Source organism: Pseudonaja textilis, chromosome 1, assembly GCF_049901715.1.
Source record: "Pseudonaja textilis isolate UNSWEBS1 chromosome 1, rPseTex1.2, whole genome shotgun sequence".
Classification (NCBI taxonomy): domain Eukaryota; kingdom Metazoa; phylum Chordata; class Lepidosauria; order Squamata; family Elapidae; genus Pseudonaja; species Pseudonaja textilis.
The window spans coordinates 101,407,453-101,622,302 of NC_141990.1; the positions used below are offsets into that span (position 1 = coordinate 101,407,453).

The 214,850-nt window shown below is 37.6% G+C and overlaps 2 protein-coding genes across 8 annotated transcripts; one reads left to right on the plus strand and one right to left on the minus strand.

Annotated features, from left to right (window-relative positions):
* Positions 1-305: 305 nt before the first annotated feature.
* On the minus strand, positions 306-112,537 carry CRYBG1 (crystallin beta-gamma domain containing 1). Of its 2 annotated transcripts, XM_026726663.2 has the most exons (23): positions 111,824-112,537; positions 76,975-77,113; positions 41,556-43,045; positions 30,574-32,005; positions 30,260-30,427; positions 28,600-28,647; positions 28,388-28,506; positions 25,382-25,544; positions 23,475-23,611; positions 21,753-21,879; positions 21,313-21,348; positions 20,052-20,209; positions 18,630-18,756; positions 16,896-17,041; positions 11,947-12,073; positions 11,799-11,828; positions 11,433-11,542; positions 10,584-10,713; positions 7,645-7,784; positions 6,945-7,068; positions 5,856-6,014; positions 4,501-4,663; positions 306-2,519 (listed from the first exon to the last, which is right to left on the minus strand). In XM_026726663.2, exons 1-23 carry the CDS (start codon positions 112,162-112,164, stop codon positions 2,431-2,433), a joined length of 5,703 nt encoding a protein of 1,900 aa, XP_026582448.2. In that variant the 5' UTR covers positions 112,165-112,537; the 3' UTR covers positions 306-2,430. The 2 variants fall into 2 exon arrangements, with proteins under 2 accessions (XP_026582448.2, XP_087769693.1); XM_087913567.1 differs by lacking the exons at positions 76,975-77,113; positions 111,824-112,537 and adding an exon at positions 44,585-44,842.
* A 33,130-nt stretch (positions 112,538-145,667) lies between these two features.
* On the plus strand, positions 145,668-181,586 carry ATG5 (autophagy related 5). Of its 6 annotated transcripts, none has more exons than XM_087913603.1 (8): positions 145,668-145,735; positions 148,437-148,598; positions 150,156-150,283; positions 156,999-157,077; positions 158,519-158,681; positions 161,665-161,759; positions 172,486-172,603; positions 179,817-181,586. In XM_087913603.1, exons 2-8 carry the CDS (start codon positions 148,491-148,493, stop codon positions 179,951-179,953), a joined length of 828 nt encoding a protein of 275 aa, XP_087769729.1. In that variant the 5' UTR covers positions 145,668-145,735; positions 148,437-148,490; the 3' UTR covers positions 179,954-181,586. The 6 variants fall into 6 exon arrangements, with proteins under 6 accessions (XP_087769729.1, XP_087769723.1, XP_087769721.1 ...); XM_087913597.1 differs by lacking the exon at positions 145,668-145,735 and adding an exon at positions 145,775-146,291; XM_087913595.1 differs by lacking the exon at positions 145,668-145,735 and adding an exon at positions 145,775-146,026.
* The last annotated feature ends 33,264 nt before the right edge of the window (positions 181,587-214,850 follow it).

Here is a 214,850-nt window from a genome sequence, read left to right on the forward strand (position 1 = left end):
ATTATGTACACATAAATAGGCAAATATGTTTGTTTTGGTTGGTGTACTCTACCCTATTGATCTAATCATTGAAGGGATTTCCATTCAGATAGTTTATTTGGGTGTAAATGCAAATCTCCGTGGTAATTAAAATATGCTCTTTGTTCATCTGAACCATGGATTCTCTTATTTCTAATCAATGTTGTGATTACCATGTATATCACCTTTAGAGCAAATGGCTGAAATTCTGCATAGCAGCAGCAATTGCTACATTGACATTTCCTGACCACTTTGTCAGAATTCTTATGTTTGTACAACAAAAGAGATTCCATCTGAGTAATATTTATTTGTAAAATACATATGTTTATACAAGGGTTTGGACACAAAGACATTTTCTGCAAATACCACACCCTAAAATATTTTCTTTATCAAGAATATAAACAGCAGTTTCAAAATGTCACCAGAAAAAAAATATAATAGCAGCTATATGATTGTTACAGTTATACAGCAGATTGGGGTCAAAGTAAACATTTTAACATTTGGATTATTATAATTTCCCAATAAACAATGGCAAATTAACACAATACTGGCTTCCAAACAAAACAGTGCAGCAGGGTTAAATCCTTTTAGGTTTTTATGACATTTGACTGAGCAGCCTAAGGGCATTGCTAGTTATGACTTCAGATCTGTGTTGGAAGCTAATTGAGCCCCTACTGATTTCTCAGTGTGCCATAGCAAGGCACTTCCCAATGCACCAGGCTGGTCTCTCTCCTGCTGCTTTGGCAGGTTTTTGTGTGGTATTATCCAGTGTGTGTGTAGGGAGGAGGGGAGTGGGGAAGGACGCTCAGCTTGCTGCATGAGCTTCAAGCAACATCTGGTGATGCTCCAAGATAGTTGCTAGCAATGTTGTTTTTCAATTGGTTTGTGTACATGGTAGCAGAAATAATAGTTACAGACCTGGGCAAAACAGTAATGGCTATTGATGCAAGAGTTATTTTATTTCTAAATTCTCTTGTAAAATGCAGCAGCTGGATTAGACATTCTGAAGAAAACATGGATTTATTAGCAGCATTTTCTATTCAGTAGTGTGTGATAGCTTTATCATTAGTGATGATAATATTACAAATATTTTTGTGGAATTTTTTTATCTGCCAAAATTTCCAACATTTTGAAATTCAGCTGTTACATATAAACCAATTTTTATCTTAAAAGTAGGGTTTGTTTTATTGTAGAAACAATTGTGTGCAGAAGTAAAGCCAGCTTTAACATCAACTGTTCTTCAAGAAACTACTTGATATTCTGATATTCAGGTTATATTTTTCTGAATTCAAACTTTTTTCATGTTAATGATCAGTACGGCACTAGATGAGTGTGAATGCAAATATGGGGGTGCAAAGCAGGAAAAACTACAGTGAATATTGAAATTGCCTGAATACAAAATCAGCAATAGAAAACTAACATGCAAATACACGTAGTGAGTTTTCATCAGAGGTTTAAAGCAAAGACATAGGGAAACATTTCTTAATGCAGTTCATTAAAAAGCAAGAACTGTTGTGCTATGAAAGTCACATAGCTTGTTACACAATTTAAAGTAACTCATTTTAGAACAGAAACAGTATACTTGCCATGTACAGAAACAAGTAAGTGCAAATTGTGTAAAATAAGGCAGCCACACAGATAATTGGCATTTTTTAACATGAAAAACTCAGCAACAAATGTTTGTTAAGCACTAAAGCATTCATCTATGACAATTTCATTTATTTTAAAATCATCTGAAATGATTTAAATTTTATATAAATATCTAATTTATTTTTTGATGACCTTGAACTAGTTAGTTTTCACTAAAAAATATTCCAGTGCAATAGTAAATTCAGTTTCAGCTCTTAAGCTTGGAGCACCAAAATATTAAAAGTTTACTTGTACTTTTAGAATTACACATTAAAATGTTAGTAGCCTTAGTGATATAAAATAGCTGCTTGTGATGCATGTTTGTAATAAATGGACAGAAAAGTCTAAGACTATTTCCTTTCAACCCAGAATATTTATACCATATACTCGTACACAATTTCATTTGTGGCAAAGGAAAGTGGGGCTGAGCTTGCTAAACCTGTCATCTTCCTTGTGTCCTACCCAAAGAGTTGGAAAAGAGAATCTGAAACAGGGAGTCCGTTCTAGGCATGTTATAGCTCCATATTTAGTGACTTCCTCACTTCTGGTTTCGTCTGACCCTCTGCAGAGCATGGAGGCAGTGGGCTTGAGCAAAAGAATGAAACAAGGCAGAGTTAACAAACATAATAGAAATTAGGTGACATGACATCCACTCTACTCTTGGATGCAGTGATAGAGTTAGCATATTACAATTTTTGCTTCTTCAAATGAACAAGCTGGCTGGAAAACCTCCACTTGTCTAATTCATTCCTCAAGTATTGGGGTTATATCTCAATCCGCCTTTTAAATAATCAGTGGCTCCCAGTACTGTGTTGGTATGTCTTCACTGGCTGTACTGAGAATTAGGTGGTTTTGATCATACTGTTTTCCCCCTAAAAAAAAAAAAAGAGTTTTAATTTAGTCAGATTATGATTTATTTTTGGATTGAACATTTCAGACACCTTAAAAACTTCCACTTCTATTTCTATTATTTTCTCCCTTTTTCTATTATGATAACTTTGCTTTAAAAGAAATATTTCAAAGACATACCCTTCATTGTATTTCATTCTTCTGATTCACTGCCATGTAAATGTTTTCTGCATTTGTCTTGTTTTGCAAAGGTATTTCAAAAACACATTACCCTGTGTAATTATATTATAACCCAACATATGATTTATATGTAGTCTTCGACTTATGACAATAGAACCCAAATTTTCCGAAATCTTGGCCAGATCCCCACTGTCTTCAGCTTCATCAAACTAACTTTATAACCTTTCTAGATTATACACCTCAAATCATGGTTGAACTGACACAAATATTTGCCAGTTTTAATTATCTATGATCTGAAAATGTTTTTCTTACAAATGCTTTCTGGTTAGGAGAATCAGTGAGTAAATTCTGTTGCATGCCAAGTGCATACTTTTGCATCCAAGAACAAGGGTAGGGCCTGTTTTTGTCTGCAACTGAAAATGTAGATATGTGCCATCTGGCTTATACTTGCAGGGACAGATGGTAAAAGCACCTTATGGTTGAAAATAAACCCATTCCTTACATAATAAACATAGAAGAAACATTGATGTATCTCATGGGGGAAGCATATAAAGAAAAATTCTTATCGATGCTATTTATTAAAAATCTGTATCTGTAATCTTATCTGTAAAAATTTAATTGGCAAGAAACCATTATGTATAAGTAGATAAAAGTATGAGGTATAAAATTAAGTGTCTTGGAATAGTTCCATTTATTAGTTTCCTGAAATACTAATGATATTTTTATTTATCTTATTTATATTTCATATTTCTAACCTGCCCATCTCCCTCAAAGCTTAAAGTACTGTTATGCAGATTATGAAACATAGCTAGTTCTTGCACTCCTATATGTAATCACCTGGGCCTAAAATCCATGAAAATGATGGATTTGTTCTGAATAGATACACCCAGGATCATGCTGTTATTGTTACCTCTTGTATCCTCCAGAGGGCACACTTACATTATGAGCTGCAAACTTGTACACTAAGAAACAAATTTATGTCCCGATTAAGGTGTGTCCTTTAAACTTTAAGGAGTCACTATATACCATGTTTTTTAGACTAATAACAAAAACAGCAATGTACAAAGCAGCTTTGATACAAATAACAAATCCTACATTTATTCCTGAAATGAGTGATTTTTCTACTTTCACATCTATTCCAATGTTTAGGTGAATTGGACTTGCTATAAGATAAACTTGTTCTTCTCTAGCAATAGGTATTGTTTCTGAAGAGTATTTTTTTTCCTGAGAGATCTCATGTAAATTATGATTACAGGATTATCACTTGATTCCTTATATTCATTTACTTGTAATACTATACAAAATGAACACATCATTAGTTTGCATTAGGTTGCCCTTTTAGAACCTGTTTCTTCACTACAATTTTAAAAGAAAAAGTATTGTGTACAATTAAGTCAAAAAGTCAACAAAAAGCAACAGTGCCCCTTATTTTAGAACATTTTCTTGGATTTCAAAAAACACTAATTAAACACTTCCCTTTAGTTAAGCACTGGGCATGTTTTTTCGTTTGAGGCCATTATAGTTTTATTTTTGCTTTTGTAACTGCTGATTTTTTAAAAACTACTCCAGTTTGTAGTTTAATATGAATTCATATATTCATATTCATACTAATTTATTCATAAATAATTCAAGGTGACTGAATTATTCTACTACTCTTCTGTTATTATTTTAACACCTGATAATAAATGGAGCTTTATCATGCTTGTTACATGAGGTAATGAAAAATATGAGGTAATGAAGAACTTATTTTTGCTATTTACCATCTGAAAATTAATTTTCATATTAATCAAATAAAGTTCATAACTTAGCACTAAAAATTCTTACCTTTAATATCTAATGCTAAATGTGGTTTCATTTTGCTGTAAATCTTGCCATCAGAATTAAAACTCCAGTTTTGCTTTTCATCATTTTGCTGAAGGGCGAGGCCCAGCTTTGTACCAGGAGTGATCAAATTTCCTACAATCGTCAAGCAGATGTCTTCTGCCCCCTATGCAAGGAAACAGCATCAGTTAGAGCCCAGTTCACACTATCACAGAAATAATTGGTCACATGCTTGGATAAAAAGCAGTTATATCTGAGGGGTCCTTGGTACTCTCCCAGCTTGGCTGTTTTCTTGCAGATGTTTCATTACCCAAACTAGGTAACAGCATCAGTGCTAGTCCTGACAGTCCTGACTAGCACTGATGATTTACCTAAGAGTTTGGGTAATGAAACATCTTCAAGAAAGCAACCAAGCTCAGGCAGCGCCAAGGACCCCTCATGTCAACCCTGAACTACAGATATTCTCTTTTATTAGCAGGTATTTCTATTTACTACTTGGAAATTTATTCATGCCAAAATGATTCTCAATATGGTGTTTAAAGATTTCAGCTTCATCATTACTTAAATATAGGATATCTTTCTAGATTGCTGCAAACTTTCAATATTTTAAAAACATAATATTCAGTTACTTGAAATTCAAGATATGGTATATCACATTTATAATTCTTTTAATATAAAGGATCTTCTCACCAATTCAAGCTGCTTAGCATCATTGAATTGCAAGTAAGCAATAGCCTTAACTTCTCTTTAAACATATGCTTTTGGAGCTACTATAATGAGGCCAACTCTATCGGGAAAAACCTGTTTTTTTCCTCTGCCTAGTGGCCTCCTCTTCTTTTAACAGGAGGTTCTATTGGTTGTGCTTTAACACTAAGAAAAGGCCTCTTCCCAAACCTGCCAAGAATAGGTTGCAAGAATTCCAGGAAGAATATGCTCAAATGTAGAGAAATCAAAGCCATGTGACAAATGTTGCCAACTATAGGAAAGGAAAATACTGAAAACCCTTTTATGTTGTGTTAGGTGGGGCATTAAAATTAACACCTTCACTTTTTTAGTCTGTTGTAAGCTACAGCTCCTCATCTTCCCATGTTCAAACATGCTCTTGAAAAGGAGGAACCCTTTCCGCTCAGGTTCACAGGGTAATAATATAGTTGAGAAATCTCTCCCTGTGGAAGGATGCTTTGGCAGGTGTTACCCAACGGTAAACAAGAGATCAATACATAGCTTGCCACTTGGCTATCTTCACTGGATTTGATGTTAATGAGTCTGTACGCTGTTAAACATGAAGACTGAAGAAGGCTACAAATCGGTTCCAAGATCAATTGGCCAGATTTAACATGTTTCATATAGAACCTTACCCTACACTTGATGAATCCATCTTGATAAACCCAGATCTGCTCTCCAGATTTATTGTCTTCCACAGCTTGTATCCTCAGAAGACTCAAGTCATCCATATTTCCATCAGCTGCCATGAATTTTCCGGTCTCTTTGTTTCGGAGTCTGAAGTACACTTGTCTCTGAAATGTAACTAGTTTTTTTTAACAATAATAAAACACCTTCAAGAATAAGCATTTCCCCCCTTTTCTTTTAAACTAATGTTAATATTATTAAAGGAAAATGTAACTAAAATATATGTACATGTTTGTAACTACATTTTGAATATTAATTTCACTGTACATTTTTATTTTATTTCATATTAGAAACAAAATGCAGATTAACATCATATATTTCTTAGACTTCACTGATAATATACACATTGAAAATATTATTTTTCCTATATGGAAATTGATGCCTAAATAACTTTTATGAAGAAGACTTTCAGTTAAGTATTTTGCATAAGAAAGTAAAATGAAATCTATTAAATAGTTTAGACATTTTAAGGAAATAATCATAGCTATTACATTTTTTGGAGCAAATACATATGAATTTTGTAAAAGAAAAGAAAACATGATATTATGTTTAAAATTTACTACCAAAACCGGAGAACTTAACTAAATCCTATTTTCTAAATTAAAAATAAAATCCACTGAGGACAAGAAATGTGTGATTTCAGCATTCAGTATCAATAATAAAAGATATTTCTAAAACCTCAAAATGAGAAGCAGAATAATATTCATTGAATGCAATACTGAATAGACTCACTAGTGATTTTGTTTAGTGTTTACATGTGAAGGGCAATATGCTTACTTTTTTATTCAGAGATGTAATTTTGAACAAAACTGGCTGGTAGAATGGAAAAATCACCATTTAAAAGTCCTAAAGACCATAGTTCTCATAATATTCATAGAAGATAAAAATCACATGATTTGTATCATGTGATTTAAATGGTACTCAGGTGAAATATTAAGGCAAAGAAACAATGCTGGAAGTTGAATGAAGACGATAGAATTATAAAAACTTCATAAAAAGCTTTCATATACCAAAATGGGCTATAATACCTCTCTTACCTGCAATAAAGGTCGTAGGGAACCAATTTTGTGATAGCCATGTGTCTCTTTCCACTTTGATATTTTTTTAGGTGTTAGTAAAATCTGGCGGCCTTTATAATTATGATGTTCATAAATAATCCATCTGGAAAAAATCTCTCATTATATCTGTAAAATAATGCTTTCACGAAAATATCCCTTTTTTAAAAAATCGTAACTTCGTAGTAGTGTTTGAATCTAAAGTCTGTTGACCTTTTTCTATTCTATCAATTGAAGGAGTTTTAATGGAAATGGTTCTACCTTAAGGCAGCAAGATGGAGATACTTCTTTAAAAAAAGCATTCAAATACACAGATAACTATGTTTAAGTTTTTTTTAAATGATATTAACTTGCATTGTAGAGAGTGGGACTTATCTATTTTTAACAAATCTGTGACAAAAATCTTATCAATTGTGTGAAATTAAGTATTATTTTTCTGGAATTATATTATATTAAAAACACCAACATAGTTTTTCTATTTTCTGTAATATAAACATCTAAGAAATTTTTTTTTTGATTTAGTTCCCTGGGTAAATCTGAAACCAGTAATTGGGCCTAGCTTGACCAAAAGACAGGTATATATTCTTTCATATAGATACTGGAATGATATATTAAAGGAAGCATTATAAATCCTATTTAAATTCTACAAATAATAAATGTTCAAGTTTAAACTATAACTTACATGCCACCATGGACTTCTACTGAAGCAATATGAGGATCGTAGCCAAGAAACTGGAGATTTACTATTTCTGTAATGAATTCAAATTTCTTTCCTTTGAAGTTTTCTTTTTCAAAAAGAGATATAACTGGCTCAGAAAGTTCCTGTGTTTTTTTAAAAAAGGAAGATCTTAAGTTATTGTTTTGCCAGCAGGGAATTAAAGTGCTAATATTCTAAACAGAAAAAATGAAATACATGAAACGCTGTGACTTTTTTTTCCAAACTGAAAAAAATATATTTTGAATAGAATAAATGCTTATATCTTTTAAAACTTCATTTACTGGGAAAGTTCAGTCCTCAGGAATAAGTTGACATCTTTAAAACTTTAAGTTCTCCTAAATAATATAAATATTTATCTTTTCAAATAATTCCATCATACAAAACTTCCCAGATGGCAAAGTCTAGAATAAAGGACTTTGCTCATTGAAAAGTTATTCCAGGTGTGGGAGGAAAACAAGGAGAAGAAGCAAGGTGATTACTTGCAACCACACCTTTCATTCTTGGCTGACATTTTCACGAGTCAGCAGTAGTTGGGTCTCCAGACTTCCCTTGCAAATTGTTGGTATCTGGAATTTTTATAGTTTTTTTTATTGCTAGTGCCACAATGTTAGAATTTCAAAAGACTTGTTTTCTCTGAGGAAGAATTACTAATAAAACCATACAATTTTCCAAATGAAGCCTTCGGTATTAGAATCTGTGTTCTCCAGATTTCTTGGACTTGGTGAGTCTTAATGAACTTTAGTGAATCACTGAAACTTCATTTGCAATGAGCTAATTTTATGCATTATATAACTGACTTTCTGCAGCCAGTATCTGCCGTCTTAAACCATGTAAAATAGACCTTTTTTTCCCCATTTTGTTAATTTACATCACTGTACAAAGTTTTATTTTAGTTTGTGTTTTAATAATCATGGATAAAAAGTGCAATACGTAGTCTTACTTTATCCACACATCCTTTTAATTCTATAATAAATACCGGATGCATTGTTGCGCAAAAAATCATTTTATATGCCTGAACAACTGTATTGAAATAGATAAAATCGTTTAGAAAAAAGAGCACCTTTCAGTACAAGTTCAACGCTAAAAGTAATCTTAGCTTTGGGGTAGAATTTGTTCTGTTCAAATGGGTACAACCTTTTTTCAAACTCAAAACAGACTTGTTTGGATATTCCAGGGACAAATTAATGCAGTCTTCAAGCAGGATTATCTACCCTTGTTGACTTAAGCTTTCATCTAAGAAAAACTGAAGGGTGTAAATATGTTGAAATTCCAGCCCAAGTTTATCATCGCTCTTAATACCCACATAATTATCTTTCTCTCCCAATTTTGTAAAATCTCTTTATTTTTCTTTTCCGGTATTATTCCAGCCAATTAGTAACTTACTGTAACCAAGAAAACATTATGGCATTATGGACTTCAACTTAGTGATGCCTTCTCATATTGTGCTACATAAATAAAGTAGTCAAGTATACTGCATCATGCAGGGGTATCTTTTGTTCTATTATCTCATACACATACACCCCAGGAAGGCATAGATGTATCTATAGATATATGATGCCTCTAGCTTGATCACACAAAGATGGACGTTTGGTTTCTATTTTTGTACTCAAAGAGGACTTAGCAGAAAAGAACCTTCTCCTCCTCTTCTCTACTGATCTCATTGCATACTTTCACTTGAAACTGTTTTGCTTTTAATTCAACTCGAGCACTATAAACTGACTTGATCTAGGATGAAAAATACAGGCAGTCCTCAGTTCATTTAGTGACCATTCAAAGTTACAACAGCACTGAAAAAAGTAACTTATGACCGTTTTTCACGCTTATGACCGTTGCCACATCCCTATGGTCATGTGATCAAAATTCAGGCGCTTGGTAACTGGTTCCTATTTATGACAGTTGCAATGTCCTGGGAGTCACCTTTCATGACCTTCTGACAAGCAAAGTCAATAGGGAAGCCAGATTCACTTAACAACCATGTAACTAACTTAACAATGCAATGATTCCCTTAACAACTGTGGCAAGAAAGTTCATAAAATGGGGTAAAACTCACTTAACAAATGTTTCACTTAGCAACATAAATTTTGGGTTGAATTGTGGTCATAACCCAAGGACTATCTGTACTTCAAGCTAGTGAGACCAGTGAGATATGTTTTTGTTTTACATTTTTACTTGTTTTTTTCACACTATTTACAAGCACGTCATCCTAAAAGATTCTGGGAGGCACATATTAACAAACAGATCAGGTTTTAGTAGCAAAGTCAATTCTGAAAAAGAAGACTGGGTTATCATAGAGTTAATTATTATTTTTGTTGACTAATGGAGTGATATAATAACAACTTTCTAAACAAATTAACAATCTGGAAATACTTAAAAAGTATCCAGAATCAAAGATGTTATTACTTAGGATTATAATTCATATGCTCTCCCTGCTATGCCTCATATAAATCATTTTTCAGGGCTCCAGCAGTTAGCCCCATTTAAATCATGAGTCTCGAGCCGAACTTCCAAAGCTTAAAGTAGATTTATTAGGAGTAAACATGCCAACACTGCCTGTGTGTAGCAGACTCTGAGACACATCATTCATTGTCACCCTTGACCCTGGTTTCCCCCACCCCCCTGGGTGTATCATAATTCATATTCTCCATTGAGACACATCTATAGCCAAGAGTCATCAATCATACTCTACAGTTAGAATTTTGCGTGGCAGAAACTTTGGTCACCTAGAAACTATCATTGAAAACATTAATGGAATGCAAGCTGCACACTGCTCCCCCCTCCCTTTCTGTTGGCAACTCTAAAAAGACCATAGAAATATTTTATGAGTTGACATCATTCATATATATATATTGAAGTCTCACCCTTTTCTAACCTACATGGTTATAAAACTCCTTTTCACAACTTACAATATTTACAACTTGTAAAGATTTCAAGCATGTTTGGGGTAGGCAACCCATTGCAGATAGATCAGGATAGGCTCCTTCTTCTAGCACATACTGATTCCCAGAGAAATTTTCTTCATCATATGCAATCCAACTACAAGAAGAAATAAAAAAAGAAGTAATAACATAAGACAGATTTTAAATAATCTCAAGATTAGACTGCTGGGCCAAATGCAGGAACTATTTGGTATTTCTATTCATTATTTCTGTGGTGAAAACAAGGGACAGAAACCAGATTTTTAAGAACAATAATAGGAAATGGTACAATTTAAAAAATCTGTCAACCATTTTCCTTTATGTACTTTATTGAAGGAGAATCCAGGCACACTTTCGAAAATGTAAGGAAAATAATTCAAACAGACAATTCGTCTTCAGAACGGGCAAATGCTTTGGATTTGAGGGGAAAAGATATAATCAGGGGCACCTTACAAGAGCTGTAGTCTTAGAATCTTAGAAAAGGAGATGGTTTAAGTGTTACTGACAAGTCATCTGACTCACATTTCTCCCTTCAAATGCAAGGCGTAAGGATTATTTATTTTTATGGAGAACAATGTTGATTAAAACACCCTTCAGTGTACTTTTGGACTCATTCCTCTGTCATTCATCTTAGGTTAAATTTAACTTATTAAAAACAAAAAATACAGGAAACCTAGTGTTGTGGTAGTTGCCCATAAACACCCAGTGACCATGCATCAGTATAAAAATATGTATCCATCCAGCCCAGTCTAAATGATCTCCCTTTGTGCCTCTTTCAATAATGTGCTTCCATAATAGCTTGTTGACTAGGACATATCAAAGTAACTTTTCACTTACCTGCCCGATAATACCTTTGAAGATTTAGCAGGAAATTCCACAATTTGAGAAATATCTTTCTCAAGTATTTGACTGCTGCCTTGGAACTCTGGTTCTGAAAATAACTGGACCTTTAAAGGTAACAGAGATCATGTAAATTAACGATACATCCAGACATAATCCGTCTTCTCTCTCTTGATACAAATGAGGCAGATTCAGATAGGTAGTCTTCTTTTTTGCTGTTCCTTGCTGGATTATGTTTATACTCCGCAAATTATTCTATCAGTAACTCTTCCCACACCCCAATTCTACACTTTTCTTAAGTCTCTATACATCTGACTTGGCTTACATTCGTATTGCCTATGAAAAATATTTGATTATTTTTACCTTAAATTTTCCCACATGATCATTGATATCCTAAAAAAAAAACCACAGAGAACAAAAAATAAGAAAATGACACCAGAAAAAAAAAATTTATGAGTAAAGAAAAATGTTTTAAAAACCTATGTTTTTTTTTTAAAAAAGAACTTCTTACCAAAAGTATGGGTTGAATTGAAGATATCTTATTATTCTTTGCTCCCCAAGCTTCATAGCTGGGATACATTCCTTTATCAAGAATATATTGTTCTCCTGTAAAGTCGGGGTTTTCATAAGCCACCCACCTGAAAAAAAATGTCAATTACATTTTACTGGGATTTTAGTGGAACTTTACATTTATACAGTATATATTAAAGACAGAAAAAGTCAATAAAAGAACAGCATGGCATAGTTGTATAGATAGTTTTTTTAGGGAACATGGTTTGCCTCTGTGTATATTTTTTTCAGTCCACTTACCAAATAACTCAAGATTATTATTATTATTATTTTAAAAGGACTCAATGCCTATTTCCATGCAGGATTTGTAAAAAACTGCTTTATTCAGATTCTGCCACTTTAGGAAACTTTTATACTTTTTCCTATTATTATGCAATTTGAAAACACAATCCCACTTCTTCTAGGAGTATTTACTATTGAACTCAATTCAGTTTCAGGACTGACATATTAATAATGAAGTTAAAGCTATTTTTCACTGAACACACGTGAAATTACATATAGGTTCCTTTAGTAAAGTTTTTGTAATCCTCCCAATTCTTCAAGTGTTACCTCAAAATATCATGAAATATTAGTAACGGTCATCTCTATTTTCAAAAATGTGAGCCCTGCTTGATTGAAAACTACAGACCAATCTCATTGTGTTATGTCACGTACAAAGTTATGGAATCAATTATTAATCAATGCATTACCTTCCACCAAACAACTTACTGTCCAATAAACAATTTGGTTTCAGAAAAAAATTGTCCTGCAATTTGCAACTTCTACACTGCAAAAACATATGGACCAGACTTCTTAACCAGGGTAAATCAATAGATATAATTTACATTGACTTCTGCAAAGCATTTGACTCAGTGGTACATGACAAACTACTATTAAAATTAATTTTTACAGCATTTCTGGATCCCTTCACAAGTGGATTACTGCCTTCCTGTCAAATAGGCAACAAATAGTAAAAATAGGAAACACCCTATCAAACCCTGCACCAGTCATCAGCGGCATCCCACAAGGGAGTGTTCTAGGACTCACACTCTTTATACTATGCATATATTAATGACCTTTGTGATCACCTTATTAGCAACTGCGTCCTCTTCGCTGATGATGTAAAACTATTCAACACCACCATCAATGCTACCGTCCTTCAAAACGACCTTGATTATATGTTTGAATGGTCTAACAGTTGGCAATTCCAAATCTCCACCAACAAATGCTCTGTCCTACACATTGGTAAAAAAAATCTATATACCAATTACAAGCTAGGCAGACATGACCTTGTTGATGACCCTCACTTTGTCCAGGATCTTGGAGTTCTGATATTGAATGATCTAAGCACCAAAGCTCACTGCAACAGTATTGCCAAAAAGGCTTTAAAAGTTGTAAATTTAATTTTATGAAGCTTCTCCTCTGGTAATACTGATTTGCAAACTAGGGCATTCAAAACCTTTCCTAGACTAATACTTGAATTCAGCTCTGCTGTCTGGAATCCGCATTGTATATCAGACATAAATACAATTGAGCGAGTCCAGAAGTATTTTACCAGAAGAGCACTAATTCCTCTGTTCGCAACAGAATACCCTACAGCACCAGACTTGAGATTCTAGGCTTAGATAACCTTGAATTACGCTATCTAAGATTAGACTTAAGCATAGTACATAAAATCACTTGTTACATCTTACCAGTTAATGAATATTTCAGCTTTAACAACAACACAAGAGCACAGAACAGATATAAACTAAATGTAAACCACTCCAAGCTTGATTGCAGGAGGTATGATTTCTGCAACAGAGTGATCAATGTCTGGAACGCACTACCTAATTCTGTTGTCACTTGCTCAAACCCCCACTACTTTACCCTCAAACTAACATCTATTGTCCTCACCCCATTCCTAAGAGGTAAGTAAAGGGCATGCTTAAGCACACAATCATGCCTACTGTACCTGTCCTATTGTCCCCAATTATTAGTTCCTATTTCTTGTATTTAAACTTATGTTTGTTCTTGTTTCTGTTATACTGTAAGCCCTTGACAAAATTAATTAATTAAATAAATAAATCATAAAAGTGACTGTTATGTGCTTTTGCCGCTTCTGTCTCTTATTTTTATGTTAATCCTTATGAATGTTGTTTAACTAGCTGGTAATTAGTTGGTTGATGTTTATTCAGATATACACCCAGACATGGCTGTAAATTGCTTGGTCAAAGTGATAAGGTATGAACAATATGTTAACCACTGTCCAACCAGCCGTGTTTGCACTTGAACCTGAACTCAAAGTTTTGAAAAAAGTTCAGGCATGGCTGATTGTCAAAGATATCAGGCATTTCATTCTGCAAACAACATGCTACTCCTACTGTATTAATGCATAATTGAAAACATGAATATGGTGTTATGCTGAGAAAATAATCTAAACAAGGAATAATGGTTTCTCCATTCTGCAGTTAGACTATCATGAAAATGTATTGCATGATTTGTGCCAACTAGAATTTTTCTCCCTGTTACTATTACATATTATTCCCTTAATTTGTGCTTTCTCAACAGGAACAAGTATAGTACTGTATCCTGCTTTTTGAACTGCTATTTAAGCAGAAAAAAAAACATTTTGAGTGTCCCTTAAACTATTTAAATAATAGATATGGTTTTAAATATGGTCCTCATAGAGGGATGAAAAGACACACTCAGGATCTCAGAGTGATTTGCAGAGAGAAAGTCAAATATCAGTAGCTGGCCAGACAGGGCATAGTTTGTTAAGTAAAATAATACTGTTTGTATGCTAATTTTAATTATGATCCACTTTAGTGCCTGATAAAATTCAAGTGAGTTTTTCTTTCTGTATTTAACTGTGTGACTTTAATAGTTTGCATATAGTTATGAGAAAGAAAATACAAAGAAGCTAGAACAGAATTTCCTTCAAGTTATACTTCATTGGTCCCTTCATTATGCTTTCAGGATCTGTTCATACCTAAAAGGACAGAGGCACTAAAATAACCTATTTGTTGTTTAAATTACAGTATTTTGACGGGATTTAAGCAGCCATTTTTTTAAAAAAAATATAGTCAGTTACTCAAAACGAGTTTGAAGTTTGAAGTCAGTAATAATTTGAACATCAACCTATGATCAAACTGGTATACAATATAAACCTTTAAAGGAAAAGTTGGGGAAACCCCAGAAAATTCCAAGTTGGGATATATTCCATAGGAACGCCCCAATAATAGATGACAGTGATGACTATAAGTTCCTCTCTTGCTTTGATTTCATTCATGGGAACTCAGAAAGACTAATCTGAGTAGGATTAGGATACTGTGTTAATCACCACTCTTGAATCAGGACAAGGACATTTGTTTATGTTGCCAAGCACTTCAACTTCAAAGTGCTTTGACATAGTTGCCAAACTATGACAAACGTATTCCTGCAGGGAATTAAATATTTATGTAAAGTGGCAGAACAGTGCAATACATCTTTTGTCTCTGAAAGGAAGAAAGCAATAAGGTTTGTAATCTATTACATATATATAATTGCAAAAATGTGCCTTATATGAGGAATATCAGAGCACTGAAAAGTTTTACTTAGGGCCAACATATTAATCAAACAGTCATTAAAAAAAAATCTCAGAACACTTAACTGATTTCAAATTGAATATGCGCCAACAATATGATCTGGCTGTAAAAATGGCAAACTAGTTTTAGTCTGCATTAGCAGTTGTATAATTTTCAAATTATGGGAACGGATAAATCCAGTCTATTCTTCATAGGTGAGAATTTGCCTCCATTTATGTGCTGAGTTCTGGGCACCACGTTTTAAGAAGGATTCAAAGTAATTAAATAAATTTAAAGAAGGGTAATGGAAATTATAATGGGACTAGAAACAAGTTCACTAAGGAGAGATTAAAAGTGCAGGGCATATTTAGCCTTGAGGAAAAATGCCTGAGAAGGAACTAAGTGTACTTCAAATAGTTGAAATAATGTTATATAGACTTATTTTCTCTTGCTCTAAAGTATAGGAATTCTGCTCCAGAACAAGGAATAATGGATGTAAGTTACAGGGAAACAGATTCTAACAGAATGTTAGAACAAAAAAAAGTTCCTAATTCAGGTAGTCCTCGACTTACAACACTTGTTTAATGACTGTTCGAAGTTACAATGGCACTGTAAAAACTGACTTATGACTGTTTTTCACAGTTACAATCTTTGCCGCATTACCATGATCATGTGATCAAAGCTCAGATGCTTGGCAACTTGTTCATACTTATGACTGTTGCGATATCCCGGGGTCATCTGATCACCTTTTCTGTCCTTTTACAAGCAAAGTCAATGGGGAAACCAGATTAATTTAACTACCAGATTACTAATTTATCAACTGGAGTAAATCACATAACAACTGTGGCAAGAAATGTTGCAAAATAGGGAAAAACTCACTTTAAAAATATCCTATTTAACAACTGAATTTGGGCTCAATTGTGGTTATAAGTTGAGGAACACCTCTACTAAGAACAATTCACCAGTGTCCAAACGACTGATGGACAGAGATATAGTGGACTTTCTGTCATTGGATTTATTCAAATGGAAGCTAGACAGCCATCTATTCTGAGAGGCTTTAATTTAGATTTCTTTACTGATCAGAGGGGTAGACTAAGTGGCCTTAATGCCCTCTTTCAATTCTGTGAGCCTATGTTTGTATGTAGTTTAATCTGTGATCATCTTCCTAATAACATTTAAAATTCACCCAAGAAACTGCACATTTTTTTTAAAAAAAACCTGTTTCATAAGGGAAGTCTTTTTTTCTTTTGCATTTTAATATGAAGAGTTTTTACCCAAACCATTAATGAATATAACATCTGATGTCCTTGTATTTATTCCCTATGCCAACATTTCCCATTAAATTTAAAGTGAACATCTTACTTACACTCCACTAATCACATTTACAGATTGTGTCCTTAATCCATAGCCGGTATCCTTCAAATTGGAAATAATACCTAATACATTTATACTGGAACCTTTACTGCCAAAGTCTTTTTCAGTGTACATTATCATGTGAGGGTGCATCAGATCCTGAAGAAAGAAAAATCAAAAGAAGATAAACAGAGAAATGAAGACAAAAATTAACCGTTTATCATATAGGAATATTTCTTGAGCACATTAATGATGTGGTAGGAATTGCAACAGAGACTGAAACAGCGTAAAAAGGAAACTAACAGTAAGAAACCAACATGAAGAAGAAAATTGGAGGATTAAAAGAAAGAATGAGTGAATTAGCACTCTAATGGAAACTGCTTTCACTTTTTACAGGTAATTAGGAATATCTGGTTTGAGGGTGTTTAGCTGATTAATTGTTCAACCAAAACAGATCCTCTAAACATCCTTCAGGTATCTCAGTGCCCTCTGGATACACTGGAACTTCAGTGCCCAAAACTAAAACCAAAGTTAGCAGGTCCAATAGCCAACATATCTGGAGAACAGCAGGTTGGAAAAAAGCGCTCTCAATTGTTAATGGCACATTTCTTCTGGAATCCATCTTGATGCTCCAAAGTCTGTGAAGACAAAGTTGCCTTGCAGTTGAAAGAATTGCAGTGAAAGAGCAACAAGAACCAACCTTATAAGAAAAACTAATTTCAATGACATGTGCAAATGCTGCCTTAGCACTTTCAGTGCTGCAGGTAATCTGGACGCTGACTAAAACACACACCCGAGCGCAGATAGTTTGCTACAGGCATTTCTCTCCTTAAGCCTTTTAATGCAGGAAGTGGTGTACTGGAAAACCCTCCCATTCTTTCCTGTACCAGCTGGTGACACTACATAATTTACACTGGGGTTGTTGTCTTGGCTCTCAACAATTTGCTGATGGATCCATTAATGGAAATAAATATAAAGAATGGGTAGAAAGCTCCACTCCTCTATTTAGTAAGAATGGAAAAAAAGCTTGTTTGATTCTAGTGGGCTCTGAATGGTTGTTCTTTCTACTTTCTCTTTACTTCAGATTAGCCTCAAGCTCTGTTTGTTTTTCACCTCTGCCATCTTAGCAATCCTGTTTCTCTGTTTCCAGAGAATACAGAAATCCTCCTTTCTTACTTCCATTTTGCTGTACAAGACAAATATATATTGGTTCTTTGCACATCTGTCTGTATAGCCTGGCATTTCATCAGAATCACGGACAGCCCAGATAAGCAATCAATGCAACAAATTCTGCAGATACCCAGAATAACACAGGGATGAGGCTCAGGTAGATATACAGTAAGTAGTACTTTGGACTACACTACACATCATGCCAGTAACCAAGACCTCTAGCAATGATGTGTGTGTGTGTGGGGGGCGGAGTTGGAATCTGCAACCCAGTGGAACAGGAAGAAAACAGGTAGGAAAGCATACAGCATTGCTTTTCAGGTTTATACTGTACTTCAGATTCAAATACACATTTTCATCCCCAACTAGATATACAGTTTCAGATGAATGAATCATTCACCTGGTTTATGATCCAGCAAATAACTCACTCTCTTACACACATACCTTTTTCCATCTTATCTTTACTGAACTGGGCATAAGGGCAATGTAAAAGAAAATAAGTAAAAAATTGTTCTGCAAACCATGAAAAGGATACATTGCATTTATTTAAGATGCCAAGATTATATATTCTTTAACTTACCCCTAGAACAGGCCGCAGTGATTGCAACTGTTCATCATAACCACCCCAGTCCGGCCATTTCTGGTATTCACCTTCTTCCAGTAAATACTGATGCCCTTCAAACCCTGGCTTCTCATAAGCAACCCAGCTACAAATAGTGAACAAAAATTGAAAACTCAAAAACAAGCATGACTGTTAAAATGTCATCTTAAAAAACCCAAAATGGAGCATAAAATAAACTAAACTAACATTTTAAATCAAAGGAGACACAGCATTTCAAGGCAATTTTTTAAACTCTGTTTAGATCACTATCTGTAACAAATTGTATTATACTATCCAATTTTTACTCAATTTTAGTTAAATTTTAAATCAGATTGGTCGGAAAAAATAATAGATTCATACAAAAAAAAATCAATCACTATGTTTTAATACTAGCATTGTCTACTATGGCATCTATATTTACTTAATAGTGATGATAATTCATTCATTTCATTTGAACATATTTTGAATACACCTAGTCCTGCACTATTTGCTATAATATTAACACAATTTTCAGAAAAATCTGCTCTCAAAGTTTGTACAATATTAATAAGCAAATAATGAAAACACAAATACGGTAGTTTTTTCCTATTATAAATGCTTCACTGAGTTGTTCAGGTCATTATTTTAACTTTTTTAGATGTTATGGTATCTCCTAATCTTCCAGTTTAATAACTAATACAGTACTATGTTATTGTTTCTACAAGAGTTATGAGTAAAATCACAGGAGCTTTAAAGTACTGTTTCCTTAATCTGTACTTTAGGATCAATTTCTAGTTCCAGAAAGGCATGACATGGTAAAGTTTCAACTTCCTAAACACTCCTGCATTTCAGGAATCTTAGAGGGTTTTAAAGATTTTCTAAATCTTTTCCAAATAAATACTTACGCCTGCAATGTGATACAATATTTTAATGCTGGCTCTCTGATTTATGGACTGGATCCAATCAGCTATATTATTTGTGATATAACCAGCATAAATCCCATTAAATCAGTGTACCTACTTAAACATTATTTAATCTGGATCCATGTCTCTCTGTGTGTATATCCACTGTTCCTGAATCAGCCTTTTTTTGGACTATTTACTGAAGCTGTAGATTCTAATTATATTCTTTCATAAACATACATGCTGTGAACATGGTCCATCTATCCTCTTCCTAAATCGTATATTTGTAAGATTTATATCCCTCCTTATAAAGCACTCATTCGTCCATTTTTTCTACCAACAATCTTATGGGATAGGTTAGGGACTACTTGGTCCATAATTATCAGCACATTTTTGCAACTGAAAGTTCTACTCCAACACTTAACCACTACACTACATTTACTCTCAATGCCAATTTCTCAGCCTCTACGTTCCAAGGGATGTAAAATGAGATGTTATCATTTTTTCCCCTTATACCTACATTCCTCCCTTCACTTTTATGGATCCTATTGATGTAAGCAGTTCATTTTCCAACTCTTCAGATTCTTCAGTTCTGTCTCCTTCCTTAGCAAGAGCTGTTAATTCTGAATCCAGTTCTATATGTTTTCCTTCAAAGAATGGCTTTTCATAAACAATTACCTTAAACAAAATAGTTTACAGTTAGAAATTTGCTTTTTATAAAAGTTCAAAATGCTTTCATATATATTTTGGCAGAATTCCTCTGAAACATCTTGTGAGCAGCAGCCAACATTATCATTTCAGATTCAGAACAGATAACAACAACAAAAAAGCATTATATAAGACATTATGTTTGTTCGTAACTAGTATAACATTTAAATCTGCAACACCTCCCTTATAGGCAGGGGTGGGATTCAGCTGGTTCGAGCGAACCAAATGTTAATTTTATATCTGGTTTGCCGAACTGGTAGTTGAACCAACCAGCTGGCACCATCCCCTGCCCCTCCCAGGAATCTCTACATGGCCTGTTTAGGATGCAGGTAAGTGCAGAGTCTGGTGTCATCCCAGAGGCCCGAGGGAAGCCTCTGGACTCTGGGGAAGGTGAAAAACGGCCCTCCCAGAAGTTCCAGTAGGCCATACCCATCATGGCTACGCACACCCAGCAAACAGTCAGAGAACCGGTTGTTGGGATTTTTGAATCCCACCCCTGGCCATAGCTCTTCTCTTCAGTCACCAAAAGCTAACTTGAATATATGATATACCAATAAAATCAGAGCCATCTGAAATCTGCTAAAGGAATACTTCCACCAGAGAAACAGATTTCTTTTTCTTTTACACCCAGCTTCAAATCTTTTCCAGAATATCAGGTGAACAAAGATGCTAACATTGTACCTATAAATTTGGAGGCACTTCTAAGGCAGTATTTCTCCATCTCAGCACCTTTCAGATATGTGGACTTAACTCCCAAAATTTCTCCTATGCAACCGTTCTGGATGGAGAATTCTGGAGAATTTGAGTCCATACATCTCAAAGTTGCTGATGTTGAGAAACAATGATCTAAGAGTATCTTAGAAACTATAATTTGTCAGGATATAAATAATGTAGATAATCAGCAGCATGAATGATTAGTATATGAATATAAACTCTTCTGGAAAAGGGATTATCACAACATAATTATAGTTTAAATATAATCAGCCACATTCAATAAACAAAACATTATATAACTATTTTATAACTATTTTACCTTTCAGCTTTTAGGATATTATATTATATAACTATTTTACCTTTCGGCTTTTAGGATATTCAACCTTGCGTCCACCCTACAAAAATTGATGGAAAAATGTTACTGGAATGTTACATAACTCAGATCGTTTTGAGTTAGCAGAACAATTCAATTACCACCCACATTTTCCAATATGTCAATAAAAAATCTATTCATAACAATGATCCAGTAATCAAACTTTAATTATACACATATAAATTTAACTACATTTAACAGTAAGACCTCAAATAAATGTTCAATAAAATGTCTGCGCTGCCACCTTCCAATAGAAAAATATTTCCCATCCAATTTATATTTTAACAAATTTAAAATTTCACAAATTATGTTTATTTTGAACTTGAAAAATAGGACAGATGAACGAATGAAGCTAAAATTATTCTTTTATTATTACTGTCTTTTATGTGTGCATGTGTATCTTATATCTTGTTTTACTTATCTCACCATTTTCAAGGGCTTCAAAGATCTAATATATGCCTCTTTTTTCTCCCAGCATGACAGATCAGGATATTCTCCTGGTTCCAACATTAAAGGGATTCCCTGGTAACCGGGTTCTTCATAAAGTAACCATCTAGAAATGAAAAACAGTATGGGGATTATAGGAAAATTCAAGTTCAAAAAAGCCCAGAGGATATATGATACTAAGAATGTCTCATCTGGCTATTGTCTAGATGGAAGATTGCATGGATAGAAAGAAGTTTACCCAGCACTGAAACAAAGACTGTTCATTAAAATGTTTATAACCCGCATATTATCCAGCAGATCTTATAATATTATATAATAATAAAATAAAATCGGATAAACTTCAATTTAAATCATACAATTTAAATACCTGGAGCATTTAAAGAATAAAAAGTAGAGTCAGCCTGGACACTGAGGCAGAAATGTAAGGAGGAAAGGCTAGGTTATTACTACTAAATGATTTTGTTATATGATTTTACAAAATTATTTAATAGTAAATGTTTCAGCCCAAATAAGTGATAGCATCTAGCCAAGTTTGTCTAATCTCAGTAAAACTGGTTAACACTTGGATGGGAGGTTACCAGGAAATCTAAAGACTATAGTCTAGACTGCAAAGTTTTAAAAAAATGTGAAAGAAAAACAACATATCACTTATGTGTTGTTGCTAAGAAAAGTACAGAAACTGTTCCTGTGGTCAAGCTCATGTTGAAGGATAGGTTATATTTGGTTATAGGATTTTAAAGTGTCAGATTGGTCTCAATGAATAGTAACAATGAAATGCATATAAATACTTTGCCAAGATTAATATGTAGCTTCATTCATATCCACACCCACCAGAAGCATTCCCAATATACCCAGTAATGCTATGATTCATATTCATAATGCAGTTTGGAAAATGATGAAACCTAAATTGGATTTTTTTATACTGCTATTCCCAGAAGCTGACACTAGAATTAGAATTAATTATTGTATAATTAGACATTATACATTTATCCTGTCTGAGAATTCAACAGCGAATAAACCTTTGAAAAATATTCTTGATAAAGGACTCCTTGCATAATGAAAATGTATACAACCTAAAATTCAGTACAATAAGAGAATCTCATTTCAGATTTTTAAATTCATGTTTTAATTTATTAAATTTATATTCTATCTTTCTTTCAATTTGGTGTAAGATCTGCTTTGTTTGTTACAGAAGTACAAGTTACTATTGTACTTCTAAATATTTCTAGTCTGCACACATTTCTCTATACAATTTTAATTTTCATGTCTATACCCATACCCTTTTTCTTGGAAAGTCAATGATTCTAAGCAAGTTGCACTTGATCACATGTATTCAGCAACCACACAGGATGCTAGAGCTATCTATCTAAGGCAATTCTTTATTCAGCGAAGTGCATACTTCCGCATAATTTTATAAACATTAATGCAAAATTATTCTTAGACATATAATTGCTACAACCAAGATTTCACTCTAGATGCGTTTATGCTCATAACAAGACCAAAGATATATTAAGTAACCACCAAAATGTTTATCAGATATTGTATCATAAAATAAACTACCTATATGTTATATTTTGTTTTGTTATCAATGAATCACTCCTGAAATAACTATCATTTCTTTTTAAAAAATGAGGTATAAAATATATAAAAGATTCAGGGTTATCCAATAACTACAGCTAATATACCTATTCATATACTTACATGCCCCAAAGCACTTGGATAGAACAAGTCTTCTGAGAAGAACCAAGTCGTGTTTCTTCAGTATCATCAAAATATGCATTTACCAAGCCTAATCCTTGTGGTTCTGTAAATAGGTCAATTCGGCAAATTCTATAATCCTGAAAATTTATAAAATTCAAATTAAGTAGGCATAGCTAAATTGCTCTTACTTCATCAGTTCTATTTTAGATAGAAAATATCATCTTAGATACAAAAATATCTAATAGCATCTAAAAACGTCATGCCCTGTTCACCTGACAGCTTGACTACTGCAATGTGTTTTATATAGGATTGCCCCTGAAGACCACCCAGGAGCTTCAGTTGATCCAGAATGCAGTGAGCAAAGAGTGATGAGCATGCCTCTGCATGCCCATGTGACACTTTGCTTTGTAAACTGCACTGGTTGCTTCCGGGTGCAATTCAAAATGCTGGTTACTACTTATAAAGCCCTAGGTCTGCTTATTTGGAGGACCACCTGTCTTCCTGGCCAGCTCAATCTGACAGTGTTAGTATGCTCTGGGTTCCATCAATTCAACAATCTATTGGTATCCCTGAAACAAGTCTTCTTTGTAACAGCACCTTTCCTCCGAAATGAAGTTCCTTCCAAGATATGAGTGGCTCCCACTCTATTTGTATTTTGTAGGGGCCTGAAAATGGCTTCCCTAAGTCTTTGGTGAGGATAATTACTGACCCTCTCTTTCTTTGGTCCCCCTCTAGGTTTGTTTTCTCCATCATTTTCTGTTCTTTTATATTGGTTTTCTGGTTCTGTGTTGTTCCTTTTTCAAAATAGGACAATTTGTAATCCACCCCAGAGTACAGATTCTTAATTATAAATAATATTCTTTCACTGAAAATATATGGAAATGAATCAAAATCAGAATCATATGCATTAAATCATGTGTGAATATCAATATATATGTACAACCATATATCCCCTACTAGATTGCAAGACAGTGTTATCCAATCCCATCAAACTGGCAAAGTGCATATTTCATAAATACTGATCTTACAATGATGATAAAGATATACAACTGCATTTCTCTGTATTTTAGGGTGTGTTTCACTAAATGCTGGTGGAGTTTCTCTTGCTATGCATATTGAAATCACTTCAAAATGTTTCAGAAAATTAACTTTTTCATAATAAGATTTTATTTGATAGGATATAGAATCTTCCATGTGAAAATTAAAAAGAATATAATTAGTCTACGCCATTTATCTACGCTGATATATGTAGACTATCCTATGTCTTTCCCATTTCCCTCTTAATTCCCTATATTTATTTAACCATAAAGACTAAAGAAGTGCAGTGGCCAACTGGTTAAGATGATGGACTTATCGACCTCAAGTTTGGCAGTTTGAGATCAAGCACTGCATGACGGAATAAGCTTATCTTGGCCCAGCAACTGCCAACATAGCAGTTTAAAAGCATGCTAATGCAAGTAGATAAATAGGTACCACTTTAGTGGGAAAGTAACAGTGTTCCTTATACTTTTGGTGTATAGTCATGCTGGCCGTATGACCATGGAATCTTCTTTGGACAAAACTGGTTGTGAATCTGCATTGCCCTCTAGAATTGGATATGACTGGTAGGGAAACCTTTATCTTTTTTAAAAAGCCTATTGTGATGCCATTTAAACTTTACAGCAGAGGCAGAGGAAGCATTTAGATATGGGTTAATGTGGTTATCTTTAAAATCCCATCACCCCAAACAGGGGCTGATTACATAGGTTCATCTCACTTATTTCTCTTGGTTCTAGCTGGAGAATATCACACTATTACATATGCACAAGATTCGTATATAATTTTGCATTACCAGAGTAAATCTGAGCATTGGGTAAAACTACAAATAAAATCAAATTGTGGTTGTTGTAATTTCACTCGTTACTTGCCTTTACTACATGCCTGATTGAACCAATCACAATAGGCTCGGGAGCTTTGCATGTATCTTCATTATCAAGTGCTTCTTCCCCCCAAAGATTTGAAAATTCCAATTCTCCTTCTTCCATCGGAATAGAAACTCCTTCAAAATCTGGTTTCTCATACAGAATCCAACTATAATACAAGAGGGAAAGTTAAACTATTGGCATGCTTAAAATACCTATCAGTTCCTATGGATTGCTGCTTTACAATTTTGTAAAAGGGAAGTTAATGTGATTTTTAAAATACTAGAGCAAAATTACTATAAAAAGTAACAAATACATGGTTAAAGATTGGTGTATATTTCTACTTAAATCGGTGGCTCATCCAACCATGAGCTAGCAAACCTGACTTATATACCGCTTCACAGTGCTTTACAGCCCAGTAAACTCTAAGTGGTTTACAGAATCAGCATATTCCCCCAACAATCTGGGTCCTCATTTTACCCACCTCGAAAGGATGAAAGGCTGAGTCAACCTTGAGCCGGTCATGATTGAACTCCTGTCTGAATTATCCTGCAATACTGCATTGTAACCATTCTAATCACTGCACCATCACAGGTCCAACTAATGAACTTAGGTCTAAGAAATTCCTTCATACATTCCTAATTCAATCCTAAACTGTGTGTGTCCATTATATAGTAGATATGAAAGGTACATGGTGGTGGTGGTGAGGCAGAAATTAAGGAAGCACTGTTGTTCTATCAATACACAAATAAAACCCAAATATCCTTTATGTATATTTCTGCTTCATTTTTAAAACCAACAAAAAATCACAGTAATTTTCTATATATTCTCTATATTATGAAACTCTTTCCCTCCACCCAATCCTTTCTCCACATACGTAGCTAATTTAAAAAAAACTAAGATTGTGGGTGTTTTTTCCCCAAATGGACACAGTACTATGCTTATATCTGCCAAGATGCTTGTGTTCCTGACAATGGATAGAACATGTCTCATCCACAAGTTTTCATCTTCAAGAGCAGCAGTAGTATTGAATTAATCTCTTTTATGTAGTTAAAATAATAATAAATGTACACAGAATGACTGGAACCATGCATATGCATGCCTGGTAAAATAATCAAGTATTGAAACAAACTGAAAGAAAATCCTCTCAAACAACCCTGACATGTAATGTAACAATCAACCCATATAAATTACCACAAAGCAGTTGAGTGAAAAGGCGACTAAAAGAAACATCCTACTTTCTTCAGCATACGAGTATTAACTTGCTTGACATAAGGCAACAATCATTAAGCGAGATCTTGCTAGCGCTTGAGGGAGAGTGATGCCATTTTCAAGAGATCAGAATGAAGATCAAGAAGATAGGCTGGGAAATAGAAAATAGATATCCAGAAGTAATTCCAAATAAGGGCAGAAATCAAAGCAACTCAAACATCAGGTGCCAGAAGTACAGAGCTTAAATTTTAATGCGAAATTTTTTTAAAAAGTGAAGAAAATAAGCCCCTCAAGCCACCTAGTTAGTTAGTAAATTAAAAACAGGCAAGCAAACAGGAAAGCAAGCTATAAAAAAGAATCGAATGAAAGGATGTCCTGTACTATAAATAGGCGAAAAGGAAACGTGACAGGGTAATACTGCATCTCATATACTAGATTTTATGTAAAGTCATCAGGTTTACTCGTAATTGCTAATTACTTTAGCAATTTAGCAGTAATTATGGACAGGAGTCCACTTGTGTAATTTGGAATTAGCATTGCAATCTTGTGATCTCATAATGTTGGAGCTCATTAGCAGCTCTTTTGCCATGGTGCCTTACCACCTTACTTATTATACTACACAAAGGGTACATTACAGTACAATGCCAGCATTTCCTTAATTCTCCCAATGATATCAGTTTCAGTTATCAATGTGCAGGAACTATGAACCAGACTAGCTCATTGGATATGATGTTACTAGAATCTGATACATTTATTGGTCTTTTATACTCCTTTTCTATGCAAAGCATAAATGAACACCTGCTCAACATACAGTGGAATTTACCAAACAAGATGTTTGAAAAGGAGATGTAGCATACTATCATGACAGAACAAAGGAAAAATACTAACAATTGTTCAAAATGATTAAAAACAATTAAATGCTCAGTTATAGGGTGCTATAGAAATTTTTTGAAATCTTCTACAAAGCCATACTTAATGTAAGAATTTCTATACTTTTCTTATGCATGCATCCTTTTATACTTTTCATCAGCGAGCATCTTTGGAAGATGACAGACTTTAGAAATTAATTTTAAAATGAAAATGAAAAAAAAACTTGAATATTTTAATTATATCACTTTAAATTAAAATCTAATTCTAGATACAAACATTATAGTAATATTTTCCTGCTTTAAACCAAGCTCTTTTGCTTTAGGTAAAAAAATCTTATTTCTGTGACATCCCTGAGGTACATTAGTTACGCTGTCTCTATCCTTGGCTTTACTAAGGCCTTGATAGTAACAGCAATTCTGCAATAGGAAACCGATCATTATTTGATAAATGCAATAAAACAAGCTCTCTCCAACTTCCAGTTAAGAGGTCCAGGAAAGATATTTAAGAAAGTTCAGCATTCAATAATATTTAAAGCTAGATTTCTGGTTATTTTTTCCAAGGCAGAAACTAGTACGCAATTTGATAGACTTAAGACAGTGTGCAGCTTTTAAAAAAGAAGTTTTTAAAAATTATAGGCAAAGCTTTTAAAACATCCCCCCCCCAAAAAAAGAAAACAAGAATATATAAGCAAAGTTAACAATAAAGGTTCTACAAACATTAGATTGTACATCTTATGACACTTTTAAACATGTTTAAAAACAGTTCAGAGAAAACATGTTTAGGCAAGCTCATCTAGAAAACAGGCATGAGGCCAACCTGAAAATTTGAAATAAAGAAATCCACTTTTACATAGAAAGGGGAACAAGCAGCAGGGTGGCAGGATACACAACTAAAGGAAAAATGTAAGAGAATGGAGACTTCTATTCTTACCATCCCCGGATGACTTTAACTAAAATCACAGGTGACAATTTCCAAGAGGTGCAATCCAACACATCATGAAAAACTTCAAAATTATTTTCGGAAGCATCTGATTTATTGCAAATCACGACCTGTATTTTTTTTTAAAAGAAATTCAGTCTCATTTAATCTAACGACAACATTACAATAAAACAACAAGCATTAACAAAGAAAAATTGTCTTACCTTTCCGGGTCTAGGATTAATTTTATTCTGGTATTTTCCTGAAAATGCCTATGGAAAGCAAAAGGGAATAAACGGTAAGAAGAAATCAAACATGAAATAGGTATGTTCTACTTTCACCACTGCCCTGACACTGAGCTCCAGCTTCATAGCACTGCACCAAATCCAAACTGCTTTTGCAGAAATGAGTATGGAGACATTCATGATATGGATATTTGTCTTTTCCTATGCTTTACTTTGGGAAGAAGTGAATGGGTATGTAACATATCTTCTCATGCAGTGCAAAGAAATATTTTCAACCTAATTATCCCTAATTTACATATTTGAATGTATAACTGTTCCTACATCAGGCAAGTTTCTCCTACAAAACATTGATCAAATGTAGATATGTATAGAGAACATCTTTTTAATTTACCCATAAAGGCCTATTTTTCTGCAAGTTTCCAAGAATGATCAGAGGGTTAAAAGAGGACTGCGCTTGAAGTATACATCTTTATTAGCTAAATAATTGCTATATCTCTTCTGTTATTCTGTGCAAGTAATTCTTTATATTAATGCAGTTCATCCCATTGACTGCACTGTGTAGAACAATTAGTACTGTGAAGATAGAATTGCAGCTTTGGAAGGAGCCATTTAGAACAATCCCCTGTGCAGTACAGGAATATGAATGAAAGCATGCCTGAAAAATGGCTATCAAATCTCTATTTGAACACGTTCAATGGTGAAGAACATACTCCAATTGACTCTAATTGACAATGACTCCAATTCACTTCAATCTTTTGTCAAAATTAAAACATTAAAAATAAAACAGAACAGAACACAACTCTCAGTTGAACTCTCCTTACGGTGATCTTTTCTAACATTCAGTCAGACTGGATCTTCTAATTTAAATCCATTATTCATGTTCTGCACTCTGAGGCAATAGAAAGTTGACCTCCTTCTGTTTCATAACCCTTCACATATATGAATAGTACTATCAAATAGTTCCTTTCTCCTGTCCACTAATTTTCTTGTCTCAAGGATACCCATTCCTTATTCTCAAAGTCTCTCCTCGTAGATCGCTATATTTTGAACCTATGTTTTCTCTATATCCTTGTTGCAATATAATGTCGCACCCAAAATAAAGTAGGACTATGTAACATTGCTTTCAGTATAAATAACTTCTAAATGTAGCTGAAAAATGCACTTTCTGTTTTTTTGCAATCAGATATTTCTCTTTATAATCAACTACTATTTTAAGAACTTTTCTGTGTGTCTGTCTAATCTATAAACAAATACTTGCACAAGAATAGTTAAAATTGTACCTATATAAGATTTTATTTTACTTTTATCAAGACCTTCCTCCCCAGAATAACAATCCTGTAGTAGATTGGGATATTTCATTGTGATATGCATAATCACAACATACTGCTAAACCAGATTTTTTTTTGGCACAAAGAAAATGGCAATGACATTTTTATGTGAGTGTTTAATGAAGGAAAAACCATTTTTTAATCCATCCAAATGGTCATTTTCAATATTCTTATAGCAAGTCACATTTGCTAATTTCAGTTCTGTTTTTAAAAGGACTGTACTTCACTGAAGTGAAAGAAGAAAAACACGAAGTCAAAAATTCACTATGCAGAGATTTTCAAAATTTCTAGATAGATTGCATTCAACCTACCTCAATAGCTAAGAATTCATTTGATTCACACTGACCAGGTTTCAACCAGTTTGAAAAACTGTTTTCAAGGCTTCCAAAGTTTGGCATTTGTAAAATTCTCTCTTTTTTTGCATCATCAGTTTGTAAATATTTATCCATATAGTTTGGTGCTTTGAAACCTGAAAGAGGCTAAACAGAAAATAAAACATGATTGGCTGCAGGTGAAATATATTTCAGGTAACATATATTTCAGATAACATTCAATAACATGACATATAAAATATATTTCAGATAAAATGTATTTCAGATAACATATACAGGTATAAAACAATTACCTCAGATTTCTGAGTTACATCAAATATTAGAGGATGAATTCCCGGAGAGGTGGCACTCTTCTGAGATGCAAAAGATGTCGTGATTGTGTTTACAGTGGTTACAGATGGTGTAAACATTTTTTCTTTACTTGTGGGAGCTAGCATACTGGAGAAGATGGAGCTGTTTTCAAGTCGAGACCTCTTGATATCACTATCTGTGCTGTCCTTGCTCTCTTTCCCACTCATTTCCTGCATGAGAGCCGAATCTACTCTACTGGATAACTTCAGGGACTGGAGAAGAAGACTATTTTCAGCAGAAGCCCGCTTAGGTCTAATCCTAGCATCGGTCTCTAAGCTTTGCAATTTTAACTGGACAGATGGAGTTAGATCTTGTGATCTGTCTCTCTTTATTCCCAATCCCATAGTAAATATATTAGGGTCAAATATTTTCTCTAAATTGTCCTCATGAATTGGAGGCATTGCAAAGTGAGGGGCAGGAGACTTCGGAAGCTTCTGCTTTTTCTTTTTCTGAGGTATACAAACAGAACTGTCTAGATTTTTAAGTGTTTCTGTAAACTTGGCCATATCTGAAGGAGAGTCACAAATGCCATCAGTGCTGCTGCCGCCTTCAGAAACATTACAACCATTGCTTTCAATTTCTTGCCCGCTGTTATTTTGTTCAAATTCTTGGTTGTCTTTCAAAACTGTATTAATCACCTTTTGATCTATATTTTCAAACTGAGAAATCTGATTTAATTCTGAATTTTGGAGTGTCGGATCAGGCTGCAGCAAAGATTTATCATTATTATTGGGAAAATTATGATCTGAGCTCAAGGAAAATGTCTCTTCGCTTTTAGGAGATAAGGATGCGGTGTTCATACTCCAATTACTTGTTTCTATTTCTTCATTCTGCTCTATAGAGGAAACATTATCTAGGTCTTTGTCCTTGACTAATATTGTATCAATTTTTGTAAAAGTGAAATCATTCACTTCATTACCATCTACTTTGTCATTCTCATTAACTTGAGATTTAACAACTTTTCCAAGTTCTTCACTTTTTCTAACATCCTCACATGTAATCTGTGCCTCAGTCTTTCCCTGTGCCTTAATGTTTGTGTCTGAAGAGATTTCTTTTACTTTTGTGCCATTTTGCAATAATTTCTGGCGATGGTTTCCTTTATTTGTTATTTTGTTAGTCTGTTCACTTTCAGTTTGCTGTCGTCCAAACTTCAACTTTGCTCTGCCAACAAATGTATTAGATACAGAGCCTCTTTTTGGAGCAGGAGCATCAGCAGATTGATGTTGATTATTTTGTTTGCTTTCAAACATGGATATTTTATTGGCAATGCTGACATTAATTTTAACTTTGTCTGTAGAATCTTGCTCATTTTCCATATTTTCCAGGGTTTTGGAAGCTTTAAGGTTTAACTCAACATTCTTTGGTTTAGCTGGCCTATAAAAATAAAGTAATAAAAAGTAATAAAAATACAAATATTTTAATAACATTTACTTGAAGAAAATTTTCTTTTCAATCTAATTTATGAAATATCTATGTCTATGTCTGTTTAGGAATTATTTCCAAATAAACACATAACAACTTGTACTACATATTGCACTGACATACTTTCTATTAATGATATAATTATAATCTTGTTTACTAAAAGCAGTCCTAAATAAGTCCCCTAAAAAGTACTTCCCACCGAGTTATTGAATTTAATATGTATAAAAATGTACAAAATGAGTCTAATAATTTAAAGGAATAGTAAAATGAAACTAATTGTGAGTGAGTCTGTGGGAAAAAAATTAAATATAGCATCAGAAAGAAACACAAGAAATATATTTTTAAGCCACATAAATTAGCAGAAGAACATTAGTTTCTTAGCAACTTATTCCTTTCCTTTTCATGTAAAGTTATATGCTTTAAGTCATATGATGCATAGGTTAAGTCATATGCATCAAAAATTACATTTACTATTGGAGGCTTTCACTATTTCTTTCTGTGAACTCATTAAGTCTATTTTCACTTGGAAAAGTTCTCTCTCTCTCTTTGGATTTTTAAAAAAATCAATTTCTATCTTATATTTCATTTCTTGATAATGCTCCTGACATGCATGTTTGTGTGCATGTATATATGTACGCACGTACACACACACACACACACACACACACACTATAAGAGAGGAGGATCAGTGTGAGATGTATTTGAAATCTACATGATTTTTTTGGAAAGCTACCACAAATTACACACACACACACACACACACACACACACTTGACATTTATTCAAAAATATCTTTCTAACTTTTATTTTGTTCTTTTACAAAGCTTTGCATTAACTTATTTCACTTTGTCCTTTAAATACTAAGGCTTGTTAATGAAGCAGAGAATTGAGGATTCAGGTGCTTTTGTATATTGCTATTGTTAAATTCTTGTATTGGGCACACTGAGTAGAAGAGATGAAAAGTTTCTAATCTAGATAGGCCTGAAGTAGATTAAATATATAAACTGAATCAAACCACTATGTTCATTTACTAATTCAGAACCAAAGATATTTTTTTTAAAGAAAGCTGAAAATGATCACTATTACTTTTTCTGGTACAGCATTTACAATCTTACAATGCCATTAATATTTTTTTCTTTTTTAAAAATAAAAATTATACCAATCTTTGTATTCTTTGCATAAAAATAAGGAAGCATAACCCTGTTCAAAAATTAATTTGTCAGCAGTTAAGTGGGAAATGCTTAAGTCTTTCATACTTGCAATTTTTATAAATTCCTAAAGGGAACACTTTGGTTTTAATGTTAATAAATTCAAAGAGTTAGAAGGGGATGCCAAATTTGAGGAATATTGTTTAAAGAAAATATAAAAGAACAGGATATCACTTGAAAGAAGTTGAAGCTAAATTTTTGTTCTATTCTAATGGAGCAAAGTGAAGGAAGCCAATTCTTGAACCATTTAAAGGCTCTCAGAATGCAATAGAACACAAAAGTGCTTACAGCAGTAATTCATATTCTTTGCTGGAAACTATAACAATGGATGTGTTAGAGCTGGAAAGCAATGCAAACTGATTGCAGATGATTGCTTACCTGATGATCATGAAAAATGATACTAATATCTTCCTGTTAAGCATATTTAGATAGAAGTGCATTCCATTGATTTCAACATAATTTATTTCAAAGAAGGGCTTGGATTTTTTCTACCCTAATAATACCCAGAAGTGCTGCCAGTTTTAGTCCTGAGAAAATATATTTGCAGTTCCAAGTGTTTTGTACACATTTAGTTCAATTTCAGTGAACTTAAATGTAAATGTAAATGGATTTAGATTTGTATTATGGCTATATAAAGCATTCAAAGGAAAACTTCACAACATGTGTCGGTGCAAATAAAACATCCCTCCTTATATTGATGAAGTAGTCACAGCTCTTGGAAAGCTTCCCATACTTTCTCCAAGGTATTTTTCAGGTTGCATGTATGTACATGCCATGACAATATTTCACCTGGAACTGCTGACTAAACAAGGCTGTTAGGCATGCAAACACCTGTGAAGATAACCTTGAAAAACTGTTAAGTTTGAAGGTGAGCCTTTCATAGGTCATGGCGACCACAAAGCTCTGAAAGGAGGTTTTCTTCGCACCAGCATGCTTTGTAAAATGTCTCTTTTAATACTTCGCCCCCAATTTAGGGTGCAATTTTGTAATTAAGTGCTAAAAAGTGTCAGTATGTTTAAAGAAGCTTATTTTATATATTTCTGAAATGTAATTATGGATAAAACTTTTGGATTAGCCACAAAATTTTAACATAATCAACTAACATACTGTAATTCGAACTAGGCAAAAGACCAGTTTTAAGCAAATTGGAATACCAACTATATCAATTTGAAATCAAGTAAAAGAAATCGAATTTAGCATGGGATTCAAGGTTACTATTTCTTTTCCAGACAAATATTTAGAAGAAATTCAATAACAGAAGGAAGAAAAACCCCAAGAGATGTACATTTTGCTGATTTCTTTCTATTGAATGAAAACCTGTTCCAGAAGACTGAGAAAGTATCTAGAATTGTATGTTAGCCACAGGACACCAGTAGTTATTAGTAGAAACAGCTCTTGCTTCTCCATTCTCTTATATTTTCTATGCCAAGAAACCAATTTGGATTGAAGTTTTAATATAATACTATTTTGCATATATTTATTAAGAATAGCTATATTTCTCTTTCTTTATATGCTTAATAAAACCAGAGATTAAAGATATTGTATGTCAATTTATGTAAAGTATTGCTGTAATTATCTTCCCAGGCTCAGAGAATATACAAAACCAAAATTAATGAAGCATATACATTGCAGGGTCAATTTATAATGCGATCATTATTTCTTTGTATCATGCAAATACAAATTTTAATTTCTATATAACATTATACTTATACTTTGTGAGCAAAGTTTATAGACAGGCCTCCCATAGATAATTAATTTATTAATTGTGATGATTGCACCTAATCTACTATTGCAGACCACCATATCAGCATAGATATCATATATAAGTTTTTTTTTAAAGAGCACCTATGCTTTCTCTCTTCCTCCTAAATAAAATTTAAACCATAATATATTCTACTTCTCAAAGTGTACGGATTCAAATTGAATATCAAGTTTAGTTAGCAAACTTAAGTGAATATTCAGATGCAAATTAAACCTGGGAGGTTAGATGGGTGCATTATTTACAAATCATACAACTGACCTGAAAAAATGTCATGGATTCTCTTATCCTATCTTGAAGAAATTTTATGTAAATTAATATGGTCATAAAAGCTATACTTTTAATACATTGTTCTGGGAAGCCACTTCAATTTTCATTTTTTGTTCTGCTTCAGAACATTTCATATTCATAAATTTCACTTAACATTTAGCTTTCAAGATTTAACTCCATGTGGAAGTTTCATTTGTAATTTATGAACTGAATAGTTAGACTCTATGCAGTGGCTTGGGCAACTGGTTCATATATATATTTTATTATGTGTAAAATCTGCATATGAACTTGTACCATTTGTGTATAAATTGGCACTAGAATCCTTCTTTAGATACAGAATCTTATCAAATCACTTGAAACAGAGGTAAGTCGTTCTTGAGCCTGAAAAGGGCGTTGGTACTTACCTGATACGCCCGTTCTCTGTGAGCTGTGAAGAGCATCCAGAAGTGGGAGGTGCTTCAGTCTCTTCTGGAAAGGCTGGGCTTAAAACTCCGGGATGCTCCTCCTCCTCCACGGGACACCTCCCCAGCATCCCCCAGTTTTGCGAAGACTGAGTGCCAAAGTCCGGGACTCATCACCTAATCTAGATCTCTGACTGGAACGGAACCCCACCAGACAGAAAGAAATGGGTGGGGCTGGATGCTCTTCACAGCTCACAGAGAACGGGTGTATCAGGTAAGTACCAACGCCCTTTCTCCCATGAGCTGTTCAGAGCATCCAGAAGTGGGACATACCAAAGCTTGGCCTGTCCTTAGGGAGGGACTCCGTCTGGATCGAAATCCACTCCTAAACTCTGTGGACCCTCTGCAGGACTCTTCTGCCAAATGAAGCGTCTGCTGAAGCATAGACATCAATTTTATAATTTCTGACAAAGGGAGATGGTGAAGCCCAAGTTGCAGCTCTGCAAATTTCGTCTATGGGAGCCCATGTGGCCCATGCTGCTGATGTTGCCGCACTCCTTGCTGAGTGGGCTGTAATGCCTTGAGGAACTGAGATGGACTGTCATTCGTAACTTTTAGCTATGGTGGCTCCCAACCATCTACCGATGGTTGTCAACGACACCTTTTGCCCTAAAGTGGATGGATTGAAGGATAGGAATAGAGCCTCAGATTTTCGAAATGCTGCCGTGCGGTCTAGATAGATGCTTAAGGCCCTTCGAACGTCAAGTCGATCCCATTGATGCTCCAGTCTATGAGATGGTTTCGGACAAAAATTTTGAAGGACCTACTCCTGTGCTCTGTGGAAGGCTGAATTTACTTTAGGAGTGAACGATGGATCCAATCGGAGAATCACTCTCTCCGCATGAAACACGCACATCCAGATAACATTGTAAGCGAATAGATTTGATCCTGAGTGAGGCAGCCAAAGCCGCGAGGACCTTGATAAAAGTCCTGGGGGCCGAAGCCAGACCAAATGGTAGGGCGATATATTCATAGTGCCAATCACAATAGCAAAATCTGAGATATTTGTAGTGAGCAGGTCTAATTGGTATATGTAGCTAGGCCTCTGTGAGATTTATAGGGGTCAGGACATCATTCTTTCTAATGCTGAGCAGAATGGACTGGAGAGTAGTCATCTTGAATTTTCGATAAACCAATGATCTGTTCAGACGTTTGAGGTCCAGAATTGCTCTCCAGCCCCCCGAACTCTTTGGTATCACAAACAATAGAGAATAACAGCCTTGACCCCGCTATTCAGATGCGACCTCTCTAATGGCCTGAATATGTAGAAGGTGATTGATAGCCTCCTGCATCAATGCCCTCTTAATGGGGTCCGTGGACCTAGGGGTCCTAATGAAAAAGTTCGGGGGGGGGGGGAGGATTGAAACTCTAGTGCCAAACCAAACCTAATAGTGTCCCTGACCCACACATCAGAGGTGCAGCTGTCCCATTGATCAGCAAACAATTTTAGCTGCCCTCCAATGGGAACTTGGAGCGATGAAAAAAATCAGCCTCCAGTGCCTCTGGGGTTTTGTCTGTTTTGGCCTCCCCACTGACCTCTATCGGAAGATTCAGACCTATCCTGTCTAAAACTGGGCCGGTAGCCAGATGTTCTCTGAGATCTGGGAACGTATGGGCCTTGATAGTAGGGCCGAGAGGAACCCCTTTGAAACGACTGGGGCGTTCTGTTTTCAGATCTCCGAAAAAGAGGGGGAAGCACTTTTTTCTTATGTCTATTCTCTATAAGGAGGGGCTCCAAGACACTGCCAAATAATTTATCCCCCAAAATTGGGGCTGATGCCAGCTTACATTTATGCTTGGTATCCACCTGCCAATGTCTGAGCCATAACAGTCTCCATGCTGATACGTGAGATGCTATGGCCCTAGACGAGAATTTGACTGCATTAAATGTGGCATCGGCAGAGAATTCTGCCGCTGCAATAATTTTAGCTATGTCTGGTGGGCTCTGACATTTGACGCTGGCAATATATCCCTCAAGTGGAAGAGCCATCGGAGGGAGGACTGTGTAAAAAAGGATGCAGCTCTAGCAGCCCTAATGGCCCAGGCGTCAGAAACGTGTGGCCTACAGAGTGCCAGCTCTGCTCTCTTTTCTTTCGGTCTCAGGGCTTCCTCGGCCTAATTGGGAAAGGTTGAAGAAGAGGCCAGTGCCACAATGGGCTCATCCACCTCTGGCGTTTTGAGAAAATTTGAAAACTCTGGTGCCAAATTATAATATCATTTATCATACCCTGTTGGGGCTAGGTATGATGCTGCTGATGCCCATTGATTTTGTACTAATTCAGCAAACATACTAGGGACAAGAATAGTTTCCACCTCATTAGCCAATTGTGAGAATATTAGATCCTCAGATTCGTCTAGAGACCCTGTTGACAATGGATGAGGGTTTGATGTGCCTAGTTTAGCGGTGTTCTTTGCCTTGAACAGTAAGGACTTAAAGAGGTGCGGGCGAAAAAGGCCAGAAAAAGTAGGTTGGTCCGGAATGAGGCCTTCGTCGTCCGACATTCCTCGTTCTAGTGGATCAGCCTCTGACAACCCCAAGTCCATCTGATGGATTGACCCCCCCTCCATGGGAACATCCTGATCCTCAAAGTCCACCTCCTCCCGAAGACCCTGGGCTGGTATGTTGGGAATATTGGGGAATATCTGAGATTGATGTTGTCCGATATGCTCAAAGGATCGAGCGGACAGGGATCCCGCATCCAAAGCGGCCGAGAAGTTCTGGTCCTGATGGATTGCTGAACTCCAGCCGCAATGCCCCTTTGAATTGCCATCTCTATCCATTGCCTCATTTCGATGGGGATAGTCTCAGGTAATCCCTCCTCTTGTCTTAGGCCGGCGGCCGTAGGGGTGAAGGTTGCCTCTGGGATTGGCCGGGCAGTGCTCATTGGAGATGTGCCTATGGGAGGTTGTCCAGAAACAGCCTGCCTGGGCTGGGTAGATAAGTCCAAGGGCCCCATCAATGGGTTTGGGTTCTGATCAGATTGTTGTGTCATAGCCACCTTGTCTGCCTCCCTGGCTCATTTCTGCAATTGCCTTTCCAAAGCTAGGTGCCATCTATGGGCATCCTTATGCACTGCCTTAGAGGCCTTTTTGGGGCCCACTGGCTTATCTCAGGACTTATTTGACTTGGAGCGGAAAGCGTTGTCACCTTCCATTGTGGATGACTGATTGTCTTGCCTCTGACTTTAATTTTAAATTTTCTTTTTTAAAAAAATTATGATTATTATTATTGTTGTTGTTAATATTTGTACTTTGGGGTGATGCCTTCCCCTGCAGTTGAAAGTAGAACGCTCCTCCAGGAGAGTAAGATTATATATATATCTATATATCTATATATGCATACCTATATACGTAGACATATGCTGTGTATATGTGTATATGGTAAACAGTATCTAAGGGTCCCCAACAAGGGAAACCCCCAAGTGTTCCAAGAGAGAAAAACTCTGGATCCCTGGTCCCCAACAAGGGAAACCAGCTATATAGGCTCTGAGGTGAATCCTTTCCTGTCAAAACCAAACGTCCCGCAATTTAAATGGCACTTGCAGTTTCAGTCCGAAGAAATGATCCAAAGGCAATTGCAAAGAAATGCCTGTTTAATGACTAGCCTGCTTTTCCAACATTCGCCAGACAAGGGAGAGCTAAACTCAGGGAGAACAAAGTGGAAAGGTACTCCATCAAGGGAAACCAGCGAGGAATGGTGCCTCTGATAATTAGGCGCGAAGTTGAGCCAGCCATTGAAAAGGGCGGGAAGCAGAATCACCGTTGCTAATGTCTGATCCATCTAATGAGCCACTGCTGCTGAGGCTCTAACTTGGGAGTTAAATGCTCCTGCCAGATGAAACGGCAAGGCGAAGTGAGCTGCGGCTGCAAGCGCTCCGCTACGATCGCAGAGAAAGCGATCGGAAAGTTAGATAATTGCCTGAGGCGGTAGCCTCAAGCTGCCTGCGGAGTGGCAGGCTCCGCTATTTACAAAGAAACTATTTTTTTTTAACTAATTGAGGTAACCTAATAGAGGGACAAGCCTGAAAAAGCCAAATTAAATGGTGAATAATTTTAAAAGCCGAAATAACCCAAGAGCAAACCTGAATCAGAAAACCGTTCCAGTCAGGGAGTGCACAACCTCTTACCACGAAGGCTGAGCTAAAACTGGGGGATGCTGAGGTTGTCCCGTGGAGGAGGAGGAGCATCCCAGAGTTTTAAGCCCAGCCTTTCCAGAAGAGACTGAAGCACCTCCTACTTCTGGATGCTCTGAACAGTTCATGGGAGAAAAGCACTAACTTGTAATGATGGCTTGGAAACCACACTCTGTATTCAAATTATAATATGCTTAATATAAATGGAAACAAGGTTATAACTGTCCAAAAGTAGCTTTTTGCCAACTATTTTAGAAAGTCTGCTATCTTTAATTAATGACAAGATCCAACTGATACCACTGTTCCCCAATATTATTGTTCTGGCTTTATAAAAAGAACTTCACTAGAGCTTGCAACTGAGACAGAAAGGATAACGGCAATGGGGAGAAAGGCAAAGGATGTAATTTGTCTTTTCAGTGGATGCAGGGGAGGGAAAATTTTAGAGAGGGAAACAGTCAGGGAAACATTTAAGAAGCATTAACTACTTCCAATCAGCTCCACTCTGTTCATGATTAACCTTTTTATTAAAAGAAACAAAATCGATTCCAGGAATAAATTTAAATGAATAATAATGGTTAAGACAACCATTCATTGCAAGAATAAATAAATTTCTCCTACTACCAAAAGAGTTTCTATAATATCCCAAAAGGAGTTTTTTTCAGGAGGCAACTGGACTTCCTTGTTTTTTCTTTTGAAGATGTTTCGCTTCTCATCCATGAAGCTTCTTCAGCTCTGACAGGATAGTGGGGAATGGAAGGGTGAAATGTCTTCAAAAGAAAAAAACCAGAAACTCTAGTTGCCTCCTGAAAAAAGCCATCTTTGGAACAACCATGACCTGGATGACTGAGAATCTCTACAGAATTTTCTATAATACTTTAGTATACAGGTAGTCCTCAACTTACAACCACAATTGAGCCCAAAGTTTCTGTTGCTAAGTGACACAGTTGTTGATTGAGTTTTGCCCCCATTTTATGACCTTTCTTGCCACAGTTAAGTGAATCCATGCAGTTGATAAATTAGTAACACAGACGTTAAGTGAATCTGTCCTCCCCATTGACTTTGCTTGTCAACAGGTTGCAAAGGGGTTAGGGTGATCACATGACCCCAGGACACTGCAATCATCATAAACATAAATCAGCTGCCAAGCACCTGAATTCTGATCACGTGAGCATGGGATGCTGCAATGATCATAAGTGTAAAAAACAGTCATAAGTCACTTTTTCAGGGCTGTTGTAACTTTAAACGGTCACCAAACCAATGGTTGTAAATACGAACTACCTGTATTTAGCAAAACATTCTTCTAGCTCCATGCCAGCTGAAATTCCTCCTAAGAAAGAAGTCCAAGAATAGAAAATGGAAAGCACTACTATGAATTGCATTTCATTAATGAAACAGTGAACAAATGAAAGTGAACAAAATGAAAATATTCTAATTGACATCAGCTATATACGTTCTAGAAAATATTTGTAATTATAGTGCCGGAGTTTCTTTCTGACAATTGAAGTATTTTATATTCACTTACATTTAAACAACTGGAGTCCATGCATAACAGATATTTAGCCATTAAAATCCAAGCTTGTTGAAAGCTACGTGACATGGATGGCATATAAATTTAATAAATAAATAACAAGTATTTCACTTCATCATATGTAAAACATTAAAAATACTTACAGACTAACTTTTGTTGTGACTGTTCTGGAAACGTCAAGGCATATATTTCTTGGCTTTGCTTCATCCAAATCAGAAGAAATTTGCTTTCCATTGCCTCCCACCTCATCATTTTTATGCTTGTCAGCCTGCAATACAGCCTTGCCATCAGAGCTTCTGACAGGGTGCAAATCCCGAGACTCTGTCCTCTCTTCAGAAGGCGACGAAGTGCTGCTATTGCTTACAATGCCTGCAGGGGAAACTACAGTGTTTTCATCAGAAGGCAATTCTTCTACTGAAGTACATTTGGATGTTAGATTACCATCCATTATGCCATCACTTTGTCTTTTGGTGGAAGCATTTTTTGCAGGACTTTTTATGCCTATGGGTGAAGGAGGACCTGCATCAGACTGGTTCTTTTTTAAGGGCTTCTTTTTATATGGGGATGAGGCTGGGCTCTGCTGCTTGCACTTCTCAAGCTCTGATTTAGTAAAAGCCTTATGATTACTTCCAGACCGTATGTCATTATTATTTGTAGGAGACATAATCTGTTGACAAGGCCTAACTCTTCTTTCAGAAGGGCTTACTTTTTCTGAAACCATATCAGAAGGAATACCATCAAAACCAGACTCCTCTTTCACAGTATTCTCACTTGCATTTCTGTCCCCATTTGGCACATCACTGGAGCTCTGAGATTTTCTCCTCTTTCCAGATTTCCTAATTGCAGGTTTTTTATCCATTATGTCTAGTTTGCTACAATCGTCGTCTAATGCAACAGCTACTGGTTTATTCAAATATTGTAGTTCAGTTCTACGAAGAAAAATATCCAGAGTCAATGTTCTAGAAAGTTGGGGATGCTCATGTTGCTCAGGCTCCACAAAAAACGGTTGATCTTTTGATTCTGCATATTCCGGTTGTGCAAATGTAAGAGGCTCCACTAGTTCCTTGTGGTTTAATATGATTTGTTCTAGATTTTCATCAGATAGAGCAGATAAACTTTTAAAGAAATCTGGAGTCGTGCTTGTATCAGTGACAACTTCGTTCTCTCCTTCCAGTGTTCCAAGTGTAAGATTGCTATCAAATAATGTATTTTTTATTGTTTCATTACTACTATGCAAATCAAGTGACCATTCACTGCCAGAAGAAACTCCTTTAGTGTCCCATTCTGAAACGATGTCATTATATAAAGGTGTCAGATCCTTATTGTAGAGATAATCTTCTGAATTGTCAATAGTACTCTGGGACTGAGACTGGTTCTGCTCGTAAATTGAATCAGTAAGAGATTCCTCACTCTTAGATAGGTCATTTAGGTCCTCTATTTCTATGGATGCCAATGGGGCTAAATTTTTATGAGGAGACTCAGGCCTTATATTTTTTATACTTGGCTTTAAAGATGTTTCTTGTGTATTCTTGGGATTTTTTCTCCTCCGTGTGGTAAAAAAATGTCCAAATTTTCCTAAAACTGCCTTCTTTTTAAATTCCTTTGAAGACTCTGAAGAAGAGTGGGCTTTAGACTAGAAAAAATGGGGAAAAAAAGGAAGTGAGGTTGTATAGTAATCAAAACTTGCTTATTAAACATTTATTTGTTCAAAATAATTAAGAAACTACTATATCTGAAATATCTGTTGAATGCTAGAACCTTATTTGAAAATGGTGCCTTAACATGTAAAATATTGTATTTTGTAAAATGTATTATGCGCATTAAGTGAAATCGTATTTGGCAATCAAAGCAGATGGCACACCTAGCCAACTTAAGTAGACCTTAAAATAGGCTTGGAATAGCTCTATACTTTACACCAAAAATTCCCAGGACTGAAAATTATAATGAGACGTCAGAAAATATCCCACAAGGTAGCAAGGATATTTTTGTACAGTTGATTAAAAAAACCACGTGGACATGTTCTTACAGTTTGCATAAGGTGACTTTGATTCAAAGCAAACTCTACTTTTTAACAATCCAGTTCTTGATATAAGATTAAATGCCACCCTCTCCTCAGTTTACAAACTTACTTCCAAATACGTTGCAGTAGCATTATAGTACTATAGTTTAAATTTCTTAAATAGGTCTCTAAAATGTTATGCTATTAATGACAAAAATATTTTTGAACTTTTTGAATTTTCAGCAAAACAAAGAGGAACAAATTTTCTCATGTTTGTATAGTTGTGACATTCTTAATAATCATGTTTAGTAATTGTTTGGGGTCATTTAGTGCATGTGGTAATTTTCAGGCCATCTTTTATTTTTAAGATGTATTTGCATTGCTCACTAAGCCACAAATTAACCACACATGCATTAGTTTGTGCTGTACAAACTAAACCCATGTAGTTAATGGCTTAACATGTACACAAATAAATTAGGCTAAAATTGGGCATAGATAATTATATCATCCAAATACAGCCAAACACAACAATAAAAACAAGAACCAGAACAAAATCTATTCCTTCTAAATCACCAAGATCTCTAATGTTGATTTGGTCCCCTTTGAATTTCTCCAATTCCCTTGCATATAGCCTGTAAAGATCTTACAGTCACAGCACAAGGTCTTAAATTGGACTGGGTGCCAACAACACCCTGATCCATAAACAAATCAAATTGGATCGAGATGGACAGCTATAAAAATCGAATGGATGGACGCACTTCGGCCCAGCAGTGTTTGTGAATCCAACTCTTGGGAATACACAATTCTGCCTTGATGGAAGCATTAAAATTCCCTGCAACAACAATATCAACAGCCAGCTCCACGGAAAGAGCCAGAACCCCTTTTTCAAAGCTTCTTCCACGTGCTTCCTAAAGACACAAGTGTCGCGGAGAAGATAACTCTCCCCAAGTTCAAGCCACAGCTAGCGGCGCCGAGACTGAGCCAAAGCGGTCATTCGATCCGCTGTCGCCTCTCCCCTCTCCTTCCAGCCCTGCGCATCTTTCGCGGTGGCCTCGCCTCCGAGGGAGAAACGGGTTGGGCAGGCGCGTCCCCCGACCAGCAGAAGCTCACGGACACCCCCCACAAGCCTTTCCTTATACTCGAGGAAGACCAAAGGGCAGATCGGTCTCTCACCTCCCGGGATCTCTCCGCAACTTCTCCCGCCCTGTCGGGATCGATTACTCACTAAGCAGCTCTTCTTCCAACAGTCCGAGTTCGGGTTCGATGGCCGCCTCCAAGCGACCTTTGGTCCGCAGGCAACTCCTGAGAAAAGAGCGCCAAGGCCGGCTCCCAGGAAGGCGCCAACTGCAGAGGAACCAGCCGCACCCGCCCGACAGAGCGAGGCCCGCCTTCGCCTGCGGTATCAGCAGCTGCTGCTGCTCTACCTGGCACAGGTGGGACGGATGGAGGGCGGGCCGAATTCTGGGAAGGGAAAAATGTGGTCCGCAGAAGCTGGCGGGAAAAGGTTATTCGGGAGCAGGCGCCTGAAGTGTCAAAGCAAGTGGGTGAGGAGGACGGTGAGGAGAAATTGGCTTCGGAGTCGAGCTATAAAACGCGGATTACGAAATGGATTATGGAGGACGATTTCTTTCCTCGAAACTCCAAAGTTTGCTTCGAATCTAGGTTTCGGAGCGGTCCCGCAAAGATTCGAAATATCGGCTAACTTCCGGGTTCACCCGACCTGCAGCATCTTTTTGAAAGTATTTCTTAAGAACGGACAAGTCACTACATTAAAAAAAAATCAGAAAAACATGACCCAGTGGGACAGTGAGTTTCTGCTTAATTTTGAGCGTTATCGGCAGAGCACCAAATTAAAATCTGCCATTTTATGTATTAATCACAGACTAAAGGATGAGGGCAGAGGTTTATCATTTAAAATTGAACCTCAATCTCATGATAAGTATTCTGCCTGGGTAATTTAAAATCAAAAATCAGTTAAAATAACATTCAGTTTTGTGGGAACCAGCCAATATTGCTTTAGTCAATAAATCACAAACCATGGCTTAGTGTAATGTGTGAACACAAATGTGCACACAAACATATAAATGTAGCAACAAAGCAAAGAGAACCAATTATTTTAAGGTTCCATGTAATCAGACAGAGCTTTCCAGAAGAAAAAAAGGAAGGATGCCAACAAGCATGACAAAACTCACAAAAGATGTTATTCTTAAAAATGCTTCCACAAGCCTGAGCAATCTGAAACACTGCTGGTACATTGCCTATTCTCATCTTTTCAGACAGAAAAACCGCCTTAAGCAAAACTGACACTTTGATGGTATGGTAAAAAGCCAAGATTCTTCTTGCTTTAAAAAAAATGGTTTAGGTTATGTAATCAACAACCACATCTGAAGTTAACATGGTTATAAAACAAGACATGGTATGAAACATATATTTCAAAATAAATGTGAATAGGGCATGCTCATTAGCTAATAGTGTTTAGGGAACTGTATTTGGTGAATAATGAATCTTTATTCCTGTTCATCTTTGTGCCATTGAAAACAATGATCTGGAAAAAAATTATACAGCCCATATTGATCCCTTCCACAAAAATCTGATATATTATAAATTGTAATTTGTAAACAAATTCAAATAACACAGCCACGTAGTTTTTTTGCCTAAGGAAAGATCCAATGCTTTTGCTTACTCATTTAAACTTTCCATACTACATTACTGCATGCAGTTTAGAGTATACAGGTGAAACTCAAAAAATTAGAATATTGTGCAAAAGTTCATTTATTTCAGTAATGCAACTTAAAAGGTAAAACTAATATATGAGATAGACTCATTACATGCAAAGCAAGATAGTGATTTGTCAAGCCGTGATTTGTCATAATTGAGATGATTATGGCTTACAGCTCATGAAAACCCCAAATCCACAATCTCAGAAAATTAGAATATTACATGCAATCAATAAAACAAGGATTGTACATAGAACAATATCCGACCTCTGAAAAATATAAGCATGCATATGTACTCAGTACTTAGTTTGGGCCCCTTTTGCAGCAATTACTGCCTCAATGCACGTGGCATGGAAGCTATCAACCTGTGGCACTGCTAAGATGTTATGGAAGACCAGGATGCTAAGTTGCATTACTGAAATAAATGAACTTTTGCAGGACATTTTAATTTTTTGAGTTTCATCTGTACTTTCTGAGAAGAGTCACTTAACAAGAAGTACACTATATACTGATTTGTCTAAATTTAAACATAAATTTAGACCTAAATTTAGATAACAAGAAACCAAACTTTCATTTTCTAAAAATACCTTCCTTTTTCCCCTTAGTTTCTAAATGCAAGTGCAATTCCTTAATAGATAGTGTTGTAGAGAAGATACAATATAGTATAATATATGTGCCAGACAGATTCCACCCCTGCTGGTTTGAAATGCGAAAAGGAACATCATATAGTAAAAATTTTTAGAGGCAGTATACCATCTGATTTGCTTTTCCAATATAATAATAGTTTTGCTGATTTAAATGGCTAATAGACAGTGGATATATTCAGGTAATCACACAGCAGGCTATGAAAATTAAGGTGTACTATATATAATGCTAACCACCCATTTTTCTTTTTAGCAACAAGCCACTGCATTAAAAAGATGGTAGGTGTAAAAAGGTGTTTCACAACCAGATGCTGAAGTTCCCCTTTCCTAATTTGCATCAAGCTTCAAAACAGCTCAGCCTAAATAGGGACCCCTAATTTTATTTGTCTTCTGTGTTTGGAAACAAGGTTTCAGTAATCTAACGCTTTTTATGTTATTAAACCCAAGTTCTGAAATATTTCCTAGTAAACATGTCTATGAATGTTAGCTTAGTCTAGCTTTAGGAATGTATTATTACTTATCTTTAACTTCAGATGTGTAAGAGCTGTAGAGCTGAGGGCATTAGTTTTTAAATCAAGCAAGAGAGTATAGTTAAAAAAAACACTGTCTCTTTCTTTAAGCCTGAGCAATATAAAGCTTCTTGCACTTTTCTCTGTATATTTTATTACTTCCACAAGATAATTAGATGCTCCCTTTGGTATATATGCATGTTTCTGATCAGGTGCACATGCAGTTTCTTATTCTAATTAATGAGCAGGCAACTTCATTTCTTCTCAGAAGATTAAGCACAACGCAGAAGAAATGAAGTTACAGTACTTTCTATACACATCTACATATTTTTCTTTATTACAAACTCTAATAAACTTAGAACAACTGGCTAAATTCTCCATTTTCTTTCAAGGCATTTGCATACAGAACTCAAGATTTGTCAGTCCTTTGAGTTACACCAATTTAAGTAACATTTTGCAGGAATTCCAGAAAAACTAGAATACTTTATCGTTGAAAGGCCAATGTCAACTCTAAAATCCTCTAACTATATAACTGATCTGCTGTACACATAAATTATTGGTTAGGTTTTTAGACAGTGTCATAAAATTCTCATAAAATGTATAGGAATCCTCATAACTTATTTGAATATAGTTTTTTTAAAAAATTGCCTTTGAGTCAGTCTTGACAACTGGCTGGACAAGTTCCTGAGTTTCCTTGGCGAGGTTTTTCAGACATGGTTTGCAATTGCCTGCTTCCTAGGACTGAGGATGAGTGATTGGCCCAAGGTCACTCAACTGGCTTTGTGCCTTAGGTGAGACTAGAATTCATATCTTCTAGTTTCTATGACGCCTTAACCACTACACCAAACTGGCTCCTTTAGTGAAATAATAAAGGTTTAAAATTCTTCAGTGAACATTCATTATTTTATTGTTATTATCCCTATATGTAATATGATAATTTACTTTATTACTTTAGTGAATAGCATCTGTACTCCAACACTCAGGTAAGAAAACACAGCGACATCAGTAATGCAGAAAAAGCAAGCAAAATGTTCTTTGTGAGATGGTAAATCCTGAAACTCATTTGCCAGGATATTCAGTGTTACACTGTATTAACAACGTAAAAATGTGAATACCCCTATGTAATAGTTCGAATCCAGTATTCACCAAAATTCTCCACTTATAATATACCTGATTTCACCAATGCATACCAGGTGCACACCAGTGTATCTGGAAAACTTATGATCTGCTCAGGTTTTGCTCTAACAACCTCATCACTGGCTCTAAGATTTCTGTGATTTTTTAAAAAATATGCCAGATCACGCTTGCACATTTCTCTTTATCCTCTGAGTCTGTCTGCCCAAATCGCTCGGTGAAACTATAATGAGGATCTACAACTTTCCTACCAAAGATTAGCTCAAAATGTGAAAAGTTTGGCTTTCCTCAAGTACTGTATGTTAGGTAAACAGAAATGATTGTAACTTTGCATCCTAGCTTTTGGGTTTTCTAACTGAGGTGAAAGAACAGTTAAGTCTTTATTTTGCTTTTTAAAGTTCCATTACTTCTTTTTCTTAAGCCATTAGTTTGTAGACAATATGCTGCGGTTTTTAATTGAATGATGCCACCACATTTTCACATACTGTACGTTGACCGGAAGTTATTTCAACAATCTGAAATAACTGCACATCAAAAATCAAGCTGTGCAAATGCTCCCCACCAGAACATACCCAGGTGCCAAAATTACTATTATGGCCATTACTAATTCAGAAGATTTTGATAGCAAGGAGAGCAGTCATGAACCTGGGACTGATCTGGTTGGTAATCATCTAGAGCAGTTGCTCCCACAGTCAGCTGATGAGAACCAAGAGCTGAAGTGCCTGCCCAGCCCTCAGGCACACCATACTCTGCAGCAAACAAAGCAAAGGTTCTCTGTGTTCAGTACTTGCCTAGGAAAGCCATTCCCAGCCCTGACTGGCCCCTGATGTACTTAAAGACTATTGTTACTCAACAAGACGTATTGGGAACAATTGCCCTCTCTGGACATTGCACCTGAAGTCTTCAAACTCTTGCTTTCCAATTGGTTGATCTGATTGGACAACCTACTTGCAATGCTTATAACTTTGGATCATGACTGAATAATGTTCCCCCTTGCTGCTTTGGGCTCTTGCTATGTGGAACTTGTTGCAGGCAAGCTCAGGCATAACTGAAATATGTGTGCTTTTGCATACAAGTTCTGCTGCCATTGTCTATACTTGCTTTAACCAGAAGTAAAGTCTGGTAAAGCAAGGTAGTTCCTGTGATTGGCCTGTATAGCTGCTTCCTCTGGATATCTAGTGAAATCTAGTGAAAAGCCAACTCTTTTCCTTTTATGCCAATCAGTGAATTTTGTGAACCAATTCCTTATATTCATTTTTTCAGCTATCTTGTGTTTTTTACTCACCAAATGGGTTAGGATTGGAATACGGTTATCTTGGTAAATGTAGGTACCCAATCCATAATCAAGGATTTGGAATCGATTTTACATCCATGGCATGTAAAAAATGTTGGACATGAGATTTTAGCAGGCAAAAGGGAGTTAAAAAAAAAGGAAAAAGATTTAAGTGAAGATACATCTTTATTACTTTTCTAGTTAACTTTGGGAAGATACCAATAATATTCCCCCTCTACTCTATAGATTCCATTGTTTTGAACAAGTTTTATTCAGTCTCCAATATTTCCTTTTTAAGGGAGGTGTTGAGGAGATGGTTATTGTATGCATCGGGAAGCCCTGGAGGAAGCAGATTACTTGAACCCTTTGTAGCAATGTTTCAGGCCAATGGAACTGAAAGCCAATGGCTATTATTGTGTATGGCCTCTGGTGGAATAGTGATAGTGCATCCATCATTGCTCTTCTTGACCTCTCAACCACTGATGATATCTTTCTAGAACAATTCAGGGGTTGGGAGTTGTCACAATTTTGTATCGGTGTTGGTTTCTTTCAAGGTAGAATTCCCAAGTAGGGTTGTTTGCTTGCAGACATGTCATTACCAGACTAGGTAACATATTCAGTACCAAGAGTTGTTTCAGTCAGAGTTGATAGGGATCCAACCCATACCCACTTTTCTACAGCCCCCTTGGTGCTCTCAACATTTCTATTTAATTTTAACACTGGGTGAAGTCATTCAATGGCATCATCAGTATACTGATGGTTCCCAATTGTGCATCTCTGGCCAATGTTGTTGTTGTGGACATTCTGTCCTGGTGGCTGTGGGGTTCTGCAATGGGAAGAACAGGCTTATTCCTTTGTTTTTCAAGTTGCAGTGGCTCCCAGTAAGGCTCTGATTGCAATTCAAAGTGTTGTTTGTCATCGTAAAGCCCTCTATGGCCTGAATCTGGGTTATTTAAGAGACTACTTTTCCCCAGTTCTCTCTACCTGCCTCATCAGGTCTGGCAGGAGGGGTATATTTCAGGCTCACTTACTAAAGCATGTCATTAAGTGGGACTCAGGAAGCCTGCCTTTTGTGTCACTGCACTTGCCCTCTTAGAACATCATTACACCCCAACAGGACTGGCCTCACTCCTGTTAGTTTTCAAAAGGTCTTAAAACTAGGGTGCTCTTTCAGGCATGGAGGTCAGCTGAGCCTGTCAGGTATTATTTATTATTGTTTGTTTATCTTTGTTTAACTTTATTTGCTTTTGTTAGGTTCATATCTTTACTTTTTGTTAAACTGATGTTTTTAGATGAGTTAAATCAGCTGACCATTAATGTGTCAACTGTGCTCAATCCCCCATGCCCCGCCATCAATAAAACAAATAAATAGGTTGACTAAGAACTAGTAACAGTTTATGGCTACTTTTCCTAACCATCTCACCCATATGACAAAACTGACAAAAAGCACTCATCCCTTAACTGACACCTAGTAATAAAAATGCCCAATCTAACTGGATCCTTTCAAAGCTCACATTTGGAACTACAGTACAATTTTCTATAAAGGAATTATTTTCCCAAATACTTGTCCCTAGTTTCATTCTTTTTCTCTCTATTTCTATTTCAACGTATTTGAGAGAGTTTTCAGTCTATAATTTCTTTTTTTGTTTGATGGGCACAAGATGGGAGCTCCCATACAATGAAGGGTACAAAACATTTTTTTGTAATATGCACCTCATATCATTTTAATTTCTCCACTCCTCTGACAATCTGGCCACCAGATATTTTAAAGTAACTGCAGCATCCTTTTTACAATAACTTTGTCAATTAGGTTCATCTTTATTAGGAATAATAAAGTATCCATATTACTGCAAACAAACTTTTACTAATTCTCTTAAGGGTTCCTTAATTTTTTCTTGAATGATGAGAAATCCACAATATCACTTTTTTTCAATGTAGGCGACACAATTTTTGTCATTTTCAATTTGTTTTCATAGGACTTACTCCACAATGTCCAGCCTTCTTTTCCACAAAAGGAAGAACTTCTACCAATTTTCTTCTTTACCTACTATTTTGCCTTTTCTTTTTTCGGGGTAGGATTACTTGAGAAGGGGAACGACAACATGTCTACGCAGCTGGTGCAAATTATATAATTGCCATTTCTGCTTTGATGAACATGTTATTTTTATATCAAGGTGAATCTTTATAGATGTCTGTGATCTAGACTAAATTCATTAGAGTTATCAATTTGTTGCCAGCTCAATTGTCTTGTTTCCTTCAGACAATGGAAATATTTATTAAGGACTTTTAATAAGGCAAGCAAGAGACACAGTTGGTCAGTACTTAGGAATTTGGGTTCTATTTTCCAGGAGATAACCAAAAGGATAGACAAAAGATTGCAGCGTGGGGGTTGGTGGGATTTGACAATGATTTGAGATCATGACCCACTACTTTATTATTTAAAACTGGAAGTCAAATGCCCATCAATCTTGATGATATTTTAAGGTAAACTTGGTGGTATGTATCTGCATGGATAATAAATCTGAGATGTTTCTGTGAAGGAGAACTGTAGAAACCATCAGCTACCTTCTCCCATTCAGAATCTGAGCACAGAACACTGTATCTGCTGCTTGATGCTAAGGAGCTGAGTTGTAGATGAAGCAAGAATTTCTGCCAATGGTAAAACAGCCCACCCGCATTTTTGAATTGCTTCAGGACTGCAAATGGAAATAGCACATTCTTGGCTGAACTAAACTAGCTTAGCTGCCAGATAGATAATGATGTAACAAGATTGTCCGTACATGACTCGGGACTAATACAAAGTATTTCTATGTACAACTATATGTATATGTATGTATGTATGTACGTGAAAATATATTGTACCCTGTGTACTTTTATTTCTTCTTTTACCTTTCTTATAACTTTGGGTATTCTTTGGCGGGGGTGGTATTTAATTAAAAATGGGAGACATTTATATGGAAATGTGTATATTAAAACATTGGCAATAAATATGGAAATGTATCAAATTTCTTTTAATCACTTCTTGGATTAAAACACATTTCAGCAAAGCAAAAAAATTGATACCGGTAACACCGAAATTAAATGGGAAACGCAATGGGTATCATACTTTTCTTCAAAAATCATTTTTGTAAATTTAAGGAAAATAGGAATACCAGATTTGTATTGCAAAAATCTAGACAACCACTGGTTAACAGCAAAAAATTATATTTTCCTTGCAACTAGTGATCATCTAGATTTGTGCAGTCCAGATCTAGTAGCTAAAATAAAATCTAGAGACATTCCCACATTCTTTTATTTTTGGGAGACTATTGACCAGTCAGATTTACTTGTTACAAAAAGCAAAAGAAAAGTGACACTTTATTTCTAAATCAAAAGTATTCTGGTATGCTCTATAGTTTGTTGCTCTCTGTAACAAAAGTTGCCTTATTTTCCTCAGAATAGTTTACTTCTAAGCAAGACTGTTAATATTATTAGTTTTCTTTATTCCACCTTTATTTATATAACTCAGGGCAGTGAATATACCTGTCTCCTATTTTCCTTACAACAAAGGTTTATTTGTTGTTAAGTGCAGTAAGGAAACAAAATGAAGGTTGTGTTCATGAAAAAGGCTAAAAGATGAAGAATATCAACCAAAAAGGTAAGGCATTTCTGTTCTAATTTTGCCATACCTAACAGCAAATACTTTGCAAACCATATTCTTCATCCAATCTGTCAGCTGCAATCTTTTTTCCCCCTTTAATTAAAGAAACACTACAGTCTTTATTCTGAAACATGCCTAGAAAGATTTAATTTAGACAATAAATCTCAGATTAGAATAAAAATGTTAAGAATACTGCCTTACCATTGTGATGTTAGAGCTCTTTTCCACTTTTTGGAAAACAGGCAAGGATATAAGAGGTGAAGTCATGTGTACACTAATGTAATACATCTACTACCTCTGTCCCTCCCACTCTTACGTTAACTTTTTGATTTTATGCTTAGGGCATCTCATAAAGTAAAGCATAATTCAAAACAGTATGTTTTCTTAGTAGTCAGGCAATGGCATCCACTTAAGTTGAAAAATAGGTTGGTTTTCTCTTAACTCCTGATGACTACAACTGTTTAGAAAGCTAACAGTTTTTGAAAAAGCAACAGAAACATGTTTTGAGGAATAAGAAAAAAAACATGTAAAAGATGCCAAGTAACTAATGATCAGTTACTGTTAGGATTCCAAATCTATAAACAAATATATGAATAATATAAATATGTGGGCAGCTTAATCATACTTTTTCAAAATTTACTAGTATATAAAAATTCATTTTCGTTTCTCCTAAACTATATTACTCAGAGGGGCATATAATATTTGAAAGATTACATTAAATGTTTAATACTATTATAATATTTAAATAAATTTAAATGAACTAAATAAATAATAAATGTTAATACTGAGTGCAGCAGATATCAGTGTCCCTGCATAATTTTATTCACGTTTCCATGAACATAATAGCTGCAAGTAAATATCCAAGTGCATAGGTTTGTCAACTTATGTCTGCTAGCTAGCATTATAAAAGGACATAAATCATAGTAATTCTATGTAGCATTTATGGAAGACCAAACAATCCTTTTTTCTGAAAATTTCAGTAAAGCCCTTTTTTTTTAAAAAAAAACAATTCATCAGAAAACTATTGGGAATGGACTCAGTGTTGCTATTGGTAATTATTGGTCTTGCATATCTGGTGTTGCAATTTTACATTATCTTCAATCTCTATAATTAAAAAGATCATGTTAATCTTCTCGAAATGAGATGAAGAAATATGGTGGTTTCATTATTGTTTTTGAAAAGTAACTCCATCTTACTAGAAATGAGAAAGCTTATGATGAAGCTACTTGATATGATCTTGTTATCTTCCATAATATCTAAAATAAAAATAATCTTCCAAATACCATGCAGTTTTGATGGCAGCAATAAGGATGTTTTTATCAACTATGTCAAGTCTACAGCCGTAGTTTAACTTGATAGCAATCTGCTGTCCGTGTGCTAATTAAGCGCAGATAGGTTGGGCCAGATAGTGCCATATGCTGAGACCATAATATCTACCAAACAAAGCACAGGAGTGACTGCAATGTTAAATCAGACTGATCAGACTGCATTCCATGACTATGATTTTTTATTTTATAGGTAAATAACCCTAACCCTAACAACCAAGAGACAATGATGTACAGCCAAAAATATAACTGTGCTTAGGAAAGACTATAAATAATAAATGTAATTAAATAAGTGACATATATAGAAATTAAAACACACCTATAAAGCATTAATATAGTACTAACTCAATCCTTTAATATATTGTTAAATTTAAACTACAAAGGCCATCTGTTGTTCCATGTTCTCACTGTTGATACAATATATCATTTCAGTACAATTATATTTATATGATATACAGATAGTCCTTGACTTACAACAGTTCATTTACTGACCGCTCAAAGTTACAACAGCACTGAAAAATGTGATTAATGGCCATTTTTCACAATCTTAGCTTTTTTCTAATAACAAACATTTGATTAATTAAGATCTTTACCTTTCTCTTTTTAAAATTATATTTGGAAATGTATTATGTTTGAATCAAGTTCTTTGTGCTGTCCAGCCAGTGTATGGGAATTGGATAGTTAATTAGCAATTGTGAGCTGTCCCCTTAAGGGAATGCATCATGGATAAATGTAGTTAACATATCCTGGGAAATGTAGTCCATGTCATGTGACATCTATAATCCTGATTGGTCACTAAATCGACCCTCGATAGGAGGAGGTTTCCTCACTCTTGGCTGAACTCACGGACTCGTGGTAACTGTTCTATTTCTACCGCTACGAGATGAGGGAAAAAGGATAGGAGATAACCATCTTTTTACTTACAAGACAGATATGCAAAGGATTGGTCATTAAAGAAGAACTTCGTCACAACTGTACAGAATACAGAACATTCTTAATTTTTAAATCCCCAATGTTTTTAGTATATATGTTTTTTTCAACAAGCAGTGCCTGATTTGTCTCCTTAAAGAAAAAAAATCTTGTTCCCTTGCTGCTATTAGAAAGAATGTATTTGTAAATGTATCACCAATATTGATAACAAACAAGGAACCATAGACTGTCGATAGTAGAATTGCTAGGGTTTTTTAAAAATCATTTTCTTTTTTTCTATTTCTTTTCTTGCTTCTGTGTGTTGTGTTTGTTTGATGTTTTGTTTTGTAATCAATAAAGTTTGTTTTTAAAAAAAAGAAAGAAAAAGTTTTATTTCTTGTTCTATGAAGAACTAAGAGGACTGTGTAAGAAATTTATATGGTTTACACTTTAAGGAGACAGGATAGAAAAAGCAAGGGAAAAGATTGGATACATGAAGGCTCAGCTGTTAGTGAATCCTCATTCTAAAATAGTCGTACATGCATTGTTTACATTAAGCTAAGTGTAATATGTTACAATTAATATGTATTAACTTCTTTGCTTTCGTGCATAAACACATTACACTACTGTTTCTGAAAGACTATCCCCTATTTATTTATTCTGGTTGGGAGAAGTTAGCTAATTGTTTTTTTCAGGAGTCAAAAAAAAGTATTTCTCCCATTTACAATGCAAATTATGCAGAACTCAGTTGAATTAAGGTGAATAATTAATTAAATTAAATATCTCTTGAAGACATATATTTTAGAAAGAGATTCTTCCTAAGGCCTATATTGTAATTTATTAGAAATTTACTCTTGCCAAGAATCACAGTGTCAGCCTTACCAGTTAATTGCCTCTTTCAGTGCAATCTTGACATTATCAGGACTGGATTTACAACATTCAGAACTTGGAACGCCACTGTAAAATATTGAATTTACAAGGATTTTCTGCTAAGAAAATGACTTCTCAGTCTTAATCTACAAATGCTGTATGTAAACTAATTTATGGAGATACTTTTCTGCCGTTTTTAAAGCACCACAGACACAGTGTAAGAAGAGAGGGAAAGGTTTTTGTAGATGACCTGGGCTCAGGAAGAAAGATTCAATATTCCTCCTTCAACCCTCAGTAGATATGAAATATTTAATCAAGATTGCCTCTATCCCAACCTCTACAACAACTTCAATTAAAAGAGAAATTGCATATTCTGTATTTTATGCATTTTGCAGTTTACACTGCATGTCAATTCTGAAAATCTCATCCAAGTTTAACTTTAGATTGTTATTACCTTATTCCCAAATAGATTTAAAACAGGAAATTCTCTGACAGGAAACTATAAACTAATTTAAATATCAGTACAAAAATTGGTTGCCATACTGTATGTAGTAAAGGAGTAGCTGGCATCTGAGGAATTTCAATATATAACTTGCTTGTTTTCAGATCTAATTAAAAGTCTAGTTTTATAATATATAATCATATTGCCAAACTATTAAAATATGCTGATTGTCAAGCCCGAAATTGACATAAGTGTAGCCATTTTAGTTTGTCTAAGTATATATTCTTTTTCTTACTTTCTCTGTGGCAGTCATGGGGGGAAGGGTTTCGGGCTTGCCTCACTCCTAAGGGGGTAGAAGTGGAGATAAAGAGCATTGTTTTGGCTAGGTGATTTTTCTTCTCGTGGGAAACAAGCTGTCCTTACTCGGGCCTCTGGAGGTGGAGATTTACCACATCAAGAAACGTTGAATTACTTCTATTGGAGAATGTGACTTTTGGGGGTTGTTTCTAACTTGTAATATTGTGGGGTAATTCCAGGTTGGATCAGATCCAGAATTACCACGGACTTTGCCAATTTGATGCTTTCCTAAATAAAAGAAATTGTCTTAGAAGAGGGACTTTGTGCTTTTCTTTTTAAATGGATTTCATCACTTGGAAACCTGACATTGATGCTTTAGCAGTTCTTCATGTTCGGCACTCCCCCGCCCCCCCCCCAAAAAAAAGAATTGTGGGCTTTCTCTTACTAGAATGAATGAATGGAGAGTTTCTTTAGTTCTTTATATAAAGGGTCTACTAAATCTACATATGCCAAATGGGGGAGAAGAATCCACCCATCCATTCATCATCCATTCATCTTTTCCAAGAAATTATTTTCCAGTCCTGGCAGAGACGGACCAACCGACCAATGGTGAATGATTCTGGGAGCTATTATGCCATAATATCTGGAATATCACATCCTCGCCCCTGAAATTTGACAGGGATTCAAATATTAATGCTCAATTTGGTAGGTATGTCTGTATGGATATACTTTCTATATATGTAAATAAATTTTACATCACATGCACTCCCTCAATCTCCAGTGAACTGCTTTTATATCTAATTATATAAATATTTATTTATACAAGTTTTTACTAAGATGAAATAGAATGAACACGTGAAACAATGTTTGTTGTCTGTTTTTATTATTATAAAGGAATTTAGAGATGACCCAGAGGAAAGTATGAAATAACCACTAAGGGGAGATTTGCAGAAAATATTACATAGTGCAGAGACTAAAATAAGAGTAAGAAAGAAATTCATTCTACTTTGATTTTGTTGACAGGCTTTCAACATTTTGATATTACAACAATAAAGTAGCATTCCTGGAATCCCTGCAGTGTTTGTTTTTGATCTAAACTACCTTGAAGAGCTGACAATTATTTCCCACTTTTCAACATAACATTTTAGAGTGTCACAGGTTATACCATTCAGTTATCAACAGTGATACAACATGAAAGAGAAATAGCAGCATGAAACAATGAATCTGACTAAGGCTTCACATGGCATTATTATAGTAACCATTCAAAATGAAGAAATTCCTGAGCATATTTTAAAGTACTGTAAAAACTTTGAGAGTGACTAACAATTACAAATTAGGCATTATGGAAGATTTTCTAAGAAGATATGCTAGATAAGTTGCAACAGTCAAGAAAGCTCCTTTGTTACCACCTATTAATCTCAAATGTGAAGATTATTCACTATTTTAGGTTAGCAACATTAACAAAAACCCTGAAGCCAGTGGTGGTATTCTACCGGTTCGGCGGAACCGGTAGTTCTGAGGATCATCTGTGAGCGAACTGGTTTGCTCCAATGATCAGCTGCTGGGCCCTCCCACCTGTACCGGCTCTATACTGACCTTTATTTCCAGCTTTTCAACCTCAGCTTTCAGCAAGGCATTCGACAAAGTAGACCCCAACCTACTTCTTGGTAAGCTAGAAAAATGTGGAATAGATAGCACAAACCATACTCAACAAGTAGTCCTTAATGCGTCTAAGTCTACATGGAGGGAAGTATGCAGTGGGGTGCCACAAGGTTCTGTCTTAGGCCCAGTACTCTTCAATATCTTCATTAACGACTTAGATGAGGGAATAGAAGGGGAACTTACCAAATTTGCAGATAATACTAAGCTGGCAGGAATAGCTAACATCCAAGAAGATAGGCTCAAGATCCAGATGAATCTTGACAGATTAGAACCCTGGGCCATATCTAACAAAATGAAATTCAATGTAGAGAAAAGTAAAGTCCTACACTTAGGCAAGAAAAACCAAACGTACACATATAGACTGAGTGAAACCAGGCTCAATAGCAGTAACTGTGAGAGGGATCTTGGAGTCTTAGTGGACAACCAGCTAAATATGAGCCAGCAGTGTGCAGCAGCAGCCAAAAAAGCTAATGCAATCCTAAATTGCATTAACAGAGGGATACAATTGAGATCAAGTGAGGTACTAATACTTCTCTATAAAGCCTTACTACGACCACACCTGGAGTACTGCAACCAGTTTCGGTCACCAGATTAAAAAATAGATGTTGAGATTCTAGAAAAAGTACAGAGAAGAACAACCAGGATGATTAGGGGACTGGAGACTAAAACTTTTGAAGAATGGTTACAGGAACTGGGCATGGCTAGTCTAGTGAAGAGAAGGACCAGGGGAGACATGATAGCAGTCTTCTAATATTTGAGGGGCTACCACAGAGAGGAAGGGGTCAATCTATTTTCTAAAGCACCTTAGGCCACACAGGAACAATGGATGGAAACTGAACAAGGACAGTGAGAACAATCAATCAATGGAAGAGCTTGCCCTCAGAAGTTGTGGGAGCATCATTACTTGAGACTTTCAAGAAGAGATTGGACTGCCATTTGTCAGAAATGGTGCAGGGTCTCCCGCTTGGGCGGGGGGTTGGACTAGATGACCTACAAGGTCTCTTCCAACTCTGATTATCTGTTATTTTATCAGCTGATTCGTGCAGGATAGCTGATTGCCCTGCATCAGCTGTTTTATACACAGGGCTTGCAGCAGAAGGTGAGTTGGAACCAGTAGGAAAACTTTTTGAAACCCACCACTGTCTGAAGCCAAATTAATGGAAAAATACAACAACAAAGAATTTAATAAGGTTTTAGGGACTAATATAATAACTAATATAATACAAACCCAAATTTTTTCCCCCCTTTCCCCAGCTGTTTCTGCTAGAAAGCATATTGGTAACAATGAAAATACAACTTTATTTTTTCATCTTATGTTCTTAATGTATGGGTTTGGACACATTCAGTTTTGCCTTTCAAACTGAGGACTTTTATTACAGAAAATTATTTCAATTGTTAATAAGTTTTGCATTTGTCTGGATTATTCAGCTTCATTATGGTATCCAATTTTAAATGTAAGTAAATTATTTTTAATTAGACTTAGATGGAATGCCTATGCATAGCAATAGATAGATAAAGATAGATGGATGGATTGATAGGCAGACAGACAAATATGGATGGATGGATGGACAGGCTCCTTTCCAGTTACCCATCCTACACAATTTGACGAGAGACATGTTATGTGTACCATCGGCCAAAGAGTGTCGGCTGGTGAGTCCTTGAGCAATCTTTTCTGCCATCTTCTGGAATACCACCCCTTCTGAGATTAGGCCGGCCCCTACTCTGCTGACCTTTCATTTATTTTAGGATTGTATGCATAGTTTACTTATTTTAAAATTGTGCACTCTTTTTTTCTAAGGGACATTTACAGTTTATTATTACTTGGAGCATTATTACTTTATAAATAAATATATAAAACTGAGAGGAAATGAAGCAATTCTTTGTTATTATTTGTTTGTAACATAAAATACAAAAAATATAAAAACAAATAGTAGGAAACATAGGAGGAGGGAAAAGGAAGAGTGCAGAAAAGAAGGGGAAAAGAAAGAAAAGGCATTGATTTCTGACTCCCTTTGGTGCAGTATAATAAGATAATAACGTCCAACCTTAACTTTTTACTTTTACATAGTAGTATGGACTAGCTATTTCTATATCAACAAATCTATCTAATTGGTAAAACCCAAAATCAAAGTTTCATTTTTTTTGCACCTCAAGTAGAAAGTCTAGAAGCAGTTTCCACGTAGAAACAAAAATACTTATGTTCCTTTCTTTTATCAAAGCAGTCGCTTTAGCCATCTCTGCTAACTCCGTTAACTTTTGCAGCCATTTTTCCATTCTCAGGATCAAAGTATCCTTCCATTTTTGTGTATTAAGTGATCTTACTGCCATCAACATATATAACATCAAAGTTCCAAAAAAAAAAAAAATCAAGTCTTTTTCCATTAAACCCAAAAGAAAAGTTTCTAGTTTTATCTTTTTATTTACTGCAGGTCAATCAGTCTGGCTTCATCATAATTTCTTTTGTGAAAAAAGCTTCCTGAGGGGACTCATAGAGGCATCGTCATAGAAAGCAAGTGAAGCACTTCTGAAGGACCCATTCTTGATGAGAAGCTTATTTAAGTCTAATTATCTTTGACTCATTTGTAAAACTTTTTAGAAAAAATTGTTTGTTATACGAATATAAACGACTGTAATGAATCAAACCTAGTAGAACTTGAGCCTTTGACCACATATTAGAACTTTGTCAGTCACCTATAAAATACAGATATTAAAACCAGTGTTCCAATTATTTATAATTATCTTTCTATAAATTTAAAAAAAAACAAATGTAGCTTTATTATAGCAACTCTCCTGTGAAATGAAGCAGATGTACAAATGTTTTCATTATGCCATTGGTATCTCATATTGGCCTGACTCCCCATACTCACAACTATAAGTTCTTGCTTGGATTTACTAATTCTCTAAAATTATATTATTTTATTGTTGTAATATAATCATGGTCTAGATATTGTAAATTGACGTCTTTAGATAAGAGTATTGTTTATCAGCTTATATGAATGTAAATAATGAATGCATGGCCTGCATTTGAAAATATTTGAAAATTCTTGTTGATGCACCTGCAGTTCTATTAAATGAAACAGGGCAACTTGATTATATTAACTGCTTTCCAGTTCATTTACATGTCTATATCAAAATAATGATTATACGTTCAAAGGAGGGACAGTTCAACAGATGTTGTTGATCTACATTTTTTAGCATTCCTCATTAGAGAGCTTGCTGGTTGAGAGTTGCATCAATATCTTGGAATTTAGCAATAGGTGGAGGATCACAGGTTCCTCAATCTTACTTTAAAATCTGGAATAATTTTGGATTTAGTCTTGATATAGGGCGTTGGTTCTTACCTGATACGCTCATTCTCTGTGAGCTGTGAAGAGCATCCAGAAGTGGGAGGTGCTTCAGTCTCTTCTGGAAAGGCTGGGCTTAAAACTCCGGGACGCTCCTCCTCCTCCATGGGACACCTCCCCAGCGTCCCCCAGTTTTTCAAAGACTGAGTGCCAAAGTTCGGAACTCATTACCTAATCTGGATCCCTGACTGGAATGGAACCCCCCAGACAGAAAGAAATGGGTGGGGCTGGATGCTCTTCACAGCTCACAGAGAACGGGCGTATCAGGTAAGTACCAACGCCCTTTCTCCCATGAGCTGTTCAGAGCATCCAGAAGTGGGACATACCAAAGCTTGGCCTGTCCTAAGGGAGGGACTCTGTCTGGATCGAAATCCACTCCTAAACTCTGTGGACCCTCTGCAGGACTCTTCTGCCAAATGAAGCGTCTGCTGAGGCATAGACATCAATTTTATAATTTCTGACAAAGGTTGATGGTGAAGCCCAAGTTGCCGCTCTGCAAATTTCATCTATGGAAGCCCTTGTGGCCCATGCTGCTGATGTTGCCGCACTCCTTGTTGAGTGGACTGCCCTTAGGAACTGAGATGGACTGGCATTTGTAGCTTTTAGCTATGGTGGCTCTCAACCATCTACCAATGGTCATCGACGACACCTTGTGTCCTAAAGTGGATGGATTGAAGGATAGGAATAGAGCCTCAGATGTTCAAAATGTCACCATGCAGTCTAGATAGATGCTTAAGGCCCTTCGAACGTCAAGTCGATGCCATTGATGCTCCAGTCTATGAGATTGTTTCAGACAAAAATTTGGAAGCACCAACTCCTGTGCTCTGTGGAAGGCTGAATTTACTTTAGGAGTGAACGATGGATCCAATCTGAGAACCACTCTGTCTGCACGAAACACGCACAGGTTCTTTCTCATTGACAATGCCGCCAGTTCGGAAATCCTCCTTGCTGACGTGATTGCAATCAAGAAAACCACCTTATATGTCAGGAATTTGAGACTAATGGTTCTTAAAGGCTCGAACGGGCCAATTGTAAGTGCGGTTAACACCTTGTTGAGGTCCCAGGTGGGATAGCGGTGAATTACAGGAGGTTGTAAGTTTGCAGCACCCTTAAGAAAGCTGCGGACATGTGGATGGTGCACTATGGGGTGAAGGTCACTCCAGGCTATCACCGAGGCTAAAGCTGCCACCTGTCTGAGTAAAGTATTTGGACATAGGCCCTCCTGTAAAAAGTCCAATAATTGTCCTATTGATGGGGCAGTTGGATCGATCTCAGACCCCCAGCACCAGCAACAGAAAGCTGACCACGTGGCCTCGTATATACGATTTGTTGAGGACTGTCTGATGCTTGAATGGTAGCAAAAGCATCCTCTGAAATTTGTTGGGCCCTTAAACAACTCTGCTCAACCTCCATACGGCTAGACTGAGCCATTGTGGGTCCGGGTGAAGTATCGGCCCTTGGGAGAGGGAAACCTTTGATGGTGGAATTTTCCAAGGTTGTTCTCTCGACAGGTCCATAAGTCTGTGAACCACGTTCGTCTGGGCCAGTAAGAGGCGACCAATATCAATTCCGCTCGTTCCTCCAATAACTTCTGGATAAACCTGGGTATTACTGGGAGTGGAGGAAACGCATATAGAAGTCCGGGAGGCCACTGACATCGCAGGGTGTTGATGGCCTCTGCCCCCTGAGTTGGATACCTTGAAATATACCGAGGCAATTGGGTGTTGAGAGGAGAAGCAAATAGATCGATCACCCATTGCCCAAACCTCCACACTGCTTCCTGGAAGACAGACGGGTGTAGGCGCCACTCTGCCTGATCTATCATGGCTCTGCTGAGCCAGTCTGCTTGTGTGTTCAAGGCCCCTATGTGTTTTGCCTTGAGCGAAAACAGATTGGCCTCGGCCCACTTGAACAACTTGGCCGTCTCCTGCATCAGAAGTTTGGAATGGGTACCCCCGTCTGTTTATGTGGGCCTTGGTTGTGATATTGTCTGTCAAGACCAGAATGTGGCGTGATTGGAAAAGGGGCAGAAAACTGCGTAAGGCCATGCTTTGTGATGCTTTGTGATTGTTCAGAAATAGTCCAAATTCCCTGCGCAGTGTGGGATTGGAAATGAGCTCCCCATCCTATCAGGCTGGCATCGGTTGTGATCATTACCCTGTGAGGTTCCTTGAAAGGACACCCCTTGTTTATCCTTTTTTCCGACAGAGCGATTGGAGAACATTGTGCGGTACCTTTATCCGGACGTGGGATCTTTTGGATCGCTGGAAAGGCAGCAGGAACCATTGTAGCTCTCTAGAATGGAATCAAGCCCAAGGTACAGTGGAAATACAAGAAATAAGTTTCCCTAACAGTTGAGACAGCACTGCCAGGGAAACCTGCTTTAAGGCTCTGATCTCTCTGCCCAAAGACTGGATACTGTTTAACCTGTCCTGAGAGAGAAAGACCTTGCCCTCCACGGTATCTATCACTGCGCCTAAGTGAACTAACCTAGTTGAGGGGGTCAAATGGCTTTTATCCCAATTTATGGAAAAGCCATGACCTTGAAGGGTCTCCAGAGTAATCTTGGTATCCAAATTTGCTTGGTGTCTGGAAGATGAATAAAATTAAAATATCATCCAGATAACATTGTAAACGAATAGATTTGATCCTGAGGGCGGCAGCCAAAGCTGCTAGGACCTTTGTAAAAGTCATAGGGGCCAAAGCCAGACCGAATGGTAGGGTGATATATTTGTAGTGCCGATCGCAATAGCAAAATCTAAGATATTTGTAGTGAGCAGGTCTAATTGGTATATGTATATAAGCCTCTGTGAGATCTATAGGGGTCAGGACATCGTTCTCTATGATGTTGAGCAGGATGGACTGGAGAGTAGTCATCTTGAATTTTCAATAAACCAATGATCTATTCAGATGTTTGAGGTCCAGAATTGCTCTCCAGCCCCCCGAACTCTTTGGTATCACAAACAATAGAGAGTAACAGCCTTGACCCTGCTGTTCAGATGGGACTTCTCTAACGGCCCGAATATATAGAAGGTGATTGATAGCCTCCTGCATCAACGCCCTCTTAATGGGGTCCGTGGACCTAGGGCTTCTAATGGAAAAGTTTGGGGGGGAGGATTGAAACTCTAGTGCCAAACCAAACCTAACAGTGTCCCTGACCCACGCATTAGAGGTGGAGCTGTCCCATTGATCAGCAAACAATTTTAGCCACCCTCCAATGGGAACTGCTGTCAAGGACTCACTTGGGGTGACAAAAAAATTGGACTCCGGTACCTCTGGGGTTTCTTCTGTTTTGACCTCCCCACTGACCTCTATGGGAAGATTCAGACCCATCCTGTCTAAAACTGGGCCGGTAGCCTGATGTTCTCTGAGATCTGGGAAGGTATGGGCCTTGATAGTAGGGCCGAAAGGAACCCCTTCAAAATGACTGGGGTGTTCTGTTTTCAGATCTCCGAAAAAGAGGGGGAAGCACTTTTTTCTTGTTTCTATTCTCTATAAGGAGGGGCTCTAAGACACTGCCAAATAATTTATTCCCCGATATTGGGGCTGATGTCAGCTTACATTTATGCTTGGTACCCGCCTGCCAATGTCTGAGCCATAACAGTCTCCGTGCTGATACGTGAGATGCTATGGCCCTAGACGAGAATTTGACTGTATTAAATGTGGCATCAGTGGAGAATTCTGCCGCTGCAATTATCTTAGCTCTGTCCTGGTGGGCTCTGACATTTGATGCCAGAAATGTATCCCTCAAGTGGAAGAGCCATCGTAGGGAGGACCGTGTAAAAAAGGATGCAGCTGTAGCTGCCCTAATGGCCCAGGCGTCAGAAACTTGCGGCCTACAGAGTGCCAACTCTGCTCTCTTTTCTTTCGGTCTCAGGGCTTCCTTGGCCTAATTGGGAAAGGTTGAAGAAGAGGCCAGTGCCACAATGGGCTCATCCACCTCCGGCGTTTTGAGAAAATTTGAAAACTCTGGTGACAAATTATAATATCGTTTATCGTACCCTTTGGGGCTGGGTATGATGCTGATGCCCATTGATTTTGTACTAATTCAGCAAACATACGAGGGACAGGAATAGTTTCCGCCTCATTAGCCAGTTGTGAGAATATTAGATCCTCAGATTCATCCTGAGACCCTGTTGACAATGGATGAGGGTTTGATGTGCCTAGTTTAGCGGTGTTCTTTGCCTTGAAAAGTAAAGATTTAAAGAGGTGCTTTTCCAACATCAGCCAGACAAGGGAGAACTAAACCCAGGGAGAACGAAGTAGGAAGGTACTGTCCTGGTCCCCCAAAAGGGAAACCAGCGGGGAATGGCGCCTGTGATATTTAGGCGCGAACTTGAGCCAGCCGTTGAAAAAGGCAGGAAGCCAGAATCTCCGCTGCTAATGCCTGATCAGTCTAACGAGCCGCTGCTGCTGATGCTCTAACTTGTGAGATAAATGCTCCTGTCAGACGAAACGGCAAGGTGAAGTGAGCCGCGGCTGCGAGCGCTCCACTACGATCGCAGAGAAGACGATCGGAAAGTTAGATCAGGTAATTGCCTGAGGCAGCTGCCTCAGGCTGCCTGCGAAGTGGCAGGCTCTGCTAGTTACAAAGAAACTGTTTTTAAACTGATCGAGGCAACCTAATAGAGGCACAAGCCTTGAAAACGCCAAATTAACTGGGGAAGATTTTTACAAGCCGAAATAACCCAAGAGCAAACCTGAATCAGAAAACCATTCGAGTCAGGGAGTGCACAACCTCTTACCATGAAGGCTGAGCTAAAACTGGGGGATGCTGGGGAGGTGTCCCATGGAGGAGGAGGAGCATCCTGGAGTTTTAAGCCCAGCCTTTCCAGAAGAGACTGAAGCACCTCCTACTTCTGGATGCTCTGAACAGCTCATGGGAGAATGACTTTTCCAGACTGAGTCAAGCTTTTGGAATTTCTTTAAAACCCTATTTTACGTGCCATTGCCAGTAAAGTTAGATAAAGAACCCCTATGGAAAGGGACGATTCAATTGTAGTTCTTTCTTTTTCTCAATTGTAGTTTACCTTCTTTCTAAGAAGGAAAATCACTAAAACACCATGCCCCCCACCCCAATTCTAAAGCATATAGCTGGTCAGAAAGATATCATGATCCCCATCAATTTATATCAGAGGTTATCACAAACTCATTCAATACTATTTTGATCCCAAGCACAGGTCTAAGATCCGACTAAGAGACCCTGAGGCTGTAACACCTCAGCATAACCATATTCTCAACAACTTTCTCAAAAATAGAGGTTGGAGACAGGACAGAAATTGTCCAATATGGACCATCTCTTAATGGCTTCTGTCATGCCCCAGTTGGAATCTGATTCTGAGAGAGGCGGAACAGCTGACAGGGAGTGGGAATGTGGCTCCGGTGCCTGTGGAGGAAACTGGGGAAGGGCACAGGCCAGCTGGGCATTCAGAGGAAGACCCAAGCCCACCCCATCTTCAACCTAGGGCACGCAGGGAAGAATGGATAAGGGAGCAACATGGTTTGCAGGGGAGGAGGGGACCCTGACCCCCTTCATGGGCTGCAGCTGGGAAGACTGTTTAAAAGGGCAAACTGTGCATGGCAAAGTTGCTGGAAGGAAAGCATGCATTATCTTTGTCAAGGCTTATCTGGGTTTTGGCGTCCTCCCAACTGTGGGTGCTGCATTATCTTTTGGAAGTCTGCAATTTATCATCCTGGCCTGTCGTGTTAATTACTTCAGCGTGGTTTGTGTTGGTTTTTTTATTTCTAATTATCTTTACTTTCAGTTCGGATTGCATTTCTTCCTTTTGTAGACTGTTTTTGGAAGAGTTTGATCTCCAGTCGAGGATAACTGGACATCGGGGGCCAAGTTGGAGGCATTAAAGGGAATTTATCTACTTTGGTGACTTTGTTATTTTTGTGCCCCACCCCGGGTCATCACAGCTTCTTCATAAGGGGCTAAACTATTGCGCCCTTAAGCATTGGCAGGACTGCCCCATCTCCAGGCTGATTTCACAACTGTGTGTCACTGCTCAGGAAATCTACCGAATTAGTTAATAACACAAGAAACTTCTGTACTTTCTCAAGACTAATGGGATCAAATTCCCAGGTAGCCAAGCAAGAACAGGTCTCAGTGAACTCCATGTACCTGCTTCATGATCAAACCCAAATTTTGAGTGAATTCAAATTATCTGATAGATGCCTAGGATATAATCCTCACAAGTGAATCTCTACTTTTGCCTTGTTGAGGAGGAACCAAGTTGCTCTAAACAAAGCAGTTTGGATGGCAGTCTATAGATGCAATAAGAGTGAAAATATGCTGAAGTTTTGTTGCCATAAAGTATGCCTTTAATGGTTTGGCTCGTGCTTAATTAGATTCAAGATCTTAGTTTCTTCTCCAGAACCACTCTAAGTGTCTCTTCTCCATTTATCTCCCTCACCTCTTTTGTAAAACAAGGAAAGCCCTGAGAGCAGAGAAAAACCACAAAAACATAATCCAAAACCTCCGCTGTCTTATCACTGGAGGCAGTAACTAAAGTTTTAGTTGCACAATGCACCAGGCCTTCAGGAACAACCTCAGTTGAATCTTGCAGATTGCTGGGGCTCACCATCAAACAGGAAAGGGTTCATCAAACAGTTTGCTTATATCTTTTTGAGAATTAGGAAATATTTTTCTTTTACTCTTTTTACTCTTTACTCATCTAAAAGTAATTACAAATATTGTTTTAAAAATGACATTCCTTAAGTTGAAAGAGACAATGCCTCCTTTAAGGACCTTTCCCTACCATGAAGTTAAAATGTGATCTAATATATGTGAGTTAGCAAAAACTATCAACGTGGAATTTATTGCCAGCAACTCCAAATCCTTGTCCTGTTTTTATTGCCTCTCTCCTGATTTGCTCCTGGATGGTGTCATTTGGATTATTCATATATAATGCAAATTTACCAGTTGAACACTTTTGCAGTCCTCCTTCAGCATATTACCAGATGGTGGGAAAGACATCTGCCAATCATGACATCGTAGCAGGAATGAGGTTGGTCTAATTGCATAGCATTCCATCCATCATCTCTAGGTTTCTTGTGCATTTGCTTCAGTGCCTCAACTTGTCACAATTCAAATTAAATAAAGCATGTTTATAAAATCATTGTTCGGATTCACAAATAGATTTGAATCACAAGCAGCACATTTATTTAAGATCTCAAACCTCTTTCATTTTCCTTATTTTGTGTGTGTGTGTGAGAGAGACAGAGAGGGAGGGAGAGGGGAAAGAGAGATTCCATCATTCACCTGTTATGCCATTCGTGCCTCATCTTACACCACTTGCTTGTATTGTTTAGACTAGTATTATTGTGCAATTCTTACAAACCATCACTTTCTACCATTCTATAAAATGGAGTGATGGAATGTAGGTTTGACTCAGAGATGGGGGATGCTAACAAAAGAAAATAGATTCCAAGACTCTTAGCAACTCCTGTTGTCAGCCCTACAAAACAAGACGAGAAACAAACACTACAAAGTATTATTTGTATTAAGATTGGCTATAATTACAGAATCTTACAGAATCTTACTGTGCTTCCTGTCTACCTGCTTTTATATATCATGTGAATTTGGGTGTGGCCTGCCTAATCTTGACTACTTTGAAAGGCTCGCAAGCGATGATATCCATTTGTGATATTGTGCTGTACAGGTAGTCCTCAACTTACAACAGTTCATTTGGTGACCATTCAAAGTTACAATGGCACTGAAAGCTGCCTTAAGAAAGTTCAAAACATTCTCAAAGATCCATCTCATCCTGGGAACCCTTTTTTTGAACTATTACCACCTGGCAGACGGTACAGGATAATAAAAACAAGGACAAATAGGCTGAAAAACAGCTTCTATCCCAGGGCAGTAGCTCTTTTGAATTCTGCTGTATAGTGCAGTGTTGGTGTGGTGTCGGGGGTTTCCAGTTCAATGTGTGAAGAGTGAAGGGTGTGTGTTTGTGTTTATTTTCATGGTCATGGTCATGATGTGCACTGAAGATGGTGCTTGATTTTGTTGTACGAGATGCAATGACAATAAAGTAAACTAAACTTTAAAAAGTGACTTATGACCTCTTTTCACAGCTACAACCTTGGCAGCATCCCCATGGTCACATGATCAAAATTCAGATGCTTGGCAATTGGTTCATACTTATGACCACTGCTGTGTTCCAGGGTTTTGCGACCTTCTAACAAACAAGCTCAATGGGGAAACCAGATTCGCTTAACAACTGGGTAACTAACTTATCAACTGCAGTGATTCACTGAACAACTGTAACAAGAAAGACTGTAAAATGGGGCAAAACTCACTTAACAAACATCTGACTTAACAATAGAAATGTTGGGCTCAATTGTTGTCGTAAGTTGAGGACTACCTGTATAGTAAGACATTGCCCTTATTGTAAGAAATAGTCAGCAGAGGTCCACTGCTTTGCAGATCTAAAGGAATCAGAGAGGAGGGAGCATCCACACATCAGCCTAAAATAATAAGACACACCCACTACGGTCACCTAACTTCATCTCTGCATAAGGTTTTTTTTGCATACTAGCAGATATTTTGCATACTAGCAGATATTATTGAATGCTGTTCTTAGAGGAAAAACTCTATTTAAACACCAATGCAAATAAAAATGACTTAAGCTTTTCTCACTGATAGGGTGGAGTTGAGATGAAGGCCATGACTCAAACATGCCCCAGGGAAAACAATATTGCAAGAGCCCGATGAGCTATAATTAGGGCATTGCCTAAAATGGTGGTAACTATTTGTATTAAAAGTGCTATTAAAATACATCTCAAATAGAACCATTTAATAAAATGGTGTTCTTGGTCACACAAAATAAGCACTGCAATACCAAATAATGTGATTTTAATGCAGGCTATCACATTAGTATGCAACATGATATGTAACAAACCAGTACCACACCTATAGTGCATCCTGTGGATAAATGAAACTCAGTAGAATGAAAAATCATGTTGAAAATAGTTTTACTTTCCTAAACTAGTATCTCATTAATAAGGAAAAACTTAAGTACAGAGGATCTTAAAGTATATTAAAGCTACTAACAAAATTGATTTCATCTCATAATGACACATGAGAAGACTAAATATGCTGTTTGCAACAAAATGAGAAACCCTACAAATTTTTGTATTAAAATAATGCTTACATGCATAGCTTGCTTAATGTTGTACCTTTACTTAAATATATAATTTAATAGATAATATGTTACTGAATGTATAATAATGTAATATAATTATCAATCAATAAATATAATATTTCAACCCACAAATCAAAGATAATGTATAATAATGTAATGTGTGGCATAACGTTTACATGTATAGTAAAACAGATAATATAACAATACTTTAGAAGAATTAATCATGTTATTAAAAGCTAAAAACTTGACTGCTAAATCATTCAGAATCATTTCTAGAGTCTTAACTGTCAGTCTACCTGAGTAATGCTTGAGTTTTAAGAGCATTATAAGAACTTTACATATCTCTCAGCACAAGAAGTAATCCTTTCTGGCAATCTTGGTTACCTTTGGAAAAGCAGTCTGCTACCCAACCAGCTTTTGCTCACCAATTGATAAGATGTGAATTCTAATTAATGCTCTATGTCCGTGATAGCAAACCTATGGCACATGTGCTGGAAGTGGCACATAGAGCAATTTCCACTGGCACGCAAGCCATAGCCCTGGAGCTGGTCCCACTGCACATGCACACATGCCACCTGCCTGCCAGCTGATCATCGGGTAGCTGTTGCGCATATGGGGGGGTCAGGTGTGGGAGACACACGTGCATGTGGAAGAACATGCAGGGCACACGGTGGTCACGCATGCATGCACAGAGATGTGCTGTGCACTCATGAGGGGTCATGCACGCATGCACAGGGGTGTGGGCTCCTCCACGTGCATTGCCTTATGGATGCTGGCACACACACTTTTGGCACACAAGGACGGAAAGGTTATCCATCACTGCTCTATGTCATCTCCAAATGTCGGAGTTCGGGAGTGCCCTTGCAGTCATGTGATCAAAATTCAGACGTTTGGCAACATGTTCGTAAAGGGGAGCTGAAAACCACCTAACTCCTCCATCCAGGTGATTTCCTTGCAAAACGTGGGGGTGATGGCCTCATGTGTCCAGCAGTTGATTTGTGAAGGGTTAGGGTGGGCATGCTTCAACAGCAGCAGGAGCAGCAAACCTGTGAAGATCAGCTGGAGAACAAATAATTTTTAGAGTGCAAGGTGTCAAGGGCAGCTGGGACTAGGTTGCAGTGGTTGAAGTTTTTCGGGGTGGCTATGGTATTGTACCACACAGTTTGGGCAGCTGGTGCTTCTCAGGTCACTGTACCTTTGCACCAGGCTGCTGGGGCATCCAGGGACATTTTGGCCTTGCACTGTGTTGCTGGAGTGGCTGGGGCTTTCCAGGCACTGTGGCTTTGTACTGTGCTGTTGGGATGGCTGAGGTTTCCAAGGGTGCCTGCAACTTTGCACTGCACTGAGGCTCAAGGGTGTCTTGCAGTCTCAGACCTGTGGTGCCCCAACAGGCCTCTGATCTTCAGTGTGACAAGCATCTCCAGAGCTACTCAGTTCTAATGCAACTTACTGCCCTGCAAGGCAGGGTGCAAGGCAACCAAAAGGGTAGAGATGGGGGAGTAGATGGGTGAGGGAGAATTTAAGATGGGGCACCTCACTAAGACTTGAGTCTCGAGGGACCAAGTCTGTAATTGGTCCTCAGCTAAAGTCTGATGGAATTTGGTTAACAACAGCAATGGGGATTGCTGTGATTACCGCTGTTGAGCGATATGATCATGTGACGTCACACTTTACAACTGCATTATTTAGAAATGGAAATTCTGGTCCCAATTGTGGTTGTTGATATAGGTATATCAACATTAAATACACTACCTTGAGCTTTACCTATTTTTATCTTACTGCAATGCACAAATGATCTCCACAGAATTTCTGGTCAATAGATACAAAGACCTGATGAAAATTCAGTATACATAAAAAGAAAGCTAGATATTGACCATAATAAAGTATAGCCAGAAGCACAGAGTGCCCAATAAAAGCACTGCCACAAATGACTTAAATTTTCTACTAAACCTGCCTTAGGCTGTTAAATTTAGAAAATTATAATTTATTATGTACTGCTTATATTTTAAAATTTTGTTTCGAGATTCTTAGAAATATACCATGATGAGTATTGGAACAGTATAGAAATTATGTTAATAACTAAATACATAAAATAAGTCCTGTGCTGTGCTCATCTTCTGCTAGATACAATATTTACCTAGCTTTGGATTGAAATATGAAAAGTACATTAGTCTGGCCACCTTGGGAAGTCACTCATCCAGCCAAAATCATAACATTGGGAGGAATCCTGGAACTTTTGGCATACCATAAGGAGATCATACAAAATACTGATGTCATAGGTAGGTTAAATAAACAAGAACAATGATAGGGCAAAATTAAAGGAAACTTACATTTGGAGGTAAACATTTATTACATCAAAAAGCAAGGATGTGACAACTGCCTATTTCATTGTATTATTTGGAAAACTGAAAGTAGTCTTGATCTGGTTTGCCAACAAAAGAAAACATAGTGCATCTGTTTGTTATGAACTACACAACGAGCTTTTTGGGGTATTTTGTGCAAGAAATGCTGAAAACAGAAATAAAAGTGACACAAAAACTATAGTTTTTAAGGAAAGAATGCAGTATATTACAATATGTAAATTAATTGTATAGAATTATCACCCTGGAATTTCAGGTTCTGATATTTAATTACACATCTAAAATAATGAAAAGATACGCACAACGTCTTGATCAACGTTTTACAACAAGTTCTTTAAACTTTCATTTTTTAAACTTTCAAACTTTCCTATTTCAGACTCATTATGCAAAACCAAACTCTCCTGAAATGGTTCTAATGCTGAGAAAGCTGGAAGGAAAGAGAAGAGAATGAACAGTAGCCTGGTGGGTGGACCCAGGTAAAGTGACAATGGGTACAATGTTAGAAGATCTGAAAGACCAGTTTACAAACAGTTCACTATGGAGAAAATCTATGTAAGTGGTTGTTAGGAATTGGAAACGAGTCAATGGCTCATAATCAATCAATCAAACTGATCATATAAACTGTGTTATAATAATAATCAAAAATTTACTTGCTGCATGAAAAAAGAATCAGAAAATATACTTGCTATCCAACCAAGTGTTCCGAAGAGAAAGTCCATCTTTAAAGTCTTTCCCAACTACCAAAATTCTCTGAAAAGCATTTACCTGTTTAGAAGTTCCACAGAACAAGCTTCATATTAAATGTCTCTTATTATCGCAAAGACATGGAGCCGTTTTCTATATTCCAGATCAACATAATGTACATATGCAAGACATGAACAAGGTAGGAGTCTTCAAACTATAAAAACAACTGCTTAAATGTTTATAATTCCCACTTCATGTTAGTTCTGAGCTGAAGACATGCATAATATAAAAATGCAGTTCACCAAGCCATACAGGTTTTTGTACTGTAAAGTGACAGATGATACATATATAGATGAGCTTCCAGTGAAAGAATCAACCTTTATCCTGCATGCTTCATTTTTTATTTATTATTTCTTTTATTTGTCAATCGCTTACAAGATAATAGGTATAAGAATACACATGAATATGAATACAGGAAATAGATACGAATAATTGGGGACAACAGGACAGGACGGTAGGCACAATTGTCCACTTATGCACACCCCTTACAGACCTCTTATGAATGGGGTGAGGTCAATAGTAGATAGTTTGAGGTTAAAGGAATGGGGGTTTGACGATGTAACAACAGAGTCAGGTAGTGCATTCCAGGCATTGACCACTCTGTTGCTGAAGACGTACTTTCTGTAATCAAGTTTGGAGAGGTTTATATTGAGTTTTCATCTGTTATGGGCTCTTGTATTGTTGCGATTGAAGCTGAAGTAGTCATTGACTTGTAGGACATTGTAGCAGATAATTTTGTGTACTACACTTAGGTCCAACCGTAGGCAGCTTAGTTCTAGGTCCACGATGGCGAATCTATGGCATGCATGCTGGAAGTGACATGCAGAGCTATTTCTGCCAGCACGCGAGCTGTTGCCTGGAACTGATCCACTGTGCATGCTCACTTGCCCCCCGCCAGCCAGCTGATTGTTGGGTATCTGCCGCACATGCTGGGGGAGATTCATGCACGGGAGGCATGCACACATGCACAGGGGACGGTGCACATGCGGGGGTCACACGACATGCATGGGGGGTGGGGAGGTCATGCACACATTCCATTATGGGTGCACTTTTGACACGTGACAATGAAAAGGTTAGCCATCACTGTTCTAGGTTGTCCAAGCCCAAAATTTCAAGCCTGGTGATATAGGGTATTCTGTTGCGAGCAAGGAGTGTAGTACTCTTCTTGTGAAGTACTTCTTGATTCGCTCAATTGTATTAATGTCCAATATCCAGACAGATGAGCTGTATTCGAGTATTGGTCTAGCAAAGGCTTTGTATGCCCTAATTATCAATTCAATATTACCAGAGAAGCTTCATAAGATTAGATTTACAACTCTTAATGCTTTTTGGGCAATGCTGTTACACTGAGCTCTGGCATGTAGATCATTTGATATGATTACTCCAAGGTCCTTGACAGAATGAGGGTCGTCGTTTGTTCTGCTGTCTCCTGTTTTCAAAAGTACTACACTTTGAAAAGCATTACAAATTAGTTTCTATGCAGTCTTCTTTTTGTTATGTTTATGGCTTAATTTTCCAGCAAAAAGCAAAGTAGTTGTTAGGAATGATAGTCACCTAACAGTTGGGTTGGAAATATATAAACCAGGATAGTCATTTAACACTGGATCTTTAAGAGAATACTGTAAGTGTGATTGACTGAGGTTCCTCCAACGGCCATAAGATGGACCCAGAAACCTGGTTTGTTCTCCTTGCATTTCCTGTTTTGCCATATTGCCTGATCATCATTCTACTTGGATTGCTGTGAGTTTTGCAACTGTTAGCAAACTCTGTTTACTGAGCTCTGTTTGTGATACTTGACTTCATTTTTGGATTATCCCTAGACTGATACTAACTGCTTTAACCATGTATGATTTGGACTGTTTGTTGGACTTTGTTTTCCCATTTACTGGAAGTAAAACCTACATTTTACTATTCAGTGTATCTGTATGCTGGTCAGGTTTATTCAACATCATTCTCACTAGGTTTCCCTGAGTGCACTCATTCTCCTAATGGAGAATACCTCAACAGTAGCCAGTTTTAAAACTTATCATAAATATATTTTAAGATAATTACACACTTATTTTCCATACTAGAAGAGAAATAATCAGTACTCTTTGTTCCTGCTTACTTCCTGACATATTTATATAAATAAGATGATATGAGTACAAAAACAATGTTTACAGTGGAGATGTAAGCCAACCCAATCAATTAATTTCATAGGACTGTATAAGAATAGACATTAGATGAATAATATACCAATTCCTCCATCTAAATCTATCACAATAATTCATTTGTGCGAAAAAATGGAAAAAACATTTTAAAATTTCCTTTCCTTCAATGTCCTATCAGTCAATGACTACTTCAGCTTCAACTGCAGCAATACAAAAACACACAACAGATGAAAAATTATGAATTTTTTGTACTTTATATTATGCAAATGACAAAAATAGATGGCTTCTTTTGTTTCTGTCAAAACAAGTTATTTCAGAATTTAGAATATATTCAGAGATTTTCTTTCTGTAATAAAATGTAGTACAAATACTTTTAATTGAATTTTACCTTTGTAAATGAGGCTGGCAATGTAGTCGAAGATATTGAATCCATTGAGATACCATAAGCAAACTGTGAATTTTCTGTTGGAACCAGAGGTTGCTGTTTTTCCTGAGCCACAAAGTGCATATCAGGCATGTCAAAATAGCTGAAAAACAGATTAAAAATTTGTTTTAAGAGAAGCTGGAGTATTACATTTATATTGAATTATATAAAAGTTTAAAGTTTTTTTGTTTAAAGTTTTTTGAAAACTCAAGCAAGAGCATGAAATGCCTTACCACAAAGCAGTTATTAGGCAGTTTATGATAATCAATTCTTTAGATTATGCAGATAATTCAATCCACCAAATTATAGTAATTTCCTCAGTTTGTTCTTCAGTGCTGTACACATCCTCTTTCTGTTTGCACAAAACAAGCCCTATCTAGATCCCATAATTTAAAGATGTTAGGCTGATTATGGGAAACACTAGCAGAACTTTCCCATGGCAACATTGGTCTAATGAAATTTCATTTGTAGGGAAGTCAGCCAGACCTACTGATATTTAGAAGGCTAGTTAAAACCAAAGCTGTCCCGTGCAGTTTATCCCTGCAAAGATAAAAGTGTTTGCAAAGTCGTGATTTTAGGTTAGATTGGGCACTCAAAAATATGGCAGAAAGTACAGGATAAAGCATGAAAAAAAGATAACGCCATATGGAAAAAAATAGTAAAACATAATGGCAATCCCCTTGCAAACTATGGAAGAAAACAACTTTGGTGTGCCATAAAGAGAGCAAGGATAGAGCTTGGCTTGAAGGGGGTATAAACTTACTGAAGATGATATAGAGAATGAAACAGCATATACTCAAAGTAAGCTCTATCAGATGCTTGCAACTGTTCCATAAAATTTATTTGTTCTCTTGGCATTAAAAGAGTCATGCTGTTTGGTTGGTTGCAAACTACTTTTCATCATGTTTCTCAGGAACAGCTGACATTAAAGCCCCAAGCTACTTTTTATTTGATCTGAGTTTTCCATCACAGCTTGAGGGCAGAGTTCACTATTCATTTTCCATCACTGTTCAGAGATTCCAATGAAACCCTAACCAATGATTTTCCCCAGGCTGCTCCTGAATCTGTCCAGATTTTCTTCTCTCAGTATTAAGAGTCTAAAATTTCCACATTATGTTACATTATTTTTAGAAGCTGCTAGTGCTTCAGCAGTCTAAGATATCTTTAGTGATTAGTCAGCTTATTTCTGAAGATCTTCCACTTTTGGTGAAACCGCTTTGGAATGTAGAAACCATGACACTGCCTCTTTCTATCCAGCTATTTTTCTGTTTTAAGGGATTATTTTGATTTCTATTGCTTTTGACATTGCATGCCATCTATGTATTTCTGGATTTGGGTGGCCCTCTAAAATAAATGCATACCTTACATACATATCAAACAAAAATGCAGACTAATTCTGTGGCTGAGCAGTTACATGCTTCTGAATTTCTTCTTACAGGAGTTAACTGAATTTTATATGACTGACTGCTGTAGTTCTGATTTTACTGTCTTTATGATAAAAGTTGCTTTTCTTTAATTGTTTTTAAATTAATGCAGCACTTCAAATTTTATTTTTTCATATTGCAAAACGCAAACCTGTAGTTACTTCTAACTCCAATCTTGTCAGATATTACATGCCCATGCCTGATCATTCCTGATATTTTCTTTTTCGTTTAAACTAATGGAATGTTACCAAAAAAATCTGTATGTCCATCAGCATGATTAGTGTCTGAATAGCACAACATCAGATTTGGTATGGGAGAAGAAGCCAGCAAAAGAAAGTTGGACTTTGTAAATCTGTGCTGTTTGGGCAAATGGAAATGGGGAAAAAATCCAGAAAATGTTCCCTCTTTTAGAATGGCAATTGGGCAGCAGTTAGAAATGCTGCTCACTAATCCAGAATTAATCCAAATCACTCTGATCATAAGAACCAAAGTGGGTTGAAAAGAATTCAAGAAGCTATACTCCGCATGTTTTACTACCATGTTAATTAATCAAATATTTATATTACTTTCAACTCAGCTTTGCAAAATATGGATTATTGACCGGAAGAAAGAAAATTTCAGATAAGAATATTTTGGCGGGAAATATCTGCAAAGTAGCAAAAAGTTATATGTGATATATCAAGGAGAAACCTTCTTTTCATCACAATTTGCTTTGGAAAAACTTTGCGGAGCAATCCTTAGGATGTAACAAGGAAGATTGAAATCTTTAAACATTTGGTAAAGTCTGCCATCTAGTGAATTGATTCTACTAAGCACTGAGTATTTAAGCCCTAGAATTTTTATAAAAAAATAGAAAAGGGTAAAGTAATGTTCATTATGTGGTACATAAAATTAGTTTTTGCTATAACAAAATAAGTTAAATAGAATATCTAATATTAAACCTGCATTGTAGCAATATAATACAATAATATGAAATGAAAATAAATTTTAATAAATGAATTAATATATATTTTATGGCATTTTTGAGGTTAGGTTTTGGTGGGTAATATTTTTCCTTGATAAAATTTTGTATTGGTCTATTAAAACATAATTGTGCTTCAAATATTTTTTAAAAATATATAAATAATAAATATACAAATAATAACCAGTAATGAAAGCCATGGGTCAATTAATCAGAATAACACTGTTGCAAATTTAGGACCAACAACAAACCACCATGCCAAAAATCATCAAAAAGATCCCAGGTATCTTAGCAGGGATTTCCTAGGCCATTAATGACATTGCCAAATTGCAGAAGTAGCTTCACCTGCTGGTCCCTTGACCCCAACCCTAGCTGCTGCAGTTTCTCCTCCCCTTCTATTTTCTTCTTCAGTTCTTTATTGATCTTACTTTCTGTTCCTCTAAACTCCTGCTCAGTTTCCTTGCTTATTAGACAGTGAGAACTTTCTAATTCTATTAATTTGGAGAAGAGTTTGTCTCTGACTGATGTTTGAGGCAGTCCCTACAGAGGAACTCTTATTCTTGGTTGCATTTACAACAAGATTTCTGCTTCTGGTGTTTAGCTATTCCTATTCAAGCTTCCTATACCATGTTTTTCCTTTCCTTCCTTAGTGTAGTGTCATCAAATCTACTAGATTGCACAACTTCCATAATTCCAAGTCAAGAGTTACAATAACAGGGTTACAAAAATCTAGACTGATTGACGTATACAATTTATACACTGCTTTAGTCCCAATGATCCTGGGCAGCTTACACCTAAAAACATTTTTAAAAAAGACAAAAGGTAAAAGAATAGAACAGAAATCATTATCTGAAAATAACCAAAGCCAACCCAAACTCAATCTTCACCATGATCCAAGGCCTGGGAAGTTAAGCAGATTTTTAGTAGCTTTCTGAAGTCAGTAGAATGGAAACCATCCAGATCTCTGGGAGATATACCAGATGCAAGAGGTGTGACAAATAAGCCTTATTACCTGGATCCCACTAAATGACATTGCTTGATTATTGGGATCTGAGGTGTACCCATTCTGCCTATCCTTGCTGAATGTATAGAAACTACAGAGGCCAAACACTATTCCAAATTTTTTTAGCCCTGTGCCACTATGGTTTGCACCAAGAAGTCAAAAAAAGCAGTGGACTTATGACCAATTGAGCCCATAATTTCTGTTGCTAAGTGAGACATCGGTTAAGTGAGTATAGCCCTGTTTTACGACTTTTCTTGCAACAGCTAAGTGAGTCACTGTGGTTGTTAAGCTAGCCACACAGTTGTTAAGTGAATCTGGCTTCCCCATCGACTTTGCTTGCCAGAAGGTCAAAAAAGATGATCACATGACCCAAAGACACTGCAACCATCATAAATATGAGTTAGTTGCCAAGCACCTGAATTTTGATCACATGACCATGGGAAAAGCTGCTGCAACGGTTATTAGTATGAAACACAGTCATAGGTCACTCTTTTTAGTGCTGCTGTAACTTTGAACGGATACTAAATGAACTGTTGTAAGTTGAGGACTACCTATAGTAACCAAGGTAGTCCTCATAGACAAAATGAGGCATGGGCATCATTGTCTGGGCCATTGCATTCTAGATGAGCAGTAGTCTCTGGATGGTTTTCATAGGCAGCCCCATGTCATGCACGTTGCAATAATCCATTTCTAAGGTGGTGTCTGAGCCAGGGACCTAATAATATTTGCAGTCACACAGTCATGTCAGGATTAAACCTGAGTCAAATGTTAAACAGAAGTGAGAGCACTGCAACGCCCAAAACATGACAGGATGTAGATTTGATCTTCCCCCTCTGTTAGCACTGATTGTAAGTAGATACAAAGAAAAGTAAAACCACAGAAGAATGCCCTCTACTCCCAAATCTTGCAGCCAGTCTAGAAGGATATTGTGATGAATAGAATCTAAATCCACTGATTTGGGAAGACAAATATGGTCAGAGTGCCTCAGCAACAAAAGCAACTAATGTTCTCTTCACACTGTGATTTGGCCTGAAATCTGTTTAAGTGACTCTAGATAATCTGTAGAATCCTCTGCATCTGAAATCTAATCATCACTTAAAGAGTGTCCTTGAAAAGATGGATTATTCTGAATCAATAGGTCCGGCTATGAACAAAGAACAAAGAATAACAGAGTTTGGAGCGACCTTGGAGGTCTTCTAGTAGTCCAATCCCCTTCACGAGCAGGACACTCTATACTATTTCAGACAAATGGCTGTCCAGTCTCTTTTTGAAAGCCTCCAGTGTTGGAGCACCCACAACTTCTGAAGTTCCATTGGTTGTTAGGAAATTTCTTCTTAGTTCTCAGTTGCTTCTTTCCTTGATTAGTTTCCATTCATTGCTTCTTGTCCTGCCTTCAGGTGCTTTGGTAAAAAAAGCCACAAACACACACATAGGGCTTCTTGAAGGAGCACACCACAATACAATAAAACAAACTTGTTATGAAAAAAAAAACAGATTTAAATCCCATCATTTGCCACATGGTGGCATTGCATGCCTTTATAAAACCAGGTTGTACATCTGCTGCATTAATCAGTTGTTTGCTATTGTCTTCCATTGTAGGGCTGTCACAATGTATTAAATATTACAATTCATTGGATTTTGGGGTGGGGATGGGGGGAGGAAAATTACACTTTCTCACCAGAAAATCCTCTGAGACTGTTGAATGCTGTGTGAAATAGTAATTTGAATGTATTGTCTGTCACGTTACATGTGATAGGTGACACAGCTTTCCAACTCCCAGACAATTTTAAGAATACTCTTGAATTTTTAAAGGTGCTTTCAGAAAAAAATATCTTCCTTGATTGTATCTTTTAAATGACATCTATTCTCCTGCTTGCTATCATGTGATGACATATGACTATAATACTGCCATGGGATTTTCACTAAAAGGTGTGTGCATTTTTGAAATTGTCTGGGCCAGGGAGGGGCTTTAATTGCACCTTTGTAGTTATGCATTCGATGAGTTCTTGATTTTGCTGACTGATTTATGTAAATGTTTTTTTTCTTTCCAAGATTACCCTCACAAATGTACCAACCTTGTAAAATAAGCTTTTTCACTTATTCAATCAATTAGCATTATTTACTGTCTCCCCAGAGTTAATGATTTTGTATTTACTTTCAAAATTAACGGTACTTTGCCAGATAGCTGTCAGTGTTGACACAATATACAGTAAAACCATTAAAAAAAGACTCCCGTATGTAAACAATGCCAGCATTCATGTAAAAAAGGAGATAAATATGGTGCCAAAAAAAGTAAGTGTGGGCAGATGCTGAGCAAGCTTCTTACACAAGCTGTTTAGAGGCTTACTGGGATTTTGATAAAACAGCCTGCTCTTCCAGAAAAGGTGCTTCCTGAACAATGGCTATCTGATAAGACAAATTATACTGTAAATGGTTTTCTAAGAGTCAAATGAATAGTCTGAAACTAAATAACTCATACTCAGCTATCCTAACCACAGTGAAAGCATGCTTTTGGCCTGAAATCAGCCTTGCTCAAAGGCAGCACTAAACTAGAAACAGAAACTCCAGGGACAGTATATCCTGGCATTAATGAATATTTCTGAAGCACAATTAGCCAAACAAGTTAAAAACAGCTTTAATAAATACTGTAAAATACATAGCATCATTTAACACCATACCCAATTTATACAAGTTAGACTGAAGAATTAAAGAGCACTTTAAAAGTCATTGTATTAATGATTTTGCTCAAAATCCGCTTATATTAAAACATGCACAAGCAGCATTTGTATATGTTTGCGCAGGTTGCACATTGAAATGAAAATAAATCACACTTTATTATACTGTTATCTTTTTACCCTGAAAACAAAATAACTCCTATGTTCACTGATATCAAGAAGATTATATATATCATAATCATGTAAATAAATTATTTTTATTTATTTATGCTGCTTGTGCAAATGAATGTTTGTGGCTCTGTTCAGAGATGTAATAACCTCTTTACTAATTTGGGAAAGGTATATGACTAAATAACAGAGTCCCAAAGGTGCTTTTTCAAAAGGCATAACATAAAACAATAAAATTAGATGACTGTAAGATGAAGAGTCTACCTCTTCCACATTGTCAGATCTGTACACTCTCCGCAAGTTGGCTGTTATTAAATGTACATATTTATCTCACATCCTCTCAGAAGGACAAGAAAGCTTTGATGTTGTATTGTCAATCTTAGTTTTATTAAAACTTTCCTACAACTTGTCTTCTGCCAAAAGCCTGTAAGGTTTCTGTAAACCACAAATTGTTCCTGTATATTTGCACTGCTCTGACTGATGAACAGCAGGGAGAAAGTATCTTTCTCCAGCAAACCTTTTCCCCATGAGCAAGATTCTGTTCTATGAGATTTACCAAGTTCCTTTTGTCTTTAATTACTTCCTATTCAATTCAGTCAATAAAACATCCTTTAACTATCCAATAATTATTTTCTATTCCTCTTGACTTCAGTGAAAATTATTGGTTCGCTTGTTTTTCTTTTCCTCAAGACTAATATAAATGAACATATAAATTTGTGTCATTATGTTGTGCATTGTTCCACTTGTTTCCAAGTGCCAAGGTAGTATGGAAATGAAGCACTACTTCATTACTTCATGCATTGCATTTGATGAGTATGTATGTATGTATGTATGTATGTATGTATGTATGTATGTATGTATTATTTATTCATTCTATTTGTATGGCCACCCATTTGACCAAGTGTTTCTGGACAGTGAATAGAATTTTTAAAAATAAAAATAATTATAAACATACAAAGATTAATACATATATATGAGCCTTGGTGGTGCAGTGGTTAGAATGCAGTACTGCAGGCTACTTCTGCTGCCTGCCGGTTGTCTGCCATTTGGCAGTTCAAATCCCACCAGGCTCAAGGTTGACTCAGCCTTCTATCCTTGCATGGTGGGTAAAATGAGGACCTAGATTGTTGGGGGCAATATGCTGACTCTGTAAACCACTTACAGAGGGCTGTAAAGCACTGTAATTCAGTATACAAGTGCTATCGTTATTGCTATAGCAGCCAAGAATAAATCACCCACCATTATTGCTAAATTAGGCAAGAAACAGGTCCTTGCACCCACTAAAAAAGATAAAGAAAAAACAGCCATTGGAAATAATTACCATAGCTGAATGCATTTTGTAAGGTAGGATTGCCCATTATAGTATTTTTCACAAGGATGAAAATTATGAATAATGTAACAATTGGAGAGAGGAAGGATGGCTCTATCTAGATCACGGGTCTCCAACCTTGGCAACTTTAAGACTTGTGGACTTTAACTCCCAGAATTCCTCAGCCAGCAGACGAGGCAACTTTGGCAACTTTAAGACTTGTGGGATTCTGGGAGCTGAAGTCCACAAGTCTTAAAGTTGCCAAGGTTGGAGCCCCCTGGTCTAGATCACCCAATGAAACTGATCGACGTGCACTGAGGGAATACAAAAATAATGCTTTTAAACTATAATTAAATATAAAATTTATAATCACAAGATAATGGCAATGATCATCATGGCATACAACAAAATAGCATAATACATGAGCATTAGATATTAAGAAAGGAATTGAACAAAGTCATGACAAGCTGTCACACATTGAGAAGCAAACACCTAAAAGGACTGCTGGCTTTGTATTTGGCATGTAGGTGCTTTTAGATGAATACTGACCACAGCAAACTGTATTCTTATGGATTTTGAAGTATTTAAAAAAGCAAGACTGATGAAGTTGCCATAAGTGCCGTCCCTACATGCATACCCACAAACTGTTCTAATGAAAACTGTATTTTATTATGACCAAATTTCTTCCTAATCCTGTAACCTCTCAGTTAACAAACCTCAGCTGAGCAAACTTCACATACAATAAACAGGTCTTTGTTCAGATTTCATCCCCATTTAATAATGTCCATTAAGATTGTGCTGCAAATGAGGCTATTTATATCAATTATCTAATCACATAAAAGAACATACCTTTCCTCTCCCCCTGCATAATTTTACAATGGGTTTACAATTTTTGAGGATATATGTTATTTATTAAATCAATGTATTTAGCTTCCCAATCCAATGTGCGAAAGAATAAAAAACAGATCTTGAAGGCCACAGGTGCAGTCATCCAATTCTTGGGGAGGATGCTATTTCAGAGAGCGGGCATAGTGAGCATGCCAACCCTATCAGATGTTTTCAGATTGTATTAGAAATAAAGATCATCACCTACTTATTCAACATTTGCCCTCCTGGCTAATTTAAATCACCAGAACAAAATATAACTAAAGAAGCTGGTTATTATTCTTGCAGGATATATTTTCAGGTGTCACTGAATCTACTGAAGATTAGATACTAAGGAGCATCTTTGCACAGATTATATGTACTACAGAAGCTGTATAGTTTCCGGAGTCATCCAGGTTTGACAACGATGTCATGCCTTTGCTACAATCCAGCTCAACGACTGCAATGTGCTAAGATGGTATCCCTGAAAAGTGTGTGGAAATGGCTTTGGATACACTTTATATCACAGCTATATTAAAATATAATAGATTGCTATTTTTTTTAACTTAAAGTGCTCATGTTGACTTTTAATATCATAAACTGCTGTAACGATTTGCAGGAGGGGCCCTTCTGAAGCTATGCCAGTGCCAGAGGCCCATCTTTCTGGCACAGACAACTTTTCTCAGTTTAAAAAAACTGTTCTTTCACTAGATTTTATTTGTGGGTATTAACCTGCATTTTTAATTTTCTATACAGATATTCTTCAACTTATGACCACATTGAACCCAAAATGTCTGTTACTAAAAGAAACATTAAGTGAATTTTGCCCCCATTTTATGACATCTTTTGCCACAATTAAGTGAATACTGCAATTGTTAATTTAGTAACTTGGTTGTTAAGTGAATCTGGCTTCCCAACTGACCTTGCTTGTCAGAAGGTCGCAAAAGATGATCACAAAACACTGGGACACTGCGACTGTCATAAATATGAGCCAGTTGCCAACCATCTGGATTTTGATCATATGTATGAGGATGCTGCAACAGTCGTAATGTGAAAAACAGTTATAAGTCACTTTTTTCAATGCTGTTGTAACAGTCACTAAATGAACTGTTGTAAATTGGGGACTACCTGTATTCGGCTTTTGCTTTTAAATTTTCTTGCCACCTTGAATGTTTGTCAGAGAAAAAGACTACTATTATTATGCCAGCTTTAAATACATACAAAGGTGCATATTTATAAAGGTGCTTCCTATTTCCCCTAAAACAACAAATTTCCTGGTTTCTAGGCCAGCACCATCATCAATACTGGCCCTTGTGAAAAAAGAAGAGTGCAGCTATTGAAGTCTGACTGACACACACACACACACACACACACACACACACACGTATGTGTATGTATGTATATATATATATGTATATGTGTATGTATGTATGTGTGTGTGTGTGTGTGTGTGTGCGTATGTGTATGTATGTATGTATGTGTGTATGTGTATGTGTATGTATGTATGTATGTATGTATGTATATGGTATTCAACTTTGTTCGGGTATTTTCCCACGTCATTCTAGTTGTGCTTTTAAAGTTGTAGCAACATTTCGGCAGAATCTCATCTGCCATCATCAGGCTTCTGCCGAAACATTGCTACAACTATAATGACGTGGGAAAATACCCGAACAAAGCTGAATACCATACATGTAAGTACCCGTGAAAACTTAAGAAAACACACACACACACATATATATACATATACATATACACAGTATATATGTATACATGTGTGTGTGTATAATATATATATATATATATGTGTGTGTGTGTGTGTGTGTGTGTGTGTGTGTGTGTGTGTGTTTTCTTAAGTTTTCGCAGGTACTTACATGTATGGCATTCAGCTTTGTTCGGGTATTTTCCCACGTCATTGTAGTTGTGCTTTTAAAGTTGTAGCAACGTTTCGGCAGAATCTCATCTGCCATCATCAGGCTTCTGTATAGTGTTCATCTGTGAGTCAGACTTTTACAGTGGTTTCAGATTTAAATCAGATTTAAATCACCCCAACCAGGCACCCAGATGAAACCTAGCTTCCTAACTAATGATAGCCGTCCATTTACCCGGAGCCAAGCTGCACTAAAGGCCTCCAATAAAGTAACACAATGTTGCCAGCCAATCAAGATACAAAAAGAGCCAAAAAACAGACAGAAGATATTAGAAACACCAATCAAACAGAACATCGCAAACTCCAAGACCAATAAACACAGACCAAGACTCCCAACCAATCAGGATGAAGAAAAAACCATTCTGGCACAGCAATAGGCTGCCCCAAATTTAATTCTGAAACCACTGTAAAAGTCTGACTCACAGATGAACACTATATAGAAGCCTGATGATGGCAGATGAGATTCTGCCGAAACGTTGCTACAACTTTAAAAGCATAACTAGAATGACGTGGGAAAATACCCAAACAAAGCTGAATGCCATATGTATGTGTGTGTGTGTGTGTGTGTGTGTGTGTGTGTATACACATACACACACACACACACACACATACATATATACATATACATATACATACATACATACATACATACATATATATATCCATATTGAGCAACATATTGAAAGTACGTGATTTTGCAGTAAGCTGGATTTAAACATAATACACATTATTTATATTTAAGTTCAGAGAGCTGAATGAAAAGTATGAGATTTTACTAAGAGGTGGGGTAATAAATAAACAATTGTCCAGACAGTTGCATAATATCACTATTAAAAATAGCCAAGATTTGCGTAAACATTCAATGCAAAGGCTACGCTAAAGATTGCAAGCAAACGTTTGTCATAATGAACTTCTAAGTTCCCATGTTTCTAAAAATCTAATTGACCAACTTGCTCAGCATTCACTATATACACACAGACACAGACATACACAGGAACCTGGCATGCTGTGGTCCATGGGATTGTGAAGAATCAGACACTACTTAGTGACTGAACAACAACAACCACACACACACACACACACACACACACACACACAGAAAAAAGATGAGAAACAAGATATATTTGTGCCTGCAGCTTATTAAAAATGAATTACTGTGACATAAGAAAAGGTCACAGAGTACTCAGACAGTACTGAGGAAAAGCCACTATCACTGGCCGAATGCTTAGTTATTTCTGCATTTATTTGGCAGCAATTATTCTTATGCTCAAAGGCAAACTGCCATACCTTGTCACCCTCCTGCCAGATGTGTCCCCAATGTAACCACTGTATGTATAGTTGACTGTCAAGCAGGCGAGTAGCATCCTTCAGACATTGGGATCAGTGTGGGAAATTAAACTGATTATTTTCTATCATTCAAACCCATTTTTAAAGCTGCATGAAGGATTTTTTTTCCTTGTTGCCTTTCCACAATGAGCCTGAATAAATCCCAGTGCCTCTTCCCAAATATAACCCAAATACAAAATTTGGTATTAAGATAGGGAACTAAGAAATGTCTTGTGGATTAGACCAAGAACAGTATAGCACCTAAAAATATATGGTTTTCTTAACGAAGTTGTTTTGGAAGTCTTGTGGTTGATACCGTATCAGTTAGTTTCAGTAAATGGAAGTATCTTTAAACACATTTATTGCAGGATATACCAGAATAACCACTGAAATCATGATTGCTGCATAAAATACAAAATTGTCATTAAGATGCTATCCAAAACAGGTTCTTTAATCTGATTTCAGTTAATAATAGTAAAGAACAACAAACAGCTGAGAGACGTCTAGTTTTGCTACACAAAAGCATACATTTGGGGAAAACCTGTTGTTATGATATGTACAGAATAAACCTTGAGTAACAAGGATATGCACATGGAAATGTTTATGAGAATAGTTATGAATAATTATCTAGCCACACAGATACACTAAATTGAGTTAAAGTTTATTTTAAGAAATAGCACAGTCCAATAAACGGTCCAGGTCAGATACATTTAATAGTCCAAAGAATATCCAATTACAAAATCTTCTTACAAGTTGCCTTTGTCATTTACAGTAAACAAAGATATCAAAGTATAAGCACAACAGAGAACCTTAGATAGCAACAGAATGTCAGAGATACAGAATGTCAGAGAGAGAGCATGTCAGAGAGAGCAAGCTATGATCTCTAGCTCCCTCTTATGGCAACTCCCAACACAATCAACCAATCGGAACATAGTACAAATCAATACAGTGACTTTGTCTTAAAGCTACAAACATACATTGTTGGTTTATATATTGCCAACCCAACTAATTGGTGGACAGATTCCTAACACCTGTCACAGAAGACAATGCATGAAGTTCTGGAAACATATGCTCCTTTCTTTCTATACAGATTATTCCAACATATTTGGACACTCACCAAAGAGTTAGTGTGTATGCAAGAAGGATTATGACTGCTCTTTTTGTGATTTTGTTGGCCTCTAGCTTATGATGATTTGCATCAATTAAGTTTTAACAGTGACTGTAGGTGACACCATAAGAGTCAGCCCTATCATTAGACATGTTAGGCAACTGCTGCAAGTAATAGAAGTTGTGGGGCAAAATTTCTCACCAATTCCTCCGATTCCCTAAAGCCACCATTTCTTTCTCTTTGGGGATGGAATTCTCATTCTCATTCTCTCTGTCTCTGTCTGTCTCTCTGTCTCTCTGTCTCTATTTCTCTTGCTCTCTCTGTCTGTCTCTCTGTGTTTCTGTCTCTGTCTCTCTTTCTGTCTCTCTGTGTGTAAAGATCTCAAAAATATTTCCCCTGCTGTGGGGTTCCTGATGATACAATTTATGTGCAGAAATGACCAGATCGCATATACTAGATAGCAGTGGCATTGTCACTGATGTGGGAGACCACAGTTCAAATCCTGGCTGGTACCTACCATACTTGTAGGGGTCCTTGGGCCAAGCCCCCTAACACTTTACCTACCTACAATAAAATATGAGAGTGGCATGAACTAGAAGAGTCATGCCGATTTGGATGTTGCCTGGATTAACAAAATCCACATCATATGTTGAGGAACCAAGACAATCTGATGATAAGTGGGCTACCAGAACAAACCATACATGAATGAGACAAGAGAACCACAAAGGAATATCATCAGCCAACCACCAGCCAATAACCTGCCTCTCTACAACATGGAAAATCGTATCAGGCTTTATAGCCACCAGACTACAGGCTCATATGGGCCAATACATGAGATCAGCTCAGAAAGGCATTGGGAATAACACCAGAGGCTTAAAAAACAATTTTCTCATAGATAAAGTAGTTTCCCAGGACTCATGGTCTGAACAGACCAATCTGAGCACAGCCTGGATTGATTACAGGAAAATCTATAATGCCACATACATGGATCTCTGAATGCCTGTCACTATACAAAGTCAACAGGATGCTAAGAACCAATCAAGTTGTATGCAGAGAATGAATGAGACATTGATTCACAGTGGACCCACCTGACATGGATCTAAAATGAGGACATCAGAATGTCATTTGGGCTAGAAAAGCATAGCTGGATGTTAGTCAAGAGAGGGAAACTGGTTAAGACTTATAGTTATACTAGTGGGTGACATAGTAGACATTCAGACCAGTTACAAGTACCTTGGTATCCCACAATCACATGAAAACCACAATGTATAATATGCTAAGCCCTGTGGGAAAGGGGGGGCTCTGACCATCAAAGAGTAGATTTTAAAATTGATTGAATTAGAGAGATGGCAAAATTAACTGCTTTGATTAAAGACAATGGATTAGACACGTTTATAAGACATTGTGGAATTTCTACATGTTAAATATAACAACAGATGGTTAACAGGGTTTTGTAGATTAGTTTTAACTTTGCAGTAACTTGTTGACTTTTTATATATAAAATATAAATATTTACACACACACACACACACACACACACACACAAAGTGAAATACAGGTGGGAGAATTTATAACTATTTGTAGATCTTTTATATAAGGGGAGGGATATATATATTAAATTTTTTATGTATCTTTCAGCATTCAGCCAGGGTGGATTTTTTCTTATTTAAATGTATTTGATATTTGGGGGGAAGGGGATTGTACACATGGTTTTTTTTCTTTTTGTTGTTAATGTTGGATATTTGTTAGTCTGTTTTTTTCTTTTTCTCTTTTGTATTTTAGCTTTGATGGTAAAAGAATTAATTAAAAAAAATTTTTTTTGAAAAAGACATTAAGTTCCACATCCATAGACGTAGGAGTCTACAGCACCAGACAGGACCCAAAGTGCAGAATATGTAGAGATTCCTCAGAGACAGTGTAACACATAGCAACAGGTTGTAAGATGCAGGCAGGAGCAGCCTTCACTGAATGGCACAATGAAATAGGTGGTATTGTATACAAGAACGCCTCTACAGAATATGAGCTAGATCTTTCCAAGTTCAGATGGGAGATTCCACAGAAGGTTGTAAAAAAACAAGATTAAGATCTTATAGGATTTCCAGATCAAGACGGACAAGCAGATACTGGCCAATCAACCAGACATTGTGGTAGTAGACAAAGTCCAGAAGATAGTGATAGAGATAGATGGGGATAAATGTAGCAGTGCCAAGTGACAGCAACATCAGAAGGAAGGAACATGAGAAACTGGAGAAACATCAGGGCCTGAAAAAGGAAACAAAATGTAAATGCCAAAGTGATCCCAGCAGTGTTAGAAGCACTTGGGCAGTGACTCCTAAACTGGGAGAGTGGCTCCAACAGATCCCAGGAAAGACATCAGAACTCTCTGTCCAGAAGAGTGCAGTGCTGGAGCAGTTGAGATCCTGATACAAATGTTCTACTCTCACCATCAATAGGGGAAAAAAGGAAGAATCAACATACTCTATGGAAATAATATGAAAAGTATGTATGAAGAGCACCATAAATCAAGAAGTCTAGTTATAAATGCATTAGATGAGTAAAGCTCTTAAAGTCCAAACTCTGTGGCAGAAATATCACTGAGTGAAATGTACACCTGGGCAATTGCTATTTTTATGCATACAGCTGGAATAGTGGACTGAACTCAAGAAGATCTAAAAGTCTTGGATAGGAAGACGAGAAAAATAATGATAATGAATCATGTCCTTCATCCATTCAGTGACAATGACAGACTGTATTCACTAAGGAAAATAGATGGGTATGGAATGTGGCAAGTATACCAAACAGTTGACGAAGAAAAAAGGACATTGGAAGAATATCTGAAAGACAATGAAGAAGATGCATTAAAGCTAGTAAACCAGAGAGACAAAACTGGCCTAGAGGAAAGACCAAATGAAGAATAAAAAAGAGAGATGGCAAATATTACATGGCCAATACTTATTTTTTTAAAAAAGCAGGCAGATAACAAGACCTGGCAATGGCTAGGAGCAAGAAAATTGAACAAAGAGACAGAGACTGATTCTAGCTGTACATGACCAAGTCTTAAGAACAAATGTATATTAAAGCCAAAACTGAGAAGACAGCAACAGGCAGAAAACACAGCTTCTGCAAAAAAAGCTGAAGAAACAGTGGGCCACCTAGTTAGCTGTTACAAGAAAATCCCAGTCTAAGCACAAACAAAGGCAGGATGAAGTAGCAACAATGGAACATTGGAATATCTGAAAAGAAATATCATTTGTCTGCAACCAAGAACTGGCAAGACTACAAAATAAAGTAATAGAAAATGAAGAAATGAAAGTGCTCTGGTATTTTGGAATTCAAACAGATAAGCATCTACCATACAACACCAGACTTAACGATTGTTGATAAGAAAACTAAAAAAGTCTGGATAGCATCCAAGGAGAGCAGAAGGGAAAGGAAGAGAAAGAACTGGAGGAAAAATAATCTTTTCGGAAAGACTTGATAGATAGACAAAGCGCCAAATCCAACCTACAGAACTGGCTGACTGAGCAACCAATCGTAATAATGTATTAAATATATCTGGGTGAATTACAAATTAAAACATTTAAAACAAGAAATGACAAAATCAGAAGGGAATGAACAAAAATAATCCACACAATCCAAATGCCTGGCTGAACAGCCAGGTCTTCGGGGCCTTTCAAAATACCAGTAGGGTGGGGCCATTTGAATCTGGGGGTGAACTTCATTCCAGAAAGCAGACACCCTCTGGAATTTCCTGAATTACCTGAAAATATGCTGGGGTTGAATGAAGTAAAGCTCTACCCATAACCAAAGCTTAAGTTTTGGTAACCACAAATTCCTTTGCAGTCAGTTGGTCTACATAATCCATCACCTCTGGTTTATAATAAGATATTTCCATACACATCACAACAATTTGTTGTAATTTGCCTCCTGCCAAGTATTTATTTTTTTGTTTATTTATTTATTTATTTATTATGGCCACACATAGTACTAACATTACCTTTCCACTGTTGTGGTAGCTATTTATCTATTTGCGTTTGCATGCTTTTGAACTGCTAGGTTGGCAGGAGCTGGAGAAAAGACAGGAGCTCACCCCATCATGGGCACTTGGGTCTTGAACTTGACTTTCCAGCTGACAAGTTCAGTGTCTTAAGCACTGAGCCATCAGTGTTCCCCTTATGGTAGAAAGATAGCAGCACTCCATGACATCATACTGGCCAAATGATCATGGAAATGTCTTTGGACTACACTAGCTCAATGGCCTTGAAACTGAGATGAGCACTGCCCCCTATAATTGGCAATCACTGGCAGAATAAAATCCACAGAGATTCCTTTACCTTTTTTTAAAAAAAATATATTACTATGGTGACTATGGGCAGCTAACAGCACTTAAAAACAAAAGGATCGACAAAATACAATACATATAAACACAAACACAATCGGTCAACAATTAAAACATCCACCTCATTGTAAATAATAATTCAGCAATCATGCCTAGGAACACAACCACTCCTTTAGGGCTTTGTGAAAGACCAACAGTGCTTTGGGGGCCAATCTGATCTCTAGGGAGATCATGTTTCAAACAGCAGGTACCATGACAAAAAAGACTTGCTTCCTAGATCCTGCAAGGTGGCACTCCTTAATTGATAGGACAGAGCAGGTCTCTTCTTCTGTATCTGATGGGATGAGTAGAAGCAGTCAAGGAGAGGAATAGAATAGAATAACAGAGTTGGAAGGGACGTAGCCCCCTGCTTAGGGAGGAAACCCTGTGCCATTTCAGACAAATATTTGTTCAATCTCTTCTTAAAACCTTCCAATGTTCGAGCATTCACAACTTCTGGAGACAAGTTGTTTTACTGATTAATTGTTCTAACTGTCAGGAAATTTCTAATGGTTCTAGGTTGCTTCCACAAATAATTGGCCTTATGTTATGAAGGGCTTTATAAGTTACTACCACTATCTTGAACTGCACCTGGAAGGATACTAATAGCCAATAAAACGTGCAGAATAGAAATGCAACGTACATACACTGAGGGGCACTCATAGCTGCCTGCAGTGCTAAATTTTGAATCAGCTGAAGCTTTCAGGTGCATTCTGGAATATTCCATGGCTCATGTCTCCTAAAATAAAGTATGCATGGTATTAATTGTGACATCATTCTACAGGCGATAGTTTCACTAGGTTATAGAACCACTGTAGGCCATTCCCAATGCTATACATATATTTCCAAAGTATGAATTGCTTCACATTTGTTGCATAAGAGAAAGGGTTTTTTTGGGGGTGGGGAGATTCAGATTTTTTTCAGCAATGAACTCCACAAATATAGTACCGTTGTCTACCACACCTTGAAGTGAAATAATGCACATTTTCTAATGGCCACAGTGTATTTATGATTGTGAATTGGAATTAGATGAAAATAAGATGCTGAATACTGCAAAGCAAAACAGGGGAACATTGGGTTTTCCATTGGGTTTTCCAATGACATGACATTAGATGAAAATAAGATGCTGAATACTGCAAAGCAAAACAGGGGAACATTGGGTTTTCCAATGACATGACACAATGGGGCCCGTCTGGGAGAGATGCTCAATGATTTATACAGTGTCTGCAGCTGTTGATTTACATGAACAAACTTGTTATCAAATAGCCCGGCAACTCCCATTTGTTTACTGTTTGTGAGATTTATAGTTCAGATTCTCTAACTCTTTTTCTTTAACAACATAACTTAATAGTTTAAATGAAAAGTACGAAAGTTTTGTCCTTCCTTCCTTTCTCCCCTTCTCCCTTCCTTCCTGAAATACCATGAGCTAGAATACCTAGCATCTGAATAGCAGGGTAACTATAACACAATCATATCCATTATTAGTTTTGTGAAATTATTATAGTACTTTTTTTAAGTGACTCATTACCAGAAGAAAGATGGGAGAAATTTAATATTTGAATCTATGTTATCAATGTTGAATTAATATGCTGATAATGCACAAAGAAAAGAATGTCATTTTAATACAATGAAAGAGGAACGAGTTCAAATTGTTTATTTATTTTTTAGTCTGGTTGCACCTAAAATAGTCTGCTTAGCAGGACTATTAGCAAGCACAGTCTTTATTAAAACATAGTCAGGTATTTCCATAGGGAGTCAATTTCTATGTAAATTACTTATCTTAACAGGTGTTTCACTTCTGCACCTTCTGTTTTTGGGAACCTGTTTATTACAATCCAAGTCTATGGACGACAGACAATAAGGGTTGTTCTTTAACACCAAAGTATAAACTTTCATGAGTTGCAGCTCACTTCATCAGATGCATAAGGTGGATAGACTAATGTAGGTTTAAAATTGGGATTAGGAACGGAGAAGGGAGGGGAAGACATGTTGTGTACTCAGATGCTAGTTACAGGGAAGTGGATTACAAGTACCTTATACAATTTTTGCATATTATATTTAACACAAGTCATTTTAAGCCCTTACAAAAGCTTATGCCTTTTAATAAAATGCGTTAGTTGAAAATGATGTTAGCTAGATTTCTGATTTTGTTTTTAATTAATGGAAAATGCTTGACCTTGGCATGCTTGTTATTAGAAGCTCATGTGCCCTGAAATACATCCATTGCCCCATTCCCTAATTAGTTTGGAGCATCAACAAAAAAGTTTAATTAAAAGCTGAAATACAGGAATACTGGAATTTATTAAATTAAAATGACAGTAACCCTATTTTATAAATCACAGTTCTATTTAATTCTTATGCTAACTCAATTATGGAATTGGAAAGCCAAGTTCCTCATGATTAATTATTTACCAATTGTGCCTTATTACAGCATGTATATGCACGTATGGACATAAACTTACACACATTATATATTTTGTACTTAACGACTCAATGACTTGCTGAAACATGCAATGAACGTAATTGCATTGGAAAATACAAAATATTGCTAAATGTTGAATGTAAATAAATAATAGTTATAGCAGCAAATTCTCTGCCTATTCAAACTCATTTTTGATAGCTTTACTTTGAATTAAGAGTAACAACATTATTCCTAGAAAGGCTTTCCACAGTAGAAGCACATCGCAACCAAATTCTACTGTGAATAACCCCAAAATTGTTCAGAACTTTGTATAAATTTTCCACAATTCCTCTGCAATGTATGATGACCTTTTCTTTTATGAGTGGAATTATCCTCCAACTTTTTATGAAAAGGTATATTACACAGTTTATGAATCCACAGTAATTACTAATTTACAGCAATGCAAACTTGTTGTAACGTGCCGTTGATATGCTTTTGGAATATGGCAAGACGCTGAAGAATTATATTCCAGATGACCTTTTCCCCCTCTCAGTCATGACTCATTCTTGTAGACTGCCTGGACAAATCCCTACAGTTTTCTTGGCAGTTTTTCAGAAGTGCTTTGTCACTGTTTCCTCTCTTGGACTGAGTTAAAGTCACTGGCCCAAGGTTACCCAGCTGGCTTTATGTCTAAGGCTGGACTAGATTCACTGTCTCCTAGTTTCCAGCCTGGCACGTTGACTTCAGCTCTAGCGCCATTGCTGCCGCTCAAATAAAGCCACCTTGTATTGTTGCCTCAAAATGACTGTCCCTGGGGCCAACCCACACCTAAATATGTAAATTGCTACACACTTAGAAGTTATATATTGCTGAGTGCTACATTTTAGCTGTTTAATATTACATATATTTTATTTTAGGCTTTTCTTGAGCAGCCTGGCCCTCCAGATAGAATGGAAATAGAAATGCAATTTATTTTATCTTATTTTTTAAATAAAGTTTTATTTGGGTATTCACACCTGCGCCATTTTAGGGATTTCTTTAATGTTAAACAACAAGGAAGAAGGCTGCTAAGGGGAGCCAAAAAGAAAGAAGTATGGAGCAAAAAGAAAAAAAAAGCTGATGAAGAAATATAAAGACTGAAAGTGGTGGTTTTAGCTTATTATTGTAGTAACTTGTAGCTTCCTCTGCTTTGTTGTGGGTGGCTAAAATTTTCCAATTTTATGGTTCCAGAATGACTATCAATTCCTAAGGGACTTACAAAAAAGCTATTCTTTGACCAAAGAGGAAGTCAAGATGGAGGAGCAAATTATTAGAGATACAGGTGAAACTCAAAAAATTAGAATATCGTGCAAAAGTTCATTTATTTCAGTAATGCAACTTAAAAGGTAAAACTAATATATGAGATACTCATTACATGAAAAGCAAGATAGGTCAAGCCGTGATTTGTCATAATTGTGATGATTATGGCTTACAGCTCATGAAAACCCCAAATCCACAATCTCAGAAAATTAGAATATTTCATGCAATCAATAAAACAAGGATTGTACCTAGAACAATATCGGACCTCTGAAAAGTATAAGCATGCATATGTACTCAGTATTTGGTTTGGGTCCCTTTTGCAGCAATTACTGCCTCAATGCAGCGTGGCATGAAAGCTATAGCCTGTGACACTGCTGAGGTGTTATGGAAGACCAGGATGCTTCAATAGCGGCCTTCAGCTCTTCTGCATTGTTCGGTCTCATGTCTCTCATCTTTCTCTTGGCAATGCCCCATAGATTCTCTATGGGGTTCAGGTCAGGCAAGTTTGCTGGGCAATCAAGCACAGTAATCCCATGGTCATTGAACCAGGTTTTGGTGCTTTTGGCAGTGTGGACAGGTGCCAAGTCCTGCTGGAAAATGAAGTCAGCATCCCCATAAAGCTTGTCTGTGGAAGGAAGCATGAAGTGCTCCAAAATTTCCTGGTAGACGGCTGCGTTGACCCTGGACTTAATGAAGCACAGTGGACCAACACCAGCAGATGACATGGCTCCCCAAATCAACACAGACTGTGGAAACTTCACACTGGACTTCACGCATCTTGCAGTGTGTGCCTCTCCATTCTTCCTCCAGACTCTGGGTCCTTGGTTTCCAAATGAGATGCAAAAGTTGCTCTCATCAGAAAAGAGGACTTTGGACCACTGAGCAACAGACCAGTTCTGTTTTTCTTTAGCCCAGGTAAGACGCTTCTGACATTGTTTGTTGTTCAGGAGCGGCTTGACAAGAGGAATACGACATTTGAAGTCCATGTCCAGGATCCGTCTATGTGTGGTGGCTCTTGATGCACTGACTCCAGCCTCAGTCCACTCCTTGTGAAAGTCCCCAACACTTTTGAATGGCCTTTTCCTGACAATCGTCTCCAGGCTGTGGTCATCCCTGCTGCTTGTGCACCTTTTTCTTCCACACTTTCCCCTTCCACATAACTTTCTATTTATGTGCTTTGATTCAGCACTTTGGGAACATCCAACTTCTTTTGCAATTACTTTTTGAGGCTTTCCCTCCTTATGGAGGGTGTCAATGATGGTTTTCTGCACAACTGTCAGGTCAGCAGTCCTTCCCATGATTGTGATTCCTACTGAACCAGACTGAGAGACCATTTAAAGGCTCAGGAACCCTTTGCAGGTGTTATGGCTGAATTAGCTGATTAGAGTGGGACACTTTGAGCCTAGAATATTGAACCTTTTCACAGTATTCTAATTTTCTGAGATTGTGGATTTGGGGTTTTTATGAGCTGTAAACCATAATCATCTCAAGTATGACAAATCAAGGCTTGAACTATCTTGCTTTGCATGTAATGAGTCTATCTCATATATTAGGTTCACCTTTTAAGTTGCATTACTGAAATAAATGAACTTTTGCACGATATTCTAATTTTTCGAATTTCACCTATATATTTGAACATTCTCTAAATAAAATCCACCAATTTGTTGATCAGCTCTGCTCCAAGGATGATTAAAAAAACCTCTCAAACTACTTTAGAGATGCAAAAATGTGTAGAAATTTACCAAACTACTGAGGCAACTTCACAAGTAGCTAAATGCAGAGGAGTTAACTACAATTTTGGAATATAAACCTCACACCAACCTTTATTATGATGACAGAGCCTTATAAACTTTTCAGAGAAAAAACAGATTTTACTCCACGAAGACAGGCTAGAAGGAGTGACTTTAAACTTAATCAGTTAACTGGGTCTAGGATGGATTTTTATTTGTTTGATATTGTAAGTGAAAAAAAATCTTCAAATCCAAAATTTGAAAATGTAATTTTTTAACATACATAACACTAATATAACTCTTAAAGTATGCATTTTTTTGAGTTTTAATAAGGATGCTTATAAAAGAAAAAATATTATTCTATAAGGGTAGTTTGGAGAGGGATCTAAATTTAATACTGAAATTACTAATCACTAATCCTTCAAAGCCTATATTTTAAGAAGCTAAAGAAATAGATGTATTAGAAAGTTTAGATTTTAGAAATGTGTTTAAAGAAAAGTTTAGCATTTTAAAAAGTGGGGGGGAGTGTATTTTTCCCTCTAAAGTCAAAGAATCTGAAAGAATACAGTAAACCTTGTTATAAAAATTATGATGGTTCATAAAGATTATTAGGTGCAAATAGAAATACATACTATTTCGATAGCAAGGAAGATAAAGCAGGAATGGTTAAATTATTCAAAGAAGATAATATATTTAAGTACGTTTTTCATTTGGATATCACTTCTGGATTTTGTGCCTGTGATGAAAAAAAAATGAAATATTGACTTTGGTTTTGTCAATTGGATAGATTTGTCGTTATAGAAATGGTTGCTTTTATACTAATGTGTAAAAGCAAAAAGTTGAAACTGATAAAAGTGTTTTTATCTTGTACTGTGCTAAAAAGATATGGAACTCAATGCCTTTTTTTGTTATTTTCCCTTGTACCTCACATTTTCTTTTCCCCCTTCTCGTTTTCCTTTCCCTAATTTCTTATTTCTACTTCTTTTGGGTATTTTATAGATTAAATTAAAAAAAACTTTAAAAAAAAGAATAGAAGTACTGATCTGCAAATGTTCTGTTTTTTTACACTTGCTACAAAAATAAAGAGAAAAGTCATCTCTTAATAAGCTCCAATTAATCTGTCATCAAACTGCTGAGTCTTAGGTATGCCTGGAGGTTACATTCCCACAGTTTAATAATGAAAGTACAATACAATACTGTGAAATTATAGACAAGCCAAACTCTATGGATAAATCATGAGGTATTTTGGAATTTCACACTGACACCAAAATTTTTATTCATATCTTTGTTATTTCTTTATCTGCTTATATATATATTTTTTGAAAACAATTTTATTGTTTTTTTTAACAAACAAACAAACAAACAAACAAAACATAAAAACATCAGCTCTCGTCCGTACTTATATACAAACAGTGTGTCGGTTGGTTCATCAGTTTTGTGCATTCATTTCGTAGTCACAATTACAATTACCTTACATAATAACTCTTATTATCAATCCAAACTTATATATCCTCATATCATTATTGAAAAAAAAAGATTTGACTATACTTTTATTCAATTATGCCTTATGAGATAACTATAGTTTATCTGCTTATATTTTTTTATTACACTATAAAACTACAGCCTGTTTCCATGCCAAACTAATATGTGTAATACTTTTATTCTGTAATCAAATGCCTAAATGTTTTTTTTTTTAAATCTAGGTGAAATATTTTTGGTACAAGTTTAAACAGAGAGAATACTACCAAAATTGGATTTTTTAAAAAGTAAATAATTAAACCATTAATCCTTGAGGAAAGTACATTTTAGAATTAAAACAGAAAGGACAAGGTTCAAGAAAGCAGATGATTAGGTAAACTCTTCTCATGAGCATGCTAAAATGGATGATTATAATAGAACAAACATTTTCCTTGGGCTAATAATTCCAATGATTATTTGTAACAGGGGCATCCAACTTGAATTAAATTCAAATGAATGTATGTGGAACATAAAATTTATATAAGAATATTAAGAAACTATCCCCTTCATTAATATTTTGCCCTGCAACTTTGAAAGGCAGCATTGAGAGCATACCATACCAGTCAGGGGTGGGATATGACAAGGTTTACCACCGGTTCGGGATTTACGAGCTTCCCTGCATGCTGTGAGCCACGTGCCTGTAAATTGTCATCAGCATGCTATGTGCAGAGATGCAGCCTTTGAAACAGCTCTCTTTTCCTGCTTTTTTAACTGCAGCTGTGCCTCGTTCGGCAGCTGAAGTTGAAAAATCAGGAAATAAAGATCAGGTAAGAGCCCGGGTGGGTCGGTGGGCAAAAACATCAACAGACATAGAACCGATTCTATGTCTGCTGCTCTTCAGAGCTATCGGTTCTACAGAGGTGGACAGAACCAGTAGAAACCCACCCCTGATATCAGTAATGAAAGTCATGTTTACTCTGTCATCCCTACAATAGTAATATGTATTCTAAGCCAGGCCAAAGTTGTCTTTTGTCTGTTTGCACATGAATTATTTGCTTTATAATTTCATCACCTGTGTCTTCTCAAAAGGAACCTGGTTCAGCTTTTTAGACAGGGCACACAGGAGAAAAGATATAAATGTGAACTCTAGATCAGTGATGGCAAAACTTTTTGGCACTGAGTGCCCAAACTGTAATGCGCATGCACGTGTATGTATGTGTGCTGGAATGCCAGAAAACCAAACACCAGCTGGCTGGTGCATGCATGCCTTTTGTAAAAATTTAAAACATGGCTTTTAAAGGCCTGCGGGCCGCATCCAACCCATGAGATGCTTAGATCTGGCCCATGGGGCTGGCCTGGAAACAGCACAGGACTGGCCCGCGGTGCCTCTGCCAGTGAAAATGGAACTTGTGGAGGCCGCATGTGGCCCCCTGGGTTCCATTTTCACTGGCACAGTGCTGCAGGAGGCTGTCCAGGCCAAAAATAGGGTGCAGGGTGGCCACATGCAGCGAGCTCAGTTTTTTCTGGCAGAGGGCTATGAGCATGCAAGAAGAGGCAGGAAAGGAGAAAGGGAAAGAGGAAATACAAAGAAAAAGATGGGAAGATGGGAAGAGAGCAAGGAAGGAAAAATAAGGAAAGTGGGGAAGGAAGGATAAAGAATGAATAGGGAAGGAAAAAGAAAAAGAACAAAAGGAAGAAAGGAAAATTATAATGAGAGTGAGGGAGGGTCTCAGAGTAGTCCTGCCTTAGCACTTGGTCACCACAGGTGCCCCCGACACAAGTCCCGTGTCATGCCCACTATGGCTGCACCTACTTCCGGCCACCCCCCCAATCCTCTGAGCTGAAACACAACCTGATGTGGCCCTCAGTGAAATTGAGTTTGACACCCAATTGATACAACCCGAGTCTTATTTTATTTATTTGTTAAAAATATAGGGTTTTTAAATGAAAAATATTTAGTTAATAGTTAATTGCTTAATATTGTCATCTTACATTATTCAATAAATACATATATGAATGTCTCAATTTTAATTTTTAATATAGTAAATATTGATCAATATAACCTATTCAAACAAAAGCTCTCCTCCATAATAACTGGGAAGGATCCTGAGAGTAAGAAACATTGCTCTAGATCAGAGTCCCCAATCCTTGATCTGTGGACTGCACCAGTCCGCAACATGCCAGCAACCAGTCTGCACAAACAGGCAAAGCCCCATCCGCAGCAGCACATGAAGCCACACCCCCTCCAGTCTTTAGAAAAATCTCTCCATAGAACCAGTTCCTAGTGTCTAAAAGTTGGAGGCCATTGCTGTAGATAACTAGTAAATTTCACAAAATATTTAAGGAATTTTCTATATAGTATATTGCATATTACAATCACAATTGTCACGACTCCAAGATTACTCCCATGCTGGAGTCTGCAGTGGTCTTGCGGCTGCTGTGAGATTGGCATGCTTGCCGTGCTTGGACTAATCCCCTTTGTGGCTGTGATGTCTGATGAACTCAATTGGCGTTTTCCCAATAGTGCAGGCAGGCAAATGCAGATGGACGCAGCTTGATGACATCAGTTGCCGACAAGATGCCCGCAGCGGAACATGGCTTATTGCACAGAACGAAACTCTCCGTGGGGAAAGTGTTTGGTGCTGTGGGTGATGGATGGTGTTGGTGACAGGGATATGGGTGTTAATCGCAGTTAGTATATAACCTGTATATTTCGTAGTGAACAGTAACATGACAAGAATGTACACAGGTGCGATAGATATCCTGGATAGTTGTACTCATTGTCTTCATTGGCCGGATGTTGGATGCCTTAATTATGTGATTAGTTAATATATGACACATATAAATACAGCTCTTGCTGTAGATGAAGTCAAAGCTGACTTTAAACTATTATGCTTCATTGTTACCTGATGTTTTGGAACGGAAGAAGAATAAAAGCTCACTACTTGTTCAGCATGAGTGGTCTTTTTCATCACTAAATCCGGAAGAACAATACTCTTATTAGCCTCCTGAAAATTAAGCAATTGCTTCTGGCAAAAAGAGTTTTTTTGTATTGTTTGGAACAACAAATATACTGTAAAAGGAATATTGTAGCTTGTAAGTACACACTTCCAATCTTTTGTATCACTGCCCACAAATTTCAATGTTCTATGCAACTTTGGTGTATAACTGTGTCAGAAACACACACATGCACACACATGTGCACACACACACACTTACTTTGTCATGCATGTCAGCATCCTATGGAAAAGAAGGATTCATAGAAAAGCATTTGCTTTTACAAATGTTCATTCTCCTACATTCTGGACAGAACATTCCAAAGAAATATAAAAAACAAACATTTAAAACTGATAGCACTGCAGCTTTGCAGCTGTACTGTCAGTAATAACATCAATATTTGGCTCTGTTCTCTCTCTTAAAAAGAAATTAAAGAAGTCAGAAAAGGAAAGTCAGTTATCTTTGTTTTGAACAAAGATTTTCAGATTGGCAGCTATTAAGCAATCTTACTTCATTATTCCAGTCTCAGCGTATGAAAAGCCATTTCACGCTGATTTTTGCATAGTTAAGCCTACAAAAACATTATTACAGTAATTCTATGTATGGCAGTTTAGGTTAAACAAAATGAAGTATAATTTAAAACCACACAGCTACATGCAATAGAGTCACCTGAATTGACTTGAATGAGAAAAGGAAGAAATACCAAGCAAAATAAAAACCAACAGTGAACCACCTCTCATTCATAACACACACCACAGCTATGCAAGTGAATCCCTTTAAACTTGAGTTCCATTCATTCTGTTCATGAAGAGTTTATATGTAAACATTGGGACATTGAGATTGCAGAGAAATGGATGAAACAATTAAGAATATTTTATGAAGAACATCCAATAAGCATTTTATTTTCAGTTCCTTGAATATGTTTTTTAAATTGTAGATTGAAAATATTTTTGAACTTCTAATTATTTTGTCAAATTACTTTTTGATAAAATAGTATAACAAAAATATTAATAATCTTGAGAATATTTTTGAGAAAGAATGATGGGTAATATACAATGAATTTATATATATATAAATTTTACACACACACACACACACACACACACACACATATATATATTTGTTTTCTTAAGTTTTCACGGGTACTTACATGTATGGTATTCAGCTTTGTTCGGGTATTTTCCCATGTCATTATAGTTGTGCTTTTAAAGTTGTAGCAACATTTTGGCAGAATCTCATCTGCCATCATCAGGCATTGTGTTCATCTGTGAGTCAGACTTTTACAGTTGTTTCAGTTTTAAATTTGGGGCTAGCCTACTGCTGTGCCAGAATGGTTTTTTCTTCATCCTGATTGGTTGGGAGTCTTGGTCTGTGTTTATTGGTCTTGGAGTTTGCTGTGTTCTGCTTGATTGGTGTTTTTAATATCCTCTGTCTGTTTTGTGGCTTTTTGTGTGTGTGTGTCTTGATTGGCTGGCAACATTGTGTTCCTGTATTGGAGGCTTTTAGTGCAGCTTGGCTCCAAGTAAATGGACGGCTATCATTTGTTAGGAAGCTAGGTTTCATCTGGGTGCCTGGTTGGGGTGTGTTTGAGCTGGAAGTATCAGGGGGGATCTGTTTGTGCCCAGGTGTTTGCCTGGCTAGTGGTGTGGATATTTTTTTGTTTGTGAGTGCAGGCTTCCAAATAATTGACAGTCTGTTGGAATCATCTCTTCTATTCATGCTTTCAGGTCTTTTTTCAATCTCTATGGCTTCTCTGATAATGATGGCAGATGAGATTCTGCCGAAACGTTGCTACAACTTTAAAAGCACAACTATAATGACGTGGGAAAATACCTGAACAAAGCTGAATACTATATATGTGTGTGTGTGTGTGTGTGTGTGTGTATGTATGTGTGTATATATATATATAAAATTAACTACATAGAATTATAGAAAATATTGTTGGAATGCATCATGGAAATTATCTAGTTTACTTCCCTGCCCACTGTAGGAGTATATCTCTACAATATCTCTGAGAAATGATAATCTATTCTAGCCTCTATTTAAACATTATCAATGCATGAATAACTATCACCTCTATTGGCAATCTGTTCCAGTGTTAAACAGTTTGTGGTCACCAATTGAAATTTATGTCATAAATTAAACCCACTGGTTTTTATCCTGCTTTCAGGAACAAGTCTGAAAATTTTGAATCATCTAAGAAAGCTCCAACAATACTTCAATAATTTCACATACACTAAGAGGAATAGATCAACACAGTAGTAGATACAGGTTATAACAGCATGTATTGGTACTTCTGGTGTGATACTTGTTTATGATAAATATACTCTCCTGATGTGAGCAAATATTTAATCAGCATTTGAGGCTATTTCATAGGTATTTAGCATCCAACCTATTTTTAGCTCAGCCTGACCAATCCTCATTGTGTTTCTTTTAGTGAATTCCAATTCTGTTTGGAGCTCAGAGATTCTCCATTTTAAAGAGGTTAGCAGGAAAGAAAAGTAAGGAAACTCTACTTTCCTTGAAGAAGGATGACTTACCAAGCTTAGCAACTCCAACACAACCCAAGTTCTAAGTCATTGCCCAAATATTTTATTGTCAGTTAACGGTATTTAAATTATTGAACTGCACTGAAATCTAAACAGAAGAAAGGCAACCCTACCAAGATGACAATAACTAAGTGTATGACTTGGAATTTTTCTCAGATGCTATCTGTCAACAACAGGGAGATTCTATAAACAGAAAGATCCAGGCTACAATCCTATTATATCTAATTTAAAGCTTTTCTCGAATTAGTGGTACATACAATAAATTAAACATATCCTGAATTTGGATCAAAATGTTAGCTTTAGTGATGGTGACATTTATTTATTTATTTATTAAATTTATATATTACTTATCTCACTCTGCAAAGCAATAGCAATGATTTTAGCTATATTTTATAAATTTCTTCATTCTGAAAGTCCAAACATTGGGTAACAGTAGCAGTTATACCTATTTATGTAATAGCTGCCAAACTCTGAAAATAATGGTAAAAAGTCATTGTTTCTATGAATAAAATTAATGGCAAGAATATAAACTTTCATTTTCATGTAATCCTTCACTAACAAATTAATTATAAAAAAGAGAATTGAGTGTAGCTATCATTTTAAACCTACTTTCTATAGAAATCCATTTTAAATTGGGACTGAAATATTCAAATATGCTTTCTAAAGAAATACTTTTAGTTTATTTCTTTTCACACATAGATATATCTAAATCATATCTTCATTTTGAGTTAAAGTATTTACTCTGATTTATTAATATGAGTATTCTTTTAGTTGGAAAACAAATTTCTCAAATAAATTCTTTTAGTTGGAAAACAAATTTCTCAAATAAATTTAATTAATTAAGGAAAAGAAATGGTGGATTATATTTAAACAACTTTTTTTTATTCTGAACCACATTTATTCTTGGGCATATAAATATTTGCTGTACTTCACTGATTGCCTTGACCAATAGTTGAATGCTGTGAATGATGACAAACCTATAATATGGCTTGCTCAGTTTTGATTGTGTGTCTGGTCAACTGTGAGGCTTTGTACCCAGTTCATTCAGCAATGCAGTTACACAATTTCAATTTGGTTGCAAGTATGAACCAAAGAACCTCAGAGCATTGATGTATTTTCAGCTGATACTGTCTATATATATTAAACTTTATGTATAGTTTAATAAAACTTTGAGACATTAGGGTAAATTTCATATTGGGAATACACAGAAAACCGAAAATCTGAGTATTTAAGAAACAATTCAAATATAGTACAAGGAATTTGCTAATTTCATGAGAGACCAGAATTTATTGTCCTTAAATTATCAAGTCTAAATTTAAATAGCCAATACATACCATGACTCACAATGTTCTATAATTAATCATTCCTATATTTGTCTGTATTTTAAAATCCTAACCCTAACATTTATTTTGTGAGTTGCCTTGATAACATACATTAAAAGTCACCTAGTTCTTTAAATATAAGTTTTATTCATCATGTTAATTTTTACTTTTGAGTAACAGAGTTGGGGTGTTAAGTTTACAGAATGATAGTTCAGAAAATATCAGTTATCTATTGCCATATTAATTATAGTCTAGCAATTAGGATGCTATAATTTTAGTTGTAAAAGGCATGCAAAGGTATTAATCACCAGCTGATTCAACAGTGACAAAAGGAAATACTTCAAATAATGTACTGTGTAATTAAGCTACCTGAAATTATGTCCCAAAATGTATAAAGATGGTTATTGACCTACGTGACTTTAAAAAAATATGTATCAACTTGTTTCATATTTGAAAGCAACAGGTAATTCTGCCATATGTTAGCTCTTATAGTTCTTAAAATGAGTCTTTTCAGAAACAGACTTAGGTAGACCTCAAGTGATTTCTTACTATAAGCAAGGACTACAATACTGTAGAAGTGTTTGTGTAGATAATCCTTCCCCATTGATTTTGCTTGTCAGAACCCACAAAAGGTGATCACACGACCCCGGGACCCTGAAACCATCATAAATGTTTGCCAGTTGCCAAGCGCCTGAATTTTGATCACATGACATGGAGAGCTGCAATCGCCATTAAATGTAAAAAATGGTTATAAGTCACTTTTTTCAATGCCATTGTAACAAATGGTTGTAACTTGAGGACTACCTGTACTTGGTTTACAGCTCAGTCCAATTTACATGCTGAGGATGGTAACATCACATCCTTAACCTGGAAATAAGGAGAAACTTTCTGACAGTGGAAACAATCAACCAATGGAACAGCTTGCCCTCGGAAGTTGTGGGAGCAACATCACTTGAGACTTTCAAGAACAGATTAGACTGCCATTTGTCAGAAATGGTGTAGGGTCTCCCGCTTGGGCAGCAGGGGTTTGGACTAGATGACCTACAAGGTCCCTTCCAACTCTGATTATCTGTTATCTGTTATCTTGCAAATGTTAAAGTAGATTCAAGTTTAAAAACCTGTACACTAGTTTCTTATAAGTGTTTTTTTCTGTAAGACTTTTCTTTTTTTTCCCCCTTTCTCATTCTTAATATGCTAAGAAACTAATTTATTTTGGTGATTTCTTGAGTTTGATTTGTTTTTATAAATGATGGAAATCTACCACATAGAATAGATCCTCAGTATGTTTTCCCTTGGGATTTAAACTGATAAAAAGCTGCAGATGTTACAAAGTATTGTGTCTGAATGAAAGATTAGAGACTCATATGTATCCCTTCAACTTAACCCACCCATGAGAATCTTCTCAAGCTTTGTTTGAAAAAAGAAAAAAGAAAAAAAAGTGTCTATTTAATCAAATAATGAAAAGTCTAGGTGAAAAAAATGCAGAAGAAATTTTCAATGCAAGACTACATTACATATATTAAACTACTTTTAGGATATTTTCAAATTGGTAATCATCACCAACACTTGAATTAGTTTGCTTGATAGTCTTAGAATGAACAAGGAATTAAAGTGGTCTTTTTCAAGATCAGAACTACACTATTTTTCTTTGTACATCCAATAATGCTCATTGCTCATAATACACAAGGCCATTGAAAGCTCAGAATGCATTAATTATAATACATATTATTCCATTTTGTTTTTAATATTTTAATTAGCAATTAAATACTTTACTGCATTTTTTTCATTCAACAACGCATTTCAAAGTATTATAGTACCAATATATGTGACCACTGTTATAGTGATAACGCAATAATTCTAAATATTAAACACCCCCCCCCCCAATATTATGGTATTCCACTTAAACTTCTCATTTAAAATGTATTCAAAATAGGTAAAAGCTGTGTTAAAAGCAAAAATACACCATACAATGGCTCTTACAGCAAAGGTTAGAAATGTGGATGACAGAGTGACCACAACTCACATTTTTTTAAAACACAACATTGCTTATGTCAATACTTCGCCAATGTCAATACTTAAAAAAATACACAAATAGTCCTCTCTTATCAACTGCCATGTTCGGTAACCATTCAAAGTTGTGACAACATTGAAAAAGTAGGTTAACAATTAGTCATGAATCTCCAGAGTTACATGATCCTGACTTAGCCATTTTGCAACTGGGGCACATTTGCAATGGTCAAAGTGTAACAAGGTCATGCGATTGCCACACAGGTCATGAGATCTTCACACCCACCTTCAACAAGCAAAGTTAATTAGAATGCTGACAGGAAGTTTGGAAACTATAGACACTTGATGTCACACTTAACCACCTGTGGTGATTTGCTTAACTAAAAGTGGAACCAATGTTTGAATCCAGTATGATCACATGATGTCTCATTTAATGAGCCTGTTGCTAATTTAAAAAGTTGCCAGTCCCCATTGTAGTCAGTAAATGAGGACTATTTGTATAGGTATGTATTTCTTTTCATTGTCAAAAAGTGAAACTGGATTTTCTTGCACCTAAAATATATATATATACTTTATCATATTTTAGCATAACAATAGCCAATAAAATTGAGACAATGAAAAATAGCTAATATGAAAACACATCTAAGCTGTACGGTTGGATGACTTCTTGCATCAGAACTGCAGGAAAATCCCTACAAGTGCATTTCAGAGACATACAGGATATAAAGTGACACATACTGCAGGACAATTATTATGTTACAAACTGAGACCTTGATATTCTACCTGCCACTGTCATTGTGTCTGCGATGCTTTGGAAGAACACCAATTTCAAAAAGTTCAGTCCGACTACTAAATCAATTCCATCTACTGATGACACATGTATTGATACTGAAGAACTTTCTTTAAAATAGAGACCAACATCACAGAGCTTCTCTATTTGGTAAGCAACATAGATGTGTGAAGAATGATGGGTTAGCCAACCAAAGAACATAATACCTAAGTAGCGCCCCCTGCCCATCTAGTCCACCAGTCTATTCCCAAATGGCCAGAACCACCAGAAAGAAACCAACGACTACCCCAGCATATGGCCTTCAGAGGCAGCTCTTCCCCCATCAAAGCTAACAGCTATTGATCCCCCTGGCTGACTCCAACTTTTTTGAAACTAGCCAAGCAGGCGGCCACACGTCTTGTGATGGCAAATTCCAGAGTTTAATTATGTGTTGTTAAAAGTAATCCTTCCGCCTGTCCCGATTCTTCCAGGATTCAATTTTATTGGATAATTTTTGGGGATTGGTAAATAGGACTTTGGGGAAGGGCAAAATACTTTGAGGGGAAAGAACTGCAACCGAACGGGAGGCAGGTGTCAAGATCTAATTCTCTCTCCCAAGTCCCAACGGTTTGGTAAGACCACAACAAACAACAGGTGGAAGAAGAAAACAAGCAGTGCTGCGCCTTTAAGACTCAAAGCTCCGGGAGAGGATCGTGCAAGGGCGGCGCTTGCTTTTGCTTCATACTTTGGAAGAAAGGGTACATTTCAGCAAAGCCCACCCGGCTGGAGCGGAGAAGGAGGGCTCTCCCCTGTTAGTTCTAGAGCAGCGTCCGTCGGGAGGAGAAACGGGATCGCGTGCGTTTTTCCTCTCTGGCACCAAACAACTATCGGAGTAGCGTTTGGGTCACCCCAAAACCACCTGAAGCAAAAGAAGGAGCGCCAGGGAAAGTGGGGGTCGGATGCGGCTGGGGTGGGTGTGAGAGCAGGCCCTTCCGAGGAGAGAAAGCGGGGTGGGCAGTAGCAACTACAAGGCTTCTGGTTGTACTAAGAGTGGGGAGTGGGGCAAGCAAGCGAGGCGCCTTGCAAGACGCAGGTGGATGGGCGCGCCTGGAGATGACAGTAAGCAGGCCGGGATTACCTGTTGGTGGGAGTCGAGGGCTCCGAGGCATCGAAGGAGGGCGAGAACAGGTCAGAAAGGACCGTGCTGTCCCCCGCTGGCTCTTCACCCTTACTCTGCTGCTGTTGTTTCTTCTTCAAGCGCCAGTGCCCGAAAGCCGACCGCTTCTTGCTCTCTCCGGAAACGGTGGTGGTGGTCGTCGTGGAGGAGCAGCTGGCGCGATGTTCCCGCCGCCCTTCTAAGTACGGCGACGGACAAGGAGAGGAAAGTGGCGTGTCCTTCCCCAGGTCCGGTTCGGAGTCCTCGGACTCGCTCCTATGGTGGAAGAACCGCCCGAGCCTCTTGAAGCCCCCTTTTTCCATGCTGAGCAAGCGGACCTGAGGAGGATCTCCGGCGCGGCGGTTCCAAACCGCCTTTGGCAGGCGGCTGAAGGATGGCCGGGGTGGAGAAGCGCTCGGTTTGCACGGTCCGTCGGGAGACGGTTGAAGAGGAGGAGGAGGGGAGAAAATAAAGCGCCTCCTAAAGGTAGCAGGAGCTGCTCCTAACCGCGGCTCGTACCGCGCCCTTCCCACCTCCTTAGCTGTGCGTGTGCAAACTTTCCAGCGACACCCATGAATTCGCCTGTTTCCGCGGGTTCTCCTCTCCGCGTTTCTTCGCGCCTTTTCGCGAGTTTCATTTCTCGTTCTTGTTCCCGCGACTGCAGCTACTTTTCTCGGGTGTCGGGAACCTCTCGTGTTGCCTGTTTAAAGGGCTGCATGTACGTTATCTTGAAGCTGCCACTGCAGCTCCATTTCGCGCGTTACGTTGCCGAGTAAGGAATAGGCCAGTCTTCATCTGAGGGTGGTGACTGTCAGGCAGCAATAAGTACTGTTGTTTCTTTCTGATGGAAACGGAATTATCAACGGTTTGGGTCCCCCGCACAAGGGCTGCAAGTTTCGAAAAACCGTACGAACAAGATGTATGTATACATTTAAGGTAGTCCGTGACAGGCTGTTTTCTTCGCTGTAAAACTCCCACTCTTTCTCCATTAATGTGGCAATCCTCTTCTCGTCACTGAACTTAGATTTATTTCTGAGAATACAAGGCGTGTAGTAGCTTGCTCTGTAAACCTGATTCTAAGCTTTGCGTATTGGAAAAATGTATACATAGGAAAAGAGTAAAAGCAAGCAAGAGCGCATTGGAATGGCGGGTACTGTCATTCTATTCATCAATTGTAGGCACATTTTTTTTAAATAGTAACTTTTCTTTCCCAGATAATAAACCTGATACTCTAGGAATTACCTCCTACCCTTCAATTTATGATAGAAAAAAGTTCCTCTTTTGGCTCCAAAAGTGCAAAAATTTAAAATTATATTGATGTTTGATTAAAAATAACACATAAAGGACGTCTTTGTGGACAACAGTGGATCTTCATTATCAATAATTTGTAGTACTGCAGTGCTTAAAATTTTTTGTGTGGAATCTGAACTGATAAAAGGGCCAAGGCTTGGCCTAACTGCCTATATTTTTATTCCATGCAGGTTTCAGAAACACACATCTAATATTTAATTTCATTTGACATCTAAGCCAATTTAATAAAAAGAATAAAGGGAGTGGGCATGTTTGCTACTGCCATAAGTCTTTGTAGTCCTAGAGTTTGTCTGTCAGGCAAACCTGTGGTTTTGCCTTGTTTTCCTGTCACCTATTATTTCCATTATATTTTTTCTAGCCTACTTCCAGTTCCCTGAGAAAATATTTATGCATGACTCTTCAAAAGTTATATTAAGCTGGATGGAATTTGCTTCCAAATGAGTTAGATAGACTATTACTTCATTGAAACATAGGTTGAAATACATATTTCAGGCCAGCCATTTTTGTTTTAATGATCCTGGATTTCAAATAAAACAATTTCTTATGGGAAAAGTAAGGCAACAGTGGATCAGATGAACTGCACTTTCCTGTTCTCTTTTCAGCAATTCCCAACATATTCTACCTCTGACTCCCTTAAGCTGGCAATATCCAGGGTTTTGGGGAGAAGGAGATTTATCCCCATCTCAACATTACTGCCCAAAATAAAACAAGCCTGTTTACTGTATTTGAAACAAAACAACTCAATTTGTACCATTTACTAACCAAAACACCTGATGTGTGTTTCTAATCAGACTCAAAATTAGATCTCCATCTGTGGAATATTTTGACATTCCTACAAATTATCCAATATTATCATTTAAGAAGTATGTGGTTGGGTTATCATCCAATTATTAACAGCTTACCTGTCCACTTTTTAACCACAAAATCACCCTGGATGCTACTAGTCCATTATCATTCTAGAATAAATGTACCCAAACATAAGTAAGAATAAGCTGTTCTTTTTTAAACTGAACAAGTAGCTTAATAATAGTAAAGAAGTTGCTTAACTAACTTGGTCAAATATCACTGACAGCTGCAATCACATTTATGGGAAATGTAAAAAAAGGGACCCACAATAATAATGGAGTGAATCTTACGTCTGCAAATATTTCATTCCAAGGCTCTCCTATTTAACATACATAAGAACACTTTTTTTAATGTGGTTTGAAATGACTTAGGCGATTCAGTTTTTATATTGTTTCTTTGATGTGCTTTCTTACATAGATTTAAGCAAAATGGACATTTTTTAACTGAGGAAAAATAATTGTAGGTTTGTTTTTGAATGGAATCACACATTACATTAAGCCAAAATGTTTATTCAGCTTCAGCTTGATAAATTATGTGAACCTAACCAATTGTGGTTAAGGAAACCACGTGCGAAAGTCATTAAGAAATAAATTAAACTCATCAAAACTTAAAACCAAACAGTATTTCTTAGTGAACTCTTAACTGATTGTTAATACAAAATTCAATTCCATGTTTTTTAATATAGCGGTATATTTAGAAGTGATTAAAAGTACACAAAATAGGAAACAAGTTTTATTTCAAGCCCAAAGCAAAGTATCACATTCAGATATTTGGGATTGGATTATTGAATTGGATAATTTGTAATTATTTTGAATTAATTATTCTATTTATAAGTGCTTATAATTTAGATTGTTTATTAATTTAAATAACTCTGAGTTATTCTATATTGCAAAGCTGTTTGGTGGTTTTTAGTAATTATAAGCAACATAAAAGTAGTTTCTATGGTAGGAATTAAGTAAAATTCTATAATCATTGAGTTTATAAAAACAATCACATTGAGTCTCAGGTCACCTTTGTCAGGCCTTCTGGAAGAATTCAAATTCAAGAGCTTGAGAAATAATTAGAACAATTGGATCCAACATAATTTCTAAGAATTCATTTGGAACAAAACCCAAAATGGTTTGGCTTTTTACGTTTCAGATGAAACAAAACCTGGAATGATCCTGATTTTATAGAACAAGTAGGGTAAGATGGTGGTACACCAAAACCTTGTGGTGTAACCGGAACAATCTGGAACTGAACACACTCAAAACTGTAGAAATGGTGGTAGACTTTAGAAGAAACCCTCCCATACTACCACCTCTTACAATACTAGACAACACAGTATCAACAGTAGAGACCTTCAAATTTCTAGGTTCTACTATATCACATGACCTAAAATGGACACCTAGCATCAAAAACATCATTAAAAAAGCACAACAAAGAATGTTCTTTCTGTACCAACTCAGAAAGATCAAACTGCCCAAGGAGCTGCTGATACAGTTCTACAGAGGAATTATTGAGTCTATCATCTGTACCTCTATAACTGTCTGGATTGGTTCTGCAACCCATCAGAAAAGACACAGACTTCAGAGGATAATTAGGACTGCAGAAAAAACAATTACTACCCGCCTGCCTTCAATTGAGGACCTGTATACTGCACGAGTCAAAAAGAGGGCTGTGAAAATATTTACAGACCCCTCACATCCCGGACATAAATTGTTTCAACTCCTTCCCTCAAAATGATGCTATAGAGCACTGCACACCAGAACAACTAGACACAAAAACAGTTTTTTTCTGAACGCCATCACTCTGCTAAACAAATAATTCCCTCAACATTCTTCAACTATTACAAAGTCTGCACTACTATTACTGTTAATCTTCTCATCACTCCTTATCACCCATCCCCTCCCACTTGTGATTGCAGGACTGTAACTTTGTTGCTTGTATCCGTACGATTTATATTGACTGTTTCCTAGTATGATGTGATTGTTGATTGTACCCTATGACTATCATTAAGTGTTGTACGTTATGATTCTTGATTCCTAATGAATGTACCTTTTCTTCATGTATATTGAGTGTATTTACACCAAGACAAATTCCTTGTGTGTCCAATCACACTTGGCCAATAAACTATTCTATTCTATTCTCTATTCTATCTATTGTTGTTGCCTCCATTTCACCTCAATAAACATTCATTCTCCATGGTATTGATGTTGGCTTCTTGTATGCTCCTATTCCATACTGCAAGAGTTGATGCTTGCAAGGGGAAGGGACATAACACACTGTTTTCTAGTGATTAAGCTTCTTCCTGAATGGACACTTCTAATCAGAGTTCAGGGAAGGAGAGTTTAAGTCCTTGGCCATTCCAAGAATCCCAGAGTCTGCCCTTTACTATACTTTGCTTAACTGCTGGGAGAAGTTATCTGTCAGTTTCAAGTTAGGTATCATTAGTGAATTGATTTTAACCAAACATATATGATCATCCCAGGCCAAGAAGGAAGGGGCAGAGGGCATTCCGATCCAGTGACTGGTGATTGTGAGGGACAGTATGGAAAGAAACTTAGAGTGGATCCTGGCAGGATGTAATTGTTTTACAGAAAACATCTAATTCTGTGGATGTTGTTTCTGGCAGAATGATGTTATCTTTCGAAGAGCTGATAATGTGATTTGGGAGTTCTCCCAGATACATGGTTCTTGCTATAGTAACTGTGGCCAATTGTGGTTAATCTGCAACTTACTTCCTTTCCTAGATACAGCAGTGAAAACAGTTATCCGTGTGTGTGTTTGGACTATTGTGATTCATGGTATATGGGGTTATCCTTGAAGACAGTAGGAGCTGGAGCCCTCTGAACCAAGTGGTACATACATTATTGTAAAGATAACAAAATGAATAATTTGACATAGGGTGACTGTTCTGTATTCTGTACAGTGGTAGATTTCTTCTGTACAGATGCAGAACATCCATAACAAAGTATTTTTATTGGTTCATCAGGTATCCTCATAATTCACATTTGTGCTGAAGTTCTTCTTTAATGACCAATCCTTTGCATATCTGTCTTGCAGGTAAAAAGATGGTTATCTCCTATCCTTTTTCCCTCATCTCGTAGCGGTAGAAATAGAACAGTTACCAAGAGTCCATGAGTTCAGCCAAGAGTGAGGAAAACTCCCCCAACCCATTGAGGGTCAATTTAGTGACCAATCTGGATTACAGATGTGGTCACGTGAGATGGACTAGATTTCCCAGGATACCTTAACTACATTTACCATGATGCATTCCCTTAAGGGGACAGCTCACAATTGCTACCTAACTATCCAATTCCCATACACTGGCTGGACAGCACAGTGACTGAGTCTAAATCAGGTGCTAAATCATATCACTGGATTCAGACATTACACTAAATTGTGCTTTGTTTTAGCTTTGCATGTTGTACAGACTTAGCCATTGTGATTTGCATAGTTTATTGATCAGCCCAAAGAACTGTGAATCATTTAATGTTATTGTTCTTAGTTGCGGTCGTGTCCGACTCATCGCAACCCTATGGACAATCCAGGCCTTCCTGTCCTCTACCATCCTCCAGAATCCATTTAAGCTTATGCCTACTGTTTCAGTGACTCCATCAAGCCACCTCATTCTCTGTTGTCCCCTTCTTCTATTGCCCTCCATCTTTCCCAGCATTAGGCTCTTCTCCAGTGAGTCCTTCTCATTAGGTGGCCAAAGTATTTGAGTTTCATCTTCAGGATCCGGCCTTCTAAAGAGCAGTCAGGGTTGATCTCTAGGACTGACCTGTTTGTTCGCCTTTTAGTCCAAGGGACTTGCAGGAATCTTCTCCAGCACCATAGTTCAAAGGCCTCAATTCTTTGGTCCTCAGCCTTTCTTATAGTCCAACTTTCACAGCCATACATTGCAATTGGGAAAACCATAGCCTTGACTATACGCACTTTTTGACAAATAGAGTTAAGGAATTAGATCTGATAGAGTGCCTGAAGAACAATGGACAGAGGTTTGCAACATTGCACAAGAGAATCATTTAATATACCATTGTTAAAAGATGGCTCAGCATAAACTCCATTACTGTTTTAAAGAATGTTGCCTTGCAGAATTATGTTTATCTTTTTGTGTTTTCAATCTATAATTTATTGTTTCTTCCAATACACCTGTATTTCTGATAACCTGAAATACATGCTAATACAGTATATGGTTGCAATCTTGATATCTGTTTAATGGTGTATTATTATACAACTTTATGTTAATAGTTGGGAGGTTTAGAAGTTGTACGTTATTTTCAATTTAAAAGAAAAGCTAATAGTTATTCACTGTGCCAGGCTATTTTGGCTCAGAGAAAGAAAGCATAAACTGATTTACAAACTGCAATGCTTGGGTTCACACATCTCAGTGTTACTTTTCACAGCCAATTAGTATTACTTATGCCACCAATTGGGGCACATGCTACCAGGTCTCCCCCTTGCAACACTGCACACCTGACAACATTTTGAGATCACTGGAGATGTTTGCTTGTTCAGTGCTTAGGAGTTTATGTGGGGAATACACACACTTGTCACGAGATATCAGTCCTGTGTGTCACCCTGACACACAGCACATATTTTTATACTTAGCACTATTGATTACAATATAGCACAAAACTTTACTTAAGCACACACACAGAGTCCTTTTCATTCTCACAAACTCACTACAGTAATTGTTCAAGAAACCTGAGAGAGAGAGCTTCCGGTTTGAGTTCCTTCGGCAACAGACAGAAATCCGCGATTGTGTGCGGTTTCAGTCTGGGCTCGCCGCTGGAGCACCCTGAGCCAGCTGGTTTTGGGGCTAAGCCACCCCGTAGAGGTGGTGAAGAGGGGGGAGACTGCCAGCAGGGTTGAGGAGAGCCACATCTTTCCTCCTCAGCTGGCCATTACTCCCTTTCCCGAAGGCAGTTGCAGCGGTGGTCAGAAATGGCCACTTCAAAGAAGAACTCGACCGGAAAAGAATGTGCAGGAGGAAGATAAGAAGTGAAAGTTTTGCCTGACCGGGTTAAATTGCAAAAGCAACAACTAAGGTACCCTGGAATTTAAACTTACAAAAAAATAACATCGCTCCCAAAGAAGAGTCAGAAGCAGCGAAGGAAAGTGAAAAAGGAAAGGCTTGGTTTTTTTTCTTCTCTCCCTTTCCCTATACTGACAACTAAGAGACTTAAATAAGAAATCAGAAAAATCCGCTTTGACATCAACAGGCAATTAAGCTGAAAATAAAACAAAATGTCAAAGAGATAATAAAGATTTCTGGACACTAAATTTTTTTTTCAGAAGCAGGAAGGGAGAGGAAAAGAATAAAAAGGAAGGATCTTGAAAGAGGGAGGAGACTGCCTGGAATTAAAAAGAATCTACAGTAAAACTTCAACAAGACTTCTGAAAGATACATTTTAACTGAAACTTTGTAACTAAATAGTAGAACCCCAGGAAGAGAAAGTGAAAAAAAAAGAGCAAAAAGAAACAGCTTGCGTGTATTTGGATTATTTGGTGATCTTTGGATTCTTGGTTATTGCATTTGAATGACTAAAATTAACCGGGTGGTTGTTTAAAAATTTATACAATGGCACTACTTCTGGATGAATTCAAAATGGAACTTAAAAAGTATAAAGAAGATGCACAAGAAGGGAGGGGTTCTTTTGGCTTCATTTTTCAATTCTTAGAAATGGAGATTTGGAACTATGAGAAACAACAAGAAAGGTCTGCAAAACAAGAACACTGGGACAAAGAAGAAGCCATCTTTAATGAACAAGTAATTCTATGTGGGGAAGAAAAAGGAAAGGGGGAAAAGAGAATGGAGAATTTAAGACTTAAAAAAACAACCCTCCAAAAGAAAAATAATTCAAAAAATAAATATAATACTGGAAAGCAAAAGAAGAGGGGAATACAGAAGAGAGAAATAGAGGTAGAGAGACAAGGGGGTAAAAAGGGAAGAGAGAAGAAGAGAGGGAAGAAGGAAAGGAAAAGAAGTTACAAAGGACCGGAACAAGATATAGAGAAACAGGACCTATTTAGAGATAATGAGTGGAAATTTAACTGAAAAGGGGATTCTGTAAAGGTACATAAGATTGTATTGTTATATTAGTAATAGAAATAACTTTAGAAAATTGGAAACAATGTATGATTAAAATGAAGGCTAAAATAGTGTAATTTAGTGAAATGTTTGTTAATAAAATAAGTGAAATAAAATAAATGAGAAAATTGAATTAGGAAAGGACGGGAACATTTTAATTCGTTAATGTTTTATAAAATATAAGTGAAGGGGGGGAATTAATTATGGAAAGATTATAATTGTTCCCATAGAAGTATGATATTTAATTGAAAAGTAATGTTAAAGAAGTTAAGATTTTAATGAATATTAACATTAATGATAGAATTGAATTGGAATGGAATGTGTTGTTTTAATTACATATATTTATAATTTTTTCTTTTTTTAAGAATATAGTGTGTATTTTAAGAATGTACCAAGCAGAATCCGAATGGAAGTTATGTATTATATTGAACGTTATAACTTTAGCGTAAATACTGAAGCCTAAATAAGAGTTAAATGGATAAACTTAAAAGATATAAAGGCGTCATACTCCAATCAGTAACTACAGGAGAAACTTTGTTTAATGAGAAAAGATAATAGAAAATTGAAACCGGAGAGACAGAAAATATAAATATAATGATTTGAATTGAGACGAGATAATTAAAATAAAATTGACAAAATTAAAAGAGGGGAGAAGCTATGCAGAAAATGTAAAACAGTAATAAGATATGGAATAGAACATAAAAATGAGCATGAAATTGAATTTGTGTCTGTACGAAGAATTGTAACCTGGGATTACGCTACTTTCAAAAAAGATGTTTTATTTGTATTTTTTTTGGTGAAAACTCAAATAAAATTTACAAAAAAAAAAAGAAACCTGAGGGAGAAAATGGTTTGCAATCCAGATGGCTTCAGGTTCACAGGGTATCTTCCAACCTAGTTCTTTATATAGGGTTAGGGTTTTATTATATCACATGATATAATAAAATCTAATTAGCCCAGGGCAGAGCAATCAAGTTAAATACTCCTAAAGAAAGCAGTGAGAAAATAACTTCCATACTATTGCCTAGAAAAGTGCCAAGACATATCCAGGGAAGCTACCAAAATTCAACTCAAGGGAGATTGTTTTCCTCCAGTGGTACCACAGAATGTAATGTTTATATCTCATATTGCATAATTCTAAAAGGTAAATAAGTCTTTTCAAAATGATGAAAAACAACCCTGACTATTAATCAAATATTTTAATTCAGTTATATTGGCGGTGTCACTAAATAAAAAACTAGGTTGATGAAAAATTATCTCAGCTAATTTGGATGTCTGGAAAACTGTTGACATTGAAAATTCTATAAACGAATGAAAGAATAATTAGATGGTGATGGAAAAGGTACTATCAGACAAATATTGCAAAATCCAGAACTGTGGCAGAAATTTAAATATATATTAAGTATTATAAATTCACCATTCATATTATGAAGAATATGGTACACCTTTTAAAATAATTGTGGATCTAGAAAATGATATAATTGCTCAATAAAACCTCCCAATGAATGGTAACGAATTATGACAATAGAGGAATATTCACCAGAAGAGTTAGAAATATTTCTAATAAGCTTTAGTTGCTATAATTTTTAATGAGTAGATATTTTAATAGATATTTTACAGTTATAAAATGTTATGTCCAATTTTTTTTGCCCAACAACAGATATATTTGCACAGCCAGATTCTGTGAACTTATATTAATCAATAATTTGGTTATATGAATATTGTACAGATATAGCATGAAGAATGCATTTGAAAATATGATTACACAAACCACTTGTAGCCAAAAAATTGGCAAAAAATAAACAAAAATTGCATAAATTTCATAATTAATAAAATCATAAATCTTCAATAGCTTTTATGTTTTTTTTATTTTTTATTTTATTTTTTATCAATAAAGCTGCAACTTACTACCTGCAGATCCTGAGGCAATCCTACATAGATATGAAATATCCACATTAATACAATTTCAAATGGATTGGGTGCCATAAAGATTTATATTAAAATCACATTTGTGTAACACTAAAGTCTTCTACTATGGATTAAAAATTCTTAATTTTTTAGTAAACAGCAGTCCAGAGAACGTGAGTAATAGTGACAATATTCTATGAAGAAAAGTTTCAATACTCTGCTGTGCTTACATTGAAGAGCAATGGGGGGGGGAGGGGGGCTTCAACCCTTTAAAATATAAACACATGAATGTTTTAAAGACGAACATAAAAAAATCCAAATAGATATAATTTTAAATGAGATAAGCAAGAAATTACATGGATGGCTATTTAACACAATTTTCCTTTCCAGGCAAGGACGATCATGCAAATTACTTAAAAATAATAAGATGCAACAGGCAAATTAAGTGAAGGCACAACAGAGGAGAAAAGAAAATGCAACTTTCAATTCCTATGTATATTGTATAGAGTTATAGACTATTATATGGATTATGTGTTTTAAGAAGGGGGAAAGGCCAGGTGCTTATAACAGTGTTATTCTAAGAAGCCAACACAAACAAGGTTGTGCTAAAGGATTATACATAGTTCTAATATACGATGTTTGTTTGAAATAACGAAAATGATAACAAAACATATACTTTCTGATAAGCACATACCTCTTTAATCACACATCCCTCTTTCTGCACTCCTTAGTATTAATATAATCCACCCCTCCCTTATTCCATTCTCTTGCTATTCTATTTTTGACAGTTCAGAACTTATGATTAGCCTTCTCATGTTTTTTCCTGCACCCTGAAATATTCTCTTCCTGTTTTGTACAAGCATTCCTTTTCTGCACCTTTTACTTATAGAAAAGGTGATGGGAGGAGGTGCAGTTGCCCCTTATACTTAAAGCCATAAAATACATCTGAGAGCATGTCTTTGAACATTTTAAAAACACTTATTATATAAGCCTGTTTAGTACAACACCATTTAACATCAACAAGCATCAAAGTAACTAGAAATACCATTGTGCTACTTACTTTTCTTACATTGAGTATCAATATCTTTTAATAAAGCACTTACAATTTATTTCTGTACCATTTTTATAGTTTATACTCTTAAGGCATTGGAGATACTGTATAGCAAAATGTTGAAATATATAATGTTGAAATATATAAATATATATTTCAAAATATTTGAAATATAAATATATTCAAAATATAGCAATATGTTGGCATAATAGGTACAGCCAGCTTTTCAAAAACAAACCAGCTTGCCCAAAGGGTATTACCTGACTTCTGAAAACCAATAGAAGAAAAGAAAGGAGTTCCATCAGATTTGGGGCAAGGAAGAATTTGGTGGGTTTTGCAAGAGAGTTGGCAGAGTCTGATACTAGAGTAGTGATTTCAGGAAACAACCCTTGAATTTTTAATCAAAATACCATGTAAATGCATCATCCATGGATAAGCTTACTCTCAAACGTTTTCATTTTCAAACTGACTGATCTACACTTAGATATTTTTCATGGTATTTTGATTAAAAATGTGAGAGTTGACGTATGCATGGATGAGCTTATCCACAAGCATATATATGTCAGATAGAGATACTTTTAAAAAGAATTAGCATATATACTCGCAAATAAGCTCATACACAGATATGCCGAATCCAATTCTTTGGGTGCATTTGGCTAAAGTTCTTGGCTCATTTACAGATATACATGGTAATTTGGTTTTATTTAGAATTGCACCAAGGTTTTGTATATATTTTTTTTTTAAAAATCTTTTTTACTGCAAATTGTGTGGAAACTTATACGTCAACTCTCACGTTTTAACCAAAATACCATGAAAAATATTAAAGTGTAGATCAGCCAGTTTGAAAATGAAAACATTTGAGAGTAAGCTTCTGTCAGAGAGACAGAATGTCAGAGAGCAAGCTATGATCTTTAGCTCCCTCTTATGGTAATTTGCAATATAATCAATCAGAATATAGTATAAATCAATACAGATTTTGTCTTAAAGCTACAAACATACATTGTTGGTTTATATATTGCCAACCCAACTAATTGGTGGACAGATTCCTAACAGAAGGATACTGTAAAATATCCATTAAACCCCACTCTGGGGGAAGGATACTGCAAAATCCCATTCCCTCCCCCCCACTGACCTGCTTTCCAGCTCCATTCTCCTGTGCAAAGCAACCAAAGAAGACCCAGCCAATCAGCTGGGACTCTGGAGGCAGAGAATAGGTGGAGGCAGGGCCAGTCAGAGGTGGAATTCTGAACTACTCAAGATTTCCGCTACTGGTTTTCCAAACTACTCAAAATTTCCGCTAACGGTTCTCCAGAACTGATCAGAACCTGCTGAAAACCACCTCTGGTGCACATACAAATCTATGCTGCAGGCTGGCCTTTGGATTGTTAAAAGATTAGAAGCATCCCAATTTTTATGGCCAAGAACTATACTTTACTTTTAAATATTTGTTGAAACTTGAAGGGCTGCAAGGGCTGCATTGTCCAACAATGCAGTGATATTGACACTGAACAATTTTTTTTTTTTTTTGCCACAGTAGAGATAGTCCTTCACTTACAACAGTTTCTTTAGTGACCGTTCAAGGATACAGCGGTATAAAAAAAAACAACTTATGAGGGTTCTTCACAATTATAACTGTTGTAGCATTCCCTTGGTCATGTTATCAAAGTTCAGGTGCTTGGCAGCTGGTTTATATTTATGACAGTGTCCCAGGGTCATGTGATCCCCTTTTTGCAACCTTCTGACAAGCAAAGTCAGTGGGGAAGCCAGATTCACTTAACAACTGTGTTACTAGCTTAACAATTGTGATCATTCACTTAACAACTGTAGCAAGAAAAGTCATAAAATGGGTCAAAACTCACTTAACTAATGTCTCGCTTAGCAACTTAAATCTTGGGCTCAATTGCAGTTGTCAGTCGAGGACTACCTATAGTGCATTTGAAGACCAAAAATGATTGCTAAACCTTCCAGAGATCTTACACACTTATTTTATCCCTTATTTTTGCAAACAGTAAACACAAAGCAAAACATCGTTTTGCAGTGAATTGGTTATTTTGACTGTCAAATTTCACCAGTGGAACCTAAAGGTTTACTGATAGTACTGCAAAAATGACTATAGGACCATGAGTTTGTTGTCACTGAATTAAAAAATAATTCCACCTTTATTTTCATTTAGCTGAGAAACAGGTTTGTTTTAATGTTGCCTAAGCAGAAGAGAGTCTGACAGTACAAACCTATCAGGTAAATCAGTACAAGATTATAGTCTGAGACTGTCCTGTCTTCAAAAGACATTACTACCTCATGACATATTAAGTAGATCCCTCAATAACAAGAGCTGTTTGATATTTTAATATTATATAAAAGGTAGATGTTAAAAGAACAAATTAATATGTCTCATCAACTAACCATACTTTGATGTCTGGGATCCTTGTTTTCATATAAATACATTGGATTTAGTAACGTAAAATAGAGATGGTAAGAGTTTTATGTGGTTACCAGCCTCTCTTGCAAGTTTCCCCACCCAGTGGAATTTAAATTCCACCAGGTTTAAATGTAGATATTTTAGGTTCATAAGATATATATTAAGACTATTCAGAACTAGCACTTGAGTTTCTTTTTGGAAATTTAATGAAGGATGAAATGCCCCCTGTCTAGCTTATCCTTACTTTTCAGTTCCTTTCGGTGCTGCAGGAAGCCACAGTAGTAATGAACAAATATATCATGGCAGATTGTTAGTACTGCAAAATTGTTCTGATGAATTATGCTACAACTACCTAGCTTTAGCAACAATCAACAGCTCTTCTTCCTTTATAAACATAGGTTCATGATAAACTGGAAAATACATAGGGACCTGACAACAAACAGGAAGACAAGTCTTTTTAGATGGTAGCCAAGCATAATCACACAGTGAGTTTTGGATTAGTGTGATAGATTCTCCAGAAATTTCTGAAATCCAAATGGTTTCATTAACCTGCATTAACCATTAAGAGAATACCAGGTTTTCAGGGCCAATGCTTCTTAATTGATCTCTGATTTCTCTAGATATTATTGAAGATGGAATGTATTTTTTAGAAAATTAATGTTTAGAAGATGCTAATATTAGCACTTATATATCATTTCATGGTGCTTTACAGCCCTCCCTAAGTTATTTAGAGTCAGCATATTGCCCCCAATCTGGGTCCTCATTTTACTGACCTTGGAAAGATGAGTCAATCTTGAGCTGGTCAGGATCGAACTCCTGGAGTGAACAGTGACTTAGCCTGCAGTACTGCATTCTAACCACTGCACCATCTATATTGTGGAGAACAACTGTCCAAGCTGGGAGAAGGGCTCAAGCAGGGAATTAGTCTGGACTTGTTACATAAACACAAGAGGATAAGGTCTGACATCTGTTCACCACTCCTGCTCTGAATGCCTTTAACCCTAATATGTCAAATTTCCTAAACAAAAGCTGCCAGTCTGGAAAGATTCCTGTGAAATAGGCATAGATTAAAATAATAAAGTGGCTAGTGGCTGTTTGCACCTGACAAATATATCCTAATTTCAGTCAGTTAGGAATATTTTGTATCTTGGAGTTGAAAGTGCTGTTTCTTTTGCATTTTTGGAAGATACATATGAAATTATGTTGAACAAATCAAATCAAAAGCTGGTATTTTAGCAAGAAGCACTTAAACCATTGTGGATGCTTATACATATAAGTGTGAGAGCTGCTCTCCAATGTCCTGGGTAAATTGATACATCCTGATTTATAAGTGGGTATTCTTTGAAACCTATAGTTAAAGATTTATTTTTTCAAAAAAAACCTTTGAACTGAGTCTCACACCAAGGAACTTCATGAATATTATTTTCATAGCAATTATACAGAATAATCATTCTGCCTTCTTCCAGATCTTTTGTTTGTTTGTTTGCTTGTTTGGCTTCCCAGTCTAGCCTAAAGAACTGGGATTTCTTGGTGAAAGAAATCTCCCCAAGTATTAAATACAGATCAGGGACTACTGAGTTTTAAAGGTTAATCAGGGTTGGCTACCTGAGGCCACTTAACTCAGCTGTGGGGACTGTGTCAGGTTCAAAACCTAAAAGGGCTATGGGGTTCCTAGTACTCTATAACAGGGGTCTCCAACTTGTGGACTTCAACTCCAAGAATTCCTCAGCCAGAAAGCAGTAGTATTTTTGCCCTGGATTGCAAGATAGCTGTGCAATCCTGGGAGAAGACATTTTTAGTCTAAGGAATGCAGTCAGTCTGACCTGCCATGTATGTAAAGCATTGTTTTGCCTTTATACCTTAGGTCAAGGGTCTTCAAACTTGGCAACTTTAAGACTTGTGGACGTCAACTCCCAGAATTCCTGAGCTAACAGGATTGGAGGAGGAATTCTGGGAGTTGAAGTCCACAAGTCTCACAGCTGTCAAGTTTGAAGACCCCTGCCCTAGGTGCTATAAAGTTGGTGATTATAGCAAACCATCAGCTGATTTGATTATTTATTCATTATCTACCATTAGGAAATGCACTTTTAAAAAAGAAATATATAGCAAGTCAACTTGAAAGTTCAGCCCCAAGTTCAATTAAATACTTTATTTTTGCTTGAAAGTACATGAAAGAGTAGAAGCATACTAACACAGCAACTATTTGGGGCCAAAGGGTATTGGGTGTGACTAAGTAAAAGAAAATAATTTTGGGTTTTACTATTGCAGTAAACAGTTTATATTGTGTCTGAAGCAAGCTTAGGCCAAGAATTGTTACACAACTATTGATGCAATAAAGATATTACCCAAATTACAGCAGCTATTGCTAAGTCTATATTTTAGTTTTTTCAGTGGTATCACATATTTATTAATTTGCCGTGATCTATAACATTAATTTATTTAAGTTATAACAAAAGAGAGACTTAGGCTAAACTTAATACTTGGATTTAAATTAGCCCCACCCCACCCCTAATTCAGAGTTTTCTTTTTCATGCATATACAAGAAAGCAGGTTGCCAATAGTATGGTTAGTTGGTTAAATATTTGACTTTATTTATTGAGAAATAGTATTATAAACATATCCATGTATCTGATTAACATAACAATATTAGCCAGTGATTTACCAAATTATTTTGTCAGTTCCCTTAGATGGGTGAAAGTAACTACTCCTTCATATTATCATGCACTCTACAAATCTATGTTAGATCTATGAAGTTGTTGTAAGATGAGGTTGCACAGTACTACATATTCTATTTCTTCTAAATGCTTAAAATAGACAACTAGGAGAACTGGGCCAGTATTCACAGGAGACAATCACAGCTGGTTATTTTAGTCTAAAGTAGCAATCTATGATTCCAATAAGCATAGTGTGGAAGCTGATATTCTTCCAGTGGAGACACATCTGAAGTATGTATGACTTCAAACTTTTCTTGTTGCTTCCAATGGCTCCATGACAAAATTAACTCCAGCAGAAATCAGATCCGGCTAGTTTATTACTTGTTATTGACTCACAATCTGGAAAAACAGAGAGAGATGATAATTTTGGATCAAAGAAGCCCAAATCTTGGGTTTAAAATATGGGAATATGTTTAAATTAATAAATGTTCTCTGACCTTTTTGTATATCTTTAAAAGACTAAACCTACAACTACATTAGAATAGAATAGAATGGAACGGAACAGAACAGAATAGAATAGAATACTTTATTGGCCAAGTGTGATTGGACACACAAGGAATTTGTCTTGGTGTAAATACTCTCAGTATACATAAAGAAAAGATACATTCGTTAAGAATCAAGAATCATAATGTACAACACTTAATGATAGTCATAGTCAATCAACAATCAAATCATACTAGGAAACAGTCAATATAAATCGTAAGGATACAAGCGACAAAGTTATAGTCATACAGTCACAAGTGGGAGGGGATGGATGATAAGGAGTGATAAGAAGATTAACAGTAATAGTAGTGTACACTTTGTAAATAATTGAACAGTGTTGAGGGAATTATTTGTTTAGCAGAGTGATAGCGTTCAGAAAAAAACTGTTTTTGTGTCTAGTTGTTCTGGTGTGCAGTGCTCTATAGCATCGTTTTGAGGGAAGGAGTTGAAACGGTTTATGTCCGGGATGTGAGGGGTCTGTAAATAATTGTAAATATTTTCACAGCCCTCTTTTTGACTCGTGCAGTATGCAGGTCCTCGACTGAAGGCAGGTGGATAGTAATTGTTTTTTATCCTGTAGTGGCAAAGTGGAGGAACCATTATTACTTCAAGGAGCTTAGTGACCTATTTTGATTTCTCCATATTAAGAAAAGTGTGGAAGTTTAGAGCTCATTCTGAGCTAGCCTGCTTTTCCCCCCATTTTCGCTTGCTGCACAAAGGAGAAGGGAGAGGAAGTTTCTTTTCCTGTGAAACTCTCAGGTCATATGTCCAGCAGGCCATGAAGTTTTGACAAAAACTGTGGGGTTGTTATTAGGGAAGAGCTATACAGAACCTACCATTAGGTACTGTGGAAACTGACTACCCATGGGGCATCTTCGCTGCTGTTATTAAGGAGCTCCTGGCAGCTTGTAATAGATTTGCTTGGTAGGTATGCTTTTTGATGTTATGCTTTTAAATCTGTTTGCTTGAGCTAATAATAAAGTTTAACACCCATTTATTTACTGCTGTGCTTATTATTGTCTCTGGATCCAAAAAAACCAATTGCCTAGGCACCTGACACTTAGCAAAACATATCTCAATTGTTATTTTAAGGAAAGTAGCAAAGCACTATCTTTTACATGTTTGCATGTCATTCAGTGAAGGAATAAATAATAATAATATTACTATGACAATGCAGCAACAATAGTGCATTGGAATATCTGCAAGATTTACCATTTGCCTGCAAGCAAGAAATAACAGAAGATAAGGAACTGGAGAAAATCTCAAAATACAAAGAACTGCAAATAGAAGTAGCAGGTCTGTCACAACAGAAAGCAAAGTTAGTACCAATAGTAATTATTAGGTGCCTTGGGTGCAATCCCAAAAATATCTGTAGCACCATTTGGACATCATCAGCACTGACAATATCACCACCCGTCATTTCAAAAAGGCACCTTTAGTTAGACATCCTGTGGTATCTATATTATTAAACAATAACATCTGCTTATCCTAGTCCTTGGAAAGGACTTGATAAGTGGACAAGAATGCCAAATCCACTCTAAACATATGACTTGAGCAACAGCAACTACAACAACAGATGCTAGAAATAAAATTACTAATAAAACATTACTATTTTTTGCTGGGCTTTATCCATGCTTACCTGAGAGAGTAAATAAATTTAATTCATGCTTCTGAGTAGGTATATAGTATGTATGTATAGTATATATAACAAGATTAAGTATATGCTGTATAATATTGTGTTACTGTCATTAAAATAAATCTATCTAATGATATAAATCAGTCAGTTCACCTCACCATGTATGCTACTGAAAGTAGATGCTCTATTTAGCAGTAGTTTTATTACTTCAGGGAGCCGAGCTGAGCAAACACTAGCAATACAGTATTTGCAATTGAGCAGGCTGCATGGTGCTATCAATGCCTGTCCATCACATATCTAGAACTGGTTGGAGCAGTTGTGTAAGTTTTCAACCATGCTATAATTTCAAATAATTAGGTTATTAACTTCATTTCTTCTTCTGGGATAAGTTTAATATGTTTAATGGATTTTTTAAAAACAAATGTGTAGCTGAATTACAGATGAAAACCTGGTTTATTGGAAATGCTGCCATACTTGCAGGAATCTTTTGTTAAAAATATTAAAAACAGTATGGACTTGCAGGTTTCATTTCTGGTCATATGTATTAAAATACCACATGTATTAAAATGTGCCTCCTATTTATAGGAAAGGAAACATCTGAGCAATAATATTCATTTTTTCCTGCAATAGTAGGCCTTTGTACAATTGTACCAAACCATGGTACAAACTTATCCTGGCAACTTATCCTACTACACCCTAAATCCCTAACAGAGGTAATTTTAAATAAACCCTAGATGTTCTCATGGGTTTTTTCCCCCCCCAATTTAACTAAGCCACAAGCCACAACAATTTTAACATGAGATTAATCTGATGCACTTCAATAACCATTGAGGATTCAGGATATATTATGAGTTTTCTACCACGAGATCCTTTTATAAGTATGGTAATGTTAAGCTTAACTGCAGTTCATAGTGGACTCATGGTTAGCTTTATATATGAGATTTATACCCCATATCAATAGACTCTAAGCAGTTTATATATAATTCTAATAAAATATGCAAATCCCACCCCTTACATACATGTTCATAATATGATGCTATAATTATAAAAAGAACAGCCTTGGTGCTATAATGTTATAATGCACATCTCATCGCTTCCTCCACCATTACTTCCATGGTTGGAACATAGAATCCAATCAGTTTCTGGTTTTGGTATTTTGCAGCAGGTAGGAGGAATGCAGCAGACTAATTTAGAGTTCCCATTTAGTTTTGCTTTAATGTATGCATCATTTAAATTTTAAGAACTTGTAATGGAATTTGCATTATGCACTGTTAGTCAATAATATAATGGCTGTTTGAAATATTGCAACTTTCTCCAACAAAGAAGTCGACTGCAATCATACACCATGTTTGTATGACATTTAATGCAATATGTAAGCTTATCACTGGATTATTCAACAAATCATGGTTAAGGTAGTAAACTTTTCTAGTCAGTGATTACGTTTTTTATATTTTTTAAAAATAAGCCAGCCACCAAAATCCAGATAGCATAGCAGTGACTCTCAGTAATATGAGGGGAAGGGGAGGACCAATATCTTTGGTATTTTCATTTGAGATTTTATGGGAAATTATTTTAAACAAGCGTAGTAGTCAGTCTGTGGAAACATCTATTTGCTGTCTTATTTTTTAAACCTGGAAAAATAAGTGCCCTCTTGGAACATTTTGGTTAATGAATTTTCAAACAACTGTTCATTAAATTAAGCTTTCCTTAAATATTTTTGAATTTGCAGCGCTTTTTATCATGAGAAAAGTTACAGAAATGATAGAGACACGACTGACACCTAGTGGTGTCAAGATAAGTTTGCAAGAGCATGGGACAACTACTGCAAAATTCTGTATGGAAATAATTTTTTTTAAATTAGTCCCTTACTTAATCCAGGCATTTCCTTTTGTACTAAAGTGCAACAAATACACTTCAGTTTTATCCAAAATAATTAAATTATTTAGAACTTATTTGCACATTGTATGAATTATGATATAATAATGAAAGTTCAATTGCAATCTGATTCTTGAAATAACATTAAGACAGAAAGTTAGAAAATATTGCTATACTATTTGGCAAGATTCATTCATTTCACTAAGCTATATTGGTTGAGTTAACATACTATGCTAAACTGATTGGTTTAAAACTGCAAATAGTTCAATTAACAGAAACCACACTCTGGCCTATAACTTTTCCTTATTTAAAAAAAAAGTATTTAGTTTTTAAGTCAGTTTACCTTTCCCTTTTTACTTGAGGGTGGGGAGCAGTCAGTTTCAAAGAAAGTATTAGGCTGCAGCCATTATTTTTATCTTGTGTGAATATTCAAGATTGTTTTATGGAGTGAGAGTGAGGGCACAGAAGCATTTTTGGAAAGGACTATGGCACTTTGCTTCTGGCATGCTAGAATCCCTTTTAAAACAAATACTAAAGAATGAACTACCTGTCCAATGATCTCCTCTGACTATGAATCTCAGCTTTGCATCACAGAATGGCAGAAAAACAGCTGTGTGCTATAATCCATTTTACTGTAGCAGTCAGGTCCTGACTCTCTTAAAGAGGTTGTAACTATCTACCATTAATTACCACACTGTTTTATTTCACAGTAAACTGCAAGATTTATCATGCTTATTTTTTGCCTCCATTTAAATAATGTTGTATTTGAAGATAAGGTTTTATTTTGCATTTTGAAAGTAATGTAATCTGTCTGATTCTGAGAAATAAAAGTCCATATTTTTTAAAAAACCTATTCACTCAAATAAAAAAAAAATCCATTAGTTGAAGCAATGGCTAAAGCAGACCCTTTAAAGGAGGCCTTTATGCTAAGTTGTGTCTGATTCTTCATGACCAAAGCACAGCAGCCCTCCCACTGTCTCCCAGAGTTTGCCCAAGGACTCACCTTCCATTGCATCAATAACATTATTTAACCATCCTCTGCACTCCCCTTCTCCTTTTGCCTTTAATCTTTCCCAATATCAGGTTCTTTTCCAGTGAATCCTCTCTTTTCATTTGGGAGTCAAAATATTTGAGAAGGAAGCTTTTAGGGAGAAGGATTTTTCTCCTTCTAACTACAATGACATTGAATAACAAAATGTACATTGGTACCAAAGTGATAAACACCTTGTTTTTGTACTTGCATCCTGATATCAAATACAAGTTAAGTAAGAGTTTGCGTTATGATAAACCAGATGGCCTTATTTCCTGGAATGTGCAAAGAATCCATGTGAAAACTTAATTGCCAGATCTTACATATATTTAAGAACAAGATTTTCATAGATTACTTTGTTTGACTTCCGAGTGGGAATTCTTCCCGATTTGTCATCTGAAGATTTCTCCTCTGCCGTAATGTATTGTATTATACTTTATATTACATACTTTTTCCTTTTTTAGTTGTTCAACTTGTTTGCTATTGTACAAGATTCTGCCTTATTTATTACACTGGAAACCAGTTTGTCTAGTTTTGGGTTATGTTGAGTTTCACCCAAGCTTGTCATTCTCACAGAACCCCACCTTGAATGTCTAATTATATATACGTTCAAAGCAATACAAATACATGTTAAATCGGAGCAGGGTAGTTCAGCGTCATGCACTAAATGGAGGTAATCATGGAGATTACCTTCCTCCTGTTTTGTGGGGAGCAGGGTAGCTGGGTTTAGAGTATTACACCTCTCAAACGTAATGTGATCAGAGGTAAAAAGTTCAGCTTCATATTGAGCCAAATGCTGCTGAGTGAAAGCTTGTGCCTGGCTCTTTAAGAGAATCGCATGGGGGACTTTTAGCAATAGTGGATGTCCTAGGACTAAATCCTTAGATCGTTTCACAAGTTCGATTGTAGCTGCCACAGCTCTTAAGCAGGGGACAGCCCCTTGAGCTACTGGATCTACGGTTACAGAATAGTAAGCGACTGGTCAATGTGTGTGTACAAAAGGCTGTGTCAGAACGCCAGAGGCAACACCTAATTTTTCATGGATGAATAAGGTGAAAGGTTTCCTATAGTCAGGTAGCCCGAGTGCTGGGGCTGATGCCAGGGTTTGTTTCATGGTCTGAAGTGTTTTGTCCAAAGGTTTGGACCATTCAATGGGGTCAGGCATGTTTTTGCCTGTTAGTTGAATGAATGGTCGGGCTAATTCCCCACACGAGGGAATCCATGGGCGGCAGAAGCCCAGTAAGAGCCTCCCAGTAAGGCTCCTACTTGTCATTTTGTCTGGGGTGGTTTCATGGCTAAAATGGTCTCTACCCGGTTAGGGGCCAATTTTCTAATTCCTGGTGCAATAATGTAGCCCAGATATGTTATTTCTTGTTTTAAATATTGTAATTTGGAAGGGGAGGCTTTGTGCCCTCTTTCTGCCAGGGCTTCAAGTAAGTATAGGGTGTCTGTTTTACATGCTAGCTTGGTCTGAGATGCCAGCAGTAAATCATCAACATATTAGATCAAAGTGGACTGCTGTGGTAGGGCAATGGAGGAAAGGTCTGCCTTTAATATTTGTGAGAATAGGGTAGGAGACTCAGTGTAGCCTTGTGGCAATCGAGTCCAGGTATATTGTTGGTCTTGCCAAGTAAAGGCAAACAGATATTGGGATGCTGGGTCCACCAGAATGCTAAAAAAAGCAGAGCACAAATCTATGACAGAAAAATAGGTGGCCGAGGCTGGCACCTTGGTGATTATAGTTGATGGGTTAGGCACTATGGGGGCTCTTGGTATCACGTGGTTATTTATGAGCCTTAAATCATGCACAAATCTAAAGATGGGGTTTCCATCTTTTGTCTACTGTAGATTTCTTCACAGGAAAAATGGGGGTGTTGCAGGGAGAGGTACATTTAATGAGAACTCCTTGCTTTAGGTATGCTTGTATTGATTTCTTTATGGGGTGAATTACCTCTGCAGGGATTTTATATTGGGGCACGCATGGAGGTGGTCCATGTTTCACTTGGTTAGTAACAGGTAAGTAGTCCCACTTCTGATGCATCCCAGCCCCATAAGGAGGGTGGCAGGCTTTTTAAATCTTCATGAAGCCCTGTGTTGCTGGTTATCAGCATGATTGTCTTATGTGTGCCTTTTCCTGGGATCTCCAATTGCAGCCCCTGTTTGCCACATGTTATGGTAGCCCCCATTTTACATAGGAGATCCCTTCCTAGTAGGGATAGTGGCAACTGGGGGCAAATAGTGAATGAATGGTCTACTGTGAAAGGTCCTAGTTCTACTGTTACGTTGTGGGTAAATTCTACACAGATTATTTTCTCCCTCATTCCCATTATGCTATCCCAAGCGCCTTCAGCCACTGAAGCTTTATATGGTGGTTCAGTAATGAGGAGGTGGCTCCAGTATCAACTAAGCAATTGTATTTTTTTCCTCCTATAAGAATGGTGACAATGGGTTCCCCTTCAGGGCTGTTTTTTAGGGGAATAGCCAGCCCGTTAAAGGTAGCCATGAATTTAGTGTTTTCATTCTCATGTTCTAGTCAGGAAAGGGGCAGGTCATTTTCCCTTCTTTGCTCCCATTAAGGTCCATTGTTATGATTTATCTGAGGAAAAGGAGCGCTGGGTGGTGCATGATGATTAAAGCTTTGTTGTTCGGTGTAATTGATTGGATTATTGCCTGGTTTCATGTTTCTAGGTGATGGGTGATACCGGTTGCGGGAAAGGTGTTGCCTACATTGCCTGCTGAAATGCCCTTCCTGTCTGCACCTATAGCAATGCTGGCATTTGCCTTGCGACCAGCCTGCTTTATCACAATGCCAGCATTTCCTTGAATTATAGGGGGTTTTACCTGGTGTTTGTCTGGCGTCATGTTGCATTACAGCAAACATTTTTAAGTCCTCCTGTCTTTCTATCCTCCTTTTCCTATTTTTCTCTTCCTCTTTCAGTTTGTCTCTTTGATCATAGACAAAGTTAGCGATCCTGCGCAACTCTGCTATTTCTAAGGTTGGCCAGTTAGAGACGAAGCAGTGGAAAAGCTCTTTGATATCCATGGATACCCACAAAGGCTGAAGCTAAAATCCTTTGGTCCTTCAGGCAGCTAAGGTCTAGATGGGCACGTGCAATAGCTGCTTCTGACAGGTGGACCCAAAAGGCATCAGAGTTTTCCTTTTCTCTTTGTGTTGTTTTTTGGAATTCGGACCAGTTTAAAGGCTTTTTACCTATTTCCTCTAAAGCTTCTAGTAAGTTATTTTTTGCTCTTGTGTATTCATCCCAGTGATTGGTATCATTGTAGTCCCAGTCAGGGCGATGTACTGGCCATGTGATGCAGGCTGGGGCTGCCTGTCCAGGGATAGTTGGTAGTTTAGCTATTTGGTCTGTTTTTTCAAATAGTTTTAATAGTTCATCTTTAGTTAGAAAGACTTGTAGCAGCTGGGTCATATCACCCCAGGATGGATTATGGCTGTCTATGATAGATTTCAGGGTTTGAATTACTGTTTGAGGATCAGCCCTGAAAGCTGGGGTATCCTTTTTCCAGATGACCAAGTCAGAGGCAGAGAAGGGAGTGTGGGTAAAAAAGTATTCTAATTGTCCCCTATTTCTGCCTGGCACTGGTTTTCTTAAAAGGGGAGCCATAATCTGTGCCTCAGTCTTTCCTTCCAGGGAATGGGTTTCAGGTTTTTCCTGATCTTTTCCCTCGGTCAGGTCTTTGGTCCTAGCCATTTCAGCCCAGCAGTACCAATAGGGTATTTGGCTGGGTTTAATGCGTGTTCTAAGTGCTTTCAGGGTTTTATAATCTAAAGTACCGCTATCAGGCTAAATTTGTCTACCCGTGTCATCTCGCAATAAAGCCCACTTTTTGCAAATTCCTTCTGCTTCTTTTTTATGCATTCCAGTCAGGACAGGCACTTGGCTTTCGTCCCAAGCCTCAAGTAATTTATCCAAGGGGGTCTCTTCCATTGCCCTCGAGCTATAACTTCCCATATTCCCTACCTGATGTGGGGATTACTTTGGTTTAGCCGGGCTACAGCCATCAGTTTTCAGACAAAAAAGGTCTGGAAAGGACTCCGGTTTCCCTACAAATGGAGTAAGGGCCCCTTTCTTTTAGGGAAACTCAGCCGTCAGTTTTAAGACCCACCCCTAAAAAACGGGGATCTCGGAGGACCGTCTGCCCCCTAGCAGCTCCGGTATAGGCCCCTCCCTACACTCAGCCATCAGTTTTCAGATCTCCCTTAAAGGTGGGGATCTGGACCCAAACTCTAGTCCAAAATGTTGGAAATGTAAAAACATAGAGGGAACCTATTTTCATATGTGGTGGACCTGTAAAGAAGCCCAGAAATACTGGCAAAAAATTAGAAAATGGCTGGAGGAAATAACCAAAGAACAAATCGAATACAAACCAGAGTTCTTCCTACTAGGGATCTCTGATAAACATTTTTCTAAAAAGACGAAATATGTTGTAGTTTGAAGGAAAGGAGAGGCTTAGACCAGAGCATGCAATCGACAAGGCTTTATTCAAAGAACGATGGTTGTCGCGTCTGCCAGCTAAACAGGCAGACTAGCTAGCGAACAACGACTGGCTTGGCTTGACATCCGGCTTTATATGCCGACTGTCAAGCGGAGCCAGCCAATGGGAGCTGCTGGTGCTCCTGCTTAAAGAACGGACCTGGTTGGAAACCCCAACCAGTCCCAAAGACACAACACCCCTCCCCCTAGATGGGAACATGTATAGTCCTTGAGATACGCCGGTGGTCTGTGTTGGCGACCGGAGCGTCGTAGCCCAGGGGAGTCGTTGAGTGGCCACAAGTTCGCAGAGCCCTGGCTAGAGGGCGTTGGGGAGTGAGCTTGGTTCGGCGCAGGATCATGGACCCCGGAAGAGTCCCTGCCTTCGGGCTGGTACGGGGAGCAGTCTCTGTCTGAACGGCCGGTGACCAAGCTGGGTGGTAGCAGTGGAGTCTCAGGTTGGCAGTCCCGGTCTACTGCCGGTTCCCTCTGCTCTGTGGGGAATGGCTGATCCCTCTGGTAGCACTCGACTGGACTCTGGTGGGGAACTTGAAAACTGTCCAGTGGGCACGGCTCCGAGCTGGTCAGACTGCTCCGTCGCCTCCTTATTTGGTCCAGGTGCCTCCGCCACACACGACCGTCTTCGAGCTGGACCCGATAGGATCTCGGACCCGTGACAGCCACGATCTTCCCCGGCACCCACAGCGGATCCCCCGCGAAATTCCTAGCGAAGACTAGGTCCTGTAATGCAAAATCTCTGACCAGACTGTCAGACCCCAAAGGGGTGTCTGGGCAGTAGTGGGGGTGTAGCCTGTCTAAAGTGGTCCTCAGGCGTCTCCCCATTAACAGTTCGGCCGGGGACTTGTTCGTGTGTCGTGCACGGTGTGGTATGCTGGCTCAGGAGGAAGCGAGACAGTTTAGAATGCCAATCCTCTTGGCCGAACCTGGCCAACGCCTCCTTGGCCGACCTGACTGCCCTTTCAGCCAACCCGTTGCTAGCAGGGTGGAAAGGGGCCGTGAGGACGTGTCTGATGCCCAGATTGGTGACATACCTGCTAAATTCGTTCAAGTGAACTGGGGGCCATTGTCGGAGACCAGTGTGTCAGGAAGTCCGTGAGTTACGAAAAGGCGAGTCAGGGCTTTAGCAACTGCCTGGGTGGTGGTCGTGGGAAGTAAGGCCACATCTATCCATTTTGAATATGAATCCACGACCACCAAGAAAGTCTTGCCGTGCATTGGTCCGGCCAGGTCGATGTGAAGCCGTGACCAAGGGGCATTGGCACTTTCCCACTTGGTGGGTGTGGCGGTTGGCGGGCTGCCCTAGATTCCTGACAGGGTCGACACGAGCTTACCCACTTGGCGATCTGATCGTCCATCCCGGGCCACCAGACGTAACTGCGAGCCAACGCCTTCATCGAGCGATGCCTGGATGGCCCTCGTGTAGCACCTTCAGGATGGGTATGCGAAGGGTGGTTGGGATGACGACTCTGGTACCCCACAACAGGCATCCCTGCAACTTAGAAAGCTCCTGCTGGCGAGTTTTAAATGGGGTGAAATCAACTGGATAGTTAGTTTCCGGCCACCCCTCCCTACCCAGTCCAGAACTGGGCGATTGTTCTGTCCTTTTTGGAATGTGATGCGATGTCGTCCGCAGTCACTGGCAGCTTGAGCTCGTTTACGTTGAAGATGGCATGCACAGGAGCTGGGTCCTCGACTGGGGATGGCAAGGGACAGCGGCTGAGGGCATCAGCGTGGTTTAGATTTTTCCGGGACGATAGACCAGTTTGTATGCGATACGCCGCCAGGAATAAGGTCCATCTGGTCATCCTGGGCGACAATATCTGTGGGGTTTGCTTTTCCCCTGATAATAATCCTAGAAGCGGCTTGTGATCGGTAATGAGTTCGAATTGGTGCCCGAATAGAAATTCGTGGAATTTTTTGACTGCTGCTACTGCAGCCAGGGCCTCCTTATCAATTTGGCTGTAATTACGTTCAGTCGCTGAAAAGGTTCTTGAAAAGAAGGCAATTGGTGCCTCGGAGCCATTGGGAGTCTGTGACTTAAGACAGCTCCTATCCCAAAAGGGGATGCGTCTGCGGCTAGGACCAAGGGAGGCGTTGGTCAAATTGGATTAAGACAGCCTCAGAGGTGAGTAGAGATTTGACTGCCTTAAATGCATGGTTTTCTTTGGGTCCCCAGTGCCATGGTGTGTTTTTGTCTCCAGAGTCTGTGCAACGGTTCAGCGACTGACGCTTTGTGTGGGAGAAATGAAGCGTAGAAATTCAATAACCCCAGGAAGGCTTGTAACTCGGTTTTGTTGGTAGGCGTGGGTGCCTCGTGGATGGCCTTGACTTTAGATTCCACCGGGTGGATGCCTGAGGCGTCTAGCCTGTATCCTAGAAAGTCCACCTGTCTAGTGGCGATGGCACACTTCTCCCGTTTTAGTTTGAGGCCATGCTGCCTGAACTTCTCTAATACTGCCCTGACTCTCTGGATGAGTTGGGGTCTGTCCTAGCTGAGACTAAAATGTCATCGAAATATGGCACTACGCCAGGGAGACCTGGAGAATTCGCTCCATCAGTGATTGAAAAATACCTGGGGCTACACTTACGCCAAACTGGAGACGTTTACATCTGAATGCCCTCTGTGTGTAACTATGGTCTGTAAGTCAGCTGTTTGATTATCCACAGGGAACTGTTGGTATGCCTGTGACATGTCCAGTTTGGTGAAAATGGTGCCAGGTTCGAATGTGTGTAACAGGTGCTGAATGACTGGGACAGGATATGCGCTAACCTGTAGATAACGGTTGATTGACGTCTTGTAATCATCACAAATTCTTAAATCACCATCTTTTTAGTGGGGTGACTATGGGGGTCTCCCACTTAGCGAAATCAGTGGGTTCAATCACCCCTTGTTTGAGTAGCTTGTCTAGTTCAGCGTCCAATTTGGGGGATGGATGGCAAGGGTACTCTACGTGGTTTTAAGCGAGCGGGGACTGCCTGGGGTCTACTGAGAAGGAGATGGGAGTGCCATTATAACAGCCTAACTCGCTACTAAAAACGTCGGAGTAGTCTGAGAATAAGGAGTCAACATCAGAAGTTGAGACAGCATGGACTCCTTTTATACTAAGGCTGAGAGAGGGGAACCAATCCAACCCCAAAAGACTAGGGAGGGCACCATTAACAACCACTAAAGGCAGATGGCCTTTGAAGGCTTGGAATTTAACGAGGAACTTGCCTTTTCCGAGGACGAGGATGTTCTTTCCTTGGTAGTCTCTCAAGGTGAGATGGCACTTTTGAAGCTAGTTCCTTGTCAGTCTGGGCTGGATCTTCTTAAGTGTGTCCCAGGAAATGATTGAGAGCGCTGACCCCGTGTCTACCTCCATGCGGCAGGGATTACCTTCTAATAAGACAGAAAGTGTAATTTTATTGGGGGTGTAAAATGTGTGGTTAGCTTGGTAGCAAGTATAGCAGTTTTCTACTTGCCTTCGGGAAACAGGAGAAAAAGAAGATTTTTGTGGAGAAGTGTGCGCTGCCTGGCAGACTCTTGCGAGGTGACCTTTCTTGTGACAGTTGTGGCAGCTGGCGTTTCTGAACCTGCAAGATGCCCGGGAATGGGAACCTCCACAGGTCAGGCACAAAAAAGTTTGTTTTGGGCTACTGTTGTTTCTTTGCCTCGCTCCTACCTGCGGCTGTCTCATCGGCTTGAGACGATGAATGTCGGAGTATTCTGCAGGGTCGTCTTCGCTCACCACTTCTTCAGAGTGGAAGTGCTGGGCTTGGGTGCGGTGCCCTGGATCTCAGCTGCTGATTGGGCTGAGAGTTCAGCAGCTAAGGCTTCCTCAACGGCCTGGGAAGATTTAAATCTTTTCTGGCCAACAAACGTCTTTGGAGCCTTAGATCTCTTACCCCACAGACGAGTTGGTCGAGCAGCATATCGTCCAAATAGTTCTTAAACTCACAATGTAGAGCTGCTGTCCTCAGGGCTGCCATGTATTGATTGATGGATTCCCCTCGGCTTGCTTCCTCATTCTAAAGGCGAAACGTCTAGCGATCTGGGGCGGTTTTGGCGAGTAGTGGTTGGAAGCGTTTCCATCAGCTCTGGCCATGGGACGTTCCTGATCTCTCGTGCGGCCAGGAGTGCTGTGGCGGTGTCGTAGACTGCAGCCCCACAGTAGCTGAGGAAGTAGGATTTCTTCCTCTGCTCCGTAGCATCTGCCAATCCGATGGCATCGATAAAGTGGTTGAAGCGATTCTTATACGAATCCCATTTTTCCTCATCGGGTTTGAATGGTGGGAATGCTGAGTTGACGTTCATTTTTGGACCCCTCAGTCTCTTGGTAGACTGGTCTGTCTCCCTGGGTGCTTGTGGTCCTGGTTTAACGCTAACCGTGAGCGTTGGCGGCTGTGGCTACAGCGCCCTAGGCTCGCTCAGTGACTCCAGCCTTCGATAAGGCGCTTGTATTTTCGCGCTCTTTTGCAAGCATTTGGCGGCTGTGGCTACAGCGCCGTGACTGACAACACTTCAAATTTCGCGCCCTTTTGTGGTTGTGGCGGCTGAGGCTCTCAGCGCCGTAACTTCGCTCTAGTGGCTTCAGCTCAGTGACAGCAATTAGAATTTCGCGCCCTTTTGTGATTGTGGCGGCTGAGGCTCTCAGCGCCGTAACTTGCTCTAGTGACTGCAGCTTAGTGACAGCCGTTTGAATTTCGTGCCCTTTTTGCGAGCGCGGGCGGCTGCGGCTTCAGCGCCCGACTTTCACTAGCCGTGGTGCTCTAACTCTCGCGACTCTCACTGACAGCGCCCGGCCTTCACTAACCGCGGCAATTCTAACTCGAGCGGCTCTAACGCCGCACTTTCACTTCCTGATGACAGGAGTCTGAGTCCGAGGCTCGGTGAGCGAAACGGCTGCGGCTCTAGTTCTTTGAACAAAACGCTTCTGGCTAGCCTTCCGATCCCATCCTCGTCGCCAGTGTTGTAGTTTGAAGGAAAGGAGAAGCTTAGACCAGAGCATGCAATCAACAAGGCTTTATTCAAAGAACGATGGTTGTCGCGTCTGCCAGCTAACAGGCAGACTAGCTAGCGAACAACGACTGGCTTGGCTTGACAGCCGGCTTTATATAGCCGATTGTCAAAGCGGAGCCAGCCAATGGGAGCTGCTGGTGCTCCTGCTTAAAGAACGGACCTGGTTGGAAACCCCAACCAGTCCCAAAGACACAACAAAATATATTATAATTCATATTCTAACTGCGGCCAGATTAGCATTTGCCCAGTGCTGGAAATCATCCTATTTACCTACAGATCAAATGGTCATCCAGAAAATATGTGACTGTGCAGAAATGGACAATTTAACCATAGCTCTTAAAAATAAAGAGTCTTCAGCATTTTATAATAATTGGAATGCATGGTATAATTGGTTATACCAGAGATAAACTGATCAATGAATAATGGGTAATGTAAGCATAAATAGTGATAAGATGTGTATATTTAAAGTAAGGTAGGAGAATTGGATCTTGCAGACTGTCAAAAAGGATATCTGTCTGGTTTTAACGTATTTTCTTTTTCTTCCGTCTCTTTGTTTTTTTCTTTCTTTTATACTTCTTTTTCTCCTTTTTGATTACCCCAAGACCGAAGCGTTTTTTTTTCTTCTCTTTCCCTTCTTTCTTTCTTCTTTTTCTCTCTCTGTTGCATATGTAATGTTGTTATGTTTTTTTTAATTGTAAATTCAATAAAATTTATTCAAAAAAAAAAGGTGGGGATCTGGAAGGGCCTTTTCTGCTTTTTAGACAAACTATTTCCAATTTTGTTTGCCAGCAGCTGGTACAGGCCCCTTCTAAATGCACAGGGCTTTGCTTGAGGGATGCACCGGGACTATTTTTCCTCTGCTTTTTATTTATTTCCTAACACCAGTTCCTTTTGCAGCCCGCTCAGTTTTTCTTACGTCCTTCAGAAGGACTCACACTCCGTGATCTCCCCAAATCCAGCCAGTCATGGCTCATGTTTGAGCTAGCAGCTGGCTGGAGTGCGGCTGGCAATCACGGAGGAGGTGAGGTCCCACTGTTTCCGCAGAGAAAACCCACAATCAAACACCTGGTACACTCACGCTTCCATTCTCCTCCCTAGTAAGATTATAAATTTGAAGCGGTACTCACCTGCTTTCAAGCAGCTGTTGAGCAGAAAAGCCCAAGGACTCCCTTTACTACCCTATACCTTCCGGGCTGGGTCCGTGGATGTTGTCCCTGGACAAAGAAGGTCCATGCGGCTGGGTTTGGATCCACGTGCCCGGTCCGGTGGCAGGGTTGGCTGGAAAACCTTCATGGTCGCCAACTGTAGAAAGGTGTCAAAATGCCTTTCTTCCGAGGATTCAATTTTCCCGCTGGGAGAGCTCCGGCGCAAGGATACGGACAACTGCTTGAAAGCTGGATCTTTTTATTTTTCAGGAAGGTGGTGGACAGTGAGAAGTCTGCGTTCCTGGGCTAGCTGGCTTCTTATGGTAAGTCCCTGGTTTTTATACCCTTTTCTCCCTTTGTGAGTTGATTTCTTGTGAATGTTTGTATTTGTGCTTAATGTTTCAAATCCTGTTTGAGTTTGTCTTTATTCCCGCGGGAGGGCAAACTCCGCAGGGTGCGGAAGGCAAACTCCACAGGGTGGTTAGATTGTATTATCATTTTTTCCTAATCTCTTTTAGCTTTATAATGGTTTTTTTCATATTTGTTTTGTGGCAATCTCCTGTCTGTCTCTTTTGTAATTTATATTTTTTATGTCTTTTGTCTGTTTGTTTTGCTTATTTGGTATGTCCTGTGTTTGTAAGGGTTTCCTTTTCTTATTTGTTTAGTTTTTTTAATTACTTAGGCTTTTGTCTATAGGGATTCTTTAATACCTTTTATTTGATTCCTTTTCCTATGTAAGTTTGTTTTATGGCTGGCCTGATGTTCCCCTTGGGCTTTTCCTGTTTGAGTGACACTACTATCTTTGTGAAGTTCCCTTTCCACAATAGCTACAGTTCATTAAATGTGCTTTCTTTACTTTTCTCTTACCTGTGGCTATTACATTTTTCAATAACATCAAAATACATATACAAATACATATACAGCAAGCTAAGTCACAGCTTATTTAATCATGGCTTGATGACTGAAACTTGCAAGGTTCTGTCATTAAATTATACAGTATGCTTTACAAATCATCAAGGCTGGATTTATACAACATACTAAGTTGATAAGGAGTTATTCCCATTTAGATCTTAACTCCTTTTTCCCCAGGCCTTCCATTTTAGAAAGTCTGTGGGTCTTATATGTAGCTATCATTACATTTTAAACAGGGTAAGCCTTCTGGAGGTAATAAAGCATTTCAATGAATACAATGAATTGCCCCATTCACCTTCCTAATAAATTGCTTTGTTATTTTCTTTGATCATATAGCAAGCGATCACCCTAACAGGATTTAAAAAATTTCCCTCTAGCCAAATTAGCACACTTTATTTTTCCTGGTTCTACAGAGGATACTGCAATTCAAACTGCTACAGTACTGTTTCTCAACTTTGGGCAGCGTTAAGATGTGCAGACTTCAAGTCCCAACATCCCCTCAGTAAAAGGGATTTCTGGGAGTTGAAGTCCACACACCTTAAAGCTGCCAAGGTTGAGAAACACTGCTCTACATGGCCTGCAAATTTGCTGAACTTCAACTTCCAGCAGCCCCCGGCTCCCATGGTTGATTGCAAAAAAGGTTGGGAGGCTTAATTCATCGACTGTCATGCGCGCCCTGGAATCACCTGCCAGGCCACCAATAAAAATGAATCTGGGGAATATACTGCCCCCTGGAGGGCAGCTTCAGCAAAGCCGAACTCAGCTCGCGAGGACGTCCTGTTTCTGTAGTCTCTATGATTATCCAGCACTTCCGGGTTGCAACAGGAAACCAAAACAATAGCTCTCCGGTCTGGGAGGTTTGGAAGACTCGAGTTGAGTCACGTGACTCTTCCCCCCCCCCAAGACTCGGCGTCTTTAAAAGGAAGACCTCTTTGGTGGGCGGGGCGAGTGGAGTTTGCGCGTTGTAGAGAGGTGCGAGTGAGAGAGTGGCTAGCGGAAGGGCGGAGAGGTGGGGGCGCGGCTGGAGACGGAAACGGACTGGCAGGTAACGGTTGCGTTGCCTCTTCCCTCTGTTGGGTCTCGGGGCATCCGAACGGCAGATGCGGTGTGTGTGGGGGGGCCGGGGGGCAACCTTCGCTCCTCTCTCACCCACCCCCTCCCTTCCCCTCCGCGAGACGGAGAGTTGTGGTCTTCCTTTTCCTCGCGCCCCTTTCCTCCTATGCGGGGCTTTCCCGGCGCCGCTGCAGGCGGCGCTTTAATCGTGCAAGGAGGTGCATTGCATACGCGCCCGCTCCCTTCCCACGGCATAAGAAGGTCGTGCTGAAGAGCCGTCCCCCGCCCCGAATTAATTTGGGAAACACCGGGGTGGGTTTCCAAAAAGGTTCCCTGCTCTGTTGCCTCAAGAGATTGCATGCGGCTTATATAGCCTTTGCATGGCGTTTCCTCCAATAGTATTCACTGGACATCTGGTGAATTAACCGTTGCTAACTTTATAAATCCTATAAATCCCAACTAACGTGACTTTTTGGTGAGTTCCCGGGTTATGAGATCCAAACTGTTGGGGAATGCCAGGTGGCCTCTCCCCCAGTCTTAAGTAAGCTTGATTGTCTGCCATAATATAAGTCATCCAACGCCATCCTCCAGGCTATTTGGACAAGTTCCCAGCATTCACTTCAGTTTCCTGTGGGCTGGAAACTCTGGAGTATAGGCAGTCCTCGACTTACACAACAGCCCAAACTTTCTTTGGTTAAGTGAGATGTTTATATGAGTTTTGCTCTATTTTATGACCTTTCTTGCCATAGTTGTTAATAGCTGCAGTTGATAAGTTAGTAACTTGGTTACTAACTTGAGTCTGGCTTCCCCATTGACTTTGCTTATCAAAAAGTTGCAAAAGGTGATCACACAGCAATGGTCATAAAGGCGAACCAGTTGCCAAGCATCTAAACATTGATCTAAATGTTCACGGGGACGCTACAAAGGTCATAAGTCACCTTTTTCAATGCTGTTGTAACTTTGGTCACTAAATGAACTGTCGTAAGTCGTGGGCTACTTGTACAAGTCCACATTTCGTCAGCCAGAGAGTGCTTGAGTTGGAGAAAGCTAATGCAGATGTTGGGGGTGTGTGTGTGAAATTGCTTAAGTTAGGTTTGTTTACTGTCTGTTAATCAGTGAATCCCGCTGCTGCAGGGTGTCAAACCTGTGTCATCATGTGATATATCGCAACTTTTCCACCCTTCGCTAAACCAGGGATGGGCATGGCCAGTGCATGACACATCTGGCCTGCGGGTCATGAGTTTGACACCCCTGCGCTACTGAGATTCAGAAGTATATTTCATTAACTTCAGCAAAGATTGGAGAGTTGAGCTTGAGGAAAAGAACTATTTCCTTCTCAGATGCTTTCTGTTCTCAGTTGCTCTGTTAATCTCTCCCCAAAACAAGGAAAAGTGTTGAAACTTTGTCCTGTTTCCAGAATCACAGTGCCACTGGATGACTTGTAACTGCCTCCAAAAAGTCTAAAACAGTGATAGCAATAGCAATTAGACTTATATATGGCTTCACAGTTCTTTCCAGCCCTCTCTAGGCAGTTTAGAGAGTCAGCATATTGTCCCAACAATCTGGGTCCTCATTTTACCAGCTTCTGAAGGATGGAAAGCTGAGTCAATCTTGAGCAAGTCAGAGTTGAACTCCTGGCAGTGGACAGAGTTAGCCTGTAATACTGCATACTAGCCACTGCACCACCACGGCTTGATTGATTGGCAAAAGTTTTGATAAGAAAATAAAACTTTTATTGACACTTTTTCCTGTTGAACACACTGGGACACATTAAAAATAAAATTCTGATGCCCACTCTCAAAAGAGTATTTGTGTGTGTGTGTGTGTATGTGAGTGTGTGAAATGGCAATTCTTTGTGCTTGGTATGTCAAAAATCCAGAAAATGGCTAAGTTGATTCTGCTGGTATGTCTTCCCCCTCTTATAAACAACTTCAACCCTAGTGCCACTATTGCCACTCAAAAAGGCTAACTCACTGCCAGGACTTGGATTCTGATCAGCTTAAGTTGACTTGGCCTTCTATCCTGAGATTGGTAAAAGGATATATTTTTTTAGAAAATTTTGTAAATAAAGTCCTCATATTAGGCAATTACAGATTTGTGTAAAAGCATGCTGTCATTTTGTTTTATTTAATTGATGGTGTACTGAGAAGTGAGAATGGACTTGATAAGCTGTTCATTATTTAAAGCAAATATATCTCTCTAGCTTTAAGAAGAATTGTCAAATCAGTTCTGATTTTCATGTACATATTTTTCCTGTGCAGTTGTTCCTGTCTTCCCTTCTAGTTGCACCCCTACTAAAATAGCTTTTTGTCTTCAAAGCTACCATTTGCTTAAACAGAAAAATGGGTTAGAACAAATCGCATCACAACAATATTTAGACTACATTTGGTTTATTATACAAGCTTATTATTTTTAACTAAAGAAATTCAGAGCATAGGTAATCAATTCATAAAGTATATCATCACAGGTTAGGATGCTATGCAATGTAAAGATAGTAATACTTTTTTCAACTAACCATAATTTGAAGATTCAAGAAGAAAAAAAATCCCATACTAAAGGGGTAATATGATTCAGATATTCATGTGGGTTTAAAAGCTGAGTCTTTGTTTTTTGTTTATAGTGGATTATCTAAGGAATAATTTAGCCTAGATGTGTTTCTGCACTTCCTGGAAGAATGACAGATGACAAAGATGTACTCAGAGATGTGTGGTTTGGAAGAATACCAACCTGTTTTATGTTGTATCAAGATGAGAGTACCGAAAGAGAAGCGGAACCGTACTATGTAAGCCTTTCACTCCATGAAAGACCTATAGTTGAAGAATATTGTGCCTGGGTTTACACATCATACAAAGTAAAATTGTGGCTTAGTTTTGGCTTAGTATGATGTATCAATCCATATAATTATTCAGTAATTTATGGTTCAGTAAACTATAACTAAGGATGTATAAATCTAGTAATTGTCTTGCATATTTGACCTAACAAATCATGTTTTGTTGGATAAATATTTTATGTCAGTAAACATTGTTGGATAAATATTTCATATCAGCGTTATTAACAAGCTTGATAATAGAATTTCATTTTGTTACAGGATTTATTCTGCTATTCTATCTGGCACATTGTCCCACATTTCTAACATATGTTCAATTTTTAAAAATATATGTTTAAACATATGGCCAGTTGTTCAATCTCTGTGAAGTTCTATGAACTGGGCTTCATCAACTGGAGAAGGATAAAGTATGTTAGGCAACAAAAAAAGAGGATCTTTGGTAATTTACATTTAACCAAAATCCATGCTGTGTAAGACTTTAGATTGATTCAGGTTTCTGACTTCCTAAGAACTGTTCACTTGCTACCTTGCCTGGTGAAAAGTTCTGAGAAACCAAACCACATGCACACCATTTTGAAAATTTTGAGTTGACCTGATAAAATTATTGACTTCCTTTTTGTCTCTTCATTCTGTTCTCTTAGTCCTTTCTTTTCTTTTTTGAGATGACAGTATGATGATGTGGGACAATTTATTTTCTATTTTACAAGTGTTCATTAAAGAAATGCAAATTAACAAAATTTTTTACTGATGTCTTACAACTCATGATTATTGTAACATTTTGTAATGAATTTCTTAATGAAATTTTTATTCTGTCTGTGAAGGTTTGCCTGAATCTGTTAACTAGTATGCAAGTAATTGTGGATTGTATCTTTAACTTTTATGCCCATAGTTTTCAACCTAATTACTTGAATGTCAGTCCCCTAAAGCTCAATAAAGCTCACTTCTGTGGTTCCAGGGTGTTATTGTGCAGTATGTTTTTTAAAATCACACAATTATACTGAAATGAATGTTTCCTTGACTGGAATCTGAAGAAATTTTATTCTGTTTTGTAAAATTAAAAGGGCATTCTTTTTCCTGCCCTGTAAAGTATAACATGCTCAGCCTTGTATTTGTGGGCTGAAGCAACAACAATATCTTATTGTTCCAAAGTTGCTTTTTCAAAAGGCTACTGGACTTTCTGGATTTTCTTGGAAGATGTTTTGCTTCTTATTCAGGAAGCTTCTTCAGAGCTGAAGGAAGTCTAGTTGCCTCTTGAAAAAGTATCTTTGGGACAACCATCACTTGAATGACTGAGAATCCCCATAGACAATAATGACTTATTGTTTTAGCAATATCTTATAACGGTGGAATAGGAAATATTCCTCTATCTATCTCTTTCCTTTTATGGTAATCCCATGTTATGCATATATATTTTATAGTATATATTTTAGTTTAAATCACAAATTTTGAATGAAATCCATACATTCTGTTTGAAATCAGTTCACAATCCATTTTTCAAACTTGGTTTTTCAGCTGCTTTTACCTAGGATAAGCTACCTGACACTTGTAACTGACAAAGTGAAAAAACATTTTCAAAAGGTTATGAGACGAGAAGACATAGGAGAAATATGGTTTGAAAATGAAGGTACCCCTTTGAAATGGTGAGTTAAATTTTTGAATGCATATTTTCTACAAGTCAGCAATCTTAAATGGAGTGAAAATTTCCAACCAACGCTTTATAAAGTCAGATTTGCTGGCAGCCATTTAACATTTTCACAATCAACTAAAAGATTGTATCAAACTTTTCTAAAACAAACAAAAAATCTTGTTAAACATAGTTGGTATGCCAAATAAAATTTCTTTTCATGAGGCATGTTTTTAAAAGATTGCATATATCTAGACATGAGCTAATCTTTCTGTTAAATAAAATGATAGTTTATGGATTTAAAGTTTTAACATTTATCTGTTATGTAACAGTAAAGTTATGTCTCGTGCAGAGATTATTCTCCCATTGCTTAATTCAGGAGTGATTGATGAGATTATTTGCATCAATCTTTCTTTTATTTTGGCACACATGGAATCTGCTTGAAGAAGCTGTTGTACTGATGGTGATTTCTGGTTAAATGAATGTTTGCTTGTTTCAAATTTTGGTTATACTACCTTAGATATGAATCCTGGTTGGTAAATTACTCGCACAGACTAAAGAAGAAAATGCCTATCAGTATTTCTTCTGCTACTGCATACCCATATTTTCTAAGATATAAATAGCTGTACCATATCCATAACAGAGTAGTAATGATTGTGATTAAGCAAGAATCTTTGCTAATCTCAATTAGAATTTGAAAAGAGCTTGGAATTGTTTAGCTTTAAGCATATTTAAATATGGTACTTAATTATTAATACACATGCCAAGTAATTAGCATTTTAGCAAGGAAGGGGTAGGGCAGAACAGAAATCATGTTCTTATAGTCTCTTCCTGACATAAAACATTTGCATGCACCTTAATTATTGTATTATACATTTTGCAAATAAGGGAGTGGATACAAGTGCAAGCTTTCCTAAAATATTTAATCCCATTATGTGTAATATAAACAATGCAATAAAAGCATCTACTGGTACATCTTAATAGTTTCAAACATTCTCACAACATTTATGGTTTCCATTCTGTTTCTTCCTGGATATTAATTTGGCAGTTATTTCATAAGAAGTTCTATGCTTTTCATCTACTTTCATGCAATTTTATATTTCCATCAAAATCACTTTCCAACTTTTCTTCCTCTTTTAATTTTAAAATTGCTCTTCTTGCCTGTACTTTTGGCAGCCATATTTTTTCTCTGCACAATTTACACAGCATTGTTCTTTCATACCCACTTCTGGAGTTCTCATTTTTATATGTGCATTGTTCTACTTATTTACACCCCATTTCACATAATGTCAATAAGCATCCTGTTCGTATTTACTAATAGCCAAACATTACACACTTCTAAGAGGCTGTCAAAAATTTGGGGTTTTTTTGTCTTCCGTTCGGAGCAGTTTCCACATCTTTCTTTATACAAACTTCTGCTCATGCTGTTAGGAAGTGTATACTTGCCTTTTCCGCACTCATTTTATATTCATTTTAATTTCATTTTTTTCCTTTATTTTACTTCCATGTCTTTTTAAAAAAATCAATTTTGAATACTATTATTTAATTTATTATTTAAAACCCATTCTTTATATAAGTTTTATGATGTACCGTTAAAATCGCATGTCTGATCTTATTGTACCCTTTACATAAAATAATTTAATTGCATGGTTTTCTTCAAAGGTGAGTGATCAAAATAGTATTTTGATACATCTCTTCAACAGCTACTTTGTTGTTTTTATAGCAAATGCATTAATGAAGGGAGAGCATATGCTGTTGATACTCTTTCTGTGTTAAATCCATAGAGCTTAAGGTCAGGAATACTTTACAATTGCTGTTATGTACGAAATTTATAGTTCCTAGAATCTGGGTTGATGCCGAAAAGAGGCAGATTCAGCTTTCTTATCTCAGTATTCTGGGGCTTTACTCAGAATTACGAATGGCAGGGCCAACCATATAGGACTCAATGCAGCTCTTGGGAACACTATTGGAGGACAGCCTGCTATTGGCAAACATACAGAGGATGTAGAAATCTATACATCCTTTTTAAATGCCAGGTTTTTGAGAGGTAAAAAAATCAGACCAAGATAATCAGAATCTTTTTCTACCTTTAACATATGCAGTAAGTTATACAACTCAGTTGAAAAACATCAAATCTTTTAGGGGAAAATTATAATATGCTTTTGGCCATTGTCATGTAGATAATTCCTCTTATCTGCAGTATTTTAGCAGAGGCCTGAAGGTTTTGTGCCAAAATTGACTGATAATTGGAACTGTTCATAATTCCATCTACCTTGACTAAAGCCCCAGTTCCAGCTGAAGAAAAGCAGCCCCAAAGCATAATGCTGCCACTACCCTGCTTTACTGTGGGTACGATGTACTTTTGGTAATGCTCAGTGCTATTTTGCGCAAAACAAACTTTTTGGAATTATGGTCAAAATGTTGGTGTCATCAGATCATAAGACAATTTTCCCACTTGCTTTTGTCAGACTTGATGTAGGTTTTTGCAAAACATAGCCAGACCTGGATGTTTTTTGTTGTAAAAAAAGGCTACTGCCTTGCCATCCTACCCCAGAAATTCCTGCAGCTTTGTTAATGTTGCTGAAGGCCTCTATGCAGCTTCTCAATCCAGTTTTCTTCTTGTTTTTTTCATCAGTTTTAGATGGACATCCGGTTCTTGGTAATGTCACAGTTGGGTGCCATATTTTTCCCACTTGTTGATGACTTTCTTCACTGTGTTCCAATGTATATACGATATCTTGGAAACATTTTGCCCCTTTCTCCGACTGATACCTTCCAACCAAGAGATTTCTTTGATGCTTTGTAAGCTCTTTGAAGGTCATGGCCTTTACTGTAAAAACAACTGAATAAATGTCAGAAAAATCCTACTAGAACAGTTGAACTTAAATGGGCTTCATCAGAGTCACATTAATTGATGGTAGGTGTACACTGAATACCATTTACCATCAGTTTGAATGTGATTGATGAATTCTGAACACAGCCACATCCTTATATGTCAGAGGATGTGACCACTTGTGAAATCATGTTATTGTAAGCTTTTTATTTCTTTCCACTTACACTTTCCAATTTGTTTTCAGTTGAATTGTACAGCTGATATGCTTATATTAAAGGTGGAAAAAATTGTGATTTAACTTTCTCTGATTTTTTTTAATATCTCAGAAATCTGGTATTTTAATAGGGTGGTAGACTTTCTATATCTACTTTATAGGTTTATTCCCACTTACCTACTTCTCCCTTTTTACCTCTTCAGTCGTTGCAGATAGTCTTTTTGGGCTATGCTACTGTATACTACTTCACATAGACTTTCGTCTGTGAAGATCATTCCGTTAACTATTTTTAATACATTTTTTTCAATTCTTCAGTTGCACAATATTGAAATAATAATAATTCCAGTTGAATGATTTGTTCTTTTCTGGTGTTTTTTTAAATTGATTGATAGAGCTGTCCTACCATTTTAGAACATCTATATTAAGAGTTTGGTTATATTAATCTATAGTAATATCTGATATTGTTTAAAAACATAATGTGTTGCAACAATATATTGAAGTCTAACATATTTTTGTAGCAATCGTGGCATAAATGATTTAGTCTTCAAGGAACTGAAACATTCTTGCAACTAGCTATTGAATATGTGTATTGATATCAGTCTTTAGTTTATCACAACCAGCAGATGGTGCTAAATAACTACATATAACACTTCTATCCTATATGCCATGTTTAGCTTTTTATATGGTTTTTTATTTTTTTTATGGTACAGGAAATTAAGCAAGTAAAAAGTATGACGTATTTTATTAGGCTGAAGTTATTAAATAATGCATATGCTTCATAATGAATATCGTATTTCCAAATTAGAATGAAATTCTAGCTTGTGCTTTGTTATGCTAATCTTATGTTTCTTCTATTAATATTAATATTTAGTTATTGGTAACAAACATTTATGGATACATGCAAGTTTTAATGACAATATAGTTTTGAGGATATGTAGATCTAGATCTAGCTCTTGGCCATTTTGTTGTTGAAAACAGTGTCTTTCATATCACTCTTGACTTCAGTGTCTGTTAGGTGCATATTCTTGTTATAGTAGATTCCCTTGTGGTGAATGATACAATTTCACTTTTTAAAAAAACATGATGCATTCCCATTCTGATTATTGGTATTCTGTCTTAAAATTATTGGTATTCCGTTATAAAAAGTTTTTAGTCTCATGTTTCACAGAGGGCTTTAAGAACTTCAAAATTCCCTGAAAGTTAGTAGAAAAATATTGCTACCATATAGTTACAGTTTACAGCTATAAAAATATATGACCTGAGAAACTGTATCATCACTGTAAAGTAAAAGTTTCGTTGTATATTACAAAGGTATTGTCTTATAGTACAAAAATGTATTTATTTTTGGAGAGGGTTTTTACACATGCCAGCATTGTACTCTTACATGGCATTTTTTGCTAAGAATTAAGATTTTTAAGTAATAATAGGGTTTCTGTGGCAAATATTATGTCTAATAATGTATCTTGCAGCTTTAGAGAATCCATCTGCCTGCTTTATTGTTTTAAATATTGCTTTCAGTTTTTGTCTGCATCAACTTTGAAGTTTGACACCAATAAAACCAGTAAAATTTAGAGAACATGAAGTTAGACATGGGTTGGAGGTTTTTATTTGATGACTTTCTCAAAAATCTAAAAGACAAACATGAATTTTTGGAATTGAAGATTAGTTTAGAAGAACCATTTGATTTACTTTGCCTATATAGAGAGCTCAAAATCTTCTCTCTACTTTTCTTAACCTGTGCTCTCTTCTTCTATAAAGCTGTTACAAATTTTCCTATACTTGCAGGATTTTAGCCAATCTGCTAGCTAGAACTGCCCCCCACTTTTTAACGTGATTGATAGAAGCCTAATAAGACACAAATTTATTCCACTTTTGCTTTACAGAAAAGCAAAATGACCTAAGTAAAGAATTTGTCTCTGACAAAATGGTGTTGTAAAATAAAGAAGTAGTTATTTTCCCCAATCAACATCTGGTCCAGAACTGTAGCACTGATGGTAGTTTACCTATAAAATTATGGAACTTGGATATTTTACTATGCTGCTATTAGTAGCAGACTCTCGACATAAACCCTTGAGATTTCTTAGTAACATAGTGTAGCTATGCAGTTCATGCTGTATCTCGACAAACATTTTCTTCACACAAGACAAGCATTAAAAAAGAATTTTCAAGGTAAAACAGTGAGTAGTGAGTGCTTTTCTTAGTGTGATATGGATAGACCTTTGTTTGTGGGGTATTATTAATGTATCCTAGACAAAACTACTTTAGAAGATGAGTGATATGTATACAGCTGTAGCTGCTTTTGCTCTTATGCTATTTCCTCAAAGATTTCCTCTAAAATAATATGAAAAAGGTATTACCTCAATTCTTATTTAAAATATATTGAAGCGTATTCATGAATATTGTATGTCAAATTATTATATTTTTATCTGGAGATATCTGTCAAATTCATATTCTCTCTATCATTCAGCTTAATTCTGTTACACCTACAATATTAGTATATTTCTCATTGGAAATGGAAGAGGAGGTGTGGTTACTAAGCAGCTTATTAATATGCCTATCTTTCTGTAGCAGTGATGTCACTATCTGATTTAAGCAAAAAAAAATATTGCCAACTAAGCAACAAAAAGTAGGCTATATTGTGAGGATGTAGATGGCCTTTCCTTTCTGCTCAAACTTTTTGTTTATTAAAAGGATCAAACCAGGAATGTCAAAGTATGCGTAAATATAGAATTTCTGGTGTACCAGAGAAATGCATGCAAATTCTTCTTTTCATTTTTCAGATAGCATACTTTTTCATGATGACCAATTTGGATAAAAAGTGGTTAACTTTAAATGCAAAACTAAGGTATACTTTCTAAATCTGAATCCTGTCAGGAGTTTATCAGCCATTATCAGAACTAGTTAGCAGGGCTGATGGTTAAATATAGCGTAAATCAAAATCACCGGAGAGACTCAAATCAGAGAAAAATGAGTTTAGGAAACCAGTAAATTTAAATCATGTTTTCTGATTCCGGATTATTGTCCTAAACCATAAAAAAATGAAACACAATTCCACGTTTGCAAATAATAAACAGTTGAAAATCAGAGCAGAAACCTCCAATTCCCCAAAACTCTGCTAGAAGACAATTCAGCATTTATTGCTAAAATGATTTGGTTAATGACCTGGTTAGAATTGTTTTGTCAGAATCATTAGGGTAACTACCACTGGCAGCAGCCATCATGCTAGTTATGTGAGCATTTGATCTTTGGACCATTGTGAAAGTATTTGGTGTAACTAGGATGTTATTTGATCTTTTTTCTGTAACTGATTTCCAAAAGTATGACTCCATTCTCTGCACAATGATTATATACTAGACTATAAGGAACATTAAATAGCTGATATACATGGCTGGCTATTTGTTTTAAAACTTTATGGAAGGCGTTATACTATTAATCTATTTAACATGAGATTACACATTTTTGCAGGGTTTGAGGAATTTGATGACCTAATTACAAAGGAAATGGAGTGTAAGCATTCATCTTTTCAGAATTTAGGAGGATTTTTTTAAATAAATAAAAAGAATGCACTAAGTTTGATTTGTTTATCATTTTCAGAGGCTGTAGGCACTACTAAATAAGTTACTATGTTCTTTTACAGTTCTTGCAATGGAGATTGTTACTATTACCATGCTCTCTGCTTTTTAGGCACTATCCCATTGGTTTACTATTTGATCTTCATGCTTCAAATGCAGCCCTTCCATGGAATATCACAGTACATTTTAAGGTATATAAGCAATATATCTCTTTAATATATACTTCAAAAAGATGTATTAGAAGTAGGATTTATGCTTTAATTTCTGGAATGGAAAGGAAATGGTAAATATCAACTGATAACAAGTAAAGAATTTATATATTATTATTATTATTTGTTTTCAGAGTAATATGTTTTAATACTCTCCATTCTCACTATCAGTTTAAAAAATGTAGTTGTAATAGCATTGGGGGTGGGCTGAAAAGAATGGAAGAAAAATTGAAATTTTTATTAAAAGTTGCCTACCCACTTTCATAATAGCAATAGCAATAGAAGCAATAGCACTTAGATTTACATACCACTCCATAGTGATTTGTAGCAGTGGTCCCCAACCTTTCTGGCTCTGTAGACTGGTGGGGGTGGCAATGGTGGGTGAGAGAGGGAATGGTTTTGCACAAGTTGGTGCATGTGCACCTGCTGCTTGCACAAATAGAGTTTTGCGTGCTCACCCAATGCTTGTGTGGCCTGGTTCCCAGCAGGCTGTGACTTGGAGGTTAGGGACCCCTTGTTTACAGCATTCTCTGAGCCATTTACAATGTCAGCATATTGCCCCCAACAATCTGAGTTGTCATTTTACCCACCTTGGAAGGATGGAAGACTGAATCAACCTTGAGCCCATCAGGATTAAACTCTAGGCTGTGGGCAGAGTTAGCTTGCTCCATTCTAACCACTGCATCACCAGGGATCTTACATATAGATACATGTAGTTAATATACTATGAGCAATTCATGGCTTTCTCGAATAAGCCACAGTCCTGCATATTGACTTCAATACTAAAAGTTGGCTCACTATTGAATGCATAGATCATTAATCATTCTTCCTTGTTGGAAACTAGTTGCTATGAGTTAGTGTATTTATTGCTAAATTGTAAACCTAGTAAAGTACATTTCTCTATCATATTATGTCTTGATATATTGCCAATTTTTCCTAATACAGGCAGTCCTCGACTTATGACCACAAATTTGCCTAAAATTTTCATTTACAAACAAGACAATTGTTAAATAGGTTTCGCCCCATGTTACAATATTTCCTGCCACAGTTGTTAAGTGAATCACTGCAGTTGTTAAGTCGGTAGCATAGTTGTTAAGTGAATCTGGCTTCCCCATTGGCTTTGCTTGTCAGACAATAAAATGTCTATGGAGATACTCAATCATCCAGGTCATGGTTGTCCCAAAACTGCTTTTTCCAAAAGGCAACTGAACTGTCTTGGTTTTTTTTCTTTGAAAATATTTCACTTCTCATCCAGGAAGTTTCTTCATTCAATTCTTCAGAACTGAAAAACTGATCAGTTGAAAACTGTTCAACTGTTCTGGGAGTTGAAGTCCACAGGTCTTAAAGTTGTCAAGGTTGGAGACCCCTGCTCTAAAGTACTTTTGAGTATATTTTGAATTTGATTACAATTTTATATTTCTAGAACTTTCCAGAAAAAGATCTTCTGCATTGCTCCTCTAAGGAAGTAATTGAAGCTCATTTCATGGCTTGTATAAAAGAAGCAGATGCCTTAAAGCATAAGAGTCAAGTAATCAATGAAATGCAAAAAAAGGATCATAAGCAACTTTGGATGGGGTTACAGAATGGTAAGAGCCACTTTTAAGTGAAGTATGTATATTCAATCACTTGAAAAAAACCTAGGGCTGAGTAATATTGTAAATCAAGGCTCTTCAAACTTGGCAAGTTTAAGACTTGTGGACTTCAACTCCCAGAATTCCTGGGCTAACGTGACTGGAGGAGGAATTCTGGGAACTGAAGTCCACAAGTCTTAAAGGAGTCAAGTTTGACCTCTGTTGTAAGTCATTTCCAGTTTCTACTTGTACTTCTGAAACTCAAGCAATTGGAATGAAAGAACTGTATATATTTTGTCATCAAGGTCTTAAGTTATTTGGACATAATTCAATCTTGTTTGTTAAGATCATTTTATAACACACAGGTTAACCATTGCTATCCTTTGTCAACTTTTGATTAAGAAGTGGTAGATCATGCCCAACATTGATCTGAACACCGCATCTCTTACTGATCTGCAGTAACTTGGTGTTGGGCTGCTGGCATTAATAAGAATAACTGAGGGTACTGATCGATTGGAGCAGCAATAAGTCACACCAGGATAGGGAACCGTAAAGGCAGGACAAGGAGAGAGACCTTATCAGTCAATAGTTCCATTCTTTTGATAATGATCTAGGTCAGGGCTCTTCAAACTTGACAGCTTTAAGACTTGTGGTCTTCAACTCGCAGAATTCCTTCTCCAGTCATGTTAGCTTAGAAATTCTGAGAGTTGAAGTCTACAACTCTTAAACTTGCCAGGTTTGAAGACCCTTGATCTAGGTGCTGGTTCATATAAAACTCTTATATAAGACTATCTAACCACACATTATTTAATTTATTTTCATCTCAGCAAAAATTAGAATAGTCAGCGTCCCTTAGCTTAATATTTGAAACGTATGGAAAGAGGACACTTGAAAATATTAATAATCAAAAAGTGAGTTGAACTGCTTAGGATTGTTTAATCAGTTTTGATATTCAAGATTTGGAGCAGACATGTTGCTTGTGTTGATTGGGTGAACTTTGTGGTGATCCAAGATAAGAAGTTGACCAGAAATGTTGGTTGTATAGGTTTCAGTGTGTGTCACTGGAAACTGCACCTGTAGAACTCAACAGATAATATTTTGAAAACTTTCAAAGGCTAATTTTGTGTTTGAGCCATTAGTAAAAGAGAAATAAGAAAAAACCTATGAAACCAAGATAACTTTTTAAAATACATGCTGCATCTTTCAGTATGGCTTTCATTATATATGAGATGATGTTAAACTTCTCTGTGAAACAGTATTCATGACCACAAAAAAGAAAAGAAAGTAGCAGTTGTTACAACTGCCTGATAGTTAATGATACATCTGCAAGTTGCTTTTTCTATGAAACATTGTGCATTTGTCTTTCTACTTATAGTGTACTGGTGTAACTCTTTACTTGACACAATGAAGCCTCTAAAATTCCTTTTTATTTTACCATTTTCCTCAATTTGTAAAGAAATTCATGTAAGTAGTGGAAGTTTACATAACAAAGTCTGACGTAAGAAAGAGTGAAATAGCACTTCATGATAATCACTTTGTTAATTTACTGTTCTGTTAAAGTGAAATGTGGATGACATTAAAAACAACAGGATTAGAGTAATATAGAGAAAGTTTCACCCTTGATAATAGAAATACCTACTACATCTACTTATTCTAAATCTTGTGTTATATATTTCCTTTTGTTGAAACTACCTGTTTGAGTTTTTATTTATTTAGAAAATACATCTTGAGCAAACTGCGTATATAATAACACAGTGTTTCAATTATTTTTATATTTCCATGGCAATAAATTCTCTGGAAATTATTTCTGAGTGGAAATAATTTGTTGCATTACATTTCTTCTCATTCAACCGATGAGAAGATAACAATAAATTGAACTGGCACTATTATCAAATCTTTTTCATTTATAACAAATTGGGTTCTATATCGGTAGAAAGATCAGCACCAGATATGTAGTGCTTGGTATTTAAACTTTTAAAAATGTAAATGTATGTCAAAGCCATAACATTTTGGTGCAGAAGGGTGATGAGATGGAGACTTAGCTCCAGTTGTTGCTTCACTCTTCATTTTGTTTCCTGCGATAAGTTTTGCATACCAAAAATATTATTACTGGAAATTATTCTTGCAGGGGAATGTAACCGTCAGAGACAAATAAAAACACTATTCCACACTACCCAACACAGCTTTTTCCTCTATAGTTCTTCCACTTTATTCCTGTTTAAAGACACTTATTTACACCTGATGTTTTTAATTTCAATTATAAAACTTTAAAATGCCTGGAAAAATATGAAGCCAGAATGATAGTAAAATAACATTAGCTAAAGTTTTAAATGAGAGCATCACACAGTTAGGAGGCTAATACTCATGAGGTCTAATCTTTAAATCTTAGCTACACTGGGGAGACAAAGATTGGGATAACCGTCTTGTCTTCCCCTCCATCAAACTTCCCGGAGCTCTGAGTGACCTTCAAGCAGATTGTGAATTGGGAAATTGAGGCAATTTTGCACTCCCAAACTTTCTTTTTTTAATTTCTCACTTTCCTATTCAAATAGAAAAAAAAATTACATTTTAATTCAAATATGCCAATAAGGTATCACAAAATGTGGCACATTAACTAATTACTCAGTTAAAGAGATCCCAACAATTTATTTTGAAGTGTGTTTAAAAATTATTTTGAAGTGTGTTTAAAATATTAAAATATTTTATCTGCAGCAACAGACTAGGACCACCATATTATATTTATTTGTGAAAAAGTCTCTTTTTCCAACCGGCCTTAACAAGCTTTAATACCCAGTATTTGATTGCTTAGAAATAATTCATCCTAACAAATACAATCTGACCCTTCCATTCACAGGAATATGGATGTAATGTGAAATAAATAAAACTATAACAGTGTAGTCAAGTTGTTTATATCTATTTCCCTGTGTTTCTTATGTATTAGGTATTTGCAGTTTTGTGGTTGTTTTTGTTAACCCTAGTAATTGCTGTTTATTTTCAGACAAATTTGAACAGTTTTGGGCTATAAACCGGAAACTCATGGAATATTCTGCAGAAGATAATGGATTTCGCTACATCCCATTTAGAATATACCAGGTCAGGGAATATATAGCAATTAATAGCAATTTTGCTCAGCTTTGCTATTTGTGACTTACTAAAAATATAGCCATTGAGAAAATTTTTATTCTTTGGTCTAATTTGGAAAGCTTTATAAAAATGCATGGTGCTAAGAATAGTATGGAAGACGAAATACTAACTTGCTTCCTTTGGTGTTCTTGGGTGAAGTGATATTGATGGGCTTCTACTACAATAAGTCCAATGTAAATTGTGCCAAATGTGTTCTGTACTGGTTTCATTGGCTGCAGTGCTTTTATGGCTGAAAAATATAATCATTTGATGTTAAATGATTATTTCGCCCCAAAAAGTTTGCTCTGGCTTTAAAATAGTGATGAGTTACTTAATTATTGGTCAGTATGCTTCCTTTTATCCCTTTTGAGTCTAATGTAGATCATTACCTGAAGTTTCATGAAAAGTGTTTCTTCTGCAAGATTAGCACATCTTATAACTTCTTTCCTCCCAGATTTTTATGCAAATCTACTTTGAATTGGATTTGAGATAATTTATTCTTTTGTAAAACAAACAGTTGATTGGAAGAACTGCCATTTTTAACAAAGGAACCATTAAAATTAACGGCTTATTTGTCAGAAAAATAACATGCATTTAATCATTGTAGTGAAATTGTATTGAAGATTTTGCCTTTTTTGGAGCAAAATTTGCTCACAGTGATTGAAATTGATTTTTTTTTTAAAAAACTCTGCTTTTCCTTTCATCCGTCTACTGTTAACTTTCTTATTGACATATTTAATTGTATAAAGTACAGTCCCATTTCAAAAACAACAAAGTCTCATAGCATTTATCCCACTTAGTTATAGGGTTGGCTTAGTTATAGGGTTGCCTTGTACTGTGCCTATGTCTCAGTTTCTTACAGGGAATCCATCAGTGCATGATAGAGCATTCAGATATTTGACTGTTTAGGCTGAGAGGAAGTGACTTCCTCTTAACCTAGACAGCCAGCTGGTTTCCATGCCTAATGACCAGCGTGTGTGTTTCCCACTCCTAGTTGGGTTACTTCAATTGCTACATTATACTGGCTCCGAGTTTGAAAAAAGAAAAATACTGGCTAAATACTAGTTGTAGTAGAAATCTTTCTTAAAAGGATGTTAATATTTTTGTCCATTAGCATTCTCCTGAGACTTTCTCTCTCGGTAAATGGTCCATGACTGTACAAATATCCTAGCTTTTATAACCATATTGATTCTTCTTGGATATAGTATAGACAGTTGGTTATTGAATTCAGACAGAACATAATCTGAGGAAAGGTTATCTTGACTCTATTTTGAAAAGTATGTATACATTTGTTATCTAGAAGCTGATGTACTATAAAGGATAGAACCAACCAGTGAATCCAAGAACCTTAGAAAGAGGACCAACATGGCTAAAGCAAAACTAATCTGGACTGTTTCCTATCCCTTCCTACCTATCCTGAATATCTCATTTGCTGTTCAGCTTCTTTTCTTATAAAAGCTTTCTTGCTAGAAAATAAGGTTAGACTTGGACACAGTGTTACTGAACTTATGGGCTGGATTGCCAGTTTGTGAATGGCAGGAAAATCCCCCCCTTTTTTGAGAAAGAGAAGAAAGGAGATTCAGGTGTTTCTTTGATTTATTTTAAACAATTCTAGGAAAGAAGTAAGGAGGAAACATGCCCAGTTACATGCTCCTAAAATACAGAGAGAGATATAGAAGTAGAAATAGAGAAAGATGAAAAAGAAATAGAATTGTATTGAATTCTAGAATTGAGCTAGGTTGCTTGTCAGTGGGATAACCTCTAGGGCTGCAACAGTCACTCATGTCTGCATTCATCAGCTCCCAATACAAAATGCACACAATCAGCTGTGTTTGCCTTTTCTTGCTCTCCTCCCAGTTTCTTTTGGGCAGATAAAAGCAGTGGAGCTTAAAATATACTATTCCTTACTGAACTTTCAGTTAAGAATTAACTAGCATTTAATTGGCTGTATAAGGTGGGCAACTCTCAGAGGTTCTTTCAGGTTGATTGATAACACTTCTCTCTGCTGCCCATATCCTGCTCCTCCCTCTTTTCATGTGTGAATTATGGTTTGCTGAAGAGTCAGAGATGTGTATGGTGGTGGTGGTGGAGGAGTGTGACAAGGAACTGCAAGAACAAAGCAGTGTAAATAGTTTAGGGAAGAATATAAAACTTTACCAATAATCATTTGAAGACCTGGGTGCCATATAAACTATCCCAGAACTCAAGCTAAATTTTGGCTCTCAATTTATATACTGTCTGATACACATAGTGATGCTGCTGACTTATGTAAGTGCAGTTATCCCAACAATTATTTTTTTAGGCTAATTGTAATGTTTTAGGGAAAAAAATCTATATTGTGCTCATAGTTCATCTGCATATTTATTGTAATACTGTGCCTAAATCATTTCTGTTGTTTTGTAAACAATGCAAACACTTAGAAAAAGAATCAGGCAATTTAAATAAATTATAAAATGAAATTAGTTTGTTGGATAGTGGGTAGCACCATAAAGGAGGTTTAAGAACAGTCTGTGTGGGAGACTCAGTCTAAACAGTTGCCATAATTTCTCCCTCATTCCTGAAATAATGCTTCTCTTGATCATGTAGAAGATTAGGATAGTTTCATTATTCCTTATGACATATCCTGCCAAATGAAAGGATGTGAGGAAGACATGGGTTGTTGCCCACATATGATTAGGAAAATTGTCCTTAACTGTTTGTGACCGAAATCTTTGTCTATTGTCTAGACAAAATTGTAATAATCCTTACTATATAAAAATAAATAAGTCTAGCTTCATTCCAGATGTGTGTGTAATTCTAATGACTGCCCTTAATTTAACCACAGTCTCTGAGACATTCATATTATTTACCTTAAGTATCACTGACATTGCTTTGATACTGTTATAGACATAATGATAACATTTTACTAAATAACAGACCGTGGCAATTGAAGGTTTCCGTTATGGGTGTACTATTTGTGTGTTTGTTTCAGATTCCTTTAGGACTGTATAATTATTAACTTTCAACAAGGAGTAGTGCTTCAAAGTAGTGCTCCTTAGAAGTAACTTTAAAGTATGTATATATAAATAATTACATACACACACAACAAACTGACATACTATATGTAGCAAAGCCTTTATAAGTTATATGAAGGCTGATAATTTCCAATTACTTTTGTATTGTAGGACAATTAAATTAACCAAGTTATTACCATAAAATGTAGTGATTACCACCTACTGAGATTTTTTTTAAACCAGGAAATTATATAAATTCACAGAGAATAAAGCTAGTAATCGTGGTACTATATAAATCTATCTGTTTTGAATGAACAATGTCATATGAAATCACTGTTGTGGTACTACAGGATAACGAAGACTTTAACAGTACAGTTATACATTTAGTTTTACAATTTTATTTGTCGTGATTTTTTATGTCAAATAATTGGCAGATGCACCAATAAGAAAAGAAACAGTTGAAAACAAAGAATTAGCAGGATATAAATAGCTGCCAAGTTCAATTAGCCACTGCTTGGAAATTTAATTTTTTTATATATATCGAAAGGGAGTTTTGTTTGTTTTTTCCCTTCCTTGCCTAGTTATTTTTTTCTCTCCTGACCTTATCTGCCTGCAGTTTTGGTCACCTCTTTCTTTTCCTGATAGTCATACTTCCTTTTTCCCCCAACGCATCCTTTTGAAATTATTTTGCTGTTTCTGCTTGAATAAAGGAATAAGTGGGAAATGCATAGTTTGTATAACGAGTTTTGGGGTATGAAGAAGCATTGCATATAAGAGAATGGTTGCAGAAAGGAATGTTGTAAAGGGCATGCTTTGTTTATAGGCAAATAATTTTAAGTAGTATTTAATTTAACTTGGAGTTTCTTGACTCTGCCCTTTTTGAGAAATACGGCCTCTTGGAAGGTAAACACATACATTATTTTGTGAATACATAACACAGATGTATCATTTATTTATTCAGTTTTTATTCTACTAAAATTGCATGACCCTCAACTGTTATGATGTTATAATAAAAACGTTTTTATATAAATTTTAATTTTTTTATTGAAATTAAACTTTAAAACATTGAACGTGGTGATCTTTTTGAGATATATATCAATCTTTACATTGTTATATAAGCAAAATATCACCAAACAGTATAAACAATATATATAAAAGTTATGTACATATTTACATTTAATCTTTATATCAATTTTTATCCTAGACATTATGTTATAATACAAACTCTTCTTACATTTCTAGTTTGTATTTTTTATACTTCCTCTCATATCCCTTCGTACATAGAAATTTTCCCATACCGCATAGTATTCTGAAATGTCTTGCTCTTTAAATTCTAATGTCATACTATCTAGCTCAGCGCATTGGAAAATCTTTTCTATTATTGCTTTGTCATTTGATATTTCTTTTAACTTCCATGTTTGGGCGATTAGTAATCTTGCAGCTGTAATGACATGAATGATTAAGTAAATATCTGCTTTTTAAAAATCATAATTTATTATTCCCCCCCAAAAAACATTTCCGGTGTATAATTTATTTTTAAATCCAACATTTCTTCTAGCCATTGCCATATTTTGTGCCAGAACTCTTGTATTTTCTTGCACTTCCACTACATATGATAATAGGTACCCCATTTCCAGCATGTAAATGGTTGAGAGCTATATGTTTTGGCTAACCTGGCAGGAGATGCCATCTGTAAAACATCTTAAACAGGTTTTCTTTGTAGAGTGTGGCTAACGTAATCTTTTTAGTCCGGTCCCAAATTTGCTGCCATTGGTCCAAATTTATGTTATGGCTGAAATTTCTAGCCAGGTTAACATTGATTCTTTAACTTGCTCCTCATACATTTTATAATCTAGTAAATAATTATACAAATTCTTTATTTGTTTCTTCTCTGGTCCTAATAATATTTTATCTAATGTTGTATCTTGGCAATTAATTCCCCATTCTTTTTTGTTCCATTCGTATCTAGATTGTACTTGGAGATATACCCACCATTCCAACCTTGCTGATTAAGTTCCAGTCTTTGTTTTAACCGGCCTTTATCTGTTAAAATATCTTCATATGTAATTGCCTTTTTCTGGTTGTAGAGATTCGGATATGATATTGCTTCTAAAGAGGAGAACCAGCTTGGAGTTTCCATATAGTTTTGCAATCTTATTTTGTTCCAAATTAAGATTAGAGCTTGTCAGATTTTGTGCATCAAAAAGTATTGTATGTCGTATGTCTACTGGGCCACAGATATGCATGCCAGCCCTGTTGTAAATCATGCCCTTCTAAAAGTAACAGTCTTTTATTGTCCAAATTTATCCAATCTTTAATCCATGTTAAGGCAGCCGCTTGATAATACTGTTCCCAATCCGGAAAGCCGAATCCTCCTTTTTCTTTTGCATCTTGTAAATATTTTAATTTGATTCTTTCTTACCCTGCCACACAAAATTTAACGTTATTTTATTCATATCTTTAAAGAAATATTTTTCTAATTTCATTGGTATATTTTGGAATATAAACAAAATGTTCATTTTGATTGCCAAAATTCTGCCTACTAATGATAGTTGAAGATTATTCCAATTTTCTAGATCTTTTTTTAATTTGTTTCAGTAGGTTCTCATAATTATCCTCAATTGTTGAGCAACATGCTGAGATATTAATTCAAATAAAGAAAAATAAAGTAAAAAAAATAATAAAGTAATATAACTCCAAGTTTGAAAAAAAAAGGAAGAAAAAAATAGGGTATTCAAAAAAAGGATTGTTTTTAACACTGTTCCTAAAACAGTGGTTGCCAACCAGTGGGCTGGGACTGCTGGTGGTCTGCAAGAAAATTTTGGTGGTCCCCAGAGAAATGTCACCCCCAAAGCCCTCACCAAAACAATTAATTAATCCAGACTGCACAGGAACACAAGGCTTGCATTGCTTACATTGCAAACAACATGAGGTAGTGAGGGGAGTGGGGAAAGGGCGGAGGGGGGAACTCATCCCACATGCCTGGCCTGGCTACCGGGCTGCTTCTTTCTGTTTCTTTCTTCTTCTGCTTTTGGCTGCATGCAAGGAAAGCAGCAAAAGTCTTTCTTTCTCTCCCCCAAACTCCACCAGAAATGAGTCTTTGGAACCCTGAAAGGCATCCTGCTCCAAGAGGCTGTGCCAGCATGACAAGTCTCACAAAGACTCATTTCTGGCGGAGTTTGGGAGAGAGAAAGAAAGACTTCTGCTGCTTCTGCTGCTTTCCTTGCATGAAGCCAAAGTCTCTCTCTCTCTGTCTCTCTCTCTGTTTCTCTCTTCCCCTCCCTTTACAATGAAGCTAGAGACAGTATCCTGTGATCCCAAATAAAGAATGATCAATTGGTAGGAAAACTGGGTGGGGAATTTTCCTGCAGACTTTTTTTGGGATTTTCCCAAATTTGGTGTTTGGTGGTCCCTGAGTTCCAAAAGGTTGGCGACCCCTGTTCCTAAAAGATACAAGGGGACCTGGGCAGTTTGATCTTAATGGAGTCCATTCTGTAGCATTTATGTGTTACAGACAAGCAGTGCCTTCTGGCTTCAGCTCTTCTGACACCTCAACAATGTGGAACTACAAGAAGCCCCTCCCTACATGAGTCTTAGCCTCTTAGCCAGGATGAATCTAGTTTGAGGAGAAGAGATCTGTAACTATCCAGGTGGGAAGCTAAGTAGTGAATCACCCATAATGACTTAGGTGATATAGGCAGGGTAGAAATTTGATAGTGAGAGAGCTAGTGGTTTTGTGGGGGTATATTTTTGATTCAGGAAAGTAGCTGCCAAAGTGTCAGTATCATATTTTAGGTAGCTGCATTTAATATTTGAAATGTAAAGTTTATAGTGGTACATTAAATAAGACAACCGGACAGATAATGTCTTCTACAATTGTTTTGAACCTTTACACCATCAACATCCATATATTAGTTTCGCATGAGACAAATTTCCAAGAAGTCCGGTGTGGTTGAAAAATATAACAACAAGATTATACAATTCTGTTTAACATTCTTTGTCATCAATGCAAAGGTATAATTATAAAATAATTAATGAGAAATACAATTAAGATGCTTGCCCATTTCTGGGCAAAACATTTTTCCTGATATTATTTAAACAAAGTTTATCTTACTCAGTTTGTTTTAAAAACATACTTTCCAGGGGTAGTCTTTCCAGGAAATCTTTTTCCTTACAATCATTACCCTGTCACTTTGTCTAGAAGTTTCATTGCTTCCACTTCCTCATATAATCATGGAAATTAATCTGTTTGCTTATTTGACTTCCCCTACATCCTTGTTGTAAATTTCACTAAAAAGATATGGGTTTCTGCTTAAAGGCATAGAATGGGTTTAAAATCTTCTCTTTCTATCCATTCTTCCTTTTTTAAAAAAAACTTAGTCAACTGCTTGTTACTATATCAGAAATTTGGGGATGCAAAACATACTGTGCTTGTAAATTTTTTTGATAATATAATTAATATAAAGTTTATTTCCCTGGGGTACTAACAGTGAAATTAAATGGTATAATTGGGACTTGATGATTTTGTTGTTTGGAATATAGCAATTCAAGGATATAATAATCGAAAAAAAGATTAGCAGAAACAGAAAAGGCAGAAGAAAAGCAGAGTTATCCATATTTGTTCAAAAATGCAAGTGAATATGGTAAGGTTCACGAGAGACTTCGGGTTTAAAAAAAATAACTAGAGAAAGGAATAAAAGAGCAATACAGGTAGCCCACGACATACAACCATTAGTTTAACGACTGTTCCAAGTTACAATGGCATTGAAAATGACTTATGATCATTTTTCATACTTACTGCCATAGCAGCATCCCCATGGTCACATGTTCAAAATTTGGATAATTGGCAACTGACATGTATTTATGACGGTTGTAGTGTCCCAGGGTCATGTGATCATCTTTTGTGACAAGCAAAGCCAATGGAGAAGCTAGGTTTACTTAATAATCTTGTTGCTAACTTAACAACTGCAGTGATTCATTTAACAGCTGTGACAAGAAAGGTGGTCAAATGGAGCAAAACTCACTTAACTACTGTCTTGTCAGTAATGGAAATTTTGGTCTGGTTTGTGGTCGTATGTTGAGGACTACCTGTACTGTGATCAGTGTTGTGATGAGGAATCAAAATAAGATTGTGATCTGAAAGAAAGACTTTGCAACACTATAGCATAAATGAAGCATCTCTCTTCCCATGGTTAAAGGAGCTATGTGTTTTTTCAAGGGATTGCGTTGAAAGCTATTCCCACTTTCAGACTCAGGCACATCTATTTTGGGTGTTTCCCAACACCACAAACATTTGCTAAAATCAAGCTTCTTTCAAGAAGACAAGAAATGTTAAACACATTTTTCCTGACATGGTTTAAGTCAAAACAGAATTTCTAGGAATAGTCTTTCCAGGAATTCCTTTTCCTTACACTGTCATTTTCTCTTGAGGTTTCATTGCTTCTACTCCCTCAGCTAAGCTAAATAGAGGAAAATTTTGGACAATCAGTGTAGTGCTTAATGATTATTGGACAGGAAGTGTCCCAAAATTTAGAAGAATGAGGAGAATCTGGGAAACTACAGGTTGGTCAGTTTGTTGTTGATATCTATGAAGAGACAGAACTTTTTATAATGCAAGAGATCTGTAAGCATTTTGAAAAGATGCAATAATAAGAACCATTAGGAATAGCCTGTAGATACATTTAATACATCTTTAACCTTAATACATCAGGTTAAATAGTATTACATAGATCTGTTTTTAGGAAATTGAGTCATTTGAAAAGATTGGAATCAAATTTAAACCAAAGTTCAGCAGTGTTAAAATGCTGTATTTGATATTTTATTTATTTAGAAGCAATACGATAGTGCGCATAATCTGATATTTTGGTACACTGAGGAAGTAATGTAGGAATTTAATGTAAAGATCTTCAGTTTTTGTATGACTAAAAAATTGACATGTGGAAATCATAAGGGGTATTGTGTGGGTTTAACATTTAAGACAATTTGCTGTGGTTTAAATATAATTAGGAAATCCATTCTTTTATGTAGATGTAAAGACTAGTAAGTCTGTTGGCTTTCATTTCTTAAGAATTACAATTTGTGGTTTATGTTTTTTATGTTATGATTACATCCTGTATAAATTGTTTGGCTTATACATATTGCTTAAAAGCCAGTTAGCCAGTGTTCTCAGGAAGAAGACAGTAGTATTTAGGCAGCTTACCTATGGAAGAAGTTACTGTGTAATGGTACATGTTACTTTGAAAAAACATTCATATTTTTAAAAATCTACTATATGTGGGTGAAGTCTGAACTTTACCTCTTTAATACTAGCTTTCAAAATAGAATCAAGGCTCTTTTAAGGAGACTTCAAAATGAAACAAACTTTATTAAAATTCAAATAAAACTAAGTTCCCTGACTAAATTGGTGAAACTATTTTTATTTGATGTTCCAACTTTCCATTTTCAGAACTCTTTAGGTACTATGGGTTAAAAATAATACATATGTGATACCTAAAATAATTATGAAGCAACTCAAAAACATGCGGACAAGTGCCCCAACTCCTTAAGAGTAAAATTCCAGTAGCAACTATAAGGGAGGCTTTCCACTGAAGATGTGTTTCAGCTAAGAGTCAATTCAATTTTTTTACATGATTTGAAGAGCTGAATTGATATAGATCATTATTTTGTAATAATAATCTAATTTGGAACCACTGCAGAATTATTTAGTGCAATTTGATAAATTAGTTTTTATGCACGTTTGTATTTAGATGGCTTCACAGTGTTGCTTTTCAATCAAAACTTCAAACAGTTGTATTTCCCTTTTTTTTTTGTCAGATCACCTTAGGGTCTTTTCTATCACTGATCAGATATACCCATATGGTCCCTTAGGTCAACAGCTTTTCAAGCATAGTCTTTTGTGGACAGGTATTTTTTTTATTATTGTTGTCCCTTAGTCCCTTGTGACTACTTGAGACCAGAATTCAGTCTGAAATGTCCCACCATAAATAATCAGGCCTTGTATCACTTAATGACTTTAAAAGTTAAAAGAGCACCTTGTAATTGCAGTTAAAAAAATTGATACATATCTTTAGCATAGGATATGTGTGTGTGTATATATGTGTGTGTGTGTGTATGTGTGTATTTTTTTTCTTAAGTTTTCACGGGTACTTACATGTATGGTATTCAGCTTTGTTCGGGTATTTTCCCACGTCATTATAGTTGTGCTTTTAAAGTTGTAGCAATGTTTCGGCAGAATCTACGTTGCTACAACTTTAAAAGCACAACTACAATGACGTGGGAAAATACCCGAATAAAGCTGAATACCATACATGTAAGTACCCGCGAAAACTTAAGAAAACACACACACACACACACACACACACACACACACACACACATAGTTGATTTTTAATTATTATGCAATGAAGACATGGATAACTGTTGCTAATTCTGCTGACCACCCGTAGTTTGATTCTCACCAGCTCAGGGTTAACTCATCCTTCCATCCTTCCAAGGTTATTAAAACAAGGACCCAGATTGTTGGGGGCAATATGCTGACTCTGTAAAAACCACTTAGAGAAGCAAAGTGTTGCAAAACACTGTGATGCTCTATATAAGTGCTATTGCTATGTGCTATGTTTTATTTTACCACTCATGCTCTTGTAACATAATTATGTATAGCTTATTCTCATTGAGCTTTGTCTAATATTAACACTTTATTCTAGACAACACCAGAACGACCTTTTATACAGAAGCTATTCCGTCCTGTTGCTGTAGATGGACAGCTACATACACTGGGTGATCTCCTAAGAGAAGTGTGTCCCACTGCAATTAATTCTGAAGGTATTCTGTTAAGAGACATAATGGAATATGTTTTTCTTGCTTATAGGGTGGAGCTTGGGGAATATTTTGATTTTTTTTAACCACTTTTTTTTCTGGAGAGTTACAGTGTTAATCTTAAATTTGAAATGACACTGAAGCATAGAGGTAGTCCTTGACTTATGACCCCATGCTTAGCAATCATTTAAAGTTACAATATACCCCCCCAAAATCTACTTACAACCTAGTTTTGAAATTCTGATCTCGCTCTTCCCCCATCTCCAGGTCATGAGACCATATTTTGGTTCTTGGCAACTGGTCTGCATTTATGGCTTTTTGAAGTGCCCTACAGTTGTGTGACCACGATTTATGATATTTCTGCCAGAAACTGGCCTTTACATCTCATTTCCAGTATAAAAAAAAAAACGAAATGCCTCACGGTGAACAGTGGGTTTACTTAATGACCATGTTGTTTGCTTAATGATCTTGGTGTTTGTTCAATGCCTGCCCCCAAAATGGTCATAAAATTGGGTCCAGTCACATGATGACTTGCTTTATCACTGACACAACTGATAACTCTAATTTCGGAGCTCAATATGCTCATAACTTGAGGACTACCTGTCATGAAATATAAATGATAAATAGCAGAAGCAATAGAATCAGATTTTGGATTTTTAATTGGGCGACGAGAAGGCTCTGCCAAGCCTATATAGCCTCTGCTCCTTTTCTAGGTTTGGCAAGATCAGAATAAATTGTTTTTTAGTTTGCAGCTTTTGAAATTTGTTCCTCTAGGGAAGAGGAGACAAATCAGCTTCAGGAGGATGTCCAGAAACAACAACTCAACATTTTCTAGTTGAGAATGCATTATTTACATTATGTTATGTTTCATTGTGTGGAATCAATTGATTCAAACTATTTCACATTTATGAACTGTTCAGTCATTTCTTGAGTGAACCTCAGGTTTAGAGAGTTTCAGGCATTATGGGTATGAGGAGAAGAGTGTTTCATTCATTTCCCTTTATACCCTTGTAAATCTCTTCCTAAAGTTTCAGGGACATTTGGAATGGTATGTATATATGTTGGATGATTATAGGCGGAATAAAGACCAATATTATCTATGAATAGAACAATCTATGATCATCTATGAATAGAAAGAACCTAAGACCCAAACATATTTCCTGAAAAAGCATTGCATAATGTTCAGATTAATACTCTATAATACAATTCAGAATTTATCATACCATCTACAAGCTCTTATGCATAATTTTGTATCCCTGATTTAAGGATTAGTATGATGAGTCTAACATTACTATTACCTGAATTTTATTTTTTTTTCTTTTCTTTTTGTTAATGTATGGAAGCACAACCAAGAAGAAAGAGAAGAAATGAAATAGAGGTTTACAAGATATACAAAATAAATAAGGATTAATCAGTGAAGGCAGCCAATATAATCATCAATCAGAATAAATACACAATAAGAATTTCTATCTAATCTGAGAAAGTTTCATTATCATAACAAGTCAGACAAAATCTGGTATTTTTAAAAACAAGTTACATTAGGAGAGACCCAAATTTTGAATGTGCTACAAGTCTGTATGCAGAATTATAATCCATAAATGTTTTCCAGATTAAATGAATTGAATTAATTCAGTATCCAACTTGTTTTTTAAATTATTCTTAACATTGATGTTTCTCTCATTGCTTAGTCTGCCATTCTTTTGAGAATATGGCATTGGTTTTTTATATGATAGAATTTGCTGGGATACTTTTATTTAAGTTACAGGTTACTTTCTTAAAAGTTAACAAAGTTTAGTTGACAACTACAGCACTCTAATCTGTAGATATCACTAAGTCGTTCTATACCCCAAATCTCTCTTTCAGCATGGAGCTTAATATGTGGAGACAGATTGTCATTGTTATACTTTCTGAGGTGTACAACAAGGTCAACAAGAATTCAAGGGTTCCTCCCAATGTTTTTGCTGGGGAAAACATTTCGTATAATTACGCCATACTGCTTAGATTCGCAGAACTCTGAAACATAGTACAGATTATAAGGACAAACTCTCTTCTTACGATCTGTAAAGAGGATGGTGTTTGGTCACATTGCACTTGCTAGAGGCCTAAGGAACACTTCCTGTGAATTGCTTGGATAGTAAACAGAAAAAAATATCCCTTGCCAACAGGCTGTCATGATTTAAAGTAATTATGGTGAGCTTTTCCTGTGGTTTCTGTGCTCATAAACCAAGGTCCTTACCTGAAATGAAACAAATTCAGCAGCAAAGTATTCTTTTGTTGCTACTTCTCTTTTGCTTTATATTCTGAACATAATTGTTTGTATCCACTAATTATTCAACAATGTTTTAAAGTAATGATTAGTATTTACTCAAAATTAGTTGAACCCTCATGTCATTTGCCATGATTTGTGTGTAAGGCTGGGTGGAAGTATTTGAATTTGTATTATTTGTATAAATAAGACTTCTGTTTGTTAGCTTTAGATAAAAGCTATCAAGGCTTGAATGCACACTTTTACTGCTACATCATGTAGCGTATTCTTCAGATTTTGATCTCATTCCCTCTTCCACAAGTGTTTTTGCGTAGGATTAATTGCCCTTTTAAAGTTAGTGTCTGATGTTTTTGCTGTGGCCATATCCTGACTCAGTTACCCCTCTGTCATCTGACACCACTGGCTGTCACCAATATGGCTGTGGCTGACATCTTTTAGAATTTTAGCCCCTTTTAGTCAGGGGCTATTTGTGGAGTGGATTTGATTAGGCAAAATTTTACTGATCCACAAAAAAAGAAAAATGCTTTTGAACAAACTTCTGAAAATATCTAAATGGCTCTTTACCTAGCCCCCCCCTTATACATTTCACTGTGCATTTGTTTTATTTATGTGGATTTGGTGAATTGTCTAAACTACTATAGAATGCCTAGTAAAGTTAAGTTCAAGTCTTAGTTCAAATATCAGTTATTACCACCAGCAGACTACTGTCTTTAACAAATTGCTAAGAATCTTAATCAGTATTGTTGCTCATATTGTAAGTGTGAACATTTGGAAAATAATGAGCTGGTTTTTTTTTAATTAATGAAAGTTTTTGTTGTACTTGTGTTTCGGTCTGTGACTGTAAATAAAGTATTATTATTAATTAATGAAAGTAAAGCATTTCTAATACAATAGCATAAAATGACTTTATTGTAGAATGTAATAGGATTCTGCTTTTATATTTTGTTATAGGACATAAAAATACGTTGAGAAAAAAATGACTTGACAAATTATTAACATTTGAATAAACACACCCTTTCCCTCAACATGTTTTTCAGCTAGGAGAACATTTCAGAGTGGCTAAACTTTTTAGTTTGGTGTAAGGTATGGTTGTATGGTAAAAGTTGGAGTAATGCTGAATATGCTTTTCCAACATTTATTCAGGGCAAACCTCTAATTCAGTTTAACAATTAAAATACATAAATTTAATAGCATAAAATACATATATTTAGCACAGCAATTAAGAGATGCCAAAAAAGAAACAAAATAAATCTTAAAATAATAGCATATTAAAATAAATTTTAATAGCTTTTTAGTTAAAAATCATTAAATCAGGCCTAATTCTTCACTACTGTAAGAACACTATCTTGACAGAGATAATTCGCAACTTTTCTGAGAACTTTCAGGGATTCGGTTTCTCTTAGTCTTTCCAGACATATAGTCAGTCATTTGTTTCTTTCTCAATTGTTACTTGCTGCATATACCGTAGCCCTAACCCTTACCCTGAATCTAGATCCTACTGTTTCCTGGTCATCACTTCATGGGATAAGTCTTTATCCAGGCTAAATCAATCCATGGAATTCTTAACAATCAACTTGAGATCTATAACTTGAGTATACCTATCTTATTTTCTCTTGCTCTTTGTTAGTGTCAGCTTTTACAAGCATATGATACTAGTAGAAAACAATGGATTTTGACTATTCTGATTTATTTTATCATAAAAATATTCTTATCTCCATTATCTTGTCTAAGTTGATCATTGCCTTTCTCCTAGTACCGTGTTTCTCATAAAATAAGGCTAGGTCTTATATTTTTTTGAACCCCGAAAAAACGGCTAGGCCATCTTTTTGGGGGTGACTTAATTCCCCCCCCTTGCATCCTCATCTAGAGCGCCCCATGAGCAGCCTCACCACCAGCCGCTCCTAACGGGTGATCATGGCGAAGCGCACAGAGCTTCCTACTCCCACCAAACACCTTTGCTGCAGACCTAAGACCTTTGGCACCCACCGCTGTTGCTTTCCCTTCTGCCCATTCCGCTGCCACGTTTGGAGCTGCTGCTTCCGTGTTTGGAGTGCCACCGCCATTTGGAGCACCGCCGCCACATTTGGAGCTGCCGCTTCCGTGTTTGGAGTGCCGCTGCCATTTAGAGTGCCGCCACCATTTGGAGCACCGCTGTCATGTTTGGAACTGCCACTTCCACGTTTGGAGCTGCTGTGTTTGGAGTGGCGGCGGTGCTCCAAATGGCGGCGGTGCTCCAAACAGCGGCAGTGCTCCAAACGTGGAAGCAGCAGCTCCAAACGCGGCGGCAGCTCCAAATGTGGGCATGGCAACTCCAAACAGCGGCAGTGCTCCAAATAACGGTGGGGTTCCAAACGCGGAAGTGGCAGATCCAAACACGGCGGCAGCTCCAAATGCGGAAGCGGCAGCTCCAAACAGCAGCAGTGCTCCAAACGGGGAAGCGGCAGCTCCAAACGCAGCGGCAGCTCCAAATGCACAAGTGGCAGCTCCAGACGGCAGCGGTGCTCCAAACAGCGGTGGTTCTCCAAACGTGGAAGTGGCAGTTTCAAACGCGGTGGCGGCATGGGCAGAAGAGAAATCAACAGTGGCAGGCGCTGAAGGTCTTGGGTCTGCCACAAAGGTGCTTGGCAGGAGTAGGGAGCTCTCCACGCTCTGCCATGATCGCCCATTAGGAGCAGCTGGTGGCGAGGAATTGCTGCCCGCGGGGTGCTCCTAACGACAAGTCCCCCCACCCTTCCCCCCATTTTGCATGTTTTAAAATAGGCCTAAATTTGGGGGGAGGGGCTTAATTTCATTTTATGCCTAGAAAACATGCTGGGTCTTCCTATTGGGGGAGGTCATATTGTTGGAGAAACACGGTATTAATCTCCTGTTTACCGTACTTATATAGTGCACTGTCCATCTTCATGTATTGTTGAGCCCAAGAAAATAAAATTATCTCTTAATTTTTGCTTCATTGCTATTAACTGTTAATGAACTAAGCTTGATGGTTAACATTGTCTTAGTTTTCTTAATATTAACCCAGATTTTTCATTTTCCATTTTTTACTTCCATAATGAGCTTTCTTCAGAAGCGTTATCATTTGCTTATTTTTAATTCTTGGTATTTTCACCTCCTATTTTGATTTGGTCCATTATTCTGTCAATTTATTTCCTAGACAAGTTAAACAAATATGATGAAAATGCACATTTCTTTCACTCTCATTTAAGCTATTCTGTTCCTCCAAATTCTGTTCTTATACAAGCTGCTTTTTTGTCTAAAATTTCCTTGGAAGAATAATCCTGTTTTCCAGTGTATTGCTTACTCTTAATAATTTGTGTGTTCTGGCATGACCTACACAAAGACCTTGCCATATTTAATAAATCAAAGATAAATGTATCTTGTCTTCACTGTTATTATATTTCATTACATATCACATCTTGTATGTCTCTGTCTTTTCTGAGATCTGCATTTAATATTTTTCTCTGTAACTTTTCAAAAGTATATAAAAGTAGAGCCAGGAATACTTCCCTTTAAAGGAATTTTACAAATAAAGCGAAGCACTGTTGAAGTCATTGTTCTGAAAAATCCCAAACAGATTTGTGAAGTATAAATAAGTTCTTAGCTATCTTCTTGCCACTTCTAGGGTCTTGACTTCGATATTTTGAAACAAGAAGTATTAACCTTTAAACCTCTAAATTCTTTTCACAAGGTTTTAGGAGGTCTTCTAAAATAATGGGGACACTCTTGTTTGTTGATCTATCGTATTAATAATATAAAATTTTTAGTAGCTATTTCTGCCACACTGAAGTTTTTAATACAATTCACTTCAAACTTTTGATGAAAGTGCCCACAATTTCTAATTCCCAGAATTTTAGAACGTTCTCTTCAGGACCTCTCTTTGATGTAAGATGCTCATTTAAATTGTTCCAATAAATCAAATCCATATTGAAATTCTTGAATTGTGAAGGCTCCTCTTGGAAAAAACTCTCTATCATTTTGAAATTATATGCATTATTTACTCAGGAGTATCTCTACAAAATAAGTGTACAGATATAATAAGTGTACAGATACAATATAAAAAGTATGCAATATAATAAGCGTACAAATTAATCATAGTCTCTTTACAGCTTCATCCCAATTAAGAAAGCCATATTTTCATCCCCTCCACATATCATTTTGAAAACATAAAAAAAAAAAAATCCCTAGAAAGCAGAGCTGAGCAAATCTCATTTTCAAAAGACCCCAAATACTGTAGCAAAAGTCCATTGCAGCTTTCATATGGCAATTTGATTTGGATTTTCTACAATAAAATGTAAACCAAAATTAAATTGACCAACCTTGGTGTCTACCCAAGCCCAAGCTCTTGTCATAATCTCTGAACCTTGTATTGACAACCCCCCCCCATATTATTTGTACATATTTCATTTCTACGACATGTACAAGATTGTATCTGTTTTAGTTGTATTTTATAGTAGATCCACTGAAATCTTGAAGAACTGCTCCAAATGATTTCATTCAGTCTGCTCTAGGACTGTTTAGTCTGGATCCAGTTAATTATTAAACAATTATGGAAAATTTGTCCCTTTGTAAATTATTGCCACTTAAATTAATTTAAAACCTTTGAATTTAAGACATCTTTTGAAGCTCTGTTCTTAAAACTATTGTTTTTCACTTCAATGTGCACAATGAGAGAAAGGTTGATATGTTTAATTACAGTGGTTTACAGTGGTTTTAAAAAAATAGCAGCAGCTTCTTGATAATGTTATGAAGCTTCACTTACTAGAATTTCCATGTGCCTTTATAAATTCATTTGAACAGTGGTAAGATAATAATCAGTAGCAATAAAACAAGGATTCTGTAGAATTTCACTATTAAACTAAGTATCATATACTTCCGATATAGTTGTTTCTTTTTAAATCTGACAAATGCTAGCTTAGCAGTTTCTCTTTCTCTTTCACTCTCTCTGTGAATTAGATGGTGAAAAGAAGACTCAAGTGATGATTCATGGAATAGAACCAATGTTGGAGACGCCAGTACAATGGCTAAGTGAACATATGAGTTATCCAGATAACTTTCTACACATCAGTGTTATTCCATTGTCTGCAGATTGAAGTGTCATCATGTTTGTCTGAGGATCAGCCATTGTTGGGGACAGCAAAATCTACAGCTAAGTTCAATCAAGCTTGATGAGATTGACCTGACCAAAAAACCTTGCTCTTGCAAGCTGAAGAGGAAGAAAGATCCTTCATGTGATAACAGTAGTTGAGCTGGCCAATTTTTGCATAGCCCCTTTTTCCCCCAGTGTCATCATTAACTTTGAATGTGGCGCATGAAGGCTACTGCAAATTTTCTATTTTTCTAATGGTAAATATGAAGTGGAGAACATGAGGAATAAATTGAAATATGCACCACTTTGTTTCTTATTAATCAATAAAGGAGGGTGTTTCCCAAAGTTGTAATGACTTACCTTTAAAATAAAATCTGATTTATTCTAGAAAATCAGATAAGTATCCTATAAAAATTGTGTACTAATGTGTAGTATCCCTTTAGAAAAAGATGGCATGCTAACGTCCTTTGCCTGGGATTTCATACACAAAGTTTCTTTCCAGTTTTATACTTGGCAACGGAATTTTTAAACAGCCACATGTTTTGTATTGTACAAATTATATTAGTGATCCTAAACACATTACTAGCATCATAATTTTACTGGCATTATTATGCCTTAGTTCAAAATAATACTGGAACATTTCTTGCATAATTTATGAGTAATGTAACATTGAATATGCTCAGATAAATGACTTCTTGAATGCATGCTGCAAGATGGTTGGATAATTGGGTTCTCTATCGGCAGAACAACCTCACAGGTGGAAGGTATCTTTTCCCTCCCCAGCAGTTACCTATATAATCCACCACCTGTTCTGGCAAGTCAAAGAACGAGGTTTAGTGAAAGTAGGATGAATACAAGAAGGGGGAGGGAAGCCCTGTTATATGGCCAGATGTCTAGTCATATGGCACTGAGTAGAGTCCCAAACTACGGGACATTTCTTTTAATCAGAAATATTTTGGTTTCAGTTAAGGGGGTGGGTGGGTTCATATGCAGCAAAAAAGTCTTTCTAAATAGATTGTAGGAAGATTTTGGAAGTTTCAAGGGTTAGATTTTTTTCGACTCCAAAAGAACTAATGAGTAGGTGACATTGAAGACAGTTCAAGTATGCTGAAGCCTCAGTAAGATTCAAATGGAAGTCTTCCTGCTTCCAACAAGACCTTATGCCAGCATAGGACAACTTTAGCACATTAGTTCTGGGCATCTAACATAAAACAAGTCGGATAGATCAAATATTATCATAGATACATTAAAAAAGCTTTCCAAGATCAAAGCTTTTCATAATTTTTGATATCAGAAAAGGCCATTTTTAAATTATGTCTTGTGTTTCTGGTCCTGGTAGAGTTAGGGATTTATTTTTATAATCCATGATTTAAAATTATATTTGGAAGCATTAGAGATTTCTTCATTTGTTCCAGAACTTTTCAAAAGAAGCTGAAAGTCTTGCTTTGATTATAATGAGGACTTACCAAAGTAGGAATTGCCTCCTTTATTCCAGTAGTAAATAAGAGTAGTAATGTTTGGAAATATGAATGTATACTGACTTTTTACCTAACTGCCTTGTATCATCTTCTAAATAAGACACTAGATATTATAAAATATAGAACGTTTTCTTGAAATAAAGTTTGCCATTCTCAGAATTGTTTGCTTTTTAAGTATTTCACCTATGTACAAAATATTGTAATAGTTTAGTCATAAATCAAACAGGACTGTGATGCTAAAATGAATTCATGACGTTGAATACATTGAAAAGTAATACTTAAGAATAGATAGTCCTTGATTTTTGACTACAACTGAGATTAAAATTTCAATTGTTAAGCAATGTGCTAATTCAGCGAGTCGTAATATGACCGGATCTGATTTTATGGCAATTGTTACAGCAGTCACTAAGTGAATCTAACTTATATAATTGACTTTGCTTGTTGGAAGCCGACAAATCACAAACACATAACTACAAAATACTGCAACTGTTGTAAATGTATGCTGATTTCCAAGTACCCCAAATTACAATTACAGAATCATGGGGGTGGTGTGATAGTTACAACTGTAAATCACTTTTTCCGAAGCTGTTATATCTTCTAACCATTATTAAGCTTACAGTTGTATCTGCAGTCTGTTCAGACATCAACTTAATTTGCAGACCTACAATGCTTTAGATAACAAAAGAACAATGTACTACTATATTTGAAAATGCTTGTAGAATTCTTTATTGGCCAAGTGTGTTTGGAGACACAAGGAATTTGTCTTGGTGCAAATATTCTCAGTATACATAAAAGATACATTCATCAATATTCATAAGGTACAACCCTTAATGATAGTCATAGGGTACAATAAACAATCAAATCATACTAGGAAACTGTCAATATAAATCATAAGGATACAAGCAGCAAAGTTACAGTCATACATCACAAGTGGGAAGGGATGGGTGATAAGGAGTGAATTAGAAGATTAACAGTAAGGCAGTAGTGCAGACTTTGTAATAGTTGAACAGTGTTGAGGGAATTATTTGTTTAGCAGAGTGATGGCTTTCGGGAAAAAAACTGTTCTTGTGTCTAGTTGTTCTGATATGCAGTGCTCTATAGCGTCGTTTTGAGGGAAGGAGTTGAAACAGTTTATATCCAGGATGTGAGGGGTCTGTAAATATTTTCACAGCCCTCTTTTTGACTCGTGCAGTATACAGATCCTCAACCAAAAGGCATTACTTTGGCAATTCTTTCTCCTTCCTAGAAGTTTTCAGATCTGTTGCCAGTTTCATAGCATTACGTGAGGTGCCATATGAGATTACAGAGGAAAAGCAGGGAAGTTGTGAGTTTGCTTATTCTTTGTGCAGCTGATAGTCTCTTATTAAAGACATTCATATCTGTATGAATTAACTACTTCAAAATAAGCATAATACAGCTCACGCTTGCATGTATGGGCAACATGTACATACAGTCATGGTCCAATTTTCATCATCATTTATTCCTAGAATTCAACATATCAATTCAGATCTTGTCCTCTGGTACAGCGGTCGCCAACTGGTGGGCCGTGAGAAAATTTTGATGGGCCGCAGAGAAATCTCACTCCCAGAGCACCCCCACAAAGCAATCCAGGCTGCGCAGAAACACAAGGCTGCGCCGCCCGCGGGGACCCACTTACTCTTTACCCGGTAAACTTGCTTGCTAAATTGCTATTTTTCCTTTTTCTGACCATCATCTGTTCTGCTCTGCTGGGAGATTTAGATTAGCTAGGAAGCAGGAAATGGTTGGATTTCTTGCTTTCTAGCTGGTCTTTAGATCTTTGGCTCAACACAGCCGAACCTCCCTTAGGACTGAAGGTTTGCTTGCAAGCAAATTCAGTGTAGACTCATGGCAAGCAAATTTGAGAGACTGAGCTAGCCGATGGCAGATAGATAGATCTCTGAATGAATCTGTGATTCTGTGAGCAACTCAATCTGCCTGCCTGCTTTGCCTGATTTTGGGTAAAAGTTACTCTTTTTTTATAAAACATTCAATATTTATATAAATATTTATAATATTTACATACAAGCCATACCCAGCCAGTCACATGACCACCAAGACACACCCACAAATTAGGCCACGCCACAGATCTGGTTAGTGGTTCCCTGGGATCTAAAATTATGAATTTGGTGTCCCTGAGGTCCAAAAGGCTGCTTTAGTATATGCAATTTACACTAACAGAACAAATAGGCATAATGAAGACATTCTTAATTGCATTTTATAACCACATTTTAGAATTTGAAATTACAGCACCAGCCTCCTGCAGGGTTCAAGCTCTTTGAGTTCAAAATTAATGTCTAGGGACATAGGTTATTCAGTCAAAACCAGGAATGCTTCAATTATCTTTTAAGGGGGTGGGAGGACTGAGAGACTGTGCAGTTTGGCAGTGATATGTATCTTTCACTGTAAGGATTGCCTTTTTGGTCTATATATATATATGTGTTTGTGTGTGTGTATGTATAATATATATATTTGTTTTCTGAGGTTTTCGCCGGTGTTTGTATGTAGATCTTTGGTTATTCGGGTTTTCTCCCGGGTAAAATTGGAAGTATTTTGACAAAATCTCATTCACAAAATCTCAGACACAAGCCTGAAAATGACGATTGAGATTTTGGCGAAACGTCGCCAAAATACTTCCAATTTTACGTGGGAGAAAACCCGAATAACCAAAGATCGATCGATCTATCTATCATCTATCTATCTAATCTATCTATCTATCTATCTATCTATCTATCTATCTATCTATCTATCTATCTATCTATCTATCTATTTACCTACCTACCTACCTACCTACCTACCTACCTACCTATCTTTGGTATCTATCTATCCATCCATCCACCCACCCATCCATCCATCCATCCATCCATCCATCCATCCATCCATCCATCTATCTAATCTTGCCCGGATTACCTTAAAAGGGTTAACATGTTCTGGGGTGAAATGGCTAACAACATCTGAGAAGCTTTCTCCACCCCTCCTTTGGATTCAGATTCAACTTATCAGACTATTCTGTAGGCTGCAGGTATTCCTTCTGTGATTTCTTCATACGATTACAGTACCAGAGAAAAATGAGGGCCAACATTCTTGTCATAAATTAACACCCTGTAGATTTTTTTTAAAGAACTGCAAATAGATTGTTGTCAACTGATAGGAGTGTTTAAAAAGGATTGTAGGAGGATCTTTGTTTTTACAGTGTTATAAAAGAGGTCATGAATGGTTCTTAAGTAAACATGAGTTTCCTAGGTAAGGAAAATGTCACAAGTCTCTTTAAGGAAAATACTGTTTCAGTATATTTTTGTTATTTCTCAGAAGATAGAAGCTTATGTAGACAAGAGGGCACTAGAGGCTTAAGTTTCTGTTTATATAGAGAACTTCTTGGAAACATACCTGACCAATTATACTTTCCAGTTTGACTCACTGGGATTCAGGGACCTAGCTGCCTTTTGTGAACTACATGCCAACCCAGATTGTGCTCTCTTTAGTTTTGATTCGTTGTTTGATATGAACCCAAACGTTTTGTAAACCACAGTTTATAACTGAGGATATCAGGCAGTCATAACTAATTGTAATTTAAGCAATAATAAGTGTTTAATTGACCGTGTTTAAGTATAACTCAGGCAAAGTGAGAATCCACTTAAGGACTACAGTCTTTCTCTTTATTGCAGCCAGCCACAATAAATTGCAATTATCAGGTAGGAAAATGTGAAAATGGTACCACTGCTGGAAATGCAAATATTTTATTCATTATAAATTTAGTAGGAAGTGTTAATGTTTCTACAGTATTAGCAAGATATTCATATGCTTTAAATGGAGAAAAAAATCCTTAATCTGCAGGATCATACCACTTCATAATACTGAGTGACATTCTAGATTAAGGTATTCAGAGAAACATGTTAAAAATACTTTGCCAGGTATATAGCGGTTATTGGACAGAAGAATGGAAATATTCCAATGAATTTTAAAACAATAGTTCATTGAACTTTTTTAAAAAATTGCTTGTGACTAAAGTGTGTTTCTAATTTTGGATTCAGTACATACTAGATTTGTGGTTGTGGCCATACTATGCCAATAATTGAAGTAATATAGCACACTGAACATAGGCAACAAGGATAGCTGAATGCTACAGTTTCTCCACTTGGTGTGGGAATCTGCTTGCATCTCTGTTTAGGCTGGAGCAGACGTCTCTGGCATTGCATGTGAGAGAATATATGTGTCTGTTGTTTGGAGACAGTTGTATGGATGTTCCTTTTATACAACAGCAAATTTTAACTCTCAGTTTAGGGAGGGCAAAGCACAGAAAAAGAATTCAGATCAACCAATCAGTATGCAGGGTGCACATCTTCACACAATGCACAGTTGGGATTTGGAAGGTATTTGCGTCAGCCCATCTTCAGCCACCTGCAACCTTCACTTATCCATAAACCAACTTGCAGTGACCACAATGAACAGTTATAGGCAGCTCTAAATCAGCCTTTAAACTGATCAATGTCAGAACAGCTGATTATACAGAATAGTCTTGCTCAAATGTCTGTGTGTGAGGAATTTATTCAGAAATGAGGTTGAAGTGCCAGGTGTCATATGACAATGTCTTAACTTCATTGACTACTAATTCTCCCCTGAGCTGTTCAGAGCATCCAGTAGTGGGAGGTGCTTCAGTCTCCTCTTGGATAGGCTGGACTTAATTACAAGGACGCTCCTCCTCCATGGTACTTCTCCCTAGTGTCCCCAGTTTTTGCTCAGCCTTTGCAGGATTAGGCAGCTTTTTCTGTTGGTTGGCCGGAATAGCAAAAAAGACTCTCCAAAACTCTCAGGTTTGATTCTCTTTCTCTAATTACCCTCTTGAGATTCCTTACCAACTCCGTCAGTCTTATCTAAAAGAATCACCATCGACGGAGCTTCCGATACCTCATTAGCGCCTTCAGTACTCCAAGGGGGAAAAGAGGCTTTTGCCTCGAATGTCTCTCACCATAACATCGCATCTGCTTAAACAGACCTCCATATCAATCGCTCCATTCAACTGGTTATAGCGAATTTAAAGTAGCGCCAGACCGAACAATGAGCGTGACTCGTAGTCAGTCAATGCTACAGCCCGAGGCATTTCCCCACAGAACACTGCAGGGGGTGCCATTGAAGTCAATGCTATGACCTGTGGCTTTCATGTGTTGGACTAGTGAGGAAGTGTGTACCAGCTTTTTTACTGCATTTTTGTGTTCATCCAGGCAGGTACTTATTCTTCTATTGGTCTGTCCAATGTATGTGACAGGGCATGATGCACAGGGGACTTCATATATGCCTTGGTTTTCCAGATCAATTTTATCTTTGGGGTTTCTTAGGATGGCTGCTATTTTTCTGTCTGTTTTGAAGGCAGTCTTGATGTGATGCCTATGTAGTATCTTACTGATTTTGTCTGTAGTACCTCTTATGTAGGGCAGAACAGCTGTTCCATAGGTCTGTTCATCTTCTAGGTCTCCATTATGTCTCAGTGTGGTTTTGTGGATAAGGCCAGTGACTTCAATGGCACCAAAACCCTAGCCACTATAGAAAACCCCAGCTACAGAATTATCAGAGAAGCCATAAAGATTGAAAAAAGATCTGAAAGCATGAATAGAAGAGATGACTCCACCAGACTGTTAATTCTCTGAAAGCCTGCACTCACAAACAAAAAAATCTCCACACCACAAGCCAGGCAAACACCTGGGCACAAACATACCCCCCCCCGATACCTCCAGCTCAAACACACCAACCAGGCACCCAGATGAAACCTAGCTTCCAAATAAATGATAGCTGTCCGTTTACTCAGAGCCAAGCCGCACTAAAAGCCTCCAATGCAATACAATACACAAATCAAGCAGAACACAGCAAACTCCAAGACCAATAAACACAGACCAAGACTCCCAACCAATCAGGATGAAGAAAAACCATTCTGGCACAGCAGTAGGCTAGCACCAAATTTAAAACAGAAAGGGCTGTGAAAGTCTGACTCACAGACGAACACTACACAGAAGCCTGATGATGGCAGATGAGATTCTGCCAAGGTCTAGGTGTGTTTGAGTCTTTTCCCGTGTAAGATTAAGAGTATCTTGGTGATGTTTCGGCGAGGTCCCACTCGCCATCCTCAGGCTGGTGCTTTCAGCTTTGTGCCAGTGCAAGCAGTGTGTGATCGGAACTGCCGTCTCTCTATATATACTGGTGGGGGGGAGCTGGTGTGCTGAGCTGGATGGCTGCACTGCTGCCTCTTTATTGGTTGATGGAGTTGATGTTGCTATAATGGGCTGTGTGATGGCCTTGTGAGTTTTGTTGTGGAGATATCCTGGATCTTGTGCTGTAATCTGCTGGGTTGTTTGTTTTGTAGTGATCTTTTTTCCATTAGCCTCTCATGTTTTCCATTAGCTCTCATGTGCTGGGCTGGTTGGTGCAGCCAACCAGCTCAGCACACCAGCCCCCCCCCCCACCAGTATATATAGAGAGACGGCAGCTCCGATCACACACTGCACAAAGCCGAAAGCACCAGCCTGAGGATGGTGAGTGGGACCTTGCCGAAACGTCACCAAGATACTCTTAATCTTACACAGGAAAACACCCGAACACCTAGACCTACATACCTGTACCTATGAAAATCTACGAAAAAGTGTGTGTGTGTGTGTGTGTGTGTGTGTGTGTGTGTGCTTTCTGAGGTTTTTGCGGGTATTTGTATGTGGATCTTTGGTTATTCGGGTTTTCTCCTGTGGGAGAAAACCCGAATAACCAAAGATACACACACACACACACACATCATATTATTATTATTATTATTATTATTATTATTATTATTATTATTATTATTATTATTATTATTATTATTATTTTGTTCAAATTACTGGGGATTCTTTATTTCAACAAGGTTCCCTGTCCAATCGTGGAACAGGCCCCTGCGTTTGCCAACTTCCCCATGCTGCTATTTTATTACTTGCAAAGATTATACTGTATCTTTAGAGGCAATGGCAGGAGGCAAAAGTTCCAGAGCTACTTCCTCAAGAGACTCAACCAGGGCTCACAAAAAATCAAGGAACCCAAAAGGTCCTTCTAAAGCCTGCGAAAAGGATGCCCAAAGTCATCATCTGGCCATTGAACGGCATATGAGGAGAAATATGCGGGAGACTGAGAAGTTCACTACAGTCCGATCTACTCCACAACCAGCTGAAGCCCCAAACCCTCCTTCCCCGCCCTTGGACCTGTCCCCACAGTCCAGGAGGGATCCATCTCACAGCCTCACCTTCAGAGCTTGGCCACAACATCCACAGCATGTCAAGCCCCCGAAACCACATTCACCCTACAGCAACCGGGCTTCATCAGGAGGATGTCTTACCAGACGAAGTCCCTGCCAAGATGAGGGCGTGGATGGAGCTGGCGATTCAGCAGGGCATCGCAGCAGGAGTCCAACAGTCTGTAGCCATCAGACAAAGATCCACAGTCTCAGATTGTGATTCACAATCTCTGTGATCGGTAAGCAGAATGGATCAACATTGCACACAGGTACATTCTCATGGGGAGTTCCCATCTATCCAGATGCCCCCCAGAGCCACAGGAGGAGGGTGAGCAAGATGACCAGTTGCTCCAGGTTGAGTCAGGTTCAGCCCATGGGACTGATCCGGCACTGTCAGAGGCAGACCCTCTAGAACAGGGCATGTCCGAGGACGAAGGCCTTATTCCCGACCAACCGATTTTCACAGGCCTGTTTTGTCCCCAATTATTTAAATCGCTATTATTCAGGGCCAGCACGTCTTAACAAACCAACCCCAGCTTTACAGCAAGAGATTTCACAGGATGAGTCAGAAGACCTAATCTTCTCTCAACCTGTCACCAAAGCGGATGTCATTCCAGTGCCTCATATGTTTTTAGACCTAGTTCAAAAACAGTGGGCCTCTGCTGCATCTTATCCTGCTCCCATGGGATATGATAGGAAATTTTATAATCTGGCCCCTGAATTTGCTAATACTCTTAACACCCCTGAGGTAGATGACCCCCTAGTAACCTTGGCATCCTCCTCTACTATCCCAGGTGAAGCAGAGGAGGCACTCAACCAGAAGAAAAAAGGGCAGAACTAGCGCTTCGAAGAGCTCACCAAGCTGATGCATGGATCGTAAGGGCAGCTACTGCCGCATCCTTTTTTACTAGATCTTCCTTAAGATGGCTTCACCATCTGAGGGACACCATCCCCCACTCCAATATACGAGCGCATCAGGACATTGCCAAGTTCACAGCTGCAGCAGAATTTTCTGTGGATGCAACGTTTAATGCTGTTAAATTTTCCTCCAGAGCCATTGCCCCTCAGGTATCTGCACGCAAACTACTTTGGCTCAGACACTGGCAAGCTGACACTAAACACAAGTGGAAGCTTGCCTCTGCACCCATCTCAGGCAACAAGCTGTTTGGCACTGCCCTTGATCCACTCCTAATAGAATCTAGGAACAAGAAAAAATTCTTGCCATCTCTTTTTCGGAAATTGGACAATAGAAACCCGCAGTCCTTTCGGAGGCACTCCTTTTGCCCCTTCTACCAAAGTTCCTACTCCAACAGATCCCAAAGGTCCCAGGGATATAGGCAAGGGCAACCACTCAAAAGGTCCGACTTTGGAGACAGGACTAGGAGGGGAGGTCAAAGCAAGAAACCTTTCTGCGGGACGGGAAACAGGTTTTTCCGGCCTCCCAAGTAAGGAATCCCAGGAGATCCCTGTCAGTGGTTGGCTACAATACTTTGCCAATCATTGGGAGTCCTCTATCACTGACTCATGGGTTAGGGAAACAGTTAGATTTGGTTTGGCTCTGGAATTCCAATCCACTCCCCTGAACTTCTTTATGAAATCTAGAGACCAGGTCAAAAGATCTCTTATGCAAGCAGCTATACAATATCTACTGGAGATCTGGGCCATTCAACTGGTGGCTCTGGATCAGCAAGGACAGGGATTATATTCACACCTTTTTGTGGTTCCAAAGAGTTCGGGGGGATGGAGGGCAATTTTAGATCTAAAATACCTCAACCGCTCTCTGGTGTACCGGAAGTTTAAGATGACCAAGTTACAATCTATCTTACTGGGCATCAGGAAGGGCAATGTTTTAACATCTATAGACCTAACAGAGGCATACTTGCACATTCCTATTCGGCCTACTCACAGTAAATTTCTTAGATTTTGCTATAATAATATGCATTTTGAGTATGTGGCTCTTACTTTCGGGCTAGCTTCAGCTCCTAGGGCATTCACTAAGGTCTTGGCAGCTCTAGCCAGACATCTTCGAGGTAGACCCATCTGGTTACAGTGTTACCTTGATGACATTTTAATTCTGTCATCATTGGTTAAGTCAGTCTGAACTAGACACCCATTTTACAATACAGGCTCTTCAACATCATGGGTTCTCTATAAATTGGGCCAAGAGTCATCAACTCACTTAATTCACCTAGGAGCCATCATAGATACCATAGAAAGGAGAGTCTTCCTTTCTCCCGACAGACAGGAGAGCATTAGGCTTCTAGCTCAGGAGATCAGGACCCTTAAATGGGTACCCCTGATCCAGTTATCTAAACTATGAGGGAAACTGATCTCCTGTATTTGTATTGTTCCCTGGGCCCACTTGCATTCCAGAACCCTACAATGATACCTGCTACCCTTCCAAAGGTCAGGAAGAGACAATTCCAACTCATGGGTACTAGTGCCACCGAAGGTTCTCAGATCCCTTCGCTGGTGGACCGCACCTGTCATCAACAAAGGTTGCCTATTCAAGGAACCCAACAGAGCGATCATCTCAACAGACACCGGCCTATTTGGATAGGGAATGCACTACCAACACCACATGGCACAGGGGCATTGGTCTGTTCTAGAACAATCATGCAGTATAAATCTATTGGAACTCAGAGCTGTCTTTCTGGCTCTTCGCAGCTTCCTTCCACTAATTCAGTCCAAACACGTCCTGGTTCTAACAGACAATGTTACAATGAAGGTTCATATAAACAAAGGAGGGTATCCACTCAGGTCAACTGATGAGGGAGGCAGATAAGTTGTGCCTAAGAGAGTAAGAGGAACTTACTCTCCATCAGGGGAGAGCACATCTCCGGTCTGTCAAACATCCAGGCAGACTGGCTGAGCAGGGCCACGGTTGATCAGTCGGAGTGGCAACTGCATCCGTCAGTATTTCAAGAAGTGGCTGAATTTCAAGAACTGAAACTCGGACAACCAGTGATCAACTTGTTCGCCTCAGCTCTCAACACACAACTCCCGAGATTCATATCAAGGTACCCAACCCAGGGAGCAGAGAATATCAATGCCCTTTGATGCCATTGGCCACCAGGTCTACTGTACACATTCTCCCCCGATCCCCAAGGTGATCCAAAAGCTTCTGGAGGAGAAAGTGGAGCTGTTACTAGTAGCGCCATACTGGCCCAGGTGGCCATAGTTTGCAGACCTCCGAGATCTGTCATTAGTAGAACCATGGAGAATTCCACCAGACAGAGCCTCTCTATCTACACCCAGATCCTCAATGGCTCCACCTTGCCATATGGAGATTGAGCAGTGACATCTAAAAGGTGAGAAAATTTCCAACAGAGTCATTTCCACCATTCTGGTGGCCAGGCGCCCATTGACTAATCGTATTTACAATGCCACCTGGAACATATTTTTTAAATAGTGTATTCAATATTGAACCCACTTCTCCATCAGTGGCACAAATATTAGAATTGTTGCAAGAGGGTCTGGACAGAGGTCTTTCGCCCAATACCTTGCGAAGACAGGTGGCAGCCTTAGCTTTGGTCATTTCTTGGGGTAATCTGTGTTCCATTTCACATCATCCTCACATTCGTAGTTTCATTCAGGGAGCCAAAAATCTAAGGCCCCCGGTGATTCACCACTACCCAACTTGGGAGCTTGACAAAGTCCTTTCTGCTCTCACGAAGAGACCCTTTGAGCCTCTGCGGGTGACGAGCCTTCACTTTCTAACATATAAGGTGGTGTTTTTGATAGCTATCACATCAGCAAGATGAATTTCTGAACTAGCCGTATTGTCAGTAAGAAAGGACCTCTGTATATTTTCACCAGGACAGGATAGTTCACCCAGATCCAACGTTTGTGCCGAAGGTCAATTCAGCATTCCACAGGGCACAAGAGTTGAGTCTCCCAAACTTTTGCCTGAGACCAACTCATAGACTTGAATACCAACGGCATCGGCTTGACGTGAGACGCACCCTATGCATTTACTTAGATCGTACAGCTGCTTTCAGGAAAACAGAATCTCTTTTCATTTCTTTTCAACTTAACAACCAAGGGCGCAAAGTTTCTCCTTCTACAATTGGCAGATGGTTGATGGCCACGATTGCCAAAGTGTACAAGGTCCAATCACTTTCAGTACCTAGAGGCATAACGGCGCATTCCACAAGGAGTGCAGCAACATCAGCAGCATGGGCCACACAAGCACCAATAGAAGAAATTTTCAGGGCAGCAACTTGGGCTTTTCCGTCACCTTTCATCAGACACTACAAAATTGATGTCTTTGCCTCTGCGGAGGCATCATTTGGTAGGAGAGCAGAGGGACCATTGATCTAGATGGCATCCCTCCTGTAGGACAGGCCAGCTTTGGTATGTCCTACTACTGGATGCTCTGAACAGCTCAGGGGAGAAAGGGCATTGGTACTTACCTGATATGCCCGTTCTCCGTGAGCTGTGAAGAGCATCCAGCCCCACCCAATTCCGTCTGGTGGGGTTTCTATTCAGGCCAACTCTTAGATAGGGTGAAGAACAGAAATGTGTCCACACTTTGACTTCACCAAAACTGGGAACACTAGGGAGGAGTACCGTGGAGGAGGAGGAGCGTTCTTGTAATTAAGCCCAGCCTATCCAAGAGGAGACTGAAGCATCTCCCACAACTGGATGCTCTTCACAGCTCATGGAGAATGGGCGTATCAGGTAAGTACCAATGCTCTTTTCCTTTCACAAAAGGAAAACATAATTGTGATTTTCCTTTCTTCACATTTTTTTTGTGCTAGATACTTCATCTTTGAAATAATTTCTATTCAGTTATTGAAAACGTTCCACTCAGGCAGCAAAATGTAAATATGAATAAATAAAAAACCCTGTTTTTTTATACATCTTGCTTCATCTTGATTTAAAAATCATTTTAGTGAGATATAATATACACAGTAGTTCAAAGGTTAATGGCATTACAATATATTTTAAACACACCCAGATTTCTCCATTGACATGTACAAGACTGTCAGTTTGATCTTATTTTGAATTCCCTTTCATTTTCTGGTTCTCTGAAGCCAAACTTGCCATGCCAGCTGTTATGCTAAAGCAGCAGCTTATCATTGTCTGACAAAAGCATGCAGTCAGTATTTTCACAAGGAAAGGAATTCTCTTTTCAGCATTTTGTGTCTGTCAGGACTACCCAACATGAGGTAACCTTTTCACAGCTTCTAAAACATTTTTGAGAAGACCGAGCTCTTGACATAGAACTTGATCACCACATTTCCAGCCAGCTAGCCCAGTTCAGATAAAAGCTGAGGCGCAGAGCAGAGGAATAGTTTTCCACAGAAATTGCACTACCACTTGCTGAGCTGATAAATGGCTGTGGCAGACAGGTGGTTTTCTTAAATAAAAGGGCAAGTGAATTGTTAACTGCTCACTCCATAGACTCTGGGAAGCTATGCAAATGATTTAATGAACAGCACTGCCATGAGGAAACATTGAAGCGCTTTGTCAAGATAATACATGGAAATGTAGAGCACCCTTTTTGACAAGTGCTAGCTATCACTAGACTGAAGAAAGGTTTATTTTGGGTTAATAGCTGTCCTTGAAGCAGCTTCTCGGAAAATGCCTGCCAAGACATGTTTGCTTTATGGGTTTTGTGGAGGGAGCTAAAATAAAACTATTGGGCAGTGCAAATGGGAATTTGAGGTTAAAAAGGGGTTGAATCATTCTTCTGAAGAACAGATGAGAGGAAAACAAATGGAGTTAGCTCTAGAGGAAATATATGATTCATCAATTTGATATAATAGGAAGTGGACTGATTTTAATGAGGGAGGCATTCAAAGGCTCACAGGACTGAAAAATACCTTAACTTTTGGTTAAAACCATTTTTGTTATTCATATTGCTCATCAGTTCCAAAAGAGTTGTTTGGATTACAGATGGCATCTATTTTGGTTTTGTTTTTTTAGTACTTGCTGTCAGAAAAGGGTGGAAAAATGTCGACTTTTATTAGGAAGACTTGATTCCTTGTATTCCAAACCAGGCTTCAATATCGTCCCATAAGAGTGCTACTTTGGGCAAGCTGATGAGATGTTCTTGTTGGTTAACAGCATGTATGAATAGAGCACTTTTGATGCAGTGTAACGCATACCACTCCTACACTCCATTGTGGGTTCTAGCTATACAGGGTTCATTATAACCATCTTGTTTTTTCTTGTTGAGAAAAAAAGTTTTTTTCTCCTACCTTTATTACTTTACAGTTAACAAGGCAGAAAACACACGTATTCCTTCCTGTGTTTTCCCACAACAGCAAACCTGTGAGGTGAGCTGGCCTGAGACAGCATCACTGGTCCAAAGCCATCTAGCTTTCATGCTTAAGTCAGGATTAGAACTCGCAGCCTCCCAATTTGTAGGCCAACATCTTCACATCCTCATCCACCGAACTGGCTCTCTGATCTTGGATTTTAAAACCTGCATATTTGCATCATTTATTTTGGCATTACTTTAATTGAACAGAGTCCAATTCTAGTTACACCTTTTACTCACCTCTTATCTTGAAATGTGAATAGGTGTGTGCTGAGTAGCCACTTCCTTTACATTATGAGGCTATCTTGTTTCTTTGAGTTTGAGTTAATATGCACAGCTTGGATAGGGCTTTTATGCAACTTGGAACCTGTACTGTTACGTTCCAGAAAGTATAAGAATATAACTAAAAAGGTGGCCACTTTATCTTAGTAATTGTTTCTGGTGGTCACAAAAATGTCAAGATGGGAATATTCAGTGTGCATAAAGTTAGGAATGTGTCTTTGTTCTCATGCATTAGGATGGCATGTAAAGGTAATATTTACATTTTGAACTGTTGGATGCACTTACTCAGAAATAATAAGTACCATAAAAATATTTGGACTGAATGAGGTAGTGCGTACATCTGATTAAACATGTTTTAATCAAGTGACATGGATCTAGTTTTAATTATTCTCATTTATGTCTCCCAAAGTATATGTGTAGCTAGGCAGGTTCTTTGTTTTATCTGCTTCTGACTTATGTTTCTAATTTAAGTTTTTATTACTCTGGGTGTATGGTTTACAAAAGTAAATTAATTTTTAAAAAAACCAATTAAGTGTTTGTATCCTTTGTTGAGCAGAACAAAATGCTGAAGTAAGTTCAATATAAAACAATATGTCATTCTATTCGCACTGAAATAAAATTGGATCAACATTTGATTCACATGGCAGCAAAGGAAGAATGAAGTGATGGGATTCTGCTGCTCCATACTGTAGCTTCATTCCTGAATGGCTTTTATTTTAAATAAGAATTTGCTGCAAAGGGAGTGCAGTTGAATATCTGAGGAGAGGGATTTTCAAATGCCACAGCAGAAATGTAGTGTAGGCCTCTTAAGAAGTGAGGGTGGGCAGTGATCCAGTGTAGCTTATGCAATAACTATCTATTTACAGGCTAACCTTTGATAACACTCTTCAAATACCTGAATGGATCTCACACGCAAAAAGATCCAGACTTATTCTCCATCATTCCAGAATCAGGACATAGAACAATAGATTTAAAGATGGCTGGTTTTGATTGTTTAAACATTAAGAGCAGTTCTAGGCATACTTGCCTAGAAGTATGGACAACACTCCTTTGCTGGATTTGGTCAAGCAGACACTTAAATTTGGGTCCAGTGCTATAGAGGTTAGAATCAAAACCCTAAAAGGCCCTTCCAACTGTGTAATTCTCTATCTGTAAACACAGGTGAACCTGTAGACTAGAGTGAGACACTGTAAGTCACAAACTTTATTTTCCAGAAACCTTTTGGTTTTAGACACCTTATTTACACATCCTTGCCTTGTATAGCTGCTTGGCTATACTGTTTATATCATCTCCTGTATTTTCTAAAATAACATTCCTCCTCTTAACCCAGTCTGAGACAGAGCTAGGGTCTCCCACAACCTGACAAATAAATGTTCTTTTAAGGAAATAATTCTGTTTTGCAACTTCATAATCCTACAGCATAAATATGAATGACTTTAGCTCAAGCTTGTCCAACCCGCGGCCCACGGGCCGCATGCGGCCCAGGTTGCCTCGTAATGTGGCCCAGTGCCCACCCCAACCTTCGTGCCAGAGCCAGCGAGGAGGAGGAGGAGAGGCAGGCGCGAGGCGGGGCGAGGCGAGCGCCAGGCCAAGCAGCAAGAGAAAAGGCGGGCACCGTCAGAGCGCCACCTCCTGCTGTTGCTGCCGCCGGCACCGCCGCCGCTTCTGCCGCTGCTGCCCCCGCCGCCACCGCTTCTGCCCCACCACCGCTGCCGCTTCTGCCCCCGCCGTCACCGCTACCGCTTCTGCCCCCCCCGCCGCTTCTGCCCCCACCGCCGCCATCGCTTCTGCCGCTGCTGCCACCCCCGCCGCCGCCGCTTCTGCCGCTGCTGCTGCCGCTTCTGCCCCCGCCGCCGAAGCCGCTTCTGCCCCCGCTGCCGCCGCCTCTGCCGCCGCCACCACCCCCGCTGCCGCCGCCACCCCTGCCACCGCCGCTTCTGCCCCCGCCACTGTTGCTGCTTCTGCCCCCGCGGCGGGGGCAGAAGCGGTGGTGGTGGCAGGGGAAGAACCAGCGGCGGTGGGGGTGGCGGCAGGGGCAGAAGCGGCGGCGGTGGCAGGGGCAGAAGCAGCAGCAGTGGCGGGGAAGAAGCGGCGGTGGGGGCAGAAGCAGCGGCGGCGGCGAGGGCAGAAGCAGCAGCGGTGGCAGGGGAAGAAGCGGCGGCGGGGAAGAAGCAGCAGCGGGGTGGGGGAAGAAGCGGCGGTGGGGGCAGAAGCGGTGGCGGTGGGGAAGAAGCAGCAGCGGTGGTGGGGAAGAAGCGGCGGCAGGGGCAGTGGCGGCGGGGCGGCGGGGCAGAAGCAGCAGCGGTGGCGGGGGAAGGCTTCTGCCCCCGCCGCTGCTGCTGCTGCTTCTGCCTTCCAGTCCTGCCTCATCCAGCCAGGCCATTTGCAGGAGGAGAGGTAGGCGTGAGGCGGGCAAGCTTTCTCCCCCCCTCCCCCAAAATTTGGCCTGAAAATAAACTGTGATAAAAAAACCGTGATAAAAAAAAGTGATAAAAAATAAATAATTTTTAATAAATAATAAATAATAAAAACATCTCACTAACTTCATTTCCAAATAAATTTAATATGTTAACTATGTTTTCTATGGTTTTGGGGGATGATCAGGTATCGTTACTGTTATTTTATTTTATGTGCGGCCCAAACCAAATTTTCATCTTCTAATGTGGCCCAGGAAAGGTGAAAGGTTGGACACCCCTGCTTTAGCTCTTTTTTCTCCCTTTCAGAGAGAAAACAATCTCACAAAAGATAAAACTCATGTTTTGTTTAAAAAAAAAACCTCAAAATATATATAAACCCAATTTATAATAATATACTCAATGGTCTCTAAGACAGGCTTGCTTTAAACAGTGATCTTGGTAGACTTTCAGGTTATGTCAACTTCTAGGAAAGTATTAAGAAAACTACATCATTAACTCAGTCTGAAAGTACATAGAATGCCCTATTTGAACACAGAATTGAATAAGAGACAATAATGTTTGTAATATATAAAGAGAAAAATTAAATTTAGCATGTAGTAAGAGTGGTTAACAGACATAACTGAATCTTGAAGCAAAGAGAAGGAGCGTTTGATCTGTCTGACTCAACCTGAGTCAGCTGAGAGGCCATGTATGTCAGACTTGAGGACAATTGCTAGGACAGTATCACCAAATATTAATATTATTCTTTATTAGCCTACATCAAAAGAAGTGAAATTTGATACCAGTTAACTAGATCACTCATCTACAGATTTCAACATGCAAAAACTTTACTTAGATTTGAGGCTCAATTAATATAAATGCAAAATTTCAAAAATTTCAAAAATAATTTTGGCTCCCACAGAAACATAAACATACTGGTTTTTTTTTAAGGTTACCTAGCTAGAGTCACCTATTATGATTTGATTTCAGGGCCACATTCCTGTTGATTACAGACCTTGTATGGTCTAGTTCAGTGGTTGCCAGCCAGTGGGCCGGGGACCACTGATGGTCCGCAAGAAAATTTTGGTGGTCTGCAGACAAATATCAACCGCAAAGCAACCCCCAAAGCAATTAATCCAGGCTGCGCAGGAACACAAGGCTATGCCGTCCACAGGGCCCACGGGAACACATCAGAGGTAGTATTGAACCGGTTCGCACCTATTCGGGTGAACTGGTAGCGATTATTTGGTGTGGGTTGCTGAACCGGTGGCAATCCCTGGCTGGCCATGCCTCCAACTCAGTTGCCCGGTCACTCACTTGCCCCGATCACTCTTCTAGCTTTCTGTTCCCCACGTCCTCTTTCCCCCTGGTGGGGGGGAGGAAGAAAGGCATGGATGCTGCAAGTATTGCTTTCCCTGTGTAAGTTAGTGCCTAGGATGAGAGAGAGTGTGGGCTGACAGAGGGGGTGGGGGTGAATTGAGCCTTGGAGCACTTTTGCAATGTAAAAGAAATGCATTTTGAAGCAGGTCCTTTAAAAACTTCTCCAAGGATTCCCCATGGATGCTGCAAGTATCACTTTCCCCTTGTGAGTTAAAGTGCCTGGAGTGAGAAGGAGTGCGGTCTGACAGAGGGGGTGGGAGAATCCACTCCAGCCTTGGAGAAATTTAAAGGAGCTGCTTCAAAATGCATGTCTGTTAAGGTACAAAAGTGCTCCGTGTGTGTGTGTGTGTGTGTGTGTGTGTGTGTGTGTGGGTAGGAGAGAGAGGGAGGGAGGGAGGGAGAGAGAAAGAAAGGATAAAAGGAAGGAAGAAAGAGAAAGAGGGAGGGAGAGAAAGAAAGAAAAAAATAGGAAGAGAGAGAGAGAGAAAACTCAGTGCTATTATTTTTAATTGTTCCATTATTTATCATGTGTTAATATTTTACACTGTCCCTCCACCTAGAGTGATTTTTCTGCCTTTCTTTTTCCCAGGGCTATCACATATTTTTCAGGGTTTACATGCATTCAATGTCAATACCAAATAAGCCACACCCACAGAACCAGTAGCAAAAAAATTTGAATCCCGCCACTGGGACACGTGTCTTGCATGTCTTGCATTGCGAACAACACAGGGTAGTGAGGGGAGAGGGGAAATGGCAGAAATGGCAGAGGGAGGGAACTTGCCCCACTCACCCCATGCGCTTGGCCGGGCCATTGCGCTGCTTCTTTCCGCTTCTTTCTTTTTCTGCTTTTGGCTGCACGAAAGGTAAGCAGCAAAAGTCTTTCTTTCTCTCCCCCAAACTCTACCAGAAATGAGTCTTTGGGACCCTGCAAGGCATCCTGCCCTAAGAGGCTGTGACAGCAAAGATTCATTTCTAACAGAGTTTGGGGGAGAGAAAGAAAGACTTCTGCTGCCTCTGCTCCTTTCCTTGCATGAAGCCAAATCTCCCCGCCCCCCCCAGAACGGAGCTGGAGACAGTATCCTGCGATCCCAAATAAAGAATGATCAATCGGTAGGAATATGGGGTGGGGAATTTTCCTGTAGACTTTTTGGGGGATTTTCCCAAGGTCTCTGGTCTGCAGGATTTAAAATTATGAGATTGGTGGTCCCTAAGGTCCAAAAGGTTGGCGACCCCTGGTCTAGTGGTCTCCCTTTTAATTACTCATCAGACCTTAGTCTTGTTTTACCTTCTATCCTAGTCAACTAGGCTGAAATGAGAGAATATAAGAAATTCTTTAAAATACACTCACCCTAATGGAATAGAATATAAATGGGTTGAATTATGTCTCAGCTAAAAACAAAACAATTTCAGAATTTACACTGAATTGGAAGATTTACTGCGCAATCTTATATTTTGATTAAGTCCCATTAAGTTCGATTTATTTAGACTGATTGATTGATTATATGCCATAATTGACATTGACTCCTAGTGACCATATAGATAGATTTTCTCCATGATAATCTGTCCCTAACCTGGTCTTTCAGGTCTTCTAAAGGTGAACTTCACACATCTTCACTCATCTAAATTTTGTCTAAAGGGAATAGATTTATGAGTGCCATGGTCTGGCTTATATAATGCTGCATGTATGAACATTATTAAATTACTTTCTTGGATTGCAGATTTTTGTGGCTGACACAATAAGAATTAATGTGTCTCTGTGTGAGTATGTCCACGTGTTGAAACGGATATGATACAAAGAAAAATAGATGATGATCATCTAAAAGGAACTGGATTATTTAATTACAACCTTTAGTGAGCTATCAGGTTTGTATGTTGATAGAACTTCTTTTTTAATTGGTGGGAAGGAAATAGCACCTTACTGAATGGTCCCAGAAACGTGATGTGACAGCTTGTCTGGTTTTATTGCTAATATTTCATAGTTATGTATGTATGTCAGCTGTGATTCATAAAAATCAGATGGAGTGTAATTGTTTTCTGTTTTCTTACTGGGGCCTGTTTTATTTGATGCCAAAATGTATGTAGCTAATCTTGAGACGGAGATGTTCATTCTGTGTATGCCAATCTTGTATGAATCTTATTTTTTGTTGTTTGCAATATAATCTTTGCCATTCCATTCTCCTTCATTTTTAACTCAACACTTTTTGGTGTGTTTATGCTTCTAGACCTGTTTTTAGTACATTGAAAGTTGGTTGTTAGAAAGCTAGAATAGTAAGAAGTAGTAACAATTACATGTGGATAAGAAGGAAAGAAAGAAGGCAGATTTTTCAATGAATAAGTAATAGGATTATAACTGGATTCCTAACTAATAGACTTAAGAGCCCAATGACAAAAACATTCAAGGTGGGGTGTTCTATGTAGGTTGCCACAGTTGTGTCGTGCTACACAGGGATCATGACTCCATCTAGGTCAAGGAAGTTGTGGGATGGCTCAAGCATATTACCTAAGAGACAGAGAGACCAAATTATACCTATTTACTTCTTTAAAAGTCGGATAACAGCTAATAGTGATAGAGGATGATATGGGTCCATGCTGAATAGGTGCTACTATAACCCACCTTCAGCACAACCTACTTGCATTCTAATGTTAAAACAAGGCTGTTAGAAAAATCTGGTTCTATGTTTCCAGAATATAGATGAGTCACAGAAGCGTTAAAAGCTTTGTACCGATAACTGTTACTGTTAAATGGGACATATGTGGTGCCAAGGTCTTTATTTGGACTTTCTGCTAACATATGAGTAAACTATTTGGAGAAATGCCAGTAGGGCTGATGTTGAAAAGAAATGATTCTTAAGAGCATAGACTAGGAAATCAACCCTCCCCACCTCTAAACAGCGAAAAAGTCATCAGGAGTCAAGTTTCTCTTCAGTGAAAAACAGAGCAGCTGAGATATGCTTATGTAATACCTAATTAGATACTAAGTAAAATCTTTCTTTGGAAAGATCAAAGAATCTTATATTACAGAACTTTAAGCAACAAGAAATATACAGCCAGTTATTTTTTATTTTAATTTATTCTCTACCCAGCATGGAAATAGCTTTCATAATTATTATGCTGAAAATGTTGTAAGCTGCAACAAGAAAATATGGGTTTTTTTTCCTGTAACTCTAATCTAACTTTCACATTACGCTAAAACCTAAAACAGAGAACCAATTTTGCTGAGTTCTAAAGAAAGAACAAAATAATGGAAGTGTTTTTCGTTCTTCTCCCTCCTTAGCCAGTGAAGCCTCGGTGCTTTCATTTTTAATGAGTCATCTTCCATGGAATAAAGGAGAGGTTTCCTTTATTGGTTAGGTAGCCTTAAACCACAACATATTTTTATAAAAAAGAAAAATCAGGAGAAATCGTACAATAATATAGACGAGGGAAAGTCAAATAAGTCTGGCAACTTCATCACTGTCATAAGTATTAGGGGGCAGACGTGCTGCGCATGAATGATGCCTAACATGAACTATTAGGGGGTGCCCCAACAAATAGATTTTGCGCTGGGATGAGTAGACGTAGGGACAGAATGTCAGGCTTTGTCATGGTAAACAGAACAAAGTCCAAGCCAAAGGATATACCCCCCCCGCCTTGGCCTCTGATGGACATATCTTAAAAATGTGCAACTTTCCTAGATCTTCCCCTAAGTTGGTCTCACCATAACGGATGTTTAATCAACAACTGCTGTAAGGAGAAGAACCTCAATAAGGTTCAGAAAGTAGATATGATCTGGAGAGACCGTCTGTTCCAGAGCAGATTCACACTTCGTTGGAGGGCAAGACTTGCCTAGGGAAGCAGGGGAACCATACCTGCTGCTCGGCCACAACCTCTCTGGCAAACCCCCACCATTTCTTTTCTTTCTCCTTTCTCTGGCATTTGGAGTTCTGATGTCAAAAAAGAGCCAGACTTGAAGGTTTCAGGGGAAGCCCATGTCTGCATCTGTCCTTCCCTAGAACTATTTGTTTGTAGTTTAAATGCCTTATGGATCTAATTCGGGTTCTCTCTTTGTCTTTACGCTAACAGCTCTCAGTTTCAAGAGGATTCCAAAGGGATAACAACAGTGGCAGGATTCAATTTTTTTTTTTTAAACTACCGGTTCTGTGGGCGTGGCTTGGTGGGCATGGCAGGGAAGGATACTGTAAAACTCCATTCCTACTCCACCCCACTAACCTGCTTTCCAGCTCCATTCTCCTATGCAGGGCAACAAAAGAAGACCCAGCCAATCAGTTGGGACTTGGGAGGCAGAGAATAGGTGGGGGCGGGGCCAGTCAGAGGTGGCATTTGCCGGTTCTCTGAACTGCTTAAAATTTCCACAACTGGTTCTCCAGATCTAGTCTGAACCTGCTGAATACCACCTCTGGATAACAAAGATATTTTAGACATGCTCCTATAAATGTATATATATTCTTTTAGAAGAATATGCACACATTATATTCATATTTCTTTCTTCTATAGAATGTTCCATTCTTCTACGGAAGACCCTATGAGGTGATTTGCTGGATTCCCTCAAGGACATTTTAAGCATCAGCTTGGTGTCTGAAGAGCTCCATATCGTATTAGAATAATGGAGCTCTTTTTCTTGTTTTCCTATTGAAATGTTATATAGATTTTGTTATATATATTGAGAAGGAAACATTACAGAGAAAATACGGAAGATAGAATGCTGTTTCATATTAGTTTTATTTATTCTAGTTTTCTTCTGCCCAATAACAGAAAATTTTAAGACACTACAGCAAATTTAGTATGAGATGTCACTTGTTCCTCTGCTTTTTATTGCACAATATGCTTAATTTAGTACATGATCCATTAGCTCAGGATACATATGAAGGATAAATACAATTTAGGAATGCAGTGTTCCAAAATATGAAAATGGGTGTGTAGTTATATAAAAGTTGCATACCATACTTAAGACTTTTTTTTTTAAAAAAAATGACACATCAGATACTGAAACTTAAAAAAAAAAATTAATGACACATCACATACTTTAACATTTACTCATTGAACTGATTGTAATGTAAAACACATGTCCACAAAATCCCAGCATTTTGAATTTAGTAATGTGTTGTAGTAATGTCTTCTCCTCCTCCTCCAAATATTTACATGGATTATCTATTTTCATTTCCACTCTGAGCATTCTATGATATCACTGCAACGTCTTCCCAGCCCAGTCACTGATTTCTGCATCTTAGTCTGTTCCTGTGTGTTGGGAAAAGGCTTGATTCTCATCCAGTACATTGAGTGAGCCATCTCCCTAAGCATCCTGGGTTCATACCAGTTGGAATAAACTTCAACCAATCAGTGAGGCAGTGCCTGAAAGGCCAGAATATTTTTGATGAACGGTTCTAGGAATCTATCTGAAGATAGATTTAATCCAATTCTTAATTGGCCTTCTTCATCTCCCTTCATCTTAAGGGGCGTGCATAAGTGCACAATCGTGCCTACTGGCCCTGTCCTATTGTCCCCATTTATTCGTAGCTATTTACTGTATTCTTACTCATGTTTATACTTATACCTATTGTCTTGTAAGTGATTGACAAATCAAAGAAATAAATAAATAAAATAGATAAGTAAATCTTTCCTCAGCAGCTCCCCAAAATTATTAGACAAGTTTGTGGTGCAGAGAAAACAGATGCAGAGATAGATGGGATTGGGAGGTCCAACTTATCTTCCTGCTGCACCACAGCCTATTAAAAGCACAAAGATCACGAAATACAACCTCCTGCACCAGTGGTGGGATTCAACCGATGTTACTACCATTTTGGTGATTACATTTTGCTACGCAAGTATGTAAAAAAACCTTTAGCAGTGCTGCCCAGACAGCTGAAAAGCGCTACACGCATGTATGCAGCGTTTGGAAAAGCCTTTCTTTTTCCTCCTTTTTCTACCTCAGCTTTGCCATGCAAAGCAGCTGAGGTAGAAAAAGCAGGAAATAAAGGACAGGTAAGAGGCCGGGTGGGCGGATGGGCCAAACAGCAGCAAACACAGAACCGGTTCTGTGTCTGCTGCTCTTCAGAGCTACCAGTTCTATAGAGCTGGGCAGAACCCCACCTCTGTTCTGCATCCAAGGAGAGAGAAGTGGACCCATTCCCCCCAAAACTCCCACTACTTTATATCAACAACAAAAAGTAAAAATAACACCAGCAACTATTGCAATATACAAGTATGCCTTGACTTAAGACCACAATTGAGCCCAATTTTTTGTTGCTAAATGGAACCTTTGTTAAGTGGATTTTGCCCCATTTTACAACCTTTCGTGCCACAGTTGTTAAGTGAATCACTGCAGTGGTTAAGTTAGCAACCCAGTTGTTAAGTGAATCTGGCTTCCCCATTGACTTTGCTTGTCAGAAGGTTGCAAAAGGAGATCACCTTAACCTGGGACACTGTAACCATCATAAACATGAGTCATGCATCCAAATTCTGATCGTTCGGATGCTGCAATGGTTGTAAGTGTGAAAAACAGTCATAAGTCACTTTTTCAATGCCCTTGCAACTTAGAACAGTTACTAAGCGAACTGTTGTAAGTTGAGGACTATCTGTAGTGTTTCTCCAATCCTGATTTGGCAACCACTCAAATAAACACCATGGTTGCTAGACCGAAAATCATTGAGTCTTTGTGGTTGTAATCTAACTGCACTTTCTGGAAACTGGGTTTTAGTTGTTTAAATCTCTCAAGAGTCTAGAGCGACTTTTCAGGAGGGGTATACCATTGCCGCCTTCAATGTAGCATGCAGAGCCCACCCCAAACTGAACCGCCCCTCGGTGCCTTTGTTTTCCAGAGGAGCCAAAAGGTGTGTGAGATAAGCATACATATCACAGGACTCACGCCACAAACACCTGCAAACCAACAAGCCAAATCAATCCCAGGTAATGTGACTGCCTTCCTCACCTCCTCTGATCCCGCCCATGCAGAGTTCAGGAAAAAAGTGAATCTGAGTGATTTTTATCAGCAAAATTCTGCCCCCACACAACTCACAATATCCCAAAATAGATTTATTGGCCTCTTATTCATTAAAAGGGAATGAGTCGCTTTTAAAAAGCTTGCTTGAGCACATTCTCATGATGCAATAAGGGTGGAGAAATAAGTATACCACACTACCCTTATCACCACAGTGTGGGTTCAAACAAAAACCCTTACTGGAGTCTGATTTCCTTTGGTCATCTTGGTAGTTTCTGTTTCCTGAATAAGATTTACAGCATTTACAATCATTTTTAAGATGCCAATGATTAACTTCAAACTAGTTAGTCTTGGCAGAAGAATGTTTTTTCCTACTTTCTTTGTTTTTAAAATAAAATCAGTGGGGAAGGATTCATATCGGCAAAAGCACCAGTACTGAAGATGCCACTTTGATAAATAATTTTTCTTTTTGCATATTTTCATTCTCTGCCAGTTCAAGAAGAGAGCAATCAACAAGCAACGAAGTTACATTTGGAGACAGTACTATGCCGTAGTTTGAGCATTATGTCATCAGCAAGCCATGGTTACAAGTACATTAATAAATTATGAATTTGCATTCATATGTTGCACTAGAACCTAACAACTTGACTGCTCTGTGTCCGAATGTGCTGTGTGAACACATATATTGATTGATTGATGAAGACAGATCTATTAACAATAGCATTTTGATGCTGGCATCTTAACAAGAAGCAGTAAATAAAAAAAGAAACCTTGAAATTGAAAAAAAAATAGCATACTTACTTTAGGACTTTCCAAATACACTTATATCAAAGCTTGTTTATCTTCCATGTATTGCAAGTTGAACTGATAAACTGAATGAAACAGGGGTGTCCAACCTGGCCACTTTAAGATGTGAACCCTTCTCTTACTTTAGGGATCTCCAATCTTGTCATGGCTAGTTGGACAATTCTCTGAGTTGCTGAGAATTGCCCAGCTAGCCATGGCAAGATTAGAGATCCCTGTGTCAGGGTTCTGACAGATGCCCTAATTAAATCAATGAGTCTCAAGCCAAGCTTAAAAAGAAATCCAGTTATTTATTAGGAGCTTCATGCCAGCATGGAGTAGAACCAACTCTGACCTCAGTTAATTCATGCTTTCTCTCTGACCCTGTTTCCCCCTCCTCCCAATATGTGTCATCAGTTGCATTCCCCAACAAAGCAATTTTGCAGGTTGTAAAAGTCCCTCCCTCTGGACACTGTGGGTTCCTGTGGAGACGGTCTTGGCAATTCAGGTGGAATGTGCCTTGTTTTGATTTGAGATACTAGCTCCTTGAGGCAGCAGTGAAGTTCACTCTCTCATCTCCCTTTGCCCATGGCAACTTGAGAGCAGTTCAGAGATGTTTTGCAAGTTGACACCCTGGAGTAAAAGAAAGGTCCTTCACAGTGACACACATCTGATTAATGGGCTGCCTTGGTAGAACTTAGCCATTGGTCAATCAGAACAATTACGGCCTGCATAAGAACTAGAAAGGTTCACATCAGTTACAGGTTCTGTTTACCACACAAGGGTGGATGAAGTAAAAGTGGAGCAGAGGCATCATTGTGGGGATAGAAAAAATGAAGACAGTTGCACAATACCATTGCAGCAGAACGTGGCTGAAGACACGAGGCTAAATACATTTTCAATGTGAAGTTAATGATACCTTGCAGCCTTCCCTGAGCATGGTCAATTAAACTAATATGGCTTACTTTGTCAGAAGGGTGTGCTAAGAAACAGGCTGAACTGGAAGGACCACTCTATTGTACACAAAGGACAAGTTCAAGAGACTAATTAGGTATGAGGTTTGATCTCTCCTTTGGATCAGCTGTGGAGCATGTTTGCTCCCACATTTAATATCAGTGAGGAGATGTCCACTGACATAACCAGTTTTGTGCTCTGTGTTTGCCCACTGGCTCTCTAACTAAAGAAAAACAGGATACCCAAACAAAGATAGTTCAGGCACATAATTTACCATATGGCAAAGCTTTCTATTGCATGGTGCTTGTTCTAATGTTTTAGTGCAAATGTATCTATTTGATGCTACACATTTTCATCTGTGGTGGAATTTTAGAGGAGTAATTTACCCCCAGGTTTTCTGTCTAGGTCAGAGAATGGCCAACTTTGGCAACTTTATGACTTGTGGACTTCAATTCCTAGAACTCCATCTTCCTCTCCCTCTTCATTCTCCCTTCTTTTTCTCCTTCTTCCTCTTCTCCTTATGTTCTTGTACTTCTCCTTTTCTTCTACTCCTCCCCCTCCTTCCCCCATTTGTCTCCCTCTTTTCCCTCTCCTTCTCCTCCTCCTCCCCTTCTTCCCCTTCTCCTTGTTTTCTTCTTCTCCTTTTCTTCTCCTCCCCCTCCCCTCCCTCTGCCTCTTTTCCTCCTCCCCCTCTCCTCCTCCTATTCTTTTCTCATTTTCTTTGCCTTCAACTCATTCTTGATTGGCAGTGACTACCTGCACTAGTCTGTTTTCTTGACAAGACTTTCAGAAGTGGCTTGTCCTTACTTTCTTTTTAGGCTAGAAAGGGACTTAAGCCTAAGGCTGAAGTAGAACTTATAGCGTCTCATTTTCTAGTCTGATGATTTAACCACCATAGTATTCTACACTAAACTGGCTCTTTAGGCAACTAAGTCCATTTCTATAAGTAGCCTATCACTGCTACATCGATTTGCATCTTCATAATTTGTTAAATGTTATATCTCAGCTAATTTTGCTAAAACCCATAGTGCAAACAAATGTTTCCAATCAAGCTATCTCTCATGCTTCTGTTGCTTGGTTCTTTTGGGGAGGTGGGAATCAGAAGATAGATGATAGATATAGATCAGGGGTGTCAAACTTGCGGCCTGCAGGCCGCATGTGTCACGTGCTGGCCCTGCCCTCGCCTGGTTTAGGGGAAAAAAAAGTCCCAATACATCACGTGATGACGTGAGTTTGACACCCCAATATAGATGGTAGATAGATGATAGATAAATAGATGATAGATAATAGAGCTAGATATAGAGTATGTGTATTTATTCATTCATCAGTTCATTTAATGTTATTCCATTCTTCTTACCTAAGAGACCTAGGTAGCTTGCTTTAAAGATTATTTATGTAATGAACAGCTACCGATACCAAAAGTAAATTAGTAGCAAACTATAGGTTTTTAAATAGGAAAAAAAAACCACTGGAAAAATATCCTGCTCTTCTCTCTCTTCCCCCCTTTTATCTATAATCTATCTATCTATGTACCTATGTATATGTATGAATGTATCTCTCTCTCTCTCTCTCTCTCTCTCTCATCTATCAATCTATCTAGTACATTTAAAAATGGGGTGAAAATTTGAATTGTGCCAAGCATTTTCAAGCAATGCAAGCAGAACATTTTCTTCCAAGATTTTCTGAAGGAATTTTCCTCTATTCTTTAGCACTGCAGAAAATGTAACTGACTTTTTGGCTTCAAGATCTGAAACAAGAGCAAAAATGAGTATCTAGTCTAGGACATGTTTATTCCTAAATGACATGAGGTGGGAGGAGCAGTTGGTTTTGAAGATTCCAGTCGCCCAGATTGTGTGGAGAGTTTCTGGCAAGAGATAAGAGATCATATGTTTGACTGGGAAGCACTGTAAGACCAGCTGCAGTTCTGTAGACTAGATAATACATTTTGGGGAGGGAGGTAGAAAAGGGACAATGTCTGGTTTAGCCTAGAGACTATGTGAGACTTGCTATAATTGACATCTGTAAAACTTAAACTTTGCTTTAATATCCATTTTGATTGCTTTTTAAAAGATGCATTAAGAGCTTCAAGGTTTCTAGTAGCAATTATTCATTACTGAACAACATGTGTCATTCTTTTACTTGATTAGGTAGAATGGAGTTGTTATTTGCATTACATCTTAGTACTAAATGCTGATTTAACTTCTTAAAAAGAAATTATACTATTTCTTTCTTTTTTGTTTTGTTTCTGGCTATAAGCAGAAAATATTGTCTTTATCAGAAACTGTTTAACGTTACTTATTCCATTTTCTAAAATTCCATTCCGTGATGTCCAATTTTCAAAGACTGCCTGGCCACTTTTTTTGGCAAGGTTTTTCAGGAGTGGTTTGCCATTGTTTCCTTCCTAGGGCTGGAGAGAGAGAGTGACTGGCCCATGGTCATCCAGCTGGCTTTGTGCCTAAGGCAGGACTAGAACTCACTTTGCCTAGCTTCTAGCCTGACACCTTAACCACTACACCAAACTGCTCTTTCAATTTATTTCATGATTTATATTAAAGGAATTACATTTTGAGGTCTTTTGTACAACAGGGATAGATAGGAGGGACTAGTTTCCCCAGACTTGCTAATGAGGCAAATGGATATGGGTATACTCTCTGGATATAAATGGATATACTCTCTCTGGAATGGAACTGCAATTCCACTTATTCTCAATACTAATCAGACTGGAATTGCAGTTCAGCTCTGCTTCTTTGTTCCGACTTTGGATTGTTGTTCAATTCCATCTTCTGGGTTTCTGGATTCAAAGGTATATGCTCAGGGGTGAGCTGCTGTGGGTTCGCAGGGGTTTGGGAGATCCTCTAGCTAAGCTTCTGCACAGTTTGGAGAAACCCCCAAATCCTACTCCTGGCTGTCCCCACCCACCCCTCCCCTTCCCTCCCAGGAGTCCCCACGTGGCCCATTTTGGAGGCAGGTAAGTGCAGGGTGTGCGCGGAGGCTCAGGAAGGGTGGAAGCTCGGGAAGGCCAGAAACTGGCCTGTTTCCGGCTTCCAGAAAGCCTCCGGAGCCTGGGGAGGCTGTTTTCACCCTCCCGGAGGTTCGAGGAAAGCCTCTGGATCCCAGGGAGGGCAAAAGCTCCTCCCCTGTTGTGGTGCAGGAGGCCGACTAGGCCACGCCCACCCAGCAACCGGGCAGAGAATGCGTTGCTAAAATTTTTGAAGCCCATCCCTGTATATGCTTTGCCTAAGCAGGAGGTCTGGTGAAATGGAGTATCACACGGCACCCACCCCAACCCTTCCATTCCTTTGTAATTGCAATAACCCTTTAGAGATCCAGCGTACCCTGGGAATCTGTAGATACTTGGGGCTGGTGAAATAACCATTCTGATTCCTTCTGAGATTCTGACTTCACGTTTTAAACTTTCATCAGTTATGTTATTGCTTCATGGGGACACGGCAATTCATACCAGGAAAAAAAAAAAAAGCATGGATTTGGAGCTTAATCCAGAGCTGTAGTTCAGCAACCAGTTTTCCGCTCCAGAATAAAAGAGTCAAAGTAATTGCAAGTCAGATATTTGTATGAAAGAACAAACCAGGAGTCAGGGATGTAGGAGAAGCAAAAGATCAACCATAATTTGAGGGAGCTCTTCTATAACCCTGTCTTGATGGGACCGCACACTAACTACTGGCAGGATATGTATGTTTGTGCTGTCCTGACTCTTAGTCCCTTGACTGTCAATTTGAATTAGGTTCTATGGAGGATGCAGCACCACCTGGATTAAAAAAATGCTTTGTTGAAGCCCTAAACTAGAATCATCCATTTTCGAGAAGAATAATTTCCACCAGGACTAGACTGCTTTCTGCCTTCCACAGGAGCTGACACCACTTCTGGCCCTATTATTTCAAAATTCCTGCAGAATGTTTTAGCTATCCAGTGTCATCTGTGCCCATTAACATAACAAGTTCTCTGCTAGTTCCAAAGCTGTGTTCCTTTCTTGGATGACCTTATTCCTTTTTTGTCCCTGCTGCTTCTTAAAGCAGAGAATGTGGTTGAAGGTAAGGTCTGTTTAAGAAAAGAAAAATAACATATCTCCATTCGGAGCTATTTTTAGTCTTGGGTTAGCAACTGTCGTTTAGGAGAAGGAAAGACTGGAGTATGTTTTAAGCCAAGGGTTGAAGTCTGGGCCAATAAATACTAGAAAATAATGCCAAGTTTCCACCTTTCCCATTTCACACAGAATCAATTCTAGCCTAAACTAGATCTTTAAATTATACTGGATATGTTTTATAAGTCAGTAAAAGAAAATGTCACATTATTTCCAACAATAAAAACAATTCAAACAAATAGCTCTCCAGGATATAAAAGCTAGCCTAGCAGGGAGATGATTCATTCCTTGAAGTTTGAGGTTTCTTAGCTTCTTGCATGGGTTTGATTTCCCATTTATAGTATATCTCTATAACTGAAATTGATGGCTTTCTGTTTAGAGCTTTCCAGTTTTTCTGAAATCATGATATGTGGGACTAAGCAACAGTTTGGCCTACAAGCCCCAATGAGTCCTATTGCCTACAAACTTCTCATTGTCTAAAACAATATCAGAAGTAATAATGAAGGAAACACACCTTGGGTGAGGCATCGGAAATACACGGATCTCCATCCAACATCTAGCTAATGGAGTCCCACTCAAGCAGCAATGAGACTGCCCCTTGGTCTCCCATCCTGTGGAGCCCCACATGTACTCTTGAATGATCTTGAACAAATATAGCAGCTTTACAGGCTAAAGGAAGGAAGGCATCAATTCTTCGTTTTGAAGAAACTGTTGACTGGCATTTTGCAATTAGAAGCAAAAAAAAAAAGGGGGGGGGAGCCAGGAAAATGATAGTTAAGAAGTTGTACTTCTCTACAAACTTTCTGAGTTGTTGGATGAGAAATCTTAGAATAAGCATCCTATCTTTATTCTTCCATAAAGGAAGGAAGGAGTATCTGACAAACCAATCTATCTTTGGATTATTTAATATTTGTGAAAAGTACGTTTTGCCTGATGGGTCCATTATGGAATCATCCCATTATTACTTTGTTGTAGTAAATCAATGGTGGCTTGTCCTCCTTAAAGGTAAATAACAATGAAACCTGCTGGTAGGAGGATTAACAATATCTTGCACCCACAAAGACAGCATGTATTCATTTAGTGAGAGAGATTAGAATAACAGCTTTGCAGTTCTTCTTTAAGATCATGCAAGAGCTCTCCAGATGACTCCTTTGCTCAGAGTATTTTCAACTCTCCTAACCACCTAGAATTTCACCTTCCAGCTTTATCTTATTTAAAAAATGTAGCCGTTTCAAATATGCAGATGATTTAGAAAACAACACTCTCTTAACCAGGCCAAACCCAATGCAACATTTGCAGAATTTCTCCAATGTAATCTGAAAACTAACTTGGCAAGTGTGTGAAAAAGATGGTAGATTTTGTGATAAGCCTGTCCTGTGTCTCATGTTTATTACTGTACATCATTGAATTGTGCTGTACTCCAGCCATGGATCCTATACTTTGTACCTGAATTAATAAGAATTGCATTCTTATTGGTGTAAGCTTTGTTGTTATGCAGTTCCTTTTATTTTGCATCAGTTGCTCCTTAGAAACAAGTGTCCAAAGTAAATTATGAAGCATAATCTTCATGGGGCCTATAATAAAACTGTGTTAAGGATGTGGTTTGGGGGGGGGGGGAAAGGTTATTCTTGACTTCTGGTGACTGCCTGGACAAGTCCTTGCAATTTTTGGCAACAATTTTCAGAAGTGGTTTGCCACTGCCTCCTTCCTAGGCCTGAGAGTGAATGGCCTAAGGTAACTCAGCTCGCTTTGTGCCCAAGACAGGCCATGAACTCAGTCTCCTGGTTTCTGGCTTGGTGCCTTAACCACTACACCAAACTGCTTCTCTATCAAAGGTAAACGTCAGGGGTGGGATTCAAATTTTTTAACAACTGGTTCTGTGGGCATGGCTTAGTTTGTGGGCATGGCTTGGTGGTCATGTGACTGGCTGGGTGTGGCCAACTCAATATCCTATCGAGGCATGCATCTCCTTACCTCCCCTCTCATGACTGTGGGGATGCTGCAACAGTCGTAAGTGTGAAAAACGGTCATAAGTCACTTTTTTCAGTGCCATTGTAACTTTGAATGGTCACTCCACAGAAGCAAAGTACCAGCAAAGGAGGGGAAAAATACTCCAGAGACGTTCCTGAGACAGGAAGTCTAGTCCTGCCAAGAATGTAATAAGGGTTAATGGAGAGGCAGTTTCTGTAAGCAACACCAGAATGTTTCCTTTCTGCCTTCCTTACAGGATTAGGCCAGTAATTTCTTCTAACAACCGGTTCTCTGAACTGCTTAGAATGTTAACAACCGGTTCTAGTGAATAGGTGCGAACTGGTAGAATCCCACCCCTGGTAAACGTGTTCTCATTTTCTTGGAAGCTGTTTCTAATTGTAGCCCTACTGGATGCCAAAGATTGTTGGCTCTTTTTGTGAACTTCCAGCTCATCTGGAGCTCTAATTTGCATAAGCGCTATCAGGGTGATGTGATGAACAATACATCTCCTCATGAATGGCAGAGTTTCTTCCTAAATTTCTGCTGTTGTATCATTTGAGAAACATGGTAGACTGAAGAGAGAGATGAAGGTGATGGATCTCCTTTTTGTTCTTGGTAGAAATGAAAAAGATTGCCTGCAGCTGCTCGGTTTGAGTGGTACTCCAGAGAAGACCACAGAGCATCCTGGCCTTTTCCACATCAACCCTTCCTGCCAAAACAGTTGCACAGGTGAAACACGAGTGTGTGTATCTAAAATCAGTCGAGTCTGCAACAATAAAGGTCCTTTATTTTTTTAAAGAATGGCACAACTTTTGCTATGAAATGAAACCTGGATTTGGGTTGAAGCAGTTAATATTTGTGTTGTGCATTCCTAACTCTGTCTATTCATCTTGATCCATTAATCTACTTGATTTGTTTGAACTTCAGTGCAGAATTTTATCAGGATAGTGCAGTTTGATGAGCAAACAGGTGATACTGGGCCTTGCTTTTTGACATTTGTATATTTTACGAAATCTCAAAATTCCAAATGACTTTCAGGCTTTAATTCTTCCTTCCATGCTGCTGTTTTTCCTTGCACATAAAGGGAAGTAA

Bases quoted from the DNA above. Each gene is read 5' to 3' on its own strand.
- CRYBG1 (XM_026726663.2), bottom strand. From the start codon at position 112,164: ATGGAAAAAGGGGGCTTCAAGAGGCTCGGGCGGTTCTTCCACCATAGG. The intron at 28,507-28,599 runs GTAAGACAATTT...AAAAAAATACAG, and splicing joins TTAATCCTAGACCCGGAAAG to GTCGTGATTTGCAATAAATC. The intron at 12,074-16,895 runs GTAAGTAAGATG...ATTTTTTTTCAG, and splicing joins GTAAATGTGATTAGTGGAGT to GTGGGTGGCTTATGAAAACC.
- ATG5 (XM_087913603.1), top strand. From the start codon at position 148,491: ATGACAGATGACAAAGATGTACTCAGAGATGTGTGGTTTGGAAGAATA. The intron at 158,682-161,664 runs GTAAGAGCCACT...GTTTATTTTCAG, and splicing joins TTGGATGGGGTTACAGAATG to ACAAATTTGAACAGTTTTGG. The intron at 172,604-179,816 runs GTATTCTGTTAA...TCTGTGAATTAG, and splicing joins CACTGCAATTAATTCTGAAG to ATGGTGAAAAGAAGACTCAA.